Consider the following 288,358-nt stretch of genomic DNA (forward strand, 5'->3'; position numbering starts at 1 on the left):
GAAGCCCAAGGGCACTCCTGTGATTACGCTGTTACCACAGGCCCCAAGCAAACCGTTTCAGGTAACTGGCCACGTCCAACTCACAAGCCTGCCCCTGAGTTCATATCCCTAAAGCCCTGGATCTGTTTAACAGCCACCTTGGCTTGGGTGAAGGCATCTTCCTCCCCCGGGGTCCTCTCCCACTGAGCTCCCTTCTTTACAGGCTTGAACAAGGGTCAAAAGGCTTGGGCCAGATGCGGGATGAGAGGCCTCCAACAGCCCAACAGCCCTAGCCAGGTCTGTAATTGTTTCGGGGTGATGGGCCACAGGTGTGCTTGCATTTTGCCAGTAACTGCTGACAGTGCCACTTTGGGCTTACCTGACCAGATAACACCCAAGTATTTGACAGGTCATCCAGGTCTCTGCCTTCTGTCTGCATTCTCCAGCCAGCCCTCTGCTGTCAAATGAGCTCCAAGCGTGGGGGCTGCTCCTTTGAAACGGGAAACAGACCCTGAGGTTAACAGAATATCACCATTATGATGGGAGAGAGAGGCATCCCTCCTGATGGTCTGCTGCCTCCGCTCTGGGGGAGAAAAGGCTCTTCATCTGCACCTGGGGGACAGGGAGCTCGATGACCTCGTCCCAATCTTCTTGCTCTTCATCAGTGCTCTCTGTAGGGTCCCACGCCTTGGGGTTCCCATCTGGACGGGCCCCAACCATCTGGACTCCCTGTCGGGGAAGCTACCTTCCCTTCAGCCACGCGGCGTGGTGGGCCAAGTGTCTGCTGCCCGTCTTGTTCCCTCAATCTGGCCATCAACGTTCCCGCAGTTTTGGTTTGGGCCAGCCTGGCACCCCACCTGTAGGCCCCTGACCCGAGCCTTGGGCACTTAGTGTCCGTGGCCTTTCTCAGCCTCCAAAGCAGCAGCCAGCCCGCAGCCATGGCCGCCCCTTCCACCGTCTGGCTTCTTTCTTCCCACAGTAACGGCAGCGACATCTCTGCAGCACCCTCAGGGTGCTCTGTGGATTCGCCAGTCTCTTGGCGGCCCTCATTCATCAAGGACAGACGCCACAGGGCCCCGCACACGAGTGGATGGCCACCCCCCGGATTCCTCACAACGTTCCACTCCCCGTCCTTCTTCCCCGACATCTCGGTGCGCCCGGGAGTCTCCCCGGCTTCTCGGCTGGCTCGCCAATTGTTGGGCTGCACTCCCGCAGGCCTGCAAGCCTTGGAGTGGCCCAGCCTTGAGACCAAAGGAACAGCCCTGAGACAGTGACAGAGACATCAGTGATTTGTTGGACAGGGGATCTTACACATTTGAAGCAACATCCTGGAGCAACAGCCCACCGTGAGCGGCAGACGGGACTCGGCAGCCATCTTTGCTGCTCTGCGGGAGAAGGAGGTTACCAGTTATAGGGGGAATTGACTTCAGCTGGGCTCCTCAGTTACCAGGGACTAATGAAGCCCTACAATTAAGAGGATTGGATAGTCATGGAAGCGAAGCAGGGCCTGGTCGAGCTGGGGATGTACAGAGAGCAAGAGAACAGCCATCTTGAACGGCCTGACCATACACGTGACATTTCCTTGAGTTTAGGTCAGTGTGCGCTAGAGTTTGGGGCTGTGTCCCCGAAGGCACACCAACTGAGACACCCTGGCCAACTCCTTTTTAGGTGTTTCTAGGTGTCTCTAAGGGGTGTTTCTCATGACTGAAAACACCTGCACGGGGTGGTGGCTACCTGAGTTCACTATACAAAAATTCTCAAGGTGTCTGCTTTACCTTGTCATGTGTAGGCTACACTTCAACTCGGGCCGCAAAACAGAAACCCCCTCCAATGCCACTTGGGGGCTGAGATTTTGTTCACCTGAAGGGCCCCATCACCAGAATTTCTGATTCAGCAGGTGAAAGGGGGGAAGAATCTGCATTTTCCCCTGCCATCTAGATGCTGCCAGTCAGGACCATACTTTGAAAACCACTGGCCTAGAGTTTTCTAGGTGGAGGGAAGCCAGGGTGCAATTAAGAAGTATTTCTAGGGCAACATTTTCAGTAAACTGCCCAAAGAGGTCTTGGTCAAGAGGGACATGACTCTCCAAGGCTCCAATAACTTGCTGTGATTTCTTTTCCATTCTAAACACTCGTTTTCATACCTAATTTCTTATTCACTTCTTTTTTTAACTGTTTTCTTATCAAACACCCCCAAAATTGTATAAGCTTCAGACCCCACATAACCAGGCCTATGCCTGCTCAGACGATATCCATTAAGTCCTTCTACAGAGAACAGGCCTGGAGCAGGCTTTGGCGTTAACAGTGGCCTTGAGGTAGGGAAGGGGTCAAACGAGGTTGCTGGGCAGGTGGGGGCCCTTGTGTGCTGAAAGGCCGCAGCTGGCTTATGGATTAAGAACGTACAGACTTGTGACCTGCTGAGTCAGGGGGCACAAGCCACCCACGCAGGGGCGGCAGGCAGCTCCCTCGGCATCCAGCTCCCACTCTGGGGAAATGAAACCCATGGGGTCCTTTTGACTGAAGGCAGTTTCAATAGATCCACACGAAGGAAGTAGAGCCACAAGATTTATTGTTTCAGATCCCAGACGCCAGGGGGCGCAATGAGCCAGGGGGCGCAATGAGCCAGGGGGCGCAATGAGCCAGGGGAAGGACCATCCTCCATCCCAGATCCTGAGGGAGAAGAGAGCAGGGTACCAAGTACCTATCTAAAGCGGGAGGGGTGGAGGTCACCAGCTTTTTATGGGTTTAAACGCTGAGTGGTTATTTTAAAAGGTGCCTGGGAAAGGCAAAGTGGGAATCCTAAACTCCAGTCTTTATGTCCACACTCTGGGTGTGAGGAGGGTTACCGTGCCTCAGCAGCAAGCCCGAGAAACAAAGCTGCTTTCCTCAAAGGCGTTTCTCTCATCACAACATGGCCGACAATGAGGCGTCTCCTGTTCAGCGCGGCCCTCCCCTGTGTTTTCTAGTAACAGGAGCCCACAAAGCCCCCGGTGGCTGTGTGGTGAGGCTGAGACCCTCAGAGATCAAGAGCTGAGGCCCCAAGGGATTAAACAACTTGCCCAAGGCTAAGTGCCAACCTCCCCCAAACCAGGCCCGCCACCTTCCCCCGAAGGGCACCCTCTCTGCTTCAGCCCCTGGAACGGGCTGGCAGCACAGCTGGGAGGCTCAGTGGGACATCTCTGAGGGGCAGGTCTGGAGATGCCCTATGCTGGTCCCCACCCCTGTGAACCCCCCCCCCCCCAGACTCCTCTGAAGAGAGCTGGGACCTAGAGGAGGCCCTTCTTGCTCCTGAGGTGACCCCCAACCGCAGGATCCTACTAAGTGGCACGGAGGGCCAGCGGGCAGTGGCAACACCTGCTCTCAGCCACACGGGGCTGAGTGGGCCCTTGGGGTCAGCCCAGGGCTCCTGCCTGGGCCCCAGACCAGCCACTCCCTCCCCTGCTCCAGGAACCGCCCTCCTCCTGCCTCCCAAATTCACTCCCAAAGTAAGAAGCAGCAGCAGCCAGCCAGGCTGGGCTCCACACCGCCTTTAGTCACACTTCTCGCTCCTGATGCTGCCAGCAGACGGGGACTGACGGGGGCTGGGGGACCACTGCATGCAGGGTGAAAGGAGGCTCTGAGGCACAGGGCTCCCTGAGAGCACAGCAGAGGAGGCGGGGCCGGGGGAGGCGAGGCAGGCCCCCAAGACCCCTGCGCACACGCGGGCCGGCACTGCTGGGAAATGAGGCCGAGGGCCCGCAGCCGAGGGAGGAGACCGGGCCCCAGTGCCTCGGGGGAGGCGGGGGGGGCGTCCCATGGGGAACGAGGGCCCCTTTCCTGGGAACAGGCCTGCTGGTGGCAGGCAGAGACTGAGGCTGAGACAAGGCTGACTGAAGAGCCTCACGACGTCCCCACCCCTAGTGAGCGGCTCAGGGAACAGGACAAGTGCGTGAGAACTCTGCCTTCGGCGGCCGCTCAGAAACCTGCAGTCAGCTTCACACGAAGGGGTGCCACGATCCTGGAGTGGGGAGGGAGAGCTTCTGGCAGAGGGAGACCAGAGACCAGGCTGGTGGGTGGCGGGGAGGGCTGGCCTCTGGCTGCCCACGGTCAGGTGGCTCGACACCCCGTGCAGCCTGAGGTTGGGCGAGGATCTGGGGTGCACATACCCCTCCGGACTCAGTGTCGGCTGCTGACGTGGAGGGTGTAGAAGGCCCAGGGCTCAGGGACGTAGATGACGCCCGGGTACTTCTTCCTGAGTACCGGGTCATTCCATAGCCAGGCGACCCAGAGCGCCACGAGCAGGAGGGTGAGGGCAAAGGAGGAGAAGAGGAAGAGGCCGTTGCTGTCCAGGAAGAGGCGCTTGCGCTTCTGGTGCAGGACAAGGGCCAGCATGGCGAAGAAGGTGAAGATGAAGAGGATGAAGATCTGGCCCTCGGTGACCAGGTACCTAAGGAGGCCCGTGCGTGAGCGGAGGTGGGTGCCGTGACAGCCCATCCTGCCCGGCGTCCCTCCCTCTACCCAAGTACCAGGCTGCCCACCCAGTGGGTCAGATTAGCACGTCAAGTGAGGGGCTGAGGCAACCACTTCACTCTGAGCCGTGGCCCATACGCAGCATATTGACTTGGCTTGTAGAGTTACTGTTTTTTAAAACATAGAGTTTGTTGCCAGTATGTAAATAGCAGATTACCTGCCAATGTGGAGTTCTGGTTTCCCTGCTCACCTTAGGCTTGTATTCCCACGTAACAATAACGGATGAGGAGAAAGCAGCTGCTGCCTTTAGACAGAGCATTGTTCTGCAGCTTTGCCACAGTCCCCACCACTCCCTACTGCCTCACTTGATGCCTGCTTCATGCATTTCTGTTACCAGCTTGGTTCCTAAAGGCATCTGAGTTTGGGAATGCAGTTTCAGCTGACGGGAGTTGTCATTACTGTCTCGTTGAAGGCTGGGACAGTCTCATCTCCCAGGGTTCTCTCCATCTCTTAAGGCAGTACCTAGCATGTGGCCAGGAACTCAGTAACACTGGCTAGAGGGCTTCTGAGAGGTTATCTCGTCCACTCCCCTGCCTATAGATGTTGACCCATCCCACTCAAGGAACTACATAGCTCTGCAACTTGGTGGCTGTGTCACCTTGGGGACTTTCCATGACATCTTGGAGCCTCTGTTTTCTTGCTAATAAAGGGGGCATAAATGGCCCTATCTCTCAAGAACTACATACTTGGAAAAGCATATTGTTCAATAAATGGCCTCCTGTAGCTATCACTCTGGTAGTGCTATGGGTAAGAACGGGCTGAAGCTCCTTCCCACGTCTCACCTCTTTCCCTCCACCCATTCCTGTTAATCCTGCCCTCAGCGGGCATGCGGATTTGCCCTGGTGGACCCCCACTGCTGGCCACGGGCAGCCCCTGGAGGTGGGCCGGAGCTGGCCCCAGGAGCGGAGGCCCTTTTCATTTGGCTGGAGGCTTCCCACCAGAGAAGGGCTAGTTGTTTCCAGGACACTCACAATCCCCAGGGGAGCCTTTCTCCAGAGCGGAAGTGACAGAAGAGGGGTAGGAGTCTGGCTGAGGCCTGGAGCCCCTGGAATGGGAAGAGAGAGCTGGAGGGAAAAGGAAACCAGGCAGGGAGCCCCTGAGGCCATGGAATTCCCCACATATCTGTCCTTGTCATCTCCATGATGCTCCATAGTTTACAAAGCCCCTTTCTCTCCCCCTGGATTCTCACCATGTCCTAAAAGGGAGACAGGTGGGTATTATTCCCATTTCACAGAGGAGTAAATTGAGGTCCCAAGGCCTTTACAGGGCCCGGTGTCGGAGATGGATTCTATTGGCCCTGAGGTTGCACTCTGAATGTGAAGAGGTCACACTCAGGCCTGGCTTCCTGGTCACAGAGCGGCCACCATAAGGCAGTCACAATCCCCACTGAAAGAGGAGGAAGCAGGGACCTCAACAGGGAGAGTCTCACCTGGGGTCACACAGCAGCCCTGTGGTCAAGAGCACATTTTCACTCCCTGGCTCACTAAGGACTCCCAGCCTCCCCGCACCCCAGGTCCAGCGTCCACTCACCAGTAGTACAGGCCGCTGGGCACCACCAGGGGCAGGGCTGGCCCTGGCATTGAGCTCTCAGCTTTGGTGGGAGTGAAGCAGCCACTGAAGTACATGAAGAGGATGAGGAAGAAAGGGATGTACCTGCAGCAAGGAAACCAGTGCTGAGCCGCCCGCTGCCCCGTCCAGCTGCCCCCACCCAGGGCCTCTTCCCCGCTCGTCCTTGTACTGGTTCCCTGCACCATCCTACGCAGTCTCACTTCATGGTTTACAAAAATGCCTGGTTCGGGTGGCACTCTTCCCTGGCAGCCTTTCCCGAGCAGGGGGTCCAGGAGGGAAGCAGGAAGATGAGGTCTGCTCCCTGAGCACATGCCGGTCAGAGCCCCGCAGGCTGGGGGGTGCAGGGAGGGGCAGCTCCCTCCCACGCGGCGCTGACCACCCCACTCACTCCGTGTGTGTGTGTGTGTGTGTGTGTGTGTGTGTGTATCTGCCTCGTGTACGCACCCAAATACCAGCAATCCCAGCCCCTCACTGCCCTGGAAAGGGGTGTACCCAGCAGGGTTGAGGAGGAAGAGGCCCGAGGTCCCAGTTTAAAATAAGGTGGGGGGGACAGCACTTGCCAGAGGACTCCAAGGAGCTCTGTGAAGCCCCTTCACCCACACTCAGCCCACAGCCTCACCCCCTTTCCACACACACACCGTCTCACCCCAAAGGTACCGCCCTCTCTCCTCTCCACACACAGGCTGCTCTCCCCACGCACCTGTGCCATCACACCCCCCTTCTCTTCCCGCGCACCACCTTGTCTCCTTCCCCACCTTCCCTCCTGCCCCTCATGTGCCCAGTCCTCTCCTGCTCCTTCGTTTCTCCAGCCTCCCTTCCTCTGTCCTCCTCCCGTCCCCAGCCTCCCACCGGAAGGGTCTTCTGGCACAGGCCAGGGAGAACTGGCAAGAGGCCTGCCTGTCCAGGAAGCCCCTGACCTTCCAGGTCCCCAAACAGAACCTAGAAGCACAGCGTAGGGCAAGTGCGACAAGAGTAAGCCCACCTCGCTCGGGAGTGGAGCCACCCAGGCCCAGGGCTGGCTCCGTCACTAGCTGTCAACCCAGGGCCAAACCCCCTCCCACCGGCCCCAGCTTATCCTGTGTAAGGTGTGGGCCTGGAACAGATGACTGCCCCCAGCTTGGGCCCTGCATCTCCTGTGGCTGAGCCCGCATTCGTGAGGTTTCCTCCACTGTGGGTGAAGGGGTGGGAGGGAGGCGCTCCCCTGGGAGTTAGGAGGAGCGGGGGCACAGACAGCACCCTGCCCCCGCCCCAGTCCAGCCAGACCTGCTCATCTTCCTCCCCGCCTCCATGCCCAAGACCGCAGCCCGACCCGGCGGGGTCCCCATCCCCATCCCCAGGGTGGGGGAGAATGTTTATCAGCGCTGCAGCCTCGGCCCAGGGAGGACAGCCACTCGCTGCCCTCTAGTGGCCGCCGCGGGCACCGCGGGCTGGCGGGAGCGGAAGGCGGCGCGGCGGGAGCCAGAGCTGAGTGACAGCGCTCCCGCCGGGAAGAGCACGCCATTCCGGCCGCTGCGCTCGACACCCGGAGACCCCAGGCCCTTGTTCAGTGTCACCAAGGCCGGCGGCAGAGCTGGCTGGGGCCACGGGCCCCATTACTCACCACATGGAGTGGCCCAGGTACTCGTCGTAGTAGTAGAGCAGCTCAAAGGAGTCGATCTGGGGGCGGCGGAGGCGAGTCAGGGGCAGAGTGGGAGGGGCTTCAGGGAGGGCGCGGGACCCACGCAACCCGGCGGCCCCCCTCCCTCCAATGGCCAGGCCTCCCCCAGCTGCCCTCAGTCCCTCCCTACCCGGAGGAGGGGGCCCTGGTGGGAGCCTACGTGCCACTTCCTAGCAACACAGGAGCGTCCTAGCTTGGCGGGGGCGGGGGGGGGGGGGCTGCCCTCATCTAGGGCACCGTGATAGGCCGGGCAGCCTCTTTGGGCCCCAGGACGGATCGCACTGCCGGGGTGGAGGCTCACCAGCGTCTCCGGCTTGAGATTCTTGATGATGGGGTTCTCGCGGACTGACAGGTGGTTCTGGTAGCCGCTGAAGATCAGGCGGTGGTTTACAGAGTCACCCACCAGGTGGATGCTGGCGCCCATGATGAAGGTGATGATGCTGACATAGATCATGGAGCGCGGCAGGGTGCGTGGGGACCGCTCGATGAGCTGAGGTCAGAGGGAGGCCCGACAGCATGACCCCCGCCTCCACCACGATAGGAGCCGCCCTCTGCTTCCCTCCCTCACACCCAGAGTGGGATGGATGCCACCAGCTGGAACCTCACTCTCAAATTGGTGGGTCCCTTTAGTGGGGCGAGTCCAGCCTCCAGAGTCTCACAGGATCCCTGTGAACCCAGCAGGGGCCAGGGATCAGCACCCTCTTGTGCTGGAGAGGAAACACACTCAGCAGGGCCAGCTCTGCCCAAGGTCACACACACCCACGGGCTGTGCTGGAGGTGACACAGGCATCCAGGCTCCAGGTCCTGCCCTCCCACCACCCCCAGTTCTGCTCCTGGGTCACGGGGCTGGCCTGCTGAGGAGACCCTCCTGTTTCTGAGCGACTGAGCAACCCAAGCAAACAAAAATGAAAACGACAGGGATGCGGCAGGTGCTTCTGAAACTAAATTCTTTTGCTAAAGACCCTCTGAATTCTGAGATTACACCTTCCCTATTTTTTGGAGATCTGAAATGTCTAAAAACAAAATGATGGGGACAGTAAACAGCAATAGTTTTAAGAGCCCTTATGTGGCACAATGCAAAGCCAGCATTGCCGAGAGCTACCTTGGAGATAGCCATCACCCAGATATCTATCTCCCGCAGCTATCTAGGAGATAGCTCTGTGTTCCCAGTGGTAGCTCAAAGTCAGGGATCTCCAGGCCAGAGGAGAGACTTCACCCTCCTTTGCTGCCCTTCCTGCCACCTGGCCCTCAGCTGCCTTCCCGACTGGTCCCTGACCTCGTCCTGGGCGATCCAGCCACTCCTTCCACCTCAGCCTCCCCAGATGTATTATGGCTCCTCTAGCACGGCCTTGTCTTCAGGTGCTCCTGCCTGAAGGTCTCTCCCAGTTCAACCCCAAGCACACCAGGCAGAGGCCCAAATCAAACGCCCCTCCTTGGGGAGGCCTTCTCCATCCCTCCTGGCCAGAGGCAGTCCTGCCTCTCCTGGGGCCTGACATGTCCCTCTCTCACAGCCTTCGTCCCCCAGAGTTAGGCGGGGGACAGTCTGATTCAGGGCACTCCCGGGGCTTGGCACCAGCTCCCTGCCGGGTGGAGGAAGACATGAGGGTGGGAAGGGAGGGCAGGGAGCCTTGGACTGTACCTTGAGCAGGAGAAAGGGCGTGATGATGTTGTAGGCCATGTGGAAGTAGTCCCCCACGCTGGGCTTGTTAAGCGGAAACCACTCGAGAGGAAACACCAGCTGGGGAGCAAGGGGAGGAATGATTTTTACTAGGCACAGCCCCATGAGACCCTCAGAACCTCTTCTGCACACACTTCATTCTTTCTGTGATCTCTTGGGATCCTCTCAGCAGCACTGAAGTCAAGGTGTTTTCAGACAGACAAACTGAGTCCCAGAGAAGGTAAGCACACAGTAGACACAAATCCAGGGCCTGACCCCGTGTCCCTCTCCCTGTGGGTACTAAATAAAGGTCCCTGGGTACCGGCCTGAGAGTTGGAGGCTCCTTTGGGACTCAGTTGTGCACCAACGTTCTGGGTGACCCTGGGCAAGTTCTTCCCCTCTTCAGGCCTCAGTTCCCCCATCTGTAACACGAAATGTGGCCCAGGTGATCTACATGGACCCTTAAGGATCTGGCACTCCAGGTCCTAGGATGATGACAAGATCTGGCCACCCAGGTATGGAAAAACACTCTGTCCACTGAGCAGATGGACCACTTCCAAATCAGGTTGAAACTATACCTTATGAAACAAAGGAGAAAATAAGTGAGTTCTACAAAGATTCAATTCTTCCTTTTCTACCTTCCCTGAGAAAGGCAGGCAGGCCAGGGCTGTTCCTCTGTCTAGAATGCCCTTGTTCCTCCTACTGCTCTATGCTGTGAGTCCCAGCCTTGTCGGTGTCAGTGGGAAAACCTCTATTCGAGGTCAAAACACTTCACAACCTCCGCCCTGCCACACCGTACGCCCACTATCTGTTGATTGAGAACACGTGTAATGACCATAAATTTCTATCAAAAATTCACCCTGCAGAAATAAAACTCTCAGGATATAAGAATCTCAATCTCTTTCTCTTTCTTACTTGCTGGGTGCATGTATCTCTGTATCTTTACCTATAGCAAGATATATATGTTGGCTGAAATACTCTTTGATAGCAAAATACCAGAAATAGGCGGACTACTTGAATACACTACAGTACATCTTTTCTATAGGTTAAGCAGCCATTAACAGAAATGACACCTCATATGTACTGACAGGGAGATATCCATGATATATTCTAAAGTAAAACAAGCAAGTTGTAAAATAAAGTATAAAGTAAAATCTCATTTTGGTTAGAGAAAAAAAAAAAGGATGTATACATATGTTTGCATGAGTAGAGAAAGGAGTGGAAGGATGAGCCTCAAACTGTCAGGGGTGGAACTGGAAACGGAAAGTCTCACACTTCTTTATATCCCTGGGTATGAACTGACTTGATAACTATGACATATTACTTTTATAACTTGTAAAAGGTTTTATTTTGTAGTTATTACACATTTGGGACTATCATGGGTACATTTGAAAAGCTCCAGTGTATACACGAGTTTTTCAAATGTATATTCCTGATAAGCCCACTTAGGGTTATAGTGGCCACAGCAACTCTGAGCAGGATGGGGGAAGTGATTTGCCCTGCAGGAGACCCCTATTAGACCTGATGAGGAGGCTGAGTCCTAATGAATGAGAAGAGCCATGAGCCTGCCCCTGGCCTCATCTCCCCTCTCCCTGTAACACCAGTTTGATGGGCAGCTCCTTTGTCCCCCAGTATGTGGAACCTTCACGCTGCACGGGGGCTCAGAGCAGCTAGTCCAACCAGTCTTCTTACAGATGAGAGAACCAAAGCCCAGATGACACTGACTTGCCCAAAGTCACTTATGAACCTGACTGGGTGCCCTGAGTCCTGGCTCAGTCCCTTTACTTTCACCTACGTTTAAAAAACATGTAAACCTTATGGCAAGCCTGCAGAAAGAAGAATCAGCAGCCACCATACCTCCTCCCCGACACCATTGCCAGGAAGCTTTTCTTCATCCCCTTCAAGTCCTTGATCCCATGTATACAAGACTGTTAGGGCCGTTACTAATTGGCAGGCAGTCAATATGCATGACACTTAGGCATGTTTTTTCTCCTTAAACGTTCCAGGTTGCTCTAGAGTATTCGTAATTCCTGTCTAATGCCCAGGTAGCATCCTCTAGCCTGCATACAGCAAAGCTGATTTACCCAGTCCCTACTGCCGGACACTCAAGTCCCTTCCAAGTTTTGGCTATTATAACAACACTGCAATGAACACCTTCAGTACAGAGGCTGTCTTCTTGCTGATTACATCTTCAGGGCAGATACTCGGCAGGGGTCGTACTGAGTCGGGAGGGATGAACATATTAGGGTTCTGGATAAAATCATGATGGAAGGGGGTGGGCTCTGGGGCCAGAGTGCCTGGGGGCAGGTGCTGGCTCCTCCACTTGCTGGCTGGGTGACCTTGAGCCGGTTATTTGCCCTCTCTATCCTCGACTCTTCTCATCTATAAAATTGAGATTCATGATAGCATTGGTGGGAGAACTAAATAAGTGTAAACACATGAAGAGCTTAGAACAGAGCAAGCGCTCCATGTATGTTAACCGCTATTTCTAGCTGTTATTATTCATTCAGTACAAGTATACTGAGCACGTATCTTGCTAGGCACTATTCTAGGTACTAGTTATCGCCTTGACAAACTGCTTTCCCAAAGGGCTTTGCTAATTTGCATTAGCACTAGCATGTATGAGGTGTCAGTTTCAGTGCTGGATATTGTTATTTTTACCACCCACATGCAAAAATTAACACCTTAGTTCTTGGTGGGAACTCACTCAATTTTTTTCACCTTCTGTTACCTGTCTGTCTGTCTGTCTATCTTATTCGTGACCAGCGAGGGGATTTGGTGCTCTTCCAGTATTAATCTCCGTAGAGGCTCCCACTGGACACTGATGCATGAAGTAGCCTTGGAGGGAAGGGGACAGTTTCACCAGATGACACTAAAAATTACCCAAGGCTCAAGTCATACATGATAGGCAAATTCGGCCTATACTCTTCACCTCCAGAAAAACAATACTATCCCAAGGCTGTGGGGAAAGCAGGTGGGATCCTTTCTCATACCCCACTGTCTGAATTGGTGCTTTGGTTAAACCTGGGTGTGAGATATGGGGGGGGGGGGGGCGCAGTATGACTAGTCAGGCCCCCCCGGATCCCCCACTCGCTGGCAGCTGCCGCACTGGTCACAGTCGTAGAACTAAAGGACATGAAAGCATCCAGACCTATTCTCACAGTGTACTGGTAGAGGCAATGACTTGTCTGAGGTCACTCTGACAACTGAAGTCACCCTGTCTCCTCACTGCTGGTCAGGGCTCTGTCCACAGCTTCACACTCACCATGGCAATGGGGCGGCCAAAGTCGAGAATCCAGTTCTGCAGGGTGAAGTAGAACCAGAGATCAAGGTGGAAGGGAGCCGTGCTGGCAGCCTCATCAGCCTTGACGGAGCTGTGCCTGGGAAAGGGGCAGACAAAAGGGGTCAGCTCTTCTCTCCTCCCATGGGAAGCTTCCCCATGAAGATGAGCCACAGAGATTTGAGAGCAGGAGGAAACACACATGATTAAGTTCTAGGAAAAGGTTTTGCTGGAAATACTGTGGTCCATGGGGAGGTATCCTGGGAGGAGACTCCATCTGCCCTGACCTTTGCTCCTCTATGATTCAGGCAGGAAAATGCCCAAAGGGTATAACAACTGTTGGGTTTTCTTACCTATAGGATGAGGGGGATATCAGATGGGGCAAAGGATGCAAATGTGGCTGAAAAGCATGAAACATGGTGTTGGATGATGACAGCTAACCTTTATTGAACACTTTCTATATTCCAGGCACTACTATAGCTGTTTGCACGTACCATCTCATTTAACTCTCTTAATTCTCACAGAAACCATCTGAGGTTAGAATATTACCCCCATTACACAAGTGAAAAAACTGAAGCCCAAGATGTTAAGCAACTTGCCCAAAGTTACATAGCTAAATATTTGAACCTAAATGATTAGATTCCAGAGCTTATATTTTTAACCTCTAACCCATCATTGTATCCACAGTGATTGGTCCACGGAATGGGCATGTGACCTGAGCTGGATCAATCAGAGCCCTCTGGTGAGATGTGCCTTACAGACTATACACTGAGATGAACAGGGGATCTCCCTTTCCCTTGGTTTCTGAACCATGAGGAGGTAGGAAAGGGGCTGCAGGTGTCCTTCTCACCAACCCACAGTGAAACCTAAGAAGGAAGGCAGCAGGGACGAGGTGATGTGAGAGACGTGGCAAGAAGAGGAGAACCATCTGATGACACAACTTTGGATGCCTGTCTCTCCTGCAAAGCAGTCAGCCATCTGCTCTTCACAAATGAGCTGAAGCTAAAGGGCCAGTGCACGTGCCACCTCCTCCAAGAAGGCTTCCCTGATGAAGCTTTTCCCAAAGCCCACTACAGGGAGTGCATCATCCCTAACTCCCACTCAGGCCATGACATCACAGGGCTGGAGTTTTGCTCGTATCTAGACCCTCAAGAAGAAGGGTGATTTTAAGGTTCTCTCAACTCACCAACCTCCCCATCAGAGTACAAATCCTCTTTACAGTGTCCCTGCCACTACTTGCATACTTCCAGTGACAAGCAGCTCACTCCTCCTAACACGACTGAGGTGTAAGTTGTACTGCCCCATTAGTGCCAAGACCAGGCGCTGTGTGATGTGAGTCCATATTCTCCAGAGTTTTCAGCTCAGTACCTGATTTATGCTCAGTGATTACTGGCTGATATAAAACAATCTCCGTTACCAGTTACTCATTCGTTTTAGTGGCAACAATAGCTTAGAGGCACCATGAAGATTTTACTCTGTCAACACTGCTGTTGCTTCCATAACTTTCTGGGATCTTTTTTAGCCAATTCCAAGTATGGTCCACACTGGGCTGCTAGAGCAACCCAGACACAGAGAGGCAAGCTCTTGGAGGATCTCATCATCCTCTAGCGGCAGGCAAGGCGGGTGGAGTGGGCCTTTCCTAGGTCAACTAAGTCTTCCTGTCCCCTCTGCTCAGTGCCCACCACTTACTGAGTGCCGACCGTGTGCTGTGCTAGGAGCTTCACCAGCACCATCTCTTCTAATCCCCACAGCCAGAACAGGAGGCTGTTACCCTCCCATTTTACAGATAGGGATACTGAGGCTTAACCAAGGTTACCCCCGCTAATAAGAAGCTGCATCATAAGGAAAAGAATAAAAAAGAGTGGACATATGTAAAAAAAAAAAAAAAAAAAAAAAGGAGCCGCATCAACTATTCCTTTTCTCAGCCTTCCTACTCCCTCCTTCTTCTGGTGAGAGATGATGTATCCTGAGCCACAGGGAGGGCCAGTGACCCAGGTCGGAGCAGTGGGACTTTTCTAACTAGAGCTGAAAAGAGCATCTTCCTTTCTGGTGCTGGGACGCTAAAGATGAGAGCGCGGGGCTGCCTGTGGCCAAGGTTCCAGCCTCAAGGGACAGCCAGGTGAGAATGAAGCAGCCCTGCAGAGAGGAGCAGGGAAAGAGGAGAAGAAGGCCTGAGAGGGTTCACATTCCCAGTCCCAGGCGTTCCCAAGGCAATGGTTTGGCCACAAGAGCCAATACATTCCCTTTTGCTAAGGGTGCTGTAGTTCACACTGGCTTTCTGTCACTCGTAATCCAGGAGTCCTGAAAGGCAGAGAATTCAAACCTGGGTCTCTAAGGATTCAAGACCTGTGCTCTAAGTAGCTTGCTATTTTGTTGCTGATTATTATAAGCTTTGTGGCATATCAGGAGATCAAGATAGAGAGGGATCGGTGTAGCCTGAAGCAGTATGCAACACCTGCAGGAAGAAAGGGAGCCTGGAAGCATGGATGGGTGGATTCCAGTAAGCAGAAAAGCAGCAGGAGAGCAGGATCAAAGGCCTGGAGGTGGAAGTGAGAAAGGTGCTGAAGGGAGCTCAGATGCCTGGCTTATTGGTGGAAGGAAGAGGAGGGGCTGCTGGGCCTTTGGACGGGGGCAGACGTTCAGTCATTGTCTGAGACAAGTGACTGGTATAGAGGCCCCACCGTGCCCCTTCCCTTTGTGACCATCAGGGAAAGGCCTCAAAAAGCAGATGGTGGCAACCTCCGGACCTGAAGAACTTGGATGGGGAAGGAGAGTGACAGTCCTCAGTGTTTTATTCTGGAAACCTTCAAACTGGGCAAAGAGCAGGATGTTTGGTACAGGAAATAAAGGCGTTTTGAAAGCCTGGGAAGCACTTAAGTGTGGGTCTCTGGAAGCTGTGGATACGAAGCACACACTAGGGGCTCAGGGACTATTTCCTCTTCCACCTCAGGAGGCACTCAGTCAAGGGGGACCCCCATCAGGAGTCCAGCCTGGCTGAGCAGAGCAGGAAGAAAAAGGGCAGGTGCAGGGCAGACACCTAACTTGGGAATCAAGATTCGTGAGCATCTGACTGGTTTTCTCCTGTTGGGACTCTGAGCACAGGGGGCAGATCATGAAGGGTGAAGGCATCCTCTCCCCCAGCCCCTCTCTTGGGGATGAGCATTCTCAAACCTAACCCAACTTTCTGACTTCACAGACTTCACACACCTAGCCTCCAGCCATGCCAGCTCTAGGCCTCAATCATCAGAAACTCCTGCTGAGAACAACAGTGAAAGCACAATGGCAGGTAACCCAAGACAAGGATGGCCTTTAATCTCCTCCACGGCTTTACAAGTCTACCATCTGGGAAAACTGATACCACGACAGTTGGGGAGCGCATACCATACAGCAGCGGTCCCCAAGCTTTCTGGCACCAGGGACCAGTTTTGTGGAAGACAATTTTTCCATGGACGGGGGTGGGGGGGGCGGCGGTGGGGGGGAAGGAGATGGGGGATGGTCCAGGCAGTAATGCGAGCAATAGGGGGGGATGGTGCAGGTGGTGATGGGGAGTGATGGGGAGTGGCAGATGAACGAATGCTCACTTGCTCACCTCCTGCTGTGCAGCCCAGTTCCTAACAGGCTGTGGACTGGTACCGGGTATTGGGGACCCCTGCCATAAAGCACATAACATATAGATGAAATATTCAAAGCGGTCAGCAGCCTCAGGCATGGTGGAGTCAAGCAGGGACCTATGAATGGGGACTATAGAGGGACTGATTTTGGTTCTATATACACGATGGTGAAATACCTGACATGACGACAAGTTTGAACAAAAAATGAGAAAATGAAGGCAAAAAATAAGAGAAAAAAGGGAAAGGCAATTAGAAACTCCAGGAAAAACAAAAGCAATATAAGAAAGCAAATGTAACTGTTAAACTTACTGGACTCTGTAGGGAACAATATTTACATGGCTTAACTAATAAAAACATTGTATACTGATTTCCAAAGTTCAGAATCAATCCACAAACAAAATATGGAAGGCAATTATGGTTAAAAAACAGCAGGTAAAAACAAAACAAAACAAAACAAAACAAAAAACAGCAGGTAAATACTACTGTGAACCTTGACAACTTGAAAGTAAAACTATAGATGACAGGAGTTGGGGAAACGGTAAAGAATGCTAGAGATTAGGGTAGGAGACTAATATTCTTTTAAAAAGGAATCAAGAGATACTGCCCTTATTGTAAATCAACTATACTTCAATAAATAAATAAATAGGTAAACTTTGGAAAAAAAAAAGATATTGCTTTACAGTTGACCGTAAAAGAAATAATGGTATATACATATTCCTTAAGGCTACAAAGGTAACAAAGAGCAAAACTAAAAATGGTGATACAAAACCATCTTGTGAAGATAGGAGCGGCATAAGTGAACCAAATCATAACAGGAAATTAGTGGGTAAACATTAGCTTAGAGGCAACTGATAAACCAAGAAATAGCAGTTGAGCATAGCTTTTTTTTTTTTTTTTAAATAAATTTATTTATTTAGTTTTGGCTGTGTTGGGTCTTTGTTGCTGCTTGTGGGCTTTCTCTAGTTGCAGTGAGCGGGGGCTACTCTTCATTGTGGTGTGCGGGCTTCTCATTGCAGTGGCTTCTCTTGTTGCAGATCACGAGCTCTAGGCATGCGGACTTCAGTAGTTGTGGCTCACGAGCTCTAGAGTGCAGGCTCAGTAGTTGTGGCGCACAGGCTTAGTTGCTCCGCGGCATGTGGGATCTTCCCAGACCAGGGATTGAACCCGTGTCCCCTGCATTGGCAGGCAGATTCTTAACCACTGCGCCACCGGGGAAGCCCTGAGCATAGCTTTTGAGTGTGGACTTTGGAGATTGCCTGGGTTCATATCCCAGCTCTACCACTAACCAAATCTTGAGCAAGTTACCTCCTGGGCCTCAATGTTCTCATCTGTAAAATGGGGGATAATACTAGATCTTACGTCAAGAGTTGTGGCTGAGTTAAATTATGGAAAAACTTTTTCTTTTTTTTAAATGCAAAAACTTAAGAGCAGGGCCTGGCCCACAGAAAGTGGTATGTACGTAGTATTTGTTATTATTATTTAGAAATATGAATTTAATTCTGGTAGAAACAGTTAAAAGAAGCTAACATGGTTGTCTCTGGTACTAGGGAGAGGTGGAAAAAGGGCCACTGCTTTTTACTCTAAGCCTGTCTGTGCAGTTGTATTTAATCATGGGCATGTATTACTTTGATTACAATACAAAAAACTGTCAACAGAGCAGGTGGAAGCTGGAATAGAGTCCCTTGAAAGGTAGTGAGCACCTTGTCATTAGAGGTATGTAAGCAAAGCATGAATGCAGCAGAGGAAATCCAAGCATCCTAGGAGTCAGACAGGATGATTCTGCCTACTGTCTTGTGCAGCAATGATATTGAGAACCGGCCTACAGGCACCCAATGAGGGGGGGGCAGAGACACCCTGGAAGACAGCCAGCCTCTCATGCCATCCCCACGAGCAACCTGGATGGTGGGGAGCTCATGCAGGAGTAAAGAGGAATAGCCAGAGTGGAGTAGTAAGAACAGAAAACAGAAGCCCTGGGTTTAGGCCCTGGTTCTTGCCGGCAAATGATGTAAACCTCCTTAGACCTCAGTTTCTACATATACAAAATACAAAAAGACTGAGTAAGATGCTGTATGTGGAAACCCTGCATATGGTGACCATATCCACTACTCACACGCTGTTCTAATTGGACTACCACAGTTCAAGGCAGTCAAAGACTCCCAACTTACAGGTGATCCGGAACAGAGATGTCCTTAGTAGCATGAAAAAGAGCTACTCTCACCCAAGTCTCTCAGACTTCTTCTCAGACTTCATCCCAAATCATACCACAAACTTCCTAAAAGTGAGCACACTAGTGCTCAAAAGCCTTCCATGGCTCCCCCGTGCCCCACAGAACAAAAGCTGCATCCTTAACCTGACATTTAGGGCAGGAACTAGGGTGAGGCAAGTGAGGCACACAGGGCCCAACATTTAAGTAGGCATAGGGGAGCCATGGAAGGTTTTTGAACACTAGTGCCCCAAGAGCATCTCCTTAATTTTTGCACTCAAGGCTCTCACTCTGGTCCCAGCTCTGCTGCCATTCAAGGCCCTTCACAATCCGTCTGCATCCTCCTGCCACAGTACACAAAGAAAGCTCCAGCACCACTGCACTCCTTGCCTTTCCCAAGCTTTCCCCTGGCTGAAACAGCCTTTCTTCCCCTGTCACCTACTGAGTTCTTTGAGATGCAGCTCAAGCTCCACTTCCTCCAGGCAGCCCTCCAAGACGACCTCTCAGCCCCTGGACTGTTCCTCCCAGGCCCGCCCTACCGGACTGTGGGACCCTCCTAGCTTCACCTTACCCACCGTTTTAGTGCCTGGCACAGCGCTGGACACAACAGAGATGCTTAATGAATGCCTACTATGTGCAATGAATGTCTATAATTTGTAAAATGGTATGAAAGTAGAGTGGAGGGAAAGATTAAAAGGTGGCTTCTGTACCTTTTCCTCTGCCCCAAGCACCTGGTCTCAGCTACATAAACCAATAACTTCCCCTTACTGAGAGAAGGGAACAGCAAGCATGTGGAAAAAGCCCTTCCTAATTCTTTCTCTGGAGGGGAGCTTCCACATTTCGCTGTCTGTTCTATTTACATTCCCACATTCTTTGGTTTCTCGGGGCAAGGAGTGAGTCTCCTGTTAATATCAGAACCCAAGTCAAGTTTAGAGGCACCCCGAGAACTCGGGTTGGCGCCCGGGGCTTGCAGGCGCGTTGGGGTCCCTAGTGAGCAGAGATGTCCTCTGGGCCCGCCGCCGACGTCCCCACCCCGAGTTTCCTGGACCCCAGCTGAGTGACTGTCCTAGAGCGGGCCGGGCCGCTGGGCAGTTGAACCCCGCCGCTGAGCCTCCCTGGGCACGGGGTTCCCCCAGGAAGAGAAAGGAGCGCGGAGGCGGGGCTCAGGGGAGTGAACGAGAAGCAGCTGCAGAGATAGCGCGTGGACTACCCACCCGGGCTCCGTGGCCCCGGTCCCCCGCCCTCCCCGTCACGTGGCGGGGCTGTGGTTCAGCTCCGCCCGGCGACGCGCGCCCACCTGGCCTGCAGGAAGGAGGCGCCCGGCTGCGCGCCCGGGCCACCCGCCGCTCCCGGGTGCTGCCGCCTCCGTGCCGCCGCCTCCATGGCTGCCCCGCCGGCCGGGCCCTCCGCCCCGCTGCCCCGAGCTGGAAACGGGCTTGGCTGGCCTGACTGCCGCGAAAGCAAACACCCAGCGCCGGTCCGGACCGGCGGGAGAGCGCTCGGCCCCAGAGGCCCGGGCCAGAGGAGGGGCGGCGGGGGGCGGGACAAGAGACGCGCCGCGGGAGCGCGGGAGGCGGGGCCGGCTCCGCACGGGGAAGGAGGGGCCCGATGACTGTGGCGTCCCAGGCAGTGGGTGGGGACCGATGCAGGAGGGCACAACGTGTAGCCTAATGGAGCTGGGATCTGCTGGGGTCCCCTGCGTGGCCGGTGGCGGGAAGCTTTGCCTAGGCTGCCCGAGACCCGCATATTAGATATTAGTCTAGGGTGGGCTAGGGACGTGGGGAAAGACTAATTCGACCCAAATGCTCCCCTGGGGAGGAGACGAGACTGGATTTCCCTTGTCCTTGGGGACGGGAAGGCTTGGGGGGACGGGTTCAATGCCCTTCCCCACTGTGTTATGCACTTTCCTTCCTCAGATGGAAGATAGCACTCCTTAAAATGTCAACCCTATGGCCTTTGACGCTGGGAATCAAAAATCGGTGGGATAGGAGGGTAGGACGCAAAGAAGAGCGAATGCTTTCCAGGTTGGGGAGGAGGGTGATGCAGAATCCATTTCCGGCTTTGTCACTTTCTTGGACTCTGTGGTTTTGTAAAAGTTACTTCCCTTCTCTTCCATGTATTAACTCCTGAGCAGCGCCCCATCCCATATGAGAATGGATGAGCCCTACCCTAGTAGGCTTACATGGGGTGTTCGGGGTGCGGATTGGTAAGTGGTGTGCTGGGGAAGGTACTGAGTATTGTGACGGTGGAAACTTGGAGGGGGTGGGGTCAGACAAGGCTTCTGGAGGGGGCCTTAGGAAACTGAACTCCGTTTGCAAACGTGGAGCAAAGCCAATTTACTGACAATGAGTTGTGGTTGTCCGCTGAAAAAAAATGCACAACCTAAAAGTTGAGAATTATGTTTTATTCGGGGACATTACTGAGAACTGTAGGCCAGATAGCTCAGATAGCTTTGAGGAACTGTTCCAAAGAGGTAAGGGAGGAGCCAGGATACACAGGAGTTTTTGCTGAGAAAAAAAAAAAAATGTAGTCGAACGTCAAAAGATTACCGCTAATCACAAAAAACAGACATCTCAAGTTAATGATTTTAGTGTATGGGAAGATGCAAGAGTCTGGGCTTACTGACCTTTGATCTGCATCTTAACTATCTAGGGCCAGAATCCTGTTTTTCTCCATCCTGAATTCCCCTCAGGGTGCACAGTGGGGGCAGCTGCAGTGGCTGATGGCTTGATGGTGGACAACTTTTTTTTTTTGTCCACTTGGTGAAGGAAAGTACAGTGTTTATTGCAGGGTGCCAAGCAAGGGAGTGGGAGACAAGCCTCAGATCCACTCCAATTTAGTCTTTGAGTTAGGGGTTTTTTTTTAAGGGGAAGAACAAAGAGGTTGGGATTAATCATCGTCTTGTGACATTTGTTAATTGTTGTTTCAGGAGTCCGGATATCTCTGGTTATGATTCTCCAGCCAGGTGGTCCATGGCTGGGGGGGGTCTGTTAGCTCATCTTGCCCTGGAGAAACAACCTGGGTTTGTATGTTAATGATGATATCTATAGTAGCAATTTTAGTACATTAATGATGTTAACAACAACAGTTTTAGTCACCTGACTCTGGCTGATTAGTGTTCAGTTAGCACAGGATTGAGGTCAGAGGGGACAAGAAAGGGAATAAAGTTTTGGAGAGATTAATCATGAATTCAGTTTAGGGGGACTGGGCTTCAGATGGACATCCTAGCTGTGACTTTGGACTTCTGAGCTGACAATGAAGTCTGAGCAGAAGTCCACCAAACACATGAGGAGTGGGGAAGAGTGTTCCAGTCAGAGGGGACAGCCAGCCAGGGGGCTTGGCATCCAGAGAGACCCTGATGTTTGGAGGAACAGAAAGAAGTTCACTGAGAGCAGCAGAGGGCAGGGAGGGAGAGCAACAGGAGTTGACCTGGGGAAGGAACCAGCGCAAAGGAGGAGAGCCTTTATCCAGAGAACAAATGGGAAGTAGTTCAAGGCTGTTGGGCAGGGGAGTGGCACCAACATATTTGCATTTTAGACCCTTCCCTCCACAGCATGGGGGTTCGGGGAGGTGGATAAAAGGAGGCAGGACTAGAGACTGGGGCCCAGTTCTTCTAGTGAGGGTCCTGGACTGGTTACAGTGACAGTGGAAAGGAGAGAATTGATGACATCAAGAGTTGTGTGGGAGGTACCAAGGCTGTGCCTTGGATGTCAGGGGTGAGAGAAGAGTTCAGGCAGTGGCCAGTTTCTGCAGCTGGGTGGATGGTGGAGGTACCCCTTGGGAAGCGGGTTGGAGCTAAATGAGAATTCATCCTTGGACACATTAAGCTTGAGGTGGGTCAGGAAGGCTGATGGACCCATGGATCTGAAACTTAGGCCAGACTTGGGAGTTGGGCAGACGGACTTGTGAGTCACAGGAATACAGATGACAATTAGAACCTTAGAGGCTACCTGGGGAGACAGCTTCCCTGTGAGAGAAGAGAAGAATGGGCAAAGCCTGAGAGCAAACAACAGAGTCCTACTGTATAGCACAGGGAACTATATTAACCATAATGGAAAAGAATATAAAATATAAAAGAATAAGCAACCTGTAATAAACCATAATGGAAAGGAATATATATATATATATATATATATATATATATATATATATCTGAATCACTCTGCTGTACACCAGAAACTAACACAACATTGTAAATCATCTATACTTCAATTAAAAAAAAAAAAAAGAAGAAGCCGGAGAACAATCTGCAAGGCAGACTGCCTGGATTTCAACCCTGATACTAACTAGCTGTGACACTTGGGTAAATTGCTCAACCCCTCTCAGCCTCACTTTACTCATCTGTAACAGGGAGAAGCTTGTTGCATCTACTGCATTGGGGTTGTGATGATTCGGTGAAATAATGCATGTGAAGTGCTTAGCACAGAGCCTGGCACTGGTGGGTTTGTTATTCACAACAGTCTGTCCTTGGACCTGAGGTTTCCCTCCATGATGTGAGGGGTTTGAGCTATGCCTACTTCCATTCTATTTTCTTTCCTGTCTTTTCACTTGAGAGACTTTTATTGGGTTTATTCCTTCTCCTTTTGATCAGAGCCCGTAATGTCCCATCTTGACTGTGGCTGGCGCCTGCATCAGGACCATTTTCCATCAGGATCATCCTGGGCTCCAGCAGCCCACAGGTCACACCCCCAATGCCAACCCCAGCCCCACTAAAGGGCACGTTTGCTTTCAGCAAGCAGGGGATGTTCCTGTTTTGCATCAGGGAAAGCCAATGTCCTGAGCTGAAGTAGTGTACCCAAGGTCAGCCAATGACAATGCTCAGACTGGATCCCAGATTTAATTTTGGTGAGTCTGATCTTCCATCTACAGATTGATCTATGTATACACCAGAGAAGAAGGATTGAGGCTGCCCACTCTGACCCTAATCTCTCATTCTCTGCTGGCTTTGCAAGCCTGCTGGGCTCCAAAGGTAGGGGTATGCCATACCTGTGATGTAATCATCGATTTAATAATACCCAGGAGTGGGCTTCCAGCCATTAGAGGATGAGGCTGTGCAGTGGGGCCTCTCTGGCTCACTTAATCCTCCAATCCCTTAAATACCATCAAATCTGCCTCCTGTCTGGAGCCGACAGCTGCTCCTGAGTGGAGGGGAGTCCAGGCTGGCAGGGAGGCTGGGACTTTCGGAATGAACAAGATGAAAACTCCCCCAGCCTGGTGGGATTATCAGCCCCCCCTTTTTCCTGTCCCATCAGAACTCTTTAAAAGTACGATCTGTGTTAGCTCTCAAATTGCATGGAAATTGAGGGGAGCAGGGCCAGGGGTGGGGGATAGAGCAAAGTTGGCACCAACTCTTGGGCACTGAGGGATACACATTTCCAGGAATCTGGCTTCCAACTCTCTGGGGACATGGTTCCTGCCCACCAGAAAGGCAAATGGTCTCAGCTGCAATTTCAGTGAGCAGCATCCAGGGACTTTGCAGCTGGGAAGGTCCTTTGGGATTACACAGACCAGTGGTTTCAACTTTTATTTTATTTTATTTATTTATTTTTATTTATTCATTTTTTTTCCGGTACGCGGGCCTCTCACTGTTGTGGCCTCTCCCGCTGCAGAGCACAGGCTCCGGACGCGCAGGCTCAGCGGCCATGGCTCACGGGCCCAGCCGCTCCACAGCATGTGGGATCTTCCCGGACCGGGGCACGAACCCGTGTCCCCTGCATCGGCAGGTGGACTCTCAACCACTGCACCACCAGGGAAGCCCTCAACTTTTATTTTAGCAGAAGTTCTCACTCTTTTCCAACTAGAGCTGTATGAGCTGCTTTTTAATGTCCACCTAAGATCCTCTCAGCTACACCTGTCTTCCAGGTCTTGCCACTTATTTCACCAGCACAAGCCAATGGCACCCCCCGATCCCCCAAATATCTGGCCTGAGAGTGCAGGAGTGTCAGACACTCCATGGGGTGAACCTTTGACCAGTAAGAGACAGGGATTGGCAGATAAATTCCTTTCTCTTCCTCTTTCTGGGTGGACTGTCCTAAGCTTCATACAGCCTCATTAAAGAAGGTCCCACAAGATTTAGCATCAGGGGAGGTGTATAGCAGCCAGCTCAGCAAAGTCCTCTGTGCCCTCTCCCTCCTTCTCTCTCTCTCACCTCAGCTTCCCTAGCATCGTACTCCATCATAAAGTGTTATCACATAAACTTCTGCCTCAAGATCTGCTTCTTCGGAAACCTGGGATAAGGTAACATCTGAGAAGGAGGCTCCGTGTATAAAACAGATACAAGTGGGGCCGCTCTGAGTGAAGAGAAACAGGGGCCCAGGTACCATCTCTCTTTCCCCCCTACCGTTTCCAAGGCGATGACCAAGGCCTCCTTATAAGGCTCCCAAAAGCCTTTGATCTCATTCAACTCTGCCATTCTGCTGCTGAGGAAACTGAAGCCTGAAGTCACAGTGAGTTAGAAGAAAAGCCAGGGCTAGACTCCAATCTCCTCACTCCTAATCTGGTGAGACGAACCCTCATCTTTCTATCAAGTTTACATAAGAACTTTTGAAAACTTTTCTTTTCCCAAAACATCTTCCCACGCTGGTCTGCCCCAGGAAGGCTTTCCCCCCGCCCGCAGTTTTGTTGAGAAATAACTGACCTACATCACTGCACGAGTTTAAGGCATACGGCGTCATGGTTTGATTTACGTATATTATGAAATGATTACAATAGGTTCAGCTAATATCCATCATCTCTCTGGAAGGCTTTGAAGTCCCCTGTTAGGCTGTAGCCACCACCTGGGAGGCATGACACACAGCCCTCTGAACTCAGAAGCTGGGACTAAGGAGGGCAGACAAAGAAGAAACGGGACAGGGAAGGGGCAGTTATGCTGGGAGAAAGGCAGTCAGGAAAGGCCTGATTTAGGGACCTCTGCTTGTGGGAAACAGTGGTTACACATGGTCAGACCTCAGAGAAGAGAGGATAGGCCTAGGGGAAGAGGGAGGGACCATAGAAGGAGATGGAGACTGGCTTCCCCTATCAGCTGGTGTTGCCTGTAGGACACCCTCCTCCAGGCTGAGGTCATCCTTAAGGAAGCTTGGAGGGTGACCACACTTGGGGGAAAGAAACAGAAAGAGGTGTTTGCCTCAAATTGCCTTCATTAAGAGTCTTGTGGGGGCTCCCCTGGTGGCGCAGTGGTTAAGAATCAGCCTGCCAATGCAGGGGACATGGGTTCGAGCCCTGGTTCAGGAAGATCCCACATGCTGCGGAGCAACTAAGCCCATGCGCCACAACTACTGAGCCTGCACTCTAGAGCCCACGAGCCACAACTACTGAGCCTGCATGCCACAACTACTGAGCCCTGCTCTAGAGCCCGTGCTCCGCAACAAGAGAAGCCACCGCAATGAGAAGCCCGCGCACCACACGAAGAGTAGCCCCCGCTCATGGCCACTAGAGAAAGCCTGTGTGCAGCAACGAAAACGCAATGCAGCCAAAAATAAATAAATAAATTTATTTAAAAAAAAAAAGAGTCTTGTGGTTGTGACTGCTAGAAACAGCTGGGGCCAGGTTAATGGCAAAAAGCGATTTTAAAGGAATCTAAGTACGAGGATGCAGCTGGCCCTTGGGGAACAGTCGAGAACCAGGGCCTGGACTTAGAGAAACCCGAAAGCCACCTCCCTCCAACTCTGCTTCTGTTCCATCCTTCTCTCTGTCTCTGAAACTGGCTTGCCCTGTGTCCTAGGGAGCATTGGCAGCAAATGGCCTCAGCTGACAGCTTCCAAGTTTACCTCGCCTTCATCCAGGAGTTAAGCAGAATGAGCCTGGACTCTTCTGGGCCCAATTCTAAGTTCTCGTGGAGGGATTACGACTGGCTCAGCTTGAGGCAGGTGCCCACCCTGGGCCAGTCAGTGAGGCCAGGTGCTATACAGTCACAGCTGCTCCCTCTCTGGCCAGATAGGCCAGGGAAGAAGGGGATGGTTCACTACCTTAGGCTTCAACAAAAGCCCTAAGACAGGAGATTCTGTGCTCTTTCCCCATGCCTTAATGGAAGAGATCACTCTTTTCTACGTGTGTTATAAACCTTGTCTGGAAGCCTGCCTCCCCCACTGAATTGTTCTCAGCTAGCCCTCTCTCCTTCCCACCTGCTGCTAACAGGGTCCCAGGGCCTGCCACTGCCCTGATGCCACATCCTTAGCTCTTACGTGAACACTAGTGAGGTTTACTTAAGTTTAATCTTAGACTCATTTTTAAAAAAAGGTCAGTGGGCCTCAAAATTACTGCTTCAAATGAATTTCTAAGCACCTGCTCCTGAGCCTGTGGTGGAAAAGGCTGATGTGAGCTTCTAAAACCAGAACTTACGTGGTATTTTCTGCTTTGGGAGTCCATGGGTTCAAAGCCCAGAAAGGAATTCAGGGTCCTTTTCTTTCACTTTTATTAAAAAATTAATTTATTTATTTGGCTGCATCGGGTCTTAGTTGCAGCACACGGGCTCTCTAGTTGTGGCACGCGGGCTCCAGAGTGTGTGGGTTCAGTAGTTGCAGCATGTGGGCTCTCTAGCTGTGGTGCGTGGGCTCTAGAGCACGTGGGCTCTAGAGCACGCAGGCTCAGTAGTTGTGGCTCACGGGCTTAGTTGCCCCACGGCATGTGGCATCTTAGTTCCCCGACCAGGGATCGAACCTGCGTCCCCTGCATTGGAAGGTGGATTCTTAACCACTGGATCACCAGGGAAGTCCCCCCTTTTCTTTCACTCTTAACAGCTAACATTTATTGTACAACTGCTATGTGCTAGGCCCTGGTCTCAGTGCTTTATGTGTCTGCCCTCATTTAATTCTCACAATAGCCCTTAGGGGTAGGAATAAATTTTGCCTTGCTTACAGATGAGGAAACTCAGGCACAGAGAGGCTGAGTCACCCGCCCAAGATATCACAGCCTCTCCTGTCAGTGCTGTGGCCATCAATGAACTGGGCAGCCTGCCTCTGGCGCCCGTACTCTTCAGAAACCACCACACAAGCTGCCTGACCAGACAGGCCATGCAGACTTGAGGGAGGTTTCTCCATGGCCATGGCGAGCAAGGAGTAATATCTGCTTTTAAAAACTATTTAAGAATTGTTAAGCCTGAACTCTGTGTGACTGGACTTCGAAATTAATCATCTATTCAAGAGACCCAGAGCTGTTAGTGTTAGAAAATCTAGGCTTTTCCCAGAGGCATCTTCATAGGTCTGATCTTTAAAAAGTAGAAAAGTCATTCATGTGAGTGGACAGCCATGCTGCAGAAAGAGAGGGCTTTGAAAAGATAAGCCTTAGATAGGCTCTGGCCCCACTGAGGTTGACTCAGGGCTGTGTGCTCTGGGAAAAGCCACCCAAGCTCTCTGTTCTTGGTTTCTTTACCTGTAAAATGGGATTGAGGTAGGAGATAGATGGGCTCCAGGTTAGACATTTACAACTAGCCTCCTGTTTACACTTTGAAAATAAAGATAATAACAGGAACATGATAAGCAGCTGGACTTTGTCTCCTGTGGACACTTCAAGATGATGGGAATGAGAAAAACAAATACGGGCTAAGCCCTGCTTAGATAAAAGATAGGGAGGTCACATATTTCTCATTCTTGAGGTCAAGGAGACCCCCTCAAGCTACCCATGGACAGAAAAGATCCTCAGGGGAGGGGGCACTGGACTATAATATGTTCTGCTAACCTCCTAGAGACCCTCCTGCTGGAATCCATCTTGAGTAAAAGATACGCTCGCACAGAGGGGAGGGCCCTGAGCCAGACCAAACATGGACTCAAAGACAGACTGGCCAGAGGAAACCTGGAAGAACTGCCCCCATATAAGTGATTTAAACCACCCCAAAAGCGTGGCGCTCTCTCTCTATCTCAGCCCACCCATGCTTTCTCTGAACTTATCTTCTCTCCTAATAAACCCTTTACTTGCCTCGCTACTTTTCATCTCTTTGATGAAGTCTTTCTTCAAAGCAGACAAGAGCCAGGGTCCTGCTCCACTAACCCCTGGTGGTCTAATGGTTAGGATTCAGTGCTTTCACCGCTATGGCCTGGGTTCAATCCCTGGCCAGGGAACTGAGATCTCGCTTCAAGCTGCCGCACACTGCAGCCACCACACAGCCACCCAAGATCAGGATGCTCACAACAGCCCCCTTCCAAGGTTATTGGGAAGCTCTAAGAAGGTGGTAGAAGCCTGAAAACTCATGGTCATTGTCCGGGTGGCAAGAATGTGTTTTCCTGGGTAGGAAGCTCGGGGAAGGCAATGCTCAATCCAGAGGAAGCATCAGAAGTTTAGCACCAACGTGGGGGCCATCTGAAGGAGAACTTTCTGGATCCCCTCGGATCCCACCAGGTAGTCTGTATCCTGCTCCACGTTGTAAGGGTGCCCCTGAATTCCTTTCTGGGCTTTGAGCCCATGGTCTCCCAAAGCAGAAAACATCACATAACTTCTGGCTTTAGAAGCCTGTATCAGCCTTTCCCACCACCAGCTCAGAAGTGAGTCCTTAGGAATTTTTCTGAGGCCCATTGACCTGCCTGGAAAATGAGTCTAAGATCAAACTTAAGTAAACTTTGCTAGTCTCAGGTTTAATTGAGAGATAAACATGACAGCTTTAAGTCACCGTTTTAAAAAAATTAGCTATATTGCGGTATAACTTACATACAATAAAATTCTTTAATTTTAAGTATAAGTCAATGAATTTTGACAAATGTATAGTCTCCTGTAACCACCACCACAGTCATGATACAGAATAATTCCATCACTTCCAAAAATTCCCTCCTGTCCCTTTGCAGTCCCTCCCTTCTACCATCGTCAACCCTTGACAACCACTGATTTTCTTTATGTCATTATAGTTTTGTCTTTTCTTAAATTTCATATAAATGGAATCATCTAGCTTTTTCCATCTGGATTTTTCCACTTAATAGGATGCCTTTGAGATTCATTCGCATTTTTGTACATTTCAAGAGTTCAGTTCTTTTTATTACCGAGTAGAATTCTATTGTCTGGATGTACCACAGTTTGTCAATCCATTTGAAGGATACCTGAGTTGTTTCCAGTTTGATAAAGTTGCTAGGAACATTCATGTACAAGTCTTTGTGTGGACAGGGGTCTTATTTCTCTTAGGTAAACACCTAGGAATGGGATTGTTGGCTTCTATGGTAACTATACATTTAACTTTATAAGAAACTGAGAACTATTTTCCAAAGTAGCAATACCATTTCAAGTGATCTTTAATCTTAAAAACTTTAGATGCCCTGCCTTGCAAAAAAGATTACCTTCTGAATGACAGCAGAGGTAACCATGGCAGTATCACCCTGCTGACACATCAAGTTGTACATTTCACTCCCATGGCCTGGAGATTCCTCACCCCTGCGATGTGAGCGGGGAGTTCTAGACTGGGTCATTCACCACCATCCTCTGTCTCGTCCTCCCCTGCCTTTCCTGTGCGGGGCTCTGGCCTGAGTGCCAAGCGCAGAGGCAGGTATAGGAAGTCTATACATAATGTATGTATTATCTGGGAATTAAGTTTCCACCCAAAGCCAAAAGCCCTCGCTGTCTGACTTTAAATTAACTATTCATTTGTTTGGCTACAGGATCCCCCATCGAACAACGGGCGAGTCATAACTCTGAATAGACCCAGCAGGCAAAGTGGGATCCCTTTTCCTAGTTGGACAACTAGCCAGAGCCAGTTCCCAGTTACCTAGTCAGTCAATAAGCATTTGTTGAGCTGCACCAGGAGAGCACACATGGAACCAATGTTTCTTGTAACCTTACTGTCCTTGCCCACCCACTCCGTGGTATTGTCATTGCTCCTTGACAGATGATTAAACGGACACTTGGAGATGTGAGGCCAAGGTTACCCAGCAGAAGCCAGGATGGACTCCCAGGTCTTCCTGCTCTGCGGTCCCTTCCCTGGGGAAACATGTAAGGTAGCTGGGTTTGGGGTGGGGTGGAGGACAGTGCTAAAATACCTGAAACGAGACAATCTAGTTTTTTCCCCAGGGCATTCTTGAATTGACCATTGCATAAAACTCTGTCTTCCCCATAAGAACATTGTTTGAGTTGGGAGTTTGTTCCTTATTTGACATAAATTAAATGATGAAAATGTCTTACAAGTAAAGTTATTACAAACAAACCCTTATAATAACTTGTTAGTAAAGCCATGCTCAGTCCTTATGAAACAGGCATGGAGTCATTGTAGACATTAATTACACAAGGGGCACTCTTCCACTGCAAAATTTTTTATGAAACATGAAAAACTTTACTATGTCTTTAATATGATTTAAAACTAATATGCTAGAAACAGTAAACAGTGAACATTTAATTAGAAATGCTTTTATTAATGTTTAGAAAAGCATTGTCAGAAAAATACCAACTGCTTTGGGCTCTTTATAAAAGCTGGACTGGGCTTCCCTGGTGGCGCAGTGGTTGAGAGTCCACCTGCCAATGCAGGGGACACGGGTTCGTGCCCCGGTCTGGGAAGATCCCACATGCCGCGGAGCGGCTGAACCCGTGAGCCATGGCCTCTGAGCCTGCGCATCCGGAGCCTGTGCTCCGCAACGGGAGAGGCTATAACAGTGAGAGGCCCACGTACAGCACAAACAAAAACAAAAAAAATAAATCACTGTGTGGTTTGTTTCCTGATTGGACACAGGTGGATACACTTGGAACACATAGAGTGTATGGCTTCTGTTTTCCCCAAGGAGACTGTGACTGATAGAGGCTAACATAGCCGTAGGTCTATAGGCATCTTGGCACTAAGCAGAAGCAAATGCACATCGTCTCTGGGGTTTCCTTTCCTGCTTAGGTCCTTAGGACTCATTTGTTCATTCAACAACAATTTGTTGAGCACCTGTTACATATCAGTCACTGTTCTAGATGATGGGGATATAGCAATGAACACAAGAAAAACCCTACCTTATATTTTCACAGAAATATATCATCAAATACAAAAGGAAATGAGCTACCATGAAGAGAAGACAAAATGTTAACACATTTAGATCCCTATGGTTTTCAGTTATTGCAATTATCAGATAGAAGAAGATGTAAAATAACTAGATACAAAATGTTTAAAGAAAGAAAAGATGGGATCACAGGAATAAGCAAGGGATCAAAAAGACAAACAATAACAAGTGTTGGGGAAGATGTGGAGAAATTGGAACCCTTATACATTGCTAGTGGGATTGTAAAATGGTGCATCCCCTTTGGAAAACCTTCTGGCAATTCCTCAAACTGTTAAATACTGAGTTATCACGTAACCTAGATATACAGGTATATGACCAAGAGAAAAGAAAATATACATCCACACACAAAAAGTACATGACTATTTACAGTAGCCAGGTCATGGAAGCAACCAAACTGTCCATCTACAGATGAATGGATAAAGAAGATGTGGTACATATATACAATGGAATATTACTCAGCCATAAAAAGGAACGAACTTGGGTCATTTGTAGAGACGTGGATGGACCTAGAGACTGGCATACAGAGTGAAGTAAGTCAGAAAGAGAAAAACAAATATCGTATATTAATGCATATATGTGGAATCTAGAAAAATGGTACAGATGAACTGGTTTGCAGGCAGAAATAGAGACATTGTGTAGAGGACAAACATATGGGCACCAAGGGGGGAAAGTGGCGGTGGGGTGGGGTGGTGGTGTGATGAATTGGGAGATTGGGATTGACATGTATACACTAATATGTACAAAATAGATAATGAATAAGAACCTGCTGTATAAAAAATTAAATAATTAAATTAAATTAAAAAAAAACAAAACAGGGCTTCCCTGGTGGTGCAGTGGTTGAGTCTGCCTGCCGATGCAGGGGACACGGGTTCGTGCCCCGGTCCAGGAGGATCCCACATGCCGTGGAGTGGCTGGGCCCGTGAGCCATGGCTGTTGAGCCTGCGCGTCCGGAGCCTGTGCTCCGCAACGGGAGAGGCCACAACAATGAGAGGCCCGCGTACCGCAAAAACAAAAACAAAAACAAAAACAAAACAACTAGTACATGAATGTTCGTGGCAGCATTATTCACAATAGCCCCAAAGTAAGAACAACCCGAATGTCCATCAACTGGTAAATAAATAAAATATGGTAGACCCATACAATGGAATTTTAGTCAGCCATAAGAAGGAACAAAGTACTGCTATTTCCTACAATATGGATGAATCTTGGAAATATTTTGCTAGATGAAAGAAGCCAGTTACAGAAGGCCATATATTGTATGACTCCATTCATATGAATTGTCCAGAACAGGTAAATCCATGGAGACAGAAAATAGATTAGTGGCTTTTGGGAGACAGAGGTAGAAGGAATTTGTAGTAATTGCTAACGAGTATAGAGTTTCTTTTGAGGGTGACAGAATTGTTCTAGAATTCATGATAATTGTTTCACAACTTCTGTAAATATGCTAAAAACCAATGAACTGTACACTTTCAAGGGTGAATCTTATTATTTGCAAATTATATCTCAATAGAGCTGTTATTTTTAAAAAATAAGCAAGGCAAAGAGACAACTGCAAATGACTAGACACATCTGAAAAGGAAGCAAATAGAACTTAACAATTTAACTTTTGAGATTAAAAACTCAATGGGGACTTCCCTGGTGGTGAAGTGGTTAAGAATCCGCCTGCCAATGCAGGGGACACGGGTTCGAGCCCTGGTCTGGGAAGATCCCACACGCTGCAGAGCAACTAAGCCTGTGCACCACAACTACTGAGCCTGCACTCTAGAGCCCGTGTGCCACAACTACTGAGCCCACATGCCACAACTACTGAAGCCCGCATGCCTAGAGCCCATGATCTGAAACAAAGAGAAGCCTCTGCAATGAGAAGCCCACGCACCACAACGAAGAGTAGCCCCGGTTTGACGCAACTAGAAAAAGGCCGCACGCAGCAACAAAGACTCAACACAGCCAAAAAAAGAAAAAAAAAAGAGTAGCCCCCACTTGCTTCAACTAGAGAAAGCCCGTGGGCAGCAATGAAGACCCAACACAGAAAAATAAATAAATAAAATAAATAAATTTATTTAAAAAAAACCTCAATGGACAGGCTAAACAACAGATTAATTAACCACAGCTGGATAGGGAATTAGTGAACAGGAGATAGATCTGAGAAAACTACCCAGAATGAGGCACAGGGAGTCAAGGAGATGAGAAATATGACTGAGAGGTTAAGAGAAGGGAAGATGGAATGAGGTCTAAAAAATATCCAGTCGGAATCCCAGAAGCAGAGAATAGAGAGACTAAAGGAGAAGCAATATTTGAAAAGCTAACAGCTAAAAATTTCCAGATCTGATAAAAGACACCAACCTATGGATAGGAGAAACAGAACATGCATCAAGCAGGTTAAAAAAGACATACACCTGGACATATTGTAGGGAAACCGCAGAGCACTAAAGGCAAAAATGTTAAAAGCAGCTAGAGAGAAAAGAAAGATTGTCTACAGAGAAACAATTGGACAGTGACAGCAACAGTGAATCTATACATTCTTTTTTTATGTATTCTTTTCCATTATGGTTTATCACAGGATATTGAATATAGTCCCCACAACAGTGAATCTAAAAGGTAGAAAAATATCTTCAAAGTACTGAGAGAAAATAACTGTTAACCCAGAATTGTGTACCCAGCAAAACTATCTTTCAAGAATAAGTGTAAGATAGAAACATGAAGGTAAAATAGGGACATTTTTAGAAAAAAAAAAACAGAGATTTTACCACTAACAGACCTTCACTAAAACAACTTCTAGAAGATGCACTTCAGGAAGAAGGAAAATGAGCCCAGAAGGAAGGTCTGGAATGCAAGAAGAAATGGTGAGCAAAGAAATCAGTAAATATGTAGATAATTCCAAACACACTGTCTGCAAAAAACAAGTAATGAAAGATGGTGATGGCATGTAATTTGTGGGGTTGAAAAATGACAGGCACAAATACTGGACAATAATAGTTTATAGGTGGGGGAAGGAGGGTGAGGCTGGTGAGAGGAGGTAGAGTGTTCTGAGTTCTTCTTGAGAAGGTTCAAGTACTGTTGACTTTAGACTTTGTTAAATGTGCCTGGTAAAATTTCAAGGGTAATTACTAAAAACACAGAAAGTATAACTTCCACACCAGTAGAGCAGAAAATAGAGTAAGAAAACAAAAACAAAAAGTCGGTTTAGGGCTTCCCTGGTGGCGCAGTGGTTGAGAGTCTGCCTGCCGATGCAGGGGACACGGGTTCGTGCCCCGGTCCGGGAAGATCCCACATGCCGCAGAGCGGCTGGGCCCGTGAGCCATGGCCACTGAGCCTGCGCATCCGGAGCCTGTGCTCCGCAACGGGAGAGGCCACAACAGTGAGAGGCCTGCGTACCGCAAAAAAAAAAAAAAAAAAAGTCAGTTTAGAAAAAAAAAAGTTGAAAGAAGTTTAGAAAAGAGAACAAATAGAAAATAAAAATTAAGATGTAGAAATATTATCAGTAATCACAATAAGTATAAATGGGATAAACAAAAGACAGATTCTCAGACCTAGATTTAAAAAAAGCCCCTAAAAACTAGACAAACCTAAAATAAAAGGACACAGAAAAGATGAAAGTAAAATGATGAACAAATGTAAAATGCTAATTAAAAGAAAGCTGGTGCAATATATTGGTATTAGACAAAATAGACTATAAGGCAAAATGTATTATTAGGGCCTTTCATCATTTTCATGATAAAAGGTTTGATCCACCAGATATAATAGTCCAAAAGTTGTGGGCACCTACTAAAATAGGATCCAAATACATAAAATGAAATGTATAGAACTATGGATAGAAATTGACTTATCTGGGACTTCCCTTGTGGTCCAGTGGTTAAGAATCTGCCTTCCAATGCATGGGATGCATGTTCGATCCCTGGTTGGGGAACTAAGATCCCACATGTCACGGGGTAACTAAGCCTGTGTGCCGCAGCTACAGAGCCCACACACTCTGGAGCCCGTGCGTCATAACTACAGAGCCCACGTGTTCTGGAGCACGTGCACCGCAACTACTGAGCCCATGCATCACAACTAGAGAGCCCACGCACCACAACTACTGAGCCCAGACGCCCTGGAGCCCACACCCACAACTAGAGAGAAGCCCACACACCGCAATGAAGAGCCCACATGCTGCAATGAAAAGAAAAGATCCCGCATGCTGTGACTAAGACCCAATGCAAGGACTCCCCTGGTGGTGCAGTGGTTAAGTGCGGTTAAGACTCCGCACTCCCAATGCAGGGGGCCTGGGTTTGATCCCTGCTCAGGGAACTAGATCCCACATGCATGCCGCAACTAAGAGTTTGCATGCCACAACTAAGGAGCCCACGTGCTGCAACTAAGGAGCCTGCCTCCCACAACTAAGGAGCCCACTGGCCACAACTAAGACCTGGTGCAACCAAAAAAAAGAAAAGAAAAAGACCCAACACAGCCAAAACTAAATACATAAATAAATATTAAAAAAAAAAGAAATTGATAACCCACTAACATAGTGGGAGATTTCAATACAATGATCTCAATTATTAATGGGTCAAAAAAGATTTGAATAACACAATTAACCAGCTTGATTTAGTGGATATTTATAAGTCACTCTCTATCCAACAATCAAGGAATAGACATTCCTTCCAAGTGCACATGGAGCACTTCCAAAAGTTGACCATATAAAAGGCCTTATAGCCAGTTTCAACAAATTTCAAAGAATCTGATTCACATAAATCACATTTTATGACCTACGATCATAGTTATAACTTATGCAATTAAATTAAGTCTTTAACAGAAAGATAAATGACACCCCCTCCTGAGTTTTGAAAATTAGAAAGTACATTTCTTTTTTAAAAATTAATTAATTAATTAACTTTTGGCTGCACTGGGTTTTTGTTGCTATGTGCGGGCTTTCTCTAGTTGCGGCGAATGGGGGCTACTCTTCATTGCGGTGTGCAGGCTTCTCATTGCAGTGGCTTCTCTTGTTGCGGAGTATGGGCTCTAGGTGCACGGGCTTCAGTAGTTGTGGCACGCGGGCCCTAGAGCCCGCGGGCTTCAGGAGTTGTGGCACCCAGGCTTAGTTGCTCCGCGGCATGTGGGATCTTCCCGGACCAGGGATCGAACGTGTGTGCCCTGCGTCGGCAGGCGGATTCTTAACCACTGCGCCACCAGGGAAGTCCCAGAAAGTACATTTCTATATAATATAGGAGTCAAGTAAGATATTATAATAGAAATTGAAAGTTGTATAGAAACAACTATATGATATGTGATGAAAATTGTACATATCAAAACTGGTGGATGCAGCAAAAATGGTAATTACAGGGAAATTTATAGCTTTAGATGCTTACATTAAAAAAGAAAAAAGGCTGAAAATTAATGAGCTAGCTTTCGCTCTAAGAGGAAAAATAACCCCAGTAGAATAAACACAAAGAAAGTTTAAGAAAAGATATAAAGATAAGAGCAAAAATTAATGAAATGAAATGAATATACAATAGAGATGATCAACAAGCCCAGGCCAGATAAAACAGACAAACTTTTGGTAAGATTCATTAAATAAGAGGGTAGTAGGTAGCATGCATAAACAAGCAATAATAGGAATGGAGAACAGAAGAAAGCTGAAAATACAGAAGAGATTAAAAAGATGAGATGAGCATGCCATAAAGAATAAAACATGAATTAATCAATGAATTAAAAAACTTATTAGAAAGGGACACATTTCTAGAAACATATAACTTATCGAAGCTGTAACAAGAAAGCTTGAGTTCCCAACAGTATTAAAGAAATTGAATCAGTGGCTTAAAAAAAAATCAAGCCTTGCTGGTTTTCAGGCAATTCCTAGCAGATTTTCATGGAACAAATGATTCTAATTTCACACGAACAAAGACTATCCAAAGAAGCAATGCTCCTCAACTCATATGAGGTTAGTATAACTTTGAAATAAAAAGAGTCAAGTATGAGAAAGTATGAGAAAGAAAATAACAGACCAGAATCCCTCATGAACATATTAGATGGAAATACTATAAACAAAATACTAGCAAATCAAATCCAACAGCATATATTAAAGGCTATTCATCATGACTAAGCTGGAGTTATCCCTAGAATATTTGGATCATTTAACATAAAAGCCCATGACTTTAATTCATTGCATTAATGGGTTAAAGGAGAAGTTGTATGATTATCTAAATAGATCTAGTAAAGGCAGTCAGTAAAAGTCAACATTCATTCTTGGTAAAAACTCTTAGTAAAGCAGGAATAAAAAAAAATCCTAACATTAAGACGTCATCTTTTTTAAAAAAAGCCTACAGTAGTCATCATTCTTAATGATGAATCATTGAAAGTATTGTTCCTTTAAGAGCAGAACGAGGCAAAGGAGTCTGCCATCATCTCTTCTGCTCCACAAGGCAAGGATAAGACAGATATAAGGAGAGAGAAGGAAACAATACTGTCATTATTTGTAGCTAATATAATTGTTTATGTAGAAAACCCTAAAAGAATCTACAGACAAATTATTAGAATTAATGAGAGAGCTTACCAAGGTTGCTAAATACAATTCACCCAGGTTGCTAAATACAGAAACTGATATATATCTCCCTAGATTAAGATCTTAATCTTAAAATTACAAAGAGATAAACCAGTTAAAAATGGGCAAAAGACATGAAACAAAAAAGGAAACATGAAACAAAAAAGGAAACAAATCTCCAATAAAAATTAAAATACACTCGACCTCACTGATGGCCAGGGAAACATTATACAAGTCAATGCCACAATAAGATCCGGTTTTCCAACTCCATTGGCAACAACTAAGAAATTTAGTAACACCGAGTGCTGATGGAGATGAACATCACTGGGACCTTTTATATGCTACAAATGGAGTGTAAATTGGTACAACTTTGAAAGACACTTTGGCTATATGTATTTTGTAAAATTGAACTAGATATGTTATAAAGAAGTTCTTGCACATGCATAAGAATATTCATTGCCATACTGTTAAAAAATGGCAAAAAATTGGAGGCTACCAAATGTCCATTGATAGGAGAATGGATAAATAAATAGCTATCTATTCCCACAGGGAATCAACTCCAGCTACACACATAACATGGTCAAATATAATGTATGAAAAAGGCAAGTTGCAGAAAACTGCATAAAATCACAGCACTTTTCTAAAGCTAAAATGAGTAAATTAAACAATATTTCGTTTAGGGATGCATATACAAATGATAAAACAACCTATTTTTTAAAATCAAGAAAATGGTCAACATAAAATTCAAGCCAGTATTATCTCTAATGAGGAGGCAGGATAAAATAGGAAAAAGGCATACAGGTGGATGCATTAATAGGTAATGTTCTAGTTCTTAAGATGGATGGTGCACTTCCAGGTGTTTATTTTATATTGCATTTATTATTTTGATGTTGCAAATACTATGCATAAAATGTTTAAAAAGTGGCCTGTAGTTTCCTATTTTCACCACTACATGGCAGGCTAGTCTGCCAGTAAAGTGACTCCTGAATGGGAAAGGCTGGTGAAGATGAAACTGTACCTAATGACAGTATTCTAGTAAGCACTCAATTTCCCCCGTAGGAACACATGCAAAATGTAAAACAGGGCTTTTTGTTCTGAGTGTTTACATGCACAACCAGGGCAGCTCAGGTGCACATTACTCTGACCTGGATCTTGCAGCTCTGTTGTCAGGTTTTGTTTTTCCTTTCTTTTTGCCTTATGTAACCATTTTTGAAAACTTAAAAGGGTACCTGCTTAAAAAAAAAAAGTGTATCTGCTTAAATGTTGATTTTTATTTTTCAGAACTTTCCAGTATTTCCCAAGGTTTCATTTCTAAATTAACAACATGGAGCATACCGTTGGTTACTTGGTTTCCCTCTTGGCAATTGACACATCTAACTTCCCCTTCTAATGTTTATTGATTAGGGGCGGTTTTGTAGCATTAGCATTAGAACCACTGCCTTAAAGAATGTCTGGATGACACTGTTACATACAGGAATATTTAAAAATCAGTAACAGTGTTAAAATAGCAGCACAATATTCACAATAGTCATCAAAATTACTCACAGGAATTCTGGTGCCAAATTGCACCAGTCACAGGAAGTGACTGACAAACGTTGGTAGGTATTTCTGTTTTAGCAGCCAATGTTATGCCACCAAGTGGCAACAGCACAAACGGTCCTCCAGCCACCCACTTCCTTTTTCATGCTCTAGACCTGCCCTGTCCACTTGATCAGCCACTAGCCCCATGTGGCAATTGAGGTCTTGGAACGAGATGTGACCTAAGTGTAAAATACACACTGGATTTTGAGGACTTAGTATGAAAAAAAAAAAAGTAAAATGTCTCAGTAATTTTAATATTGATTACATGTTGAGATGATAATATTTTTGGATATCTTAGGGTAAATAAAATATATTAAAATTAATCTCACCTTTTTAATTAGACACTAGAACATTTCAAATTACATACGTGACTCGCCTGTGGGGCTCACATTTTATTTCTATTGGACAGCACAGCTCTAGATGTTATCACCAAGACTTGCGATCCCTACCTACCAGGGCCGGCTGCATGGGTGTGTGGCCGGTGCAGTCGTACAGGGGGTCCCATGTTCTGAAGTGCTGTTACTGCCCCGAAATCCTTAATTGTATCTTTGAATTTGCGTTTCAGAAGGAAGTCGCCTAGAACAATGGAGCATGCGCCAGGGGCTGGAAGCCTTGGCTCGTGCACCATCCCGTCCCCCCCCCCCCGCCCCCCCGCCTCCCGGTGTCCCTGGCCCTGCCCGGCGACTGCTGCCCCCTTCCGTCCCCGGCAGGGTTCTGGGCGCGGCTATGGGAAGGGTCAGGGGTGTGATGGTGCCCATCCCTTCCCCGGGCTGGCTGCGCAGGGTCTCTCGCCCACCCCAATCCCGGGGCGAGAGTTTCACCGGCGCAGAGGTCTCAGTACCGTTGGGAGTCGCCTGTCTGCCCCGGTTTCGGCAGGGGGCCCTGGGGCAGGAGAGACACCTGGCCTGACCTCTCCAGACTCCGCCAGGCTAGGGCGGTCATCTGCTGGCAGGAGCCGGACCCAGCAGCACGCAGGCCTGCGCTCGCTGCAACCCTGCAGGAGGGATGCACCCTGGGGGACCGCTCTAGCTAGAGAGTGTCCGCGTGTTTCGGAAGCGCGCCCTACTCTGGCTCCGAGCTTGGAGGAGGATTGGGAGGGCTCTTTTCCTCCTAACGACCTTCCTCCGTCTTTCTTGTGTTTGTCTCTTATGGACAGCTCAAGGCACCCCTGGGGACAAACCGTAACTCACAAATTATGTAATTTCTGTATTGTGTGATTTCGTGTGTGAGTGAAATACTATGATAGTTGCATTTAAAATTGGCGTTGCACAATAGAAAGATCAATGGTAAAATTCATGTTAGTAATTACAGTTTTAATTTTCTTTATATAAAAGTTACCATCTTAATTAATCATTTTAATTGTACAGCTCAGTACCATCAAGTATTTACATTGCTGTGCAACCAACACCTCCACGTTGCAGTCATGTCAGAATTTCTTTCCTTGTTAAGACTGAATAATATTCCATGGTATGTATATACCACATTTTATCCATTCATCCAGCCATGGGCATTTGGGTTGCTTCCACTTTTTGGCTATTGTGCATAATGCTGCTATAAATGTGTGTGTATAAATATCTCTTTCCATTGTTTTTGCTAAAATAAACAAGACTGCAATTAATACCTTTGTACATACATCACTTTGCATGCTTGTAAGTCCATTTCTAGGATAAATTCCTAAAAGTAAAATTGTTGGGTCAAAGGAAATGTGCATTTTATAATTTGTTAAATATTGCCAAATTGCTGTCCACAGATGTTGAACCATTTTACACAGCCACCCCAGTGCTGTATGTTTTCAAACTTTTTGATCTTTGACAATATGCTAGATTAAAAATGGTATTTCCGTCAATAAGAATGAACAGAAACATGTGAAATACGTTTAAGTCCATGAGTTTGTAGTAATATAGTAAACTTCCCCAGCAATCTGTAATGTTCATTTTTGGAGGATGCTAGAGAAACAATTCATTATTTTGAAACAAACAAATAAAAACAAAAAGAAAGAATCAAGTATGACCTGCCTTTTCTATGTAAACTGTATGTCAGGATAGCTAAATATTTAACAAGAGGAAGTTTCTCTTTATAAAAGTATTCTCATTATTAAATAAAGAAGAAATAATGCAACCACTAAGGAAATGATGGATGTAGGCAATGACCATCAATGGTTGCAAAGAGAGACCGAGATAAAGCGAGAAAGATGAGTAGACATCCATCCTATGCTTCGTAATAGGAGACCACTGTGCTACCTCTCAACCATTCTTGCCTAAACACTCAAACCTGAATCTGACTGAGTCACCAGGTCTAACTGCCAACAAGTTACAGAAAATATAGGGATGAGAAGAACATGCTAAACAACAAATCAAGGGGATGCAATCAGCAAAATTCAGACTGTAGGAAACTCTACAGGACAAGTGACCTAGTTTCTTCAATAAATAAATTAAAAAAGAAGAAGGAAAAAAAAGGGGGGGGGAGGGATAGGGAATCTCTAAATTAAATTTAAGGTACATAGCCTCCAAATGTAATATATGGGTCTTATTTAGATCCTGATTCAAATGAAAAAACATGTGCTCTCATTTATAAGACATTTAGGAATGTGAACCCTGATTGGATATTTAATGAGATTAAGGAATTAATTGTTGATTTTAAGATATTATGGTATTATGCTATTTTATAATATTATATTTTAGATAATATGGTACTATTTTTCAGATTTATGATATTATGGTTAGGTTAAAAAATCTTATCTTTTAAAGATATATACTAAAATAATTATTGATGAAATGATAAAATGTCTGAGATTTGCTTTGAAATAATACAATGGGAACGTGTGTGGGATGGGGTAGGGATGAACCATGACTGACTATGAGCTTACGATTATTGAATCCAGGTGATTCGTACTCCACAATTCTCTCTACTTTTGTTTATGTTTGTGATTTTCCAAATAAAGGAGCTCATTAAAAAAAAAAAAGACAATGAAAGGGTAATCAGAAACAATGAGTACAGATGGCTCTTTTTGGGAATTTTGATGCAAAAAGGAAAAAAAAAGCAACAGCTATTGGGTCAACAGAAGGGTATCACAAAAAAAAACCCAACACCTTAATTATTCAAGTATTACATATGTATGGAAAAGTGTACTGCACAAGGAATCCTCACCAAATAAATACCCCCATATATTAAAAAAGGTATTTTACTGGGTCTTTTGGGTAAACATATATAGAAAACAAATGAACCCCACATCTAGGAGTATAACATTTAGCCCCCACACACGGTGAACTCACAGCATGGAAAGGACAGAGCAAAAACAGGTAAAAATAGGCAGGCTTCCACTTTTGTGAGAAAGGGGATTTCAAGCTAAGAAGTTGGTCTTGTTAAATAAGAACTGAGACCACCCATGTCAACATGACACAACTGCTCTAGGAAATTCTAGTCCAGGAGGATAAATAGATTAATTGTTTGTTTCAAGAAATTAATTTATCTGGGCAAATAGTTTGCTCATCTGGGACAGGACAGGTGTCTCTCAGGACCACAGACTGCTCACACAGACAAAGAGCTCACATGTATGACCAAGTTTATTTAACGAGACTTGCTTCAAGACCCCTGCTTTCCTGTGTCTACGGATCTTAAACTGTCTTAAATGTCACAAACTGTGCCCACTCCCCATCAATTTCTTGCTTTGAAAAACCACCTTAAACCACTGGAGCCCAGGCCTCCAAATCCTATAAACACCCTTGAAATCCTCCTTCTTGAAATCCTCCTTCTTAGAAACTACACCAAGTCTCTTTCAAGGTGTTATTCTCCCTTTCTGCAGTAAATACTGAATTAACTTAGACTTACTTTGCTTGATCAACAGGTTTTTCTGGTCTTCTTTTGAGGAGGTGGCAGTAGCCAAGAGTTCTCCTAAAATCTGTGAACTTGAATGAGAAAAAAACCTGCCATTTATTTTCAGAAACGTTTAACTGAAAGTGAGCATTTCCTTCAACTATGAATGTGCACAACAAACCACAGTGACTTTTGCACAAGTAAAAATTACTGGTATTTCAGTCTGCATTATAGCTGTTGCATACATCTCAAAATAACATTTACGCCTAACACTATTTTGAAATGAATGATAGGGTCAGAATTGTGAAGGCGCTGAGATTGTGCCCTCCCTGCAAGCTAACAAGTCAGCTTGCCACAGTTTCCTGGATAAGGACAGAAGACACAAAACTCCTGGATCCCAAATGTAAGACGTTATTACTCACAGCAAAAGGGGTAGCTAGAGTGTCAGCATATTTGCGCTGTTTCCCTGAGCTCTAATTCCCATCGGGCAATGTGGAGGGCCAGGTGACTCGGGCACATGTAGTAGATTATGTTACATAAGAAGAATTTAGAGCCGAGGGCCCAGCACTTGTTTGAGTAAGCAGCAAATAAGCTAGTCTGTTGCCTAAGTGACTACCTACCGAAACCACTCACTATCACACGGGTAAACTCAGCCAGGATGTCCAGGACCCCTGGTGGACTGCCTCTCCTACATGTAGCACTAGATCTTGTCATTAATGCATTTATAAAGGAGTAGATGTATTACTCTGTCATCATTTTGTTTTTATATTTTAATATAATTCATTTCCTTTATAATCCTATGTATTTTATTGTATGCATACAAATACATTACTCTGAGACGGGGTTGGTAAGCTTAACCAGGCTGCCAAAGGGGCCCATGGCACAAATAAGGCCAAGAAACTGAAGATTTTCAAAAATATTTTCACCAATAAGTGTGGATATAAAAATAAAATTTTATACAACTCCATTACTCAGGAAAACCTTTTCAGAGCTCTTCTTGTCTAGAAGGCAGAGTGGGAAGGGCCCTGGCACCAAATCCAGGGCACTAGAGTTTGACTTTTAGTTGTATGAACCCCAATTTTCCTTATCTGTAACATGAGATGCTTGTTACCTAACTCACTGGCTCAAAACGTAGAGAGGCACATTGTCACACGTTGCTGGTGGGAGTGTAAATTGAATACCTTTTCTGGAGAGTAATTCGGCTCTATGTACTCAAAAATATTCAAATCCTTCCAGCTAGTAGTTCCATTACTAGAAATTTACTATTAGGACATAATCAGATATATAGACAGAAATGTAAGTAAAAGGATGTTCACGGCAGTATTATTTATAGGTATATACTACACTTCTGTAAATATCTGGAATGTCCAACAGTTAGGGCATGGCTACAGAAATTGTGGCACTTCTATACTGATAAATGCAGTCATTATGGATTTTTATAGCTCAATGTTTGGCACCATTAGAAAATGCCTATGATTTTATGTTAAGTGGAAAAAAAATCTAAAACTCTTTATGTAGTATGCCTCCAATTTTGTTTAAGTGCCCTATATATGTATATAGGCTCAGAAAAAAAGCCTAGTTAGAAATTTATTGAAAACGTTACTGCTAGTGGTATAATATATACATATTTGACATTTTAAAATTTACACTTAAAAACATTTCCCAGTATCCCTCAATAAGCATGTGATGCTTTGCAATAAGAGAAGCCAATTATTTTCAAAAGCAGCTCAAAATTGAGCTTATTTATGTGCAATGCTATGGAAATCATACTGTGCTACGCAATTGTGAAATGTTATTAGTGTTTTTCTGGGGCTTCAGAAGCATGGTTGGATTCATGTTTAAATCAATAAATTTGACTGCAAGGAAGATACATTGGTCAGTGGGTGGCCCAGTTTTGTGCAGCTCCTCCAGTAGGCGGGCTCCCTCTGCTCGCTCCTGCTCCCTCCCCCTGCAGCCCAGCAGCTGAGAGACTCCCCTGCTCTAACCTCTGTTTGTTTTTCTTCTCCCCCTCCATCCACCACCAAGCCCTCCTTCCTCCGGTTCAGGTCTGTCTGGTCTTGTCTCCTGGGCTGAATCATGCCTCAGAAATGGAAAAAGCCTCAAGGCCAGGGCCTGTGCCATCAATGTGCATAATGAGAGTTTTACTGCAGATTCCAGGTTAGAGGCCTGTGTGTGTGCTGCCATGTTTCTGGGCTTCTGGGCCTGAGCCCTGATGGAATGCTAAAACCATATGGGCAGACAAAGGTGAGGAAAAAGCCACTTCTGTGGCATGATTTGAGGGCATCCTTACCCCAGAGGTCTCTGGTGCCAACTCACTCTCCTCCACTCTTGAGATCTCCACCATAGGAGAAGGCTCCTGTAATAAAATATACATGGATCACCTGGGGCAGCAACATATCCTAATACTAAGACAGGCGCTGGGGCTTCCCTGGTGGCACAGTGGTTAAGAATCCGCCTGCCAATGCGGGGGACACAGGTTCAAGCCCTTGTCTGGGAAGATCCCACATGCCGTGGAGCAACTAAGTCCATGCACCGCAACTACTGAGCCTGCGCTCTAGAGCCCGTGAGCCACAACTACTGAGCCTGCGTGCCACAACTACTGGAGCCCGGTCGCCTAGAGCCCGTGCTCTGCAACAAGAGAAGCCACCACAATGAGAAGCCCGTGCACTGCAACGAAGAGTAGCCCCTGCTCGCCGCAACTAGAGAAAGCCCGCATGCAGCAACAAAGACCCAACGCAGCTAAAACTAAATTAATTAATTAATTAAAAAAAAAAGACTGAGGCTCTGGAATCAGACAGACTCAGTTAGATTTGGATCCCGGCTCCACTACTGCTTGGGGATGTCACTTGATGTCTCTGAGCCTGGGTCTCCTCATTTGTAAACGATGACAAAAAGCACTTACATACACCAAGCATATGCCAAGCGCAAATCTATGTGCCTTTCTTATATTAACTCATCTGATCTGTGCAACAACCTTATTTAGGCACATGCTGTTCTCATCGTGTTCATCTTACAGATGAGGAAACTGAGGCCCAGGGTGGTTAATTAACTTACTCAAAGTCTCACAGGATCAGCACTAAGATGAACCCCAGCAGTACGGTTCTAGAGTCTATGTTTTTAAGGACCATGTTTGGGAGGCTCACTGTAAGATGGAACGATCGTAATTATGATTTATTAGGAGCTTACTTAGTACCAGGCACTGTGCTAAAGGCTATATAGGAATTTCTCGTTAGTTCCTCCCACCGCCCGGATGAGGGAGGGACTATTGTTACATGCTAACCCTGACCTGGCAGGACAGTCTGCTATATACAAGGCCCTCTATTAAGGGCTGGGCCTTCAGGGGTTGCTACAGCAAAGAAGAACTAAGATGTGTCCATAAATAACCGTGATTCATGGTAGAATCAGAGTTTGATGGAGCTGGCAGAGAGCTTAGAGATTATCTGGTTTAAACTTGTGTTTACTGATGACAAGAACTGACTTGCTTTGTTGTTTCCCACAGGGTTTGGGGATTCAATGATATAATGATAACAATAGCCAACACTTAATGAGTTGCTTGCTGTGTGTGTATGTGTGTTGTTGTGTGTGTGTTTTTCTGTGTCTCTGTGTGTGTTTATCTCATTTAACCCTCACAATGACCAGGTAGAAGCACTGTTATTATCCCATTTCATAGATAAGAAAACTGAGGGAAGAAGCTAAATAGGCAACTTGTCCAGCGTCACACAGTTAGCAAATGGTGGAGCTGGGATGCTGGCAGAGTAGATTCCAGACCTTGGGTGCTGAACCACCATGCTCTCTGCCACCCCAGTTACAGAAGGTGGTTAAGAAGCCTAGGAGGTGGGGGCTGGATTGGGTGGATGGGAAATTGTTGTAGACCACAAGGTGCTATACAGACATGAGTTATTATTAGAAAGAGGTAAGGGACTCCCCTGGTGGTCCAATGGCTAAGACTCTGTGCTCCCAATGCAGGGGGCCTGGGTTTGATTCCTGGTCAGGGAACTAGATCCCACATGCTACAACTAAGAGTTTGCATGCCGCAACTAAAGATCCAGCATGCCGCAACGAAGATTCCGCATACGGCAACAAAGATCCCGTGTGCTGTAACTAAGACCCAGTGCAGCCAAATAAATAAACAAATATTAAAAAAAAAAAGAAAGAGGTAAGGGTTCCAAGAGAGGTATAAAGTGGTACAGAGCTCAGGGCAAAACAAGGAAGATCTCTAGGATGAGACAGTGTTTGCTTTGGATTTGGACCTGTGTTCCTGGGTAGGAATGAGGAACGTCCAGTGTGTGTGTGGGATTGCCAGGTGGGGAAGAATTTCCTCTAGCCCTCTCCCATTAAGAAAGGATGGATGATCAGATTAGCTAACTAGCACCTAAGCCCAGGAGAAGCGATCAGGACCATAGAAAGCCTTGGGGACCTCCAGCCGAGATCCTAGCTGCAGAGAGCATGTTGGGTGGGGGCCACTCAGAGGGGGATAAAGAGGGAACAGAAAGCTGGTAGCAGGGTCAGGGCATGGGGGTCAGACACCCCGTATCCAAATCCTGACATTCTAACACACTCTAGTTATGAGGCCATGAGCAAGTTACACATTTCTTTCTTTTTCTTTTTCCTTTTTAAAAAAAATCTTTCCCTGCTCTCCAGTGCATTTTCTTTTTTTTGTTTTTGTATGTCCTTTGTGCTATTTTTTTTCTTATTAGTCATCAGTTTAATACACATCAGTGAATACATGTCCATCCCAATCTCCCAATTCATCACACCACCCCCCCCACCCGCCGCTGCTTTCCCCCCTTGGTGTCCATACGTTTGTTCTCTACATCTGGTTACACAACACTTCTATCTCAGTTTCTTCATCTGAAGAATGGGAATGATAATAATGGCACGTCCCTCAGAGGCTTGCGCAAATTTAACATGCTAATCTGTATACAGTGTTTACTATGATGCCTGGCACACGGTAAGCACTCAGTATGAGCTCGCTATTGTTAGTTCTGTTATTGTAATCCCAGGGTACCTGACTGGTACCATGATTCAGGGAGGAATGGGGTCAGAAGAAAGAAGGCACATGTCGACTTCAGTCTACTTTCCTGGTAAACCTAAACCTGGCAGGGGTGGACTGGCTTGGGAAATAACACAGACCAGCTGCCCCCTCTCCTCCACCTTAGGTTTTGTCTTTGACAATTATTACATCTGCTTTTCAGGGCAAGTCTAGGAGAGAGAGGAGGAGGAGACAAAGGCTAGTGGGCTGCCAGTCCCCTGAAACTGGGCTAATAGAGAGACTGGTCGTCAGTCTGATTTTTGACATCTTCCTTCAAGGTTCTGTTGGAATTTCCCAGCTCTTGTCAATTAACCTCCCCAGCCCCTTGCATACTATGGATTTACTTTCCATATGTGTCCAGAGGCAGACACATCCTGCAGGGAGAATGCAGATGGGGTGGGAAGTCCTTTCTTGAACAGGTTAACGGCACAATGGAAGTATGCCTGGGGTGGGAGCTAGGAAGAAGGGAAACTAATGTGTACTGATAGGCACTCCTTCGCAGGACGCAGGAGGAGGCTGGGTGAAGGAGCTTGCCTGTCACCATCACACCAGCCCTGCAAGGGAAGTATTTATTACCCCCATTGTACACATGAAGAAACTTGCCCAAGGCCACAGCTAACCCACAGAGAAGGGAGTCCAACCCAGATCTATTCAACACCAAAAGTCATCCTCTTCCATTAGAGTCTGTGGGAGGCTTACAGGACTAAAACAAGTATCTTTACTGGTGCTTGAAAAATGACATTTTGAATGACATTTTATACAAAATCTGAGAAACTCCATTGATTCAAGAGCTGTAGGCTGGGCTGACCTGGCTTGGAAAAAGGAATATTCTATGGAAGGTACAGCTAATTCTGCTCATAGGTCACCTCCAATCCCCAGAAAAGTGCTGGGTGTTGGTCCTGTCTTTTGTCCAGGTAGAAGGCTGCAATTTGCTGTCATCAGCCAATCAATCTCCATCTGGATACAACTATTTTCAGTTACATTTTACTACCGATCATTTGCTCAGTGGCTTTCTGTCAAAGGGGAAGGGAATAGGTCAGAAGCACAAGGAGCTATTTCTGGGCTCTGGCCTTTGGGAAAGCAGCCTTGTCCTGTTTATACATCCTATCTCTAATTTGCCCAGCCTGACCACAGAAACATCATCCTCCAAGCCCAGGTAAATACAGGCTACCAAATACTCCCCAGTCAATGGCTATTAAGCAACCCAAGGAGCCCAGAACCCTATACTAGGCAACTGTGATAAATAAAGAAGGTTCTTGACCTTGGGCTGCTGAAGCAGATGTATATTCCCATCTGGGGGAGGAGGCCCCGAAGTGCAAGTTCTGAGCCCCTCTCTGGCATGACTCTTGGTTTAGTCACCCTTTCTAGCACTCATCCAGTTACACAACTAAATTGGGGTGTCAGCACCAGGATGAACCCTAGTTCATCTCCAAAGGGCAAGAGAAGGCAGAAGAAAGTTTCTTTCTTTTTTTTTTTTTTGATGTGGACCGTTTCTAAAGTCTTTATTGAATTTGTTATAATACTGCTTCTGTTTTAAGCTTTGGTTTTTTGGCCCAGAGGCACGTGGGATCTAAGCTCCCCTACCAGGGATCAAACCCGCACCCTCTGCATTGGAAGGTGAAGTCTTAACCACTGGACCACCAGGAAAGTCCCAGAAGAAAATTTCTTACTCAGTAATGAATAGCTGGATGAATCAGGTCTCTTTCAGAAAATGAAACCAAAGGGAAGAAGGCGCCTGTGTCTGGATCACCTTCAAAAGCTGGGTGTGAAAGGGGCCTGTGTCTGGATCACCTTTGTAAAGTTGGGTGTGAAAAGAATGATGCAGAGCAAAGGGCCGCAAGGAGAGGGAGGAAAGGAGGGAGAGGGAGAGAGAGGGAGAGAGGGGGAGAGAATAGGATGAGCCTAGTTGCTCTGTAGAGCCTAGGAATGAAATCAGTTGGAAGGGAGCCCCCAGGTCCCACATCCGAATGTGTCACCGCCAAGTGCCCAGAGGCCAAAAAGCCTGGCTCAGTCTGTCTAGAACTGGAATTTTTTCCAACCCTGAAGCCCCAGAATGAGAACAACCAGCTTCTCCTTCTTTTCCACCAGTTATTTCAGAGACTCTACTGGTAGAACCCCACCTTCAGCTCTGATTTCCAGTGTTGTTTTTGTTTAACATGGGTGAAAAAGTATAGAGATCTGAAAATAGGTAAAGTTGTACTGTAGAGTGGAAGAGAAAAATCTGAGAAGTGGCCCAAACCCTCACCAATAGCTCTGCAGCTAAGATGACGCCTTCACCAACTAGGATTGGAAGGGTGGGGTTCAAATGAAATAATTTATGTGAACTCATTGAGCTCAGCCTGGTCCCTTGGGACCAAATAAATGTATTTGCTCTTTCTCTATGGTAGATACTGTCCTTTGTGTGTGTATGGAGAGAGTGACCTCCATATTGAACTTATACCTTCTGTGACTGCCCCATGAGATTCATCACCTCCACTCCTACCATCCTAGTCCCAACCTTTCCTCCTAAATGGCCTTCCTGCTTTGACTCCTGCCTACTACAGTTTATTCTTTACACAGTAGCAAGAGTGATCTTTTAAAAAATATAAATTGTATCTTGTCACTTTTCTGTTTAAAACTCTTCAAATGCCCCCACTACACTTGAGTAGAATTTAAACACTTTACCATGGGTAACTGGGCCCTAAGATGACCTGCACCCTGCTGATTTCCTCTCCTATCACTCTTCCTATGGCCCACTTTGCTGCAGCCACCCTGACCTTTGTTTCTGAACTCACCAAGACTGTTCCCTCCTCAGGGCTTTTGTACTAGCTATTCCCTCTGCCTAGAATACCACCTGTTCTCCTTACTTGTCATGGAGGTCTTGTCTGACCGCCCAAACTAAATTAGCTCCGCCTCCCACCCCCCATCACTCTATTTCATTTGCTTCATAGCAAATGGTAATGATACAAACTCAGCCAGTCTTGTCTATTATTTGTTTACTTGTTTATTGTCTGTTTTCCCCGCAACAACACAGTCCCTGAAGGGCACTGTGTCTATCTGGTCTATCACTGAATCCCTAGGGCCAAGCAGAGCCTGGCACATAGTAGATCTCTAATATTCGTTGGATGAATGATCTTTTCAAACCCTAACAATCTGGTGAGGTCTGTGAGAAAACCGAAGGTCCCGTCAGATTCAGGATTAGAGTCCTGGTCTGTCCGAACACAGACTTCGTCTTCCTTCCCAGGGTACCTCGCCCCTTTCCACAGTTCCCCATCTCTCCCGACCTTTCTCACACACTTAATCCTCCTCTCCAGGGAGGGCAGGTCGGACTTCCAGTTCCTTCTCAGAGCCTCGTGCAGACCCTCAAAGTCCTCCCACATTTCGGGGGCTCAGAGACGCCGCCCTGTTCTCAAAACGGACCCCGCCGGGTGCACGCACCCCCCTCCCCGGGCCCCCAAACAGGGGCTGAGAAGAGCCCCGCAATGTTTACGGTAAAACGGGGCGGGCCCCAAAACCCACCGGCAGTAACGGTTCAGCGCCTTCACTCTGTCCCACTCCCTGGCTAGGGACCCCCCAGGGCCTAGTGGGGGCGAGTTGGAAGCTCCAGGCATCAAGGGCAATGAGGACATCCCGGGCCGAAGTGGGGATGGGCCGCCTTCGCGCAGCAGAACCTTTCTTCATCGGGCCTCGTTCGCCGGCCGGTCTGCTTTGGAAGAGACACCCCACTTAACCGTCCCCCGCTCGCACCCTCCCCGTCTCAGCCCTGTCTGCAGAGGCCCGCCTTCCTCCCCGTCCAGAGCCCAGGGGTTGCTGTGGCCGCAGCGTTCCGCCTCTCTCTGGGGGCCTCCCCAGGCGTGGACCTCTGAAGCTACCGACAGACAGCGTCTGGCTCTTCTGAGCTCCAGTGGGCGAGGGCCTGCAGGTTTCTTCCAGCTGGGGAGGACGCAGAGCGGAGGCGGAGGCAGAAGCACTTTCAGGCCCTAGGCCCGGCGGGCTGGGTCGGGTGAAGCGCGTCCATCATTCGCCATCCAGGGCGCGCGCGGCCCTCTTGGGACCTCGCCGGCGACCCGTAGCTCGGGCGCGCGCCTGTCGCAGCCCGCAGGAAGGAGGGGGTCCAGCCTGAGGCCCGGCCACCATGGAGATCCCCTCGGCCCAGGGCTGGCGTCTGGGGCCTTGGGGGCGGCCCTGACCGCCCTCCTCCCTGCCCGGCCTGGATCGCTGACCTGCCCCCCGCGGCATTCGGCCACCTCTGCGTCTCCGCCCTCCCCTGGCCGCGCTGCTGCCTGGGCGCGGCGGCGGCGGCGGCGGCGGCGGCGGCGCCCTGTTGAATGGGCTGTGAGGGCCCAGGTTTGAAGCGCTGGCGACCGCGGCCTCCAGGGGCGCAAGGCAGCAGCAGCGGTGGCGACCAAACGGGTGTTGGAGTTGGCAGCGGCCATGGAGGGCCTGGCTGGCTATGTATACAAGGCGGCCAGCGAGGGCAAGGTGCTGACTCTGGCCGCCTTGCTTCTCAACCGGTCTGAAAGCGACATCCGCTATCTGCTTGGCTATGTCAGCCAGCAGGGAGGGCAGCGCTCCACGCCCCTCATCATCGCAGCCCGCAATGGGCACGCCAAGGTGGTGCGCTTGCTGTTAGAACATTACCGGGTACAGACTCAGCAGACTGGCACTGTCCGCTTCGACGGGTAGGTACATCCCAACTCCAGCCTCCTCTCTAACGCGCGCGGACCCACCACTTTATGGGTCTTCCCCTCCCTCTCTCTCGCTTCATGGAGGTATCACTTCTCCCATTTTGTACCTCCTGACCTGCCTCATTAATGCCCACTTCATCTTCTAGGGCGAATACTCCATCCCATGTTTTGCTGCTCATCCTCATTGGCCCCTACCCCTTATTCCCTCTATAGGTAAATAGCCACACCCTCTGTCTTGATACCTAATAGGTATTCTGTATTCTTTACTAGATAGTTTGTGAAGAAGCAGTATGGAGGAGGTAGCAGCCTTTTCAGGTTTTCACTGTATCAGTACTGGGGTTGTAACCGAGATCAGAAATTAACGAGGTCAGCAATTAACGTTGAAGACCTTTGTTTGATGAGTTATTTGGCCACCCAATGTTTACCCCTTCACGTGAGTGTCCGATAAAGCCCCTTAGTGGGTTGTGGGACCTTAATGTCAAAATAAGCCCCTAGAACCAGCAGCAGTTGCAGCCTCTTGAGCGGTGGTCACGCAGCCAGGCTTCCCAAGACATGATTCTGACTCTTACACATTGCTGGGGGTAGATGTGTTGGCTGTGAAAATGGCACCGGACCTGGTGTAGGATGAGGTGATGCCATTGTTAAATTACATGTTATTCTGTGATGTTGTGGGGCAGCTTGATGATATACTGTTATTCCAGGTGGGGAGTTCAAAAATTCATATTGTCAGAGTTAAAACTTGCCCTTTAGGTTTAATTGTACATATTTTTGGGTATGATAGAGTTGAATGCAGAATTGTCAGGTTTGACGTTATCTTTTCTGTGCTGGATGGTTATAACCTGTTTTACAGATTACAACTGCATGAAGATGCATTAATTGTTTTTGTTGACTTGTGCCAGTACATAAGCTATTCTAGCATTTTCTTCTTTTGAGATAGATGTGGTCCTAGCATAAAGATACGTATCTTTAGTTTTGGTGATTGAAAACTGCTTGGTTAAAACCTGATGGAAAAAACAATTCCTCTTGAAGATGACTAGGGCATTGTTGAATTTTGGTTGATTCTTTTTGTAGGTTGAAATAATAAGAGCTTTTTCTTCTGTTTTAGATGACAGGAAAATATTTCAGGGTATTATATTTTACTGAAATGATAGCCCACGGGTGGTGGTTAACCTCTGGTACCACCTCTCTAGACGTTAAGGAGATGGTCTTTTTCATATTAATCAAAGATGGCAACCTGATTCTTGTTCGTTTTCTTTTACTAGCTTCTGTGTGCTTTCTGTAACTCCCTGCATTCCCACAGCCTTTTCTCTATGCAGAGGAGTGAAGTAGGATGACCCCTGAACTTCTAGCACCATTCCAGTTGTATAGGCACAAGCATCCATTGAGATAGGAATCTCTGCAGTAACAGCTGCTGGTTACACTGCTGCTAAGGAGCTTGCTGAGGCCTGTTTTGATTAGGAGAGAATAGTGGCGAGAAAATATAGTTTTCTAAAGCATTTGGAAAGGCTTTGCTTATCTTTCTTAACCATCAAAGAGAAAGGTGTTTTGCGGTGGCAATTAAGAGAACCTGAAATGGCTAGGAATGTAGCATTGAGCCTGTGTAGTGGCTTACCTTGCCCAGTATTTTGCACTGGCCAGTGAAATTAAAGGGTTCAATAAGCAAACATATTTTGAACACCTACTGTGTGCCAGGCTCTGTAGTAGGGATTGGGTGTGCAGAGATGAATGACATACTGTTCCCACTGCAGAGGAAGACAGTCTGTTGCCCTGGGCGGGGGCTGGAGGTGGGGCGTGGTGTGTGGCAGAGGTAAGAAATTGATGAAAATGAGTAAGTGTAGATGCCATGCCATTCAGGGTTATAGAAATCTTTTGGACTACTGAGGGAACACAGGGAGAGGAAGTGCTCAGCTTTGCCTGGGAGAATCAGGGAAGACTTCACAGCCGAGGTGATATTTGAGCTCAGTCTTAAAGGATAGTAGAGAGTGAAGAAGAGGGACGGCGGCATGGTGCTCTTGCAATGACAAATGTTTCAGTAAGGGGTTCAAGCCTGGGAAATTAAGAGAGATTGTGGGAGACTAGAGTGAGGTGGAGGCCAGATTTTGATGATCCTTGTGTAAAATGTCAAGAGTCAGATTGGTGAGACTGGAATTGCAAAGATTTCTATCATTTGAGATTTTGTGTGAGGCTTCTTCAATCTGTCTTTTTTTGTTTATGGATTATTACAGTTATGGATTTATTAGCTGCTCTGTCAAAGTAGTTTTGTTTTTTAACTTATTAAATGCCTATGATGGGCCTAGCCCTGTGCCACACAGATAATGTGGAAGATGTAGAAGAAAATGTAAAGTTTCTACTTTCGAGGAGCTTACAGATTAACAAAAGAGAAGAATTGAAATTCATGGCCACCTTTCTGCCCACTCACACCACTCTGTGAGATTATTTTGCAGTTTGTTCCAGTCATTTAGGCATTTCAGAAATAGATGAAGAGGGTGTTACTTGCAAATGTCATGATTTCACTTTACATTCATTCCAGACAGTGTGAAAATGTTAGTCTGAGTGAGGTGTTAATAATATGAAGCTCACTCACCCCTCAGGGACTGGCTTTTGAGAGGTACTTAGCCAACCCCCCTTCTTTAGATTCCACTGGTACTTGAGACCCATGGCCAGATAGGGACAAACAGGTTCTTTGTGGGCTGAAGTAGATTAGTGTTTCCTAATTTTCAGTAATTTATGTACCATCTTCACAATTTTTTGCCAAATCGTTCACCACCTATCCTGTTATTTGCCTAATATTAAAAAAAAGTCTCACTTCTTAGCTTCATCCTAAGCAACAGTATCTGTGGAATTATGGGGTTTGATATGGTACTCTGCGTGTGTGTGTGTGTGTGAGAGAGAGAGAGAGAGAGAGAGAGAGAGAGAGAGAGAAAGAGAGAGAGGGATAGAGAGACACATAGACATTAAAATAACTTATTTAAATAAGCCTATACTCTGCCTAAAAACATCTAGAATACCTTAGAAAACTAAAGTATATTCATAATAGAGCCTCAAAAGAGGGACGGTGCCACCCACCTAGATTAAGCCCGATGCTGATATTTGAGTCCTTGTACATATTTTTAGGAGTAACATTTGAGATTATTTTATTTATGGCTTACTGTGTAACGACCAAAATTGACATAGACGAGTGGATAAGAAGAAAAACTGGGACTTCCCTGGTGGCGCAGTGGTTAAGAACCCGCCTGCCAATGCAGGGGGACACAGGTTTGATCCCTGGTCTGGGAAGAACTCACATGCCGCGCAGCAATTAAGACCGTGCGCCACAGCTACTGAGCCTGCGCTCTAGAGCCCTTGAGCCACAACTACTGAAGCCCGCGCACCTAGAGCTCCGCAACGAGAAGCCACCGCAATGAGAAGCCCACACACCGCAACAAGAATAGCCCCTGCTCACCACAACTAGAGAAAGCCTGTGCGCAGTAGTGAAGACCCAACGCAGCCAAAAATAATAATAAATAAATAAATTTTAAAAAAAAGAACGGGAATTTTTATTTCATTTAAAAAAAAATGAACGGGAATGAAAGAAGAACCTTTAGTTGGAGTATGGGAAGCTGTTAAGAATGTTATAGAAATGGAACATAACAAAGGGGAGGTGTCATGTGACCTTGGAGTTCTGTGCTGGTTTGAGTTCTGAGGGCCTGACTGCTGTGTGCCAGAGTTTGTGGGGAACTCTAGTCCTAGAAGAAGTTTGCTGACATGGATGGGAAGGAGAACAGGACCTCTGGGAATTCTGAGGCTTTTTGTTGAGTACTCTTTTAAAGTCAGTTCTAGTACTAATACTTCTAATAAATGTCCAGGTAGAGGAAAGGTGTAAGGGGCACATCGTCATTTGGCTTCATTTAGAAAGTCATTTCCAGTGTATATTTCAAGGAACTACATAAGATCTGATAAATGATTTTAAGGACTTTGTTTAAAATAAAGTGCTGTCAGTTACATTTAATGAATTTTTATTTCTATTTCAAATGCTTGAACTAGACATTTTTATTTCAGATCGAACCAGGAAATACATGAGTTTAGTTTTGTGATCAGAAATGTTATCTTTTATTGTGAAATGTTTCCATCATCTGATGCATACATTTTGTTTAAAAGGTGAATATCAGATTAAAGTTTGATTTTTTTTTTTTTTTTTGGCTGCGTTGAGTCTTTGTTGCTGTGCATGGGCTTTCTCTAGTTGCGGTGAGCCCGGGCCACTCTTCGTTGCAGCGCGTGTGCTTCTCATTGCGGTGGCTTCTTGTTGCAGAGCGTGGGCTCTAGGTGCACAGGCTTCAGTAGTTGCAGTACATGGGCTCCGTAGTTGTAGCTTGCAGGCTCTAGAGCGCAGGCTCAGTATTTGTGGTGCACGGGCTTAGTTGCTCTGCAGCATGTGGGATCTTCCCTGGACCAGGGATCGAACCGGTGCCCCCTGCATTGGCGGGTGGATTCTTATCCACTGAACCACCAGGGAAGTCCCAAGTTTCTTCATTTTTAAGATGAAATACATAATAGCTAGTTTGCATTGCAATTTTAGACTCAATCTAGAAAGATCGTTTTATAGTGCTTCTCCCATAGGCATTAAGTAAATATTGCATTAATTTGATTATATTTTTATTTATTTTCTGTTCATTTTGTTATAAATGTGTTTGGCATTTTGTTTTGAGGCAGTATATGGCTATAATTTTAGCTGTATTTTATGGACAAAAAATGTCATAGATGTTAGGATTATAATTCCCTTTAATCTGTTTAATGTTTTTATTTAGATGTAGAAATGTAAAAATCACTAAGGCTAATGTTTCTGAAGGATTAGTCATTCTGTAACATTCTACAGTGAATATTTTGTCATAAACTATTTAAAAAATTTTACTTGTCTCAATAAAAATAGATAATTGAAACTTTTTTTAGGCTCCTGTCACATCACCATAGGGAAAATGGAAATTATTAGATTACACCAGGAAAAGTATTAAACGATTATAAAAACCAAGTGAAGTATATACTTGTAATTTAATTTTTACTCATGTCATTAGTTCTGGGAAATTTGAGGCCAGCAAAAAATTTTTTTAATTACTTTTGTCTCTTTTTTTCCCATCTTTAAAATGGGGGTCCTATTTATCTTATATGGTTATTGCAAGAGTTAAAGATAATGTATGTGAATGCCTATTTTAATGTAACATTTCTTGAGTTTTTACTTAGTTTATGTTCATGTTCTTGGCAAATAATATTCTTAAGGCGTGCAAGGAAACTTTGTAACTATGTAAATATAACTATATGTTAACTATGTATTGATTTTTTGGATAGATTATATTAAGAAGTTTTTTTAAAAAAAGCTTTTAAAATTGAAACATGTTTGAACAAGGACATGTATTGTTTCCTTACATTTGATGCATTATATAGTTTCCAAAGTACTTTTGTATTTTTAATCTCATGTAAGCCTTTTAGTTATATGTCTTTAAAATGGGTGTAATAATAGTATTTACCTTATAGGATTATTGGGAGAAGGTTATTATGAGAATTAAATAAGATATACTATATATTAAGCACTTAATACAGTGCTTGGCACATGGAAATTATTTATTAGCTATTTGTGTTTATTTAAACTTTTTCTTTAAATTGATTTAGAAGTTAAATTATAGTAGTAATGTAGTGCCTCTTTTTTTTTTCTTTTTTTTGTGGTATGCGGGCCTCTCAGTGTTGTGGCCTCTCCCGTTGCGGAGCACAGGCTCTGGACACGCAGGCTCAGCGGCCATGGCTCACGGGCCCAGCCGCTCCGCGGCATGTGGGATCTTCCCGGACTGGGGCTCGAACCCGTGTCCCCTGCATCGGCAGGCAGACTCTCAACCACTGCGCTACCAGGGAAGCCATGCATTTTTTTTTAAATTAATTAATTTATTTTTGGCTGTGTTGCGTCTTTGTTGCTGCGTGTGGGCTTTCTTTAGTTGCGGTGAGCAGGGGCTACTCTTGGTTGCGGCACGCGGGCTTCTTATTGCGGTGGCTTCTCTTATTGCGGAGCACAGGCTCTAGGCACACAGGCTTCAGTAGTTGTGGCGTGTGGGCTCAGCAGTTGTGGCTTGCAGGCTCTAGAGCGCAGGCTCAGTAGTTGTGGTGCACGGGCTTAGGTGCTCCGCGGCATGTGGGATCTTCCCGGACCAGGGCTCGAACCCGTGTCCCCTGCACTGGTGGGAGGGTTCTTAACTGCTGTGCCACCAGGGAAGTCCCCCTTTGCATTTCTATATAAATTTTAGAATTGGCTTGTCAATATCTACACATATGTGGATGCATGCACACATTTGTGCATGTGCACACACACACATCCCTGCTGGGATTTTGTTTCGGATTGCATTGAATCTGTAGATTATTTTGGGGGAGAACTGACATCTTAACATTATTGAATCTCCTAAACAATAAACATGGAATATTTCTCCATTTCTTTAGGTCTTTATCTCAGGAATGTTTTGTAATTTTCAATGTAGAAGTCTTGTACATTTTTCATTAGATTTAGTATCAGATATTGGTATTTTCTGATGCTGTTGAAAATTTTATTTTTTTGACAGTGAAAGAAAACTTTTTTGAACTTTGTGTTTATAATCATGACAATAAAAAATGTAATAAGTGAATTTTCATTAAACTGAATTGTTTGCAAAAGGTACAGTTGGCAACCACTAAAACATTTCAACTGATGTAATGTCTTATTTTCTTGATTCATTCTTTAGTTTAAAAAATCAATTAACGATTAAATGACATTAAAAAGATGAAATTTTAAAAAGAAACTTCAGAAGTCTCAAATTTATTTTGAGGTATGTCTTTCATACAGTAAAATGTACAAATCTTTCATGTACAGTTTGATGAGTTTTTTCCCCTAAATGTCCACCCATGTAGCCACTACCCAGATCAAAATATAGTACATTTCTAGTAGCTTTAAGCCTCATCCGAGTGAATCCTACACCCTCCCCCATAGGTCACCCCATAGGTCACTGTTACCGGGAATGCTTTTGCTTATAAACATTTTGCGTCATTATTTGAAACGGAAGAAGTAATTGCTTGCATGTTTATAAAGTGCGTCTTTTATTTTCAGCAGAAGTGATAGATGGTATTGATAATTGTGGTTAAACTATGGTATTTATATTAATCCAGGTGGATTGTACTCTTTTTCACTTCAAGGGAGATAGAATTTGACCTGTGTTATAAGGTTGTACCATGCATGTTGGGGCAGTAATTGTTTCTTTCTCACTGCTGTAGTAGAGTATAATACTTACTAGCTTAGATAATCTTAGGGAAAAATTATCTGCTTAAATACTTTTCTTCCTAAAGCAGTTTCTAACACAATGTTAATGCAGAGATTGGGGTGGCTTTCTCACTGATGTACTCAATGAAACTGTGGTACCTAGGGGGTGCTGGGAGGAACATGCTGTGCTCCTAAGAGCCAGTGAATCAGCTTGGTGGTCAAGAAGTTACAAAACTCCATACATTTCCTCTTTGTTTTCTGAAATTTATTTACTTTTGCTAGTAGCAAGTCAGTGATTCGTGTTTTCTTCTTTTTTTAGTTTTTATACTTTGGTAATAACAACAGTCGCTAACATTTATTGAGCTCATACTAGGTACAAGTACTATGCAAAGTGCTTTACTTAAATTACCTGATTTTATTTTCAGCCAAACTAATGTTTTCCTAACGCTCTGTAGATTGAGGTTTTGGGTCAGTGTAAATGAATACATCCTTTAAATTTACGTTAGGGCAGGTAACCTCCATTTTCTAACTGTTCATTCTTTTCATGAATAGGTATGTCATTGATGGTGCCACCGCTCTTTGGTGTGCAGCAGGGGCAGGACATTTTGAAGTTGTTAAGCTTCTAGTCAGTCATGGAGCCAACGTGAACCATACCACAGTAACTAACTCAACCCCGCTACGGGCAGCATGCTTTGATGGCAGATTGGACATTGTGAAATACTTGGTTGAAAATAATGCCAACATCAGCATTGCCAACAAGTATGACAACACCTGCCTAATGATTGCAGCCTATAAAGGACACACTGATGTGGTCAGATACCTTTTAGAACAACGTGCTGATCCAAATGCTAAAGCACATTGTGGAGCCACAGCACTGCACTTTGCAGCTGAAGCTGGGCACATAGATATTGTGAAGGAGCTGATAAAATGGCGTGCTGCTATAGTAGTGAACGGCCATGGGATGACGCCATTAAAAGTAGCTGCTGAAAGCTGTAAAGCTGCTGTTGTCGAACTGTTGCTCTCTCATGCTGATTGTGACCGAAGAAGTCGGATTGAAGCTTTGGAGCTCTTGGGTGCCTCCTTTGCAAATGACCGTGAGAACTATGACATCATGAAGACATACCACTATTTATATTTAGCTATGTTGGAGAGGTTTCAAGATGGTGATAACATTCTTGAGAAAGAGGTTCTCCCACCAATCCATGCCTATGGGAATAGAACTGAGTGTAGAAATCCTCAGGAACTGGAATCCATTCGGCAAGACAGAGATGCTCTTCATATGGAAGGCCTTATAGTTCGGGAACGGATTTTAGGTGCCGACAACATTGATGTTTCCCATCCCATCATTTACAGGGGAGCCGTTTATGCAGATAACATGGAGTTCGAACAGTGTATCAAGTTGTGGCTTCATGCCCTGCACCTCAGACAGAAAGGTAACAGGAACACCCATAAGGATCTTCTTCGATTTGCCCAAGTTTTTTCACAGATGATACATTTGAATGAAACTGTGAAGGCCCCAGACATAGAATGTGTTTTGAGATGCAGTGTTGTGGAAATAGAACAAAGTATGAACAGAGTAAAAAATATTCCAGATGCTGACGTCCACAGTGCTATGGACAATTATGAATGTAATCTCTATACTTTTCTGTATTTAGTGTGCATTTCCACCAAAACGCAGTGCAGTGAAGAAGATCAGTGCAAAATTAACAAGCAGATCTACAACCTGATTCACCTTGATCCCAGAACTCGTGAAGGTTTCACCTTGCTGCATCTAGCTGTCAACTCGAATACCCCAGTTGATGATTTCCACACCAATGATGTCTGCAGCTTTCCAAACGCGCTTGTCACAAAGCTCCTGCTGGACTGTGGTGCTGAGGTGAATGCTGTGGACAATGAAGGGAACAGTGCCCTTCACATTATCGTTCAGTACAACAGGCCCATCAGTGATTTTTTGACCTTGCACTCTATCATCATTAGCCTAGTTGAAGCTGGCGCTCACACCGACATGACAAATAAACAGAATAAGACTCCGCTAGACAAAAGTACAACTGGGGTGTCAGAAATACTACTTAAAACTCAAATGAAGATGAGTCTCAAGTGCCTGGCCGCCCGGGCAGTTCGGGCTAATGACATTAACTACCAAGACCAGATCCCCAGAACTCTTGAAGAGTTTGTTGGATTTCATTAAGTGACTGGATATGTAAAATCATTTAATGTGGTGCTAAAAAGTAAAGGACTTTAATCACAGACAATAGAATTATGTGTTCATAAAATGTGCTTTTCTTTCCACTACCCTTCCTCCCTACTCATCCTTCCTTAGTTTTGTATTTGGTCTTCTTGCCTCATATGGTTACTGATTTCAAATACACTTTAAACAAAACCACATTGTTTAGGTGTAACTATAATCTAAGGTGTTTGGATATTGGTCACTTAACTATTTTTCTTTTTTTTAAGGAATGAATATAAAATATTTTGTTTATGTAACAAGGGCCCTTATGATTTGAAGTTGATAATGTTTAAAAAAAAACTGCCTAGAAAAGTATTTCTGTTAAGCCTGTGTCAGCATGTTATTCTCTGCAGCAGTTTTGAGGATCATGAAGAAAAACAACGAAAAGGAACGTTAAAAGTAATGGAATATCTAGATGTTCTGCACATGCCAAACTGCTCTAGGTAGTTTTCACTCTTCCATTATTTATGTGAAGAGATCAACGCATTATAACGTCAGGAGGATTTTGAAAAATATAACTGCAGATTAATCTGAAAAATGTGCTAACTTAATAATAGTTACAAATTTATAAAGTTAAATCCATTGAAATTGTTGAATTATGCTGGGTGGTACATATACAGCAGTAAATCTTAAAGCAACTTTTCAGAGAATATTGATGGACTATTTGCCTTTGGGCTTGGACTCTAAAATGTGTGGAAGTCTCTGTTTTAATGTAATTAATCTAAATTGCAGCAGTCTGCATTTGACTCAGCTCACAGACATGTAAAAATTATGAATGCTGTGTTCTCTCTTAGGAAACAAATTGTCACAATATAGTTATATGTTCTTCTTTTGTCCCCTTCTCCCTTTCCTCTTGTGCGGTATCTTTTAAAATTGGAAACTACTTTTCCAGAGGGCATTATTTGTGCCTCCCTAAGAAGGTTTTTATGACAGATGAAAAGGAACTGGGATATTTTTAATTTTTTCACTTTATTCAGTCTGTGACAAGTAGAAAAATCGCTAGTGTGGTATAGGAAATTAAATGTTTTTGATAATAAAAATAATTCTCAATGCCATTTGGAAAGATATTTCTGCCTGAGGGCAGCAAATTTTGGAACCACAAAATGTCGCTTATTCCGACAGGCTGTACAGAGGTCTTTATGGGTTTTGTTTGTTTGTTTGTTTTGTTTTAATGGCAACATTGTAAACTGTCAAAAGAATATTCTGTGATTATCTTTTAAGCATCACAGAAATTCAAGTAAAGGGTACACACCTATTTCTTTCAATGTTAAAAATGATAAAGAAAATAAAATTAGCTATATCTGTATTTTTCTCTCTAGTGCCAAGTGAATGCCTTAGCTACTCATAGTGCATGGTACTGTAAGTGAAGACCTGCAGCTTTTTTTCTTTAATGAAAAGCATTATAATGATGCAGCAACATCAGATATAAACTAAAAAACAACAACAACAAAAACCACTGGTAAGGTTTCAGTTAACATTTTATGTATGGATATTGCTTTGTGAAGTGTAAGAAAAAGGTTGCAGCCAGATCAGTATAAAACATAATGACTAAGCCAAAATCAGCACCTAGGACCTTAAATAAAATAGGTACCCCACGAAATGAAACACTCTGAAGGATAGGAGGGAATGGATGGGGGTACTTTAAAAACTTCTTCCCCCAAGAACGCAAGATAATTTTACTGTGCTGTAGTTATACTTCACGTGTCTTCTTGCTTGGGTTAGGAATGTTTTGATGGTAAATTCTGTCATAGTAATATATTTCTGTTTTCCTAACCTGAGATTTTTACAAGGAAGGTTTTTTAGGATGGTCTAAAGGGAGGTATTTGAATGAGCCCTAATTTGAAAATTACTGGCCTTGATCTTCCTGGTGTGAATCAGGGAACTACTATACCTTGCTCTTGGCAACTCTCATGAAAGAGAAAATGCTCATCCTCCAGGTGAGTGAATCACGCCTTTTTCACAGCTCAGATCAGACCCTGTATTTTTCAGACTTCAAGGCCTGTTTATTTGACAGTCTGAGGAATAGCTATGATACTTGGTATTTACTTGGTTCCATTTTTTTTTTTTTTTTTGCGGTACGCGGGCCTCTCACTGTTGTGGCCTCTCCCGTTGCGGAGCACAGGCTCCGGACGCGTAGGCTCAGCGGCCATGGCTCATGGGCCCAGCCGCTCCGCGGCATGTGGGATCTTCCCGGACCGGAGCACGAACCTATGTCCCCTGCATCGGCAGGCGGACTCTCAACCACTGTGCCACCAGGGAAGCCCTTGGTTCCATTATTAATGCATATGATTTTTAAACATCAAAACTTAAAATATCAGATAATGTTGCATGTTTTAAAAACCATTTCATCCCTTTGGCTACCCAGGACGAGAACTATTTTAGATATTACTTACTTATAAAACGAGGATAATGATTATCTGTACATATTCGGACATCAAAATTTAATGACACTCAGTGTTTTTGAGAAGGGAGGACTAAATGCTGGAGAGAGTAAAACTGCTGATTGAAATGCTGACAAAGCTGGAGAAAAAATCTGAAGACAGTGGAATGGACTATGAACTTTGCTAATGGTAACCGAGATTTTTTTTTTTAAACTATGGTATAGCGGTACATTGTGCACTATATTGCTAAGGATCTAATTCTGTCTTGTGAAACGAATCCAAATATGTATTGTGAAACACCTGTATAAAACCATTCTTGAAACAAGTGATTACATGCCTGTTTCTTTTTTTTTGGTAGAATTATTTTAAAATCTGTTTAGCCAAACCCTTCCCAAACTTAAGTTTTGTTTTGTTTTGTTTTTTTTTAAGAAAATAAATAAGAAAGGTGATAGTTCTGTATCTCAGCTCTCTGAGAACTCTGGGCTGTTGCCATTTTTTAGCCACTTTTGTCATTTTGTGTTTATTATTGGTAGAATTATGCTTTAGATTGTATGTCTTCCTTGATAACATTACAAATTCAATCAAAACTTCTTGGTCTTGCTCAGTAATTGTCATATAAATTTAGTTAACTAGAGGCCCAAGTGGATGAATGCCTGGGCAAACCATGTGAACCCTTGGGTGGGTTTTGCACTTAAGAGTTGGTAAAATTGAACTCTTGAGTTTAGGTAACTATTTAAGTCAAGGAATGGGCAGCAAATCCATCCTTCAACTGATCAGAGAGGACATTTTGACATAAGAACTCTGACACAACGTTGTTTTCAGTCTACCCCGGATTGCTCTCTATTAGGCCACAGTCCAGCTACCTTCAGGTTCAAACAAACAAACCAAAAAGCAAACTTTGGTCTTGCTTGTTTCTGGGAAGGGTTTTACTGCGTTACCCTGATCATTGATTAATAACTGTAATCATGAGAAACTTAGGCACGATAGCACTGTTTGAAGTAAAATGTGATGTGGGGGCAGCAGCTCCGTGAGTGTCAGCTCTGCATTTGGCAAGTGGTTTTGAAAATCAGAATCCCAAGGAACAGTACCCTGTCACTAGCCTCCATCTCAGTTGAGGCAGCCACTTGAGGAATAAGGCCACTTTAGGTTATTCAAGCAGAAGCATTTCGTTCTGGGGGAATGGGGCAGGGTGAGGAATGAGTTGCTGGACCTTGGATTAGTTTGCTGGTTTTAGAAGCAGCCAGTGATGGAACTAGAGAGTAGATGGATAAAAGTATAAAGCACTTGCTTTTGTGGTAGGTTTTCTGTGCTTTTATGGTAAAATGTTTTAAATGCTCCTTTTCAGGCTAGCCAGATGTATCAGTGTACAGATGACTATTCCGTTTCCCTCACTGACTATACTATAACATTAAAACGGGTTAAAGAAAACAAACCTCTGCCTTTTGCTCTATGAAAAGTTATTAGTCCATAAGATTCTAAGCTGTGTGTTGACTCCGACTCTGAAAATGCACAGCCCTGCTCTGGATACCTTCTCTGGAAAGTAGAGAGCTCCTAATGTGTATGGTACATTGCCGAGCTCTCTCATACATTCCTGGCAGACTTGCCCAAATCTTCAGATGGGCTGGGTTGTACAGTACCTTCTCCAAATACGGGATCTGAAACAAATACTACATGGATAGTGGTGATATATTAATTTTCAAAACTGTAAAGTAAATGTGGTCTCTAGTCCTAGGTTTGTGGTGTGTTCGTTTGTGTTAACATATAGGAAAGGGACACCGACTTGATGGCTATGGGGAGTGTACCTTGATGTGTGTGCAGGGGTGAGAAGTGCTAAATTGTTAACGGTTTTTCATTTAGGGGTGAGTCATGTGGTGAGTGGCCTAATCAGAAAAATGAAGGAGCAAAGATGTAAGCTTCATCCAAGCAATGCACAAGGTTTTGTAACTTTTTTTTTATCAGGTGTTGTAAAATTTGTGCATGGCCTTTTTTTGTTGTTGCTTAGTAACTGGTAGATGAGAAAAGATGAGGGAAAATAACCTCAGCTTTGCTAACCAATCAAGTGTATAGCTGGGGAGTAAACTCTGACTGGCTTAACGTGTTGAAAGATCCTATCCTTTATGATATTCACCCCATCCTGCAATCTTCCACGTAGAGGAATTACATTGTTGTATTCTAGTAATTCACTGTGATTTATAACAAACCAGTGATGTCATTCTATTGTGCACTTTTGTCAAACCATTTACATGACTTTAATAAACATAGTGAACTTGCTGACTGCACCAGAGGCCTGTTAGTGATTTATATATTGCATGACATTTTCTATTTGAGTTTGACATGTAGAATCATTTTTAATTTCGTGGTAACTGACAGTCCTAATAGCCCAGCTAATTTGAAACTAACAATATTGCTGTGTAATAGGAAAAAATGGTGTTTGTGTTCAGTAAATGTTTGAAAAAAAAAACTGCCTTGAAGTGTGTGTCTTTATTGTTCAGTGTTGAGATGATCTTTTGTTGAATTCATTTTTAAAAAGTTGTGAAAGTTACATACATGTGCATGGGGAAAAAAATTCAGAGAGTTAAGAAAAATTCAAATAGTAAAAAAAAAAGTTACTTTTTCATCTCTCTCTGCCTGCCATTTGGACTCTTCAGAGGGTACTCACTAGTTTTTTGAGTAGCTTCCCAGAATTTTATGTGTATATATGTGTATTTTCTCCTTTTTGTTTTTTTTCTTTAATGCAAATGGACTTTTAACTTTCCTATGCTATTCTGCATCTTGTTTTCATTTAATATATCTTGGACTTTTTATTTTGGTATGTATAGATTTTTTAAAAAACAATTTTATAGCATTTAATTCTATGGATGGACTTAAAATTTATTTAACCAGGCCTTAGTGTTGGATTTTTAGGTTTTCAGTTTACTGATATTCCAAATACTGCTTCAGTGAACAAGCTTATATACTGTATTCAGAGAACAAATTCATTTCTAGCTCTGGAACTTCTGGTTTAGTGACTGAGTGTTTAAAATCTTGACAGAGGTGATCCAGTTGCCTTCCGTCTCCCTACATCCTTATTGACATCAAATATTATCTAATCATTTAGTTTTTGCCAAGATGATGGAAATGGAAAATATTTCATGGTTCTGATTTGTGTTCCTTTATTATGAATGAGGTTGACATATATTTACTGACCTTTTTTCTTTCGTTTGCTTTTGGGTTGTGGTCTTTTTCTTGCTACGTGTTAGAAATTCTTTGCAAATTTAAGGAAATTTTCTGTCGTGTCACAGTTTGTAGTTTGTTTTTTGACTTTTAGTAGTTTTTATATCTACTGAATTTTGTATCTTGTCAAGTTGTCTCCATTCCAAGTTCACATATCTTTTTTACCCATGTTCTCTTCTAGTGCTTTTATGGCTTTTCCCTCCCACTTCTCTCTCCCCTCCCCCCCTTTGCTTTTCCTCTTTCTTCTCCACATTCTTTCCTTCTCGTCTTCTTTGGTTTAAATCTTTTATCTACCTGGAATTTATTTTGATTAAGGATCCAGCTAGCCAAGAACTCTCTTATTTTCCACTGATATGAATCATAAAGTAAATTCCCATAAAGTAATTGGATCTGTTTCTGGGTTCTCTCTTCTATTCTGTAGACCTGGCAGTGTGGTGGAACCCTGAGGAATACTGTCTGGGTTCTTTCCATCACTTACTAGCTCTGTGACCTCGATCCAAGTCGCAGTTTCTGTACATTGGGACAATAATATTACCTAGGTTGTGATGAGCAAGTGAGAGAATTAAAACGCTTAATGTAGTGCTTAAAACAGTGAAGTGCCTGCTAAACGTTAAGTATTAATAAAAGTGGGCCTGATGTTTCATTTGTCTTTTTTCTCTAACCAGAAAGTTTATTTTTAATAAAGCTCTTGCAAATATCTTCCTTTTTTTTTTTTTATCATTAGTTTGTTTGTTTATATTGTAGAGAGGAGCCTTTCTTCCACTGTATATACTTCTAAATGTTCATGTTTTGATATAGGCATTTTAATGGATTTCCCTTTTTTTTTTTTTTTCGGTGCGCGGGCCTCTCACTGCTGTGGCCTCTCCCGTTGCGGAGCACAGGCTCCGGACGCGCAGGCTCAGCGGCCATGGCTCACGGGCCCAGCCGCTCCGCGGCATGTGGGATCCTCCCAGACCGGGGCACGAACCCGCGTCCCCTGCATCGGCAGGCGGACTCTCAACCACTGCGCCACCAGGCAAGCCCTCCCTTTTAAAAAAATTTTTTTTTCATTTGCTTCATTTGGATGCCCCAGATACACTAATCATCGTTCACAGGTAATGATGCTTTTGCCTTCTCATTTCCAGTATTCATACCTCATATTTCTTTCTTTTACCTAATTACAATAGTTAAGATTACCAGAAGGGTATTAAAGGGTGGTACTGGAGCACATCCTCCGCACATGTTTGCATTCAAATTTAGATTTAGTGAGTCCCTTTGTAGAGATCTGAAAAAATCATTTAGGGCAACTCTGTCACTTCATAGTTGAGGATACAGGCTCACAAAGAAGCGACTCGGCCATCCAAGGTTGCACAAGGACCAAGTGTCAGAGCCTGAGGTAGGCTCTGAGTTTACTGACCCGCTGAACAGTGCTCTTTCACTGTAAGACTCTCACACCAGTACCAGAGAAGCTCATCTTAGCATTTCTGCCAGATCTGTGCCTGGCAAAAATATCTGACTGGACTGCAGAAATCATCCAAATTCTAAATCATCTTTTTTTTTTTTTTCCTGTATTTCAAGTAATGTCTGCTGTATTAAAGTAACAGATGTCCAGACAAAAGAAAATGCTGGCAGTAATATATTTCATCAGATACCTGATCTAGAAAATTTCAGTATGAGATGCAAATTTCAGGTAGCTCACAAAAGCTTAGCTTTTTGGCAAGCTTAGACAAAATTATATATTCTAATTTGCCTGTGATTTGTAAATTTGGTTTGCTCAGTTCATCCGGAGAACAGAACTGGGGTTTGCTCTGGCCTCAACCAGTAGGAAGAAACAGTTGGAAATTCCTGTTTATCGAGCACCTACTGTGTGTCGGGCACTATATCAGGGATGTGAATACAAAAAATAAGAATCATGGTCCCTGTCCTTGATAAGCTTGTTGTCCAGCTAGATGTCTCTATTTGAAATCTGATTTTCTATTTTATCCTCAAATTTTAATTTTGAAAGTTTAAGATGTTACTTTTGAACACTGGCTTGGGCCATTTTCTGAAAACATTTCAGAAAACTTTACCATCATCATTTTTAATATAGTACCAGGGAGACAGGAACAAAGAACATGCACAACTGATTAGAAAGGATGAGTCCTTAAGGAATGGTGCCCCCATCTGCTTAAAAAAAATATTTTTCTGCTCATACCCTACTTTGAGTCTTGTGAGTCTGCTAGGTACATTTTAGCCTATATCTTATTGAAGTTTCAGAGGCCAGGTGCCAGGCTTGTAATCCTCCCTTCAAGCTACACCAGCAAAGCTCCTACGTTCCGGTTTCAGTTTTTGTTTGGAACATGCTGTCCTACTTTAGTGTGATGTCAAAGCTAACGGAACAGACAGTGACACAGAAGCACTCTGCAGATTTAATGTGGGCGATTAAGCTTGACTGTCCTCTGATAGGGATCTAGTTGACATTAATAGTAATATAAGGATAATTTGGGGGGATTTTTTTTTAAAGGTAAGAAGTAGTGCAGAATAAAGGGCAACGTGACATTAGCTAAAGGTAAAAACAAAGGTCAGTGTGGTGAAGACAGGACCATTCACTACTAATGGCTGTATTAAGTCAATCACCCAAGGCATATCTGGTGGAGAAACTTGGCCACTTCATGTTTGGGGTGAGGTGTGGTTGCAGTGAGTCATATGCCAGAAAAGAAGCATGATTAAGCCAGCTTCTTCGATTACAGGCTGCCTGGCATCTTAGGGCTTAAAGCCAAGGGTCTCGTGTCTTATTTTGGGAGAGTATGGATGCTAAAAGCTCTTGAATACTGATGGAGACAGCAACTTGTCTTTTATAGACCTCCAGGAAAGGTCTCAGAGAAGCTCTCCCACATTTCCTGGGAAAGAATTATTCTCCTCTCTCTCTGTGTTGTGTTTGTATTAGCCCCCTTCACCTGATACCCATCTCGTTAAGAAGTACCACCTTTCTTAACAAAAGGAAGGCCCAGAAACTCCACTGTTGGCACTGGAAGGACACCCCTTGGGGGGTTTTTACCGATGACTGCTGCCACCAAGATAGGCTAAAGGGCAGCTGAGAAAGGCCATGCTGTAAGAAAACTGATGTTGAAGTCTAGAGAATAACAAAATCTTACGGCTCTAGATTTCTGGTTCTATAATTTTAATGTGCTTAAAATTACCTCACAGGAGCTGGATCTGTGAGGTCTGGGGTAGAACGTCATCTGAGGTTCTGAATTAGGTGGCCCCAGGACCCCACTTTGAGACGCTCAGCTCTGGATAGATACTCCGCTTTAAGAGGCACACCCTGCCCTCCGAGCTTACACGCCCACACCATCTGACACCAGAAAGAAGCCGCACTCTTACCTGAATTTCTCCTTTTCAACTCTTAGCTGGCCGGAACTGAGGGACAGCATAATTGATGTCCACTTCCCTGCAGAACACCGGATGATGGCGCAAGGGCCTGAGGCCTCTCTCAAAGATACCCAAGGTCTGCCCCTCAGCTCTTGTATCTTCTCTGAGGGCCGGCGCCCCTTGTGCATGGGGTCTAACCATATCACCATGTCAGAATCAACATGGGACCCCCCGGAACATCTTGCACATCTCAGTTCACAACTCCCTGTTGGAGGTCCTTTCCCTCTACTAGACAGTGAGCCTAGAATTTAAAAAATCCTGACAGTCCACGGAGCAGATTCTAAAACCGCCTTCTGCTGGTAGTTTGGTTTGCAGTCAGGCCCCGCCCCAGGCACGTTTTCCTCCTGCGCGCTCACCTGCCGTGGAATTGCTTTAGTATCACGAGGCCATCTGGAAATCAGCGCAGCTGTTTTGAAGTAGTGTCTAGGATGGGCCGATAAGGCTTCTAAAAGGCTTTTTAAGTTGGTTACGCTTCATGTTAACACTCTTGAGCTCACTCCTTAGCTCCACCATAAATAATTACACTTAACTACCAGACAGAGAGCATTGCTAAGAACTCCCATCTATGAACCATAATATGAATTTTCATGTTGATTTGAGGTTGCGTTTTGGACAGCTTGCCACCAAATGCTAAAAATGCTAAAAATGCTTCAGAGGCTGCTGTTCATCACCCCCTCCGCCCGGACATTAGCAAATGTGCCCCCAACTCAAGAACTGAGTGATCTCCTGTAGCAAATTCCACTCTGGAGACTTGCTGCAACGAGAAAGTCTTCTAAACTGCAGGCGGGAGCCAAGTAAACCTGAACAGCATTACGATGACAACACAGTTCCCATTACTCAGCACAGAAGGTCACTTGTGCACGTAAACCCCTTTTTTGTTGTTCGCTTTCTAGCCTACATATTCACCTGCCTGTTGACCTCAACGCTCAGCACACTGGAGTCGCCAGGGGAACTCTGAAACACAAGTGATGCCCTGGCCCCTCTCCCAACCAATCAAGTCTGACTCCCGGGGGTGGGGCCTTGTATAGGTAGCGTTTAAAGCTTCCAGGTGATTCTAATGTGCAGCCAGGCCTGAGAAACGCTGCTCTAGCATGAGGCTTTGCTCCATGTAAAATGTATCTTCTCTGCTTGCCCTACCAGCACATTTAAGGCCAGCCATGGACATTTATACCCCAGAGCAAATAATGTCAGAAAGGGAGAATTGATAAGAGAGAGAGGAGAGCGACACAGTGCAAGGGCTGAAGGTCTTGAAGATACAAACAAGCCTCCCATTTTTTCCACCTTTTGACCATTTAGTTGTTCTTGGCCTAGGGTAGGGGAGGACATGGAGGGACTATGACCTCCTGGGGATAAAGGCTGCCTCTGAGTCCAGGGGTTGCAATTCGGTGACCTCTGGGCTGCATCTGACCTGCAGATGCATTTTGTTTGGCCTGCACCGTGGCTGCACATGGCAGATTTTAAAAATGTGAATGCCAACCTCTGAAAGTCTGGTTTCACGTGAAAGCGTTCTCAGAGTTGACGGCGTTTGACAGAAAGACTTGGTGCCAGACCAAACAAGCACTTTTGGGTGCGGGGTCATCGATTCTCCTTTAGCCAGACTACTCCATTCATGAGGGTGGTGACGCAAATGAAATACGATTTTAAAATGTTACCTTCTGATTTTGGTTTCACCATTTGAGAGAAAATATTCCCATAAAGAGTGACGAGTGACTTCATGTCAATTCCTTCTAATCCTTCACGAAGCCCTTCTAAGGCTGGGCTAGCACGACAGTCTGGCTTGAGAGACAGCAGTCCTGGGATTAGTCTGGATTTTGCTGTGGAACCTGGGGCTCTCTTAACTTCTCTGGTTCTGAGCGTCCTCATCTATGGGGGAACAGGACCAAATAATTTCTAAGATTCTACTGGCTTCTTGAGATTCCAAAGGCATGAGAATAGAACGGAGACAACTAAGTTTAAGAGGAGTCTGTGGGTAAAGGTGAAGAAACTAGAAGTCAGGGTCTGAAAGTTAGCACTGAGATGCCAGCCTAGAGAAATCTGGGAGGCCTTAGAGGAAAGAGCAGGAACGAAGGGGTAGAAGCTACAGTGACATGTGGGTTTCAACCATCTAAACTGGCCAAAGATGGAACAGGTGGGCTTGGGAGGGAGGGAAAGGGGGAGGGAGTGCTCCATCACTGGAGATGTCCATCCCAGACCAGGCAGCCACTGGGAGGGGATGTTGTGGGGAGCAAAGGGTGGACGAGTCCCTTCCAAACATCTAGAGACAATGGGAAAGAAGCAGGGAGCCCCTCATCCACCTCCTGTCCTCAAAGAGTGTGGCTCACTAGGACATGCTCTGCCCACAAAAGGGATGGCAGCCTCTTAGTTGTTTTTAAACACTGTATTTTTAAAAATTTCTTTAAAATATTTACGACAGTAAAGGTCGTACTATGTGACAGGGGACAGATGCCTTTGATGTATCCCCCCTTCATTCCTACCTCACAACAAAGTTAAGGCATAAATTACTCGGCTGGGCACCAGGCATGCCTCTTGTCCTCGGGGTGCTGTCATTGGTAGTCACTTGTCCCATGGGCTGGCAGATCAGACACTTGCCACCAAGGCTGCACAGGCTCCGGGGGTTCCTGCACCAGCTTTATCCAGTGCATTCCAGGGAGGACCCCTCAGCACTGGTCCAGCCCTTCTCCCCCATGGGTGATGGGTGATGGGTGGTCGGAAGGGAGGGATGGGAGGCTGTGAGAGGCTGTGTGTGTGTGTGTGTGTGTGTGTGTGTGTCGGGAGGGGGTGATGCAGGGAGGGGAGGCCCCCCACCTCTACCCCTGCCCACGGCCTGCAGCCTTGCCATCGCATCGGGACAGGCTGCGGTGGAAGACGAAGTGGGACCGTGGAGCCTGGGGATTGCGTCATCCACACTTCCGCCAGGCTCCCAGGAACAAAAGCAGCAAGAGGGGTGGCAGCTGCAGGCCTGCAGCTGCTGAGAGCATGTTGGGAGGGGATGTGGGCGGTGGTCAGTGTGAACGCACGGTGGGGATGCGGGAGAGCCCGCCCACCTCCGCATCTTGGTGGGTGCCCAGTCTCCTAGGTCCCAGCTGCCCGTCCATCACAGTCTCCGCGTCCCAGAGTCTGTCTTCATCCAGGCCAATAGCTGTCACCGCTGGGCCCCTCAGGCAGGGGGCACTCCGGGGACCTATCTCCGGCCTGGGGAAGGGGTGAGGAGACTCGGGAGCCATGGACAGCGTTGGGGTGGGAGGACAGCGCAGAGTGCAGATCTGCTGTCCCCTTAGGTCCCACTGGAACTAGAGGCCTGGAGAGGGCAGAGTGGGTTTGCATTTGTAGTCTTCCCCTCTGGGTTTCTTCTGAGCATGGGGTGACGACGAATTTCTAGCACCTTAGTGATGGGGGCAGCAAATGCCCCCACAGAGCCTGGGGGCGGCTTTGGGGTGTACCTTGGGGGGGGTCCCTTTAAATTCCTAGGGATCTGTGTTGGAGGTACCATGGCTCCCAGTAGGACAGTCCCTCTTAAAACTGACTTGAGTTCTTTTCAGAGGGAGCAGACTTGGTCTCTCAGGAGATGAGGTCAAGTGCAAAGCGAGCCGGCGTCCTCTCCACCCCAGCTCGGTGGGCCACGGGCCTGCACACTGCCTGGGCCCGTGTCCTGGCCCCCATCAACTCTCAGCCTCCCCCGGAGCCTCACTCCAGCACTTTGGGGGTGGGGTCCAGGCCGGGCTCCCTCCTGCGCTTGGCACTTTTAAAGAAGCCGAGCTGTGGGAAGGCAAAGGGAGAAATCTCAGGGGTGGGCAGGGTGGACAGGGCCTGTCTCCCCTTCCTGCTCTCCCTTCACTCACTCTCTTAAGGCTTCTTTCCTCAGAAGCCTTCCCCGAACGCCCCAGCTCATGCTGCATATCTCCCCTACCACCGCCAGGCTGCACAACGGGCCACTTAATTGGTGACAGGGAGGCTGGAGCCAAGTGGACGGAGCCTGTGTCAAGAGGCAAGCAGTCATGCTCTTTGACGCTGCCCTAGTCAACACCCCTCTCTGGGCCTCCTTCACCTCATCTATAACAGGAAGAGGCTGAGACCAGGGGTTCTTAGCCTGAGGCTCAGAGACGGAGCAGGGCTTTTGGGGGGCTTCTTAACAGTTTGACATGGTTGGAGACATTTTGTGGCTGCGTGTGCTTGCTTTTTTTCTGATCAGAGGAAGGCTAGCTTTCATTAGGTTCTCAGAGGGACCCACAAAAGGGTTGGAGCTGTAGGCTGAGTACCCTTTGGTGGCCCTAGCCCATCTGCCTGCTGTGGTGAGGAGTCGGCAAGTTCTGGGGAGGAGGCTGGGTGGGCCCCAGCTCCCACGCGGAGGAGAACATGGGGACTGGCCACAGAGCTCAGAGGCGGAGGCCCCAGGCCCGGACGGCCAGGATGCTGCCCCCCACCTGCACCCTGCGGGGGCCCTCACCTTCCACAGTGCCAGGACCAGCAGCGCCAGCAGCAGGAGGCCCCCCAGGGAGCTGCCCATGATGATCCAGATGGGGATCTGTGAGTCCTCTTGCTTGGAGATCTCAAATGTGATCTGCAAGGTGAGGGGTGAGGCCAGGTCAACAGCGCTACTGTTCTGGGGCCCAGGTGGTAGCCTGGGGAGGGGCAGGAGGGTAGGAGACAGCAGGCACCTGGTGGGAGAGCTGCATCCCCTTCCTCAGGGAGATGCTGAAGGGATGGGTTGCACCAGCCTGCTGAGAGGCATCGGAGCTCCCAGCCCTGGTGCAGCAGACATCTGACTTAAGTGACCAAGTGATCCCACCTCCTCTTTGAGACGCTTTCTGCCTTGGGCCTGGGGCCACTCCACTCTCCCTGCTTTCTCCTTCTACCACATGGGACACTCTTTCTTGCTCTCTTTGCTGCTTCCTAAGTGTTGGTGTGTCCCATGGCTCTGGTGAGCTCGGGGCTGACTTATGGAGTAGGCACCGTGGGCACGGCGCCCAGGGTCCATGGTGCTTTTAGGGGTCCACAGAAGTGTTCTAATTTCTTTTAAAGTTAGAATAAAAAAATATAATCTTGTCTGGATTATATTTGTCTTTATACAGACCAAGTCAGAAAATAATGCTTTTTAAAAAAATCTTGGTTATGGAGTAAGGCCCTGAAAGCAAAAGTGCCCAGGGCCGTGAGAGCCCTAACGCAGCCCCGGGGAAGCTCACTCAGTCCTAGGGCCGTAACCATCTTTACGCCTGCTGATGCTTTCACATTGCTACCTTCTTCCTGGACTCTCCACTGCATTCCAGACTCATATCCAACTGTCTACTCGGCCTGCCTGGCATCTTTAACACGTCCCCAAGTAAACTCCTGATCTCACTCCTCACCCTCAAACCTGTTCCTTCAACATCTTTCCCCTCAAAGCAAATGGCAGCCTTGTCCTTCCTTGCTCTTGCTTCTTGTATTGGTCACTGACTCTCACTTTCACACCCACGTGGACTCCGGCAAAGTCTATCTGCTCTACCTTTGAAACACCCAGAATGTGGCCACTCCTGCCACCACCAAGGCTACCTCTTTGGACTGAGCACCCTCATCTCCCACCTGGAGACCGCAGCAGCCACCTAGCTGCCCCTTCTGCTTGTGTATCGCCCCCTACAGTCTGTTCTTGGAATAGTAGCCAGAGGCAGGGGATTTACTCTCTGCTCTGCTCTGTCCTCCAGGTTTCCCCATCTTCCTCAGAGTGAAAAACAGAGTCCTTGTCCCGGCCTGCAAGGCCCTGCACCCTCCGGCCCTGCTTATCTCGCCGGCCTCATCTCCTCCTCTGCCCCTTGCTCTCTCTACTCCAGCCCTCAGCCACCCGGCTGCCAACACGCCCAGCACACGCCTGCTGCTGGGGCTTTGCATGGGGCTCCCCCAACCCGCTTCGCTGCATGACACCACTGTATTTCTTCTAGTCTCTGTCTGCTGTCCCCTTATAGGCTTTCCCCAGTCTCCCTGTATAAAATAACACCCCTTGTCTCCACCCTTACGCACCTGCATTTTTCTGGGCAGACCTTATCACCACTGACATTGTATGTATTTATGTTCGTTGACTCTTCCCCCCACCCCCATCTAGAGTGTCAGCTCCAGGGAGAGCAGGGGCTTTATCTATTTTGCTCACTGCTCTATCCTCAGTGCCTGGAACAGTGCCTGGGACAGAGGAGGAGCTCAGTCAACGCGCTGAAAGCCTGAACGAACGCACCCACGACAGCATGGCGGAGCCCGGCTTGGCCAGTGACACTCTATTCACCTTGAGGCAAGCCTGCTCCCCTTCCGCCTTACCTCACACAGCCTCCGTTTCCATATCTGAAAAATAGACGTGGGGACGCCCCTCACAGTGCTGTGAGGAGTAAGCAGGGTAACACGGCAAGTGTCTGTTGCGGTGCCCGGCACATAGGTAGGGCTCCACCAACAGCAGGTCCCTTCTATGCTCTTTCCATCCCTGAAGGCTGGGAGCTGGCTCTGCCTTCCCACACCAGCACCTCGCACAGAGCCAAGGCAACAGGGCCTTAAATTTTGGGTTGCTGGCTTTCTAAGAGAAGTGAGGCATCCAGAGTGTATAAGAGGGGTTTTTGGGGGTGGGAAGTGGGAGTGGAAGGAGAAATCACTTAAACTAGTAAATGACAAATGGACTAGTGCGGAGAAAGGGGTGGTCTGTGTGTGCGTGGGGTGTCTGTACCATGCCTCTTCTCGCGTGATTGCCTGGAAAATTCCCACATGTCTCTCAAGATTCAGGTCAAGTGGACCGTCTCCTCCAGAAAGCCTTCCCTGGACATGGCTTGCTCTGACCAACCCCCATGCCAGCACCTGTGCTCTCCCCCAGACTGCACCCACACTTCGTTGTCCTTGCCCCCTTGTCTGCCTAATTCATCTGGGGGGTGAGCCTGAGTCACAGGATGAACACCTGACAAATGCTGAAGAAGGAACAAATAAAACAGCTCCTCGGGTGGATCTGCTGAATGCTGCCTCGGGCGTCTGTGCCGGCTCCCCCTCCGCCTGGCACACCCACACGCTGTTTGGGATCGACGTGTGTGTTTTGTGGAGGTCTGGCTTCCTGACCAGGCCCATTTTGCTCTCCAGTGTCTCCTGGGGTGGGGCTGGTGGGTGACTGCGCATCTGGTACCGGACGCTCACCCGGAGCCCAGGCCAGGGCTGGGGATGTGGCCAGTGGAGGGCAGCAGCGTCCCACGCCCGAGACGCCCGGCTCCTTCCAGAGGACCCGCCTTTTTTTCAAGACCCAATTTCTCATTTTCCCAGAGGGCACCACAGGGAGCCTCACCCCTTTCCTAGACCCTGATTCAAGCCAGTCTGAGCGGAGACAGTCCAGTTTTACTCAATTCAAAAAGAGTTCCCGTTCAGAGGTAGCTCGAGTCCCTCGGTCTTCACAACTTCAGTTCGCAGCAGACTTCATTCATTAGATTTGAGGCGCGGATGCATGGGGAGGGGAGGGTTGGCTGGCCGTTCTAGGCTGCCAGCCTGCCGAGACCCAGCCTCGCCGCCCTGAAGCAGGTGGGCAGGCAGGCAGGCCTGGGTTGTACTTCCGCTTCCTCTAGTGCAAAACACGCAGGTGTCCCTCCTTCTTCGCCTCCGGGGGCTGTTGAGGTGCAGCGCTCGGTGCCCCCGAGCGACAGCGCCAATGCCTATTTCTGGCCCTGTTCTCCCCAGTTTTGCCCCTAACAGCCTGTCTGTCTTGATTTTCCCTCACCTCTGATGCCGCACTAACTGCTGGCAGGCCTGTCCATCTCTCTCCTGCAGGGGGCGTAGGAAAACTCTCGGGGAAGGGGCTACCCTTCCCCAAGCTGGCCTGGCCCAGGCCCAGGTCTGCAGGGTTCCCAGTGCTCACCTGGCGGCTGGGATCCTCCTCGCGGAAGATGAAAGGGCTGTGGAACTGCCTCTGCAAGGCTGCATGGACTGTGATTCTCATCAACTTGTACTTGAGCTGTGTAATCAGAGGCCTTGTCAGGTTCTGGCCCCTCTCCGGGGGGAGACTCCCCAGCACCTGCCTCCTCCAGCCTGGCCCCCGGGGCTCTACTTACTGCTTTTAGGGACCTCAACCACAGGTTCCCCAGCAGATGGAAACTGATTTCCTGGTTGGGGGCCAGCCTCACATTGCAGTTGATGGAAACTACATCAGCGTTGCTGTGATTCTGAAAGAGAAGGTGGGTCTTAGGGTGAGCAGGGGCTTGGCCACCAGAGAGATGGCTCAGCTGCCCAGCTTGACCAAGTGGGGTTTTGTTCCTGAGGTAGGAGGGGCAGAGGACAAGGAAGAAGGAAGGGGATGGGGGTGGAGGACAAGGTAAGGACGGTATATCCGATGCTCCACTTGAAGTTGTGCATAACTGGGTGTATTTCAGGAACAGAACTTTGGGTCAACGTTAGGGCACCTATAAATGTCACCACCATACAAACGCATTAAAGGGAAAATGATAGTATTACTGCAACAGATGCAGGAAAAAGCCTTTTATGAAATCCAACTTCTGTTTATGATAAAAACTCCCAGGGAATGTCCTGAATCTGAATAAGGGTGCTTATTTTAAAATGTCTGTGGCAAGTATCGCATTTAATAATGAAAAATTAAAAATAATCCCTTTAAAAGCAGGATCAAGACAAGACGGTCATCATTTCTGTTTACCATTGCCCTTATAGCCAGAGCAATAAGACAAGAAAAACAATTTAAAAGGATTGAGTGGTAAAACTAAAACTATCATTACTTGCAGATACCACCGTCCTAATAGAAAACCCAAACAAATCATCAAATAATTAAGATTTATCAGGTTAAACTTACTTGTGTTGCTCCCTCGCAGCCACCTCACCCCACCCAAGTTCAAGTCTTCAGTAAAGCGCACTACACGCCAAAGATGCTTTGTGTGAGGCATTTGAAAATGAACAAAATGAAAATAGCTAAGGTTTTTATTTGGGTAAGGAATAGTGAAGGCACGCTCAGAAATTGGTATGTGGGGACAGAGGCAGCCCTGGGAACAGAAACCTGGACACTAGCAGATGTCTTGGGGAGGGCCTCAGGAGTGGGAGCTGGGCTGCCTTCCATCTCTGGGGGCAGGGAGGCCCCAGGTGATGTGGTCAGTGTCTCCAATACAAGCCCCGTGTGGTCTTACTCCTTCCTCCTCCCTCTGCTTGTCCATATCCTACCGGCCCTTTTAGGCACAGGGGCAAGTCCACGACCCCTGCTTCTCTACTCGAGGTTGTCTGCTCCACCGCCCCTCACTTGACACGTATCCCAGCCTCGCTACTTGGCTTCTTTACACTCAATCCCATGTCTCCTATGAGATGGTGAGCTCACTAAGGGAAGAAGTATCTTTTTCTTATTCTGTGTCCTTTCAGTTTGAGGTTGGGACATAGAGGTGCTTGACAAGCTCTTCTGGACAAACTATTGGACAAGGAGCTCAGGCAGCCCCCTCTCCTTGTCCCCCGGGGCTCTTGGTGCAGGGGACACTCACCAGCTGTGGGGCACGACTCAGGTCCTCCTCCGTCGGGGCGTGCCGGTACTCAGTGCTGTTCCCCCAGATGTTACAGGACGTGTTTGCCTGCACGAGGACACACGCAACCAGCCTCACCACCAGCACTGGCAGACTCGGCGTCCCGGACACGGTCCTCTCTCCTCCTCTGCCCAGAGAAGGCCCGGCTGGCCCTGGGCTCGGGAGAAGGAGCGGAGGTCTGGGGACTTGGGGGCACACCTAGGGATATGTTTGTCCCCTCCCCTGTGCTGGCCCCCCGGGGCATGGGTACCTGGTCAGCGAGGAAGCCCTTCAGCAGCAGCAGCCGGTTGCCACCCCTGGTTGCGATGGGAACAGTGAACTTCATCATCACCCCGTGGATGGGGAACAAGCCCAAGTTTTGGATCTGTGGCCAGAGTGGGGGGAGGTGTCAGTACACCCAGCAGCAGTTGGGGGGTGGAGGACGAGGCTCACGGGGCGATCCCCCCAGCCAGGCCCCTTCAAGCCCCCTGGCTTTTTCACTGTAGATGCTCCAAAGCTCTTCCAGATCTCAGCGGGGGGCTACAGGATGAAACTGCATGAAAGCTGAAAGGGATGGGCTCCTGGAGGCTGAGGATGGGTCACTCGGGGGCCACGAGGCTGACAGCAAGGGTTACTTCCCTTTTCACCCTCTCTTGGCTGTGGTGCTGGTGGCCTCCCTGGACAGAGGTCGGGGTGGAGGTGGTGACAACAATTCCTTTATTGTGAGAAATAATCAGTAACTGATGCAGGATGTAAATAGTGAGTGTGCGTTGGTTCACGTTCTAGCCGTGACACATTTGGTGTCAGAGCCACAGTGATCACAAATAGGGCTTTGGAATCAGAAAGCCTGAGCACATAACCGGGGGCTGCCGCCACAGATGAGCTGTGTGGCCTTGGGCAGGTTACTAAATCTCTCTTGGATGAGCCACTGAGGCATCTGCATGTTTCCAGCTGTCTGCCTGCTCCCAATTCTCACTCAGCAGTTTAGGGCTGGGGAGATCTTGGGGCACACTGTGGCAGAGACTCTAAACTGCTTCCTAATTCTCCTTCTCCCTCCTTCCTAGTGACAGAAAGCAAGACAAAAAGGCATATTTCCTAGCCTCCCGTACAGCTGAATCACACCATTTTGGACAATGAGAAGTAATTGGAAGTGCAAGGAACTGCCAAGGAGGTTTCTTAGTAGGCAGGGGTCTGGTCTGCTCTTCTCCCTTTCCTTCTTCCTGGAATGAGAACGTGATGGCTGGAGCTGCAGCCACTTTGGACTATGAGGTGAACTTGATAGGCTGATGATTGCATGTTGAGGATGGTGGAACAGACACAAGGAGACCCAATCCCGGATGACTCTGTAAAGCTGCCAACTCTGGACTTCTTTTATGGGAGAGAATAAACCCCAGGGCATTTAGACCACTGTTTTTTTTTCATACTTTAAAAATTATAAGCAGCTACACCTAATCTTCACTGACACGTCCTCCCAGTTCAGCCCCATAATTTTCCAGATGAGGACTGAGAGCCCCAGAGAGGGGAAGGGACTTGCCTAAAGTCACACAGTGAATGGGTGGCAGGGTTGAGGCTGAACCCCAGGCGCTAGCAATGATTCCAGATTCCTCCCCTCCCAGATGGGGGATCCTCAGCTCCTGTCTTTCGCTGTCTGCTTGACTCCCTTCCAGACTAACCTTGAAAACACAGTTGAAGGGAGGCCCAATGCCATGGTATCTCTCCAGCGAGCTGTTGGGCTTGACCTCGTAGTGGCTCAGGCTGCTGCTCCTGCAGGGACAGAGGACAGGGTCGCCATGAGCTCAGTCAGTGTAGGCTAGATGGATAAACGAATGGAAGAGGGTGTGGGCATGCACCCGCCTCCCCCTAGACCACAGCAAATACGTTTCCTCTTGTGTCCATTGGGAGTGCTGTGTTGGGAAGGATTCTGAGGCTCAGCAGGAATAAACTCTGAGATGAACTCGTGTGTGGGATGGCCATGAACCAGAAGAGCAAGTTATTTGCCACCCCTGCCCTTGCCTCCTGCCCAGGGGCATGGCCTCTTTTGATCATGAACTTGCCCACTGCAGTGTTCCAGCCTCTAGTGGTGGCTGTGGGAGGACCTGAACTTTCTGTCTGTTTGTGGTTACCTTCTGACTTCTCTGCCCTCCTGGGAGCTCTCAGGGGGCACACTGGGGACCACTGGCAGACTGAGGTGGGTGGGCGGTGGGAGCAGTCTGCCCTGCAGGGAGAAGCATTTTCTCACTGATGCTATTTAGAATTGCTAGTGCAAAGTGGTAATGAAATGCAGATGGACTTTTTAGCAGGTTTGACTATTTTAAAATTCTCTGCAGACCATTCCTCCGCTTATAGCCTGCACCTGGGGTGGATACTGCCTGCTGCTCCAGCCCTTCCCCTCCCCCACTGCGGGGAGCTCCCTGGGGACCAGGTCTGTATCTCTTCTTCCTCCATGTTGATGCCACCTCCCCTCCATGGACAAGGCGGGTGCACTCTCAAGGGGCATACCCGGCTGCTTCCCATAGTCCCTCAGCACGAGGGCCCTGGGGCCGCGGCCCACCTGGTGAAGAGCACGTCAGCCTCATACTTGAGGTGCAGGCGTAGGAGGGCCGTGTTGTCTTCCTTGGTGCTCTCTTCTTCGTCACTGTCACTGCAAGGAGAGCCGGCAGCGCCTGTGGTCAGGAAGGGACAGCCCTCCCTCCACCCAGCTCAGGGCAGCAGGGGGGGTCCAAGTCGGGCTGAGAAGCAGCATCCCCGTGCGTCTAGGTCTGCTGCACCAGAGCAGCCAGCCAGCAGGGTCATCAGAGGGGTCTCCCGGGAGGGGAAGGGCCGGGGAGGCAGGGGACCTGGAGACCTCAGCTTTCCCTGCCCTCTTTCTGGGTGCAGCACATCTGGGCTGGAGGCTGGGAGGACGGCGCCAGCTTGGTCACAGCGGCCTGTGTGCCCTCCTCATCTGTCAGATGGGCAAATCCTATGCTACCTACCCCCCGCCCCGGGAGATGATGCCTCCAGGGCAAGGGTCTGCCCAAGAGAGGGGAATGAGCATGAGGAATTCACAGCAGAGCGTTTACTGACCCTTGAGCCGACCCCCCGTGAGCTGACTAGGGGTGCGCCAGCTCCCATGGGGGCTATGCTGCCTTGAAAAGGCTGGAGAGTGAAATTCAGAGGCATTAGAGGAAGTTTTGTTGAATATGCTTCCCTTCGCTTCTGAGCACCGTGAACTACCGGAGCAGATCATTTAGACATAAAAAAGGTGTGATTTCTGCTCATGACATACACTGTTTGATTTCCTTCGGAAACCTTACCCCAGATAGGTGCTTAGTTAGAAAAGGGAGATCTGACACACACAGATGCCCAGTGTCCCCTGCCTATATATGCCTAACTCACAAACACCCGCCAGCACCCACACTGCCAAGGACACTGCAGGCAAGGGCGTTCATGGCCCTGTGAGAACAAACTGCTTTCTAAGAGGGAGGCCTTAAGATATCAACACATCTTACAAACTTCTCCTCATGTCAAGTGAGGATTCCACCAGAGCGCACAGTTTGGCTAACTATCCTGGATACACGCACATGCTGCTGTGTTGACCCCCAGCACTCCTGTGACCGCTGACTGGTTTGCGCATGGGTGTGTGTGTTGGAATGTCGGTGCTCGGTTTGCCTGGAGTGTTTATTTCTCAGTGTGGACAAGTTCTCAGGAGGGTTTATAAGGCTCCAGAGCAGCCAGAATTCCTCCTCACCTCCGTGTGTTTATTACTGACATGGGCGATTCACGGGGTCAACCTACAGCAAGCTGCCTCAGGGAGGCCTGGGAGACAGACAGACCCACAAAGAGTAATGAAAGGTCTTTTAAAATTGGAAGTTTCCAAGGGGAGAGAAGCGACCAGGACATAAAGAGCACTGGATAAGGAGTAGGAAAACTAGTTAGCTCCCAACTGTACTATTTACATGCTGTGTGTTGTTGGGAAATTCACTCAACCTCTCTGAGCTTTCCTTTTCTTACCTGTAACTTGGGAGGTGGGGTAGGGTGGGGAATAAGCCCTGCTTTGCTTGTGTGAAGGCGCTGCTGTGAGGACTGACTGAGATATTACGTGCATAGTACTTTATAACTGTAGGGCTTTTAAATAATTGCTATATAAAATGCTGTAGAAAGCTGAGGGTATTATTATTTATATCCAAGCTGCCCAGGAACGAAGAATGGCAGCAGCACAGCAGGCAGCAGGTTGGCCCGCACTTGGGGACTGACCCAGGGCCCTCCCAGGCAGGGCAGCGATGGACAAGGCTTGGCGGGGGATTTGGTGTGGGGAGGGGCAGTTCCCAGCAGCAGAACAGGGCCCAGGAGTAGCGAGCAGGGAGGGAGAAGGAGCGGACAAGCCCTGACCTGCCCGCTGTGAGCTGGATCTCCATGTGGTGCAGGAAGACCGATTTGCTGAACTCGAAATCTAGACGGAAAGCCACCTACAAGGAAGAAGTCGCTGGAGCCGGACTGGCTGGGAACTGCCTGTCTGAGCACTGCCCACACCAGCCCTGGCCCGCCCCTCCCAACCCCTGCCCTTTTGGTGGGCCCTGCTGGCAGGGAGTGGGCTGGGGGAGGGAGGACCAGGTGCTGGAGTATTGTGAGCTGAGCTCAGGGGCCATGGCGGGGAAGCAGCCGAGGTCAACAGCTCCCCTGCTGGGGCTCCTTGGCTGTGAGGCCAGCCCTCCGCCCTCTCCCTTTTTGTTTTTAACTACAGGCAACTAGAAGACTGCAAATCCAACTTCAGACTCTTTCTGCAGGAAGTTCTGGGGGGCACTTGATGGTGGGAAGGGGAGATGGCCATCAACATGCATCGCAGGAAGTGGGGGCTAGAATCTAGTGATAAGACCCCCTCATGCACCCCCCCGTTCTTGCGTGTGAACAGGTGTGAGGCTGAGAAGGGTGAAGGCTGTCCCAGGCTACCCGAGGCTAGTCACACACCTGTCTCCTTGTCCAGCGGCCCTCCCACCGCTCTGACTGCCCAGGTCCTGGTGCTTCCCTTGGCCTTCACCCAGGAGTAGGGCCTGGGTCCCCTGATTGTGCCCTTTGACATCTGACCCTCCTTGCTACCTTCTGCCCCACCTGGTGGCGCTACTGGGGCTTTGCACAGACCTCTCGTGCTCTTCCCAGGTCTGACCCTCACAGGGTTTCCCAAGGAGACCTGGTGGCAGGGGTGGGGTGCGGGGATGGCTACTCCTTGAGCGCTGCAGGATCGGGGGTGGGGGGGGGGAAGCTTGGGCTGTGCGCTGCTCCCCCTGGGTCTTCACCCAAGAGCTCCTGGGTGCGTCAGCGCCTCACCTCAAAAACCACAATCCTGACTTTTGTCGCACTGGGGAGGTTCTTTTGCCAGGAGCCCTAATCTCTCTCCCCCTTCTCCTCCCTTTCCCCCAGCCTTGCAGACCTTGCTCTTGGGAACACACTGCTGCTCTCTAGGTGGCCCCTACCTCAAGCTCCCCTCTGTCTGGTTCCCACTCTACAAGCAGCTCGGCCTCAGTCAGGTCTCCTCTTGCTCTAGAACCTTCAGGGCCTGCCTACTGCCCGGGGGTGATGGGCAAACGTCCCCACGGTTTGGAGTCTACCTCTCCCATCCCTACACTCTTTTCACATGTACTTTTAAGCACATGGTAGGCGCTCAAGAAACGTTCATTTTTCTTCCCATCTCTCCCCAGGCACAGCACCATGACAGAGGCTGGACATTCTAAAAACGGGTTAGGATACAGGACAGTGGGGTAAATGGCCAAGAGGAGGTGGGAGAGTGGTGGGTGGGAGTGGTAGGATTCCCCCTGAGGTGAGGGTCCCGGTGCTCTCCTGGGGTGCGCTGTCAGCCCTGGGGATGGCTGGGTAATTAGGTCACTTGAAGGCCATTTCATGGGAGAAAAAACCAACCTACTTAAAAGGCGTCCTCAGGCCTCTCCGTTCCTCCCCAGTCCTCCACGCTGTTCCCTTCCACTTCTCTTGCCTCCCCTGTGCCTCCCCGACCCGCCCCGTTTCCTCCCCACACCACCCCAGCGCCAACCTTGGCCTTGGCCCGGAAGAAGGGGTAGCTGACATTGCAGACTTTCTTGTGGAGCCTCTTCTCCTCGTTCACACACTCGATGCTGCCGTCCGAGTCGTCCTGGGGCGATGGGGGCATCACGGGCACCAGTTAGGTGGGGCCCGAGACCCGGGTGGGGGGGCCACCCTTGCCCCTGGCCCCCCAACTGCCCAGGCTGAAGCTGCAGCACAGGCCACAGATCCTGGGATCACAGGGGCCCTGGAGGCTCGGGTGCAGCTTGGCTCTGGGTGCGGAAACCGCAAAGCATGGTGGGAGCCCGGTGCGGGGGCGGAGGGCTGGCTCAGCTGTGACGGGTCGTGGAGAGAGTGGGCAGGCGCTCACGTATATGATTTGTCATTCTCTCTGGATCAAGCCCAGAGGCGGGACTTATCATCCAGCTTACAGGTGGGGTCACTGAGCCCCAGAGACGGGAGGTAGCTAGCGCAGACCACCAGCAAGTGGCTTCCTCCACTCGAGGTCCCTGCTGAGCTCCAGCTGTGAGCATCTCCCGGGCTGGGGATGGACGCTGGGGAGGTGAAGGAGCCAGGCTGCAGGCTAGCCCTACACACACCACCTGCCAAGTGTGTGTGCTCACGCGCCTGTGTGTGTACAGACACAGCCTTTCACAGAACACGTTTCCAAAGCCCTTCTGCGTCACAGAAACAAAATTCCATGATTCCTTCCCCCTAGGGTTATGAACAGGCACGAGATTGGTCTTGGAAAGTTCAGGGCCAGGGAAGCAGGAAGAGATGGATGCAGGTTTGGGGCTCAGTTTCCCCTAAATACCCTAAAGCCAAACAGACACAAAGCCTCTGGGAGGAGAGGCCTTTGAAAGACCATCAGGTGGGCTGGTCGTCTTCACTCTGGGCCCTGGAACAGGACCTGGGCCTGACAGAGGGACTGACTTTGCACTGACAGCCCCTCCTTCAGGTCCTTTGCACTGAACTTGAAGTCTGTCTGAGGACACTGGGGGCCCACTGAGGGGAAAGGGAGGACACCGCAGGCAGCCCCCCTCTTTTCTCAGGGGCCTCACTCCACTCAGCTTCCCCTTCTGGCTATAAAACAGCTCACGCGTGTGTGTGTGTGTGTGTGTGTGTGCGTGTGTGTGTGTGTGTGTGTGTGTGTGGCTGAGGAGGGGCCCGTCCTGCCTCTCTCCGGTCCAGTGAGGAAGGGGTGGTGGAGGTGAGGACAGAAGGGCACTGCTGGCTCTCCTATGCTGCACCCCAGGCTCCAGATGGACACGGAGATCTGTGAGGACAGAGACTGTGTTTGAGGGGACCTGGGAACCCCAGTACACACACATGACAACGATGTCCTAGGATGGTTCAACAGACATGTCTTGAGGGACTTCTCTGTGCCCAGCCCTGGGGACAGATGTGGCTGAGACAGGGCACTCACCCTCTGGGAGTTCAGGGTTATAACGGGGCAGCGCTCGCGCTCGACACTGATGATTTCCACAGAGCACACGTAGGGCTGCGCCAGGGAGCTGTGAGGGCCGAGGGGCCCTGTGTGGCCTTTTGGGGCTTCAGGAAGCCACCCCAGAGAGCGTGGCATGGGGACCATGCTCTCTCGTGAAACGTGGGCTCCGGAGCCAGCTGCTGGGTGGGAATCCCGCTTTGCCACTTGCTGGCTGTGTGGTCCTGTTCAGGCCACTTAACCCCTCTCTGTGCCTCAGTTTCCTCCTCTGTAAAGGGGGATACGATGACCGCCACCACCTCCTGGAGTTGTTGTGAGGGTGAAATGTAAGCAGGCGTTGTAAGGGGTTACCACGAGGAAGCAGGAGCTTCTCAGGAAATGAGGGAGGGGGTCTCAGGCAGGGGTCTGTGGTCGGTAGGGCCTTAGTGTGAAAGGGCAGGTGCGCTGGGAAACAGTGGGGGCCAGTGGGACTACCGGTGTTGGGGTGAGGGCAGAAGTGGCAGGTGTGGCTGGGGAAGCAGGAAGGGCCTTGAGTGCAACCACAAGGAATTCGGGATCTGTTGTGAAAGCAACTGGGAATGATGGGAGGTTTTAAAGTGGGGAGAAATCGGTTCTGATTCTTGTTAGAAGGACTGTTGTGGAAAAGCCTGGAGGATGAACTGTAGGCAGAGGGTGTGTATGCACTAGTGTGCACATGTGCGGGTGTGTGTATGTGTGTGTGTGCCCCTAACAAGGGCCAAGGGCGCAGGCTGAAGGATATTCCTCTCCATGGTCTGAAAGGCTCAGACCACCCTCTCCCCATGTTTCTCAGCCCGGACTGCACAGTGACATCACCTGGGCAGCTTTAGAAGTGGACTGACCCAGGCCCCACCCAGACCACATCAATTAGAAAGTCCTGGAGAAGTCTGAACACAGGTATCTTTAAGCTCCCAGGTGATTCTAACGTGCAGCCAGGCCCCCTACCTGGACCCCTCCTTTCCCGCCTCAGCCCCTCCCCTGAGGCAGGCCAGGCAGGCCACCGAGGTCTTACCTTCTGGATCAAGCTGGCAAACTGCAGGTTTGCTGACTGTGAAATATTTAGGACTGTGCTGTAGGCGTTCTCGCCCTTGTTCTCCAGCAGGGCCTCCACTGCCACCCGCCGCCGTGTGCTCTCTATGATGAAAACCGTGGTGTCAAAGGACAGTGTGTACGCAGAGCAGTCCTGGGCAGGCTTCCTCAGCACCCTCTGGCAGTACTCCCTGTGGGAAAGAGACCAGCAGGAATCAGGCACATGGAATGGGGAATGCAGGGGTAGATCTCACTGGGCATGTATCACCTCTCCAATCAGCATGTTTTCCTTTTGGCTTTGGCTGCCAGGAAGCTCAGAGGTCAATATGGAGACAAGCCTGATTATTAGCCTAGATGGTTAGAATCTTTGCTTCTTCATCCTTCTACAAGGTTTGGATGTACTATTTCTATTTTTTATTTATTTTATTATTTATATTTTTATTGTAGTATAGTTGATTTACAATGTTGTGTTAGTTTCAGGTACAGCAAAGTGATTCAGACATATATATATATATATGTATACACACACACACACACACACACACATACACACACATACACACACACATATATTCTCTCAGATTCTTTTCCCTTATAGGTTATTATAAGATATTGAATATAGTTCCCTGTGCTGTACAGTAGATCCTTGTTTTTTATCTATTTTTATATATAGTAGTGTTGTATTATTTCCATTTATTGTATATGTATCTTCTATCTAATCATTTCATAGTTGAATAAAAGCTGAGCATAAATTATTTTAAAATATATTACATAAATTTGAAATAGGATCAGTATTTTTCCTTGTCTGCCAGTTTCTTTTTTTTTTATAAATTTATTTTATTTTAATTTATTTTTGGCCGCGTTGGGTCTTTGTTGCCGCACGTGGGCTTTCTCTAGTTGCAGTGAGCGGGAACTACTCTTCGTTGCAGTGCATGGGCTTCTCATTGTGGTGGCTTCTCTTGTTGCAGAGCATGGGCCCTAGGCACGCGGGCTTCAGTAGTTGTGGCACGTGGGCTCTACAGCGCAGGCTCAGTAGTTGTGGTACACGGGCTTAGTTGCTTCACGGCATGTGGGACCTCCCCGGACCAGGGCTCGAACCTGTGTCCCCTGCATTGGCAGGCGGATTCTTAACCACTGCGCCACCAGGGAAGCCCTGCCAGTTTATTTCCTCCAGGGGATTGTGAGCACCCTACTCATCCTCTGCTAATCTCCTTAGTACTGAGCCCAAGTGGTCAGTCCATGGACCTTAGAAGTCATCTAGTCTGGGGGTTAGACAATGAACACCAAGAACTGTAGGTCCTCAGTCTCTACCTTTTATCTGTTTTATAGTGCAGGCTCCAAAGAAAGGATTCCTTTTCTAAACAAAAGTTTGAGGAGGTTGGATTAGACTAACAGTATTCATTTTACAGAGGAGGTCACTGAGGCCCAGAGAGGGCAAGGTATTTGCCTGAGGTCACACAGGAGTTAGAGGCAGAGCCTGAGCTAGAACCATGCTCCAAGTTCAGTGTTTGGTCCTCGCTGCCTAGGAGAAGCATGTGCAGGACTGTCATCCAGGGCCCTGGGAGCCTAGATCCACCAGCAGGGAAGGGAAAGGAGTCAGTGTGGGGGTGGGGGGAAGCCTACTCACATGGCTGTGGGCAGGTCACTGCGGGCGTCCAGCAGGAGGTCAGGGACACAGTGCTCATCCTCATTGCAGCCATTCCAGAAGGGTACCTGGGCCAGAGAGAGGCAGGTATGGGTGGCTGGATAGGGCACCCTGAGCTTCCAGCCCCCATCTCTGCTGTGGGCCATCCCTTATCTCCACAGCACGCCAGCTCCTCTTTCTGCGGCACTAGACACTGGCTTTGTTTTTTCTGCCTTTTTCACAGCACCATGCTGCTATTTCTCATGCTTTGGCATAGACAGTCCCTTCTTTGGAACATGGCTCAAAACTCAACTCCTCCCAGGTCCCTTTCAGTCCCTAGCTGAGCTGTTAGCACAGAACACCCACTTACCCAGTGCCAGTCAACACTGATTGATCATTTATTGCGGGGAGCAAGCGCTCTGTTACTGGTTATATAGGATGAGGAAGACACAGCTTCTGTTCTCAGCTCATGGGGAAGATGAGTGTGTGAACAAATAATTATAGTGTGAAATGTGCAAAAAAAAATCTGTATGAGGAATAGAAGAGGCAGAGGGGAGGAAACAGTTATTTTGGCCCATAGATGAGAAGGCTTCAGAGAAATGACAGTAGGTCAGAGTTCCAAAGGATGACTGAGTTAGCTGGATGGACCAGAGGGAGAGGGAAGTCTGGGAGGAAGGACGAGTCTGTGCAAAGGGCCTGAGGCATGAAGCAGCATGGCAAGCTTGGGAATGACGGCTGTTTAGTGTTGCTGTAGTAAGGGGTACAGGAGATGCAGAGATGGGCGGGGTCATGTCTTAACAGGGTCTTGGGGTCGTGTCCTCCCAGACCCACATATCGAAGGCTCCCTCTGGCTGCTGTGGGTGGATGGACTGGAAGGGTCAAGAGTAGAGGCAGAGAGACCACTAAGGACGCTGCTGCAATGTTCATCCAAGGGATGACAACGGTGTCAGTGTGGTAGAGTGTGTGTGTGTGGGGGTGGGGTGGGGTGGGGGGAAACAGGTTAGTAACCCCAGAGGTGAGAGCAGCAGGACCTGGAGTTCATCAGGACTGAAAGGGAGGAAAGGGTCCTGGATGTTGGCCAAGCTTCCTTTTGAGTGTCTGGAAGGGTGGCCTCACCATTCATTTATAAATGGAGGGGTTCAGTGGAGGGGATCAGTTTGGGGCACACTGAGTTTGAAGTGCCTGTGGCCCATCCAGGGAGAAGGGCTCAGCAGGTAGGCGGGTGTTCAAGTCTGGAGCTGAGGAGTGGAACTGTCCGCACCAGGAGCACAGCCTGAATCAGGGGACGGGAGATGGGAAAGGCCAGGCGTACCTTATATTCACTAACTTCTCAGAGGGGAGCTCCCTGGCCCTCACTCAGATCCACGTGCTCTTATTTCAGACATGTTTCTATCAAGCCTGCCCCTTGGCTTCCCCATCACATGGTGGATTTGCAGCTCGAAGCAGCCAGCAAGGAAGACAGCAGAGCCATATAAAGGAGGGCAAAGCGAGGCATTCAATGCCAGGACATAGCTCTAGACACTTTGGAAGCCCTTGGGGGCTTCACTGTATTCTAGCACTTATGTTCATCTTGGTGATTTCAAGTCTCTGATGAAGTACACCCCAGCCCGCCCAGCATACTGTTCAAGTGTGAAAACTATACAATAACCTTCAGAAAAATTTCTATCCATTTGATTAAAAGGGATAATTTAACATGATAAGTAACTGTTACACTCAACTGTATGGAATGGCTCATTCTCCCAAGAGGCAAGATTTTATGGTACTAGAACAGTGCTGGGCATTGAGGAGAAGCTAAATAAGAATTTGTAGCAGAGAGATGGGAAGAATGTTTCTAATTTTCTGGGGGCTAGAAATCTATTTTAACAAGATTTTTAGACATTTAGCTGCTATCCAAAGCCCTTGGTAATATGCCCAGACTGACTTTTTCAGCTCTATTTCTCATCCTTTCTTTACACTTCCCTTCACCCTGCTTGTTCCCACGTCCACACCTTGACTATGCCGTCAGCTTTCCTGGAGTAAGCCCATCGTCCCCATCTCACGTCTATTCTAAAGGTCCAGGGGAAAGCTACCTCCTCCAGAAAGTCCCCCCTGACCTATCATCTGACCGCTTGATGACACCTCCTCTGAGCTTACTCCCCTCTTTGACTTGACCTATGACTCTTATCACCACCTTGCACCCGTATCATCAGCATCAGAGCAGAGAGTGTCCTGCACGTTCCTCTGCATCATGGGCTTCAACATGCTTAGAGAATGAGTGACATGTACTCATTCATTTGCTATAGTGGCCTTGTGATGACTGTGATGGGAAAAATATTAAGATTCAGGGCACCCAGCTTTCCCCCTCTCGTGGCTCACTAACGAGGATTCCAGCTTTGCCAGGTCAGTATCTCCCCCTCTCCTGAACTGCGTTTTCAGACAGTCTCTCTTACACATCTGTGATGCAGAATCAGGAGAAGAGGGAAGGTGTGAAGGTTGAGGGGTGGGTGGTAGGATGTGGGAGCTCTGGGAAGAGGGAGGAGCTGAGGGGGCTGATGGGGGAGAACGAGAGCAGAGGGGGGATTTTCATAAGCCTTGCTCTTGACTATACAGTTCTTTTGTGTAGGAGAAGTACAGGCAAGCATGGGAGTAATTCTGAAATTGTTGTTTGCTGGCTGGATTCTATATAGTGGGTTGGCCAAACAGTTTGTTTGGTTTTAAGTAAAAATAAAAGACACATTTTTCACTTTCACGAAGAACTTTATTGAACAATGTAGTCATTAACCGAATGAACTTTTTGGCCAACCCAATAATTCTCAGAGACACTGCTCAGAGGCTGGACCTCGTAGGTCACGGTCTTAAGAGCACTGTGGTGTATTTGAAAGTTGTTCCTAAATGCCCGGGGTTTATTCTGCCTGCTCTCCTAGCACAGCTCAGGCAGAATGGATAACTGTCTGACGTTTTCTTTGTGTGGGATTTATATGGAGTTGCAGATGCAGGGAGCGTCTGCATATTAGATTACCAGAAAAGTCTGATGCCCTTAGAGCCAGGGATTAGAAAAGGTGGGTTTGGGGGGTGCAGAGGCAATGATGAGGCTAAAACTACTTATTTTTGGAATACTTGGAGCAGGCTAGGAGGACTGTGTGTTAATTAGTCGATCACTCAACAAGGGCAGACTAGGCTCTAGTGGTTGAATCATTCTCTCTGGCCTCCAGTCTCCTCGTCTGTCAATGAGGGAAGTGGGCGATTGAGAACTAAGGTCCCTTCGGGTCCTGTGAATCTCAGGACCCACTCCAGGCTCACTCTCTGCTGGGGATACGGGAGCCTTGCACAGGAGAAGGCCAGGTCCTTACCTTCAAGAAATTGCTCAGCACGAGTCATGAGGAAGGAGGGGAGGAACCTGTTGGGAATTTGCGGGGCAGGAGGTGGGAAGGTGAGGCAGGGGAAGAACTCCTCTGTGCCTGTCACAAAGCCTGGGCTTCTGGGAGGAGGCGAGGGGAGGGGGTGGGGTGTGTGTCAAAGCTGCTGCCTGGACACCGGGACGTACCGAGACTCTGAGGGTCGTGGGCCAGCCGTCGTCCAGCATGGGGCCATAGTCGGGGTCCTCCAGGGAGTACTCGACGGAGAAGGTCACTGGCTTCACGTAGTCAGCAGTGTCCTGTGTGGGAGACGAGAACGGGGTGAGGACAGAGGGAACATCTGTGTCATAGCCAGGACCACTGAGAGAACTTCTACCTCCCGAAGCTGGGAGGGTAGCTGCCTCACCAGCCCTGAGCGTGAGTCCGTGGAGCTTAGCGTCCGTGAGTGCACGGAGGTTCCCAGATGGGTCCGTAGCAGGAGAGTGTTGCTCCTGGAAAGGGCCCTTGGCTCAGCATATGCCAACCCCTCTGCCTGCATGTTTCACCACCTCCTGCTCGTCCTTCAAGACTGGGAAACTGTGTCCCCAACACCCCGGCCTCTAGGAAGCCAGGCAGCACCTCATCCCCACACTCTGTTCAGACCTGTTACTGACACACTTACGTGGCATCCGAACTACCTGATTGTGTGTCAATCCTCCTCTCTCTGAAGCCTCTTAGCACAGTCCTAGCGCTGTGACAAGGCTTAATAAATCAATGAATGAACAAAGTTGAACAAAATAGCGGCAATCCAGGGGATGCTTAGAGCTGCCTAAAAAATCCCCCAATCCCCCCCGCCCCCGCCATGGAACCCAAATCTTGACACCAGTGGCTTCCTTGTGTTAAGGCAATGACTTTCAAACTTGGGCTTGCATCAGAACCCCACCCTGGGAGAGGGCGGGGGTTAAAACACTGAGTCCCATCCCGAGAGTTTCTGATTCACTAGGTCTGGAATGGAGCTTGAGAACGTGCAATTCTAAAAAGTTCCTGGGTAATGAAGATGCTGCTGGTCTGGGGACCACACTTTGAGAACCAGCCCGTAAACACATCAGAGGGGCAACACTATTAACAGACGCCAGGACTTCTTGTTTCTCTGACCTTTGCCCAGTGACTATTGGGGTCAGGTGGGCTCTGAGCGTCCCCTGCCTGTGTCTCCGAGGCTGGAGCTGTGGCTGGGTGTCTGCAGTTTCTGGGTGCATGCACCAGGCCCCCACTGGTTCCCCCGCTCTGCCAGTCTGGCATCTCTCTCTTCCTCCCCGCAAGCCTGTCTATGCCACTGGTCCACCTTACCTGGTCTTCATTATTAGCTGATGCCTACTTATCCCTTCCTTCTGAGCCATGGCCCCGGCTGGCTGACCGCCGTCCTTTCTGCTAGACATCATTGAGCCCACCTCCCTCCTTGAATTTCATCCCCTGCTTAAGAAATGGTGGGCATCTGAGAGCTGGCAAAGAAGAGATTTCAGAGGAGGGTACAGTGAGGTGGGAAGTAGTGTGTCCCAGTGGCCTTTGCTCTGGGGCATGAGTATGGGATGGCCAAGGTCCAGGACACTGCCCCCTTCCTGGCCTCCTGAGGTCTGCTGGGGGCTCAGAACCAGCCTGGCACCAGCTGAGCTCTCTGCCTCTCCCACGGCAGCACCTCGCCCAGCTCCGTCCCCTTCCTGGAGAAGCTTGGGCTCTGTGGGTGGGGCTGCTGGGCATCTGGCTCACCAGGACATGGAAATTGATCCGCTCACAGTGTTCCTGGCTGGAGGAGAGCAGGGCAGCTCTGTTGGTGTACCGATCCCCGCCCTCGTCCAGGTGGGCCCGCGGCGTGTACCGCCTCTCATCCATGGTGGCGTTATACCTGATGCCTAGAGGAAGGAGAGGGCAAGCCATGGAGGTGGAGCCATATTTCCAGTGAAGACTGTTTGCCTCTCTTTAAAAATAGCCTTTGGAAAGTCATCCTCCTCCAGGAAGCCCTCCAGGCTGGCCAGGGGAAGTGCTGCTCCTCTCCCCTCACAAGGCTCAGTGTAGGCAGGAAACTCCCACACAGAGAGCGAGCGATACAGTGAGAAAAGGTAAAGGGAGGAACTAAAGGAAGAGGGAGGCAGAAGGAGGAGAAAAGAAGATGGAGTTGACAGTAAGGCATAAAGAAAGAGGAAAAGATGGAGGGGAGAGTGAATGCAGTGGAAGAGGAGGGGGAGACAGGATGAGGGGTCAGGATGATGCTTCCATTTGAGCCACTCCTGGCATCAACACACCTCTCCACCTCTCCCATCACCTTCCCGGGCCTCGCCCTCGGCTCTAGGATCCCGTCAGGTCTGGGTCCAAGCCTCTGCAAGTGGCAGTTCCCATCACACTAGGGAGGGCTGGCCAGGTCCTGCCCACCAGCTCCTCAAACCTAAGGCTGTTCTGGGGTTTAAGGCCTGCAGCCTCCTCCCCTTCAACTAGGCTGATCTTTTGCTAAATGCTGGAAAGGCTCAGCCCCTTCTCCGGTACCCCAGCAGCACTCTGGGTGCACAGGTTCTTGGCATCATTCTCCTATCATAGAAAGAAGCTGAAAGAAGGACACAACCACCCAGGCCTGCCTTTGTTCTCATCTTCCTTCTGGGACACCCGTTTTTTAATCATCTGGTCGGTCCTGCTCCTTGGCTGAGACGCTCTCTGTGGTCCCAAATTCCTGCACAGGTCTAACCTGGTGCTGGAACCTGTAGCTGCCACTTGCTGGGGCTGCCTGGGCCCAGGGCTGTCATAAGCAGGTGTCTGATCCCAGCCTTGGATGGGAGTGATGGACCCTCAGAAGGAAACTGCCCTGCTGTGGACTCACACCTACTCTGAGCAATGACCACTGCTACTCGGGTCTTCATCTGCCTGACCCCCTGGTTACTAGCTCCCCCTCCTGCGTCTGACTCTTTCTCTGAATCTGACTTCACAGCTTCCACACCCCAGACTGTTCCACTGCTTCCAGTCCCCTGTTCTGATCCAAACACTCTCTCTGACTATTTCCTGCTTCCCCAACCTCTCCCACGTTGGTCACCACTGCTCACTGCCATTCTTACCGTGGCAATGAGATCCCCTCCCTGCCCCCTGGAATCAGAGCATTGAATGGGCATCTAGAAGTCATCAAATGTGGCTCTAGGTGTGACCTGGCACTTAAAACCCATTTCAGCAAAAGCCCAGGTTTAGAAACAGAGCGAATGCAAAGCCCATGGGGGAGAGATTGGAGCTGGGGAAGTGGGGAGGGGGTTGATTTACCGACTGTTGAAGTTTGGTAATGAGGTGCCAGGAAGACGGGTGTGAAGCAGAGGAAGGCGGCCAGGCAGGTGGCGTCTCTGCCGCTGCGTTTGCAATCCCTGTGAAAGATGTTGATCTTGGACGGCTCAAAGTGGAGGCTGGCATTGATCTGAACCACAGGGCGGGACCTTCAGGAGGAGGGAGAGAAGCAGGGGTTGGGTGGGGTACAAGACTGCTCTGCTGGGACCCAGGGAAAGGTGGAGAGCCAGATAGAATGGGATCTGTAAAACCCCCACTGGGAGTGAGGCAGTGGTGGGGCATGCAGGGAGGGGGTCCAGGTGTCACAGGATTGGGCAAAAAAAGTGTACAGGTGGATGAAGGGCAGGCTAAGCAACCTCACAGGCCCTTGAGGCAGCCCTTCATCATTTTCCTAGGGGCTGTGCTTGCTGCAGACCATACTGACATCCTTTTGCCTTCTCATCACTTCAACCCTGCACGTACATCAGAGTAATCTGGAGAGCTTTAAAAAATCCTGATGCCCGAACTAGAACAAAACATTTAAAAATTTGTATGGAAAAACAAAAGACCCCCAAAAGCCAAAGCAATCCTGAGAAAGAAAAACAGAGCTGGAGGAATCAGGCTCCCTGACTTCAGACTATACTACAAAGCTACAGTAATCAAAACAGTATGGGACTGGCACAAAAACAGAAATATAGATCAATGGAACAGGATAGAAAGCCCAGAAATAAACTCACACACCTATGGTCAATTAATCTATGACAAAGGAGGCAAGAATATACAATGGAGAAAAGACAGTCTCTTCAATAAGTGGTGCTGGGAAAACTGGACAGCTACATGCAAAAGAATGAAACCAGAACATTCTCTAACACCATACACAAAATAAATCCGAAATGGATTACAGACCTAAATGTAAGACCAGACACTATAAAACTCTTAGAGGAAAACATAGAACACTCTTTGACATAAATTGCAGCAATATCTTTCTGGATCCACCTCCTAGAGTAATGAAAATAAAAACAAAAATAAACAAATGGGACCTAATTAAACTTAAAAGCTTTTGCACAGCAAAGGAAACCATAAACAAAACAAAAAGACAACCCACAGAACGGGAGAAAATATTTGCAAAAGAAGCAACCGACAAGGGATTAATCTCCAAAATATACAAACAGCTCATGCAGCTCAATATCAAAAAAACAAACAACCCAATCAAAAAATGGGCAGAAGACCTAAATAGACATTTCTCCAAAGAAGACATATGGATGGCCAGAAAGATGTTCAACATTGCTAATTATCAGAGAAGTGCAAATCAAAACTACAATGAGGTGTCACCTCACAACAGTCAGAATGGCCATGATCAAAAAGTCTGCAAACAATAAATGATGGAAAGGGTATGGAGAAAAGGGAACCCTCCTACACTACTGGTGGGAATGTAAATTGGTACAGTCACTATGGAGAACAGTATGGAGGTTCCTTAAAAAACTAAAAATAGAACTATCATACGATCCAGCAATCCCACTCCTGGGCATATATCCAGAGAAAACAATGATTTGAAAAGATACATGCACCCCAATATTCACTGCAGCACTATTTACAATAGCCAAGCTATGGAAGCAACCTAAACGTCCATTGACTGATGAATGGATAAAGAAGAAGTGGTACATATATACAATGGAATATTACTCATCCATAAAAAAGAATGAAATAATGTCATTTGCAGCAACATGGATGGACCTGGAGATGGTCATACTAAGTGAAGTCAGTCAGAGAAAGATAAATATCATATGATATCACTTATATGTGGAATCTTAAAAAGTGATACAAAGGAACTTATTTACAAAACAGAAACAGACTCACAGACTTTGAAAAAAAATTTATGGTTACCAAAGGGGAAAGGTGGTGGGAGGGATAAATTAGAGGAGTTTGGGATTAACATATACACACTACTACATATAAAATAGATAATCAACAAGGACCTACTGTGTAGCACAGGGAACTCTACTCAATATTCTGTAATAACCTACATGGGAAAAGAATCTGAAAAAGAATAGACATATGTATATATATAATGGAATCAATTGCTGTACACCTGTATAACATTGTTAATCAACTATACTCCAATATAAAATAAAAATTAAATTAAAAACATCCTGATGCCCAAGTTGCTCTCCAGGTCAGATCCAACAAGAATAGGCATCATCATGTCTTAAAGCAGTGCTTCTCAGATTTTAATACATTTGTGCATTTCCTGGGGCTCTGGTTAAAATGCAGATCCAGCATTTCTAGCAAGCTCTCAGGTGATGCTAGTGCTGTTGGTCTCTGGACCACACTTTGGAGAGCGTGGGTGTTAAAGCACCCCAGGTGATTCCAATGTGCAGCCAAAGTAGAGAATAACTCATTGTTCCAGAGACCTGCCCCCAGCCATCCATCCCAACACTGCCCCATCCAGACAGCCAAGGAAATGCCTATTTACACTTCTATTGTCTAAGTCGATCAGAGTTAGGGAAGGGAAATATTGCCTCTCCAAACTATGCATTTATGTAAAAAGAAATAAGTGTAGTGTGTTTTAGATGCTTCAGACTTTTAGCCTGATTATCTGTGCTAATACTCTGCTCTTCGTAGTGGAAGAGGGATGGCGCCTCCTCTGTACTGTGGAGTGAGAAGGACAGGTTTGAGTCTTGGCTGCACTGGGCAGGTCCCACGATCTCTCTGATGCGGAATTGTGAGAACCAAAGCAGGTAAGTGAGAATGCCTTCTGTTTGGAAACACACACCTGAGAGTCTTTAAAAATTACTGCTGCCTGGGCCCCTGCCCTAGAAATTCTGCTTTCAGTGGTCTGGGTAATACCCGGGCAATGAGAGTTTTAAAAGCTCCCAGGTGATCCTAAGGGTAGTCATGTTTGAGATCCATGGAGTTTGACTATGAAGTCTTCCCAGAGGGCTCCAGCCCACAGTTTCGGCACTACTCAGGTAGCATTTAGGTTTAGACCTCACAAGCTAGGGCTTGACTGAGTCCTTTCTGTGAGACTGATTCTTTTGATGTATGTGTGCATATACCTTGCTTCCTGTAAAGGACTTAGTTTATGTGTCACCCTACAGACCCCAGAGGCCATGTCTACCCTCTACCCTGGGTCTTGTTCACCTGAATTGCAATGCAGTGAATACATTTAGCCCAAGCTGCTGTTGCTACCAAAGACCTGCAGAGCAGACCTTCAGGGAGAGGCCGTGGAGCCGGTGCTGGACGCGCAGAGACCCTGCTTGCCTAGAGGGCCAGGGGACACCACCTGGAGGCATGGGGCAGCTGATGCTTTGGCCATGACACAGGGGGACATGAGGAGCCCGCAGATACGCTGCTCCCCATTGCTCCCCTAAGGGACTGTTGCAGGAAGCAGAGGCTGTATTCCTTCCTCCTCTCTGGAGATGCTGGGGCTGCAGCTCATTCAGTAACTGCAGCTCATTCAGTAACTAACGACCTCTCATATCTCTCTCCTCCTTTCCTGTTTCAGTTTCCCTTGACCCTCACTTCCGTCCCTGGGGCTGAAGCCCCTTCCAGGGCGCAGGCGCAGAAGCTTTAGCCTCAGGCTCTGTTTTCTTGGGAACTTGGACTAAGACATTTCCCGACTGGATCGTGATATTCTTGAGGACCAAGAACATGAAGATTCTCCCTGTGAAGTCACAGGATATCTCTGTTTAACGTCTTTCTTAAGTTGTATGAAAAATGTGATTGCGTTTATATAAAATTATATGCAGGTGGAAATAGGCTGGTAGGGAAATATACCAAAATGTTAATAGTGGTAATGTTAAGGTGATGAAACTCTGAGTGATTTATTTTACAAATTTTCTTTAAGTTATTGTATTTATAATGAAAAGTATCAACATATAAAAAACTAGCTCAAATTAAAATTTTTTTTGGTTCAAAAAGTGTCTGACACATCGCATGGTAAAATATTTAGATGGACTTTTAGAAAGCGCCCCGCCCCCCCTTTTTTTAAAGCTGTAGATCATTGCTAAGTAGAGACCCTAAGTGCAAATGTATGACAAATATCTGATGGAATGGTGCAGAAATGAGGCCCTGAAAAAGGAAACCAGGGGTCAGATGGGGTTTGGAGGAAAGAAATCCTCTCTCACACTGGGGTAGAAGGGAGAGCCTCCCAGCTGATGAGAATATTCTCAGCCTGTCCTTTAAAGTAGCTTTAGAAGCTGAGTGGAAGAAATGACCAAGTAGCCAGAACTTTTAGGAAAAATTCTAAGAGGGGCTTTTTGCCACTGAATTGCTCTAAAATCTTAGCAGTCCACTGAGAAGAGGGATTTGGACTTCAAAATAACTTACAGTGATTCCATGAAAAGGAAATTTGTAGTCGCAACGGGATAAGAACAGGGTGCGTTTGGCTCACAGCGATTAAAGATAAGAGACAGAGATCCTAAAGCGTATCTTTTAAACCCTGTATCCATCATGACCCTCAGGAGAGCCCAAGAGTCAAGAAAAATGGGGAACCAACCACAGAATCACGGCGTTGCCAAGGGCGCCCACAGCCAGGTCCACAAGCCCGTCCTCGTCGAGGTCCAATTGCCCATGGATGCTGCAGCCAAAATACTGGAGGCCTGGAGCCAGCTCTGAGGCAGCGATTCTCTGCAGGGAGTGGAAGGAAAGAGCTGGGCATGGGCACCCTAAGGGGTAGATGCAATTGGGAGCCCTGGAGACAGCCTGTTTGAAATCATCAGGAAGCTTCCCCGGCCCAAAGCTATCTCCTCTCCTGGTCCATTATGGCACCTGAAATTCCTGCCATTAAGTCATTCTTTTGGATTAAAATAGTGTGTCGTAAAAGTGTTCCCCACTGAAGAGGGAAGGGGGAGGGGCAAGATAGGGGTAGGGGATAAAGAGGTACAAACTATTATGTATACAATAAATAAGCTATGAGGATATATCGTACAACACAGGGAATACAGCCAATATTTTATAATAACTATACATGGAGTATAACCTTTAAAAATTGTGAACCACTGTGTTGTAACTTATATCGTACATCAACTACACTTCAATTTAAAAAAAAAAGAATTCCCCACTGGGTGTAAATACACATCACCTGGCAGGTAACCCACCATTATCTCTAACTGTGGTATATCTTACTAATAAAATAGGTAGGCAAAAGTGATGACCTGAGGGGACTTGGGATGGGTCACTTTTGGGAAGAGAGTACTGTTTCCAGCCTGAGGCACTTCCAGAGAAGAGGAGCCCAAACAGGCGTTCTCCACGTGTAGTCAATTGCATGAATACATATGAGGGCCAGTGAGGTTTGGGTCCTTGGGATTGTGTTGCTGTTGCTGGGGAGATAAAGTTAAGCAGGGAGAGGGTATCCAAAGGGGTGATGGGAAGGGCTTGAAGACAAATGCACCCATTTCAAAATTTTGATTTGAGGCAAGTTCCCTTTTCCTGTGTGAGGACGGGGCGTGAGCTACCAGGACTCCAAGTCCTAGCTCCATCCGTCTACCGGGGAGGGGGGGCATTACCTGCTTCGGTGTCTTGAGGATGTTGCCCTGGAAGCCGTGGAAGATATAGATGACTCCTCTGTGGTTGTCCTCCAGAGGGGCTCCCACCACCACGTCGTTGTAGGAATCTTGATTGAGGTCCTGAACCGAGGCGATGGAGGAGCCGAATCGGGCATTCTGGTAACTGTGGGAATCCTTCAGTGTTCCATCGTAAACAAACCGGTTCTGCGAAACCAGTGTCAGGAAGAGGCTCAGGGGGACTTGGCAAGGGCTCTCTGGGTCGTGACCCCCTCTGGCCTGCAGCATCCCCTCTGCGTTTCCCCATTTCTCTCTTGCTATATAAGCCCAATGACAGAAGAGGTTCCCATCCTCCCCTGCTCCACAGGTGTGGACACCTGATCAAGGCAGGGATCAGGTGCCCCTGGAAAGCTGGCCAGCCTCCATGCTCCGTACCTGTCTCAGGTTGTAGATGTACACCCTGCCCCGCTCTCCGCCCTCGCTGAAGTACATGGGTGCGCCCACCAGCAGGACATCAGTCACACCGTCTCCATCGACGTCCACTGAGGTGATCTCGCTCCCGTAGTAAGAGCCTATCTGCGGCACAGAGATGGGGAGAGGGGCGTGGGGCTGGGCTACTGGGAGGCCTCTGCTCGCCAGTGGATGGAAACTGAGGACAGCCTTTGACTCGGAATTTTTGCCGCACAGATGAGAAGGTCCCTCCCTCTTTTCTCCTTGTTATCCATCCCGCCCCCACTCGGCTTTCCATTATTTAATTTTATTGATTGCCATTTATTCTGTAAGTGATACATTATGATGGCAAAAAGTGAGCAAAATAAAAGCAACATATGAAGAAGAAAATAAAAGTCACCCACGGTCGCAACAACCAACTATACCATGGATGTTTCAGTATATTTTTCCTCTGGACTGTTTTCTCTAGGGTGTGTGTGTGTATGTGTATGGTTTTATTTTTACAATCTGGGATCGGACTGGATGTATAGTTTATATATTCTGATTTTTTAAATAAAACAATGGATCATGAGTATTTTCTCCAACGTGTTATATTTTTTTCCTACAACATGATCATTGGTGATTCTCTAATATTCCGAATTACACGTGCGCCAAATGTATTTAATCAATCCTCTGTTGCTGGACATTTAGCTCACTTTCAATTTTTTATATTCCAAATACTCTGGGCTTAGCACCTTGGGTGATAACTTATGATTTCTTTTCAGTATTTGAGCACTTACTGTGTTCCTCTCCCACCATGGGTGCCGTGTTCCCCCCTTCAGTGAGGGCACCATCTGACCACTCGGTTAGAAACCTAAGGGTCCTCCCTGGCTCCACCCTCCACCTCTCCCGCCTGCAGTCTCCCCGCAAGTCCACCTGGTGGATGCCAAACATGTCCCGAATCCATCTACTTCCCGCCTCCTCCGATGCTTCTCCCCCATGTGAGGCAACTTCCAAAGCCCCACCCCCTCCAGGATGGCCCCTCCAGCCCACCACTGCGGGGAGCTAGAGTGGCCTCCAGCAGCTGACCATGCCACTTCCTTGCTTTGGGGGAAAATGTCCAAACTCTTCAGTGTGACCTTCCTAGACCAGCCTCTGTCCCCTACCCTCTGGCTCCCACATCCCCTCCCGACATACCAAGTGATTTCTCCTCTCCAAAAGCCCCCCGGCTCCAGCTGGCTTCCCAGCTTCCCCCTGCACATACTTTTCTCTGGCCTGTACCCTCTCCCCTCCCCTCTCTGCCGGTAATGTCTATCGTCCTTCAGGTCAGTGCCTGTTAGAAGCACCCCTGCCCTTCCCTACTCCATTCCCCGCAATGGTCCCTCCTCCATGCTCCCCCAGCCCCGGCTCCCTCCACCAGCGCCTCTGGACAGTGGGAGCTGTGCCTGTCCTGTTCCCTCCAGGCATGGGTGCCGTGCCTGGCACGCAGGAGGTACTCAGTAAATGTTTATAGGAGCAAGGGGTCGCTCAGGAAAGAAGAGGAGCCCTTCCCAAGGACAGGCCCTGTGTGAGACGCTTTACAGCCTCAGGTTAGCTTGTGTGAGCCTCACGTTGCCTTGGGAGAGATTATCGTCCTTATTTTACAGGGAAGGAACTGAAGCTCAGAGAGTTCAGGTCACTTGCCCAAGGTCAGAAGGCTGGTCACAGCCAGAGGCTTGGAACTCTGATCCATCTGACCCTCAAGCCAATGATTCTCCCTCCCTGGCTTAGGGTGTTTTCAGAAGAAATTTATCCTCAAGCATTAACAGCTTTTAACCGAAGAGAACGATAAAAATACAGAAGAGGGAAAAAGGAAATCATAAACACGGGGTGGGGGGGAAGAGATGCGCCCACATGAAATAATTAATTAAGAGGCAGACAGAGAGCAAAGAGGGAGGCGGAGGGAGACCCTGTCTAAACATGTGGCCTCAGCTATGTGGGTCATGGTGATTTGGAATCCACTTAACTTAGCTGCCTTCAGCGCTGCGGTTTCTCATTCGGATGTTGGAGATGGAACCAGGCAGTATAAATGTCATAAATTCATCAGCGGATTCCCTTCAGCTCTCAAGGTCTAGCCTAGGGTTCCCGACAGAGCCAGCCCTGGGTAGAGTGTGGGAGGGCAGGGTGGAAGCTGGGGCCAGAGCAGTGCCCGGGTCCACCAGTGCCCTGGGATGGGAAGAGGAATGGTGGAAGGATGGCTCCCTGTAGCTAGAGGGATTTAGGTTTGACCCGGTAAAGAGCATGTCCTCATGGTGACAGGCCAAGGGCAGTAGAAAACGCAGGAGACAGGGCTGTTCCCAGGCTCTGGAGGGCCGGGGGTGAGCCAAGAATAACAATAAGGGCCTGGACAGGGCTCAGCTCAGGCCCAGGGTACTACAGATGCCGGATGCTGCCAGGCAGGAGGGGCCGTGGCCTGGTCTAGGGATGGTTGGGCGTCAGGAGGTAGCATAATGTAGACAGCCCCACCAAGAGTCCTGGATTCCGAACTTGACCCAGCCATGAATCTACCCTATAACCTTGGAAAAGCTATGTTGCTTCTCAGGACCACAGTTTTCCTGGGCTATTGAAATGACTTGGATCAGACCCTGTTTTCTGATCTTTTCACCATCATTGCCTCTTATCATAGCTTTCCAGCTTGCATTCATGACCATCCAACACAAGACTCTTAGCAGCACAGCCTGGTTGCCCACCATATCCGGGGCGGTGACACTGGCAGCCGTATAGTTCTGCATTGTGCCCATTCCGGGACAGGAAAGAAGTTGGCATCTTGGTGAACCCGTGGGGCCGTGCTATGGGTGGAGGCATGACTCCTCTCACTTCTGGTAGCGCCAAGGTGGCTTGAGGAACACGAGTGCCCCTTCAGGATGTCTACGGGCCCTGGCAGCCCAAGCTGGGAGGCTATAGCCTGGATGCTGCCTCTGGCCCTGAACTCTAGACATGACCAGAAAGAGGCTGGTAGTTGGGGGCAGAGGTCGGGCCAAGGCACCGGAGACAAGGGCTCCGTGAAGTGCGGGCTAGCAAATTCTCCTGGGTTCTCTTGCTGCGGCAGGGACCAGGCCTGGTTTCCTGGGGAAGGAGCATCAGCTCTAAGGAGGGTGTGAAGGAGGCATATGCCCCCAACCAGGAAGGACGTTTGTGGGTCTGGGAACAGTCCTGAGAGGGAAGAGCTGAGCTGCAGTCCCACCCGTCTGCCCTGCCCCCAGCCTCCCCTGCGTTACCTGCTCGCCCTGCAGGGCCTGGTGGATGGTGAGACTCCGGTTGTTGTGCATAGTGAACAGGATGACTTTGCCTGTGTGGTTGAACCGGGGGGCTCCGGCCACATACACCCGCCCCTGCCTGGAGGACACGACCGATGTGACTGTGTATCCTGCCATGGGAGAAAACAGGCTGGTCTCTGGCCCTGTGGCCTGGCAGACCTCACCAGGGCCCTGTGTGTGGCTCAGCTGTGCCACAGGACTGGCCGCTGAACAGAGAGCATTCAGACCAGGCCGAGCAGATGTGATACCACAGGGCGGTAGTTCCCAGGCGCAGCCGAGGAGGCCTGGAAGAGGCAGGGCTGGTGAAGGGTGGGGAGAACTCACTGCGCCCACCCCCGGCTTGAAGGCATCAAGGAAGCCAGGTGGGGCCACTAATAGGCATTGCTGACCTGGAACATGCACATCACATGCTTCACCTGCCTCACAGGTGAGTACATGATGGAACAGGGAGGAAAGAGAAAGGCAAACCCTAGCACATTTCTTTTTATATTGGGCAGGCTTTGTGTTTGATCCCCACCAATAGCCTCTCTGGGGATCAATCTGTGTCCTCTTCATTACTGGAACCCCCTGCTAAGTGGTCCACCGAAAACTGAAGAGCTGGCTGTGCAGAGGCGAGGAACTGCTCCGCTCGGGGCATTTAGGTGGAGTCTCAGGGACTCCTGCAGCCCCAAAGCTTTGCAAACTCAAAAGAGGGAGTGACTAGGCTTCTTTCAGTGCACTCAAAAGAGAAAGAGATGGAAACCCAGAGGCTCTTTGGGAAAGGCCACCAATCCGTGTTCTTAGGATGTGTGCCTGATCTCTGTGACTTTCCAGTCAAGCGCCCAGCTCTGGGGAGTGACTGTGCAGCACCTTCAGGCAACGCTCCTGAAAGTGGGGCCCCAGAAGGTGTGCAAAGCTGCGGGTCCCACTTTCTGCCAGGCAACTGGATCATGGATCCCAGTTTTTAGATGGGTGTCAGGCCTTGTTGGCAGTTCCTGTGCAGTTTCTGGGGGATGCATGTCTCCTTCTGCCATGTGTGCATGCCTGCGTGTGTGTGTGTGTGTGTGTGTGTGTCTGTGTGTGCGCGCTCGCGCCCATGCACGTGCGTGCGCCTGTGTGTTTGTGGGTAACACTGTCTCTCGGGTCACTGGTTGCTTCCAGTCTGGCTGCGGGATGCATAGAGGAGCCCATGCAGTGGCCGGGAGGGTGGGTGCAGTAGGGTGGGCTACTCTGGTTCCAGACACACCGTGTTTGACTCTTGGAAATGCATTCTGGGAAGTGGAGCTTGAAAGGTAGGTGAGACCAAGATATCCCATGGCAGGTGGCTAACGTGGCCGTGTATTGAGGGTAGGGCGGGGTTAGGCTTGTGGTGCGCAGCAAAGGTTTCTTCTGAGTTGAGCGCTCAGTGGCACTACTGGCAATGTTCTCAGTTGGCCCTGGGCATTTGGGCTTCCTCAGAAGGAGGGACAGTGGTGGTGGGAAGGTCTTGGGGGCTGAGTGTCCTAGGGGCAGGCGTGGGCTGACTCTCAAAGCTCCAAGCTGTGCTGAGAGAGAGCTTCCTGCTTCCCAGCCGTCTGCTGGCAGTGGTTTCAGTTCCCATGTGGCTCCCTGACCAGCAGGCGGGGCCTCCCTGAAAGCTGGACAGCCTCCCTGAAGGGCTGACAGGAGGACCCGTGGCCTGAAGTCCATAAGCTTCCCCAGTGTGGAGGCGGAGAGCCTGGCCGGCCTGTCTCCTTCCCCAAACTCCCCCTCTCCCCTGGGGCACATCGGGAGGAATCTTCCAGAGACCCCGACACTGCCCTCACTGGACGAACCCCCAGAGGGAAGAGGAAGAAGAGAAAGGCACTCCCTCAGGACTCACACCCAAGGTGGTGACTATAGTTAAAGCGAGACAGTTGGGCCTCATGAAGGCCCTTCATCCTGGCTCTGCGCCCCCCAGGATCTTCTGGGAGGAGTGACCTTCCCACCGCAGAGAGACCCACTGCCACCTCTGGATGGCCCAAGTTCACGGAGAAGTGGGCTGCATTAGTGATGAGTAACTTCACAGCTGGTGGGTTCCGCTCAGAAACCCAGAAGGACTCACAGACAACGGGAGCCCTGGGCATTCGCCCCCTGCTCCCTTCGTTCTGGTTCAGCCCTTTCAGAAAGGCCATGGCAAAAGGGCCTCAGCATGGATGGTGGAGGCCCTGCTCCTGCAGAGCTAGAGGTGACTGGGATCTGTCAGGTAAAGGTCTCACAGCTGGGACCTATCACCATCAGGTCAACGATTCATGCTTTTCATTTTATGACCACTCTAAGGTACTTAATGGGAACTGACTTCTGCCTTGATTGTAAACCTTAACACATTCTCGACTTGCATTTTGCCTTGGGGAGACAGGCTTCCTGCACTCCAACCTGAAAACACAACAACAGCTGCCCTAGAGTCTAGAAGCATCAACCGAAACACATTTCAGGTTGGGGTGCATTGCTTGTCATTTATTCTGCCTGCTTATGGAGAGCTTGTGACGTGCCAGGCATGGCGCTGGACGTGGTGGATGCCAGGCTGGAGAGGCAATGGCCCCTGACTGTGCCTGAGTCAGCACAGAATATGCACAGACAGGCCCCTGGCCTCAGGTGTGGGCAGGTTCTGGATCCCTCAGGTCCCCTCCTCGCCCACCGCCCGCCAGCCACCCTTCAGCTCTGGCTCTTACCCAGGTACGCGCCGTGGTTCTTGAGCTCCTCGGGGAACTCCTTCAGGTAGGACTCTCGGAGAGGAATGACCTTCCCGCCGCTGGTTTCCTTTAGCACAGCTCCATTCCAGTCATAGGCACCAACGGCTCCCAGCAGAATCCCGTCCTGACATTGGGAAGGGGATGCACATCAGCTCGTGTCCCCCAGGTGCCCCTCGCCGGGAAGCTGCACCACATCCGCAACCACGAAGCATCCATCTGCCCGTCCCCTCTGGCACCTTCTCCCGGGTTTGTTATTTAATAGCTCAACTTCCAGCCAGGATTCTTGGCTTTTGAAGGTGCCTAGGAACTTTGAAGGAATGTTCTAGAAACAAACTCCAACTCCAGGACCAACGCTCCATTCCATTTTGGGCTTCAGAACCCCTCTAGGAAATCTCTTGTCGCCATCCCTTCCTTCTGACACTCCTTTAAGTGGTGTCCCTATGCTTTTCCTCCTTCCCATTTCTTCGTAGTGTCTGAGTTGCTTTCCTGAGTGTGTAAATCCTACTTCTTCATTTCTTCAGTAAAAAGCCCCTGTGTGTCTATCTTGTGTCAGACACTTGCTTGGTGCTGGGGATACGGTTCCTGCCCTCACAGAGCTCCCAGATACTAAATAAATATACAAATAAACATAATACTTGCAAACTGTGGTAAATGCCACACGATGAGGGATATGATAAATGTCATAGTGAGGTTGAATTTAGATTGGGAGGGGGCTCAGGAAAAGCGTTCTGAGCAAGTGATGCTTACCCAGACACCCGGAGGGATGGGATTTATTTATTTCTTTTTAGCGATATTTAAGTTTAATTTAATACAAACATCACATACTTCTACCTTCTCGGAAATGGTTGCTTCATCTTAACTAAGGAAATGGAAAACTATTATGACCTAAGTCTTCATTCTGTGATTTGTGTGTTTGGACAAGTTTAGGCAGACAGCAAAAGCTCCAGGGGTCCTGCCACCAAACCTACAGCATTGTGCAAATGTCCTGAGGCTGGAGAGAGTTCAGAGCCTTTGGCTTGAGGAACTGAAAGCTGTTTGATGGGGCTGGAGCCTTGAGTAAGAGGGCATGGTGGCTCAATATGAGGCTAGACAGATAAGCCAGGTCCACAGTTGTGACAGCCAGCACCCCAAGGACAGGAGCTGGTCTTTAGTGGCAGGGTAAGAGGATGCTACGATGCCTGGGCAGGAAGATAGAGAGCTCTGGCTCCTTGAGGGGAAGCCTCCAGGGTCATTTCCGAGGACTGGGCCCACTCACTCCCTGGGTTTCCCCTGCATCCTATCCCCACCCCCACCCGCCCAAACCATCCACATAACTAGTGGGTATAGGAAGACAAACAGCAAGCACTCAGAAGAGGAAGAGAAGTGACTAGGGACAACGAAGGGCTGAGGAGGGGGCGTGGAAGCAGGGAGGGGCTGCCTTCCTGGGTCACCTTGGTGATCATGTGCCAGGGGCATCCAGCTTTGCCTCCCAGCTTTGGGCTGTTAAAGCACAAGCTGGTGAGGTCACCTCTCTCCCACTGAGCCCTCCTTCAACCCAGCTGGTCGGTGGGATTTGCGGTTTCCCCACCACTTGTGGTCCAAGGCACTCAATTTCTCCTTGCCCCCAAAGCAATGGTGCCAATAGAAAAATGTGACTCTGGCCTTGGGACAATCAGAGTCATAACTAAACACACAGGCAGAATCCCCAGGCACCAATTTCATTACTGGCAGTGGAGAGGGCAAGATTGTGAACCATAATAAGCTAAGCTTCCTTTTCTCATTTCCAAGGTGTCACTTTAAAGAGTAAAGTTGATCATATATAAGGATTTAAAAAGTCCTAATATTCTAGAGGTAGAACTGACTGTTCAGACAGAATGTTTTTACAGCTATAAATAAGCTGCTCTTGGGTGAGTCCGATGTGCTGGGTTGTGCTTAAAGTCTCACTTTCTCATTAGCTTTCTCCCTCCCACTCTGTGTGCCTCAGCCTGGGAGAGTCTGACAATCTGCGGGGTCCAGGATCCGGGCCAGGGCCTCAGGGACTCGCGCCAACATTCCTTGCACTTGGGGTGTGCTCCATTCTTTGAGGGACCCTTTCTCATCCAGTCACTCATTTGTGAGAGACAAGTGGGACAGATATTCATTATCTGCACTAATGAGCACCCGAGGTTCAGAGAGGGAAAGGGAGTTGCCCAAGGTCACACAGCAAGTCAGAAGCAGGGCTGGGATGGGGTTGGTCAGAGGAGAAAATGACTATCTGCTTCGCCAGAAGCCCCTAGATTCTGCAACAGCAGACCAGTCTCTGCTTCACGGGGAGGCCTTTGAAGATGAATGTCTGGCTTTGTAGATGACCGGAAGCCTTTGCAATGTACTGAGAAGGGCTGGCTCAACCTGGGTGCCTGGGATTCAGCTGGGGAGACCTCATGCTGACTCACCACATGTGGGGCTGGGGAATTCCATCGGGATTTCTGCATTTGGCAGCACTGGGCAAGGGTGAGGGTCCCAGGCTCTCACCTTGTGCCATTCTACCCGGCAGTGGCTCTAGGCCTGCGCTCTAGTGGGAGGCCATTTCCTGAGGAGGGTCTCCTGGGGGCCCTGCTGTGCGTGGAGAGGGCGCACTGAGGAGTGGGCGGGCTGAGAGGGCAAGCCACGGCCACCGAGGCAAACCTCAGGTTGTCACAATCTTTTTCCAGTTGGGGGAGCCCAGACATTTTGAGTTGGGAAAAAATCTGGAAGGGTGGAGCTGAAAAAAAGGACAAAAGCTTTGACAGAAGAAGCCAGGCATACAAGCCAAGCTGGAAAACAAACAGCAGGGCATCTGGGGAAGAGCCGTGTCCTGTGCCCCAGGCCTGGCCCCGGCTCCCTGACTTACGGCCTCCTTTCCTACGAGCCTCTGGGGCCCCCACCAGATATTACCAGGGTGTAGCTGGGTGGCCTTGCACAGATGGACTCTCGGCACCAGCTGGCTTTCCTGGTGCTCTGTGAAGAAATGAGGACACAAGCTTGGTGGCCCTCAGGAGGTCGAAGGCCAAGTCCGTGCCCTCCCTGAGGACGACCTGTACCTGTGTTTGCCTGAGCCTGGCACTCACCATCAGATCCTGCCAGCTCAGCTCTCAGCTGCCCTCTGACCAGCCCTGCAGCAGTGTTACCTTCCCAGCTGAGCTGAGTGCTCCCTGGTGTGTGGCCATATCTCCCCAAACTCCATGTTCCAGCGAGTCCCTGTCCCCAGCCAGGGTCGGGTCACATCCCCAGCACAGAGCGGTGCTTCCCAGCTGGGGGTGGTTTAGCCCCCCAGGCAGTATTTAGTAGTGCCTGCAAACAGCTCTGGTTGTCCCAGCTGGGGGTGGTGTTGAGGTTACTATGGCCTCTGGTGGGTAGAGGCCAGGGGTGCTGCTGAGCACCTACGACACACAGGACAGCCCCGCAGCAAAGAAGTAACCAGCCCAGGGGGTCAAGAGGTTGAGAATCCCTGGCCTGGGGGTTAGAGCATGATCTCTGGTGTCAGACGTTCCTGAGTTCCACTTCTAGCTCCAAAACTTCTAGCTGTGTGACCTTGGGAAAGTTCCTCACTCTCGCCTAGCCTAAGGGTCCTCAGCTGTAAATAGTCTTGTGGTGAGAGCTAGCATTTTGAATCCTTGGCAGGGCACCTAGCAGCCAATAAGGACTGGGTACATAGTAGTTCTTCTCATTCATTAATTCACCCATAAAGCGCTTCCAGGGAGGCAGGAGTCAAAGAATCAGATCTCACAGTCACGTTGGACCCACATACGAGTCAGTACAGCCGCCTGTGAGGAATGATCTGATAGAGGCAAGGACCACTTATTCTGAGGACCCACTGGAGCGGGTGACCAGCCGAGGGGGTGGGTGGGTGCGTGCATGGTGGAATTAGGAAAGGATTTTAAGAAAACCTTACTTGACTTATTAGGAAGTCTCGAAATGCACACTTCCAATTCCAAGCCTCAAGATTCAATTCCACACATACTTTTCAGACATCTGCTCAAAGACTGAGGTTCACAGAGGTTAAATGATCTGTCTGAGGCCACACGGCCAGGCAGTGCTTTCCTCCGGCCTGGTAGTAATGGAATGAGAACACCAGATGCTAGTAGTTCTTGGCATTGGAGAGGCAGGACTGTGGAGGCAGGTGGAGGTGGCCCCCGGTGGTTCTGTTCACAGGGAGACCACCTAGAGGGCACCGAGGGCTGGCCTCCTCCCCCAGCCTCCCTTGCCTGCATGTCCATCACCAGAGTGGCCATGGGGCGGGCAGGACTCTATTCCCAAGAGCCCCTTCTAAGGCAAATGCATCATTAAGAGGGTGGGTTATGCTTTAACTAGCTGCTCAGATTCTCTCAGTAGAAGATGTTTTCAACAAGCCTCAAGTGGAGCCTGAGGAAGGGATGAGTGCCGGAGGCTTAGATGGGGTTGGGCAGGAAAGACTCAGAAACAGGCCTGCAACGTTTCTGTGGAGAGGGGTCCCGCACCATTCGTGGTGCTGGAAGACAGTGGTCAGGGCACGAGGAGGGGGCGTCGAGAAGCGGGTGTGGGGAGCAAAGGGCACGCTGTTACTTGACTACTCATTCCAGATCAGAGGGTGGGTTATTTCTACTCAGAGGTCCTGGAACAAGGCCCAGGAGTGAGGCGCTGGGCACCAGGGCACAGCCTGAGGACATGGGGCTGGGCTTCGGAGGACCTCAATGAACCAGAAATGATTCCTGCCACCAGGAGTCAACTTGTAAACAATCCAGACCAGCATGGTGGCAGACTTCGGCTACCATGTCCTGGCCTCATATGGGGGCAGCCCTGACTGCCTGCCCCAGAGCTGGCAGGGGCAAGAGTCCACCGCCTAGGGCTAAGAGGACTCAGAAGGGCTTTACAGCCTTTAGGTGTCAACCCCTCATTTCACCATTATGGATGAGTTTCTTTTATTTTTGATTGAATCAGATCTGCAAAGCGAATTCAAATGCAAAACTCTTAGGAGAGATGGCAACTTTAAGGCTTCAACAGCTGAGAACCTTACATAATAGCCAGTCCATAGCCCCAGGAGGGCTGCTGAAAAGGGCACAGGCTGAAGAGGCAGCGGGTGGCTGGGGCTGTTGGTCTGGGAATAAGACTCACCCCCAACCCGTCCCCTTGGCTTGTTTCAAATGTAACTGGGGCCGGGCCTGCCGGACCATCAGTGTGTAGTTTAAAGGAAAAACCATCTGTTCCCGTCTTGGGTGAGTGGTCAAGTCTTTTGTGTAGACAAGACCCATCCTAATAAAACTGCTTCCTTCTGTAAAATTTTGGTATTGGGGAGATTTATGGAGTGCAGTGTAGGAGAGTCCATCACGGAAGGGGGCTCCCCTGCAGCTCCATCCATCACCACAGGCATCAATTATATATGGTCCTCTTCCTTCCTTCACACCTTGTGGCCCATGGGGATCATGGAGGTATGGATCCCTTCTGCAAGCTTTCTGGCAGATTCATGCAGCTTTTTCTTGGTTACCCAGCTTGACAGGGAGTTCATCACCTCAGCAAGCAGCCGGCACTTAGCGGCCTTTGCATTCATTTCCAAATGCTAATGGAACCATTGGCTTACAAATCCATTCTGAAATGTGGCCAGGGATCCATAGCTAATTTTCCTGATGGTAATTTCTGGAATATTCTCTTTCCCTTTTTTGCTAATCAGGACGACAGTTTCCTGGGGCTCCAGGTCCCTGGGTTTTCCCAGCAGCTCTGAACTTTGGCCATCAGCCTGGAATGCAATGCCTGTGGCCTGGAGCTTTAGTGCATCCAGAGGCCAGGGAATGTCTTGGGGCCTCCTCTCCTAACCTGGGCTCTGGTCCTTCCTTCCTCTTGCTGCTTTCACCCTTCCTAACTTGAAGGCTTCTTTCATTGCTAGGTAAGATGGCAGCAGACCAGGTTATCAGACCCTGGGCCTTTCCTCTGCCATTTGTGAACATTCTACTGGGTCCTTCCCCTGGGACTAGGGATCTTTCCTTCTGACAGCTCAACCAGCCCAGGGCAGTTGAAGACCCTTTCAGCACATTTGTAGGAAACAGCTGCCTGAGGCTGTCTGTGGAGCATTTCCAGGGGAGATGGAGCCCAAGGGTTCACACAGGAGATGGACTCACTCGGGCTCAGGACCAGTTCTGGGCAAAGCTGAAAGGCCAGACCTTCCTGTCTCCATTTCCCAGAGAGGTCCGACTGACTCTGAGAGCTGCGGGGTTGGACTCCGAGGGACAGGACAGCTGTGGCCAATTATTTTATTTTAAAAATAAATTTATTTATTTATTAATTTTTGGCTGCGTTGGGTCTTTGTTGCTGTGCACAGGCTTTCTCTAGTTGTGGCGAGAGGGGGCTACTTTTCATTGTGGTACACGGGCTTCTCATTGCGGTGGCTTCTCGTTGTGGAACACGGGCTCTAGGCGTGCGGGCTTCAGTAGTTGTGGCTCACGGGCTCTAGAGCACAGGCTCAGTAGTTGTGGCACACGGGCTTAGTTGCTCCGCAGCATGTGGGATCTTCCCGGACTGGGGCTCGAACCCGTGTCCCCTGCATTGGCAGGCGGATTCTTAACCACTGCGCCACCAGGGAAGTCCCTGTGGCCAATTATGATGGCATCAGCAGCCTGGAACTGAAAAACCTCTGTGCTCTAAAATAGCAACCCAATGGTCAGTCAGAGCTCCAGACAGCCCACCATCATTGCACAATTCCTTTGGATTTGGAAGGATTTTATTCATTTAGAAAATTTAAAAAAAAAGTATAAAAGAGTCTCAGATTCAAATGTAATCACTGTCTCTTTCAAAGTCCTACCAGATAAAAACTTCCAGATGTCTGTCACTTGAAAACAAGACATGGGGTGATAGAAGAACTGGGGTCTGTATCTACAGGGTGGGGAGAGGCACCCTGGTTTCTCTGATTAGGAGAAGAGAACAAGAGTTGAGCATGTGGAAGAAGCTGCACAGGGCAGCACATGACCTTGACCTCAATAACAAGCTGGGGCTCTGAGCTCCTGGTCTCTCCCCTGCAGCCGGGGAACTCATTGATCCTGCAAGGACTCAACTTGTTGACACAATCTGCTGCTTGGGCCACTGTCAGGGTTCAGCTGAACTCCCCTGAATCCCTGAAGCTTGTCTTAACCTCCCTTCTCTTTAGGTTCCCTGATTCCTGGGCACACACAGATCACAGTATTAGAAGCAGGAGACTGAACTTACCATTTAAGAGTCTTTCTCCCTAACTAGACTGTGAGCTGCTGTCAGCTGAAATGTTACCTTCGTCTCTCTATATATTGGGTTGGCCAAAAAGTTTGTTCGGGTTTTTCCCTACGATGTTACGGAAAAACCCGAACGACCTTTTTGGCCAACCCAATACATCCCCAGTGCCTCGCACAGAGCTGGGCGGGCACACGGGGAGATGCTCAAAAAATGACCTCGGAATGGAAGATGGAGACGTGGGACATTCACCCTCTCTGGCTGTCCCCAACATCAGGGCTGCTCCGAGACCCGCTCCCCAAGCCCGTCTGTGCTCAGACTTCCCCCAGGCCTGTGCACACAGCTTCCTCTCTTCTGCTTGCTGCCACCCATGGCTGCTGAAATCCTTGTCCTCAGGGGCCTGCCCGAGTGCCAGCCTCCCCCGATCCTTCCCTGACACCCCTCTCCCCTAGCCTGGACCTTTCCTTCTGTAAGATCCTGATCACATGTTGCTTTAATTAGTGTTAGATGAGTCCAGGTGGTTCCCCATTGAGCAGGGGGCCTCCACAGGGGCTCCGTGGATAGGGGGGGCCTCCTGAAGTTGAATGCCTGTACCCAGGAGAAGTCTGTAGTTTCTGTTATCTTACTCACCAAGCTCAGGACTGCGGTTCTGCATTGTTTGCAAACTGACTCCTGTTTGGCAAGAATAATTTCCGCTTCCTTTTGATACCTTAGTTGCATTTGACAAATGCTTGTTGGATTTAATGAAATTGATTTTCCTTGCTGCATTTTCCAATCAGCCCTGACCCCAGAGTCAGGAGACCAGGGCTAGTCCAGCTGGAGCACAGGACTGGCCGCCTGACCTGTACGAATGGATGCCCTCATCCCTCCTGGTACTCGGCCCCTGACCCTCAGACTGGGAGCTCCTTGAGGGCAGGGCTCTCACCTCTGAACCTCCTGGCATCCAGCACAGGGCCCAGCACAGAAAAGGCAGTGAAAAGATTTGCTGACATAACCACTTAAAATGGGACAACTATTACCATCTGCCTACTTTGCAGGGCTGTTTCTGAGCATGAATGAGGCACAGAAATTTTCTGGAAAAATTAAAGTGCTCGGCACATATTACATGACTGTTATCAATATAGGGCAGTTATATTTATATTTTGCTGTATTCAAGCAGGCACAAGACAGTCCAGATGCAGCTCAGGAAACGCTGAGTGTGAGTCGCGTTTCCATCCATCTGCCTGCTGTATGCTGTGCATCTGTCCCCCTCCCTCCGTCTTGAGATCTATGACTGAGGCCCCCTTAGATTCCAAATGCTCTCACGGAGCAGCTGCTCGTTGTTGGGGAGAGAGCATGAGACTAATATTTCTCTCACTTCTGTCACTTCAGCAGGTCACTCAACCTTCCTGGGACTTGGCTTCTTTATCTGGAAATTGGGAACAAGGAATCCTGCCCTGTCCACCTCACGGAGTTGGGAGAATTCGGTGGGTTACTGAAAGTGATATATAAGCGGGATGGACTGATAGGCATTTTCTGGCAAATTCGGAGGCGCAAGTCCACTCCCATGGGGGCCAGCCTGGGCAGAGCTTATGCACGCAAGCCCAGGACACCTGTCTGTCCAAAGCATGCCACGGGGGCATGTGCTGATACTGACAACACAGGCTTTCCCTGCATGGTACTCCCAGGTGGGGCTATAACCCCAAACAGCTTATAAAGCATGCAGCTATGGACTCCTCTGCCCCTCTGGCAATCCTATGAGGTTTCAGCCTCATCTTGAGAATCAGAACCAGGTGAAGCACATGCCCCAGACAGAACATGACCCTTGTGACACCGTATGTCTGCTTGGGACCTCTGCAACACGATGCTGAGTCCGCAAAGAGAGAAGCCCACGTGGGCTGCCTTCCAGAGCACACCTGGCACATCTGGACACCCTCCCAACATCGTTGCAGGGCCGTGCCCCTGCACGCACAGGCCACCTGGGGCATGCAGGGCACTATTAGAGCCCAGGCAAGTGGTTTCGCCATGTTGACCTAGTTTTTGCATGAAGTTCTATGGACTGATTGGGACCCTTGGTCCTGGTGGGACACGTCCCCATGCATGGGGGGGCTTGAGACAGCTTATTATAAGTTGATGACCTTGACATCCCTCTTCTACCCACAGAAGACGAGAGGCAGAGAGACCCCAAGAAAGGGGGATGAGAGACAGCCCAAGAACGGCGAGATGATGACCCAGAGAGCTGGGGAAGAGTGAGAGGGCAGGAGGGCAGCTCTAAACCCGTCCTTACCTCCACTATGTGAGAGGAAAAGCCCGTCTGTGACATCTCCAGCCCGAAGGAGGTTTCATTCTTGTTGGTGCCTGAAACAGAGGGACAGAAAGATGTTAGCTCCGCACCTGATTTCTTAGCACCAGACATGCCTGCAGCTCAGTCCCCAGAAGCACTTGCAGGGAGGTGAGAGGGGGCCCCAGGCCTGAACCAGCTCATCTGCCCCAGCAGCAGGCACCTTCCAGGTGACCGTGTAGGTTTATTATTAGCAGCTCACTCCCTGCTGAAAAGAACCTGAAACGACTTGTATTACAGGGCACGCATACTATAGGGATATCAACGAAGGGGAAAGATCCAGAAAAGTGCACGGAAAGAAGTAATCTGCATTGTTGGCAAGAAATGGAATTTCCCACTTTGTTCATTCCTACTGTTCACCAGATTTGGTTCCAGATGCTTCTGGATGGTTCCCAAATATCAAATTGACCCTTAGGAGGAAGGCCTGTCACCACCACAGATTTGCAAAGGAATCCCATGCGTGCTGAAAGGTCCTCCCTGCACAGGGCCTCCTGATGTGTCATTGGAGCCAATGTTCTCGTCACGCAAGGCAACCATTTCGAGAATAAACTCACTGATTTGGACGTTTAATTCTAAGGTGAGGGTCAAACAGGTTCATACGTTCTATTCCTTTATCATGGGTTATGAGGGCTTTTCTTCTCTTTCCCTGTGTCTGTGGCTTGCCATTTCCAGTGCAGAGCAGACTGCTTGGGCTCTGGGATGCTGCCCTCTATCTCTTTTGAAAATCCTCCCATATGGTAGAGCCCAATATGGCAAGGGCCCCTCTACAGCAATATATGGTGCAAACGAGACCCACGCAAATCAAAACTGCAGTTTGAATTATTAAGGAGGGAGGCAATCTGAGGAAACCCCGCAAAAAAGTGGAGTGGGAGCAGTGGGACTTGGGGGGCGAGCGTTTCAGGAGGTGGAGCCTGGCTCAGCTGGGCTCAACTCGAGTTGCCAGATAAAATACGAGACGCTCAGTTAAATTCGAATTTCAGACAAACAACTAATGGTTTTTTAGTACAAGTCGGCCACAAATGTTGTATTTTATATTTGCTAAGTCTGGCAATGCTCGTTCAAACCCCAATTCCTTCCTGAGCTGTCGGAGCTCCGGCAAGTCATTTGGTCCCTTCGAGCTGCAGTTTCCTCCACAGTAAAAGGAGGGGCTGTTTGGAAAGTGCACAGCCTCACATCCAGCACAGGAGCACTCCAGTGTTGGCGGTCATCACAAAGGGAGGACTCCCGCTAAACCCTCCCATCCCGGGGTGGGGGTGGGGCTGGATTTCGCTCTGTGGGCTTCACCTGCTGTGAGCCCAGGAGCCTGGACCGCTCACCTTCCAAGCTGAAGATCCTGTCCCCCAGGGCGTCGACAATGTCCTTCAGGGCCGCCTCATCAGTGACGTTGAAGAAGTGCTTGTCATCGGGGTCACTGGCGATGTATTTGATTTCGTTTAGAAAAGCTTCTGGATTGATCCCCCTGCGGTTGTAGTAGCCCAGGACCTGCCAGGGAACAAGGGGCAGGGGCGACAAACCGGGACATGGCACAGACCTCCCCACACACCCATGGCCCCAGACTCGGACCCTGTTCTAAGACAGGGTTCTGGGGCTTGGGAGTGTTTTCTAGTTTTCGGAGGTTTCAGAACCTCCCTGGCAATGGAGAAAAAACACCCCACAGCTGTTGCAGATAAACCTGGGCAGGACAGAAAGGAGATTCTCAACTGCTCTTTAGGAGAAGGTGTAACAAGGAGAGGCCCATCTGAGGGCCTGGATGGCTGGTTCACTGCCCAGAACCGCCCCCCACCCCAGAGTCCCCAAGGGGTTGATGGCGAAGCCTCTAGAGGGTGGGCAGGGGCAGGACAGGCAGGACAGGACTCACGGCCACAGCGTATCTGGTCACGTTGTCCCTCTCGCTTTGCTGGATCACCTCCTCCAGGTCTGGGCTGTCGTGGGACTCCCCATCCGTGATGACAATCATCACCTTCTTGGCCCCTTTCCTTCCACCCTTCTGGAAAGCCTCTGAGCTGGAACCCAAGTACAGGGGGAGGGTCACAGAGGAAGGTGGGGACGGGGCAGGCCTGGCGCTCCTACTGCCTCGAAGCCAGGGCTAAGCCCCTGAGCAACCCTACGCGGTGTTGGGACCTCGAACCAAAGAAGCTGGATTGAGATGCCCAGACTACTCGTTCGCCAGCTGCTCAGATGCATCTTAAATCTGCTTGTCTTTAAAGAGTGACTTTGAAAAGCCCCTCTCAAGTCCTGATCTTGCTGTTTTGGGGAAGCAGGGGGACGGGGTGGGTCTGGGAGGGGAGTTCAGGGTCAGGTGGAGACCTTTAGAGGCCCTAATTCCACGGTTCAAAAACCCAGCCACACATTAGAATCATCTGGGGAGTTAAAAAAAAAAAAAAGGAATGTCCAGGCCCCACCTGAACTCATGAAATCAGAATTTCTGGAGTGTGGCCTGGGCACCAGCATTTTTCAAAAGTTCTAATGAACATCGGAGTTGAGAACCACTTCCCTCAGTTCTGAAAAGGTGACGTACCAGAGCAACTCAACAGCTAAACCATGCCGTTCCGTAAAACGTGTGTGACGAAGCCTGACAAAGTTCCGACGTTTCCAGGAGAACCACTTTGATGCTACTTTGGGGACTATTAAATATAAAATTCTATGACAAATATTCCTCTTTCTTGCTTTTTCTTTTGTTTTCAGTGGCCAGAGCAGGTGCTTGGCCTGCTTGCCGGGCAGTCCAACCAGGAGCCGGGGGGCTGGCGCTCTACGGACTCTTGGAGCTGGTGACCCATCTACGAAGCAGGAAAAATTGGCTCCTGAACCATCACTGGCTCTTGGTGCCTGTGTGAGGCCAACTCGCCTTCAGACCATGAGGTTCTGAAGTTTTCAATAAGGACCTAAAAATAAATGTTACCTTTAGACGCTGCAGTGAGTCCTCAAAGGTCTGACCCACAGGATCAAGCACCATGATGTCAGGTTAAATCCCATCACCCGAAGGCTTTGGTTACCAGGGGTATCTTTTGTTACACAGCAAGCTGATGAGCTGGTGTGCGTGATTTAGATGTTAAGGAATTCACAAAACTTGGAATAAACTAGTTCAGAGCATCTTCAAGCTACCAGTTAAGAGAAACAGACCATCTGCCATTCTCTTAGCAATTCTATGATATTCTGGATATGCTGGCTTTAAAAACTCCTCTAATTTTAGTGTGAGGCGTGGACTGAAGGGGGGCAGAGGCACACTTGACATGACAAAATACAGAGAATATTTTGGGCTTAAGCCTGACTCAGTGGAGGGAGAATGCTGCTAGTCCTTCAAAGGACGCTCGAGATGCTTCCGTGACTTCATTGGAGGGCCAGGTCCAGGAACAAAACTCCAGAAGAAAAAATATGGCAGGGGAAAAGCAGGCTTTATTACATATGGAGCCAAGGAAATTTCAGGATCATATTTCCATAGAGTGGAATGGTGTGAATATCTGCAAGAATCTGTAATAGCATAAATATTGGCATGAATCATCAGATTTAAAATCGTGAATTTGTATTGTGTAAAAGACTTGGATTTGTTGCTTTGTAAATCAGACTATAACTTCCTGGAATGCAGTGAAAGCTTTATACTCACGACAGTTTCCATGAACCTGGAAGCCAATGTGACCCCGTGGAGAAAGGTCATATCACGTCTCCTTTCTGCTCAAAACCTGTCCTGGCTCCCATTTCTCCCAGGTCCTGATAATGGCCCGCGAAACCCCTGGTAATCCCTCTGAGCTCCTCCTCCTGCTGGAATCTTCACTGATCCTGGAACCACCAGGCATGCTCCTGTTTTAGGGCCTTTATCTGAGCTGCTCCCTTTTCTGGAACCTCCCCTGCCAGGCACCTGCTTGGCCAACTTCCTCACCTCCTTTAAGTCTCCACTCAAATGTCAGCTCTTGGTGAAGCCTTCCCCGACTACTTGGTTAATGCTGATTAAATACCTGCCCTCCCCAACCTGCCTGACTGCCTTTACCAGACTCTATTTTTCCCCCATAGCTTGTATCTCCCTCTAGCATACTAGCTATTTATTTGTTTTTTGTTTTTTTGTGTTTTTGCTTATTGTCTGCCTCACCCTCTAGAATATCAGCTTCACAAGGGCAGGATATTTATCTGCTTTGTTCACTGATCTATCCCAAGTGTCTAAAACAGCGTGAGGCACATAGTAGATGCTCAATAAAAAGTGTTGCGTGAATGAAGGTGGCATTGCAGCGCTGTCCTGCCCCTTCCCCTCAAAGCCACACATGGCTGCCAGACTCACCTTCATGCTCACATTTGATGATGACATTCAAGAACCTTCAGTGGCCAATCACACTTGTTTTAGCTACAACGTTATAACTCTCACAATCTGACTCCGAACCATCTTTGCAGCTGCAGGGTTTACTACTCCCCAACACGAACCATGCTCAGAGCAAGGCTCTGAATGTAAACGTTCCTCAGCTTTCCCTCTCCTCTGCCGTTATTGGGGCAGAATGTCTTCTGTGGAATGTCTTCTCTCCATCTCTCCCTGCTGTAATCGTGGGGTCTGTCAGATATCCCCCATCTTGGCGGTCCTCTCTGATCCCTCCCTTGGAGCCCTCCTCTCTCATCCTCACTGAGTTAGGGTGACGCTTACCAGGGGTCACGGGTTACCCTCTTTATAACCCCTCAAGTCCATGGCCTGGATCTTTGTACTTTAGTAGGTACACAGAAAAAAAATGCATTATGAATAGCTGAGTGAGGAGAGAAAACCTTTTACCTTAAAAGGCACCAGCTGTAATTTGGGACCCAGACTTGGCCGGGAAGATTAGATTTCAAAGTTCACTTGAGGTGTAGATCGCACACCCCAGCAGTGCTCGTGAGTCATGATGGTTCAAACTACTAGGTGAGTCACACACACTTGAGCTGGGGGAGAGGGGCTGCGAAATGAGATGGAAGCAGTGTGCTCCATCCCGGTGGGACTCAGTTAGCTTCTCACTGATAGCTCAGTGGGCGTGGGCTTCCTCCGTTCCCCTGGCCACTTCACAAGAGCTTGCTTGGGGTCTCAGGGACTCAACCCCATGAGGGCCCATTTCTCATGAGGGTGAGTAAGAGCCATCTTTACACAGAGGGATGCTCATTTAGGAAAAATGCTTGAGCAGGTTTTATCAGTTAACAGAAATACACTGGTGGAGCAGTAACTTAATCATAAAGAGTAGCGAAGTTGGGTGACTCTCCTGGTAGTGCAGTGGTTAAGACTCTGCGCTTCCAATGCGGGGGGCCCGGGTTCGATCCCTGGTCAGGAAACTAGATCCCACGTGCGTGCCGCAACTAAGAGTTCTCATGCCAGAACTAAGAAGCCCATGAGCCACAACTAAGGAGCCTGCCTGCCACAACTAAGACCTGGTGCAACCAAATAAATAAATATTAAAAAAAAAGAGTTAATCTTTTGACCACATGAAATCATGTTACTACTAAATAGCTTTCACATTGTAGCATTCTGCTAAATGCTACATTCGACTAACCCTACGTGAGGTGGGATTATAAGGTAATGGGACGGTGGTCTCAATGAACATAGCAGAGCTCATATTCGTAGGTGTAAAATTTATACATTTAAAATCTAAATGTCTTGGACATAGTTATCGTAGGAGTTTAGGCCACAGCTGGAAAGATCTGGGGGAACTGACTTTAAAAATCATTCACTGATTCCAGTGGGGGTGAGTACAGTGTTCTGAGCCATGGCAGAGTTACTGGAATAAGCATGTAGCTACCTGTCTGGATGACTAGAGATAGCATTCATTATTATTGTGAGCTCTGGTGTGACGTTTAAGGGAACAGCCTCATTGCTCTACAATCTCAGATGTTAGATTTAACTATGTTCTTCGCATTCTACTGATGACCAACACCCCACAAGAAGATTCTGCCCTCATACAACCCACGCACTTTTCATAGGGTCTCTGTCGCAGAACATATTTCCTGAAGTTGACTGGAAATCCCAGCCCCAAAATGCTCTTCTGTAATGTGATCTTGCCATTCCTCCATCAAGAGGGGAAATTAAATTCTCTTCCCCTTGAACCTGGGCTGGCTTCAGTGACTTGGTCAATCAGAAGACTAGAGCAGAAGTTATATCCTGGGGCTTCTGCAGCTAGGTCATAGGCAGTCTCAGAGTCAGAGTTCCTGTGTGGATCTCCTGGAAAACTCACTCTTGGGATGCTTCCTCTCAAAGCCTGGCTGCCACACGGTGAGAGAGCCAAGCCACATGACTACGTGTGGGTGCTCAGATCACCAGCCTCAGCTGAGCTCCCAGCCAACAGCCAACATCCGCTGTCAGCCACATGAGTGTGCCATGCTGGATGTCCAGCCCAGTCGAAACTTCAGATGACAACAGACCCAGCTGACATCAGCCTTCAACCACATGAGAGAACCCAAGGGAGAACTGATCAGTTGAGCCCAGCCAATGCCCAGAACTTTGAGGGATTAATTATTGTCTCTCCAGATACTAGATTTTGTGGGGCAGCAAAAGATAACTGTAACAGTATCTGAGATTTAGAAAATTAATTTTTTTTTTTTTTTTTTTTACCGAGCAAATTCAATGCCAAATGCCGTCCGGGTCTCTGTTCCTCCTCTCTGTTCAATGTGACTGGCAGCTTCCACCACATCTTTTACAGACCTGTAGTCATTGAGGTGAAATTCATGTACCACGTCTTCTCCGTACTGAACGACTCCAACCTGCAAGTTAGAGGAGAGGGAAACAGGACATCTTGACCCCTGAAGGCTGGCCCTTTGGTGATGAGGTTTCCTGGAGTCATCTCTCTGGGACGGTTCAGGAGTGAGGAGGGCTGGGGACCTTCCCAAGGGAGAGGAACTAAGCAGAAGGGAAGCAGGTTCTGCACAGTTCCAGGAATGAATGGCTGGCTTGGTGAGGCAGGTGGGAGGTGCATATTGAGAGAGGAGACTGTGATTTAAAGAAAGGCCCAGCAGATTGAGTTTCTTACTTAAAAAGACAAAAGTGGAGCATAGAATTGAAGTCTAAAATCTTAGGAGCAGTGTGGGTGGAGGGCCATGGCATTGTTCACCAAACTCTGGAACTAAGGTTCTTTCAAATTTGGAAAAGAAGTTTGAAATATTAATAAGACTCAAATATTAATAGCCTCGAAATAAAAACCTTAAAGAATAAGCAAAAACCTACCTATAGTAGGACTAGAATGAAAAAATGTCACTGTCGGATGGGCCCACAGAGTTTATTTGGTACAAGTGCATTTCCAATGCTGGACTTTCATCCACCGTACCCTAAAAGATGATCTCCCAGTGGTGGGGAACTCATTACTTCATGAGAAAGCCCACTCCCCTTTCAATGGCTCTAATTGTTACAAAATAATTTCTTAGATTGACCTGAAATCTGCCACCTTGTCAGTTCTAGTCATCGGTCCTCCTTTGGCCTGCCAAAACAATACGGAACAAATCTACCCCCTCGTTAGCCAGGCAGCATTTCAAATATGTGCCGGCAGCGCTGACCTCTTCCCCTGTCTCTTCTCCAAGATCGAAGTGTCTAATTCTCCCCTGTGCCTCACCCAGCAGGGTGCTAGTGTCTTCTCACTCTCTGGCTGATCAAAGTTTTTGTTAATATGTGGTGTCTCTCCCAGAGGACAGTGTTGGACCCACTCAGTGATGCCTCCCCTACACCGTCCCCTGATGTGCCCAGCAGAGATGGGTGTCCTGGGCTGCAGGGCCCTGAGGCTGGCCCTTTCACCTACACCTTTCTAGCACATGTACAGATGCTCCCCCCCACCCCAAGGCAGCATCTGCCATGGGTTTTGGGGGGGCCTTATTTGGAGGAGGAAAGAGTCCCAACCACACTCACCTGGATCTGCCCAGGGCCGATGTAAAACTTCTTCAGGATGTTGATGAGGAAGTGCTGAACCTCCACCCAGGGGTAGATGCTGTTTGAACCATCCAGGACAATGATGATGTCCATGTAGGTCTGGCACCCTGGGAAGTGGGAACATGGTCACAGCTACCCAAGGAGCCAGTGTCTGCAAATCTCTGATCCCCTGGATGACTGTCCAGGGAAGCCTGGCCTGGGAGCTGTCCTTGGGCTGAACATTTATTTGGGCAATGTGAGTGAGGAGCCCAGGAATTCCTGGCTCTGCCCCACCGTTCTGCACTGGCTGTCTGAACAAAGCATGAATGGAGCCCTACTGCCTCTGCTCCTCAACAGGGACTGACCGCCGTTAGCTGGCCAGTGTTTGGTAGGCAGCCAACAGTGCCCAAATCAGTACCTCATTATTGTATATTTTACTGTAATGGGTAGGCTGGCATTACCACTTTCAGCCCAAATGAATGGGTTTCACTTCTTAGGAGGGAGGCACGGTGTAATAGCTAGGAATGTGGAATCTGGCGTCAGACTGTTTGACCCCCGGCTTTGACCCTGGGCAAGTTACTTAACATCCTGGCATCGGTTTTCTCTTCTGTAAAAGAGGCATAACGATAGTAGAGGATTGCCACGAGGAATTAACAAGGTGATGCTTCTAGGGCTGAGCACAAGTAAATGCTCAAGAATCTTAGCTTATCCTCTTTTTATTATTTTTTTTAACCAAACCACTTTGTTAATGTAACAATGACATTATCAGGTCATTATCTTGCTGCTTTGAGCCTGAAGGTTTCTCTATATTCTTGTAATATTAATACCAAATTAAAATGAATAATAGAAAGCAACAAAGAAAACATGAAACATTGGTAACCTAACAAATTAAAAAACTTCTTTACATCTAAGTAATTTATTTCTGTTTGTGAAACAGCAGGACTTACCTTGAATAAGAGATGATACAATCTGATACGATATACACTATACTGTGCCACATTGAAATATTGGGCATATTTTTACTTATTTTTGCTTTCTGCTTATTTTTCTGCTTATTTTTACTGGAGAATTTCACACTGTTTTCAAATCTACTTTACAGCAATACAGCAGGGGCCTTTGTGAGTTAACCATTCCAGTAACTCCTGCATCGGGAAGGTGTAGAGTGTTGATGTCAGAGCTCACCAGGAGGGGAAGGTGGTGGCTTTGAGCCTAGGCGCCTGGCCCAGGTTCTGTGTCTGGGAGAGCACTTTAGAAGCATTTGGATGCTCAGAACCACCTCCGCTTTAGGAGAAGCTGTGTGTACACTCTGGTCTCGTCTGCACACGCCGCACGCAGCATGTGATGGCCCTATACCTCCAGGCTAATGGTGCCTGATAGCTTTGTCCTCCTCCAGTGTGCTTTCGCCCCACACCTGTGGACCGAGCACCCGCCATGTGCTGCAGCGCCATGTGCTGGAGCGCCGTGTGGTGCCGGCAGCCACAAGGACACGCGATAGTAACTCCTTGACTAGGAGGGGTTTCTAATCTACTGGTAGGGGCCAGGTTTCTTTTATTTTAAAGCCTATTTTATTAGAACGCATTTATTATTACTGATTTCTTTCTTACGATTTCAAATTTTTCATTTTAAGACACATTGGGAAGAACCTCTGTGGTTGCTAAACATGGCAGAACACGCCTTTGAAACACACGCACGTGCGCACGTACACACGCCCTGCGGCTGATCCTAGACCTACTGAATTAGATCCTCCGTGGTGTTGGCAGGGGTGGCGGGGGGGTGCCCTGGGATCTGGATCTGCTGAGTTCCCAGGGCACGGCTGCTGGTCAGCGGGGTGAGGAGGTCTCCGCCACAGGAGATTCTGGGAGGCTGAGATGGTCACACCTTGGCCCCGAGGAAAGAACCTCTCTAGGGGGTGACACACCTCCCGTGACTGGCTGCGAGCCTCCTCCCAGCCCCAGCACTGCCTCTGCCTCTCCCGCTGACGTTTTGTAAGAATAGAATCGACGCCTCCTCGTGGCCCCTGAGGGGACCATTTTCCAGCCCCTGCTGGACTGACCTTCCCCCTCCCTCCCCCTGAGCACCACCTTCCCGTCTCCGACTGGGCCCTGGTGCTTGGAGGGAGGCTGCCTCTAGCCAGAAGTGCTAATCCCCTCACCCTCAATGAAATGGGCAGCAGCTGCTTGGGTGCTGGTGGTGAGCCCACAGGAAATAGTGAGGCTCGCAGCCAAGCAGTCTGGGCTTGCAGGAAGCAAGGTCTGAGCGTTATTTCCCCAGACTTTCCTGGCAGGTGGGGAGAGACTGGGAGGTTTTGTGTTCCATGAGGCTCTGGGAAAGCTGGGCAGCGCTTCCTCATGTCCAGGAACACTGATTAGATGGGACTATCACCAGGGGTAGTTCTGTCCTCCTTGGCCCTCCACCTACAGGGCAGCTGCATCCCATAACATCAGAGGGCACCACGCACACTATAGTCTAAGGGAACGATGTCCCCAGACTTCGGCAGTACGCAGCTTGCCTGATGGACGTGGTGGGCCAGGAATCTCTTCCTCGCTCAGGGTGGGTTTGCAGTGAGCCTCTCTGGCTGCCAGGATGGTCTTCATAACCTTAGCTCATTTGCCCCGGGAGGGTGGGCCAAGATTATGACCCCACAGGTTACCCAGAGAGCCGGAGCAGGGCGGGGCTAGGGTCCAAGTTCTGCTTTGTAGCCATGGGATAGTGGTGACCGGAGCTCGGAGCCTCCCATGGACTGTCGGTCGCTCAGCCCAGGTCTGCAGATTTGAAGCCACTTACTTTGGAGAGCTGGGGCCACGGTCTTGGAGAACCTGAAGTTGGAGTTGACCCGTGAACACATCCCTGTGGTGTAGTAGGAACTCCCACACTCATGAGACCAGAGGGGGCTGCAAGCCTGTGAAGCACAGCATGGACCCCCCAATCAGCGGGGGGACTCAGGGAGGGTCCGGGCCCAATAGCCTTCGGCCCAGTCCCAACCTCCAAGACCCAAGACAGAATCCTCCATCTGAGTGCTGTTATCCTTAGGATTTAGAGGGTCTTCTTTGAGTCTAACTGAAATCTCTCTTGCTGTAATATGTACTAGTTCCCTTGGTTTCAGGGGAAATGGAGAAAAACTAACCTTAGAGTCCTCCTTTGTTGTCTTTTCAAGGGTCCCATTCTCCACCCCATCATCAGGTTGTGACTCTCCTTCCCCCTGCCCACCACACAGGATGCGGGAAAGCATTGTCATCCATGGGAGTGGACCCTTCAAGGGTCTTTCTGAAGAGGTCGCCTGAAGGTCATTTCTGGGCAGACTTCCAGGACAGGGTACCCAAAACATGCCCATGGCTCTTACTAAGGAAAGGAAAAGGAACGTCTCTGCTCTTTCTCTGAAATTTGCTACCAAAAACATTGATGTCAGCCCCTCATTTACAGACTGAGTGATGAGTCCCTCTCAGAGTAAGGGTCATTAAAAATGAAAGCCCAGGGCTTCCCTGGTGGCACAATGGTTGAGAGTCTGCCTGCCGACGCAGGGGACATGGGTTCACGCCCCGGTCCAGGAAGATCCCACATGCCGTGGAGCGGCTGGGCCCGTGAGCCATGGCTGCTGAGCCTGCGCGTCCGGAGCCTGTGCTCCGCAACGGGAGAGGCCACAACAGTGAGAGGCCCATGTACCGAAAAAAAAAAAAAAAAAAAAAGAAAGCCCAGCTTCTGCCTCCATTTTTGTCCTTCTGCTGGAAAACTCAGGACTAAATTTTGTGCTCTAATTTCCCCTGGTTTGGAAGAATAATTATTCCACTTCCAATCCCTTTCTTTAATTAGCTTTCTTTTTTTAAACTCAGATTTTAAAGGTTTTGTATTATCTGTGTCCTTTGTTGAAGCTCTGGTAAATTATTTTTGGAAGTGGGGGAGAATGAATCATGGGAGAGTAGGTAATGGATAATGGCTGGAGGGCTGGAAGGATGATGGATGGATGGATGGATGGATGGATGGATGATGGATAGATGAATGGATGATGGATGGATGTGGGAGGGGATGGATGCAAGGATGGATGATTAGATGGGAGGATGAGGGGGTGGACGGACATGTAGACAGATGGGTGGATGAATGAATGGAGAGATGAATAGAGGGAAGGACATTTGGTTGGGGGATGGGCTGATGAGTGAATGGATGAGTGAGTGAGTTAACAAAAGTTGCTATTTATAAACTAGGGTCTTAACCTACCCACAGAGGCCCCAGGGGTTGTATCACACCATCCCTCTTGGACCTTCATCCCACCTTATGAAGTAGGTGAAATCAAGTTAGTAGGCATATGACAAGGAGCCTCAGAGGGAGCAGGTTCAGACCAAAGCCCCTGGCAAGTACGCGTGGACAGGGGCAGGGGTCCTGTTGCCCTCGGTGGGGGATGATGGGGGCTGTGGGCCAACCATACATCGAGGCACCTCAGGACCTTCCCTGGCAGAGCCACTATGCTCTTGTCAAGTCTCTGAGCATCCCAGTCGTCTCACTGCCCTGATGTCTGATGCTTCACACCCAAGATGTCTCCTGTGTCAACAGAAATGAACTGATGGGTGAGAATGGAGAATGACACAAGCCCTCCCATCTTAAAATGAGCAGTGCATTTTACTGGGCTTTCTGGGTAATTTTTCTCGGAAATCTTCTCGCAGCTACTCTAGGAACTATCAGTCCCAGCCTCACCCACGTTCGTGGTGGTTCACCCAAACGTGATGGCAAGGGGCAGGCGGTGCCAATCCGTCACGCCACCCGTACTCTCCCACTGTGTGCAAAGCTTGCATATGCTCGCCTGGGCGGGGTGCAGAGATCTCCCAGCACAGCCCGCTGCTGCCTTTCTGTCCCAACATCATGTTCACATTACTCATTTGCTTATCGTCTCTCCCCCAGCCAGAATGTAAGCTCCAGGAGGGCAGGAGCTCTGCTGACTGCTGAATCCCCAGGGCTTGGCATCAGGCTCCGTTCATTGTAAGTGCTCAAAAACTAGTTTAAATCAATGGATGTCTCTACCACCTCAGCCCAAGTACCCCCTCCTCCTTCTTCCTTGCTAAGACTAGCCTCTTCTTTAAAAACAAAACAGAAACCTCCTCTGGGAAGCTTTCCCATCTGATCCTATGCAGTCCGGGTGGCCCATCCCTCTGTATCCTTCCCTCCGCTGTAGTAAATCTGAGTTCACTCATTTACGGCTTCCCCTCAAAGTCTTCTCAGGGTGTGTGGTGTGTCCTGTTTCTTTCATCAATTCTGGAGCAGAGATTCAGCCTCTGCATTGCAAATTGGGCTCCCCAAAGGAAAGGACAGACGCCCCTACCACTGGATTGTTGAATATCTTTATTTATTCTTATTCCTTTGCAGGCTATCTGCTTTGCACTCCCCCCAGCCCCAAAGGGAAGGTACACGAAAGGGCTCAATCCTTTTTCCTGCCTGAACCGTACCCCCCTGAAGTTTAGGGCGCAGCAGGCAGAATGGCACAGGCAGGAAGCCAGAGGAGGCGCTGCTCCCCGAGCGCACGCGGACAGGCAGCCCGGTGGGTGGCCATGCTCAGCCACCACACGCCCCTCGCGGCCCCAAGCAGAGGGCCTGTGGGTCAGGAAGGGCTCGGAGGGAGGGTGGGTGGGTGGGTGGCTCTTACCAGGAAGCTGTTGTCCTTGGGGTTGGTGGCCAGGCTCAGGCCGAGACGCATGTTGTCTTTCCTCTCGGACACGTTGGATAGGGTGACCCTTCCTGGGGTGGGAGGGAGAAACTCAGCCTGCAGCCCCTTCTGCCTGTCCTCTGCCCGGACTCTGCTGCTGCCACTGGCCACCAGAGGGGCCCGAGGTCGAGTCGGTACCAGGCAGGGTCCTCCCCCATTCTCCCTGCCCCTCTGGATGCCTCACTCGCCTGCAGGTCAGGGCAGCCTTTCCCAGTTTACTAAGGCCTTGCCCAGATATGGTCTAATTACCTCCTCTCAACTCTCTGTGAGATGAGGACTGCGAGTCTCAGAGAGGTCACGCAAACTGCCCAAAGTCACACAGGAGGCAGATGGCAGAGCCTTCCATCTCCTCGTCCAGAGCTTTCCCTCCCCCAGCCATCCCCCTGTGCCCTACCCCACACAAACCAGGGCTCCCCCGAGGCTGGTTCCTCTATACCGTGCCTCCTCCACGTTTTTCTTTAAGGCAACCTGCCATCAAACGTAGCAGTCCCCTGCCCAACTCTCAGGGTCCGGTTCTCCGCTCAGCTGATAAACTGACACACAATAGCTGATTCTTTCTCACAGGGAGCAAATCGCCAGCTTGACAAGAGCCTTCTAGAGGCACAAGGTCTTGCCCAAGAATGCCATTGTGTGGCCGGTCCCCAGAGGAGTGTTCAGGGGCAGCCAGCTGGGTGGAGGGAGGGGGTTGTGGAGATTAAATTTACTAAGCAGATTATATTGGGGAAGGTTTTACTAGATCATTCTGTCAGGCCCCTGAAAGGAAAGAAATGAGCTTGGATTCCCCAGAAGAGTGTGTGTGTGTGTGTGTGTGTGTGTGTGTGTGTGGGTGGTGTATGCGTGCGCACACATGTGCAGACACTTGCCGGGGAGAGTTGAGAGGGAAGTGAGTTGGGTATTTTGTTAAGCTGGAGCGAGCAGTCCTGATCCGCTGTGCGCAGGATCTAGATGTGTTCTCTGCTTCAGGGGAGGGGAGAGATCTCTAAGGGCTCAGGAGCATTTAGCTTTGCTGGCGATTGGAAGTGTGAAGAGTTGGCCGACCCTCTGGGGCCCAGGCCAGCAAGACCTGGGGCCGGGCATGGGCAGAGGCCAGAAATCCAGACCCCCGACTGTACTGTGGGCTAGGGTGGGGCGGCTGTGTTTGTTGTTTGCTGTCCCTTGGTTTCCTTCAGTTTGTAGTAAGGTTCCTTTTGACATCCAGCCTCTCTTGGCTGTTCTCCGAGTGCCTGGGATTGTTTTCTGTTTTGTCTGTCCAAACCAACTGGAGAGAAAATAATAGTAATAACCCTGGTTCTTTTACGGTGCCTTATCATTTACAAAGTGCTGCGCCCACCTGCCCTCTCAGGACCCCCTCTCGGTCCTGGGAGACCCAGGGGTCACCATTTTCATTTTACAGAGGAGAGAGTCAAGGCGCACAGAGGGTTAGTGACTTCTATAAGGTCGATCACTGATAAATGATAGCGTGGGGACTTGAACCCAGCAGAGCCAACGTTACATCCCGACTTTCCCCATCTGACAGCAGGGCTGTGGCTGCAGAGGGATGTGGTGAGAAGTCTGGAGAGGAATCTCCAAGCCCCACCTGGGCAACTTCCTCCCCTCAGCGGCTTGGAGAATTCTGCCCCCCATTTATTTAAAGGGTGCGTCCCCCACCTCACCCCACCCCCTCTCTTCCGGCCTTGTCTCAATGACTGAGGTCCTCAATGAAACTGTGGGCCAGGAAGCAGATGGCACGGTGGGCAAGACCCTTGCACTGGAGTAAGAAAGATTCAGGTTCAAGTCCAGCTGCTCGCGGATTTGGAGCAGTCACTAACCTCCCCTCTGTGACCAGGAGAGACTTACACCTTTCTCAGTGGGTCTGTGTGAGGGCTGGGGCATAAGCCCCTCCTCACACAGGGCTTGCCTTCCAGAATCACATCCCCTCCCCCTGAGCCCCTGCCGCTCAATGAAAACCCTGACTTCAAACAGGTACTGGGAAAAAAAGCACCAGAGGTAGGTAGACCCTTCAATACTGAGGTGTGAATAACTGACACCCACTTCCCTGGAGAGAAAGGAAAGAACATTCCTGGCTGAGTGGGGCTCAGAGCCTGGAGAGGCCATAGGAAAAACTAGGACTCAGGTTTCCTTGCCTTGCGTTTTCCACTGTGGGGATAAACTGACAGATGGTCCTCCTGCCTCCTCGTTGGGAGGGAAAGAAACTCTCCTCAAATGAGGTGCTTCCTGACCAGTACTCTTCCTCGGCCTCCATGCACTTTGCTGCCCACCGCCTCCCAGCTTAAGCCCCAGTTTCAGAGTCTGATGGCCTCATGTCTCCCATTGTCAGCAGGGGCTCCTCCTCCTTTGGAGGGAAATTAGGTCCACATTGGAAACCAGAGCGATAGAGGAACCTAAATGATGGGTTCATGGTCTTGGTCCCCACCTGGACCAGGGGCTTTTCTCAGTGGCCCAGGCCCCAAGCTCAGTGCGCATGTCTACCACCACCCCCTTGCTCCCTCTGCCCCAGCCTTCTTTCCGTCCTCCAATGGAGCAAGTTCATTCCTACCTCAGGACCTTTGCACTTGCTTCTCCTCTGCCTGGAATGCTGTGGTCCCACTTGATTCCATCTCACCATCGGACCTTTGCTCAAAAGTTACCTGCTCAGGGAAACCTTCCCTGATCACCTTGCTAAGATAGTACCCGCCCCCTACCTCCTCCCCACCCAGGCTCTCTTATCATAACACCTGGTTTATCGCACAGCATCTCTCCCCACCTGAGATGATCCTGCTTTCTACTGTAGTGTGTCTCCTCGCTTACTGTGCCCTCCCAGCAGAGCCCTTGGCTCCTTGTTCCCTGCTGTATCCCCAGTAACTAGCATTGTGCTTGGCACATACTAGGTGCTCATGAAAGGCTGGGGGACATATTAGACCCGGGATGGATCCTAGGGTCACACATAAGTGAACCTAGGCTCAGAGAGAGGATGTGAGCTCCCCCTGGACACACAGTGAGGAAACTGTACAGCTGGAAGGAGAATCCAGCTTGGCGTGTTTGGGAGCCCGTGCTCTCAGGGCAGTGACGGCTGGGATCCATAAGCCGCCAGCCGGACTCCCGCCCGCCCTGGACCGTTTCCTCACTGAAGCCTGGGCCCCCGGCTGTGCTGGGGTTTGAACTTCCTATCCACGGCTCTGACACAGATGTGGCCAGCGGGAGCATCCAGCACTATGTGCTGGGACAGCTGGCTGCCCTGGGGATCTGGTTTCACATGCCTTCTCTTTGATGTGGCCTTTTCATCCATCTGCTTATCTCTTAAAGCTCTGCCATCTCCCCCCCACCCCCCACCGCCCCAGGACCTCTTTCCCCAAAGCCTCCCCAGGGGACCCCACTCCATTGCTCTAGGATGGAGGCTCCCCTCCTGGAAGAGTGGGAGGCTGAGGGTCCTGCCCTGGGGAAGGCCAGTCCTGAAATCGCAGCTTCTCAGCCCAAATGGGACATTTGCTCCCTTTTGAAAGCAAAGTGATGGCCTGGCCACTGTCTGACCTTTAGGACAAAGCAGAAGTGCTTTAGAGGAGTGGTGCGTGTGCTTTAGTGGACGCAGGCTGTGCGCACACGTGCGCACGGGTACACGTAGATTTACAAGGACTTGGAAGGCCTTGAGGCTGCTCAAAGCGTCTGCCCTGTGCCCCAGAGTGCTTCAGCGAGGAACAGAGTCATCATTTCAGAAAGGCAGTGCTGCGCAGTGGTTAAAGGGTGGCTGCAGATGGCCTGGGTTGGAATCCTGGCCTTGCTGCTTATTAGCTGGGTGACCCCGGGCAGGTCCCCTCACCTCCACAGGCTGTCGTTAATGATTAAATCTCATACGGCTGTTGTGGGGATTAAATGAGTCAAAAAATACCTAAAAGTGCTTAAACCAGTGCCTGGCACGTAGTGAACAGTATATAAGACATATGAATGTTGGCTATTGTTATTATTTCCAAGTCAGAAAAAAAAGATAGGAAATGCTCCTGGCTCCCCTGTGCTGAGGGGCCGTGGATGAGGCAGAAAGAGCCATGGCCTGGGACACTGGAGACCTGGGTGTGAATCCTGGCCAGCCCCTGACAAGCTGTGTGACTGTGGGAAAGTCACTTCCTCTCTCTGGCCTCAGCTTCCTCATCTGTAAAATGGGGACAGCAACACCATCTAGGTAACCTCACAGTGTGACTGTGGGCAGGGACGTGAGTCAGCACCTGCCCCACCCTGGACGATGGCTGGCCTCCTTGTGGAGAGACCAGCGGCCCCAGTTACCCAGGTTGAGCTTGGTGCAGTTCCCTTGGGTCACTGGACACTTGTACACGTCTCCTGTCTTCTGGTGGCCGTTGGTTTCCAGTGGAGCGCCGATGACCAACCTGGGAAGGAAAAGAAGACAAGTCAAGACGCTGGGGGAGGTTCTCCTTCCTGGCAAAGGATGGAACCTGCGGGGCAGTGCTGAGGGGAGAGTAGGGTAGGGAGGGCGGGAGGGAATCCTGGAGGGGCAGCCCACACATACCCTCACACTCAGACCTTCGTCTCCCTGGAAGAGGGATGCTGTGGCCTATCCAGGCCCTTGCCAGGATCTGGAGACACAGAGATGAAGACCACATGGGTCTGGCAACAAATGGGATGGAGGCCATCCCTGTGAGAAGAGGGCAGGGCAGACATCATGGAGGAGGTGTTCTTGAGCTGGGTCTTAACAGATGAATATGAGTTTGCTAGATGGTGGGACTGTGGTAATAGGGGTCATTCAGGCAGAGGAAGGATGATTTTGGAGTGTTGGCCATCTGCCACTGCCTGTGGGTGGCCTCATTCCTCACCTTACATGAGTCTTTCAGCTGGTGACCCGGGGGCTGGGGCATGTCGCACAGTGTTCACGGCTGTCCCCTGAGGCACTAAGTCTTTGCTCAGGGTGGGCAAGGCAGCCAGCCGGGCTAAAGAATGGCAAGGGGCAACCACCCAGCTGGGCCTTCTGCCTTGAGCCTATGCCTTTGTGACCTTATTTGGAAAAAGGGTTTTTGCAATTGTAGTTAAGGATCTCAAGATGAGGTCATCCTGGATTACCTAGGTGGGCCCTAAATTCAATGATGTGTCCTTAAGGAGACACACAAAGGAGAGACCCAGAGAGAAGAGGAAGCCATGTGAAGATGGAAGCAGAGCTAGGAGTGAAGTTGCCACAAGCCAAAGAATGTCTGGGACCACTGGAAGCTGGAAGAAGCAAGGAAGATTTCTCCTAGATCCTTTAGAGGAAGCACAGCCCTGCTGACGACCTGATTTTGGAGGTCTGGCCTCCAGACCTGTGAGAGAATAAACTTCTGTTTTGGGAAGCCATCTATCAACACTTTGTGCTAATTTGTTATGCACCCACTGGAAATTAACGCATGTTGCTTACATACACATATTTCTAGAGAAAGAGTGGCCGCTCCCTCCTGACCTGGCCAAGCCCCAGCAGTGCCACCTCCCTTGGGGCCAGGGAGAATCCCACCACAACCTGGACAGCCCCCAGGCCCTCTCCTTAGAGTGCCCCAAAGCCCCCTCTATGTCTTATCCCTGGCCCACCAGCGGGCAGCATCAATGGAGGTGACCCAGAGTGGCCCAGCCAGGCGGCTGGAATCCCAGTGCTGACGTGAAGCAAAATCCTGAAATTGGGCACCGTGTCCCTTCAGTGTCACCTGCCTCTGGCATACCTGGACCCCTCTAGGCTTTGGGTGTCAGTTCTGCTCTCAGCCACCATCCGCCTGCTTGGCTCAGGCCCTGGTGCTAACAGCGAGTCAGGAACCACTCTCCCAGGCACAGCTGCACTGTCATGGCAGGAGATGCCATGGCTCACACAGCCCTGGAGGTCTCCCAGACCCCGAGGGGCACAGGGACATGTGACACATCGGGAGCGTGCAGATCTTTCCATAGCCCTGCTCTCACGACAACTTGCCACCCCCTGGAAACATGACCCAAAGAAGAAGCAATTGCTTGTTTTCTGGTTTAAGATGGTTGAGAGGGACGGACCCGGAGGTTCAGGCAACACAGGACTTAAGTAGCTTCTTGTGGTCAAATATCTCCCTGCCCCGCTCCCACCCACCTCTCTGTGCCGTCAGGAAAGAACTAAGGTCCCGCGTGGGAGTTAATAGAGCTCTGTTTGAAATTAGAGTCTATGTAATAAGAGCTGAGGTTTCTCCCCTGGGGACCAGATAATGACAGATTCTAAATATATCCACTTATTAAGCATGTCTATTTCTGACTGGCAGGAATTAACTGGACTCATAAAATCTATTTGTCTAGACAATGTGAGTTTTGGCTACTTAATTCTGCGAGTGATTGTGTGGTCAAGGCTGCTCCATTTTTTCCAGCCCAAAAAAAAAAAAAAGAGAGAGAGAAGGAGATGGGAGAGAGGTCAGTAAGGAAAGTTTGGGCTTCAAGGTTGCTTTTCTGGCTGCTCCCATTTTCAAGGTCAACCTGGTGTGTGACCAAGTGTCCCAGAACGATGTTCCTTCTAGGACACCATTGCCTGATGGTGAGTGCTTTCTGGAAAGCATGCCTTCGAGGAACACCTCGCAGGGTGCCTCCGGAACAATCAGGCACAGCAAGTTCTAGATTAGAAAAAACAAAACTTGGCCATCTTCTAGAAAAGCGATCCCCGTGTGTCTTCTAGAAAACACTCCTGCTGCCTGACAAGGCAGACTCCTCACAACTCTCCCCATTTTACAGAGTGGAACTCTTGAGGCCCCACAGACAACTTGGTAGAGTCCCAATTACAGGGCAAGATCTTTGGGCTGAGATTCCAGAGCTGGGTGTTTCTTCATCCTCATTCTGTCACCAGCTTGCCGTGTGGTCTGGAGAAGGTCATTGACCTTGCTTTTCTTGGTCATGAAATAGGGTTAACAATTCCACTATGGCCTACCTCCTAGGGTCACCTAGGAGGTCACCTAGGGTCGTCTGGGGAGCCACAGATACCACAAGGCACTGACAAACAGAAAGGGGTATATCTAGGTAAGCTCCTAGATATAGGAGAGTCCACAAAGACTGGAGCCTTCCTAGAAGTCATCTGTCCTTGAAGTGGCCGACATGTGACAATCTGGCAGTAAATACACCAAGTCGTCGTGACCCCAAATTTGCCTCAAGACCAGGCTGTGTCCTTTTCAAAGAACAAGGGCCACCCCCTACGTCCTACCCCCATCCTCCCAAACCTGATTCCTCTGGGGATCCTTGGCACTTTATGAGGTAGCAGGACAGGGCTTACTGTTCCCATAGTACAGATGCTGAAACTGAGGCCTGGAGAGGTGAGCTGACCCGGGCCCCACAGTTTGTGGCAGAGCTGGCACTAGTTCTCCTGGGGCAGCTTTCTTTGTGTTGTCCCAAATATTTTTTTGCCATGAAGGGAGGGCCTGGGTTAGCCCTCTTTGCTGTTCTTGATTCTTGGCATTACGTCTGCCCATGGGGCTTGAGGTTTTGAGGATATGATTCAGTCTTGCTGTTGGGGGATAGTGGTGAAGCACAGGGAAAATGTTTGTGTCACCACTGAGACCAGCCAAATTGCTCCTGGGGTCTGGCACCCCTGTCACTCCCGCGGCCTCAGCCTTATATAGCCATCTGCAGCCTCAGGGCCTGCTGTGCTTCTCAGGGGCTGGACACCCTATACCCTCTGGCACGGGAACCAGATGGCAAACCCCAAAGGTCGTGGTGAGCATTGGGCCCTCTCCGTGGGCTGCGTGCCGTGACTCACTGGCTGTGGGCTCCTGGCCTTCCTCCTATAGAGGCGGGGAGCAGGGCTGCTGCGGATGGGAGAATTGGTGGCAGGCTTCAGCCATAGCCCTGGAGGACCCTTCTCTAGTGGTTGCTTTCTAAGCAGGGCCTTGCCAAGGGAGGAGGCTCACTGTGGGGATGGCCACCTGAGGATGGCAGGATGTGGCCCCTCTGCATGCTGGGCTCCTGGGATCCCAGCATGACATAGCGTAAGAGAAGGGGCCCCTGCATCCCTACCTCACACCCTCTCCAACAAGGCCCAGTGGGGACCTTAGCCCTGGTTCCATCCTTCAAGGCAATTTAATCTCCAAACCTTTTAAACTGCACACTCCTATAAGGAAAAAAGGTAATGTGTACTCCCAATATATGTACATTTGTATATAAGTTATACCAGTGTACAGCTGGCAATCTGTGCACTGAATATCAGTAATCCTATTTTTTTCAGATAAAAGATAAACCTAAATAGAACTTGAGTCGCTTTATTTCTGTGCTCCAGTATACTGTCCTGTGCACCCGCTATGGTGTGCAGATCCCACCCTGTAAGACCCAGCACACCAAGTCCCACCTGCTCCAGGAAACCCTCACTGATTAGCCCAGGCTTTCCCACATAAACCAGTCTGTGATCCCCGCTGACTGCTGTGGCCAGTGCTTTAGTGTCATAATTCCTTGAGGGCCAAGATGCCCTCATCTGCCCTGATTAGCCCAGGCTTTCCCACATAAACCAGTCTGTGATCCCCGCTGACTGCTGTGGCCAGTGCTTTAGTGTCATAATTCCTTGAGGGCCAAGATGCCCTCATCTGCCCTGCCTCACTAACGTAGGGTGGTCTTGAAGCCCAGGGTAAAAGGTCCGCAGGGACTGTTCTGACCTTCTGTCTGACAGTCTACAGCAGCAGCAGCTTCCAGAGCTTTTAGCTTTGCCTCAGGCCTAGGAGGAGCCTCCAGATTCAGCGCCTGGCAAAAAGGTTGCTGAGACATTGAATAGTTTCTGTGCGCAGAGGTTCAATGCAGTGACCCAGCTCCTGTTTAAAGTCACTGTTGCTTGATTTTCCATTTCCCTCTTCCCAACAGTCCTCACTTCTGTTTGGGCATCTAGGAAATCTGGCTTCATGCCCAGTTGTAGGGACTGAGCATACACTGCAGGCCAGGCCAGTGTTATCCTTGGACTGAAGGGACTGAGTAGGCCAATGACGTAAGTCACCCCAATCTCAGGACCTCCTCTTGGGCTTTAGGGACCAAAGTGGTCCCTTTTCTCTGGATGCCATAGTGTACAGATGTAGGGCGTGGAACTGCTAGCAGCCACCTTGTAATGATGAGGGGTATGAGAGAAGGAGGACTGCGAGAAGCATCAGGAGAAAAGGCTGAAGTCCCACCGATACTGTGAACCCCTGGATCAAACTATACCTGAAGTGTGACTGCTGCTGGACTTTTCAGATATATAAGCAATAACTCCTTTTTACTGTATAAATCTGAGTTAAGTTTTCAGGTATTTATAACTGAAAACATCCTAACTAGAATGAGCAAGGCAAAAAAAAAAAAAAAAGAAGCACATAGTTAAAATTACCCCTAGAAATTCCATATATTACCATGCTATAAGAGGAACACAGTATCCACGACCAATGAGAGAGGAGCAGATTCATAACCCCCTGCTCACGTTCCATCTGGGGTATATACTTACTGTGTGAGTGGTGGGCAGACTTGCCGACACCACGTATATTATTTTTCTCTGGTTGTTTAACTGAATGCATAAAACTGTCCCCTGGTCCAGCCTTGTGGGAACAGAAATCCTTTTGTTCTGTGTGCATCCCACTTAAAACAGCCCCTTGGACAGGGCGCCCTGCACTCCAGATGTTTCTAGTTACCTGGTAACTGGCCTTGCAGACCATCAGAGCTGGGAGGAAACGTGGAGGCTACTCTGTCTAGGCTTGTCACATATCAACGAGGCATAGGAAGTATTGTGCGTGAGGACTCAGACGAGATGGTGGCAGAGCAGGACTCGTGCAGGGTGTCCTGACTCCCAGGGCAGTGCCCTCACCCAAGCCGTGGAGGCTGGAAAGCCTGGAGGCAGAGGCTGGCTCTGCTCGGCCTTTTATTGGCTGTGTCTGGGAAGGCAGGTGTGAACAGTTTAGCTCCCCAGCAGATGGGGCGGGCAGAAGCCATGGGAACAAAAAGGGCATCAGCTGTTGGGGAAGGAAAGAGGATATTTGCAACTGATGGGCCTGCCCCTGGAGAAGGCTCTGAGCCCAGGGACCAGCAAGGACTGCCTAGGAAAGGCAAGATGTGGGTTGCCTCCCCTCCCTGGTCAGCCTCGTTGCTCCTCTCCTCAAGACCTGGACCTTGCATCCCAGGAAATCCAATTACTACCAACAATTCTTTTCATTTTAGTGAATCCCTTTTGATGTGATTGACCTGCATTTGATTTCGATCACCAGGACAGCTTTGGAGCTGGAAGGGCAGATGGTATCTGAGGCTCAGAAGGTGGATGTAGCAAGCCTGTGGGGAGACACTGGTCAGTTTCTGAGCTGGGACTGCAAGTCCAGTGCTTTGTCCCCCATTGTAAAGGACTGGGAAGTTGAGAAAGCCCAGCTCCGGGGGCTGGGCAGCACCCAGCACGGAGAGAGGGCCACCCTCCCTGGAGCCTGCCGGGCCTGCTCCCCAGGAGCCTCTTCCCTTTCTCACCTGTTCCCCTCTCCCAGCACCCCTCCTCCACTCAAACCCACTCCAGGCCCTTTGTTCCATTTCTCTCCTGGCTTCATTTCCTTCCCTGAAATCAGATCGGGGCATCAGGGAGGGGCTCCCACTTGAGGAGCAGAGAGCTCAAGGGAACAAAGAGAGACTATTCCTCTAGCGAGGCTGTTTCTCTCCTCTCTCCACGGAAAATGTAACCTCTTTCAGCCAGCTGAGTATGGTGCCTAATGTGTTCAAGATGGGGCTGGAGAAGTGCTGAGTGCAGCAAACCCTGGTCCTGGCTGGGGGCGGGGTGCGGAGGGAGAGCCCCTGACCCGGGACCTGTCGAGGGGGGTTGGCACCTCCAGGTCTCCCTGGGCTGGTTGGAGGGGCTTGTGGTTCACTGTGGCTCAGATGCCTGGCAGGGCTGGACTCCTGAGGAGGACGAGTCCAGGAAAATGAGAACCCCTCTGTTTGCCAGCACATTCCTTACTCTCCCTGCCTCCATAAATCCCTCACCAGAGATGAGACTCCACTGGGTGTATTTAAACAACTATGTGTACCGTGACGGTTCACTGCATGTGTCAACCGGACTGGGCCAAGGGCTGCCCAGATATTCGGTCAAATACTCTGCTAGGTGTGTCTGTGAGGGTGCTTTTGGATGAGATTACCATTCAAATCTGTAGACTGAGTAAAGTAGACTGTCCTCCCCAATGATGGTGAGCTTTGTCCAATCAGTTGAAGGCCTGAATAGAACAAAAAGCCTGACCCTCCCCTGAATAAGAGAGAATCCTTTCTAACTGACTGCCTCCGAGCTGAGGCACTGGCTTTTTCTTACCTTGGCTCAAACTCAAGTGCTGGCTCTTCCTAGGTCTCCAGCCTGTTTGCTTTCAGACTGGAACTACACTATCAGCTCCCTTGGGTCTTCAATTTGCTGACTCAAACTGCAGATCTGGGGACTTGCCAGCCTCCATAATCCTATGAGCCAACTCCTTACAACCTCTTTCTTTTTCTATCTATTATCTATCTATCTATCTGTCTGTCTATCATCTATCAGTTCTGTTTCTCTGAGGAACCCTAACACAGTTACATAGTGCTTGTATGTTCTAAGGCCTTTACAGATATTATTTCTTGTCGCTGAAACCCACACCCTCATTCATTCACTGAATCTTAAGCATCTACTGAGCTCCTACGAATGCACCAAGCACAGGGGGCACAGTGGTGACCATGATGTGGTCTCTGCCTTCGGGAGACCTCCAGCCTAACAGAGGAGACAGGCAGGTCGACAGGCCGTTACAACACAGCAGTGGTTCTCAGAGTGTTTCCCAGCCCAGCAGCACCCACCTCCCCTGGGAGCTTATTAGAAATGTAGCGTCTTCGGCCCTACCTGAGACCCACAAGGAAGGGAATCAGAAACTGGAGGTGGGGCCCAGCATCTGCGTGTTAACAAGCCCTCCAGGGGATGCAGATACTCACTCATGTTTGAGAAGCACCGTGGAGGGGAAGCAGAGGCATGGCGACCACAACCCTCGCTGGGCTCAAAGCCCCAAATCCATTTCAGTATAATCCATCCCCTTCATCATGTCTTCTGAGGCTCTCTATTATTTCACTGCTGCTCACCTGTCTGTCCCCGCTTTTACAAAGGCTGCTATGAATGCTGGGCACAGGCAGGTCATCATTTAGGGCTCAGCTCCAATGTCACCTCCCCAAAGAGGCCTTTCCGGACCACCTGTCACTCCCCACCTCCCCACCCTGCCTTATCTTCCTCATAGCACTTTGCATTCTCGGATGCTGGCTTCTTCATATGCCTTTTAATCATCTTCGCTCTCAGAATTTGATATGCAAGGGAGCTAGGACCTTGTTGGTCGGGTTTGCAGCTCTAAACAGTGCCTGGCACAGAGCAGGTCCTCCAAATACAGTTGTTGAACAAATTAGCTAATCACCTGGCATAGTGGGACCGCTGCAATCTGATAGCCTGCAAATTGGGACCGCTGACACCAGGCCCCCTTTTGTCTTCCAGTAGTTGTTAACTCAGCTGGGAGAGAAGAAGAACCAGCTCTAGCAGAAGAACCAACAGACTGCCCATCCTGCCCTGAGACAAGGCTGTTAACTGCCCTGGGCCTCAGTGTTCTCATCTACCAAATGGGACTGAACCGTTGCCTGGGCTACTTGCCGCCCAGGGTTTTGAGGGTCATCAGAATCACCTGGGGAGTTACAAATGCAGATTTCTGGGCACAACCTCCAGAAGATTCTAATTCAGCCAGTTGGGGGATGGGACCTGGGAATCTATTTGTAGGCAGGATTGGGAGCCCTTGTATGAAAGATCTGCTGAAAAAGCGGATAGGACGCCCTTTGGACATGTGGAGAAACGTATGTGTCTGGGGAATTTTTACTACATCTGGGGGTCATGACCACAGCAACCTCCTTGACTGCCTAGGAATGATCCAGGATTGGATTTTCAAAAAATTTTGTTTTGTTTCTTTTGGTCACAAGAAAACACATAAGAAATACGTTAACTGGTACAAAAAAGTAGTAACATTTAAAAAGTATTCTTTAAGACTTTTTTTAGATTATAAAAATAATACATGCTTGTATAATGTTCATAGCACAGAACTGTGCAAAGTATAATATGCAAGGCTTTTTACTTCCCTTCTTAACCCAGCCCTCTATAGATCACTACCATTAGCAGCAGGGATGCAGAAAACCTTCTAAGTGTTTATGTAGGAAATTTTAAAAAATGAAACCATTCTACACACATGGTTCTTTCTGCAGTGTGCTTTTTTCCCTTAATTGTTTTATACTTTCCATGTCAGTATATATCAATTCCACACTTAGACCTGGCCACTGGGGCCCCTGCCCTGGGTCCTGCACTGACCCTTCTCTGGCTATTCCTCTTTCTATGGGGTGAGGAGTCCTAGGGGTCAAGGGGACAGGCACCTAGAGCCCACATCCCCCCACTCTGGGTCACTGGGATGCCAGCGTCTCCTGCTCAGGACAGGCTTCTTCCCTGGATCTGTCTTTTTGATGGCGAATCATACCACTGACGGGACTAGCCAAGGAGCGGCTGCTTGCTGGGGGTGTGGACAGAGCTTGGATATATAGGGTGGGGTGTCCAAACGTGTGAGGCCCCTTGATCACCAAGAGGGAACTATAGGTGGGAAGAAAAGATGGTGGGCTGTGGGCTGGAGCCCCCGTTTGTTTTCTTGACTCAGGCCCCTTGGATGTGAGAGGCGGCCCTGGTATAGATGGACAGTATAGCTCTGCCTCATCCTCTATACCGTTTGCACAGTGTTATTTTTTTCTTTTTAATCATTCTCCTATTGATGGATATTTAAATAGTTTCATCCCTTTTCCTACTGATAACTGTTTAGGTGCTTAAAAAATTTTTTTCCCATTGCACAAGGCCTTTATCAATACGAATGAATAAAAAACCCCTGTGCACCAGTGGCGATGCATAGCAGTTCCAGGAGTGGGTACAAAGTGCGTGCCTGTCACCGTGCAGGCTGGCCCCGGAGCCGCCCTGTCATCTTGGGCACAGAGCCCGCTGACAAGCATCATCTCAGCTGTTGATTTCACAAGCTTGGCTCTCTGCCTTGTTCCTGGAAAATTCTGGGTCCACCTCAGCTTACATCCAGACAGCATTTTTCCCCTGATGTGCAGAAGTACTTAGAACAGAAGAGCAAAGAGGGAGGGAAGGTGACTGCAAAGCACATTTTCAACCCATTTGATGGGAAAATGAGATCCTGACCCACGGACCGTCAAAAGGAGAGTGGCCAGTTTGTGCCCTCTAGCTCAATGCTCTCCCCTCCTCACAGCCTGATGCCAAGTCTCACAGGGCCGCTGTCCTTTTTTCACCACACCTGGCATTCTCATTCCTGCCTCTGTGCGTGCGGTCCCCTCATCCCGAACCGCTGAACTGGCTCCATTCCAGTCCAGTTCCACTGAACTGGCTTCAGTGCCTCTTCCTCCAGGAAGCACCCCTTGATCTCTCAGCTGAAAGCTCTCCCTCAGTTCCCATGATGCTTTGTACTTCTCTTGTCTGTTTTTTTCTCTCCTTTCGATAATCTGTCTCTAGAGAGCAGAGAGAGACCGTGATCCATCTTTAAATTTCCCCCTCAGTGCTGGTCAAAGTACCTTGAACACAGTCAAGGCTCAATAACTGTTTGTTGAGTGAAAATGAGGAGGCTGCTCATTTTTCAAAGACAAGCTGAATCTTCACTCTGCTTGGGGTGTAGCTGGGAGCAGAGCTGGGCTGAGCTCTTCTGGGTGCCATCTGCAGATGGACCACCAACCTTGGGGTGCCCTTGGCCCAGCTCTCCCCAGGAAAGTGGCTGTGGTCTGATGTCCCTCCAGAGAGGCTGTGTCCACAGTGTAAAAATCCCTTGTTTTCAAAATGTCTGATAAACTCTTGCTTGTTTTTCCAAGTCACGCTGAGTCTCCCCTCCCCCCGTCCCCCCCAGTTTTATCACAACTCTTTCCTCTGGAAATGAAACATAAACATAGCAATAGTGTGGGCAGACGTTTCTCAGTGGAATGTATAGCTTTAATTTCTCGGTATGTGCCTCTTCTGCATCCTGGGCGGGCCTGTTTCCTTTGGCTCATAATTAGGATAGTAATAGTTTGTATGTGACCAGTGTACAGGCCGAACAGCTTGTTTCATCCTACCCACAGCCAGGGGAGGGAGCCAGACAAGGAGAGGTAGTCCCATCAGACTGCAGAAGAAAGCAAGGCCCAGAGAATTTCCAGATTCTCTGGGTAGAGGCTGAGGCACGACTGGGACACCCGTTATTCTGATTGTGTCCACGGCTCTTTCCACCAGCCACGTGGACTCAGATGCGGTCAAACAAGAGGAGAGGGCCTGGAGGCGAAAGGACAAACACTCTTTTTCGGTCCTGGACCTCTTGATCTGTCTGTGGTGATCTCTGATCTATTCCCGGATGGGCTAAGTGACCTGGGGTGATCTACCTGCCCTCTCCGGGCATCAGTTTCCTCATCTGTAAGAAGAGATGCTTGGACAATTTCAATCCAAAGAAGTAGTCATTGAGCCCTTGCTGTGTGCCAGGCACTATGGACTGAAGGTGAATGAAGCACAGTTTACACCCTTAGTGGTGTGGTGGGGCTGAGGGTGTGGAGAACATTGCTGCGAGACGGGGCGGGGGCGGGGCACAGAGGAGGAGCCCTCGCTCAGACATCTGGGAAGGCTTCCTGGAGCAGGCAACTCCTGGATGAAGGCTCCCGGGTGGATAGATGTCATTCAGGTGAAGAAGGGGCTGAGCCCTGCAGAGAGGACTGACAGCTGGGTCCTGATGGTGCCAGCGCTTAGGTGCGTTATCTAACGTGTCTTCCGTGGTGAAGGCTAGGCCTGGGAGGGACAGACAAGTCCCCGTCTTCACAGAGCTTGCGGTGGAGTCATTGTCAACCCAGGCTCGCATCACTCATTCCTTGTCTTCCTCGCCATCCACACCTCCCTGACATACCAAATCTGCTCCATTCTCCCCTCATTCGCCCAGAGGACTCTACATAAGTGGCCTGAAGTCTAGACAGATGGTTAGATGCCTACCTGGTTGAGAAGCATCACATTGTCCCCCCTCATCAGGTCATCCCTGCCTGCTTTCTGGTCTCTATATTCCTGCCATTGGTCACTCCTTTGGATTCAGGCAGTGAGGGTCACTCCCCACATAAGCCTGGAAAGGAGCTAACCTCTGAATGCACGGGAACTCACAGATGTTTTGTTTTTTTTTTTAAAGAAGATGTTGGGGATAGGAGTTTATTAATTAATTAATTAATTTTTGCTGTGTTGGGTCTTCGTTTCTGTGCGAGGGCTTTCTCTAGTTGCGGCAAGCGGGGGCCACTCTTCATCGTGGTGCGCGGGCCTCTCACTGTCGCAGCCTCTCTGTTGCAGAGCACAGGCTCCAGATGCGCAGTCTCAGTAGTTGTGGCTCATGGGCCTAGTTGCTCCGCGGCATGTGGGATCTCCCCAGACCAGGGCTCGAACCCGTGTCCCCTGCATTGGCAGGCAGATTCTCAACCACTGCGCCACCAGGGAAGCCCTCACAGACTCTTAAAAAAGGATTTACTGGTTCCAGAACCTGGCTGGGCATTAGACTTGCCTGGGGGTTTTTAAAAGTATAGATTCCTACCTCTAGAGAGTCTGATTTTGTTGTCTTGGATTGGGCTGAGGAATCTGTATTCTTTTTTTAACTTTCACAGGCAATTCTATTCTGCCAGCTTTGGGAGTCCCTAGATTATATTATCAGGTGATCATCGGGCTTTGAAATAATGGAACTGGGGACAGGGTGCCCCAATAAGAAGAGTTGACAAAAGTGGGTCATGTGTTCATCTACTTTCAAAGCACTTTATATAAAGAAGTAAATAAATGAAAGCATGCAAGAACGAATGTCTGGGGGGCTGTGGTTAGTAGTATGTGTCAGGGATCATGCTAGGCACTTCCCCTGACATTAACTTACTTAATCCTCACAAGAGTCCTGTGAGAAAGAGACAGCAGTCTTGTGTTGAAGCTGAGGAAACTGTAGCCCAGAGAAGCTAGGTAACTCACCCAGGTCACACAGCTGGCTAAGGGGCAGCTCCCTGGCCTCTCTCTCCCTCCTGGTCCTCTCCCCATCTCTGGGGAGTGGGTGGGGTGCAGGAGAGCAGAGTACACAGAAACCAGCCCTGTGTTCCATCAGGGAGCCCTGAGCTGCCTCGGGGAATCATTGACTCTGCCAAATCCTTCAAAGTACTTTCTTCAGTCGGGTTAAAGCTCAGATTGCTTTCCCTCCTCCCCCTTCCGAACCGTGAGTAATGTCTACTCTGACAGCATTACTCTCATTCTGAGAAGCCATGAAGAAGCAAAGACTGAGGACTCACTTGAACCACTGGAGAGCGAAGCCTGTCATGACATTTTTGGAAATGTCCTCCTCCTTGGGTTACAAACTCCTTGGCTTACGTGTGGCTGACAGGGTCTTGGTGCTCTGGCCAGGTGTCAGGCCTGTACTTCTGAGGTGGGAGAGCTGACATTGGTCCACCAGAGACCTCCCAGCTCTACATAATATCAAACGGCAAAAGCTCTCCCAGAGATCTCCATCTCAACGCTAAGACCTGGCTCCACTCAATGACCAGCAAGCTACAGTGCTGGACACCTAGCAAGACAGGAACACAACCCCACCCATTAGCAGAGAGGCTGCCTAAAATCATAATAAGGTCACAGACACCCCAAAATATACTACCGGACGTGGTCCAGCCCACCAGAAAGACAAGATCCAGCCTCATCCATCATAACACAGGCACCAGTGACCTCCACCAGGAAGCCTACACAACCCACTGAACCAACTTTAGCCACTGGGGGAAGACACCAAAAACAAAGGAACTGCGAACCTGCTACCTGCAAAAAGGAGACCCCAAACACAGTAAGTTAAGCAAAATGAGAAGACAGAGAAACACAGCAGATGAAGGAGCAAGGTAAAAACCCATCAGACCAAACAAATGAAGAGTAAACAGGCAGTCTACCTGAAAAAGGATTCAGGGTAATGAGAGTAAAGATGATCCAAAATCTTGGAAATAGAATGGAGAAAATACAGGAAACGTTTAACAAGAAGAACTAAAGAGCAAACAAACAATGATGAACAACACAATAACTAAAATTAAAAATTCTCTAGAAGGAATCAATAGCAGAATAACTGAGGCAGAAGAACAGATAAGTGATCTGGAAGATAAAATAGTGGAAATAACTACCTCAGAGCAGAATAAAGAAAAAAGAATGAAAAGAATTGAGCATACTCAGAGAGACCTCTGGGACAACATTAAACACACCAACATTAGAATTATAGGGGTTCCAGACAAAGAAGAGAAAAAGAAAGGGACTGAGAAAATATTTGAAGAGATTAGTTTAAAACTTCTCTAATATGGGAAAGGAAATTGTCAATCAAGTCCAGGAAGCACAGAGGGTCCCAAACAGAATAAATCCAAGGAGAAACATGCCAAGACACATATTAATCAAACTATCAAAAATTAAATACCAAGAAAAAATATTAAAGCAGCAAGGGAAAAACAACAAATAGCATACAAAGGAATCCCCATAAGGTTAACAGCTGATCTTTCAGCAGAAACTCTGCAAGCCAGAAGGGAGAGTTGAGGACGTATATGGCAGGACATATTTAAAGTGATGAAAGGGAAAAACCTATAACCGAGATTACTCTACCCAACAAGGATCTCATACAGATTTGTGGAGAAATTAAAACCTTTATAGACAAGGAAAAGCTAAGAGAATTCAGCACCACCAAACCAGCTTTACAACAAATGCTAAAGGAATTTCTCTAGGCAGGATACACAAGAGAAGGAAAAGGCCTACAATAGCAAACTCAAAACAGTTAAGAAAATGATAATAGGAACATACATATCGATACCTACCTTAAATGTAAATGGATTAAATGTTCCAACCAAAAGACATAGACTGGCTGAAAGGATACAAAAACAAGACCCATATATATGCTGTCTGCAAGAGACCCACTTCAGACCTAAGGACACATACAGACTGAAAGTGAGGGGATGGAAAAAGATATTCCATGCAAATGGAAATCAAAAGAAAGCTGGAGTAGCAATTCTCATATCAGACAAAATAGACTTTAAAGTAAAGACTATTACAAGAGACAAAGAAGGACACTACACAATGATCAAGGGATCAATCCAAGAAGAAGATATAACAATTGTAAATATTTATGCACCCAACATAGGAATGCCTCAATACATAAGGCAAATGCTAACAGCCATAAAAGGGGAAATTGACAGATTTCATAGTAGGGGACTTTAATACCCCACTTTCACCAATGGACAGATCATACAAAATGAAAATAAATAAGGAAACACAAGCTTTATATGATACATTAAACAAAATGGACTTAATTGATATTTATAAGACATTCCATCCAAAAAACAACAAAATACACTTTCTTCTCAAGTGTTCATGGAACATTCTCCAGGGTAGATCATATCTTGGGTCACAAGTCAAGGCTTGGTAAATTTAAAAACATTGAAATCATATCAAGTATCTTTTCTGACCACAATGCTATGAGACTAAATATCAATTACAGGAAAAAAAATCTGTAAAAAATACAAATACGTGGAGGCTAAACAATACACTACTAAATAACCAAGAGATCACTGAAGAAATCAAGGAGGAAATCAAAAAATACCTAGAAACAGATGACAATGAAAACACAATGACCCAAAACCTATGGGATACAGCAAAAGCAGTTCTAAGAGGGAAGTTTATAGCAATACAATCCTACCTCAGGAAACAAGAAACATCTCAAATAAACAACCTAACCTTACACCTAGAGCAATTAGAGAAAGAAGAACAACCCCCCCCCACAAAGTTAGCAGAAGGAAAGAAATCATAAAGACTAGATCAGAAAAAAATGAAAAATAAATAAAGGAAACAATAGCATATTTCAATAAAACTAAAAGCTGGTTCTTTGAGAAGATAAACAAAATTGATAAACCATTAGCCAGACTCATCAAGATAAAAAAAGAGAAGACTCAAATCAACAGAATTAGAAATGAAAAAGGGGAGGTAACAACTGACCCTGCAGAAATACAAAGGATCATGAGAGATTACTACAAGCAACTCCATGCCAATAAAATGGACAACCTGGAAGAAATGGACAAATTCTTAGAAAAGCATAACCTTCTGAGACTGAACCAGGAAGAAACAGAAAATATAAACAGACCAATCACAAGCACTGAAATTGAGACTGTGATTAAAAATCTTCCAACAAACAAAAGCCCAGGACCAGATGGCTTCCCAGGCGAATTCTATCAAACATTTAGAGAAGAGCTAATATCTATCCTTCTCAAACTCTTCCAAAATATAGCAGAGGGAGGAACACTCCCAAACTCATTCTACGAGGCCACCATCACCCTGATACCAAAACCAGACAAAGATGTCACAAAGAAAGAAAACTACAGGCCAATATCACTGATGAACATAGATGAAAAAATCCCCAACAAAATACTAGCAAACAGACTCCAACAGCACATTAAAAGTATCATATACCATGATCAAGTGGGATTTAGCATACAAATTCAAGGATTCTTCAATATATGCAAATCAATCAATGTGAGAAACCATATTAACAAATTGAAGGAGAAAAACCATATGATCATCTCAATAGACGCAGAAAAAGCTTTTGACAAAATTCAACACCCATTTATGATAAAAACTCTCCAGAAAGTAGGCATAGAGGGAATTTCCCTCAACATAATAAAGGCCATATATGACAAACCCACAGCCAACATCGTTCTCAATGGTGAAAAACTGAAACAATTTCCGCTAAGATCAGGAACAAGACAAGGTTGCCCACTCTCACCACTACTACTCAACATAGTTTTGGAAGTTTTAGCCACAGCAATCAGAGAAGAAAAAGAAATAAGAGGAATCCAAATTGGAAAAGAAATAAAGCTGTCACTGTTTGCAGATGACATAATACTATACATAGAGAATCCTAAAGATGCTACCAGAAAACTATTAGAGCTAATCAATGAATTTGGTAAAGTAGCAGGATACAAAATTAATGCACAGAAATCTCTTGCATTCCGATACACTAATGATGAAAAATCTGAAAGAGAAATTAAGGAAACACTCCCATTTACCACTGCAACAAAAAGAATCAAATACCTAGGAATAAACCTACCTAAGGAGACAAAAGACCTGTATGCAGAAAACTATAAGACACTGATGAAAGAAATTAAAGATGATACAAGCAGCTGGAGAGATATACCATATTCTTGGATTGGAAGAATCAACGTTGTGAAAATGACTCTACTACCCAAAGCAATCTACAGATTCAATGCAACCCCTATCAAACTACCAACGGCATTTTTCAAAGAACTAAAACAAAAAATTTCACAATTTGTATGGAAACACAAAAGACCCTGAACAGCCAACACAATATTGGGAAAGAAAAATGGAGCTGGAGGAATCAGGCTCCCGGACTTCAGACTATACTACAAAGCTACAGTAATCAAGACACTATGGTACTGGCACAAAAACAGAAATATAGATCCATGGAACAGGACAGAAAACCCAGAGATAAACCCACACACCTACGGTCACCTTATTTTTGATAAAGAAGGCAAGAATATACAGTGGAGAAAAGACAGCCTCTTCAATAATTGTTGCTGGGAAAACTGGACAGTTACATGTAGAAGAATGAAATTAGAACACTCCCTAACACCATACACAAAAATAAACTCCAAATGGATTAAACATCTAAATGTAAGGCCAGACACTATGCATCTCTTAGAGGAAAACATAGGCAGAACACTCTATGACATAAATCACAGCAAGATCCTTTTTGACCTACCTCCTAGAGTAATGGAAATAAAAACAAAAATGAACAGATGGGACCTAATGAAACTTAAAAGATTTGGCACAGCAAAGGAAAACATAAGCAAGAGGAAAAGACAACCCTCAGAATGGGAGAAAATATTTGCAAATGAAACAACTGACAAAGGATTAATCTCCAAAATTTACAAGCAGCTCATGCAGCTCACTATCAAAAAAACAAACAACCCAATCCAAAAATGCGCAGAAGACCTAAATAGACATTTCTCCAAAGAAGATATATAGATTGCCAACACACACATGAAAGGATGCTCAACATCACTAATCATTAGAGAAATGCAAATCAAAACTACAATGAGGTATCACCTCACACCAGTCAGAATGGTCATCATCAAAAAATCTACAAACAATAAATGCTGGAGAGGGTGTGGAGAAAAGGGAACCCTCCTGCACTGTTGGTGGGAAAGTAAACTGATACAGCCACTATGGAGAACAGTATGGAGGTTCCTTATAAAACTACAAATAGAACTACCATACGTCCCATCAATCCCACTACTGGGCATATATCCTGAGAAAGCCATAATTCAGAAAGAGTCATGTACCACAATGTTCGTTGCAGCTCTATTTACAATAGCCAGGACATGGAAGCAACCTAAGTGTCCATTGACAGATGAATGGATAAAGATGTGGCACATATATACAATGGAATATTAGTCAGCCATAAAAAGAAACGAAATTGAGCTATTTGTAATGAGGTGGATGGACCTAGAGTCTGTCATACAGAGTGAAGTAAGTCAGAAAGAGAAAGACAAATACCGTATGCTAACACATATATGGAATTTAAGAAAAAAAATGTCATGAAGAACCTAGGGGTAAGACAGGAATAAAGACACAGACCTACTAGAGAATGGACTTGAGGATATGGGGAGGGGGAAGGGTAAGCTGGGACAAAGTGAGAGAGTGAATGGACATATATACACTACCAAATGTAAAATAGATAGCTAGTGGGAAGCAGCCGCATAGCACAGGGAGATCGGCTGGGTGCTTTGTGACCACCTAGAGGGGTGGGATAGGGAGGGAGACCCAAGAGGGAGGAGATATGGGGATGTATGTATATGTATACCTGATTCACTTTGTTATAAAGCAGAAACTAACACACCATTGTAAAGCAATTATACTCCAGTAAAGATGTTAAAAAAAAAAACCTTGGCTCAGAGGTTGGGGAGAGGCAGAGGGGAGAGCACAGAGGGGAGCTGCTCTCACAGGTAGAGCCATCCCAGGTGGGCCAAGCCACTGTCCACCACCCTCCTGCCCTCTGCCCGACTTCATTTCAGCTGGGCCCTTCTAAGGTTTGCAGGGGAAAGAAAAAGACAGGAAATCTCCACCTCTCCCACATGCGGCCATCGTCCCCAGACTCTTTATAACAACAATGTCCAGCTTTGGGCTTCCCTGAGATTTAGATTGCAGACTCCTAGAACCATTCTCTCCTCCTCCTGTGGGCCTGCACCTAGCACCAAAGATGTAGAGACGAGTGAAAGCAAGCCCTATCCTTGGGGCCCACAGCCCCCTTTCTCTCCTTACTTCCTGAGCTTTTTACTCCCCATCCCGTCTTCTCTCCTCTTCCCTCTTCCCCATTTCATTTTCCATTTCTCTTAACTGGCTTTTTCTACTACTCTCTCTCTCTCTCTCTCTCTCTCTCTGTCTCTCTGCATTATTGGCTCAGGGTGACTCATCACAGCTCAATCAGGAAGAAGTGATTCAAGAGAGAAAGTGGGGAGGATTTAGGAACTCAACAGAAAATGACAGAAACCTTGTCAAGATGGTCTCAAATCAATAAGAAGCCTTTGCCATTGGCTGTGTATCTGAGTCTTGCTACTTTGTGGAAGAGAAGTTGCTGAAAGAGAAGAAAAAAACACCTGCAAGAGTTTGAAATCCTGAGGGGCTCTTGGTTCTTCACAAAACAGTCAGGGAAAGTTAGAAGAAGGCATTCTATCCAAGCCTGGAGAAAACAAGGGTTAGGTTAGGGATGGATCACAGTTAACATTAGTGAGGAAAAAGCACGTATAGCACGCTAATTTGATTTTCTAATTGTATATAACTTTAAAACATGTTTATTTCTCTTTGTGGTTTTCAATAAGGAATTTAGTTTTTCACATTTTGTAGCCTAACCGAATGGAAGCAGGTGTGGTTCTTAGTGGCATCCATGGGAAGCTTAGATGACTGGAGAGAAGAGCTGTTACCAGGCAGCCTTGCTCCCCCTAGTGTCAGCTATGATGACTGCAGATAAAGTGCCAAGGAGCGATTAAAAACTGAATACCAGTCGTAAAAATTCAAGCCTGTGAAATTATAAAGCCATTCTCAAGATGGAGTGAATTTCAGCATTAGTTTATTTTCCACCTCATGTGAGGAGCTCGCCTTCCCTCTCCTGTTCTGGTCTTAGGAAGGACATTGGGGTCACAGAAGGAACAGTGTTGGTGGCAGAGGAGGGAGGGAGGTGGAAGAGCCACAGGCTGCTGAAGCGGGGGGGGGGGGGGGGGGGGGGGGGGGGGGGGATGGCGGGGATGGCACGTGGAGGAGAGGCTGAGCTGGCAAATCCCTCTGGCTTCCCCGAACTGCCCAAATTAGATTTATTTTCTTTCTTAGAGGTTAGAAACCAGGAGGCTTTGCTTTCAATGTTTCCACTACCGAGATTGTGCCTCTTACCCCCAAAGCACATAGAAGCACATAGAAGCTGGCTCTCTGCCCCGCCTGGATCAGCACAGCACTATGGTCATTCTAGGGCCCTGAGGACTGGCCTTGGCTCTGACTCTGGTTGACCAGGTTGGGAGTGTGTCAGAGGTTACCTGGGCCCTCGCTGACATACTCCTCAAGTCTAGGACTTTCCCGTGTTGGTTTGGTATTTAAAAAAAAAAAAAAAAAAAAAAAAAGGAGAGAGCATGAGAGAGAGCTAGCAGAGGAGAGAAAACAAATCTCCTGGAGATGGGGGGTCATTTGCAGGCTGCATCTTAAATACTAACACTGCCCCGAGAATTCTGGCTCGTTCTGGGGCCAACACGCTTTCCTTGGCTGCTCTCAATGCTGCTTTGTGTTGTTTAGGGCTTGAAGGAGCCCCCAGCTCCTGCCTGTGAGGGTGACTGTCTGCATAACTGTCCAGCCCTCTGTGGCGCACTCTCTTCTTGTCCATGTGCTGCCTGCCTGCCAGGGTCTGCTGGGTGGCTTGACCCCGGGCCCTGGGCCAACATGTCCCCAACGACTACAGTTTGTCTGTCTTTCTTCCTCTCTCTCGTGTGTTGGGTGGTTTCATCCTATCCTGGGCTTTGCTTCTGTAGTGATTTATCTGTTAACCAGCATGAGTCATGGTTCCGGATTTTATTTGTTCCAAGAGAAAATAGCAGAGGGCATTTATGCACTGTGGTGTTGGGAGCCCGCTCTGGGGGCCCAAGCCAGGAAAAGAGCTTAGGATGTTCCTTAGTGAGATTTCCACAGCAACCAAGTCTGAGGCTGCCCCAGCCCTGACAACTGTCACCGAGGAGGGGGGACGACTTGGATAAGATCTGTCATTCTGCCCAGAAAACTGGCCCCAGGGGCCCTTTTCCTGGAAACCCTCCTGGACACCATATCCTTTCTTGAGGAACAGGCCCGCAAAGGGAACTAACCTACCCAGCATCTGCCCATGGTAGACACTTCACACACCATCTCCTATTTCTTCCTCAAAGTACTCTTGGGGGGTTGCATCATTGTGCCCATTTTACAGATAAGGAGACTATGGTCCAGTACGTGGATGTGATGTGCTCACGTTACCATGGCTTGGAAAGTGGCTGAGCCCAGGTTTGTGTGGTTCTGAAGCCTAGGCTTTTCCTGCAGTAAGGGCCACCCTAGTGTGCCTTCACTTATCTGCTGAAGATCTGTGCCCATTTTGTGACATTGCTATAACCCTGCAGAAAAGGGCCACAGATGAGAGGCTGGGAAACCTTGGGGTTGGTAAGGAGGAAATGACAGGGCCCAAGGGCATCACCCCCTGGGCCTAGGCTTGCCTGCCAATTTTTGTGGATTTATTCCTCATGGATTTCCTTTCCGGTCAACCCTAAATTCCACCATCAGTGGGTTTTAGACATGAAAGATCCCAGTGAAAATGCAAACTTGTTATCTGGGAAGGTCAGTAGATGAAGGTATGGTAGAAGAATTAATGCCTTACCCAAATTCTACTAGTATTTAGTTTAAGTAGATATCACCTAGTGATCTTGAGACAAGGGACCCAGGATGGTGGGTGGACTAATGCTTTGGCAGTTTTCGCACATGTAGCAGGTGGAAGTACTACAGGAAGTAGAAGCAATGCTGGACTGGGCTTTAGGAGACCTGGGTCTCAAGGGTGACCTTGGTGTAGGCTCTTTCTAGCTCTGGGCCTTTGCCTTCTTTGCTTGTAAAATAAGGAATTGGGGCTAAATAATTTCTAAGACCCCTCTCAGCAGGGGGAGCAGTCCTGAAGGCCAAGGCCACCCATGTTCACTGTGTGTCCACCTGTACCTCGTGGGCCTGCTCCCAGCCACCCTGTCCCTTCTCAACCCATCTCTGCCTCTGAGAATCAGGGTCCCCTGAAGACCCCAGCAATGGTGACCCTGTTTTCAGGCTAAGGAGATAGCCCTGTGTGTGAAGATACCATGTCTTCAGCGAGGTCTCCGGGGAGAGATGGGGCGTGAACCTGTGTCAGGCAGATGCATTCCAAGCTTATCCACCTTAGGGGCTGAGGGTGCCCATCCTGTGTGGCGCCAGGCCTCTGGGAGGAGGTAGGGGTGGAGGTGGAGGTGGGGCAGGGTGCTGGCAGGAGCTGCCCTAGGGGGAGGGTTTGCTTCCGAGCCCAAGCCCGGCAGGTCTCTGGATCTCCCTCCCTACCGCCTCAAGGTCCGTCCGCAGGGCACCCAATCACACAGGCCCTTCAGCATCTGACTTCACCAACTCTGAGTGCAATTATTGCAGAAGAATCCAAAAGGATCCTTCAAAGCGGCAGGAAGCTGTCTAGGACCCCTCGCGACTTTGGATGAGCCAAGCCTCCAAGTCTGTCCTTCCATTGCAGAGGGTGAGGACAGTTATGTTTAAGAGGCTCCCTTTTGCCCAAGAGAAGCCTCTGTTTCCCATCATGACACCCCAGAATCGGGGAGACCAAGGCTGTGGTGTCATTCCCCAAGAGCCAGCGCACCTAACTTCCTTCTCAGTCTCCCCTCCACCAGATCGCCTTTCTCCGTTTTCTCTTGGCTTCCAGGACCCACCCTCTCACTGCCCTGTCCCTCTCTGTGTGCAAACTCTCTCGGCCCCAGCCAGGGTTGCCGCCAGGTAGTGCCCTGCGGATGGTGCCTCAGGTCAGGTGGACAGGTGCCAGGAAGCCTGGGCTGGGCTCCTTCCCCTTCCCTCAAGGGTGCAGTCAGGCCCGTGAAAGTAATAAAATTGGTGGCTACGTGCAGAAGCAGGGCGGGCAGCGGGGTACAGGGACAGGGTGGCCTCCCTTGGCTTTGGTTACCCTCTAAACCCCTATCTTGTCCATTTCCATCAGAGATTCTGGTGCAGGAGCCAAGAGGGGAGTGGAAGAAGTGAGGAGGGAGGAGGGGAGAAGGGATGGGGAAGGGAAGGGGGCTGAAGGGGCAGAGGGGAAGAAAAGTTGAGCAAGTAAGGAGTGGCGAAAGAAATGCAGAAATCAGGACAAGGAAATGGGCCAAGAGAAGAAAAAAGAAAATTGAAAAGCAGGAGAAAGCAGAGGCAGGGCTAAGAGAGACGGGAGCGGCTTCAGGTGGATGACAAGAATGAGGTGTGAGCAGCTCTTTGCAAAAACAGCTTCCTCTCTGTCCTCCCAACCCCAGCTCCAGCCCCTTCCCAGGTGTCTCTGGGTCACCAACTTAAGAAACCGGGGATAGAAATCTCTAGGGCTGTGGTTCTCAGAGTGTGGGCCCCAGCAGCACCAGTGCCACCTGGGAATTTGTTAGAAGCAAATTCGCAGGTCCCACCCTAGACCTATGGAATCAGAACTCTGGAGGCGGGGCCCAGTGATCCGATTTAACAAGCCCCCGAGGGGATTCTGATGCACACCGAGGCTTGAGGACCAGCGCTCTACAGTGGTACTGCAGATGTTTTGTGTACGTTGCAATGAGTCTTGGCAGGAGCTCTAGACTTATTCTGTGCGCGTGAGTGTACGTCATGAGTCTTCCGTACATCTCAAGGGCTGGTCCTATAAGCATCTGCCCAGAGTTGCAAGCTCCCAAGCTAGGCCCCTTCGGCGGCTTCTGGGAGAGGCACACACAGATAAGCCCTCACAGCACTGCACCCCAACCTCCCTGTCTGGGAACAGGCAACCTGAAGGCCCCTGTCCCCTGCTGCCAGCTGTCCAGCTGCACTCTTTTGACCCTTGGATACTTCAAACCAACGGGACCAAAGATTGGCTCACCCGTTCCCCCAAAGTCTGTCTCCTGTTGCTGGATTTTGCTTTATCACTATCTTCTCAGTCAGCAAAACAAGTCCTCAGCCATCCTTCATCCTGGTTCATCTCTGACCCCGCCCCCCTCCATTCTTGCCCGGCTCACTCTGCTCCAGCCACACACACTGTTCCTGGAACATCCCAAGCATCTTCCCACCTCAGGACCTTTGCCCTTGCCATTCCCTCTACCTGGAATACCCTTTTCTCAGATATCCATGATTGTCTCAGATTCTCTGTTTTCTTTAGGTCTCTGACTGCTGTCACCCTAGCACTGAGGCCCTGCCTGATGGCCTGTATAAGGGAGCAGCCCTCCCCCCACCCGCTGCTCCCAAGCCCCCTTGTCCTGCCTAATGCTTCTCCACTGCACACATCACCATCTGACAGATGATGGGCAACTTCATAATGTGCCCTGCCCCACCAGAAGAAAAGTCCCATCAGGACAGGGACTTAGAAGTTTTGTTCACCGTTGAATTCCCAGGACCTAGCACAGGTTCTCAAGAATGAATGAATGAACTATTGACACTCATACAGCAGGCCCCTTCCTCCAAGCCCCACCCCTTAGGTCCTCCACCCACCTAGACTTCTATAGCCTTCCCACCAGACTCCTCACCTCCAGGATCTCCTCCCATATGGTAGCGTAAGTGATCACCCTAAAACTTAGAACTCTAGTGAACCACCCTCTTGCTCTAAAACCTCCAATGGCTCCCCACTGCCTCCCAGATATAATCCCCGCACTCTGGTATTTCAGAAGCTCTGTGGTACTCCCCTCCCTCTCCCAGCCTCTGGTCTGGTCTACTGCTCTGCTTTCCATACTTTCTCTTCCAGACACATGGGACAGTGTCCTTTCTCTAAACGTGACCTCTTCTTTTCCAGCCCTGTACTCTTACCCATGCTGTTCCTTCCATCTGTTATACTCTTCTCATCCCTGTCTATTCTACACATAGAAATCCTACCCAGGTGGAAGCCCCCTCCTCCACAACCCTCTCCCGATTCCCTCCCCCACCTAGTCCTGCTGAATTAGAAATTCCCTCCCTCACGTGAACTCCTGCGATCCTTTCTGTGTGTCCTCTCTTGGTATTTATCATCCGGGCTTGGGGTTCTGTGAATATACACCCTCTCTTTCTGGCTGGACTCAGCATTTTTATGTGAATCTGCTAGTGCTGGGTCTTGGTCATCGCAGCCTCGACTCTTATGGGGCCAGCAGTGTAGCTGGGCAGGAGGGGCACCACTGCGGTCTGACTGTAGTTTCCCAGTCAGTCTCTGGGCTGGGGCTGCTTCTGCCCTGTGCTGTCTTGGGCCTAACAAGACCTGGGTTCCAGATGTAGCTCAGACACATACTATGTTATCTCTCTTGGAGTCTCAGTTGCCTCATCTGTAAAGTGGGGACAAGCCTATTTCTCTTACAAGTTGCTCACATCCCCGAACCTGTGGCCCAGGGAATTCACATGCCCTTTTGTTCTTAAAGCCCACTGAGTTCCAAAGGGTTCCCCTTGTGGAACCCACTGGGGCTACCAGGTTCCTGCTTCCCAGCACCCTTGAGGGGAGAGGGTGAAATGCGCCACCTCCCTGAGAGCTGAGGCTTCTTTCTCTGGGGTGAAAGCTTCAGTGACATACTGGAAATTTGTGGGGCCCAGCTCTGTTTTTTCTCAGCACCAGGAGGCTTCCTGCTCCAGTGGACCAAAGCCTTGGTGAGGCCCTCTGCAAACCCTACACTGGAGTTTCTGGGACATCAAACGGTCTTGAAAACCAACTGACTTAATGATTTCAATGTACATACATTAGAGTCATGTGGATTAAATTTCTCTGAAAATACACAAGGGCTTAAAAAGCAGGGGCAGAGAATACTCAGCCCAAGAAGAATTTGTCTTCTCTTTTCATTTTTGTGTGTCTGTGAGTGTTGTTACTGTTGCTGAAAGCAAGGCATGTGGAGAACCGTTCAAGATGTCTGAAGCACAGTTAGTTTTGCCGAGTTTGAATTCTGAGTTGGGAATGTGGTGGGCAGGAGATGAAGGGTTAAGAGAATAAAGTGGCAGCCCCACTAGGTCTGTCCCCTTGTCCTCCAACCAATTTACCTCAGGGTCTGGTGCCCTTGATGTTCAAGGAGGCTCACGGCCTGATAAATGAGGGCCCGACCTCATTGGTGCCTGTGGTTGGAGACACCTGGTGGGTCCTTCTCTGCAGCAATGTTGGGACCTGGAATTTTGGGCAGGGGCTGGGGGTGATGCTGTTTCCCACTGGCATCTCCCAATCCTCAGTGAAAATGGTGATCCAGGAGGCCCCAGTCTCCCTGCTAGAGTCCTGGGGAATTCTTTAAAACACAGATTCCCTGGCCCCACTGCAGGCCCAGGAGATGCAGACCAAGGTGTGCCAGCTCTACCTTAAGGGCTGGAAGCTGGGTCCACACCCAGGAGACAGAAGACCCTGGGTCAAAGTGAGCCTCTTGACCAAGTCGCCAGGGGTCTGATTTCAGACTTGGCTGCTTGCTGGGTGAAAGCAACCCAATCCCCCATTTCCTGCTTTACTGATTATAACATTCAAGTTTTAGGTATTTGTTGATCTTTCCTAGCACCCTGAGATAGGTAATTTCATATCCATTTTGTGCATGAGCAAAGAGAGGTGTGGAAAGGATGAGAGAGCTTCTTCCAAGGTCTTCCTTCAAGTGGCGGTCTTTGGACTTTAAACCCTTGCTCTTGTCCTTCCTTTGAGGTACCTCCTGGCATGGACTTCAAACAACATGTACCACTGGAGTCACCCCTGTGCATAACTGCCAGGTGGTGTCCCCCAAATGACATTGACATTGACCTGTCTTTTCCCCTGATCCACATCTACGGGTCTTAGGTCTGGATAAAACTCTTGGAACGCTGCCTATGGGATGAGAAAAAATGGGGGCCTGGGGAGAAAGCAGAGAGGGGAAGCAATAAGTAGGGTATGCAGTGGGGTCTATGCAAGTGAGGACAGGGATTCCTGAAAGGTCCTGTGTGCTCCTATGTATTCTGCAGGAGGTGCAGCTCCCTGGGTCTCCAAGGCTTCTCTGTTTCTCTCAGCCAGAAAACACGCTCTGGTCCAGCGGCTCCCATGATGTTTCTGGCTGCGCTCAGATCAGCAAGAGTGGCCATGAGTCAATTCTATTGTACCATTCTGCTCATCTAAGCCCAGCCTCCAAGACCCCATTCAAATGCGCCTCTTCTATGAAGCTCACGCAGAGACCTCAGCCACAGAAATTTCTCCTTTCAAACTCTGGCTGAGCTTCTGCTGTGAGTGAGACAACTTGCTGGCTGCTCTCGTGCACAGGGATACGAGGCTAGTGTCCGATAAGGGAGGTGAGCCATGGCATAAGTGACTCCAACACAAGGTAGGAAATGATATGGGCCATCAGAGGGAGGACTTAGGAAGGGTAAGGCCATTTTAGGCTAGGAAAAGGATCCAGAAAGCCTTCATGGAGAAAGTGGTCTTACAAAGACAAACATAATTAACACCAGGTTGTATTTTGTCTTGCATTATTTTTAAATTATTTCAAGGATATTAGTGTCAACTCCTCAACTGGTCGGTGAGTTATTTGAGAGTGAAACCATACCAAAATTTTGCAGAGTCTAGTAAAATTTATTAACAGAAGCTTAATAAACATTGGTCACAACAAATTCAGTCTTGGGAACGTCAGTCCCATTTAATCTTTGACTATTCATACCATGTATAGAATACAGATGCTGTGCATCCGATGTCTGGTCTGGTTGAGAGAGACTCATACCATTAATTCAGTCTCTCAAAGTATGTTCTTTTGAGCATCTACTAATTTCCCGGGAGCATACGCCTGATTTCAGGAAGAAAGACAATGAAATAGGCAATTACTATCCATTTTGATAAATGTTATGAAAAGGAAAATCCAGAATTCTATGGGTACAGCTAATCTAGTGATGGAAAAGGATGGTCAGAGGAGGTTTCTCAGAGGAAGTGATACTTAAGTTGATTAAAGAACATGAAAGAGGGCTTTGGGACTTCCCTCGTGGTCCAGTGGCTAAGACTCTGTGCTCCTAATGCAGAGGGCCCAGGTTCAACCCCTAGTCAGGGACCTAGATCCCGTGTGCCACAACTGAAGATCCCACATGCCATAATGAAGGTCCTGCATGCCACAACTAAGACCCGGCGCAGCAAAATAAATAAACAAATAAATAAATAATTTTTTTTTTAAAAAAGAAAGAGGACTTTTAATTCCAGCCATAAACAACTATGAAAGCTAGATAAAATACATGAAACAACTATTTTCAGGCATTAAATAGCACTAGAGAGCTCAATACTTGAGCAAAGGTAAGTACAGGCACTAAACCCACATTTACCCAGTTTTCTCTCTGAGGGCGTTTTCCTATTGCAGCAGGGAAATAGAGTCCAGTCAGATAGCAGCAGTCTTGCTGGGTAGAGGAAACAGTGATTGGGGCTGAGGCTGCAAAAATAACTAGGATTTGGTGGAAGCAGGCAGAGAGGAGAGCACCTCAGAGAAAGGACCTCCAAAACTCTGCTAACATTTCCCCTTAGGGTCTTGGCTGACCCCTAAGCTGTGCATGCGTAGTGTGAGCTTCTGGAAAATCTATCAGAGAAGAGCCACAGGGAGCAGAGGTTTTAGAGGCTGCCCAGTGCTTAGGAGATGTTGGGGTTCATGCTCAGTCAGAATAGAGACATTTTAATGACTGCTGTGGGCTTTCAGTTGAGACCTCAGGAAATCTATGCCCTAGGAGTAAAGGCTGCACCATAGAAGTAAGGGCAAAACCAGATACCTGCCCTAACCAAGGCCCAAACCAAGCTGTGGTAAGTTCTAAGTGGTTTCACCAGTATTTTAATTGCTCATCAGAACAAAATGTATTTAAAGGAAGGTAACACAATCTATAGCCTCTACTGTGTACAATTCACAATGTTCAGCATAGAATAAAAATATATATATATTAAACAGGCAAAGAATCAGGAAAAAGTGACTGATAACCATAAGGTAAAACAGTCACTAGAAGCAGACCCAGAGATGATCCAGATATTGGAGTTAGCCTTAGCCAAGAAGGACTTCAAAATAACTGTGATTAATATGTTTAAAAAAACGGAGTCAAAGATGGGCAAATGGGCGAAAGATAGATTACTTTAATAGAATTAGAGTCTATAAAAAGAATCAAGTGGAAATTCAGGAATTGCAAAACAAAATATTTGTAATTAAGAATATATTGGATGCATTTAGCTGCACAATATACCTCATGTACATAGAAATAAAGTTCCTGAGAATATATTAATAATCAACTTATATATATATACATATATATACACACATATATACGTGTATATATATATATATATATATATATATATATATATATATATGAATATGTGGTGATCAAGCTTATCCCAGGAATACAAATTGGGCTTAATATTCAAAAAAATCAATGAATATAATTAATATTAACAGAATAAAGGAGAACCATATAATATCTCAATCTTCGCAGAAAAAGCATCTGATAAAATTCAACACCTATTACATACACACACACAGAGACAAACACACACAAATAAACCTCAGAAAAGTAGGAACAGAAGAAAACTTTCTTAATATGAAGGTATCTACAACAAACAAATCAATAAACTACAGTTAACATCTTATTTAATTATGAAATATTGAAAGTTTTCCCTCTAATAAGGGAAGTAAGAAAATCATGTTTGGGATCACAACTTCTATTCAATCATGTACTGAAGGTCCTGGCTGTTGCAATTAGGCAAGAGAAACAGAAATAAAAGCTATGAAGGTTGGAAAAGAAGAAATAAAGTAATTACTTCAGATGATCTGCTTGTATACATAGAGAATTCAAAAGGATCTACAAGCAAACTATTAGAAATAATAAATGAATTTAGTAAAGTTGCTGGCTATAATGTAAATATAAAAAAGTCAATTGTATTTTTCTATACTAGCAAAAGATTGGAAAATGAAATAAGAATATTCTATTTTAGGGACTTCCCTGGTGGTGCAGTGGTTAAGACTCCATGCTCCCAATACAGGGGGTCCGGGTTCGATCCCTGGTCAGGGAACTAGATCCCACATGCATGCTGCAACCAAGAGTTTGCATGCCACAACTAAGGAGCCCATGTGCCGCAACTAAGGAGCTGGCAAGCCGCAACTAAAGGAGCCCGTGAGCCACAACTAAGGAGCCCACGTGCCGCAACTAAGGAGCCGGCGACCTGCAACTAACGAGCCGCAACTAAGGAACCTGCCTGTTTCAACTAAGACCTGGCGCAACCAAATAAATAAATAAAAAATAAAAAGAATATTCTATTTTTAATTAGCATAAAATATTGAGTACCTAGGAATTAATATAATAAAAGGTATGCAAGAGTTTTACACTGAAAATTTCAAAGCACTGTTGAGAGAAAAATTTTTTAAAACTAAATAAATGGAGGGATATACATGTTCATGGTTTGGAAGACTCAGTATTATCAAGATTTCATTTCTCCCCAAGTTGATCTATAAATTTAATGCAATCCCAATCAAAATCTCAGCAAGTTTGATTAGGGGAAATTGACAAGCCTATTCTAAAATTCATAAGGAAATAGAGAGGACCTAGTATAGCTAAAACAATCTTGTCAAAGAAGAACAAAGATGGAGAACTCACACTAACTTCAAGACTTGCTTTGAAGCTACAGTAACCAAGGCAGCTTTCTATACTATGGAGTAGAATAGAGGCTAGAAATAGACCCATACATATAGGGTCACCTGATTTTCAACAAAGATGACACTACAATTTAGTGGGGAAATAGTCTTTCAACAAATGGTGCCAGATCAATTGGATATCCATATTAAAAAAAACACCTTAGATCTTTATCTCACATCTCATACAAAACTTAATTTGAGATGAATCACTGACTTAAATGAGAAAGCAAAATCATCAAACTTCTGGAAGAAAACAGAGGAAAATATCTTCATGATCTTGGGAGAAGCAAAAATTTCTTAAATGGGACACACAAGAAACACTAACCATAAAAAAGACAGATAAATCAGACTTCACTAAAATTAAGAACTCTATTCATAAGAAGATACCATTAAAAGGATGAAAAGGCAAGATATAGACTGGGAGAAGTTCTTTGCAATGCTTTTCTCTGACAAAGGATTTGTATTTAGAATATATTTTTTAAAGTCCTATAAATCAATAAGAAAAAGACATACAACACAATTTAAAAAATGGGCAAAAGACTCAACTGGACATTTCACAAAATAGGATACCAAAATGGCCAATATATTTACCAAAGGTTACTCAACATCATTAGTCATTAGAAAAATGCCAATTAACCCCACAATTAGATACCACTACACACCATCAGAATGGCTAAAATTAACGATTGATAATACCAAGTGTTAGCGAGGATGGGAAGCAACTAGAACTCTCATGTTACTAGAAGAATTTAAATTGGTGAACCATTTGGGGAAAAAATGCTTGGCAGGTCCCACAAACATATACCTTCCCTTTAACTCAGTGATTCTATTCCTGAGTATATACCAGATAAAAAATGAGTGCATATGTTCATCAGAAGACATGTATAAGAATGTTAATAGGGCTTCCCTGGTGGCGCAGTGGTTGAGAGTCCGCCTGCCGATGCAGGGAACACGGGTTCGTGCCCCGGTCCGGGAAGATCCCACATGCCGCGGAGCGGCTGGGCCTGTGAGCCATGGCTGCTGAGCCTGCGCGTCTGGAGCCTGTGCTCCGCAATGGCGGAGGCCACAACAGTGAGAGGCCCGTGTACCGCAAAAAAAAAAAAAAAAAAAAAGAGAATGTTAATAGTATCTCTACTTGAAATAGCCAAAAATGGAAACAATCCAAAGATCCATCAATAGTAGAATAAATAAATAAAACGTGGTGCATTGCTACCGTAGAATATTACACATCAGTGAAGAAACATCAAGTATGAAACATTCAACAGTAATAGACATAATGTTGAGTAAAACAGGTCAGGTACAAATGCGTACTTAATGTGTGATATCATCTATATGAAGTTCAAACACAGGCAAAATCAATCTATGGTGATAGGAGTCAGAACAGTGGTTACCTGGAGCGGTGGGAGGCACAAGGAGCTTTCCAGGGAGCTGGACATGTTCTCTATCATGTTCTGGGAGGTGATCACAATGGCCATATACATGTGTAAAAGTTCACCGGTTTGGACACTTAAGATGCCTGTGCTTTACTGTATCTAAGTTATACCTCAGTCGAAAGATAATAAGATACTCCTTCACAAAAAAATGTATGAGAGAATTTGTCAGATCTGAGTGGTAGGGTAGGGTGAGTCGGGAAGGTAGGAGAGGACATCACGGGAGGAAGGAACAGCATGTGCAAAGAAGCTCTGGAGAACTGGAAAAATGGAAATAATGCAATGTGGTGGAGTGTGGAGCGCAGGAAAGGAGGTGGCGGAAGCAGAAGGAGAAGAGGGTGGGAGGGTAGGCAGAGGCCAGATTGGGAAGAGGGCAGGTAGGACATTTATCGTCAGTGTTCACATGGTCCCTTGACTCGGCAAGGGCTTCTAAGAGGGCAGATCAAAGGGCTAGTCCTCTCCATCTCGGGAAGGAAGGAAAGCCTTGCCTTCTGACAGCTGAAAACCAATCAGCAGAAGGAGAATGGCAATGAACAGTACACGTGCATGAGGGATCTTACTGGGGCGATGAAATTGTTCTACAACTGATGAACTGTACAACTCGGTAAATTTACTTTAAAAAAAATCACCGAATCGACACTTGAAGTGAGTAAATTATATAATATGTAAAATGTAATCCAACAAAGTTATATTAAAAATCAGACGCGGACCCTTCCCGCCTCTTGATGCCCCCGTCCCAGAGGGGTCCTTGGGATCTCTCTGGCTCTCTCCCCGCCACTCAGCCTTGCTCTCACTTCCCTTTGCCCCACTGTTCCTGTATTTTAGCTTTGAGCACACTCACATCTGTCCCCTCAGAGACATCCCGCTCTCCAACAGCTCTCCCAGCCGCCAGGACCAGAGGCACTGCCCCCACTGATGAGACCCTGAGAGGGGATGGGAGGGGCTCATTATTGGTTCTAGGTGCCTGCTACTTGTGCTGTCCCATAACCCGGAGAAGGAGGGGTGCTCATTCCCATTTCTCAAATGAGAAGATCAAAGCCTGTGAAATGGGATGCTCATGATTTCATGGACAGGGGCAGATCCTAGGCAGCCCCTGACCTGCCACAACAAGAAGTCAAGTCCCCGGCAAGGGGGGCGTCTACACATGAGGGCCAGTGCTGCCAGCCGATGGAGGGGCTGGGTGAGGGGCAGTGCAGGGCTACGGTGGAGGCGGCAGCTCTCACTCACCACTTCTTGCCGCTGATGTCATGCTGCTGCACCGTGTAGCCAAAGAAGGCGGCTCTGGAGCCGGGGATGACTCGGGGCTTCTTGATGTCCATGTTGAAGGTGTCCGTGAACCCTGGGTGGGGAGGAAAGGAGTCAGGCAGGTGGAGGTCCAGGGTCTTGGCTGTGGATGGAGTATGTTCCCCTATCCCTGGGGAGCCCCAGTTCCTGTCTGGGGAGCCAACAGTCTGATGGGAAAGGCCCAGCCACTGCCCTGGGGGAGCCAATCTGATAGGGGAGGCATAGGCATAAAACCTACTCTTAGAGAGACCAGGTGGGTCTGAAAGGGAAGACCCAGTCCCTTCCCGAGAGAATTCCTGCTCCCATAAGGAAGACACAGTCCCCGTCCCCCTCCATCACTCCTTCCTCCAACCCTGCTTCTTCTAGCTTCTGCTGGTCTCCTCTTCTGGTTTTTTTTTTTCTCTTTTCCCTCCTTTCTCCTCCTTCGCTCCCCACTCCTCCCTCTCTTTCTCCCTTCTCTCACCTCTGCCTGCTAAAGAGTCACGGAGCTGATTTCCCACCTCTCTCGCCTCCCCCCACCGTCCCACCAAGCCTGGGGTCCTAGTGGCCATGGCTCCAGCGCTGCTGGCTGACCACCTCCTTCTGAATCCATATGCAAAGCTCCGCCTGGCAAACTGCTCGGCTGGAGCAGCTGAGGCAAAGCAGAGAGAAATTCCCGTAACCCTTTCACCTTGGCCCCTAATCGGTCAATTAACCAATTCCACCTAGTGGAAAGCCTTGGGGCAAAGAGCTTTACCCCTTTGGCATTCTTGTGCTGAATCACAAGAAATAGCAATTCACAGTTGTATGCTGCTTAGGGCTCTGGGTCTCCTCACATTTGCCACCATTTACCCTCACAGGACTTGGGGGGAATGGGCAAGCATCATCCACAGTTGGCAGAGGGGGGTTCAGACCCAGAGAGGTTAAGAGGCTGTCTAGGGGTACACAGTGGGTCAGCAGCAGCAGCATCAGAGCCAGGACCTCAGGTACCTGCTCTGCGACTCCTTCCCTCCACGAGGCATTTTCAGGCACGTCTGCCCTCGTTACGTCTCAGTACCTACCGGACCACCAAACTTGGGACCCATGGGATTTAAGGGGTGGGATCCTACCATGAGCCAAAACTCTCAGATAAGTGAAAACCAATCAGCAGAACAAAACAGTCGACAGAATATCATTGTCGTTCCTTTCATGTGTAGGGCACTTTATAAATTTCACAGAACACTCACATACCTGCTATCATCTGATCTCCACTACAACCCTGTGATGTGGGCAGCAACAGGAAAGCCGAGGGTCAGAGAGGTGAACTGACCTGCCCAAGGTCCCAAAGCCTGCTGGATAGGGACTCTGAATCTGAGGCTAGTACCCTTGAGCGTCCCTCTGTCCTTCCCTTGGCACGGACCCCCTGAGTCTGAGTGTTCAAGAGTGATGCCCTGGAACATGAACTTGAATAAGGCCTACTGTACAGGCAGGAACAAGAGGTTTCTGCTATGCTTTCTTTGCTGCTCAGCAAATGGATACAGTGGCCAAAAATTCCATCATTAGAGTCCCAGAATTAGAGTCCCCTGAGGTAACGCTAGAATACCTTAGATTAGGGATGTTAGACATGTGTTCTCACTCATCCATGTCAATTGATTATTACTGTTGCCTGGAGCACTGAGTTAAGAAGGATTCTGAGGTCAAGTCTGGGCTCAGTGGGCAAGACTACTGTGATCAGTGAGCAGTACCTGCTGGGGATACAGGAGCAGACAGTGAGAGCGAGTGGCTACGTAGCTGCCAACCCTGTCTTCATGACTGCTAATCTGCCATGTGAACTTAGTGTCATAGCCCTAAGTGGGAGTGGGGGAAGAAGCGTATGTTATTTACATACTCTTATTTACAAAGCCCAGCCCACGAATGGACTTATCAGCCTGGTTAGAAGCAGGCAGGCTTGGGGAAGAGGGGCCTGGTCGGGTGAGCACAGATGGATGAAGGGGCACAGCCCTTGGCCAATGAGGGCATGTCACAGAGCAGAGAGAGATACTAGTGTCACCTGTGTACAGCTGGGAGGTGGACAGAGAGAGGTCAAAGAAGAAGTGGAGTTGCAGACGAGGAACTCTCCAACTCTGTCCTAGGAATGGACACACACACATGCACACGCACATATGTACACACAGAGAGGCACACATGTGCATGCACACATGCCCACACACAGACACACATCCATGCACACACATGCACAGGCCACGCACATTCCCTGACTGGGGGGCAACACTTTATCTGGCTCCCTGGTGCCCCCTGGAGATGTCCCCTGGTGGTCCTTGGTCCTCCCTTTCCTGCATCTGAGCCCAGCAAAGGGAGGTGACCTTGACAAGAGGAAGGCATGTTGGGCAGTCAAGAAATCCAGACCCACCCGCCACTCCCAGGCCAACAAGGGGGTGAGGGCCAGTGAAGCTAAGGCCATAAATTGTGTCTTCAGGGCCTTCTCTACCATCAGTGCTTCTTGGGCAAACATGGCCAGAAGGATCCTTCCAAGACCTGTCAGATCCAATCACTCCTCAGCTCCATATGCTTCATCATTTTCCCACCAACTCACAGTCAAAGCCAAAATCCTTACCTGCAAGGCCCTGCATGATCCCACCCGGTTCCCTCTGCCCCTCATTTCCTGTCCTCCCCCTCCATCCCTCTGCTGCAGCCACTCTGTCCCCTTTGCCGTTCTTAGAATGTGTCAGACCCGTCCCCACTTAGCATCTTTGCCCTGGCTGTTCCCTCTGCCTGGAAAGCTCCTCCCTGGGTCATCCGCGGGGCTCACTCTCTCAAGTCATTCGGGTCTCTGTTTCAATGCCATATTGTCCCTTACCAGGACACCCTGTCACTCTTATCCCCCTTATTCTCCTTCATTTGCCCTCATAGCACTTATCACTAACATGTTACATATTTATCTGTTTATTGTCACGTGGCTGATATTCTATAACATTCTTATGTCTTCTAAGTGCCGAGAGACGCTGCTCACTGCTGTATCCTTACCGCCTTGAATAAAGATCTAGCTCAGAGTCAGCAGTCAATAGATACTGAATGGTTAGAGACCAGGACCCACATTTGGCTGGGACACTCTCTCCCCTCAACGAGTAACAGGGGAAAAAATATTCACTGAGCACTGATATGTTCCAGGCACTATCCTAGGTATCTCAGCAGTAATTTTATATTACTTAGTTAAATCGCACACCAACCCTGTGAAGTAGATATTATCATACCTCTGGGAGGTTAAGTAATTTGCCCCAAATCACTCAGCTGGGAGGAGGTTAGAGCAAGCCCATGATCAGGTAGCTTAGGGCACTGGGGTGACGTGCTACCCCTGGGAGAGCAGCTTTTCAGAGAAGGACCCACTGGAGGCAGGGAAAATTCTTTTCAGAGAAACGGGTCTTTCCTCTTGCCCTCAGGTCCCACACCTCCTCTGTCTTTGGGTTTGGTTGGGGGCAGTAGATGGGAGAGGAGGCCGGCAGCCCTGTGCTCCTTCCCTCCCCCAGGGGGCTTTGTCTAGGACTAGTCCTGTCTCCCCCAGTGTCTCCACCCCCCAACCCCCTGGACAGGATTAGTGAAATCTGGCCACAGGGAAGAGGACAAAAGCTCTCAGGGACTGGGCATTAAGTTACAAAGTGCTGGTTTCTTCCCTGAGTCGGCATTTGCTTCTGACCAAACCGAACCAACCAGAGAATGGATTTCCTAAAGGTGATGTCAAGTCTGACACCCTGACCTTGGCTCCCGACAAGATCTCTGGCCCATTCCCCTGATGGCAGGTGGCTCTCATGCTTGGGGAATGTACTCTCCTCAGAGATTTATGAACCCCAAATACCAATAAAAGAAAACAAAGTTGTTTTTGATGGGAGTCAACAGGCCGACTGCAGAGACAGTGGGAGCCTGGTTGGGCAGCTTGCCACTTTACTGCCCTTGATATTGATGACAGAGGGGGAAAAAACCCACAGTTCCTGGCCTGTTCTCCTGTGGACTATGGCCAAAGTTACATCAGCTGCTGCTCCCTTTCTCAGAATCTTATCTTTTAAAAAAGCATCAGCCAGTCCCAAGAAAGCACTGAAACCACAGCATGATGTTTGAGCATCGCTTGATCTCAAACCCACCACTCCAGGCTAAGGTGGAGGCTACTGTGCTATCACCAGGCAGGGTGGTGACAGTCCCAAATGCTGAGGCACACTGGCCAACACGTGTCTGGAGCTCCTGTGGACTCAACAGCTCCACAGGGAGTGCTCGCTAGAGCTCAAGGACACTCAGCTGAGCATCCATGACGGGCTGCTCCACCCTCTACCAGTCACACCCCACACTGCGGCCACTAGCTTCCCAAGGATCTGGGGAGAAAGTCCGAAGTCTCCATGTGGCCCCTTTTTGGCACCAGGGACTGGTTTCAGGGAAGACAATTTTTCCACGGACGGCGGGGAGGGGGTGGATGGCTCAGGAGGTAATGCAAGCGATGGGGAGTGGCTGATGAAGCTTTGCTCACTCGCCCACCGCTCACCTCCTGCTGTGTGGTCTGCTTCCTAACAGGCTAAGGACCAGTACCGGTCCTTGGCCCGGGGGTTGGGGACCCCTGTCTTAAATGATGGACAATCAGGGAAGGGGAGGAATAATTACACAATGGGGACTCATGGTTTCTGGGGTGGTAACCCAGTCATTCCCTTCTCAAGAGCTCATGGGGAGGCCTGGACCTAGCGTGTCAGGGAGCAGAGTGGCCTAGCAGGCAGGTCATGACCTCTCCTGCCTGAGCCATGCACCAAGAGCCTTAGAGCTGGGCTGTCCTGCCTCATCGGGACATAGGAATGGCAGACACAGGAAAAACAGACATACAGACAGACCCCTAGCATCAATGCTGGGCTCAAGGGCCCTCCCGTACCTCATTTTCTCTCTGCCCCATGGCCAGGGGACGTGAACCCTGGACAATTTAACACAGGGTCAAAAATGGTGTGCAGCAAATATGTTATCAGGGAAGGGTAACTTATTAGGATTTTATTTTCAAGAGCAAACAGGGATCTTATAGATCCAATAACCTAGTGGTCTCAACACTTTGTTTTTCTGCAGTGAATCCCACCTTTTGGAAACAAAATCTATGCAATGAAAAGCAGACACAGGAAGCTGAGGTTGGGGTTAGGATGGGGGGCAAGGAAACTCCCTACCTGCAGTGACAAGCCTAAGACATTTCTTTGGAACCCTAGGGTGTCCTGGAACATAGTTTGAGAACCACTTGATTGGGTTTAAGACCCTTGTTAATGAGAGAACTCAGGCTGAGAGAGGGGTGGGGATTTGTCCAAGGTCACCATGCCCATCTTTATTTACCACCACTGCCTCTGTATACTCCTGCTCTACAGTCCTTCACTTCCACGAATGTCTGTTTGGGGCTACGACGCTCCAGGTTCCATGCTGGGTAGTAGGGTCATGACTTGTGGTCTTCAGAGTCTGCCGCCACATGCGTGAGCCAACAGACATGTTTGCATGTCACCAGAACCCAAAGTGAAGCCCAGAAAGGGCTGGCCCAGGGCAGGGTGACCTGCGTTCTAATCTCAGCTTTGTCACTAAATTGGCCGAGTGTCCATGGAGAGTCACTATGGCTTTCTGGGCCTCAGTGTCCCCATCTGTCAAATGAGAGATTTGAGCGCTCTGCTACTAAGGCCCAGCCCTGGCACAGGTCAGAGAGGTTCTCTAGAGCAAACACACAGCCAGCTTCCAGTTGTTGGCACACGAGCATCTGTCTTGAGTCTCCACAAACAATTTAGAATTGGAGGCCAGGCGGTATGGAGGAATGCAAGCTCATCTTAATGTCAGTTGAAGCCAAACACACTTAGGAAGGGGAATTCTCCAGGCAAAAATGATAATATTTTGTATTCCCAATCCAAAAAGAAAACTGTCATCTAATGCTCTGTATTATCCAGGCCCCAGCTGCCTCTCCCCTTGCCTGAACTGTGGAGACCTGGCCTCAGGGCCCTACTTCCCTCGCTGTGGCTTCTGGGCACACCCAGATGTCAAAGGGACGAAGGCCTTGGTGGGGGTCCAGGCAATCTGATCACCTTTCCAAGAAAGCCCAGCCTCGTCCTGGAGCTGGACTGTGCTGCTAAAACCTCAGTGAGGAAATTCAGAGCTAGTGGGCAGGGGGCACCACAGTTCCCTTCCAGACTCGTCTTATTTCAAAAATTGAGGATGCCAGTGGTATGCACTGAATCCTTGAGTACATGGCTATATGCCCTTGGAGCGACCAAAGTTTCTCTCTCTCTGGGATCTTCTAGGCTTGGAAGCCATGATCCCTTAGGAGGGAGACATGGCTGGAGGACCACTGCCAAGGTCAAAGGCCAGAGGATGGACTCCTGACTTTAGGACAGATGATTCTAGGACTCAGAAAAGGGGACATGGGAATACAATGTCCACCTCCTGAGAGCTAGGGCTGCTGTGATGAGTAGAACTAGGTTGGGCGCCAGGAGACCTGGGTCCTCCCCTGGGTTCTGTCACTGGCTGGCTGAACCTTGAACAAGTTACTTCTCCCCAGGCCTTAGTCTCCAATATAGAAAAGGAGGAAGCTAGACCAGGTGGTCTAAAAACCTTTACAGTCAGGATGTTCTGAGTCTGTGTCACCCTTCTCCTCTGGATTCATTTCCAAATTCATCTCCCTTCGGAGGGGAGGAGTAGGCAGTTGAACACTGGGACACCCCAAGGGGGCAAGCAGATGGCCATTGCCCCTGCAGGTCTCTATCAGGCTGGCTGCCAGGACCAGGGCCATTCTCTCCCTCCTCTCTAGCACTTGGGTCCAACACAAGTGCCCCTCATCTTCAAGCCACTTACGAAAGTGAGCTGTAACACCCTCCCGGCTGCCCCCCAGTGGCTTAGCCCTGAGCTGCCACTGCCCTGCTGCTAGAACTGGGGGCCATGATCGGGCGGGGGCTGGTCTGGTGATATCAAGCCAGTTCTTACCACCAAGCCCTGCTGCCCCCTGGTGCTTTAGAGCAAACGTGCCCACACTTGGGTCTCCCCAGGAGACAGACAAATGCGTCCTCCCCACTATTGGCAAAGACCACCCTGTTTCCCAGCTTCTCTAGCAGTTTAATCAGCATCTGACTCTTTTACACAATGACTGCCTTCTGGGTGTGGCTTCATGTCTCTCTGCTAACTGGTCATTATCACACTGCCTTTTTCCTCAGAAGGAAACGCTATGGAGTCTACCCTGCTTCATACTCCTCCAACCGCTAATATCACCAGCACCACCGTTCTTCCTTCTCCTTCCCTCTGTTGAAGAAGCAGGAGAGAACCTGATCTCTGGATGGGGTGTCCTATCCTTGGCTCCCCTAGCTTCATGCAGGTCAGAACACGGCTCGCTGGCAGCAACTGGTGTGTGCTGTGTGTGCATGCACGTGCACATGTGGCCAAGGGATTAGCCAGAGAGGACAGGGTGGGGAGAGGTAATGACAGGTGGCAATGATTTCTCCCCACTGGAGTCCAGAGAGAGGGGCGGGTTTAGGGGAGGGAGGTGCCTTCAGTCTGAAGGGCCAGCTCGTTGCCCAGACTGGACAGAGAGAGAAGGCAGAGGGAACTGGAGAGTGACTTCCGTGGAAAGCCGTTGTCCCTCCCCACGGAATGAGCACAGCACTTGTTTCTTAGGGGAATCTCAGGGAAGTGATCTCATCTGGGAGCCAGAGCATCCCTGGTCCACACCCACTGCTGCTTCTGGCCACGAGCAGCTCTGAGCTTGCCAGCGGCTGTGCCGTGGGTTTCTGTGGCCACATGTCCACCTTCCAGGGAAGGTGGTACTTTGGTGTCCCCTGAATGTTAAATGTGTGAAAAAGAACACGTAAGAATCAGAAAGCTTCCTCGTGTGTGAGATGAGGCGGGGGACCACCGTGGCTGGAGAGTTCTGGGTCCCACTAGAGCCGAGTCTGGAGGAAGCCCTCACGTGTGCACAGAGGTGTCAGCTGGGAGAGAGCTCGCATATTCACCAGTTCATCAGGTCCCTGCAGGCGGCCTCTTAACAAGCAGTCCACACAGCAGAGGGAGTGCTGGCTGCCCCTCTCCCCTCCAAGGTTTTGCTCTCAGTTCCCTACCCCCGAATGCCTTCTCATATTGTCAGCCCCATCCTGCACCTGCCTGTCAGGGGGCCCAGGGCATGTCCCACTCACCCTTTCCATCTACGCACCCTGTGCCCTTCCCTGACTGTCCTGCCTCCTGAGCCAACCCTCCCCACCTGGGGCGGAGAGTCCAGGGGACAGAACCACGCCATGGACTGCACCTGCATCCCCTTGGGGCCTAGAGTTACAAACACTAGGGGAAGCAATGGACAAATATGAAGTCAACACACACAAAGCGTGGGCTTGGGGCCTCTTTCCCCAATGGGAAATGGAGGCTAAGGAAGGTTACCTGCCGGGACCCAGTCTTCTAGCCGGTGGGGCACATGTAGAGTGGGGATCCAGCCCTCCCCAGTCCCTGGGCAGGGTTCTTCTTCCACTCCTTCCCCGAATCTCCCAGCGGGATTCAGCTGCCACTCTCAGAGCACCTACCAAGTGCCAGGATGGGCCAGGTGCCTTAGAAGAGTATTTCATTTAATTCTAACAAGTGATTTGGGATTTCTTCCCCATTGAACAGGTGAGGAAACTAAAGGTCCAAGACTGACTTGCCTGGGGCCCAGGTGCTGGTGCCAAGGTCTCATCCTGTCTGCTTCCCAGGCTACACATCTTTTAGTGCTTTTGAGCATCCTCATCAAAGCTGGCTGTGTCTGTGAGAGGGCAGGCAGGGCAGCTGAGAGCTCTCCTTGGTGGGGTCGGATAAGACCCCCTACTCACACCTGAAAATGACACCCTTCCAGCTGGACCAGTGATAGCCCTCTCTGAGAAGCTTTCATTTGACTTGAAGCATGGAAGACCCTACGCTAACCTTACATTTGGTGCCAATTGGTGCCTGCAGCTTAACCAAGCTGAGGGGGTTCTGTCCCTCCTCACCTCTGCTCCCTGCACAGTGTCTGGAATACAACAGGCTCTCAACAAAGTGGACAGAACAAATTCATGAATGAACAAGTGAATGAATGACCATGGACAAGCTTATCAAATTAACTCAATATTCATCTGAGTAGAACATGAGCAGATGGGACACAGGGCAGCCCTCCCTTTACCCTCGGCCCTCTGTCAATTCACCCTCTGCACCCCAGCCAGGCTCCACGGTGCCCTCATGATACATGCTGGGTGCTGACAGTTCCACCCTCTTCCCTGGCCTGCCAACCTCTCTCCCCTACTTCAGTATCCTTGTCTCATCAAAAACCGGTTCTGGTGTCCTATTTTGTGCTAGATAAACACATGCTTGCTGATGTGCGACTTATCACGACATGCTTCAACTCTCCAAAGCATGTGCAGCCCTACAGAAGGAAGAATTCTCTAAATCAGAAACCATCAGACACAGGCTGGGCAGCCTCCTGCAGTGGAGAGGGCCCCATCTCTAAGATCTGTGGTGGAGACCAAACGCTTGCAGGGGCAGATGGATGTGGACTGAAATAGAGACACTGCGTAAGCATCCAGAGGGGGGAGATGGAAAGACAGCAAGTGCTGGTGAGAGCAAAAATCTGCCCTTTTTATTATTTTTTAAAGAAGTCAGGAGTTTGCCAATATGCTGTTTAAGCAGATGTCAGGTTCATGGAAAACAGGCCTAAAAATTGAAAAGGGAAACACCAGGCTGAAATTTACTGTAATTAACATTATTTTCACTCCCAGCCTTGGACAGCCATCCCAGGGATCACCTCCCTCAGGAATAACGCGTGGATCACCTCCGTCAGGAACAAGACGGATGTCTTGGTGATGAAAGCCAGTGTATTTTCTGCCTTACATCATTTTTCTTTCTCTCTAGGTAGAGACATTGATCAAAATGGAGCTCTTTCTTTAAGCTTTCAGGAGCTACCATGATGGATTTTAAAACACACCAACAGTGATATTATGAATCTGTGTTGTAAGTTCATTTAAAGTGCAATGAAGTCTTGATTAACACACACACACACTCTCTCTCACACACTCACACACACACACACACACACACACACACACACACACACACACACAAGCTGCGTGGAAAAACTGGAGTCAAGAGATGTGACCCCAGCATCCACTTTAGGATCCGGCTGAGTATTTGGGGCCTTGGGCTGCTGCCTTCCTCCACTCACTTCAAAGTGGCCCAGGCTCCCAAGAACCTCCAGTCATACCCCAGCCCAGTCTTGCCTTCTGAGTCCCACAATCAATGTCCAGCTGCCCATAGAACATTTTCACTTGGATGTCTTCTAGTATCCCTCACTTCACATGACCAAAGAGGTGCCCTAGATTTTCCCTTCCACACTGGTTATTCCCCAAAGTCTCCCCATCGATGCACTTGGCAGTACCACCCTGATTGCTCAAGTCAGAAGCTTGGAGGTCCTTCCTCAGGATTTTCTGTCACATCCCATCAGCAAACCGTGCAGGTTCTACCCTCTCCATCCCTCTCAAGTGCGTCCACTCTTCTCTCTTTCCTCTGACATCACCCAGCCCAAGGCATTCTCATCCTTTTCTGCCTGGACTTTGGCAAGAGCCTTCTAACTGGTCCCTCAATTCTAATTTTGCTCAGCTGCAAGCTATGCTCTTCACAGCAGCCACAGTGATCTTTTAAAAATGCCAATCAGATCCTGGAACTTTCCTGCTTCAAACCCTCCAGGTTCCTCGCATTGTATGTAGGGTAGATTCCAGACCCTTCCTCAGGGCCCACCAGGCCCTGCAGGATCAGTCCGCTCCTGTGCCATGAACTTCACCACTTCCTGCTTCCAGCCACACTGCCTTCCTCTTTGCTCCTCAAACCAAGCTCCTTCCACCTCAAGGTCTTTCCCTTTGTATGGAACAGTCTCCCCCCAGTCTTTGCTCAGGCAGCTCCTTCTCTATCTCCAGTTTTAATGTCACAGCCTGGGAGAAATCTTCCCTGACCATGCTATGGAGAATCCATTCCTCTCCCTCAAAGCAGTTTCTTTGTTTCTTTTATTATGTAAACATAGTAACAGATGGCTACAAGAGCTATTTGCTTATTCTCCCCCTAGAGTTTAAGTTCTACAAGGGAAGGAACGAGTGGTGTGCTGGTCCCTGCTCACAAGAGACAATTGTGTGCAATCTTCCTGTTCAGTGATGCCTGTTGGTCACTTAAAGCTGACCATGGTGGGAGGATTTACACCACAGTAACTGGCAAATGGCTACAAAGAAGGACTCTCTCCAAGAGCCAGAATCGGTTGTTAACCATTTACCAGCACTCCACTGGAAGGGACTGTATCTTTATCCTCGGGATCTAGAACAATGCCTAGCACACGAAAGAGGCTCAATATGCACCTACTGACATATAAGACAATATGAGACCAAAAAGAGAGAGAAAGAACAGAAATATTCAGGCCTCCAAGAACCTCACTAACCTCACACACTAACCTGCTAACAAGGAGTAGACAAGGAATGTGATACTCAGAGCCTCAGGGAGGGAGGGAACTCAGAGCACTGAATTTGGCTTCAGAAGCCCTAGTTTTAATCCCAGCACAGCTTCTAACTTGTTTTACGACTTTGGGCCAATTTCTTCTTCTTTCTGGCCCTCAGTTTCTTTATCTGTAAAAAGCACACACTGGACTAGATGCTGTATCTCTAAGTCCCTGTGTTGGATTTAATGAAGCCCATTTATGTACTCGGTTACCAATTTCTGTACCACCCACTCCCAGGTCACTGCACTTCACTACACAACTGTAGAGGGGGCTGTTTACATTGTAGTTGACTGGGTTATGAAGTGCACAGCCTGCACAGCTGTACGTGGCGGCCCTGCCCACTCTGTTCCTGGCCATTGGCCATTTCTAGGGGAGACGAATTAGACAGTGAGTCCTTCCCTTTCCTGACATACTAACCAGCTCAAAGAGCTCAGACAGTTTGGTTTTGGTTTTCCACCTCCTAAGATTGTTTCCTGCTTGTCATGAATGTGTGGATCAAGAGCCTTGGGCATCTGGGGTTAGCCCCAGCCCAGGGGGTGTTTGGACAAAGTAAGAAAAGGACAAAGCTCAGGATATGCAATTTGTGGCAAGGCTTTCCCTTGAAGAAGAGGAAGTAGGGCAGTGAGGACCCAGAGAACTGCTGGGCCTGTCTGTCCCTGGTCTTTGAATGCAAACTAAAAAAAGGAATTGTGAGGGCCCATCCCTTCCAAGCCTGCAGGGCCCGCCCTACAGTGGATACACCCTACCCATTTGAAAAGTTCTCCCTCTGCACAGAGCTCAACATAGATCCACCAGAACACAAGCTAAGCTGGATGCTATTGGCTAGGCTTGGTGGGGATGGAGGATGCTGGGGAGTGGAAGTGCTTTGGTTCTCTGAGGGTTATGCAGAACCCTTTGGTTTTTGGTATATGTCAGTTACTCATGCTTTCAAAACTATCCCAAATGTTCACTCCTACTTTTAGGTCCTTAGGAGAGTTAAGGGCTCATGATTCCCTCTGCCTTTGCTAGAAAACAAAGTCCGGCCTTGTGAGGTGGTGAGCCAACTGTCACTGGAGGGATGCAAGCCAAGGAGAGCTATTTATCTGGGATGTTCAGGTTCCACGTTCCCCCCCAGGCAGACACGACGCTGAGGCCTCTCAAGAGGCCTCTGAAGCCCAGGAATCCTCATGAACCTGTGGATGATGAAGGGCCAACCATGCACTGGGGCCACCCATGCTCTAGCTGAAGTTGTTTTAAAATAGAATTCCTGTGTAAACTGGTGCAGTCACTATGGAAAACAGTGTGGAGGTTCCTCAAAAAACTAAAATTAGAGTTGCCATGTGACCCAGCAATCCCACTCCCGGGCATATATCCAGACAAAACTATAATTCAAAAAGATACACGCACCCCTATGTTCACAGGAGCACTATTTACAATACCCAAGACATGAAAGCAGCCTAAGTGTCCATCGACAGATGAACGGATAAAGAAGATGTGGTACATATATACAATGGAATACTACTCAGCCATAAAAGAGAATGAAATAATGCCATTTGCAGCAACATGGATGGACCTAGAGATTATCATACTAAGTGAAATAAGTCAGAAAGAGAAAGACAAATATCTGATATCACTTATATATGGAATCTAAAATATGACACAAATGAACTTATCTACGAAACAGAAACAGACTCACAGACATAGAGAACAGACTTATGGTCGTCAAGGGGGAGAGGGGGTTGGGGGAGTGATGGATCCGGAGTTTAGAATTAGCAGATGCAAACTATTATATATAGAATGGATAAACAACAAGGTCCTACTGTATAGCACAGGGAATTATATTCAATATCCTGTGACAAACCATAATAGAAAAGAATATGAAAAAGAATGTATACATATGTGTAACTGAATCACTTTGCTGTACAGCAGAAATTAACACAACACTGCAAATCAACTATGCTTCAATAAAATAAATTTAAAATAAAATAAAATAGAACTCCTGTTGTCAACTTCTTTCTTGTGTTACACGTGGCTTTATACCCAGAGTCAAGGTTCTGGCTCAGGAAACGTTCACAGAAGCATGGAAGCACAGCCGCTGAAGACCTTTTAGAAACATGAAGGCCAAATATTTATTTTAGAAGGGACTGAATGGACATCTCAAGAGGGCACATGGCTCACTTAAGTTTAGAATTGGAGCCTGAACTTGACCCAGAGGTCCTCATCCACAGTCTAGGGCTTTTTCATTACCCTAGGCTTGGAGGGTCCAGTTAGTGAGAGAGGTAATCCAGTCCCAGGCTTTGGTTTCCACTTCTGCTCCATTCAGGGTTGGCCCAGATTGGTCCATCTGGGCTAAGCCATGGCTGATTTCAAACAGCCTTTCCTATAACATCAGGAAGAGGCAGGGTAGGTCTAATATTCAGTTAGCCATGAACTCCTCCGTGTGAATTAGTCTGCAGCTGCTTTACTGCCCAGCAGGCTGAGCGGAGTCAAGGTTTAAAGAAGAGGGGCGCGGGCTGGCATGAACTGCCTGAGGCAGTGTCAAGACCCTAAGAGTTGGAGGTAGGGCAGGATGGTGGGACGCTATACAGGGGAGGAGAAGGTAAGAGGGAAGGTAGTGAACAGTGCCCACTGCCCGAGGGACAGGCAGCCTTGTGGAGAGGGAAGGTGGAGCTGATAAGATGATAGCTGATGAAATGCAGCTGATATGATAGAGAAGCTCACAGAAATATGATCATCACTTTGACAGTGATCCAGGAGGGCTTCTTGGAAGAGGAGGCCTTTCTGGAGCTGCTAGGGCCCAGAGAAAGCAGCAACCTCCTCTCCACTTTAACCTACATCCTCTAAGGACACTTGTTACTGAGAGGATTGGGGGTTTCCTCTTCTTCCATGGAGACAACAGACTTATTTGGACTGCCCTCCCCAGTGGTTCCTTGCTCTCCCCCTAACACATCCCTCCCTGCCCCCTTCCTAACTCCAGGCCAGTGCAATGCTCACCAAAGCTTTGATCTGGGGCTTTTGGCCTCTGCTTCCACATAAAAGCTCCCTCCGCCCTCATGAGTGGGGCACCCTGGGCAGACCCCTCTTCCCTGGCCCGTCTCCATCAGCAGTGGGCACCAGTCCAGTGGGGCCACTGCCAAGCCAAACAGCACTGCAGAAACACTAAGGGACCTGGCCACCAGGTGGTATGAAAGTGCCCTCCTGGGCCTCACCCTGGGGTGGGCTGAGCACGACAGAAAATGGCCACACCTGCCAACTTCTCTGGACTCTTCCCGGTGTGTGCCAAGGGGATACTAGCCCTGGAGGGGGCCTTGACTAAACCTCCAAGAAGACAGAGCCAGGGCAGCTGAGAAATCATGCCACAGATGAATGGAGTCTAGGTGTGTCTCGTCAAAACGTCCCCCAGGCAAACCTGAGCCCCGTCGCACTTCAGTTCTGGATGAGTAGGGACTAGGGGTCACCTGTCCTTGCTGAGAGCCGCACAGGGTGACCTAGTGTCTCCTAGGGCATAATGGGTGAGAAGAGTTTACATGGGACAAGGGTGAACATTAAAACTGGACAACTCACGTTTAATGGATATTAAAAAATTACAAGCAAATCAAAACTTAGGTTTCACAGCAATTATTGCTTACGATGAAGGTAAGTGAAAAGACTGAGTTGATTTAAAGTCAGTTGAATGAAAATTATTAAGTGAAAGTAATCCAGATGTTACACAGATATGGCCAGAGCTGTGTGAGCAGTACAGGGAAAGCAGGAAAGAAGATGGGCTTTGGAGATGATCAAACCTGAATTTGGAGTCTGGATCTCATTTTTATCGGCAGCTGCAAGACCTCAGTCAAGTCACGTGACCTCTGGGAATTGCAGTTTCTGGAGTCAGACCTCCTGGGTTCCAATCCCAGGCTGTGACTTTATGACCCTGGTGACCTTGGCTAAGTTACTTAACGACATGCATCCGTTTCCTCATCTCTAAAATGGGGGAGATAACAGCACCCCTCTTTTAGGATTATTGAGAAGACGAGTGCTCAGAACAAAGTCTGGGGCTTCCCTGGTGGTGCAGTGGTTAAGAAACCGCCTGCCAATGCAGGGGTACACGGGTTCCAGCCCTGGTCCGGGAAGATCCCACATGCCGCGGAGCAACTAAGTCTGTATGCCACAACTACTGAGCCTGTGCTCTAGAGCCCGTGAGCCACAATTACTGAGCCCACGTGCCACAACTACTGAAGCCCGCACGCCTAGAGCCTGTGCTCCGCAACAAAGAGAAGCCACCGCAACGAGAAGCCCGCTCACTGCAACTAGAGAAAGCCCGCACACAGCAACGAAGACCCAATGCAGCCAAAAATAAATAGATAAATAAATTTATTAAAAAAAAAAAAAGAACAAAGCCTGATTCATGGAAGCCCCCAATGACTGTTAGCAAGTAGTACACATTTATTGAGCACGTCATCCCTGCCAGACATGTTGTTTGGTAATCAGTATTATTTCTATTTATTCATACTAATCCTACAAGGTAGGCGTTATAATTCCCATTATACATTCTAAAGAGAGGATGTGAGCTGCCCAAGGTCACACACTTAGTGAGTGCCAGGGCCGGTATTCAAACCTCAAGTCAGTGGTTACATGCCCCAAATATGAACCTCACTGGGCTCAGACTCAGTCTCCCCACATGTACAATGGGTTTATTGTCATCTCCCCAGTCACCAGGGCAGAATCTGGTCTGGTGGTTCCCAGGGATTGGACCATAACCTGGTTCACTATTGGGGTCTACTGTTCAGCCCCTGCCATCTTCTCTGGGCACTCCCAGCTCCTTCTGGGGTACCGGAGGACACATCCACATTCTGCAGTCCATGGAGGATGTCTGAATCACTACCCTTCCGTGGGAAACGAGGCATTTTAAACTTCTGCTCCACCCCGCTGTTCCCTGGGAAGTCCATTACATACCTAGGTTTTTTCTGTGTCAAAACAAGGTCTGTCCCACATCTCCTTGTGTCCTCTCTGAGTCACAGTAAATAACACTTAACAGCATGGGGCCAGCTGGGCTGGCCTGGGCTGCCTGCTCTGAACCCTTTGCCCCTTTCAAGGCCCTTCTCCCTTCAAGATCCCCTCCTCCGCCTCAGCAGCCCGCCAGCAACTACCACCACACTCTTGTCTGGAAAGAAAGGCTTTACTAACCAATGGCCTGCGAAGTGTCAGGACTGAACGCCTAGGGGACTGGTATCCTAAGAAAGGTGACTGGGGAGAGGGTGCTACTTATCTCAAAGGGGATTAACTAATGGGATTTCAGGCTGCTGCAGGCTGCGGGGAGGTCTTCATTGATTCATTCATTCCACGACTACTTATTACTTGCCTCCTCTGGCTGGGCACTGCTCTGGACCCTGGGATACACACGTAAAACAACATATAGAAATTCTTGCTCTCATGATGACACTCCGTTGGAGGAGACAGACAATAAACAAGGTGAATAAAGAAAATTGGTAATAATGCTCGCTAGTGAGAAATACCCCAGCGGGACTAAAGCAGGCACGGGGGTTTATATAAGGGGGTGCATGCAGGGGAGGCTGACATTTTAGTTAGGGGTGTAGGAAAGGCCTCCATGAGAGGCGGGTGTTGGAGTTCAGACCCGAAGGAAGCGAGAGAGGCTCTTTGGTGAAGAGCATCCAGGCAGAAGGAATAGCAAGTGCGAAGCCCAAGGCGCCAGGTATGTTTGAAGAACATTCCGGAAACTGTGTGGGTGGAGCCGAAGCAGCAAGTGGGGGAGGAGTAGAGGATGAGGTGGAAAAGGCAGGGGAGTCAGATCACACAAGCCTCTCACCCAGAGAAGAAGGGGAGCCCCGGAGAGTTCGTGGCAGAGGGATAGGACATGATCCCATCCACATTCAAGCAGCATCCCTCTGGCTACTGGGTGCAGGAGCTCAAGGGACAGGGCGGATGCAGGGAGACCAGTTGGTTGCCACAAGCCACGGGAGCCTTTCTGGGCACCCCCAGAGCAGCCCCCAGACCCCTGCCTGTCTCCTGGTCCTAGTCCTCCGGGCTGAGCAGAGGTGGGAAGACGGATGGCAGACCAGAGCTTTCACAGCTAGGATCATGGGGACCAGTGCAACTTACAGACTGGGGGTGGGGGGAGGGTCTAGTTTTAAGATGTGCTCAAATGCAGAGATGCACACGGAAGAGAGAGGGAAGAGCAGGGACCATCTCGGTGACCATTTTGACATATTCCGGACAACCGGAGGGGCCTCTTGGCAAGCCGGCCAGCATGTCTGCCCCTGGCTGGCCTCGCCGTCATTAGCAAGCACATTCCACAGTTGATGTTTGGCTTGTGGTCTGGCCTGGCCTTCTCGTTGGTTTCCTCTGCTCTGAAAGGCTTTTAAAATCAGAATCTGGGTTCTCTTTAAGTTTGGGGCATGAATCACTGCTTCTGGGCCTGGAAAGGGGATAGAGGGACAGGAGGGCCCATGCCACGGGTTCTCCCTCTCTCTCAGGCCTGCGTGCCACTAAGCATGTATACGTGACAGGCTCCCAGTCAAAACATTCCAAGTCAGACTCACTTCCAAGCTCCCAGCCAACATTTCCACCTGTCCAAGAGCCCCGCAAAGTCGACATGTCCAGGATCCACTCAACTTCCTGGTCCTTAACACCCCGCCTCCTCCATATTCTCTCCTTTTCCTTCCCTAACCAAGGATGTTCCATTCTGCCCCTCACAGGTTCCCTCTTCCTCTCTCCTCTCACCACCTTTACATCAGGCTCTGGCATCCTCCTGCCTGGGTTGCTGCAGTAGCCATCTGAGCAATCCACTTGCTTCTAGTTGTTGTCCTGTCACATTCAACCTACACCCATATCCCCCCGCCCCGCCCCGCCAAGGAGCTTCTCAAAACATACATTAGAACATGCTCTACCCTCCCTCAAAAACCTTCAGTGGCTCCCATCTGCTATATCCAAATGCCTTAGTTGGCATTAGGTCCTCTCTCGGTGGCCTCAGCCCATGTTCCATTCTTGCAGTTCTGCACATACTCCAGCATCCTGCCAACCAAACATCAGGCTGTTCCCCAGATATATTCTCTGCTCTTCTTGCAGTTACAAATCATCTCTTTTTCACCTCTCAAATTCCAGAGTCTTTTATCCGTAGCTCTCTTACAGCTTTTATTACTTCCTCCCTTGTATTACTTATTTTATTTTATTTTATTTTTTTTGGCTGCATTGGGTCTTCGTTTCTGCGCGTGGGCTTTCTCTAGCTGTGGCGAGCGGGGGCTATTCTTCGTTGCGGTGTGCGGGCTTCTCATTGCGGTGGCTTCTCTTGTTGCGGAGCATAGGCTCTAGGTGCACGGGCTTCAGTAGGTGTGGCACGTGGGCTCAGTAGTTGTGGCTCACGGGCTCTAGAGCGCAGGCTCAGTAGTTGTGGCTCACGGGCTCTAGAGCGCAGGCTCAGTAGTTGTGGCACGCGGGCTTAGCTGCTCCACGGCATGTGGGATCTTCCTGGCCCAGGGCTCGAACCCGTGTCCCCTGCATTGGCAGGCGGATTCTCAACCACTGCGCCACCAGGGAAGCCCTGTATTAGTTATTTATCCAAAGATCTCTTTCCTACTAGACCATAAACTCTTTGAAGGACAGGACTTATCTCTTAACTTTTATCCCTCAGAGCCCCTAGCACAGCACCTAATACAGGCCACTGTGTTGGGACCTCTTGGCGGTGCATCTGCAAAGAAACATAAGACATCTATCTTGCCCTTAAATATCTTTCTGTTGACTTAGACAGTTCTTACATTCATTCAACACACATTTTTTGAGCAGTACTACGTCTGGCACTGTGGGAGAGCTGGCAATACAGAGACCGATAGGAGATGTGGTCCCTGCTCCAGTTCAGTGGGCAAAGCTGTCCAGGCTATTATAATACCGTGTTGTGTATGGGGTATAACACTGTAAGAAGTATAGACATCTTGAGATCACAAAAGTAACTGATCCAAGGTCTGACTGAGTCAGGTGAGGCTTTCAGGAGGAAGACCTGAAGAATAAGTGAGAGACAGCCAGGAGAAAGGAGGGGGTCGAATGGGATATAGGGAACAATGTGAGTGAAGGACAGACAGCTGGTGCGTTTGAGACACTAAGAAGCTCAGTTTAGTGGAGCTGCCATAGGGGTGTAGACGTGCCCATGCACATGGTGCTGCTAGAGGGGAGTCCTGAGTGCAGGCTATTCAGGGTCTGGTGAGCTCTATTAAAGAGGCTGGACTCAACCTAAGGCAATAGGGAGCCACTGAGGGTTTTAAGCAGGGGAAGTGACTACACACTCAGTTTGTGTTTTAGCCTCACTTTGTCTGCTACAGAGGAAGGTCTGGGTGGATGGGGGCAGGAGGGAGTTTGGGCCTCAGGCTGGTCCCAGGGGCTTCCTGCTCTGCCTCCCCCAGGCAAGCCTGTCCTCTTTTTCCTGATGGAGCATCCCTTCCCCACCCCACCTGGGCTTCTCTTCGACAGTCCCCATCCTGAGTCAGGTGCTTCCTTCACCTGAACACTCACAACAGCTTCAGTGGGGCCCAGAATCGCAGGGTTGGAATGACCCTGATGGGCTCTGTTTAACCCCTGCTGGACACCTCCTACCGTGCCAGTCCATCTGTCTGTGAGCAGTTCTGACCAGGATCCTCAGCTAAACTGGTGTCCCCATAGCCCCTCTCTGGCTTTCTTCTGTCCCACTTGGGGCCACACAGCGATCAACAGCTTATGGCCTTGTGGGGGACACAGACAAGGTCACTAAATTAATAACCCTCCCAATACCAACTCCCATCTCACATTCCCCCTTGTGCCTCAGCCTCTCAAACTCTGATTCCACACTGTGTCTCCAGCCCAGCCTGGCTATGAATCCTGTGAAACTGCAGGCTGGAGAGGTGGGCTGGAAACCTGGGAAGCAGGACAAGTGGTTACATCTTGGTTTCACCACTGACTGTTTGTCACCCTGAGAAAGTCATTTCCCTTCCCTGGACAGTGTTTTCTCTTCTGCTTGACTGGGGATTGGGTTTAGATGACACCGGTGAGTCTCAGCCTTGGCTGCCCATTAGAATTACTGGGGAGCTTTAAAAAATGCCAAGGCTGGGCTTCCCTGGTGGCGCAGTGGTTGAGAGTCCGCCTGCCGATGCAGGGGACGCGGGTTCGTGCCCCGGTCCGGGAAGATCCCACATGCCGCGGAGCGGCTGGGCCCATGAGCCATGGCCGCTGAGCCTGCGCGTCCGGAGCCTGTGCTCCGCAACGGGAGAGGCCACAGCAGTGAGAGGTCTGCGTACCACAAAAAAAAAAAAAAAAAAGCCAAGGCCAGGCTCCATCATGGAGAGTGATGGTGTGCTCTGGTGGGGTCAGCGAGAAGTTTTGTTTTACACCATAATTCTCTTGTTCACCCATGAATGAGGACCACTGGACTTGCTGATTGTCTGCAGACCAGGAGGGGAGGCTGAAGCGGGCAGGTAAAGAACCCGAGGAGTGACCTCCTGTTTAGAAGGATTAGCCCAGCAGGACCACGGCAGCACCAATACCCGTGGCTGTGGAAAGGCCAGCATTTCAAGTTCTGGCTTCTTGCTTTCGCCAAGAGGGCTATTCCAGAGCCCAGCATCAAATGCTTGAAGGTCGCCCCCAAAGGTTCTCAAAGGGGTCTTGAGGCAGTAACTGGAGACAGAAGCATCTTCTGAATTCCATGGCTTAAACATCATTCCCTAGCCCTGGCTGTGTGCCTTCAGAACTGCTCTATGGGCACCCCTGCATCTATGGACACAAGCACTTTGCATGGGCCCTGCAGCCCATGTGTGATCTGTGCCTTCCTGCCCTCACAGAGGCTGAGCCTTATCTGATTTGGAATTCCCAGAACCTGGAGATGCCTGAGATTTAGTGGGTGCTCAGTACATACTGGCCAAATGGACGAGCCACACAGTTTCTTCATGTGTCAAGAGGGATCCTGGCGCCTTCCTTGCCAACTCACAAGCCTGCAGGGAGAACTCTGTGAGCAGTTGCTCAGCCCACACTCAGAAGGGCCCCCGCTTGGTTTAATGCTCTGCCATGGCCACCTTGAAATTCTTAATAGTCTTTAAACAAGGAGCCCTGTATTTTCGTTTCACACTGGGCCCCACAGATTATGTAGCTGATCCTGCATATGTGGTGAGTGGTGGGAATAAACTCAGAGAAGAGCTCTGTCTACATACTATTTATGGGACCTTATGGTTGCCACCAGTCACCAAATATGAGAGGCTATGAGCTCCAGGAAAAGAGCAATTCCAGTAGAAGGAGAGGAGATGGACCTCACTTTGTGGTCTTCTTCCTGGCAGTAGGAGAAAGCAGTAGTCTGAGGGCCTGGGGATGGGCAAGACAGAAAGGACAGGCGGTGGAGACTGCAGACACCCCCAGTGGTCTACAGAGAATGATTTCAATGATCTTGTCCTACCTGCCTGCCACAGATGTAGAAAACCTACCATTAGAACTTCATTCCTTTGGCCGAAGCACTGCTTGCTCCTTAAGTTCCTCTGACGAGTGTAGCAAACTAGGTTTCTAATCTCATCTTTGGCCAGAAGATCTGTCCCTGAATTCCTATGTGATCTTGGGGAAATCACAGGAAATCATTTAACTTTGAAAAGCCTCAGTTTCCCCCTCTATCTAATGGACCTACCAGCCTCGACAGGACCTCTGACCTCACCTGGCCTATTCTGACTGACAGAACAAATACCCGGGAGCACTCTTTGCAGACTGTTGGGAGCTGCATCCACTTACTCGTTTCATGTTTTTCCATGGCCTTCTTGAGGCCCAGTTTGCAAAGAAACAGGTCCTGGAAATCTGCAGGGTCAGGATTCCTGTAGCCTGGCCCAGCTGGGTGATGCCGCTGGGGGAAGAAAGCTGTCAGCCCCAGCTACGGAGGCAGGAGCCCCTTCTCTGTGTCATCCTGTTTGGAATCCTGGAGCACACTGCTATAGCAACTTGCCTAACTCACCCCACATGCCACATGGAAAAACCTCTGCCCGCTTTAGGGCAGCATCACCCAAGCCACAGACTGGCTTCTTCTATGTTACAGGATGCCGCCCATCATCACAAGGGCCCAGGTGGAACCCATCTGATCGGCGATGGAGTAGTGGGGTAAGGGGCCGAACCAGGCCAGGCAGGTCCCTTGCCTCAACTTTTTGGTCTCACCTATTTCAGGTCCTGGTACCTGAAATTCCATCATTAGCCCCTTGATCCTTTGGCTCAAGGCACAGCCCAGTTAAAATGCAAATCACTCTGAAGGACACATGAAGCTGTCATCACTCATTAGTGCTGTGCAGCATGAATTAACTCGTTAGGCCTGGAGCTCAGAGCGGGTTTTGATTAGGGGAAGCAGAGGCAGGGAAGGGAGGAGAGCAATGCCCAGCCTAGACCCTGAGGAGGGTTGGAGAGGCAGTCAGAGTGGCCCAGAATATTGGGACTTGGGGGCAGATGGTACAGCCCCACTCAGCCCCGAGCAGGGAGGCAAGTGAGGGAGAGAGGCTCCCGTATTAAAAGGCAGGGCGTGAGGACCACTTCTCACCAAGCCAGCATCTTGAGTGGGAAATCGCTGTCTAGCTGAGTCTGAAGGAGAGAGCTGCTTCTCCTGGACCCGTGCCCACGTTGAGGATGGCCATTTGCGTACAGATCTCATTTTCCCTGCAGACAGTATCTTCCAGCAAGGGCATCTTATTCATCTTTCTGTGCCCTCCTGAAGAGACATTATGCGTGGATTAAGGGCAAACACCAAACATCGCCTCTTAATCAGTCAGCATGACCCTGGATGAACCATTTAACTTCTCACATGTAACCTGGTGATTGCTGTAGTGACTTCCATAGCGAGGCCTAGCTGAGATGTGAGAAAATGCTTGACGCAGTGCCTGGTATCAGGCACTGAGGGCTTCCTGGGTGCCAGATGCTGTTCCAAACACTTGATATGCGTGAACCACATAGAGCTCATCTAAAGCACACATCAGCCTGTGAAGTCGTTATTCTACCCATTTTACAGATGAGGAAATGAGGCCCAGAGGGACTTACCCAGGGTCACCCAAGCAGAAAGGATTTGAATCCAGTTGGGCTCCCAGGCCACACACGTAATGATCATCACTCCAGCTCAGTAAGCTCGAAGGTGGAGGAAGTTTGGGATAGAGGCGGTGGGGGTGGAGATGGGGGCATGTTTGACCACACTGACGTCTTCCTCCAGGAGGAATTTTATTCATCTCGTGAAGGTCATAAGTACAGAGTATGAAAACCCTTCATGGAATTTTGGGGGAGCTTATTTATTTTTGGCTTACGAGATGGCTGACTCCAGTCTCCTCCCCTTCTCCCCTGGCTGGTAACCTTCCGGGCTTTCAACTAAGAATTGGTACACTCAGGATTTACATGTTGGGGGATGGGGACCCTCCTTCCTGGACCACAGCTCTCTAGAGCAAGCACTCCACACTAAGGGCGTGTGGGTGACTTCGGAGCTCATAATCGTTTTGGGAAAATAGTTTCAAATGGCTATCAATTCCTGAGGGTAGCCCACGGTTCGGTGGTGTTGGGATAGGGGCGTTAAGCTATGAGGGCCAGACAAGACACCATTTTTGGAATGTGTTAGTGCATGTTTAAAGCTTGTTTTGTAGCTGACCCTCCCTGAGCCAGCCAGAGGCTGTCACTACCTGGGGAGGATGGTGATGGATCCTCTCTCTTTGCAACTGCAATAGAACAATGTAAGTAAGATCTGGAAGCCTGTAGTGAGACAAGAATCTCCAAAGTCAGGCATTAAGGAGAGAAAAGAGGGCTTTTTAATTCTCCAAAAACTCCCTTCTATACAGCAAGAGCCAAGCTAGGCCAGCTAAGACCATAGTTCCTTCCTAAGCAATGAGGGGAGAGGATGGAAGGGAAGTCCCTGCTGCTGGAGGAAGCTGTCACTGCAGGAGGGGAGACAAAGAGGTTCACAGAGGGCAAAATGAAGGTGAGCTGCTGTCTGAGTTTCTCAAGGACCCACAGCCCTGTGGGTGGGCTGGGAACAATGAGGATGTCTAGCTGAGGGGATAGACATCCCATCTCTGGGGGATCCACTGCAGGGTAGAGATAGGGGCATGGTGAATAAGAAGAAAGAGGGTCATATTCCACTTTCATCTCGTTAGGGCCCCCAGGGTCTGCCTGTGCAAGGGTCCAGAAGCTCCACGGCTGATGGTGGCTGAGAGGCTTGGCTGACAAGCTCCCAGCGGGGCGGGCACTGGGGAGGCAAAGTGACAAACTTTATCTCCTTCCCTGCTCTTCCCAAGCTGGAGAGCAGGACTTGGATCTTTTTAGTCTTTGCACACCTGTGGTGCCCAGTACTGTGCCTTTTCCATACAAGGTTTTTCTGCTGAATAAGACCCCCACCCACAAGGACACATAAGGGAGCGGTATGGTTCTTCTCCTCTCCAACGACACAAAACACTCATGCCAGGATCATACTGACTTCAAGACAGCCTCAATGGCAAAAACAAAAACAAAAACAAAAAACCCTGAGTTCCCATTATGACCAAGATTTTGGGCCAGGCCTTTGGGAGAAGGGATTAGGAAAGTTTAGGTTTATTTATGAGTATGAAATATGAAGGTTACATCTCTGCATCCTTACTTAGATCCCTTACTCAATGGCCAGTAATGAGCAATGATGATGATGATGATGGAGAAGAAAGACAAACTCCTAAATGCTCAATATGTGCCTGCAATTTTCCAAGTACTTTATATACATCATAAATCTTTGGATACTCTTTAAGTTCTATTGTTATCATCCCCATTTTGCAGATAAGAAAACTGAGGCACAGAGCTGGTTGGTAACTTGCCAAGGAAACAGAGTCCCAATTAGCAGAGGCCAGACCCATCCCAGGCAGTGAAACCCCAGGGCCTTCACCCCCACGCTCTGTCTGATCTCCCTATGTGTCTTTATGTCACCTGTCAGGTAACAAGTGCTCAGTAAAGACTGAGTTTTTTTTTTCTGCTTCCAAACTGGGAGGATTTCAGTTTTATTTTATTTTTAAAAATTTTATTGAAGTATAGTTGATTTACAATGCTGTGTTTAATTTCTGCTGTACAGCAAAGTGACTCAGTTATACATATATATATTCTTTTTCCTAATCATATGCATTACAATAGGCAAGTTCTGATCAATGGGTCTGTTCTCTCTGAACGTCAGCTATAGAAGTCTTTGGACCTGTCCACTTTTTTTCTGGCTTTCTTGATAGTTCTGCCCATCTCATCACCCTTCACAGCCTGCAGCAGAAGCTCTGGAAAGATCAAGGCTCTGAACTCATAATGGCCTTAATGAGGACTCCCCCACCAACGTGGCCTGTGACAAGTCCCTGCCCAGCCAAACTGTGCCATCACCAGTAGGCAAGCTTCCTGATAATCCTCACGTTGAATCCATGTGATGCACAGATGAGACATCAACATCAGTCCTGCTCTGGAGCTGGGGGGAATGGACCCAATGACCTCTGTGACCCTTCTAATCTCCAGAGTCACTACTGACCACAGTCATCTTTGTGGTTTTCAAATATTCATCTTTTTGTTCTTTAACTACTGTAGTTCCAGGAAATAACACTCTAATGTACAAACAGTCCCACTGTAAGGTCTATCCACACTCTACACACTCCTTTAAGGCCTAGTCCAAATGCTATCTCCTCCTGCGGGAAGGCTTATTCAAGCGGAACTGACTTCTCCTGTTCGAATTGCAGCCCTTAGCTTCTCTGTGCCATTCACTCCCCAGTGCTTCTATTTAGCTTTCCCTGGTCTCACCTTGTTCTCAGCTACAGGCAGGGCCCTGACTGCATACATGCTTGGGCCCCACCCCCAGTTCCTTGCAGGCAGATGTTGTTCCAACACTGATTGATATGTTTAATGAATCCCATATTTCAAGAGCTCAGACTGACCAGACATAACTCAGAAGTGGTTTTCTCCATATGAAGGGAGCTCTGAGTCACAAATCCTGTCCCTGTCCTTCACTGCACGCCCTTACCCCCTCCATCCCTGCTTTATCATTATCAACCACCGATTCAGCCCTACTGTGTACCAAGCCCTGTGTTAAGAACTTTTCTTACAGGGCCAGCCTGACTTAATCATGCCAACAGCTTTATGGTCTCAGAATATCTATTTCCATTCACAGAGGAGGATACCTGTTGTAGAGATTGCATAACACGCCTAAGGCTGTACGGCTAGTAGGCAGCAAAGCCAGAACGGGAAGGCAGGTCTGATTTCAAAGCTTTTGCCCCTTGAGGTCTGGACTGTCTCTAGCCCCTAAAGCAGCCGCTTCAACTCAAGTTCTGGTGGGGCCACATATCTGGGGTCACACAGGAGTGAATTCCCTTTTTCTATGGCTGGGTCTCCTAGTGATTTGAAGGCAGTTCCTAGAGTTCCCCCTCTTGCCTAAATGACCTAGAGAGGGCTTCACCACCTCCTCCGGCAGCCGGTTTCTAGATATATGCTGGCCTGGTCGCAGCTCTTCCCCCACTGTCCCCAACGCTCTCTCCTCCCCAACTTAAAGCATCAATGTTTGTTTTCAGTTGTGACTCTACGATCTGAACTGAACCCCACCGGCACAGCCCCTTTCAACTACAGGCTCTCCCAGAACCTCCACTACAGACCGACACTGGGTGCACTTGTTTCCCGTAGTACCCCGGGACTGGGTGAGCTTGCTTGGGCTGGGGGATCTCCACCTGTGTTCTTTGAGGGCGCCTCTCCCCCTGCCACCGCATCTGACTCCTACTACTGGCCCCAGCCCAGACCTGGAGCCCACGCAGAAGGGGAGGCTAGGCCCTTCGGCCAGTTTCCGAGGTGCTGGTCCCCGCCAGAGCACTCGGCCACACCAAGGAGGGGTCCCGCAAGCTTTCCCGATCCGTAGAACAGCGCCTCTGGCCGCCGCCACCAAAGGGCGGGTCGCGCCGGAACTCGGAGTGTGGGGACTCCCGGGCCGGGTGCCCTAGTGAGGATAGCTCCGGGCTGGCCTCTCGCTCCGGGCCGCCCGCCCCGCCGGCCCGGGGTCCCCGCCGCGCCGCGACACCTGGAGTGCATTAGGCGGCGGCGCACGTCTCAGCGATGGCGGAATCCCCTGCATTATTGAATGAGCGCACAGTTCTGAGCGCGGGCTGGGGGGGGCGATGCCCCGTCCCTATCTCGAGGGTCAGGTAATGTTTTCGGGAGCCCTGGACTGCCGAGCTGCTCTCCGCAGCCTTCCGCTAGGCCCGCGACGGCTCACCAGAGCCTGGGCGCCGACCGCCTCAAGGCTGCGCTCCGTTCCGGCCCGAGGGACCCTGGGCGGCTCTTGGCTCCCGGCTCTCCCCCAGCACCCCCCCTTCCCTGGGACCGCCGCAGCAGGCTCTCCACTCTTAGGGATGCTTTCTCCAGGCGCCCTGACTGACCCCTTCCCTCGCTCAGGACGCGCGCCCTCGGCGCTCCCGGGACCGCGAGTGACCCCCGCGGCGGCGCGGAAAGCTCGGCGGGGCGCTTGGAGGTAAGCAGGGAGCCCGGCGGGGCCACCAGCCCTCGGCGCTTTTCAACTCGAGTCTCTTCAACTCCACCAAAGTCCCGGCCTCTGGCCGCCTCCGCGCGCCTCCCTCTAGCGCGGAACTTGGCGGAGTCGCTCGACTGCAGCCAGTTCCCGAGGGACCCACGTCCCCGAGAGCCGCCGAGGTCGGACCCTGGGAGCGCACCGCGACCGGCTCCTGGCAGCTGTATCCCAGGCCTCGGCGGGTCAGGGAGGGGCTCCCGGAGGCGGAGGGGTGGGGGGGTATAAGGGGGCACGTACCAGGCCACAGGCTGAGGGCCCACGCCACCAGGAGGCCCCTGGTCAGGTCCATGGTCCGCGGCGCGGCGGCGGGGCGCGGTGCGGAGCAGCGGCGGGGGGCGGCGAGCCAGAGCGACAGCCTCCTCTGCGAGGCGCCCCGAGCCTGCACTGCGCGCGGCGCCCGGCTCCCTGACAGCCGCGGCTCCTTCAGAGGAAGTGGGAGGGCTCGAGCGGCGGGGAGGGGCGCCCGGACACCGCTGGGCTCTGGCTGCGGGCCAGTCGCGGCCCCTCTGCCACCTGGGCAGGCGGCGGGCTGCGGCCTCGACGCCGCTCCGGATCTCTCCTTCTGCCTCCACCCCACCTCTGCCTTAGGAGAAAATTCCAGAGAACCGCTCCTGGGAACCACCTCACCAGTGGAGCGACTGCCTCCACACCACCACTACCACCAAATTCAGAGTCTGTTCAGGAAGAGTGGCTTCTATTCTCATGTCCCAGAGGAAGGAGCTTCCGAGAGCTCAGAGGGGTACCTAAGGTGACTCAGGGACACGGGCCATGACTCGGGTCTCTCATGGCCAAGGGGAGTGGATGTCCATCCAGCTTGCATTCTGAGACAACCCCCTACTCTCCTGCACCCTGGGGCTCGGAATGTAAAGGCCACAGTGCTTCTCCTGGCCCTGGAATAAATGCAGATCCCCCTTCCACCTCTACGCTGTCCACCCCCCACCCCTGAGGCATTCCAAAGCATGCAGAAGGACCCTGTGCCCACTGTTACCATAACAGTGAAGCTCTTCTTTGGAACCTAGCCACCTTCCTTCCCAGCGCTTCTAACCACTGACAATTAAATTCAATGCACATTTGTTGCATAAGCTTTAAATCAGGCCCTGGACCAAAACCCATGGGTGTGGAGGCTGGCCTTTCTAGCAAGGGAGACAGCTGAGGCAGAGGGTAGGATGGCCTGTGTGGTGAAAACTAGAGCAGAAGTCCCAGATCACTTTCTCGGGAAAACCTTCCCTGAAGCCCCCCTCCCCAGCCCCGCATCCTTAGCAGGTCAGGTGCCCAGACACAAGCTCATTCTCTCCCCCACAACTCTCATTTTTTTTCCTTGTACTTACTCAAGAAACTAGACATTAACTAGCGTAATCATTTGATTAACTTTCCTCTCCTTGCCCAGATTGAAAACACCACTGGGGTAGAAATCTCTGGCTCACACTGAGCACTTAGCCCCCAACACCCCAGGAACATAATAAGTGGGTGGATGGATAGGTGGATGAGGGCAGGTGGTGTGTGGGTGCACAGAATGGGGGAGGGATTGGAAGGTTTCCCAGAGGAGGGGACTGGGTTTTGAGAAGGCCCAGGTTCACGCAGGAATAGTAGTGGGCATTGTGCCTGGCTCCCCGATATCGCTGTCCTCTTGCTAGCTACCCTGGTTTTTATTCTGGTATCCTCACCTCTCCCATTCAGCCACAGTCTTTGGAGGAAGCTGATTCTATCTCTGGGGTGTGTGTGTGTGTGTGTGTGTGTGTGTGTGTGTGTGTGTGTGTGTGTGTGTGTGTGTGTGTGTGTGTGTGTGTTTGCACGTGTGTTGGGGGAGGCATGTGGTTTAGGCTGAAATGAATCACTGTATTGCCATCCCCGGGCCATAGTTTAAGAAAGGGCAACACGACCAAGGAAGAAGTTTTTCTGGGAATAAGCATTCTTCCTCTTCTAAAAGAACCACTAGAATTAACTAACGAACTAAGTGTCTCCTCTCTTACCCCCACGTGCCTTCCCTGGCTGGGACAAAGAATCACGTATGTCTGGAAGTTGATAGGGGTCTGGGTGGGGAAGGGAGATCTGGCCTTGGGATGAGGCAGATGCTGGATGACAGAATGGAGAAACCAAGTCCAAGAGGGTCTTGCTGGTCCCCTGAATCAAGCCACCCCCTCAGTCCACTCCCCCAAGGACTTTCCAGTTATGTGACCAATGAGTCCGCTTTATTGTTTAAGCCAGTTTGAGTCAGGATGCTTTGAACTTCGAGCATTCTGGTAACAGCTATCCAGCAGGCTGCAAACCACTTCGCTGCCTCACACAAATTCACACTTTCCCTAGTGTTCTCAAAGTCCAAATGCATGGGAATTGCCTGGAACACTTGCAAAGAATTGTCTCCAAGATCAGGGAGTCCTGATGGGCACTGTGGTCACTCTGCTGTGGAGGTGGGCTGAGGACCTCACTCTGAGACTGCATGCTGCTTGTTGAAGGGGCTCTCTGCAGTGGGCGTGCTGGTCTTCAGGTAGCAATTCTGCCATTCATTAACTCACATTGTACTAATCAGGGGCATGGGGCTCCTCAGTACATGATGGGTGCCTTTGGATAATCCGGGAAGGTGGGGAGGGGGAGAAGTGTGCCCTCACTTATTCTTTCAACCCACACTTAAGTGCCTACCGTGCCCCTGTGCTCTGCAAGTCACACAAGAGAAGCTGAGAAGACAAAACCTCGTCCCAACAAGGACCTGCTGTATAGCACAGGAAACTCTGCTCAATATTCTGTAATAACCTAAATGGGGAAAGAGCTTGAAAAAGAATAGATACATGTATATGTATAACAATCACTTTGATGTACACCTGAAACTAACACATTGTTAATCAACTATACTTCAATATAAAATTTTTTAAAAAGAAATTAATTTTCTACAATAATGAATCAAAAAAGATATAACCTCATATTTATTGACATAATCATTGTTATTTAGTCATTCATTTAAATCATTTATTATTTAATGATTATTGAACGTTATTTAAATAACACAAGGCAGCAGTGTGTGAGGAACACATGCAAAATCCAGATTCAGTCTGGAGAAGTTCAGAGAATTGGACGAAGGGCTTTATGGAAGCTGGGCTTTGAGTTGAATAATAATAATAAAAATCATCCTTTATATGTACATAGCCTATGTATTTTTTTGTTGAGATGTAATTTACGTACCATAACTCACCATGCAATTAAGCATTTTTTAGGATATTCCCAAGGTTGTGCCCCTCTTACTACTAATTTCAGAACATTTTCATCACCCTAAAAAGAAACTAATCATTAGTAGCCACTCTCCACTCCTTCACTCAAGCCCCTGGCAACCACTAATCTACTTTCTGTCCGGATGGATTTGTCTATTCTGGACAGTTCATGTAAATGGAATCATACAATATGTGGCCTTTTGTGTCCGGCTTCTACCACTTAGCATAATGTTTCCAAGGTTCATCCGTATTGTTGCATATCGGTATTTCATTCCTTTTTATTGCCAAATAACATTCCATTGTATGGCTCTATCACATTTTGTTTATCCACTCATCAGGTGATGGATATTTGGTTGTTTCCACTTTTTGGCTATCACGAATGATGCTGCTATGAACATTTGTGTATAACTTTTTGTGTGACATATGTTTTCTTTTTTTAAAATTGAAGTATGGTTGGTTTACAATGTTGTGTTAGTTTCAGGTGTACAGCAAAGTGATTCAGCTATATCTACATCTATATATCTACAGATACAGATATAGATATATCTATTCTTTTTCAGATTATTTTCCCTTACAGATTATTACAAGATGTCAAGTATAGTTCCCTAGGAGTAGGATTTCTGGGTCATATGGTAACTCTATGTTTAATCATTTGAGGAACTGCCAAACTATTTCCACAGTGGCTGCACCATTTTACATTTCCACCGGCAATGCATGAGGGCTGTATATGATATTTTACTAATTTTGAAATCTCTTTCACACCTGTGATCTCATTTAATAATAACAAAATAGTAACAACAATAATAATAATAAAGAGGGTCAGATGTGTCCTGCAAGGAATTATATTCATTTTTATAGATAAAGAGATTATATTGGTGAAGATTCTTTCAGTTGCAAGTAACAGAAACTCTACACAAACTGACTGAAGCAGAAAAGGGAATGTATAAGTTCATGTAAATAGGAAGTACAAAGGTGACTGCTGCAGGTATGGCTGGATCAAGAGTCCCAAATGAGACACTTGTCTTTTTCTCTCTGTCTTCTCTTAGTTTTGCTTCACTCTGCTCTCCTTTCCTGCAGCATACAGGATTTCTCTGTCTACTAGAAAAATGTAGCCAGCAGACCCAAGCTTATACTTTGTAGATTCTAAACGGAGAGAGACAGCCTTCCCCACTAGATCCAGCAGAAAAGTTCAGGGTTTTGGTTCATGCCCACCACTGAACCAATCAGTGTCTAGAAACTATGGTATTATAATTGGCCCCATCTGGGGCACACACCCAACCATGAGGAGTTGGGAAGAGAAGGACATTATGACTGACAGCCCCACCAAGACCACATATTATAGGAGAGGAGTTCCCTAAAGGAAAAAGAAAAAAGGAGATAACAAAGTATACTGGACAGACAAAATTTGTAGTTACTAAGTCCGCTTTAGAAATCTAAGCTCAAAGCAGCAAGGGAGTCACCCAAGATCCCACAGCACACACATGACAGAACTGGGATTAGAATCCAGGTGTTCTGGTAGCATATTCAGAATTCATCATAGCATCACAGCTGGATGGGGGAAGCAGGTATTTCAGGCCAGGAGTGCACGTGCAATGTTAGCCCAGAGAGCCCTGTGGGCAGGTCCTCTGACTCTCATGCTCTCAGTCTGAGCACCCTCCTCTGGGGATGTCCTGGCTTCTCTAGGAAGGAAAGGTAGGGGAGATGCCATTCCCTTCCAAGGAACCCAGCAGCTCCTGGGCACTGATGAGAGGCCGGGTTCAGTTCGGACTCACACACTCTTCTTCCAGGCAAGTACTTGGGGCAGCCCAATCTGCTTTCATTTTGGAGGGCACCACTCTCTTTTTGCCCGTTCTCTGTGTTTTCACCTCGAGGGTAATCAACTGTCCTGGTTTGCCTAGGACTGAGGGGTTTCTGGGGTTGCTGGACTTTCAGAGTCAAAACTAGGACAATCCCTGGCCACCTGGGACAGATTGGTCCCCCTATTTCTGTCTGTCTTGGACCTCTGCCTCATTTTCCTCCATTTTTTTCTCCAACACTTCCCTTTCCACCCCCTCCCCCTTAGGTATCTGTCTCTCCCATTCTCTGGTTATTTCTTTCTGCCTTCTCTGCTCCCACGTGCCTCCAATGCAGCCACTATCCATGTGAACATGTGTGGGGTCCACCTTGAGGCACACCCTGGCTCCCCGGCTCCTCCCTGGTCCCGCAAACCTCCCGCACAGAAACGGCCTCTTCTCCATGCCTTGTCTGTCGGTTTGCGCTTAGAAAATGCACACTCTTTTTTTTTTTTTTAAGATAAACTTAAGTAAACTTAAAGTTACTGGGAAGGCACATCTTCTGCCAAAAAAATGATATAATAAATTCCAAAGCCAAAAAGAAAGGACAAAAAGATGTAGAAAAGAAAGCTACAGGATTGCTTTCGTTATCTGCTGTTTGAATGACACGTGTCAATGTTCTGGGCCAATAACGTGGATGATGGGGAGGTGACTGCATTTGTCACGTACATAGAGGCTTACAGGGCATCCCTTGGTTTCTGTTTGTCATGCCAGGTCTCATCTCTGCCAACAGAGTAGAGGATGTTAGCTTTGAACAAATGTGTTTACAACAGTAGCTTACGTTTGCCTCAGGCGCTTTCCACTTGAAGTGCAAAGTCCGATCCAAGACATTGGAGTGGGTAGATGCCGCCTTCTTCCAAACGCTGCGCCTGAGCCCCAGTCTCAGTCCCGTTGAGAGAGTCAGTGACTGGGATTTCTACTAGATCAAGCCCTGTATCTGACCTATACCAAATCCAGGAAGTTATTTTCTGATCTCCATTTCTCAAGCCACAAGTATGTACAGCATTTGCAGTAAAGATATCAAAGGGAAGGAGTACGGCCACAGCACAAACAGACACGCAGAATGGATAAGGAAACATCCTTCTGAAGAAAAAGTATGTGAAAGTGTATGGGAGAATACAAATCTTCTTCAAAGTCTAGAGGTAGCAGACAATATGCTAGCTGAGAGGCCATTTCTGATGAAGCTAGATGAGCAAACCCTTGACATTGGACCAGACTGTAGAGCCACATCAGAAACAACCATCCCAGCGACAACAGTATGAAGAATAACTGCCTTCCACTGAGCACTTAATATGGGCTAAATGCCACTTCTCCATCATTGCCTTTAGTTACCAGCATGGTCCAGGTGGTTGTCCAGAACTTTCATCCTGGCCCTGGCTGGACTGAGATGGCAGAGAGAAGCTATGAGAGTTAGGGGCTGGACGGAATGCATAAGGGTTAAGATGGGCTTACGGACGGGTCCTGGGAAGCAGAGTCATGACATTAAACCAAGACAGGCAGCGGAGAAAGGAATTCCCACAGCACATGGACCAGGGGCAAGAGATCAGACGCTGAGCCCTTGAAGAAGTATTTTACTGAGCACCACGCTGGGGATGGAATGACAAACCAGATGTGGTTCTTGCCTCTCCATGAAGCTCCTAATCTAGGAGCAGAGGCAAACATGTACAGTAATAATCAGCGACCACTTATTGCACTGGACACATCATTTCCTTTAATCTTCCTGACAATCCTACGAAGTGGTATAATTACAATCTGCCTTTTACAGAGAAAGAACTTGAGGCTCAGAGAGGGGAAGTCCCAGAATTTGTAAAAGGCAGACCTATCTGAACCTGGTCTTGACTGATCCTAGATTCTGAGCTCCTAATCCCTTGGTTTCATTGGTTTTCGGCACTGGATGGTAGATGGCACTGTGATAAGTGTTATAGTAGAAGTGTGACCAAATGCCAGAGGAGGGTCAGGGAAGGAGGCAACGTCTGAGCTGGCCTTGGAAGTAGGAGTTTTTCAGAAGGGAAGTGAGGAATGGCATTCTGAGTAGGGGAAGCAGCAAACATACCTGGTCTGTGCAAGAGAGTGGGAATTCAAGCTGTGCCCAGGGACTGGTGAGCAGCTGAAAGTGTAAGAACAGAGGAAACCCCAGTTTTGAGTTTCTATCCCTTCAAGGGTCAGCTCTCTCTGGTGTATTTGGGGAGAGGGAGTTTGCCTCACGTCTGCTCCTGAGTTAGCCTGGGGGAACCACTTCTTTGGTCTGAGTCTGGTTAACTTCAAATGTGTCCTTCAGCCGGGTCGGCGATGTGAAGATATGCACCCTCTCTGTGGGCTTCCAGTGGGTGTGACTGGGCCATGCACACAGACACCAACAATGAATAACACTCTTCCCGTTACTTAGCACAATCCAAATCCACATTAAGGAAGAGAACCGTCTCTCTCTAAGTAAATCTCAGAGGTACAGATTGCCCAGTGGATTCTGGAGACAACACTTTCCATTATTTCTCAGAGCAGTGTTGGTTCTCATGGTTCTTTCTCCCACTTTCAAATGAAGCTTAAGTGTTATAAGTCATTGCATCCATGTCTTAAATGCCAGGTACAGAGCCCCTGAAGGACACTCTTTGGTTAGAAAAAGACCCAGATAAAGTTTCTACATTTTCATCCTTTCTTTCCTTTGGTCAAATTCCAAAGGGGTAAATCCTAGTTTTTTTCGGGGGGAAGGGGTAGTTAAGAGACAAGGGTGGAAAAATAGGCTGGGGGCACATTGTAGGGGATTTTTTTTTGTGGTACGCGGGCCTCTCACTGTTGTGGCCTCTCCCGTTGCGGAGGACAGGCTCCGGACGCGCAGGCTCAGCGTCCATGGCTCACGGGCCCAGCAGCTCCGCGGCATGTGGGATCTTCCCGGACCGGGGCACGAACCCGTGTCCCCTGCATCGGCAGGCGGACTCTCAACCATCGCGCCACCAGGGAAGCCCATGTGGGAGACTTTTAATTGGTCTTCATTTGATAGGTCATGAGAAGCCTTCAGAGGTTTTTGAGTAAGATAGGGGAGGGGAAGGGAAGTCTGTATCCAAACTAGTCAGGAGGACAGATGCCTGTGGCCCTTTGACCAGTTCAGGAAGGTTCTGTGAAGGAGGTGCCACTGCCTCACAGATCATCTTTCAGACACCTCCTCACGGCCCCCCAAGATGTTATGTGCTTCTATGTGCATTCCTTGAGCTTCCATAAAGATACTTTTTCCCACCTTGGCCTTGGCAGGCGTTCTGCTCACCAAGGAGCCCCACACCCCCTGGCCCTGTTGCCCACTGTGTCAAACCCATGCCCTGCCTGCCCTTCAAAGCCTTACTCCTGCTTTCCTTACTTTGTCTCCTACCTCTCTCCCAAACAAACCAGTTTCTCCCATCTGGTGGCTAGTACTCAGCATGCCCAGCACGCGAACAGGACCAAAAGCCATCACTGGCCATCACTAACCGTGGACTAGGCACTGTGCTGAGTGCTGACACGATCTCAGCCAATCCCTCAGCATTCGGGGGTCCCTCTATTCCCACTGAATGGATGCTGTTACAGTCACTGTCGATACGCTAATGTGTGGGCTTAGCATGTACCATTCCTGTGACTGCTTCCACCTGCAAGCCCAAAGGTGTCCTCTGGCCCCTGGAGCTCTTACAGCAGGCTGGGCGTGCTTCAGAATTAGTGGGAGCAGTCCTCAACCAATGACTGATAGGAGCTGGTGGATGAATACCAGAGCTCCCAAACCCCCTGCTGTGGGCTGAAATTTGTGTCCCCCACACCAAATTCATGTTGAATCCTAACCCCCAAGCTGATAGTATTAGATGGAGCCTTTTGGAAGTGATTAGGTCAAGAGGACAGAGCCCTCATGAATGGGAATGGTGTCCTTATGGAAGCGAGCCCAGAGAGCTCCCTTACCTTTTCTCACCATGTAAGGTTACAGCTAGAAGCCACCATCTATGGACCAGAAAGCAGGCCCTCACCAGACCCTGAATCTGCCAGCACCTTGTTCTTGGACTTCCCAGCCTCCAGAACTGTGAGAAATACATTTCTGTTGTTTAAAAGCCACCCAGTCCAGGGAACTATATGCAATATCCTGTGATAAACCATGATGGAAAAGAAGATGAAAAAGAATGTGTATATATGTATAACTGAATCACTTTGCTGTACAGTGGAGATTAACACAACATTGTAAATCAACTATACTTCGATAAAATGAATTTTAAATTTTGTTTTGAAAAAAAAAAAAAAAAGCCACCCAATCTGTGGCATTTTTGTTAGAGCAACCCAAATGGAATAAGGCATCCATCCTGAGGGGCAACTCTGAGATGTTCTACAGCCTCCCAGGGGAGCCCAGTGGAATTGAGCCCTTGTCACCCACAGTAGCCACGTGCACACTACTGCACCCGGTATAGACATCCTTCCCATCCCTGTCTTACTTCCTCATTCCCTTGACAGTGCTTCCTGGGATCACCTACCTTTTCCACCCCCCGAACATTTGCACTTAAATCCTTGCATCACGGTCTACTTCCGCAGATCCCAACATAAAGCAGATGGTTTAGACAGGTGAAGCAACTTGCCCCAAGTTTCATAGCTAGAAAGTGGCAGCATTAGGATTTGAACCTGGGGACATGGGTGGAACACAGATAGCGCCTCCAAACCACTCTAATTATACTGCCTCCAGACTGTCTCACACCTGTCCAAGCATCTGGAATGCGTGGGAATGCCGAAAATGCTGCCACTTGAATTTCTGGCTCCAGGTATACTCATTGAAAAAGAAAGTTCCCCTTGGGAAGTAAATAAACCTATTAGCTAATTCAGCCATTCACCCACAGTATGAACTTACCATATCATTTTCCTCCCCAAGGTCGCTGAACAGGATAGGAGCTTCAATAGGAAAGAGAAAGGAGTATGATTCTGTAGGGAATGTAGGTAAGGAGTGCTAGCTTTCATACTGCTGGAGGGCCCAGGAGGAGAAGGCAGACCCTCAGAAAGGCAGCTGAGAGGGTGATAAAAATGAGTGCATCCTGTTTCCCCATTTAGCGGAGAGCCAGTTCTAGCCCTCTGGGCTGATGTCCTCAGCCTTGAACCTAACAAGTTGCATAACTGCTCTTGAAAGTTAAAAGAGGAGAGACAGGGGAGCACAGCCCAAGACAAACCACAAAACACATTCCTGACAACGTGACCACTGACAAAACCCACTATCTAATCTCTATCTCCAGCCAGTCTCGCTCAACCCAGTGACTAGAATGTTAAAAGGATGCTCCCTCCCTCTCCCTCCTCTTCTGCCACAGGCTTGAGTGGTTGCCCTTGTCCCCATGATCCAATGCCAGCCAGGCTGGGCCATCCACCAGTGGGTGCTTGCCTGGAGACTCTGCTTGTCTATGCTTATTTCTACAAAGAGGATCGACCTCCCGCTTTGCCAGGGGAACTTTTCCCCAGACTACTCCAGCTGCTGCTCATCGTCAGGCATGTACCAGAAATAAACATTTCCCAGGCAATCTGCAGCCACAGGCGCAGGCCAGGTGGTGGTGTTTGGGGATGGGGAGATAGGTATGGCGAGTGTGGACTTTTTCGTTGATGTTTGGGTAGCAAATGCCTCCGTGAGCACTTTTTTTTTTTTTCACCGCTGAGCATTAGTGAGAAAAATATGGATGCAAGTGCTGGGCTTAAGCCCTCTTAAGAACTTCCCCCTCAGTGAAGGCCAACGATTAAGCATTATGCAGAGGATTGTTGCAAGGAAAATGGAGAAAGCAGCATCCTTGGTCTTTGCAGAGCTTCAAAACAGGCTTTGCAAATGGCTGGTGACCCCTGCAGTTGCTCATGGGACTGTGGGGGTAGGAAATGTAGTGGTTAGACACGTGGGTTCTGGGCTTAGAGAAACCTGGGTTAGAATCCCTATCTGGCCCTTCATCAGCTGGGTTGCTTGCTTCTTACAACCATTTCACCGCCTATAAAATGTAAATGAAATGGATAAAGAAGATGTGGCACATATATACAATGGAATATTACTCAGCCATAAAAAGAAACAAAATTGAGTTATTTGTAGTGAGCTGGATGGACCTAGAGTCTGTCATTCAGAGTGAAGTAAGTCAGAAAGAGAAAAACAAATACCGTATGCTAACACATATATATGGAATCTAGAAAAAAAAAAAAAAGATGGTTCTGAAGAACCTAGGGGCAGGACAGGAATAAAGATGCAGACATAGAGAATGGACTTGAGGACACCGGGAGGGGGAAGGGTAAGCTGGGACGAAGTGAGGGAGTGGCATGGACATATATACACTACCAAATGTAAAATAGATAGCTAGTGGGAAGCAGCCACACAGCACAGGGAGATCAGCTCCGTGCTTTGTGACCTAGAGGGGTGGGATAGGGAGGGTGGGAGGGAGACACAAGAGGGAAGAGATATGGGGATATATGTATCGCTGATTCACTTTGTTATAAAGCAGAAACTAACACACCATTGTAAAGCAATTATACTCCAATAAAGCTGTTTAAAAAATAAATTTAAAAAATAAATTAATTTTAAAAAATGCAAATGATAAAAAAAGCTCCTGGAGACCACTTACCAAGTGCCAGACACACTTCTAAGCACTTGACATTTATTAACTCACTGAATCATCACGACAGCTCTATGAAGTTGTTGCTCTCATTATTCCTCATTTTACAGATGAGGAAACTGAGGCACAAAGGAGGGTCATAAACTTGCTCAAGGACACTCAGCTGATAAGTGGTGGAGCCTGGAGATGGCCTCAGGCAGTCTGGCTGCAGTGCCCTGGACCACTCTGCCTCTTGGGTTGCTGTGAGGAGTGGATGGAATGCAGCCTATAAACAGCTTGGCGCAGTGCCTGCCACATGGCAAGCTCTCAATAAATGTTAGCTTTTATTATTAACAACATATGAAATGGCATTAAAACAGACTAGTTGAGCTATCCGCACCATTTGAGATTCTTCACAATGCCTGACATTTGTTTAGCCCTGTGTATAATTCAAAGAGCTTTCCCAATTATGTCCCCTCTAACCCTTCCTGATGCCCTGTGAGGGCAGGGGGCCATTTAGAGTGGCAACGATTATTGGATGAACGAGGACACGGAGGCCCAAAGGTCAGTGACTTGCATGAGGCCCCACACTAGCTCTCTTGTCATACCATCCTTCAGCAAGCCTGAAGTGATATACCAGAGCCTGAATCACATATGTGTGGGCTGCAAAAAAAAAATGCCCAAAATGCCAAAGAACCATCAGCAAATGGCCTTTTATTAAGTTTAATTCAGATTCTATATAGTCAAACATTTTTATACCCAACTGTATAAACAGTGATACAACAATAATTTGTTTATACTCTACCTTTTTATAATAGGGATCTGAAGAGATTACAATAAAAAGTAGATATGAAAAACCCATAAAATTGCCAAAAAATAAAAAAATAGACATAGAAGACCAAGAGTCAAACAATAGAACTAATATTTGTACAGCGTTTTCCAGTTTATAAACATGTGCGATCTCATTTCAACCTCCCAACAAGCCACTACCAGATAGCAACAGCTTCATAATTGTGCCATAAAACTTGGGCTGAGAAGAGCTACAGTAATGGAGAATCATGTGACTCTACTCAAATCTTCTACTCTTGTTGAGTTTTGCCTGCATGTTCTGTCAGTTACTGAAAGAGCAGTGTTAATGCCTCCCACTACGTTTCAGTAAGACTCCAGAGCTGGAATGCTTGGTTTCAAATCTCAGCCCTGACATTTAGTAATTCAGTGACATGTAAAGTGTTTGGAAAAGTCCCTGGTATATAGTAAGTGCTATTTGCTTTTATAAAAATAAAAACAAAAATAATCTCCCACAATGATTGTACAATCATGTACCCCTCCTTGTAATTGTCAGTTTTTGATGTATAGATTTTGAGGCTAAATCATCAGGTCCATACAAGTTTAGAACTGTCACATTTTCTTAATGACTTGAACCTTTCATGTGTCTTTATCTTTAGGAGTGCTTTTTCCCTTAATATCTACTTTGTCTGATATTAACATAGCTACACAGGTTTTCTTTTGGTTAGTGTTTGCATGGAATATCATTTTCCATTCTTTCGCTTTCAACCTTTCTGTATCTTGATGTTTTAGACCTATCTCATGTCAGCAGCATTAAGTTGTTTTTAAGTTTAATCCGTTAAACTGTTTTTTAATTAGAGCACTTGGTCCATTTACATTTAATTGTCACTATACTTGAGTTTAAATCTGCTATCTTAGTATTTTCCTTCTATTTGTCCTGTCTGATTTACATTCCTTTTTCTTTTTTATTGCTTGATTTCTTTTGGATAGGTTATTTGTAATGATTCTATTCCCCCCTGTTAGGTGGGAAGTAACGTCATTTGCTATTTGTTAATAATTCCCTAGAGATTCCAGCATGCATCTTTGATTTATGAAAGTCTAACATTAAGAAGTGCTTTTATCCCCTCTCAGACAACGCAAGGGCCTCAGAACATTTGCACTGCAGCTGCTCTGCTCCTGATTTATATACAGTTGATTTTATTTTAATTCTTTTTATATTTTAAACACCATGAGACTTTATTTTCTTACAGCCAGTCATTATTTAGATTTATCCACATATTTACTATCTTTGTTGCTTTTTCTTTCCACATGGAATCGTTTTCCTTCTGCCAGAAGAATACCATTTAGTATTTCCTTTAGGAGTGGATTTTCTGGTGTCAAATTCTGTCCATTCTTGTTTGTATGAAAGTAACATTATTTCATTTTTATTCCTAAAGGATGTTTTCTCTGGGCATTATTATTTTCTTCCATCACATTGAAATTATGATGCCATCGTCTTCTGATTCTTGCTGTTTCTGATGAGAAGTCAGTTTCAGTTTAATCATTTCTTCTTTGAAGGCTAAAATGTCTACTTTTCCTACAGCTGCCTTTAAGACGTTTCCTTTTCATTTTGGCTTTAAGAAGTTTTGCTACAGTGTAGATTTATTTTTATTTATCCTCCTGAGATTAATTTGGTTTCTTTTACCTATGAATTTAAGCCATTCATCAGTGTGAGGAAACATAAGCCATTACTTCTTCAAACATTGTGTCCATCCCATTTTATCTCTCCTTTACCACGGGGACGCCAATAAACATGTATTAGAATTTATCACTGTATCTCTTATAGACTGAATGTTGTGCCCTCTCAAAATTCATTTGTTGAGATCCTAACCCACAATGTGATGGTATTAGGAGGTGATTAGGTCAACTGTGGAGCCCTCAAGAATGGGATTAGTGCCTTTATAAAAGAGACCTCAGAGAGTTCTCTTGCTCCTTCTGCCATGTGAGTACAGAGTAAGAAGGTACCATCTATGAAACAGGAAGCAGGTCCTCACCAGACACCAAATCTCCTGGTGCCTTGATCTCAGACTTCCCAGCTTCCAGAACTGTGAGAAATAAATGTTTGTTGTTTAAGCTACTCGGTCTATGGTATTTTTGTTACAGCAGCCTGAGGGACTAAGATAGTTTTCTTCATATCTCTTATCTTCTCTTTGCATTTTTCAATCATTTTTTCTCCTTTTGGTTCATTCTGGATTTTTTTCTGCCTTATATTCCAGTTTATAAGTCTTTCCCTAGCTGACTCAAGACCTATCCTTTAAGTTCTTACTTTCAGTTATTTATTTTGAGAATTTCTATTTGGTTCTTTAGAGTTCTCTGTTAAAATTTTCAATCTTGTCTTTTATCTCCTCAAACACCAGAAGAATCATTATTTTAAAGCCTGGGTTTGCTCAACCAGAGTCATTATAGTCTGTTTCTACTGTGCATTGTTTCTCCTGATCCTCACACATAACGTCTTGTCTGCTCATGGGACTGGTTATCTTTGATTGTACATAGGTCATCGTACTGGAAAACTGTTTGTAAAAATAGATTGAGAACTTAAATTTTATCTTCCAAAAAGCATGATTTGCTTCTGCTAGGCTCCCAAGGCCATTCAGTCACATGAACACTGTTAATACTATAAGCAATGTTTTGGGATCAAGACTTTCTTGGGTACCCCGATGTCTAGGAGCTGGGTTGTAGTCTATGGGAAGGCTGGTTTACTGATAATCCCCCTTACTCTTAGGGTACAGCCCTTTAGGGTTTAAATGTGTTAGAGGTTCACCATGATCTCTACTTCTGCAGACCCTGAACTACAACTTTTTCCCCCACCCATAAACATTGTCAAAAATGTTTCCCAGTTTCTCAGCTGCATCATGTGCAAATGCCCCAAATGCCAAGCTCTCTTTTCTGGAACTCCTTCCTCTTTCACACCTCAGTCCGGTCATTTTTTACTACTTTAATAGCCTTCCCATATTTTCAAGCTGATTTTTGGAAAATATTTTGTCCAGTTTTTTGAATTCTCCTCAGAGGGAAAATTTTTCTACATTACTCAACCTGCCAAAATTGGAAGTATAATCCAAAATATGACAATGTCATTTCCTCAAGATGACCTTTAATAACATCTCATAAAACTTAACAAGAATTTTCTGGTGAACCTCCTAGAATTTCCTATTCAAAAGCAAGTTCCCCTGGAATGGTGATTTTATCCAGTCTTATCTAATAACAACGAGAAGACTAAGAGATTAGTTCATTCATTTATTCAACAAATATCTATTGAGCGTTTGCTCTGTCCAGGACACTGATCTAGGCCCTGGAGATATAATGGCAAGTAGAGCAGACACCTTCCCTTCTCTCCCAAAGTTTAAGGTGTAGAAAAAGAGAGTGGGAGAAACAGAGAGAGAGAGAGAGAGGAGAGAGAGAGAAAAAGGGAAATTAAAAAATAGCTGCACTAAAAGGTGATGCAAGATTGAGAAGAAAATTGAGAACAATTGATTGAAATAGGAAGAGCAGGAGGGTGCCAAGTATAAGAAGAATCACATCAATGGTGACACCTCGCCTGCAAGCACCAGGAAACCGGACCCAAATGGACTTAAATAATGACGGAATGAACTATCCATCACAAAATACTAAGCCTAGAGGTGGAGGAACATCAGACAGAGGTCTTGAGGACTCAGCTGCTCCCCTGCCTCTTCCCTCGTTGTCCTCAGGCTGGTACAAGGTGGCAGCTGAAGCTCCACTTGTCTCATCCAGCCATGGAAACATCCAGAGTAAAAACAGGAACCCCCTGAGCACCTCTCCTCATTTTTCACTGGGCAGAACTGGGTCAGATGCCCTCTCCTATACCAATCACTGGCAAAGGAAATAAAATTACCACAATGGACAATACTAGTCACAATCTGTTCCTGGCTGGGAATGGGGCCATCTTCCCTTGGGTCATGCAGGGGAGAGGTAAATTCCTCGACAAAAGTGGGGTCTGTCAGGAAGGAAGAAAGAAAGAAGGAACAGAATGGATGCTGGACAGACGGCCAGCAGTGCTCACCACAGGGAGTTGGTAGTAGAGGGAGGAGGTCACCAAAGACAAACCATCCATTCCACAGCTCCTCTGGAGTCTTTTCCATATGCATTCTAATCCATAAACTAACAGCAATGACTAATATTATTCAGTGTTCATGAATGTGAATTCATTTCGACCTTATGGAAGCCCCACGAAGTAGATCCTATTTTATAATGGCAGAACTGAGTCACAGAGTGTTGAGGACCTTACCCAAGGTTATGTGGTTGGTGGAACCTGGATTTAAACCCAGGACGTCTGGTTCCCAAACTAATGATTTTATTCTCTTTGATAAAAACTGCCTTTAGCAAGGTAAATGGAGATGATCATTCTGATATTTCAGGTGAGGAAGTGGAAGTTCAGAAATGTTAGGTTCGTTTATCCACCTACTTAACAAAACTTTATTGAGTCCCTTAATACTCCTGGCACTATGCTAGACTCTAAGGATGCTGTTCTGAACAAGACACTGCCCTTGACCCTATGACGCTTACAGACTAGTGGGATCGTAATGATCAAATGCTCACGGTGAGCAGTGTGGCACGAAAGTAAAGGCTGTAGGCTCTGGCACCAGATGCTAGGGTTCAAGTCCCAGCATTGTGGCTCACTAGCTGTGTGACCATGGGCAAGTTTCCGTTTTAATCGCCTCCTCTTCACCCCATCGGTGAGGGAGAGATTACCATCCTAGGGTTATGGGGATGGAAGGAACACATAATACCCAACACAAGGTGCATGAGATCAACAGTCATTTTCAAGTCACCTTTACTGACAGCCTGGGGAGGACACCCTACACCATCCGGGCCACATGGGGCTTCCACTCGGGAGCAGGGTGAACAACTGGGGGCTGTGGGAGGCAGGCTTTGCAGTGTCAGCAGGGTGTGGTTCTCCAGGTTCCTACGGGACAATGTGACGGGCTTGTGTGAATAATTCTGCGAGCTGGCAGGGAACTGGAACCTGCTATCTGGGGATAAGCCAGAATTGCACATCTGATACACCTTCCCATAGACTAGAGAACCTTATCCCCAAGAGCAGAGTGCAGAGGGAAGCTTGCTGTTTGGACACCTGGGGCCCTCTTAATTTCACCAGACACTGAGACAGTACATAATATTGAACCTTAATTTCAGGGAGTACTTCACTGTTTCTTAACCTTGTTGCACCTTTGTTTTTTTATCTGTAGAATAGGGACAATAACGCTTAATTTATTAGTTATTTGTGAGTTTCGAATGAGGCAATGTGGGTGAGGCATTTAATAAAGGGACTGGCACATGAGTGCAGCCATCGCCACGTGCCAGGCATGGGCTGAGAGACCTGCACGGTCCTATGGCTGGTAACAGTGAGCTCAGATTTAAACATCCACCTTTTGTTTCCAGATGCTGGGAACTTTCTACAATTGACCTGAGATTTTGTTCACTGGGAAAGTACTGGTTTGCTTATCCATTCATCCATCTTAACACACATGCATCTATCCACTTATTTGTTCATTCATTCAACAAACATTTACTGAGTGTTACCACATCGCTTGGTGCTGGCACCATGAAGATGGCCTTTAGAAGCTCGCAGTCTGATGGGGGAGACAGACATGACAGGAGTGCAGTACAGTGTGATGGATGCTGTACCGCAAGAGGTCAGAGCCCACGACAAACCAAGGGAAGAACCCCTAGAGGGGGGATGTGGGCCGTTAAGACCCTGGGAATATGCCCAAATCAGCCCACTGAGATATCTCCAGTTCCCTCCCTGTCGACAGTTGGGGCTGATGACCCCTGTGTTCACACTGGAGAGGAATTTCCCACTGGGGTTCCTGGCTGACAATTGTCAGACTTTGAATAAACCAAGACTTTCCCTGAGCAGGAGACTCTTTCTGGCTCCTACACTGTAGCTGCCACTCACTGGTGATGTGATCTCAGGCAGGTCCCTCTCCTCGCTGGTCTCTACAAGTTTCTTTACTTGTAGAATAAGGACACTGGGCTAGGTGGTCTGGTAGGGTCCCTCCAGCTCGCCCTGAAGTTATGTTTTTAAACACCTTGTCTCATGAGATCCCGCCTCTATGGAACCACTGCTGTTCCCTGAACTGGCCCCTATTTGCCCTCCCCCACCCCATATAAACACTACCCACATCCTTCTAGTCTATACTACACACTCCTCTGGGCAGGGACCAACTTCTTCAAACAATTGCATCCAGGAGGAAAGTAATAATGAAACAACAGCAACACAAACAACAAAACCCAGCAGAAAGAAAAGGCCGTTGCTTGCCCCTTTGTCTGTCTTTGAAGGTTGGCATGCTTCACTCATTTTGGACAGCTTGACTTTTCCCCAAATGGAGCTCTCATCTTTCAATCAGACTGTGCCATGGCCTGGCAGCTCAGCTCTATTTTTTACTCCATGCTTGGTACTCCACAGGATTTCTGAAAGGAGAGCCAAATTTTGCAATTTTCTCCAAATTCGCTTGTTGCCCAAAGATCTGGGAGGGGGCCTTCCAATGCTGGACAGGAAGATGGAAATCCAGCAGCATCTGATACTTCCCAGGCTGGCCTGACCACAGCCCTGTGGGTAGGCGGCAGGCAGGCAGCTGGGGGAGGATCCAGAGAAGGAGGCAGGGAATTTGCTTCCTCTTCCCACTGGGTGTGTAGGAGACGTGAAGGAGAGGGCCTGGGTCTGGGCTCTCTTGATCCTGTGTGTCTAGAATCTGGCTGGCGTCAGGGCTTCATAGGGGCAATGTTGTGGGACTCTCCCCCAGCCAGTGTTCTCCTTCTCTCTGGAGGAGAAACGGGTTCTTTTCATCAGTGAAAGCACTCAGGTTCCTAGAAGGCGGGTGGTTGAAAAGATTTCAAACTGTCCAGACAAAAGAATGTGGTTCATCAAGAGCCAGACCCTTGGAATATACAGGGAGGGCTTCCACACCTGCCTATTGCTCCTGGGGCATCAAGGGGAAAATCATGCAAGCTTGGCACTGCCACCGATAAGCCGTGTGACCCTGGGCCAACTGCTTTACCTCTCTGAGTCTCAGTTTCCTTCTTTGCAAAAGGAGAGTATTAAATTAGATTATTCAAATGGTCACTTCAGGTTATAAAGTACTATAAAGGGGTTACGATCATGGCCTCTAGAATCAGACGGATCCAGTGTGAATCCCAGCACCACTTACCAATAGAGGACCTTGGGTGAGTTAACCTCGCTTAACTCCGGAGTTGGCTTGAGAATCAGATGAATTACTGCATGTTAAGAGTGTGGCACAGGGCCTACTGTAAAGTCAGCATTCAGTAAATAAGTTATGAGCTCTCGAGACGATGAAGGCAGTGAGTCTGAGGGCTCAGCTCAACTTCATCTATTGCTCTTCCTTGGGCAGAGACCTGAAAGCAAGTACAGTGTAGTGATCAGGAGCCAAAGGTGGCTCTTCACTTCCCCAGGCTGGGATTTCCTCCCCAGGCACCCAGGCCAATATCAGGCTGGCCACCGGAGGGCCAGAGGCTAGACCTTAGGTGGCTGCTGCCAAGTGGGAGGCCAGGAACCAGGAGAGGCCAGCTGAAACTCAGCAAGTGCCGATGGATGTGAGGAGAAGGGGCAAAGGCCATTTTCTGGAGTGGAGCATAATTGTAAAGAAGCTCATGGTTCTGCCTCCAGTTAGACTGGCCTTGTCCTCCTGCTGAGTCCCAAGCCATCCTCTTGAGAACTGGAAGGTGATGGTACGCACAGTGGGACATAAGTTTGGTAGGGAAAGAGCAGACTTGGAAGGATAGAAGGGTGTTGGGGATACTTCACCCTCCTTGACCATAAATCAGAGACTTCTCCTGGCCACCCTGCCAACGGTGGCCATGGTAAACAACCTGCTAGGTGAGGCCTGGCCCTGGGGATGCTTCTATGAGCAGTGCTCTCGGTGGACTCATTTAACTGCTGTGACAGTGTCAGCATCTGTGTGCCTGGGAGCTGGCTTCTTCTCCCTCATCCTTAGAATCCTCTTTTGCGAAATGATAAGACTTCTTTTTCCTGCATGATGGCAGATGAGAGAACGTGAATGACTCTACCAAGTGAAATAATGGACAATGCTGTATAAAGAAAAAAAATTTTTTTGAATTTTATTTATTTTATACAGCAGGTTCTTATTAGTCATCCATTTTATACACATCAGTGTATACATGTCAATCCTAATCTCCTAATTCATCACACCACCACCCCTGGCCCCCACCGCTTTCCCCCCTTGGTGTCCACATTTTTGTTCTCTACATCTGTGTCTCAATTTCTGCCCTGCAAACCATATTATCTGTACCATTTTTCTAGTTCCACATATATGTGTTAATATACGATATCTGTTCTTCTCTTTCTGACTTACTTCACTCTCTGTGACAGTCTCTAGATCCACCCATGTCTCTACAAATGACTCAATTTTGTTCCTTTTTATGGCTGAGTAATATTCCATTGTATATATGTGCCACATCTTCTTTATCCATTCATCTGCAGATGGACACTTAGGTTGCTTCCATGACCTGGCTATTGTAAACAGTGCTGCAATGAACACTGGGGTGCATGTGTCTCTCTGAATTATGGTTTTCTCTGGGTATATGCCCAGTAGTGGGATTGCTGGGTCATATGGTAGCTCTATTTTTAGTTTTTTAAGGAACCTCCATACTGTTCTCCATAGTGGCTGTTTCAATTTACATTCCCACCAACACTGCAAGAGGGTTCCCTTTTCTCCACACCCTCTCCAGCATTTGTTGTTTTCTGATGATGCCCATTCTAACTGGTGTGAGGTGATACCTCACTGTAGTTTTGATTTGCATTTCTCTAATAATTAGTGATGTTGAGCAGCTTATCATGTGCCTCTTGGCCATCTGTATGTCTTCTTTGGAGAAATGTCTATTTAGGTCTTCTGTCCATTTTTGGTTTGGGTTGTTTTTTTTTTTAATATTGAGCTGCATGAGCTGTTTATATATTTTGGAGATTAATCCTTTGTCTGTTGATTTGTTTGCAAATATTTTCTCCCATTTTGAGGATTGTCTTTTTGTCTTGTTTATGGTTTCCTTTGCTGTGCAAAAGCTTTGAAGTTTCATTAGGTCCCATTTGTTTATTTTTGTTTTTATTTCCATTACTCTAGGAGGTGGATCAAAAAAGACCTTGCTGTGATTTATGTCAAAGAGCGTTCTTCCTATGTTTTCCTCTAGAGTTTTATAGTGTCCGGTCTTACATTTAGGTCTCTAATCCATTTTGAGTTTACTTTTGTGTATGGTGTTAGGGAGTGTTCTAATTTCATTCTTTTACATGTAGCTGTCCAGTTTTCCCAGCACCACTTATTGAAGAGGCTGTCTTTGCTCCATTGTATATTCTTGCCTCCTTTGTCATAGGTTGGTTGACCATAGGTGCATGGGTTTATCTCTGGGTTTTCTGTCTTGTTCCATTGATTTATATTTCTGTTTTTGTGCCAGTACCATATTGTCTTGATGACTGTAGCTTTGTAGTATAGTCTGAAGTCAGGGAGTCTGATTCCTCCAGCTCCGTTTTTTTTCCCTCAAGACTGCTTTGGCTATTCATGGTCTTTTGTGTCTCCATACAAATTTTAAGACTTTTTGTTCTAGTTCTGTAAAAAATGCCACTGGTAATTTGCTAGGGATTGCATTAAATCTGTAGATTGCTTTGGAGAGTATAGTCATTTTCACAATATTGATTCTTCTAATCCAAGAACATGGTATATCTCTCCATCTGTTGGTATCATCTTTAATTTCTTCCATCAGTGTCTTATAGTTTTCCGCATACAGGTATTTCATCTCCCTCGGTAGGTTTATTCCTAGGTATTTTATTCTTTTTGTTGCAATGGTAAGTGGGAGTGTTTCCTTAATTTCTCTTTCAGATTTTTCATCATTAGTGTATAGGAATGCAAGAGATTTTTGTGCATTAATTTTGTATCCTGCAACTTTACCAAAATCACTGATTAGCTCTAGTAGTTTTCTGGTGGCATCTTTAGGATTCTCTATGTATAGTATCATGTCATCTGCAAACAGTGACAGTTTTACTTCTTCTTTTCCAACTTGTAGTCCTTTTATTTCTTTTTCTTCTCTGATTGCCGTGGCTAGGACTTCCAAAACTATGTTGAATAATAGTGGTGAGAGTGGACATCCTTGTCTTCTTCCTGATCTTAGAGGAAGTGCTTTCAGTTTTTCACCACTGAGAATGACATCTGCTGTGGGTTTGTCGTATATGGCCTTTATTATGTTGAGGTAGGTTCCCTCTATGCCCACTTTCTGGAGAGTTTTTATCATAAATGGGTATTGAATTTTGTCAAAAGCTTTTTCTGCATCTATTGAGATGATCATATGGTTTTTATCTTTTTCTTTTTTTTTTGGCGGTACGCAGGCCTCTCACTGTTGTGGCCCCTCCCGTTGCGGAGCACAGGCTCCGGACGCACAGGCTCAGTGGCCATGGTTCACGGGCCCAGCCACTCCACGGCCTGTGGGATCCTCCCGGACTGGAGCACAAACCCACGCCCCCTGCATCGGCAGGCGGATTCCCAGCCACTGCGCAACCAGGGAAGCCCCGATCATATGGTTTTTATTCTTCAGTTTGTTAATATGGTGTATCACATTGATTTGCGTATATTGAAGAATCCTTGCATCCCTGGGATAAATCCCACTTGATCATGGTGTATAATCCTTTTAATGTGTTGTTGGATTCCGTTTGCTAGTATTTTGTTGAGGATTTTTGCATCTATATTCATCAGTGATATTGGTCTGTAATTTTCTTTTTTTGTAGTATCTTTGTCTGGTTTTGGTATCAGGGTGATGGTGGCCTCATAGAATGAGTTTAGGAGTGTTCCTTCCTCTGCAGTTTTTGGAAGAGTTTGAGAAGGATAGGTGTTAGCTCTTCTCTACATGTTTGATAGAATTCATCTGTGAAGCCATCTGGTACTGGACTTTTGTTTGTTGGAAGATTTTTAATCACAGTTTCAATTTCATTACTTGTGATTGGTCTGTTCATATTTTGTGTTTCTTCCTGGTTCAGCCTTGGAAGGTTATACCTTTCTAAGAATTTGTCCATTTCTTCCAGGTCGTCCATTTTATTGGCAAAGAGTTGCTTGTAGTAGTATCTGAGGAAGCTTTGTATTTCTGCGGTGTCTGTTGTAACTTCTCCTTTTTCGTTTCTAATTTTATTGGTTTGAGTTCTCTCCCTCTTTTTCTTGATAAGTCTGGCTAATGGTTTATCAATTTTGTTTATCGTCTCAAAGAACCAGCTTTTAGCTTTATTGATCCTTGCTGTTGTTTTCTTTGTTTCTATTTCATTTATTTCTGCTCTGATCTTTATTTCTTCCATTCCGCTAATTTTGGGTTTTGTTTGTTCTTCTTTCTCTAGTTCCTTTAGGTGTAAGGTTAGATTGTTTATTTGAGATTTTTCTTGTTTCTTGAGGTAGGCTTGTATAGCTATAAACTTTCCTCTTAGAACTGTTTTTGCCGCATCCCATAGGTTTTGGATCATCGTGTTTTCATTGTCATTTGTCTCTAGGTATTTTTTCATTTCCTCTTTCATTTCTTCAGTGATCTCTTGGTTACTTAGTAATGTATTGTTTAGCCTCCATTTTTTTTTTTTTTTTTTACGTTTTTTTCCCCCTGTAATTGATTTCTAGTCTCATAGCGTTATGGTCAGAAAAGATGCTTGATATGAGTTCAATTTTCTTAAATTTACTGAGGCTCGATTTGTGACCCAGGATGTGATCTATCCTGGAGAATGTTCCGTGTGCACTTGAAAAGAAAGTGTAATCTTCTGTTTTTGGACATAAATATCAATTAAATCTATCTGGTCTACTGTGTCATATAAAGCTTGTGTTTCCTTATTAATTTGCTGTTTGGATGATCTGTCCATTGGTGTAAGTGAGTTGTTAAAGTCCCCCACTGGGCTTCCCTGGTGGCGCAGTGGTTGAGAATCTGCCTGCCAATGCAGAGGACACGGGTTCGAGCCCTGGTCTGGGAAGATCCCACATGCTGTGGAGCTACTAGGCCCATGAGCCACAACTACTGAGCCTGTGCATCTGGAGCCTGTGCTCTGCAACAAGAGAGGCCGCGATAGTGAGAAGCCCGCGCATCGCAATGAAGAGTGGCCCCTGCTTGCCACAACTAGAGAAAGCCCTCACACAGAAATAAACACCCAACACAGCCAAAAATAAATAATAAATTAAAAAACAAAGCAAAAACAATAACAACAAAAACCAACTAGAAAAACAAAAAAGTCCCCCACTATTATTGTGTTACTGTTGATTTCCTCTTTTATAGCTGTTAGCAGTTGCCTTATGTATTGAGGCGCTCCTATGTTGGGTGCATATATGTTTATAATTGTTATATCTTCTTCTTAGATTGATCCCTTGATCATTATGTAGTGTCCTTCCTTGTCTCTTGTAACATTCTTTATTTTAAAGTCTATTTTATCTGATATGAGTAGTGCTACTCCAGCTTTCTTTTGGTTTCCATTTGCATGGAATAGCCTTTTCTATCCCCTCACTTTTAGTCTGTATGTGTCCCTAGGTCTGAAGTGGGTCTCTTGTAGACAGCATATATATGGGTCTTGTTTTTGTATCCATTCAGCAAGCCTGTGTCTTTTGGTTGGAGCTTTTAATCCATTCACGTTTAAGGTAATTATCAATATGTATGTTCCTATTGCCATCTTCTTAATTTTTGGGGGCTTGTTTTTGTAGGTCCTTTTCTTCTCTTGTGTTTCCCACTTAGAGAAGTTCCTTTAGCATTTGTTGTAGAGCTGGTTTGGTGGTGCTGAATTCTAGTAGCTTTTGCTTGTCTGTAAAGCTTTTGATTTCTCCATCGAATCTGAATGAGATCCTTGCCATGTAGAGTAATCTTGGTTGTAGGTTCTTCCCTTTCAGCACTTTAAGTGTATCATGTCACTCCCTTCTGGCTTGTAGAGTTTCTGCTGAGAAATCAGCTGTTAACCTTATGGGAGTTCCCTTGTATGTTATTTGTCATTTTTCCCTTGCTGCTTTCAATAATTTTTCTTTGTCTTTATTTTGTGCCAATTTGATTGCTATGTATCTCGACATGTTTCTCCTTGGGTTTATCCTGTATGGGACTCTCTGCACTTCCTGGACTTGGGTGACTACTTCCTTTCCCACATTAGGCGAATTTTCGACTATAATCTCTTCAAATATTTTCTCAGGTCCTTTCTCTCTCTCTTCTCCTTCTGGGACCCCTATACTGCGAATGTTGTTGTGTTTAATGTTGTCCCAGAGGTCTCTTAGGCTGTCTTCATTTCTTTTCATTCTTTTTTCTTTATTCTGTTCCACAGCAGTGAATTCCACCATTCTGTCTTCCAGGTCACTTATTCGTTTTTCTGCCTCAGTTATTCTGCTATTGATTCCTTCTAGTGTATTTTTCATTTCAGTTATTGTATTGTTCATCTCTGTTTGTTTGTTCTTTAATTCTTCTAGATCTTTGTTAAACATTTCTTGCATCTTCTCGATCTTTGCCTCCGTTCTTTTTCCGAGGTCCTGGATCATCTTCACTATCATTATTCTGAATTATTTTTCTGGAGGATTGCCTATCTCCATTTCATTTAGTTTTTTTTCTGGAGTTTTATCTTGTTCCTTCATCTGGTACATAGCCCTCTGCCTTTTCATCTTGTCTATCTTTCTGTGAATGTGGTTTTTGTTCCACAGGCTGCAGGATTGTAGTTCTTCTTGCTTCTCCTGTCTGCCCTCTGGTTAGAAAAAATATTTTTAATTGCACCACTAAGCTGGCATAAAAGTAAGGAATCACAAATGAGATGAAACCAGAACTCATTGGATGTAAATTGGTGCCAAAGCTCTCTTTTGAATTGTGGACGTCTGTCAAAATTTGGGGATCTTCAGCTTCTGTTTCATGGTTTTACAGAAGAAGGGAATAGAACAGAAAGCCTAGGGGTCACCCGATATAATGGGAGATCTCTTTGCATAAAGCTAGGACATCCCTAAAAAACTTTACCTGCAGTGTAGATGAATAAGAAGTGAACTCTGCAAAGAGGCTTGAGCATGGAAAGTAGCCTTTAAAGAAAAACCTTGATTGTGGATAAAGAGGAAAAAATTCTAAAAATTCAAAATTATAAAGTGAACTTTAAATGACTTTGCCACCCAAATTCATACTCAGCATGGTTCAAAAACCTCAAATGGAGAATTTAATTTTAAGTGGTCTTACACTGGAAGGAGCAAATATAAACACTCTCTGGAGGAACTCTTTAAACTCAGCCCTCAAAGAATTCCCACAAATAAACTTCCAAGGAAAATAAGCAACTCTCTTCCAAGGAAAATGAGCAACTTTTGCCTCAGTAAAGACAAGATAAAACAAAACACACAAGGAAATAAGGTACCAAAATGTAGGGTCAGCAGAAAAATCACACAGCAGGGACAGATCTATAAAGACTTCATATTCTGGAATTAGCAGACAGAAAAACTAGGTTTAATACATTTGAAGAAATTTTAAAGTATTATAAATATGAGCAAGAAACAAACAGGTCTGAAACAGAATCAAGCAGATTGAGAACTGAAAAATGTAAAAACTGAAACTACAAACCCAAGTGAATTGGTTAATGAGCAGATTAGACGCTGAAGAGAGAATTTGTAAATTGGAAAATAGTTTCAAAGAATAGCCAAGTGTAGTCTACTAACACAAAGAGCTAAAAAATATGAAAGAGAGGGAGGTGTCAAGAGACGTGGAAGACAGAGTGAGAATTTTTTTTTAATTTTATTTTTATATAGCAGGTTCTTATTAGTTATCTGTTTTATACATATTAGTGTATATATGTCAATCCCATCTCCCAATTCATCACACCACCACCACCACCCTGGCTTTCTCCCCTTGGTGTCCACACGTTTGTTCTCTGTATCTGTGTCTCTATTTCTGCCTTGCAAACCAGTTCATCTGTACCATTTTTCTAGATTCCACATATATGTGTTAATATACTATATTTGTTTTTCTCTTTCTGACTTAACTTCAGAGTGACACATTTTAATATATTTTGAATTTATTTACAGAAAGAGGTAATAGAGAAAATGGGGAAGAGATAAAGTTTGAAGAGATAAATACTAATAATTTTACAGAATTGTTGAAAGCTTCTATTCTTTATATCCAGAAAACCTAATGAATTCCAAAAAATAAACACACACACACACGCACACTCCACCGAGACAGACAGTAACTATTGCAAAAGCAGCCAGAGAGGAAAAGACAGTTTGGCAGCTGATGTTTAACAGAAAAAAAAAAAAAGGTTGAGAGAAAATAACTACCAATGTAGAATTCTATACATAGTGAAACTACCCTTCAAGAATTAGGGTAAAGTTAGACATTTCTTTACAAACAAAAACTAAGTTTATTATCAAAAATCTTCACTAAAGGAAATTATAAGGTTATGTACTCCAGATGGAAAAAAATAGTTCTAGATGGAAGGTTTAAGATTCAAGAAGGAATGATGGGTAAAGATATTTGTAAATATGTAGGCAAATAGAAAATAACTGTCTGTTTAAAATATGAATAATATGGACTGCATAAAATGTCAATAATATGGAGAAGAAACAAGATAAAAATAGAATATTGAACAAAAATAGCAAATGAATTGGAAAGAGGTAACTGGAGTTAAAGAATTCTAAGATATTTATATTATCTGGTAGGAAGGCAGGAAACATCTTTAGCAAGTGCTAAGTTCAATATGCATATACAGATAACTTCCACAATCACTCAACAAACAGACAAAGAACATACAGCTTCTAATAAAGTAAAGGGGAAAAGGAAAAAACTCTCAATGTGAAAGAAAGCAAGAAAGCAGTGGGGAAAAGAGACAAAAAAGCAGGAAAAAGAAATAGTACACAATAAGATATTAGGAGTAAATCTAAATATTTCAGTAAACACAATAAATGTAAATAGACAAAACTCAAAAAAAAAAACCTGTCAGACTAGATTAAAAAGGAATATGGCAATCATATGCTGTTTACCACAGGTGTATTTATAACAAAGAATAAAGAAAGATCAAAAGTCTCAGAATGGGAAAAGATATGCTAGACAAATACTAACAAACTAAACCTGAAATGTTTGTGTTAATAAAAGACAAAAAAGAACTTTAAGATCAAAAGTAATTGTAGAGTTAAAGAGGTACAGTATATAATGATAGAAGAAAACTACCAAGTAAATATGAAATTCTACATCTGTATGCATATAACATATCCTCAAAACATATAAAGCAGAAATTCATAGAGCTACAGTGAAAAATAGACAAATACACCCTGTAGTGAAAGATTTTAAAAACACTTCTAGTCAACACTTCCTCTAATAAATTTTTTTAAAAATCAGTAAGCACAGTATACAAATTTTGATCTAATGGGCATATATACAACATTGTAACCAATGATTAAAGAACACAGAAACTTTCAAGCATATATGGGAAGCATTTATGAAAACTGACCATATATTAGGTTACAAAACTCATCTCCAAAAGTTTCAAAGAACTGGTATCATACAGGTCATATTCTCTAAACACAATGCAATGGAGTTAGAAAAAAACCCAAAAGATTATTAGAAGAAAACCCATGTATTAAAAAAATTAAATATACCATGTTACTAAACAATTCATGGGTCAACAAAGAAATCAGAATGGAAATAAAATACTTATAACTGAACAATAGTGAAACTATTATGTATAAAAACTTGTAGGGACTTTTTTCTAAAAAGTTGATTTATAATTTCTAGCTCTAAATTAGTTCCTTAGAAAAGAGAAAAGACTAAAATTTAATATACTCTTCTAACACAATTATTAAAGAGATCAGCAGAAAAATGCCAAAGAGAGCAGATAGAAAGAATAAAGGTAAAGGCAGAAATTAATGTAATAGAAAATAAACCCCCCCCCCCAAAAAAAACCCAAAACTTGTTCTTTGAAAAGATTAGTAAACTGATAACTCCCTAGCAAGACTGATCAAGAAAGAAAGAGAGAAAGCATAAATTCCAACATCAGAAATGAAAATCTAGACACCACTATAGATCTTAAAATATAAGAAGATATTATGGACAACTTTATTCAAATCAATTAGAACGTTCAGCAACATGGATGGACCTAGAGATTATCATACTAAGTGAAGTAACTCAGAAAGAGAAAGACAAATACCATATGATATCATTTATATGTGGAATCTAAAATATGACACAAATGAACATAGCTATGAAAGAGAAACAGACTCACAGACATAGAGAACAGACTTGTGGTTGCCAAGGGGGAGGGGGGAGGGGAGGGAAAGATTGGGAGTTTGGGATTAGCAGATGCAATCAGTATATATAGGATGCATAAACAGCAAGGTCCTACTGTGTAGCACAGGGAACTATATTCAATATTCTGTGATAAACCATAATGAAAAAGAATATATATATGTAAAATTGAGTCACTTTGCTGTGCAGCAGAAATTAACACAACATTGTAAATTAACTATATTTCAATAAAATTTTAAAAAACAGAAAAAAGGGGGCTTCCCTGGTGGTGCAGTGGTTGAGAGTCTGCCTGCTGATGCAGGGGACATGGGTTCATGCCCCAGTCCGGGAAGATCCCACATGCCGCGGAGTGGCTGGGCCCGTGAGCCATGGCCACTGAGCCTGCGTGTCCGGAGCACAACAGTGAGAAGCCCGCATACCGCAAAAAAAAAAAAAAAGAAAAGAAAAAAGGAAATTTAGAGGACAAAGTTCTTTGAAAAATATAATTTATCAAAACTGATGTAAACAGAAAATCTGAATAGTCTGTTATCTATTAAAGAAATTTAATTGGTTATTAAATACTTCCCTAGAAAGAAAACTCTAGGAATAAATGGATTTACAGGTGAATTCTTCTGAACATTTAGGGAAGAAATAATACCAATCTTTCACAAATTTTCCAGAGAAAATCAGAATAGGAACACTTCCTAACTCTTCTTATAAGGCCAGTATCACCTTGATATTACAACCTGAAAAGTATTGCAAGAAATGAAAGGTAAAAATCAACATCTCCCATGAACATAGTTGCAAAAATCATTATCAATAGATTTTATCAATTTTATCAATAAAATATGGCAACATATAAAAAAGGACCATACATTATGATATTTGGGATTAATTTTAGGAATGCAAATTTGGGTTAATGTTAGAAAATCAATTGATATAATTCACAATATTAACAAAAGAGGAAGAGTTTGAGAAGGATAGGTGTTAGCTCTTCTCTAAATGTTTCATAGAATTCGCCTGGGAAGCCATCTGGTCCTGGGCTTTTGTTTGTTGGAAGATTTTTAATCACAGTCTCAATTTCAGTGCTTGTGATTGGTCTGTTCATATTTTCTATTTTTTCCTGATTCAGTCTTGGCAGGTTGAGCATTACTAAGAATTTGTCCATTTCTTCCAGGTTGTCCTTTTTATTGGCATAGAGTTGCTTGTAGTAATCTCTCATGATCTTTTGTATTTCTGCAGTGTCAGTTGTTACTTCTCCTTTTTCATTTCTAATTCTATTGATTTGAGTCTTCTCCCTTTTTTTCTTGATGAGTCTGACTAATGGTTTATCAATTTTGTTTATCTTCTCAAAGAACCAGCTTTTAGTTTTATTGATCTTTGCTATCATTTTCTTCATTTCTTTTTCATTTATTTCTGATCTGATCTTTATGATTTCTTTCCTTCTGCTAACTTTGGGGTTTTTTTGTTCTTCTTTCTCTAATTGCTTTAGGTGCAAGGTTAGGTTGTTTATTCGAGATGTTTCCTGTTTCTTAAGGTAGGCTTGTATTGCTATAAACTTCCCTTTTAGAACTGCTTTTGCTGCATCCCATAGATTTCGGGTCATTGTGCCTCCACTGTCATTTGTTTCTAGGTATTTTTTAATTTCCTCTTTGATTTCTTCAGTGATCACTTTGTTATTAAGTAGTGTATTGTTTAGCCTCCATGTGTTTGTATTTCTTACAGATCATTTCCTGTAATTGATATCTAGTCTCACAGGTCAGAAAAGATACTTGATGTGATTTCAATTTTCTTAAATTTACCAAGGCTCGGTTTGTGACCCAAGATATGATCTATCCTGGAGAATGTTCCATGAGCACTTGAGAAAAATGTGTATTCTGTTGTTTTTGGATGGAATGTCCGATAAATATCAAATAAGTCCATCTTGTTTAATGTATCATTTAAAGCTTGTGTTTCCTTATTTTCATTTTGGATGGTTTGTCCATTGGTGAAAGTAGGGTGTGAAAGTCCCCTACTATGAATGTGTTACTGTCGATTTCTCCTTTTATGGCTGTTAGTATTTGCTGTATGTATTGAGGTGCTCCTATGTTGGGTGCATAAATATTTACAATTGTTATATCTTCTTCTTAGATCGATCCCTTGATCATTATGTAGTGTCCTTCTTTGTCTCTTCTAATATTTTTTATTTTAAAGTCTATTTTGTCTGATACGAGAATTACTACTACAGCTTTCTTTTCGTTTCCACTTGCATGAAATATCTTTTTCCATCCCCTTACTTTCAGTCTGTATGTGTCTCTAGGTCTGAAGTGGGTCTCTTGCAGACAGCAAATATATGGGTGTTGTTTTTGTATTCTACGAGGCCACCATCACCTTGATACCAAAACCAGACAAGGATGTCACAAAGAAAGAAAACTACAGGTCAATATCACTGATGAACATGGATGCAAAAATCCTCAACAAAATACTAGCAAACAGAATCCAACAGCACATTAAAAGGATCATAAACCATGATCAAGTGGGGTTTATTCCAGGAATGCAAGGATTCTTTAATATATGCAAATCAATCAATGTGATAAACCATATTAACAAATAGAAGGAGAAACACCATATGATCATCTCAATAGATGCAGAGAAAGCTTTTGACAAAATTCAACACCAATTTATGATAAAAACCCTGCAGAAAGTAGGCAGAGAGGGAACTTTCCTCAACATAATAAAGGCCATATATGACAAACCCACAGCCAACATTGTCCTCAATGGTGAAAAACTGAAAGCATTTCCACTAAGATCAGGAACAAGACAAGGCTGCCCACTCTCACCACTCTTATTCAACATAGTTTTGGAAGTTTTAGCCACAGCAATCAGAGAAGAAAAGGAAATAAAAGGAATCCAAATCGGAAAAGAAGAAGTAAAGCTGTCACTGTTTGCAGATGACATGATACTATACATAGAGAATCCTAAAGATGCTACCAGAAAACTACTAGAGCTAATCAATGAATTTGGTAACATATCAGGATACAAAATTAATGCACAGAAATCTCTGGCATTCCTATACACCAATGATGAAAAATCTGAAAGAGAAATCAAGAAAACACTCCCATTTACCATTGCAACAAAAAGAATAAAATATCTAGGAATAAACCTACCTAAGCAGACAAAAGACCTGTATGCAGAAAATTATAAGACACTGATGAAAGAAATTAAAGATGATACAAATAGATGGAGAGATATACCATGTTCTTGGATTGGAAGAATCAACATTGTGAACATGACCCTACTACCCAAAGCAATCTACAGATTCAATGCAATCCCTATCAAACTACCACTGGTATTTTTCACAGAGCTAGAACAAAAAATTTCACAATTTGTATGGAAACACAAAAGACCCCGAATAGCCAAAGCAATCTTGAGAATGAAAAACGGAGCAGAGGAATCAGGCTCCCTGACTTCAGACTACTACAAAGCTGCAGTAATCAAGACAGTATGGTACTGGCACAAAAACAGAAAGATAGATCAATGGAACAGGAAAGAAACCCCAGAGATAAACCCACGCACGTAAGGTCACCTTATCTTTGATAAAGGAGGCAGGAATGTACAGTGGAGAAAGGACAGCCTCTTCAATAAGTGGTGCTGGGAAAACTGGACAGCTACATGTAAAAGTATGAGATTAGATCACTCCCTAACACCATACACAAAAATAAGCTCAAAATGGATTAAAGACCAAAATGTAAGGCCAGAAACTATCAAACTCTTAGAGGAAAACATAGGCAGAACACTCTATGACATAAATCACAGCAAGATCCTTTTTGACCCACCTCCTAGAGAAATGGAAATAAAAACAAAAATAAACAAATGGGACCTAATGAAACTTCAAAGCTTTTGCACAGCAAAAGAAACCATAAACAGGACCAAAAGACAACCCTGAGAACTGGAGAAAATATTAGCAAATGAAGCAACAGACAAAGGATTAATCTCCAAAATTTATAAGCAGCTCATGCAGCTCAATAACAAAAAAGCAAACAACCCAATCCAAAAATGCGCAGAAGACCTAAATAGACATTTCTCCAAAGAAGATATACAGACTGCCAACAAACACATGAAAGAACGCTCAACATCATTAATCATTAGAGAAATGCAAATCAAAACTACAATGAGATATCATCTCACACCAGTCATAATGGCCATCATCAGAAAATCTAGAAACAATAAATGCTGGAGAGGGTGTGGGGAAAAAGGAACCCTCTTGCACTTTTGGTGGGAATGTAAATTGATACAGCCACTGTGGAGAACAGTATGGAGGTTCCTTAAAAAACTATAAATAGAACTACCATATGACCCAGCAATCCCACTACTGGGCATATACCCTGAGAATACCATAATTCAAAAAGAGTTATGTGCCAAAATATTCATTGCAGCTCTATTTACAATAGCCCGGAGATGGAAACAACCTAAGTGTCCATCATCGGATGAATGGATAAAGAAGATGTGGCACATATATACAATGGAATATTACTCAGCCATAAAAAGAAACGAAATTGAGCTATTTGTAATGAGGTGGATAGACCTAGAGTCTGTCATACAGAGTGAAGTAAGTCAGAAAGAGAAAGACAAATACCGTATGCTAACACATATATATGGAATTTAAGAAAAAAATGTCATGAAGAACCTAGGGGTAAGACAGGAATAAAGACACAGACCTACTAGAGAATGGACTTGAGGATATGGGGAGGGAGAAGGGTAAGCTGTGACAAAGCGAGAGAGAGGCATGGACATATATTTATACACTACCAAACGTAAAGTAGATAGCTAGTGGGAAGCAGCCGCATAGCACAGGGAGATCAGCTCAGTGCTTTGTGACCGCCTGGAGGGGTGGGATAGGGAGGGTGGGAGGGAGGGAGATGCAGAGGGAAGAGATATGGGAACATATGTGTATGTATAACTGATTCACTTTGTTATAAAGGAGAAACTAACACACCATTGTAAAGCAATTATACTCCAATAAAGATGTAAAATAAAATAAAAAAGAGGGAAAAATCATATGATCATCTTGACAGATTCAGAAAATGCATTTGACAAAATTCAACATTCATTTATGATAAAAATCTCATATGAAACTATAAACAGAAGGGAACATAATTAAACTGTTAAGGAATATCTACAAAAAAAAAATCTCCAGCAAACATCATGCTTAAATGTTGCTATTATAGAATTGTTTACTAAGCTGTTATTACTGATATTATATTATCAATATAACATTTTGAAAACTTTCTGCCTGAGATTACGAACAAGACAAGGATGTCTGCTATCACGTCTCTTCAACATTGTACTGGAGGTTCTACCAAGTGCAATGAGGCAAGAAAAAGAAATGAAAGGCATAAGAACTGGAATGGAAGAAATGAAACTTTCTTTATTCACAAATGAGATGAATGTGTGCCTAGATAATCCAAAAATAACCTATAGACAACCTGCTAGAATTAATAAGTGAATTTAGCTATGTCATTGTATACAAAGTTAATAGTAAACATCTATTTTATTTTTATGTACCAGAAAAAAGTAGGAAATGGAATTCTTTTTTTTTAGAAAATGGAATTTTAAAAGACAATTTACAATAGGAAACTGTAAGAAATATCAGTACCTACGAATAAATCTCACAATATATGTGCAAGGTTTCTATGGTGAAAAGTATAAAATAATACTGAGAAAAATGTTAAAGTCCAAAAAAGAGGGAGGACTATACCATGTTCATGGATTGAAAGATTTAATATTACAAAAATGTCAATTTCCCCAAATTAATCTATAAATTCATCATAATGTGTCAAAATCTGTATGCGTGTATATGTGTGTGCATTTGTATATTTGGTGAACATAGAGAAGTTGATTCTAAAATTCATACAGAAATGCAAAAAATCTAAAATATTTAAAATAATATCAAGAAAAACTAAGCCGGAAGACTTTCACTACCAGGTAACAAGACCAATCAAAAAGCCATAGTGGTTAAAACAGCATGGTAGATACACAAGCAGATTAATGGGACAGATTAGAGAGTCTATTTACTGATCCCCAAATATTCTGTCACCTGATTTATGATAAAGGCAACACTATAACATAGTATACGAACAGCCCTTTTTTTCAATAAATGTTGTTAGGTTGATTGGTTATCCCCGGGTAAAAAATTGTATTTGCTCCACTAGCTCACACACACAAATCAAATCCAGAAGGATTACAAATCTAAATGTGAAAAGCAAAAAAGTAAAGAAGAAGAAGAAGAAAACATTCAAGAACACTTTCATGACCTTGGAGTAGGCAATGGTCTCTTAAATAGTACACAAACAGCACTAACTATAAAGGAAAAATGATAAATCAAACCATGTTAACATTAGAAATTTTGTTCATCCAAAGGTACCATCAGGAAAGTGAAAATGAAATCCACAAAGTGAGTTAGCCCACAAAGTACTCATACTCAGAATATAGACAAAACTCCTATAAATCGTTAAGATAAAGACAAAAATCTTAATAAATGGACAAAATACTTGGTGAACAGAAACTTCAGAAAGAGGAATCCAAATCACCAATAAATACATGAAAAGCTGCTCAACTTCATTAGTCATCAGAGAAATGCAAATTAAAACCATAATGAGAATAAATTTGGACTGCTACTTCACCCATACACAAAAATAAACTCAAACTAAATCACAGATCTAAGTGTAAGTTAAAACTATAAAACTCTTAGAAGAAAACATGGGCATAAATCTTCATGACCTGAGTCAAAAAATGATTTCTTAGAGGTGATAAAAGAGAAGACTAAATTGTGCTTTACCAAGATTAAAAACTTTGTGTTTCAAAGGACACCATCAAGAAGGTAAAAGATAATTCTCAGAATGGGAGTAAATTTTTGCAAATCATAAATCTAATAAAGGACTTATATCCAGAATATATAAAGAACTCACAACTCATTAATAATAATAAAGACAAATAGCCCAATTAAAAGTGAGCAAAGGATTTAAACAGACATTTCTCCAAAGAAGATATATAAATGGCCAATAAGCACAGGAAAAGATGTTCAACATCATTAGTCATTTGGGAAATGCAAGTTGAAATCACAATGAGATACAACTTCACACACACCAGAATAATAATTTTAAAAATTAAAAAAATAAAAATAGACAATAAAAAGTACTGGGACTCTCCAACACTGCTGGTGGGAATATAAAATGAAAATGAAACAGCAATCATGCAAAAAAATGTCTGGCAGTTCCCAAGTAGTTACCATATGATTCAGCAATTTTACTCCTAGATATCTATCCAAGAGAAATGAAAACATATATCCACACAAAACTTGTACATGGATGTTCATAGCAGCATTATTAATAACAGCCAAAAAGTGGGGGAAAAATCCCACATGTTCATCAACTGATAAATGGATAAATTAAACTTAGTATGTCCATACAATGGACTATTACTTGGCAATAAAAAGGAGTAGAGTACTGACATACACTACAGCATGGATGAACACTGCAAACATTATGCTAAGTGAAAGAAGCTAGTCATAATTGACTACATATTTTCGGATTCCACTTATATGGAATGTCCAGAATAAGCAAATTTTTAGGGAAAAAAGTAGATCAGTACAGCCTAGGACTGAGGTAGGAGGGACAGGAAGTGGAGGGAGATTAGAGAGTAACTGGTAAAGGGCACAAAATTTCTTTTGGGGATGATGAAAATGTTCTGAAATTAGATTATATGGTGATAGGTGCAAAACTCTAAAAAACAGACTAAAAACCATTGAATTGTACACTTGAAATAGATGACTTTATTTATTTTTTTAAGTGAAAGCAAGTTTATTTAGAGAGACACACATTCCATAGGCAGAATGCAAAATGCCGTCTGTCTCAGAGGCGACAGGCTGCTAGATGACCTTTATTGTATGTAAATTGTATCTCAATGAAGTCATTCAAAACTAACATACAATGAGATACAACTTCACTCCTACCAGAATTTTAAAATGAGAAAAGACAAAATATCAATTAGTAGCAAGGGCGGGGACCACCCGGAACCCTCTTACATTGCTAGTGGGAATGTAGGTTGGTAAAATCACTTTGGAAAATTGTTAGGCAGAATCTCCTAAAGTTGAACATACAGCTGCTCTATGATTTGGCAATTCTACTCCAGAATACATTTCCAAACGACATGTATCAGAATGTTTTTAACCACACCATTCATAGTAGGCCCAAACTAGAAACTACGGGATGCTCATGAACAGGAGAATGGATAAACGAATTGTGGTATATTCACACAATGCTGCAATGAGAATGAGTGAGCTACAATTACACGTAACAATGTGAATACATCTCACAAGTATAATGCTGAGTGAAGAAGCCAGACCTCAAAGAGTAAACCCTATGAGATTTCATTTAAATGAATTTCAGAAACAGGTGACATAGACTGGTATCTAGATGGGTTAGAAAGAGTTGGGTCAGTGCTTAACCCTAGAGGGTAGTGACTGACAGGGGGCACAAGGGGATTTTGCGGATGCTATTAATGTTCTACTTCTTGATCTTGATTAGATGGGTGTGTCCAGTATGTGACAATCCAGTGAATTATTAACTTAAGATATATGTACTTTTCTAATGTATATTATACAGCAATAAAAAAGTTATAAAAAATACCAAATACAAAAACAGCAAAAAATTTAAAGAGTTTAGGAATAAATTTAACAGAGATGGGTTAGCCTTTTATGGATAGATCATAAAACTTAACTGAAAGACATTAACAAAGACCTAAACAAATGGAAAGATAGACCACGTTCTTGGATAGGAAGACCAGTATCATCGTGATGTCAGTTCTCCCAAAGTAGGTATGTAAATTCAATATAATTCCAATGAAAATCCCAACAGTACTTTTAAAAAGACTTTAAAAAAAATTTTAACAAGCTGATTCTCAAATTTATATGAAAGAGCAAAAAAGTCAAGAATAGCTAAGACACTCTGATTTTAAAAACCTCAACAAACCAGATGGTGGACTCATCATGCCAGATATCAGGGTTTATCATAGCAATATGATAAACACAGTGTGATAATAGCATAGCGATGAAATAGAATAGAGAGCTCAGAAATCAAGTCTCACATATGTACATGCTTGATTTATGACAGACCAGACACTGCAGAGCTGCAGTACTAGGACAATTGGTTATCCATATGGAAAAAAATGAAATTAGTTTCCTACCTTACACAGTACAAAAAGAAATCAATTCCAGATGGAATAAAGGCTTAAATATAAAAGCAAAAACTATAAAACAATTAGAAGATAATATAGGAGAATATCTTTATGACCTCAGGGTAGGGAAAGATTTCCTGAATAAGATAAAATAAGTGCAAACCATAAAGGCAAAGACTGATAAATTTAACTGCATTAAAATTAAGAAGTTTTAGTTCCTTTGCCTATTTAAAATTAGGTTATTTGTTTTTTTTTATTATTGAATCGTGATAGTTCTTTATATATACTAGATACAAGGTCTTTGTCAAATACATGATTTGCGCAAATTTTCTCCCACGTTCGCTTTCTTGATGGTGTTCTATGAAGCACAGAAAGTTTGAATTTTGATTATGTTCAGTTTACCTATTTTTTCTTTTGTCATCTGTACTTTTGGTGTCATAACTAAGAAATCATTTTTAATCCAAGGTTATGAAGACATATGCACATCTTCTGAGAGTTTTATAGTTTTAGATCTTATGTTTAGGTCTTTGATCCATTTTGAGTTAATTTTTGCATATGGTGTAATACAGGAGACAAACTTCATTCTTTTGCATGTGAAAATTTATTATTTAAAAATACATATTGCCCAATTTAAAAAATAAGCACAGAATTTGAATAGGCATTTCTCCAAAGAAAATACACGAATGGCCAATAAGTACTTGAAAAGATGCTCAACATCATTAGTCATTAGGGAAATGCAAATCAAAACCACAGTGAGATACCACTTCACACCCACTAGGATGGCTATGATCAAAAAGACAGACTATAACAAGTGGTAGAGAGGATGCAGAGAAATCAGAATGTATATTGATACATTGTTGGTGATAAAATGGTGCAGACACTTTGAAAAACAGTTTGGCAGTTCCTCAAATGAATAAACATAAGAGTTACCCTATGACCCCCAAATTCCACTCCTAGGTACATACCCAACAGAACTGAAAATATGTTCACACAAAAATTTGCACATGATAAACTGTAGGGTAACGGATGGAAACTAAATTTTTGTGAGCATGCTGTAGTGTATGCAGAAGTAGAAATATAATTTTGGCCACATGAAACTTATACAATGTTACGAACCAATGTTACCTCAAAAAAATAAATAAAAAAATTTGTCCATGAACGTTCAGAGCAGCATTATTATAACAGCTATAGAGTGAAAACAACACAGATATCTGTCACTTCCTGATGGACAGAAAAACAAAATGTGGTACATCTACACAACGGAATATTATTGGGCCTTGAAAAGGAATGAAGAACTGATACGTGCTACAACGTGGCTGAGCCTTGAACACATTATGCTTAGTGAAAGAAGCCAGTCACAAAATATTACATATTGTATGGTCCATTTATGTAAAATGTCCAGAAGAGGCAAATCTACAGAGATGGAAAGTAGATTAACGGTTCTAGGGATTATGGGGAGAGAAGAATGGGAGTGACTGCTAAGGGGTACGGAATTTCTTTTGGAGGTGATAAAAATGTTCTTCAGTTAGATCGTGGTTGCACAACTGTGTAAGTACACTAAAAACTACTGAATTGTTAACTCTGAAAGGGCAAAATTTATGGTATGTGAATTATATCTCAATAATAATAAATATATATTAGGTGGGTAAACTGTTTTCAAAATTAAAGATTTATTAACCCCAAATCAAGACATGATTACCTCTAGTGTGTGTATTAGGGGGAGGGGGTTATTACTACATGGAATGGGGGTGGGCAGTTCTAATGTACTGGTAATGTTTCATTTCTTAATGTGGATGATGTGTACATGATGTTCCTTTTTATGATTCTATAAACTATACACACATCTCTTGTGCACTTCTGTATATGTGATATATGTCACAATAAATAAAAATAATAAAGTGAGGGAGTTGGATTAGATGATCTCTGAGGGTCCTCTTTGCCCAGATGGCCTCCAGCTCTGGGGAAGTGATAGAGGAGTAGAGGCAGTTCTTAAACATAGATGTGATAGTGCTCCAGAACTGGGGAGCGGTCATGAGCCTGTCCTGGTGTGGACACTTAAGTGGAGAGGTTTCCCAGGCTGACCCTGAGCGTGGTCTCTGGGGATCTCAGGTTAGCCATCTCCCAGAAGGCCTCAAGGGGACACTCATTACACTGACCCACAGCCAGGAAACACCAGACATCTGCAGCTGTCAGCCCCATCCTCCATCCAAGGGGGTGGGGGAGGGGCAAGTCCTCTTGAACAAAGCACATGAATCTCGTGGATAAACCTAAATACTACATTGTTAATTTGAGAGTAGAACTCAGTACTCCTGTCAGTGTGCCCACATTTTCTTCCTGAAGGGGGGCTAAGTGGGGGCCCTTATCTCTAGTAGGAAGTGGCTCAGGGCACTCACAATGAGGACAGGGGGACCATCACACTGGATGGCCTTGCCAGTGAGGCTGGAATCGTCACAGTCTATTGATACAATTTCCTGCAACTCTCATCTCAACAGGGGTGACCTGTCCTATACTCAGTCAATGAATATTCATCAAGTGCTACTCTGACCCAGATCCCATGGTAGGTACTGGGGATACAGCACTGAGCAGAAGAGAGCTTACAGCCTAACAAGGAGGCAGGACATATGTACTAATAACCACACAGCTAAAAATAAAATTACAAATTGAGATAAATGCAATGGAAACTCACCAATTCTGCTCACCAGTGAATGCCTGACACTAGAGGAGCGTATGGCACAGGTGTGTTTGATGAATAAATGGATGACTAGAGATTGAACGAAATGAATTTATGTGAATAAAAATGCTTCCAGTCCATGGCCCAGGGCTTCCTCTGCCTGTATTTCCAGGCACTACCCAGTGGTGGCCTGAGCACACCACCAGTCTCTCTCTTCTGTGATTGGCCAACCCCTCCCCATGTGACCTACACATTCTCTCTTTAGACCTTTCCATCAGGATGCAGCTCAGTCTTGCTGACATGGGACCAGTCTGTCTCTGAAGGTAACTTTGCTTACTACTGCCCTGATCTAAGTTATTGGCAAGCAGGTCCCTGAGGTTGCCAGCACTGACAGCACTTACATGGCTATCACGGAGCAGCCAGGGGTGGTCATTAGAGTAGCATGAGGGTGAGATGCTGATTACCTCCCATCCGGGGGAAATGCCCAGGGAACTGGGAGATGCCACTTCCTCTACATAGCAGGCATGAGCTTGTTCCTGGTGCTGTCTAGACTTGCCAGGCAGAGCAATGATTGGGGCCTTGGGGGCAGTGAGGAGCTGTCAGTCTACAGACAAGACAGACGGAGCAAGGTCCTTGGAAGTGCTCAATGGTGATGAGAGAGTAGAAGGGCGCTGCTGAGAGTCAAGGAAGGAGGAGAAAAAAGTAGGGAATTCTACAGGCAGCTGACCCGAGAGATTTACAGCATGGAATGGGAGGAGACCACTTGCTCTGCTACTGCAAAAAAGAGACCCTGGTCTTCTGGGAATGTGGAAACTGACTAGCGGATGGGCCAAGCTGACTTAAGTCTGCCTGTTTCCCAGAAGCAGAGTCCTTCTCTGGAAGGCAAGGTAAGGATGGTCTTTTTTTGAGAGCCAATTCTGCCTAATTCTCTAGGAACCAGGGAGACTGAAAAGAGCACATACTTGCCTATTCTTCCCTTGAGAGGTCACAGTCTAGAGGGTCATTCAGGGAAATGGACACCAATGGGATAGGGTGTAAGAAGCTGCCAGGATGGGTGGTAGAGACTGAAGGAGCTGCAGGCTCTGTCCCCAGAGGCAGTGAAGCAAGATGGTTCGAGCAAAGCCCCTGACTCACACAGCCAGCCCTGGGCTTGCGTCCCAGCTCTGTCACTGACAAACTGTGTGACCCTGGGCAACTTACTTAAACTCTCCAGATCCCCTGTATCCTCCTCCCCTTCAAAATGGGGATAAAAATAGTACCCAGTGGGGAGTGATAGCACCTAGGATTTATGTGAGGTGATCTCTTAGCGTAGCACTTGGCATGTTTGAAACCTCAATAAGTGTTAGTTACTGTAATAATAATTATTATTATATATTATCATTATTATTGTTACTATAATAATAATAATTACCATTGTTATTACTATCCTGGTTCAGAGAAGAGAGAGAGGGCTAGAGAACCTGAGATAAGCTTCACAGAGAAGGCAGAATGTCTCCCTTAAAGGAAGAGTAAAAATTGGATACATAGAAAGGATGGCATCAGTGGGGGAAACTGAGGCAGGCAATAGGGAGGAGTGGGTGGAGGTGGTAGCTGGCGGACAGGATAGAGCACAAAGATGGAGCTGGGGAGTCTTGAGGGTTGAAGAAAGATAGTTGATGGGACCTGGTGGGGCTAAGCATGGGCCTTGAACTTCCATCTACAGAGCCCTTAGCACCTTAGCAGAGGCAAGGACCCCTGCGACCTGCTGAAGGACTCCTTGAAAATGTCACCCCTCCCTTCCTGAGATCACCCAGTCACATGCGGTGAATTCGTGGGGCAGCTGTTATTTTGGAAAGATCATCACCATCACCGGAGAATAGGGAAGACTCCCAGCTCTGCCTCTAGCTGGCCAAGGATGACGCTGTGCTGGTCCTCCCTTCTTGGGACCTCAGTTTCCTTATGTTTAAATGGGGGTGGGGGAAATACCTGATCTCTAAAGTTCCTGCTACTTGGTGATCTCTATCAAAAAAAAAAAAAAATTCCAACTCTAACCATGCTACTCTTGTTTCACAGATCTGGAGGGACAAACCTCCAGATATTTTATTTAGTTGGAGTTCATGGAGAGGTTGCTATGAGCTGACCCTAATAGTCTCGCTTACTTTCAAATCTGAAAATTAACAAGGCAACTGTTGCCTCTGGTTCTGAATTTCAGGACTAATTTTTTTTTTTTTTTTTTTTCAGTATGCGGGCCTCTCACTGTTGTGGCCTCTCCTGCTGCGGAGCATAGGCTCAGCGGCCATGGCTCACGGGCCCAGCCGCTCCACGGCATGTGGGATCCTCCCGGACGGGGGCACAAACCCGCGTCCCCTGCATCGGCAGGCGGACTCTCAACCCCTGCGCCACCAGGGAAGCCCAGGACTAATATTTTTTTTAAAACCTCTTTAAATGCAAATTGGCTCCAGACTAACCCACAGACACCTGTGGGGGTGGGGGGATGGAGGCAACCTTTGTCTTGGGGTCGGTGGATGTGGTTGGAACGCTGGCTCAGCCGCTCACCATCCACTTTATCTTAGATACTTAACCTCAACGAGTCTCTGCTTTCTCTAAAATAGGGTTAAGGGTCTTTTTCTCATGAGGTGAAGGGCAGTTGGGATGCTATCACGGTCATTATATTCTTATCTTGCTTTTCTTCCATGTGTTGAGCTTTGGCCATCACAACAGTCTTGTGAACCAAAACAGATGCTATTGTCTCTGTTGTCTGGTTGGGAAACTGAGGCTCAGAAAGGGGGAGTGAATGTTCCAAAGCCACACAGCAAGGGCAGAGCTAGGATTGGAGAGCCACTTCCCATCTCCTTTGTACCATGGTGGCACCTACACAGACCTGCATTTTTCATGACTACCGTGAAGGAGACTTAGAATTCACCACCCTTGTCTGGTGGACCCAGGTGAGGCCAGGATAATCTTGCAGTGGGTTGCAGATGCAGTGTTCTCTGACATCTGTGCTGCTGGGGCAACCCTGTCAGGGCCTTCATGGGAGCAGCTCTCCAGCCTGGACCGGGAGTGCGACCCCCCTCCTCCAATCGATAACCATGGCTCAGTAAGGCGAGGCAGGGCCATGTGGCTGTCAACCACAACTACCAGCAGGCCCCTGATTCCAGTAGCTGTCCCGGAAGCTGCAACCCAGGCCTGTAATTTCCAGACTGGGCCTGGACCAAGAACAACCCCATTGCTGAATCAGTCACTCGATCAGTCCTATCTTATTATTTCTTGGCTCCCTGGCCAAGCAGCTTCGCCTCCAGGAAGAGGCACACAGGAGCCTGCCTTCTGCTTGGCATGCCTGGGGCACTGGCCAGCTTCATTCTGGCTTCCTCACTGTCTCTGCCCTGTTCTCCAGAGCTCTCTTGCCTGGAGGAATCCATGCCCCTCACTCCTTGCCCCTCACCCCCAGAATCCCTCCAGCCTCCTCCATCAATTGCAAACCTTCCTGGCTCCATCTCACCGGCTGAATCATGCATTTCTTCTCCCCAGAGGGCCCCAGCTGGTGTTCCTGCCAGACAATCTGACAATCTGTGCAGATAACTGTAGGGCACTTTCCCACAAAAAAATGGGAAAATGGCCCAGAAATTAGAGAACTTGCCTCCCTTTTTCACCCTCCACCACTCCCCTACCACTTAGCAAAATGCCTGAGCTCGGCCAAAGAGGAAATGGTTCTTAGGAGGACAAAGCAGGGACTTCTTGCTACCTCCAAGTGTCTATTTTGTTCTCAGGTGGGCCAAAAGGCTGAGCATCCCGTCCTGGACCCCAGTGCCCTGCAGAAGTGGCTGAGGACTTGGGCCAGTGAAGTCCTGGTATTTACTCCTTAAAGAACTTGGCATCTGTCACCTTCATCTCTGGTGGTGATGGCTCTGGACTGTACAGTCACCTCCCAGCAGGGCTAATTGCATCCCTGCTAGGTCCTCTCCATCTCTTTCCCACAAGGAAGCCAGGGCCCCTTTCTGAAATGTAAATATGTTACACTCCTCTGTGCCCCTTCTTTAAAGCCCATCAATGGCTCCTTACTGTTTTTAGGGAATTGTCACTGTCACATCTCCAAAGCCCTGCCTGGTCAGCCCTCTCTCAGGCCTTGTTCCACCTCCATCACTGCCCAGCTTATATCAGCCTGCCTGCAGTTCCCCAAGGCCACACTCCCTCTCACCACAGGACCCTTGCACATGCTGTTCCTTCTGCCTAGAGTGCTCTTCTCTATCCATTACCTGACAACACCTGTTTATCCTCAGACCTCAGTCCATGTGTCCTCAAGCCCAGCTCCTTCAGGGGACCCCCTCCACAGCACCACGGACCTCCCCATGACAGCAGAATCATGATGCAATTGTATGTTTGTCTTTGTGGTTATTTGGTTAATGTCTGTCTCTTCCACGAGAGCAGGGAGCTTATCTGCTTTTTTTCAGTCCTGTGTCCCCAGTGCCCAGTACCCTGCTGGGCACAGGGCAAGCGTCCAGTCGTTATTTGTAGAGTGGGGGAAGCAAATGCTGTATCTTCCTGGTGCCAAACTCCCATGGCTCAGGAGCTTCTGATGGAGGCCACACAGGGCTCAGAGAAAAAGACATGGCAAAGTTGAGGGCTGTGGATGATTCAGTCCCTTTGTAAGCGTGGAAAGACATATATGTGCATCCTTAGAGTGTGTACCTGTGTGTGTTCACATCCAGTGTAGTTATGTGTAGTCATAATCTCATGGCCCAAACTCCTATCAGTGCAGAAGTCCCTTTACCACATACCTGACAGAGGGTCACCAGTCTCAGACTGAACATTCCAGTGACAGGTGGGAGCAGTATTTAAAAATACAGACCTTCAGGTCAGACAGGCCTGGGTTGGAATCCCAGGTTCCATCACTGAATAAGCCATTTGACATTTTGGACCCTCGGTTTCCTTCCTTGAAAAACAGATGATAATTTCTACCTAATAGGATTATGGTGAAAATTAAATGTAATATTGCATTTGACGTAGTTAACACATGCTGGGCATACAGGAGGAGCTTACACTAAAACCCATATTTGACTCTTCTTCTCTGAGTAAACTTTGATTTTGTCCCAGATCAGTCTTAATCAGGAATCAAGAGTTTACCATGTCCCTCAAAAGCAAATTCACTGTCCAAAGCATAAGTGAAAACCATGAAGCTCAGTGAAGGTTTTGAGGAGGGCTCTATTATATGTTATACTCTACATGAGAACAATAAAAGCTTCCAGACATCCTTCTCATCAGATTTGCCTCCACCCACCATGCTACAGTGTTATTTTTCCTCTACCCTTTCTCCATACAGCTCCTAATTACTCTGCCCAGCAGTTCAGCTCCAGCCCAAACTTGCATTCACCATGCAGGGAGGTAAAAGCTCACAGTTTCCCAGACCTCCATTCCCCAGCAGTGATTTAACACCAGTGATCACATTCGGTTATGGAGGTGGTCCCCTTGAGGTTTATCCAACTCTTAAGTCCAGCTGCTGGTCATTACTCCTCTTTCTAGCCTTGTGGAATGCTTTCTCTAAGAGGAAATTGTGGTAAATAAAATATCTCTAATTTTTAAGCAAATCATGAAGCCCACTCCACTGCAGGGTGAGTCTGTGATAAAGTTCTTTCGTATGTTGAGCTGAAATCTGTCTCCTTGTAACTACCTACCCCCTGGAGCAGCTCCCCTGAAGTTCATACTCTCCTTCACAGGGCAAGTCTTCAAATACATCAATTTCCTTTAGGAAACACCTCTTAGTCTACTCTGGCCTTCAGCTTTGTCAAGAATTCTACATCACGCTTTTGCACTTGTCCTTGGCTGTGTGTCTCTCTGTCCTTTCAGTTTTCATATACGTCCCTTTCCAGTTGTGGTTCATAGAGTGTCTGATGCCACCATATTGGCATCAACTAGCTCCCCTTAACCTCCTCTGTGTCAGGTCACATCTGACAACACTGGTTGAATTTTCATAACTCTAAGATACAGTCTCTCAACGTGAGATGTGAGAGCCACTTGCCTCTAAGTCATCTAGAGAGGTTATTAAAAACACAGATTCTGGGCTTTATTCCAGACCTACTAAAACCAAGCCTCTGGGGATAGGGCCCAGGAATAGTGTTTTAAACAAATTCCCCAGGACTTATGATGCACAGTTAAAATAGCAAACCACAGTTCTAAGGCAACCAGAGATGCACCTAGTAAAATTGGGACCCCTTGCACATTCTGTTGTGCTTACTCCCCAAGTAGATTTGTCTAAAAAAGGATGGAATTCTTGATGGGGTTGGTGGTAGGGAGGAGAGAAGTGGGTTTTTTTCTTTTCTTTTTTTTCTTTTATGAGCGGAGGCTGTTTATCATGTAATAGAATGTTCCTTTCCTGGGGCTTTAGTAACATCATTTCTGGAGCTACTAGGGTTTCTAAAAATGCCCCAGAAGCTGATGAATTGATCTAGTTCCAAACCTACTGGCCAGTTGCTCAACGATGCTATGCATTTTTGTGTTCAGTAATATTTATTGACTGCCTACCTTGTGCCTGGCACTGGGGATACTTTGGTGAACAAAGCAGACACATCCTGCCCTCAAAGAGCTTAATTTCTAGTGGAAAATGAATAATACCAAAGGACAAAGAAGAAAGGAGACAACAGTAGCAGGTAACTGATGTTAGCTTTCCTTTGCGGGGAGAAAATGCAATAGGAGGTGGGGTTGATACATAATAGATAGAGGCGACCTATGAGGAGGTCATAAAGGAGATTTCCAAGGGTACAGGAGGGATGGCAGAAGTGGGAGAGTCTGAAGGTGATTAGGACTGTGCCAAGGAGAATCTAGGTCTTATATCACACTACAGGGGGCCAAGACCTATGCAGTAGGCTGGTAGCCTATAGACAGGTAGTAACTGTAGCTGGGGGGTATAGGAAGACAGAGAAAGAAGTGAATGTCAGGGTGAGGAGGTATAAGCATATTTAGGAACATGAGCTATAAACCTGGGTATACAGGAAGATGAGGTTTCAATGTGGATCTAGGCTGGGGAACCAGCGAGCAGATAATTTGTAGGTTTGGCTCATCCTTATGTGGTTTCATGTCTATTGAACATGGTGCATTGGTCCCTCTCCTGACAAATGGCACATGACAGAGCAGAGGGCCGGGCTCCAGGGCTCAGCAGAGGCACAAGTGAAACATGCATTCTGAACATGTGATGGGAAAAGAGATGTCACACACACAAGCACACACAGTCACCCTCCTTCCTTTGTTACACTGAGATTGTTAGGTATGGAGTAGGGATTAGGACTACAGAGCTGCTGGTGGGGTTGACTGGGACACCTGAAGTATGGAGGTTACAGGAGGAAAGAGCGTCTGCTGCTTTATGACATCTGCACTGAAGATCTCTAACAATCTCATTCTGGGCAGCTTTCTGCTTCTCCTAGTCTGCAGTCGAACTTTTCACAGTGAGTTAGTAATAAAAGCATCAACAACAACAACAACAACAACAACAAAAGCATCAACAAAGGAGAGAGCTCTTCAAATAGCACCAAACTGGCATTTGTACTCCTGAAAAGTGGAAAACACATTTTTGAGGTCAGATTTTTTATAGTTGGGAAGTCATTTTAACCAAAGCAACTAGCCTGATGATGTGTTATTTTGACAATACAGTTTCATGTTCATTATATTTTGCAGTACTGTAATAACCTGTCCCTCCATCCTTTGATAAATATTTATCTTGCCCCATTATGTTCCAGGTACTGTCCTAGATGCCCAGTGGGGAGAAGGACTAGCCCCAACCTTTCTGGAGCTTTTGCTCTTGTGTTAAGATCAGGCCTGTGGAGCAGAGAGGCTTGGTGGGGACCAGAGGGCTGGGAGTTCATACCAAGGTCACTCTGGCCTTTCTGGATGTGTAGCCTTCCCTCCACCCTCCCAGGAGACATGGCTGGGCTGGCACCCATCACTGTTCACAGAGAAGAAGGTCATAAGTGTGCAGGGTACAAGGAGGCCCTGGGGCTGCTGAGTAGTGAGGGGAGAAGCCTCAGTCCAGTGCTATCTACTCCCAAAGACCAGACGCCGCCGCTTGCTTCACCCCTCTCCCCTCCTCAGGAAAGTTCTGCTTCCCTGCTTTGATTCTCCATCATCCCGGGGATGGAGTGGAGTAGAATCCACTTTGGTTGTGGCTAGGTTCCTGTGGAGCGTCAGAAGCCAAAGTCACACCGGCCTGGGAATGCGTCTAAGGTCAGTGCTAAAGCCCAGTTCTACTGCCTTCCCTGGGGCTCCTTCAAAACATGGCCTCCAGTCCACCTGCCCTGGGCTTTTCTGGCTGCCCCGCGCCATTCAACGTTGACTCCCGCTGCATGCTGAGCAAGTGTGCTGGGCACTGGGGACACAGAAACATGAAGCACGTGCCCAGTGTGCCTGGGATGGACATGTGATGGTTTGACGGAGTAAGAGCGGGTGCCTGAGGAGGCCTAACGTCAGGAACACTTAACTCTGAGAGGGAGATGTGCCCAGACTTAAACTGATACCACCTTCTCTTTAAGGATGCTCCCACAGGGCAGGTCCATTGTGGTACCCCAGTGCCTAGCACAAGAGCCTGACACATAGTAGATGCTTGTTGTATCTTTGTTGAGTAAATGACTAAATACAGCCAGGCAGTAAATGTGGGTAAGCCATTGGGCTTGCAGCTCTCTCATGCCCTGGGTTGTGTGACCAAGAAAGTTTCCCCTCCAGAGGGAGTTCCAAAGAGGTGCAGCAACCACCACTGGCTCGGCATGGAGGATCTCACTATTAGTGACCTCTGAGGAGTCTTGGTTCCAGATGTGATGGGCAGTGGAGCTAATGAAGCTGAGGCTTCAGGACTCCTCTCTTGACTGGGCCCTTGCAAGGCTGGGCATTCTCTGCTGGGGGTGCAGGATGCCTGATTACCTGTGCCCTGGTGGTGTCAGCATGACTCCATGTATTGTACATAGAGCTCCCCAACACCTATCCCTGGGGGACATCACCAAACATGTGAACCCTGATTTTAAAGCCCATGGAGAAGACTCTGAAGGAGACACCACTAAGATCCAGCCTTTACTGTCACCCTGCTCCTTGGGTACCTGTCTGGCAGGTGGGAGTGCTGGTGATGACTGGACTGAGCTGGGCCAGATGCCCGGGGAATAACCTTTGGGCCTAAAGCATCAGCTGAGCAGGAAACTTCACGGGAAGATATATGTGCGATATTACTAGTAACAAGCTGTGAAGCCAATTTTTTCAAATTACCAACAACACAAAACGTATTTTGATAACACGTGCCAGAGTGAAAATGGAATTATCTTTCCTCTCTTTAGAAAATCCATACTATATAAATAGAAGGTCAAACAGGGTGCAGTCAGAAATGTTAAAATATAGGGGATACCAACAGACATGGACCTGCCCACCAGAGAGACAAGATCCAGCCTCATCCACCAGAACACAGGCACTAGTCCCCTCCACCAGGAAACCTACACAACCCACTGAACCAACCTTAGCCACTGGGGACAGACATCAAAAACAACGGGAAACACAAACCTGCAGCCCGCAAAAAGGAGACCCCAAACACAGTAAGATAAGCAAAATGAGAAGACAGAAAAACACACAGCAAATGAAGGAGTAAGATAAACACCCACCAGATCTAACAAATGAAGAGGAAATAGGCAGTCTACCTGAAAAAGAATTCAGAATAATGATAGTAAAGATGATCCAAAATCTTGGAAATAGAATAGACAAAATGCAAGAAACATTTAAAAAGGACCTACAAGAACTAAAGATGAAACAAACAATGATGAACAACACAATAAATAAAATGAAAAATACTCTAGATGGGATCAATAGCAGAATAACTGAGGCAGAAGAACAGATAAGTGACCTGGAAGATAAAATAGTGGAAAAAACTACTGCAGAGCAGAATAAAGAAAAAAGAATGAAAAGAACTGAGGACAGTCTCAGAGACCTCTGGGAAAACATTAAAAGCACCAACATTCGAATTATAGGGGTTCCAGAAGAAGAAGAGAAAAAGAAAGGGACTGAGAAAATATTTGAAGAGATTATAGTTGAAAACTTCCCTAATATGGGAAAGGAAATAGTTAATCAAGTCCAGGAAGCACAGAGAGTCCCATTAAGGATAAATCCAAGGAGAAATATGCCAAGACACATATTAATCAAACTGTCAAAAATTAAATACAAAGAAAACATATTAAAAGCAGCAAGGGAAAAACAACAAATAACACACAAGGGAATCCCCATAAGGTTAACAGCTGATCTTTCAGCAGAAACTCTGCAAGCCAGAAGGGAGTGGCAGGACATATTTAAAGTGATGAAGGAGAAAAATCTGCAGCCAAGATTACTCTACCCAGCAAGGATCTCCTTCAGATTTGATGGAGAAATTAAAACCTTTACAGACAAGCAAAAGCTGAGAGAGTTCAGCACCACCAAACCAGCTTTACAACAAATGCTAAAGGAACTTCTCTAGGCAAGAAACACAAGAGAAGGAAAAGACCTACAATAACGAACCCAAAACAATTTAGAAAATGGGAATAGGAACATACATATCAATAATTACCTTAAATGTAAATGGCCTAAATGCTCCCACCAAAAGACACAGATTGGCTGAATGGATACAAAAACAAGACCCATATATATGCTGTCATCTACAAGAGACCCACTTAGACCTAGAGACACATACAGACTGAAAGTAAGGGGACGGAAAAAGCTATTGCATGCAAATGGAAACCAAAAGAAAGTTGGAGTAGCAATTCTCATATCAGACAAAATAGACTTCAAAATAAAGACTATTAGGGCTTCCCTGGTGGCGCAGTGTTTGAGAGTCCGCCTGCCGATGCAGGGGACACGGGTTCGTGCCCTGGTCCGGGAAGATCCCGCATGCCGCGGTGCGGCTGGGCCCGTGAGCCATGGCCGCTGAGTCTGCGCGTCCAGAGCCTGTGCTCCGCAACAGGAGAGGCCACAAAAGTGAGAGGCCCGCATACCGCAAAAAATAAAAATAAAAAATAAAGACTATTAGAAGAGACAAAGAAGGACACTACATAATAATCAAGGGATAGATCCAAAAAGAAGATATAACAATTGTAAATATTTATGCACCCAACATAGGAGCACCTCAATACATAAGGCAAATACTAACAGCCATAAAAGGGGAAATGGACAGTAACACATTCATAGTAGGGGACTTTAACACCCCACTTTCACCAATGGACAGATCATCCAAAATGAAAATAAATAAGGAAACACAAGCTTTAAATGATACATTAAACAAGATGGACTTAATTGATATTTATAGGACACTCCATCCACAAACAACAGAATACACATTTTTCTCAACTGTTCATGGAACATTCTCCAGGATAGATCATATCTTGGGTCACAAATCAAGCCTTGGTAAATTTAAGAAAATTGAAATTGTATCAAGTATCTTTTCTGACCACAATGCCATGAGACTAGATATCAATTACAGGAAAAGATCTGTAAAAAATACTAACACATGGAGGCTAAACAATACACTACTTAATAATGAAGTGATCACTGAAGAAATCAAAGAGCAAATAAAAAAATACCTAGAAACAAATGACAATGGAGACACGACGACCCAAAACCTATGGGATGCAGCAAAAGCAGTTCTAAGAGGGAAGTTTATAGCAATACAAGCCCACCTTAAGAAACAGGAAACACCTCGAATAAAAAACCTAACCTTGCACCTAAAGCAATTAGAGAAAGAAGAACAAAAAAACCCCAAAGTTAGCAGAAGGAAAGAAATCATAAAAATCACATCAGAAATAAATGAAAAAGAATAGAAGGAAACAATAGCAAAGATCAATAAAACTAAAAGCTGGTTCTTTGAGAAGATAAACAAAATTGATAAACCATTAGCCAGACTCATCAAGAAAAAAAGGGAGAAGATACAAATCAATAGAATTAGAAATGAAAAAGGAGAAGTAACAACTGACACTGCAGAAATACAAAAGATCATGAGAGATTACTACAAGCAACTCTATGCCAATAAAATGGACAACCTGGAAGAAACGGACAAATTTTTAGAAATGCACAACCTGCCAAGACTGAATCAGGAAGAAATAGAAAATATGAATAGACCAATCACAAGCACTGAAATTGAAACTGTGATTAAAAATCTTCCAACAAACAAAAGCCCAGGACCAGATGGCTTCACAGGCGAATTCTATCAAACATTTAAAGAAGAGCTAACACCTATCCTTCTCAAACTCTTCCAAAATATAGCAGAGGGAGGAACATTCCCAAATTCATTCTACGAGGCCACCATCACCTTGATACCAAAACCAGACAAGGATGTCACAAAGAAAGAAAACTACAGGCCAATATCACTGATGAACATAGATGCAAAAATCCTCAACAAAATACTAGCAAACAGAATCCAACAGCACATTAAAAGGATCATACACCATGATCAAGTGGGGTTTATTCCAGGAATGCAAGGATTCTTCAATATATGCAAATCAATCAATGTGAGAAACCATATTAACAAATTGAAGGAGAAACACCATATGATCATCTAAATAGATGCAGAGAAAGCTTTTCACAAAATTCAACACCCATTTATGATAAAAACCCTCCAGAAAGTAGGCATAGAGGGAACTTTCCTCAACATAATAAAGGCCATATATGACAAACCCACAGCCAACATCATCCTCAATGGTGAAAAACTGAAAGCATTTCCACTAAGATCAGGAACAAGACAAGGTTGCCCACTCTCACCACTCTTATTCAATATAGTTTTGGAAGTTTTAGGCACAGCAATCAGAGAAGAAAAGGAAATAAAAGGAATCCAAATCGGAAAAGAAGAAGTAAAGCTGTCACTGTTTGCAGATGACATGATACTATACATAGAGAATCCTAAAGATGCCACCAGAAAACTACTAGAGTTAATCAATGAATCTGGTAAAGTAGCAGGATACAAAATTAATGCACAGAAATCTCTTGCATTCCTATACACTAATGATGAAAAATCTGAAAGTGAAATCAAGAAAACACTCCCATTTACCATTGCAACAAAAAGAATAAAATATCTAGGAATAAACCTACCTAAAGAGACAAAAGACCTGTATGCAGAAAATTCTAAGACACTGATGAAAGATATTAAAGATGATACAAATAGATGGAGAGATATACCATGTTCTTGGATTGGAAGAATCAATATTGTGAAAATGATTCTACTACCCAAAGCCGTCTACAGATTCAATGCAATCCCTAACAAACTACAACTGGCATTTTTCACAGAACTAGAACAAAAAATTTCACAATTTGTATGGAAACACAAAAGACCCCGAATAGCCAAAGCAATTTTGAGAGTGAAAAACGGAGCTGGAGGAATCAGGCTCCCTGACTTCAGACTATACTACAAAGCTGCAGTAATCAAGACAGTATGGTACTGGCACAAAAACAGAAAGATAGATCAATGGAACAGGATAGAAACCCCGGAGATAAACTCACACACATATGGTCACCTTATCTTTGATAAAGGAGGCAGGAATATACAGTGGAGAAAGGACAGCCTCTTCAATAAGTGGTGCTGGGAAAAGTGGACAGCTACATGTAAAAGTATGAGATTAGATCACTCCCTAACACCATACACTAAAATGAGCTCAAAATGGATTAAAGATCTAAATGTAAGGCCAGAAACTATCAAATTCTTAGAGGAAAACATAGGCAGAACACTCTATGACATAAATCACAGCAAGATCCTTTCTAACCCACCTCCTAGAGAAATGGAAATAAAAACAAACAAATGGGACCTAATGAAACTTCAAAGCTTTTGCACAGCAAAGGAAACTATAAACAAGACCAAAAGACAACCCTCAGAATGGCAGAAAATATTTGCAAATGAAGCAACTGACAAAGGATTAATCTCCAAAATTTACAAGCAGCTCATTCAGCTCAATAAGAAAAAAACAAACAACCCAATCCAAAAATGCGCAGAAGACCTAAATAGACATTTCTCCAAAGAAGATATACAGACTTCCAACAAACACATGAAAGAATGCTCAACATCATTAATTATTAGAGAAATGCAAATCAAAACTACAATGAGATATCATCTCACACCAGTCAGAATGGCCATCATCAAAAAATCTAGAAACAATAAATGCTGGAGAGGGTGTGAAGAAAAGGGAACGCTCCTGCACTGCTGGTGGGAATGTGAATTGGTACAGCCACTATGGAGAACAGTATGGAAGTTCCTTAAAAAACTACAAATAGAACTATCATATGACCCAGCAATCCCACTACTGGGCATATACCCTGAGAATACCATAATTCAAAAAGAGTCATGTACCAAAATGTTCATTGCAGCTCTATTTACGATAGCCCAGAGATGGAGACAACCTAAGTGCCTATCATCGGATGAATGGATAAAGAAGATGTGGCACATATATACAATGGAATATTACTCAGCCATAAAAAGAAACGAAATTGAGCTATTTGTAATGAGGTGGATAGACCTAGAGTCTGTCATACAGAGTGAAGTAAGTCAGAAAGAGAAAGACAAATACCGTATGCTAACACATATATATGGAATTTAAGAAAAAAATGTCATGAAGAACCTAGGGGTAAGACAGGAATAAAGACACAGACCTACTAGAGAATGGACTTGAGGATATGGGGAGGGAGAAGGGTAAGCTGTGACAAAGCGAGAGAGAGGCATGGACATATATTTATACACTACCAAAGGTAAGGTAGATAGCTAGTGGGAAGCAGCCGCATAGCACAGGGAGATCAGCTCGGTGCTTTGTGACCGCCTGGAGGGGTGGGATAGGGAGGGTGGGAGGGAGGGAGATGCAAGAGGGAAGAGATATGGGAATATGTATATGTATAACTGATTCACTTTGTTATAAAGCAGAAACTAACACACCATTGTAACGCAATTATACTCCAATAAAGATGTTAAAAAAATACATATAGGGGAAAGAAAGTATCAGTATCCTTGAGATGTGTTAGGGTGCAATTATTAGTAATGAAAATATTATAGTATTGTTTTGGATTTTGTAATGTTTGCATTGTCACATTTTTAAAATTTACAATTTGTGATTTCTAGTTCTAAATACTTTTATACCTGATTTTATATTTTGTATATTTTTTTCTTGCACTGTCTCTCCTTCCCCAAATTAGATAAGCTTCAGGATCTGCACAACATGGATATGTCAGTATGGTTCATCACTGCTGTAGTCGTTGCTTATTTTTTTATGTAGGTGTTTTAATAAACATCCTTGAACCTACCATCTAATACCAAGAAATGAAACACCGGTAACATATGTATTTCTCCCATCCCATCTTCCTGCCTCCCCCTCCCAAGTCAACCACTGTCCCGAATCTTGTATTCATCATTTTCTTACTTTAAAAATGTGTTCACCAAATATGTGTGTTTAGTTTTAGTGTGTTATTGTTTTAAATATTTATAAAAGTGGTATTGTGAGTCAGAATCACTAACTCAAATCGGATCTGAGAGAACATGTAGGCATCATCTCCACTGTGTTTCTTCTGTGTTTACCTACTAAATCACATATCACATAGTACTGGATGTTTTAGTTAACATGAATGTCTTCTCTGTTTATCTTAGAAGCAGAGACTAGGTATACCCAATTCTAAATGCATGTGAAATATATGTAGACATATGTACATTGCTGTTATTGTTGAGCGAACACCTTATTACTTACTTGATCCATACGTGTTATAGCTGCTGAGATGCTAATAAATAAAAATGGAAAGAGACAAAAAAAAAGTGGTATTGTGCTGTTTGTGTATTTATGTTTGTGTTCGTGGACTGAAGACTCAAAATAGTAAAGATGTCCATACTCCCCAAATTAATATATAGGTTTAATGCAGTTTCTACAAGATACTGTGTCAATATAAATAAGCTTATTCTAAAATTTATATGGAAAGACAAAAGAACCAGAATAGCGAGAATAATTTTGAGAAAGAAAAATAAATTGGGAGAAATCAGTCTACTCAATTTCGAGACTTACTGAATAGCTATAGCAATCAAGATTGTGTGGTATTGGTGGCAGGACAGACACACAGATCAACAGAACAGAATAGAGAGCTCTGAAATCGACCCACACAAATATACCCAACTGATTTTTGACAAAGCTGCAAAAGCAATTCAACAGAGAAAGGATAGCCTTTTCCACAAATGGTGCTGGAGTGATTGAACATCCAAAAGCAGAAAAACAAACCTTGATCCAAACTTCACACCTTCTACAAAAATTAATCCAAAATGAATTGCAGACTTTAATATAAAGCATAAAACTATAAAACATTTGGGAAAAATAAAATAGGGGGAAAATCTTTGTGATCTAGGGCTAAACAAAGAGTCCTTAGACTTGACACCAAAATCATGATCCATAAAAGGAAAAAATCGTAAGTTGGACCTCATCAAAATTAAAACTTTTATTCTAAAAAATATTTTATTTCACCCTGTGGGTGAAAAACATGCTACAGCCTGAGGAAAAATACTTGCAAACCATATAACTGACAAGAACTAGTATTTAGAATATCTAAAGAATATCTAAAGCATTCTCAAAACTCAACAGTAAAAAAACTCAAACAATCCAGTTAGGAAAAGGGCAAAGATAGGCACAGACATTTCACCAGAGAGGATATTCAGATGGCAAATAAGCACACAAAGAGATGTTCATCATCATTAGTCACTAAGGTCATGCAGATTAATACTACAGTGAGATAGCACTACTCTCAGGATGGCTAAAATAAAAACAGTGACAGTGTGGAGACTGGATCACTCACACATTGCTGGTGAGAATGTAAGATGGCACAGCTACTCTGCAAAACAATTTGGCAGTTTCTTCAAAAGCTAAACATGTAACTACCATATGACCCAGCAACTGCACCCCTAAGCACTTATTCCAAAGAAGCGAACACTTGTGTTCACATAAAAACATGTACGTGGGGCTTCCCTGGTGGCGCAGTGGTTAAGAATCCTCCTGCCAATGTAGGGGACATGGGTTCGATCTCTGGTCTGGGAAGATTCCCACATGCCGCGGAGCAACTAAGCCCACGTACCACAACTACTGAGCCTGCTCTCTAGAGCCCATGAGCCACAACTACTGAAGCCCGCGTGCCTAGAGCCCATGCTCCGCAACAAGAGAAGCTACGACAATGAGAGGCCCGCGCACCGAAACGAGAAGTAGCCCCCACTCGCTGGAACTAGAGAAAGCCTGCGCACAGCAACAAAGACACAACACAGCCAAAAATTAAAAAAAACCAAATAAATAAATTTATATAAAAAAAAAATCTTAAAAAAACCCCAACAACATGTACGTGAATGTTAATAACGGTTTTATTTGTAACAGTCCAAAACTGGAACCAACTCAGATGTCCCTTAACAGGTGAATGGTTAAAAACAAGCTGGTGGTATATCCACATCATGGAATGCTGTTCAGCAATAAAAAGGGATAAGCTATTGATATATGCAACAGCTGTGCTGAATCTACAGAAAACTATGCTGTGTGAAAAAAGCCAACCCCAAAAGGTTAAACACTGTATGATTCCGTTTACACAACATTCTTTAAATGACAAAATTATATAAATAGAGAACATGTGGCTCTCCAGTGGTTGCCAGGGATTAAGGAGGAGATGGGGACAGGAAAGAAGTGTATAAGGCTATAAAAGGGCATCATGTAGGATCCTGTGGTTGGAAATGATCTGTGTCTTCTCAACTGTATCAATGTCAACATCCTTACTGTGATACTGTGCTATAATTTCACCAGATGTTACCATGGGAGAAACTGGGTGAAAGATACATGGATCTCTCTATATTGGTTCCCACAACTGCATGTGAATTTACAATTAGTCCACATGTCTCAGTTTTCTGAGGATGAAGAAAAAGAGAGTGTTGGTCAAAGTAATTTGAAAAGTTAAAGGTGCCCTTTATGTTAAAAACTTAACAGCTGCCATGGCTGCTAATGTTGACTGTGATGGTGCCTCTGGTACTGGCTAGGTACTGTGGATCACAGCCGTGGAGTAAAGGAACCAACTCTCTACATCAAGACAAAAGACCTGGGTTCAAATCTTAACTTTACCACTTACTAAGCCCTTGACCTTTGGCAAGTCATTTGTGGTTCAGTCCCTTGGTTTGCCCTGATTCTCTCTCCCATTCCCCTGTGATTCAGATGGGGCTGACCTATCCTTCCTGGCCAGGTATGGGCACAAGGCTGAGGTCTGGGCATTCAAGGACTCATCAACCTAGCCAAAATGATTTGTTCTGGTATCAGGCCATGATCATGGCAGGGCCAATTAGAGTCTTCCTTAAGCCGCCTTCTTTTCTTCCCCAAGAGCTATCAGAAAGGGGACTCTCTTTTCCTCTGGGACTAGGACTCTAAGAATGACATGGGAACTGCTTGGAATCTTCTTTCCCAGACACATGGAAGAAGCAATAACTTGATATTGTTAGAGTTCCTAGATCCAGCCAGGCCTGAAGCCAGATACTGCAATAAATATTCTTTTCTATTTATGTTAATTTGAGCGAGATTTCTGTCACTGGCCCTTAAAAAAGTACAACGATTATTATTTCATCTAACTGCTCTGAGCCTGTTTTATTATATACTTATATATAAGTATATTTGTTTATCTATTATACGAATAGATGTAATAATAATAATCTCATTGGATTGTCATACTTAATAGATCATACACACACATCTTTGTTCCTTTCCTCCACTCCTAACCAGCTGATTAACTTGAATAGAGACACAGAGAAATTAAAACAGAATAGACTAAAAGGTCATAGGTGGAGGGGTCTTAAAGGTCATCTAGACCACCCATTCTACCCTTGCATCTTTTCTACCCCTCCTATTTAATATTCTTGAGTCTTGCTTGTTCACAGTGAGGATAATAATCACTTCTTAAATTTTTTTACCACATGGTGCGGTTGGGAGGATCAAATGGCTTGATGCATATCAGAGCATTTTGCACAAAACATTAAGAAAATAGTTATTATCTTACAAGGAGTTTGTGGTCTGGCAAAAGAGATAAGGAATACTCCAAGAATCCTCTATACAGAGGTTCTTAAAATATAGCGCGCATAAGAATAACGTGAGGAACGGGGCAGGGTGATCAAAATGCAGATCTCCTCCTTCTTACAAACACCCAGGTCATCCTGGAGTCAAAGGAACACAGCACTTAAATGCTTGCTGCCAACAATCAGAGGAGAGTTCATTAGGAAGGTGCACAAAAGGCAGCTGGTCTGGAGTCAGGATGGGCTCCCAGAGGAAGGCTTCATAAGTGGGGTTGTCCCTGAAGCGGACTCAGAGCTGAGGTGTCAGGAGCGAAGGACTGGTTAAAGCTGTGCTCCCAGGGAAAACTGGTAAGGGAGGGGTGGAGCAGGTTGCGTCAGGGGAAGAAGCCAGGCAGGGTGGAGTTGCAGGTGGAGTTCCACGCTCAGCCCGATCCCAGGGGAGCTCTGAGGTGTGAATGACACCTCAGTACTCCCTCTCCGGTCAGTCATTGGCTATGCGGTGGATGGATAGGGATCAACTCCTACCACGTGCAGCTTCCCCTGGACGCTTGTGTTCCAGTGTCCAAGAGCAACGTGCTGAAGGTCACAGGTGCTAGCCATTAGCAGCAAAGCTCCAAGAAGCTAGAGGATGGGAGCTTTGAGAATCTGGGCAGGGCACTGATGGTGTCCATGACTGAGGCCTGGGGTAGCACCTGGAGGCTGGGTGCATGAGCTAGCAAGGAGGAGGAGGAGGAGGAGGAATCAGAATCCTGGACTGAAAGCACCATGGGATAGATTCCACGTGGCCAGAGCTACCACTCTCCTGTTATTTCTTGTATTCCCGGCTGGGCGCAGATAAAAATCCAGAGCATTTGGCAATATGACCCACCTTCCCACAGCCCCTCCTTCTCTGCCCCACACCACACACACGAAAATGAAATATTTTTAGCCGTGCTCATTTGCTGTCTGTCTCTCCAGACAGGGTTGCATAAGAAAGGCTGTTTTCCTCTCTGCGGGACTGCAGAGGGATGGTTAAGCTGCACACGATGGTAAAGCCATTTACACACAGAGAAGTAGCCAGTGTGGCTCGGGGTGGTGCGGGTTGGCAGGTCCCAACACTCTCCGCACACAAAGGGAAAACCTGACAAACGCTGGGGAGGTGAAGTGACTTCATACAGGGGCTGATTTACCACAGAGAACAATACACAAGCCCTCCAACTGCCCCTATCTTTTTGGATTTTTTTAAAATCAGAAACTGTTACAGCTGTGAGAAGGACTTTTACAAGCAGATCACCTGGCCTGAACTGGCCATTTATAAAGATGAGAAAACTGAGACCTCAAACTGAGGAAGGGAAAGGGACCAATACTTGTGAAACGGCCACTACTGGTACCAGGCACTGTGGGGGACGCTTTTCCAAACTGTTTCATGTTAGCTCCACAATAGCACTGTGAGGAAGGGTTACAAGCACCACTTTTATAAATTATGGTGCAAGCTCAGAGAGGTGAATAGCTTTCCCTAAGTCTTACAGCTAAGCAGGGAGCTGAGATTAAAACCCAGGTCCAGTCCTTGTTTGTTCTGCCCAATCTTCAGGGTAAGCGGGGGAATGAATTTATAGCCAGCCATGCGAGAGCCTGTGCCTGCTGCTTTTCTCTCAAGTGTCAGTGCCATGATGGAAGGACACCATCTCTTTATTTCTGTATCCCAGAGCCAGGAGGAGCTCAATAAGCAAGCCTTTATTTATTTTTTAAAGCTTTAAAGCTTTTTTTTTTTTTTTTTTTTTTTGGCTGCGTTGGGTCTTCGTTGCTGCACGCGGGCTTTCTCTAGTTGCAGCGAGCAGGGGCTACTCTTCATTGCGGTGTGCGGACTTCTCATTGTGGTGGCTTCTCTTGTTGTGGAGCATGGACTCTAGGGTCGCGGGCTTCAGTATCTGTGGCTCATGGGCTCAGTAGTTGTGGCGCATGGGCTTAGTTGCTCTGTGGCATGTGGGATCTTCCCAGACCAGGGTTCGAACCCATGTCCCCTGAATTGGCAGGTGGATTCTTAACCACTGCGCCACAAGGGAAGTCCCAAGCAAGTCTTTACTGCACATCCCCTTTATGCAGCTACCTGTCCTACGAAAGATGAAATAGTGCTGTCCCTTGGGGTGCTCAAGCTAGAATTAATAGGACAAGATGCACACATGGAAAATGCTCGAAAAGGGTCCTAGGTGACACAGATGCATGTATGAGCTGGTGTGGTCCAGATGGGTCTGGGTCCAGGGCAGCTTTGGGTGTGTGTGTGTTTCACCACTGCTCTACCCACCTCCACACCACCACGTTCTAGCTGAAAGGAACTGTTCCTCGTGCCTTTCCAACCAGAGCCTTGGCCCCAAATGGGCTCCTTCTGATTCCCCAGGTTCCACCAGCCTTCAATGATTAGCTTTAGTGTCATCTCCTACAGGGAGCCCTTCCTGAACCTTTCAGCTGGAGGAGATTTCTCCCACCTCTGAGTTCCCATAACACTTGACCAGTACCCATTCTGTGGCACGTGCCTTGTCTCCTTTACTGGCCCCCAAGATTCAGGTATTTGGTTCACCACTGTAGCTCCAAACACCTGACAAAGAACCTGCACACTTTGGTGCTCCCCAAGCATGTGATGAGTGAGCCAATGGAGGAATGGGTGGAGAGATGGGTACCAGACAGACAGCGGCGCCTGGTGCTTTCTGGAGTATGTGGGTGGCTCCATGACATGGTTCGAGGAGCACAGGATCCACTCGCCCTGAACTGAACAACCCACCCCAGCGTGGTGCCACCCCTCACATCTACTATTAGCCACTGACTCCTTTGAGTTAAGGTAGAGGTAGGAAACTCCCATCTCCCTGGCTAAAGGAAGCCCTTGGCTTAATTTCAACTCCTGTGGAGCAAGTAGCAACAAGTGATGTCCCTATTTGGCACTTATAGTTGCAAACAGGCAACATGGCTATAAACACCTTTGCTATAGTATCTTGGAGAAGTGGTTTTCAAACTATGCTCTGCGCCACCCCCAGGGTTCTATAAACAACTTGCTTCTATTTCTCTTATTGATTTTATGTTTCTCCCATTCAATTTGTTTGAACAAATTTCAAATTAAGAAGTTTATGGATCCAGGACTTCCCTGGTGGCGCAGTGGTTAAGAATCTGCCTGCCAATGCAGGGGACATGGGTTTGAGCCCTGATCCAGGAAGATCCCAAATGCCGCAGAGCAACTAAGCCCGTGCACCACAACTACTGAGCCTCCGTGCCACAACTACTGAAGCCCGCATGCCTAGAGCCCGTGCTCTGCAACAAGAGAAACCACTGCAATGAGGAGCCCGCGCACCGCAACAAAGAGTAGCCCCCCCTTTGCCACAAGTAGAGAAAGCCCCTATGCAGCAATGAAGACCCAACGTAGCCAAAAATAAATAAATTTTTTTTTTTAAAAAGTTTATGGATCCATAAGATGGAAACATCACACCCTGCATCCCACCTGCCTGTCTTTCTCTGTGTATCTGGGTTCCCCCCACACCCAGCCATCATGGGTGCCTGGATCCATGTAGAGTTCAGAAAGCTGCCTCGAAGCCCAGTTTCCTTCTCACCAGATTGCAAGCCCTGGAGGACAGGAGCTATGCCTTGCTCATTGCATAGTCCCCCGGCACCTAGCACATTGCCTTGCACTCAGTGGGTGTTGAGTGTTTCTTCTTTAGTTTCTTTACATAAGAAGGGGGAAAACAGAATAGATGGATTAGGTGGTTTGAGGGAATTGGAGCGTTTGGTAAAATTCCTGATGAACATGTGACAGGTATTTTTGGAACACTAAGGGGAATAATGGGAATGTAGAAAACCAAGGAAATGGAGGTGGGTGGGAGACAGGAAGAAAGCCATTACTAAGTCTAGTCCTGCCCCCTGGCTCAGGCTCTCCCCCACAGCCTGCCACACGTGGGGCCCTGTGCACGTGTGTGTGGACACACAGCCTTCATATCTGCGTTCCATCCACACCCCACCAGAAAGCATCTGCCTCTTGGCCACCCCCAGGGCTGAGGGGGGTGCACCCACCAGTGTGGACCGTTCTTGGGAGAGACGGTTCTGGAGAAGATTCCCCGGAAGTGGGCTTGGGGCCATTTGACTAGGGAATCTGGGGTCCCAGAAACCCAAAGCATGGTCTAGAGGGGAGGGGTGTGGGCCCCAGGAAGGGACATCACTTTGGCCCTGTGAATGCCTCGGTCCTTCCACAGAGATGTAGCCACAGGAGGGCCAGCATGGGGCCCAGGACAGGAACCCCAGAGGCCCAGGTCTGAGGGATGAACTCCAGGTGGAAACAGAGTTATAGGCCAAAGCCAGTAAACACTGTCACTACTTGACCCGTCATGAACAATTTCTACACAGGTCTACTAATGGGAACAGTGCTTACTACTTCCACTAGAATTTGTGCTTTTGAAAATATGGGAGTAAAGCAAGTGGGAGAGTCATGGGTAAAAGTGTTAAATCCCAAACTACCATGACAGGAAGCCAAGAGATTTTGCTAAAAACAAACTGTTCAAGAAATAGCAGTGTACACACACACACACACACACACACACACACACACACACACACACACACACACACACATTTCTTTTCAAAAATCTAAAGTCCCAACCAGAGAAAGAGCTGAAAGAATTGAAAGCTGGTGCCGCTAGAGAGAGGGTAGGGGGCAGAGGACTACAGTCTTTCATCGATTTTTTAGCACAATTTTAAAAAACGTGTATGTGGTACTTTGGTTAAATAAAAATTAAAACATAAAAGATGACTCTGGTAGCTCTGTGGAGGATGGACACAGGTGGAAGACTGGAGGCAGGGAGGCTGGGGGAGGGTCACAGGACAGGGCCTGTGGAGGAAGCTTTCTGGGAAAGGCAAGGCCTGAGGGAGGAGCTGCAGGTCTGGGACCCTGGAAGAATCAAGTGTTGGGGGACCGAGGGGTCAGCTGAGGGCAGGAATGCCATGGGGCAGGCAAGGCAAGCATCCTGGGCTGGCCTCAGAGTGAGGCTGGGGTGTGTGAGCTCAGTCCTGCCTTGGCTGCAGCTGCTGCGGTGGCCGTGAGCCCCTCCATCAGCTCCCTGACCGACACGCAGGCACCTTCATGACAGCTAGGGAGGGGGCCCAGGGTTCCCATGGCAATGGGACAAGGAGAAAGAAAATGATGAAATTGCATCTGGCCCCGAAATAAAAATAGCGAATAGTTGAGATTGTTAAGAAAGAGGAAAAACAAAAACACTGTTTGGTACATGAGTCACACCAATTCCTCCCAATTAGCAGCTTTTAGGCTCCAAAGCAAGCATCTGCTGGAGGAGCCTTGGAATGTCATGGCGGGGAGGCTGCAGGGCTCTGACTCCTCCTGCCAACCTCACAGTAGCCTCTGTCCAGTAGGAGTCGTCACCTGCCCGCAGCCAATGGCCCTGCTGGCAGCTGGGTGCCAGGGGAAGACCAGTGCACTGGGAGCCAGGAGAACTGGTGTGTCACGTCCCTCTCTGGGTCTCAGCTTCTCCCTTCGCAAAGTGAGGAGCTGGACTGAAAGACTTCAAGGCCCCACTGGCTGTTTTCTACATGGTCTGCTGTGCTTTGGTGTGGGGGAGCAACAGAGGTGGCTATGGCCATGACCCTGGCACTTAGATTATTTAGTTATGTTTCAGGGGTGTATTCCTCTGTCAACAGACTATAGAGAGAATGCTGAACCCTGGCAGTGGCTCCCATTCAGAAGACTGGGTGGAACTTCTGGCAAAAATCTATCCATCTATGAGTCTGGAGGAGGGAGAGAAGGCTGTCTGTGGGCTTGGCTGGGCACACAAGGGAGGCTTCTTGAGGTGGTTTCTAGCTTGGAGAATCAGATGGATGCCCAGCTGCTCAGGCTGGTTCAGGAAAGGGTACCTAGATGCACGGGGATGGGCCAGATGGGGATGGAGTTCTACAGAACTCCCTGACCTATCCAAGCTTAGTAGTAACTTTCCCTCGCTTCTGGGTCTGCACCACCTTGCTACATCTGCACACTCCCTTTCTCCATAGAGCAAGGGCTTCGTAACTACCAAGGATTAGAGTATGCATGCTTGGACGATTGACGGTGGGAGAGAATTTAAGTATGCAGGGAGACTGTGGCTGTCATTTCACTCAAGATGAATGGCAGGAATGTTCTGGACCCTTGGTCAGTCTCAAGGCTGCAAACCTCACCTGGTGAGACACTGACCATACCAAGCCCTGCGAGATTCCATTCTATAGACCCTGGTGTGCAGCAGGGCCATGGGCCATTGGCCTTTTTGATGAGAGGCTCCTGGTAGCCTGCAGCTGGGTTGCCAGGGTTTGAACCTGGTGCTGCCTCTTACGAGATGAGTGATCTTGAGCAGGGTCCCACAGGAAACAGACAGCCCCTCACAGAGTTTGCAGAAGGGGTTATTTACAGCGGTGTGCACAGGGGAAAGGGAACTCATAAAGGATGGGGCAACTCCTACAGAGGAGGTTGTTCTGCCTCTAGGACTGAAAGGGCTGGTGGGGAGGGAGCTGGGCAAATACTCTGATCTCCCTGTCTTCCCGCCAGAGGACAAGGGAGCAGGTAAAGTTGACTGTAAATCAGCCCCTCAGGGCACAGACCATCCGGGAGAAAGGTGAAGGGTGGATCTGGAGGGACAAAGGCCAGCACACATGACCTTTCTGTGCCTCTGTTTCCTAATTTGTAACATTGTGATGATAACACCTACTCCTTAGGGTTACTGTCACAATTAAATGAGTAAATCCACATCCATATCTATATCTATTGCTTAGAACAGTGCCTGGCACATAATGCATGATGTATAAGTATTTGCTATTACCCATCTTATTATCATGCTCCCACACAAATTTGTTCCCATCCTCTAGGTACTTAAGTTTCCTTCCTTCCTTTTATCCAAATCTGTTCCCTGCCAGCTGGCTCTTGGGAAGGGCCTATTTATCAATTCATAGAGGGTGTACATAACTGATAACAGCTTCACAAGTTACCTTGTGAATGCCTGGGGGCATTTGCATTTTAATAGGAAACACTGCTTCATCCAAAGGTGTGAAGCTCTAATGGTGGAACTGTAGGTCTTTTGTTGCTGCTGCAACTGCAGGTGAGTGGTCTTCTCTTCCTACACCGAATACTAATGACCTGTGGGGGATACTGGGGAGCAAGGAGGCTTCCTGTGGCCCCTGACCACAGACGGAGCTGTGAACATCTGACGGAAGGGGGTGGTCACGCTCCCCCGGTCAGTCACTTGCCAGTACCCCAGAAGCCAGCCCTGACCCTGAGCTGGCGGAGACCTCTGTGTGAGGCCCTTCAAAGCTGGGAGAGTACCTTCAGTGCCCAGTACACAAGGTGCCCAGAGAGTGGTGACCTAGCCTTGGGTCACCTAGGTGGCTGACAGTGAGGCCAGGATTTGAACCAAGAGTCCTGACCCCAGGCTGAGGTCCTTCCTGCACCCCTGACTGTCCACTTTGAAGTGTACACCCTTGAGTGGCCAGAGACATCCCTGGGCAGCTGTCTGAACTCACCAATTGGCCTTGGAGCAGCTCGCCCTTTCAGCCAGAGGGGAATGTATCACCCAGGAGAGGCTCCACGTGTGACTCAAGCTGAGAGTCACATTTGGAATGTGAAGCCCCTCCTGTTCTCAGCTCCATCCGGTACTTGTGACCCGTGATCCTGCGCATGTGGCCTTGGCAATGACTCTCTCTTCTGTTCCCACCTATGGAGATGCCCCTCAAGTGAGGTTTCTGTTGACCTCAAAATGCCCCTCCCTCCACCTCATAGCCTGAGCCACCTCCAGGCCATTGGTCACATGCTCTGGGAAGCACATGCATGTGAGCTGATTGTTTATGCAGTGTTTGCTCACAATAGCAACAAGCACCACTTCTTCTGCAGCCCTTTGATAGCAACATGTCGTCACACTAGGAGGGGCTATAATGTAGCTGGCAGCAGAAGGCATTCAAAAAAGAAGCTTAGGCTAATGAAAGCATCTGTAAAACAAGCTCAGACTCAAGAAAGCATCCAAAAAGACCAAGTTTGGACTCAAGCTCTCTCCCCAGCTCCTGACTCATTTGTACAACTCAAGCCTTGCTCCGTGGTGACAGGGTCAGTCCCCCTCTGCCATATCTTAACCTCTCAAGCCTTCATGACCCCTGACCCAGCATCACTCACACCCAGGTGCCCCAGATTCCGAGGCTGAGAGGAAGAAGCCATGTGGCATTAAGGATCTTAGAAACAGATGAAATCTTATGATATTGAAGTTGAAAGCTTCTAAATTTTGCATGAATATGCAGTTTCCTTGTGGTCCAAGCTTTCATCAGATTCCCAAAGAGGTCCTGTATTAGTCAGCAGAGACTAGGTAATGTTGTGGTAACAACGGATCCCCAGATCTCAGTGGTTGATGACAACAGTGAATTTTAAGAGAGCCCCTGGTTGGAGTCTATTCCCTGTCCCTGTTCTCCTTCCCTAACATCCAGCTGCCCATCTTTGTAAGAACAAACTAAAAAACAAAAGGCAAACATAATCAAGTTGTTTTACTAGATGATCCTTTATGTGTCAGGCACACGAAGAACCAGGTGTTTTATGAAGTGCTGTCTTATTGGATCTTGTGAGGTAGAGGAAGAAACAGGTTCACAGAGGAGAAGTGACTTGTTCTAAGCCACCCAGCTAGTTGTCTAGCCAGAAGCGGGGCTGAGATTTGAACCCAAGACCTCCCCAGTAGTTTCAGTGACTGAACCCTACCACGTGCAACCCTCCCAACCACAATGCTGCTAGTCCTGGTGCTTTCAAGTTTCTGTAGCATTTCCATTTGTTTGGTAAATATTCATTGAGCCCCTCCCATGTGCTGGGCACTGTTCTAGGTGCCAGGGTTCCAGGGGCAAATAAAATCGACACAGGGTACAGGCAAGGGGAGAGAATGGATTGGAAGTAGCAAAGAGAGAACTAGACCAGTGACTGATGAGGAAAAAAAGCTTTAACTGGAAGGAATGGTGCCTGTGGGGATTCAGTCTCCATCCAGATTGGCCAGAGCTATTCACAAGTCTTCACAGTGAACCAAGTACTCTGCCTCCAGCATGGGGGATACAGTGTCCTGGAAGGAATTCTGGGGATGTCCCTGCACCACTGAGCCTGGACTGTTTGTTTTTTTTTAAAAACTGTGGAATCACATTCATTTTCTCTCCAACAGCATGGGATCTGGTTTGTAGAAGATGTTCCCCAAATGTTTATTGAATGAGTGAATTAACAAGTGAACAAATGAAGGATGACTGACAGTGGGCAAGCCCCTTCCATTCTCTGGGCCTCAGTTTCCCCATCTGTCCACTGAGATGTTGTCTAAGGGCCTCGTCACGGCCCACATCTGATGACTAACGTGATGGCAGCATGCCTGTGTGGTTGGAAACCCTGCTTGCTGGATCTGCCCAAATGGGGCCTGTGTGTCAGTCCCTAAAGCTGACTTCTGGACTGGCTGGGTGATTTTGCCCCAGAGACAATGGCAGTATGGGAATCAAATCCAGCAGCGTGTTGTGGAGTGGTTGACGAATTCCCCAGGGCCAGGGGAGCTGGATTCAAGGACTCTGTGGCCAGGGATCATAGTCAGACGGGTGTGACCCTAGAAGCACAGACAGGAAATATCTTTTCCCAAATACCTCTCCTGCTGGTGCCTGAATTTCCATCATTTGTGATTTAGTCCGTTGAGTTCAGCATCGTTTTTTATATGTTTTGTGTGTGTACGTGTGGGTCCTCTTTATAAATGCTAAACCTCTCGGCAGAACGATGGAGCTTTTAAATAAAATTCAATTCTTGTTTGCCTTTTAGGTTCCAGCCTCTGTACAGGGGTGAAAGGTATATGGAACTCCTCTACTACCCTTGCAACTTTCCTGTAAATCTAAAACTATTCTCAAATTTCAAATATTTATTTAAATAAATTAAAAATTCCCTCTGCAGGCATCATGGAGGATGGAGTTGAGTGGGGAGGACCACAGCATCCTTGTGGCAGTGAAGACCTGTGCTCTGCTAGTGGCAGTGTGGCTGAAGGGAAGGGGACATAAATGAGGGACACATAGGTAGGAGGCGAGACAAGACTTGACAACTGGTTGGATGTGAGGGCTGAGCTGGAGGCAAGAGTCAAGGTGATGATCCAGTCTGAAGACCAGTGCCAGGCATGGAGGACACCTCAGGAAAGGAAGGGGGAGGCTGCCACAGACCAACCTGGACAGCTGGGGCCAGGGGAAGTACACCAAACCCAGTGCTGCTGGAGCATTCCCCAGTTCATGTACTGGGAGGCCATACTCTTTACAACAGTGCTTACCAAACTATCGGTGGTGAAGGACCAGATTTTTGTTTTTAGTTTTTAGAATGTATTTCCAGTCCAATGAAGGTCAATATTTTGGTCCACACCCTGTTCAGTGAGTCAAGTCCCCTGATCACATGCTTGGATGTCAGGCAATTTCAAACTCTACAAACATTTCTGAACACTTACTGCCCCGTTGCTGTTTTTACCTTGCTGCAGGCCAGTAAAAGCACAGTTGATGGACCAGCACTGGCCACTTCCAACCTCACAACTACCCAAGAGTTAGGGTCTATGATTCCCAGTGTACAGATGAGAAAACTGAGACTCAGAGAGGTCTGTAACCTACCCAAGGTCACACAAAACTAGTAAATTGCAGAGAGCAGAGATTTACTCTGTCTCTAAAAGCAACAACGTCCCTGCTTCCATCATACAACCCCATCAGTTACTCAGGCAGACCTCTTTTCCTCAGGCCCTTCCGGCTGTTTTCAATGCTCCTCTTTACTCCTTTTCCCTGGAGGTTGAATCACGGGTTGCTTTGACTCAAGAAAAGGAGGATGTGGAGGGGAATGCCTTTGCCAGAAGTGACCTCACAGCCCTTCTCCCCAGGACCTGGAGGGGTGGCTGGAGCGTGCAGAGTACTCAGAGTGGAGACGTCGCCAGTGTGGCCGGGAGCACTGACCTTGACCCAGCATCGTTTCCGGGGCTCTGCTGCCCACAGGCTGGGAGGGGAGGGAGGGTCCCACAGCATCCCGCCCAAGGACAGCCCCTTGGGTGACGTGACTCCAGGTAGCACTTAGCGCTGATTACTCATAACAACAGCATGGTCCGAGGGCCCGTCACATGTTAGGCACAGGGCAAAGTGCGAAGATACTCATTTGTGTTTATTTGTGCTCCATGGAAGAATCGGGAAGATGCTATCTCCTTGGGTTTCTATTTTTCACATAGAGTTCTTTCCCAATCTGAGACTGAAGCTGGGCTTTGGGGATCCCCTTCTTCAGAGCTATTTGCAGGGACGAAAGAGGAGTGGATTTGAAACAATCTCCTTTTCAGGGTCTGAGAAAGCCTAAGCTTTCAGAGGAGATGGTGCCAGAAAAGAAGACAAGCAGTTTCTGTGGGATGGGTGAGGGGGCAACAGATGGTGGAGATTCCCAGCTCTCGGGAAAGGAGCTGGAAGTCGATGGGTCTGTGGGTAGTGGGGACCTGAGGTCCACTCCTGGGCCAATGGCTGAACTATGGGCCTAGAGAGATTCATGCATTTATTTATCAAATATTCACCAGCACCCACTGTGCACACACACATCTAGGTTCTAAGGATACCGTGGTAAATAAGACAGACTTTAAGAAAATAACAACACATTTCTTGCACGTATCTCTCCTCCAGCTCCTGGCTGTGGTTATTGTCTTGTCCCTGAATTCTCCCCTCTGGCCTCTGCTTACTCGTCCTGTCCCACAGCAGAGGGACACTCTCTTACTCAAAACCTTGATATTCAGTGCCTCCATTTTAGCAAAGGATAAAGTGCATGTTCCTTGTCAAGCTACAGGCCATTAGAATGAAATAAACAAGACCATGTGTGACTACTGCTGGCATACCCTCCTTGGCACCCATGTGTGCACAGGTGCCCTCACCCTCTGCATCTAGGCCAGCTCTCACCCCTCCAGCCTCATTCCCAGTGCATCCGTTTCATGCTCTGGCAACACACAACCACTCCTTACAATTCACTTTCAGGTCTCTGCTCTCCCTTCCTTATACTCTTTCCTCTGCTGCAAACGATTTTGGGATTTCCCATTCCTCAGCATAATGAAATGTTATTAACTGCCCAAGGTCCAGCTCACTGGCCACCTCCACTGGGAAGCCTTCTCTGATTACCATGGTCAGAATGAATGCTTGCTGCTCTCTGTTCCCAACGGCCTGACACACATACTCATTATAACCTCCCCACTCTCAGCCAACCCCTTCCGTTTCTTCTGCAGAGCACGCTGCTTGGGCTACTCTCTGTTGGCCCTCACGCTCTGCCCCTACTATGCAGCGTGTGCTCACCAAGGAGTTGTTCTCAAACCTGTTGCGTTGGCTTGTTCTTGTTATTGCCCAGATGGCAGATCCACACAGGCTCAGCCATAACCAGATTGAAGCAAGAGGACAGGGGCCCAGACAGGGCTGGCCCCAGCAAAGGAGAACTGAGCTTACAGGGTGTATTGAATTTGATGGAGAAATGTCTATGGTTCTGACTGAAAGTTAGGGGCTGAATTAATCGTAGATTCATAGAAAGTAAACAATTGAAAAAAGAAAAGCAATTACTGACTCCTAAAAATAATCCCCAAAAGCTCTTCAAAAGAGAGAAAAATGTAAACATAGTAGACTGTGTGCTATATGTATTATTTACACACTTACAATCATGTCAATACTGAATAGAGATTAAGTAAAAATTGTGATACAACTATATTGAAGGGATGGGAGTTTGGGAAGCATGTGTATGCATGTGTGTGTGTGGTGTGTGTGTGTTAGGATTGGGACAGAGTGTTAGAGAGCTAAGTTGTCATTTGACAGTTAATGGCTAAATCTAAAGCTGAAAAATCAAGAATCAGAATTATAAGCTTATTATACAGAAGTATGCAGGTACATGCACTCCAAAAAGTACTGAAAGTGGTTGCCTCATTTTCAAAATCAGGACACTGCTGTTTTTGCTATAAATTTTATGGTACTATTTGATTTTTTAAAACTAAGAACGTATATAGCTTTGGTTAGAATTTTAAAATGTTCAAGATAGGTAAGAGACCAGCTGACTCCTGTTATTGCCACACAGCAAGCTCCTCCTGAGGAGACAGTGGTGGAGTGGGACTGGACAGAGCAGCCCTCGGCCCTCTGGGACCATTCGCTCCCTAGGGAAGGGTGTCGAGGAATCTGCTAGGGCACAGCTGCTGCATCTGGTCGTATTTCATTTTCATGGCTCAGGAGCACAGGGTGAAGTAGCTCCTCATTAAATGGTATGTCTCCTGTTAGGAGGGCGCACGGTGGAAGGCATTAGTTGGAAGGATGCTTGGAGAACAGGGGCAACCCAGGATTAGGGTATTTGTTTTTCCTCTGAGACCCAGACACTTCTGGTAACTATTGTTTCCAAATGTGGTTTTTTGAAAACTTATTCTTTTCAAATTCCATGGGCAGCCCAGACTGATTCGTCCGTCTAGGAATTTGAGGGGCTGAGAGCACAAATAACATTTTATAAGAGAAGAGGGATCAAAGCCAGCAGGCTTTTTGCAGAATCCACTCAGGTCTCGCACTTTTGAGATCACACCTCATTAACAACCCCATCCCTGAGCCTCACCAGGTTGTGTTTTTTTGTTTTGTTTTGTTTTTAACATCTTTATTGGAGTATAATTGCTTTACAATGGTGTGTTAGTTTCTGCTTTACAACAAAGTGAATCAGTTATACATATACTTATGTCCCCATATCTCTTCCCTCTTGGGTCTCCCTCCCTCCCACCCTCCCTATCCCACCCCTCTAGGTGGTCACAAAGCACCAAGCTGATCTCCCTGTGCTATGCGGCTGCTTCCCACTAGCTATCTATTTTACATTTGGTAGTGTATACATGTCCATGCCACTCTCTCACTTTGTCCCAGCTTACCCTTCCCCCCTCCCCATAACCTCAAGTTCATTCTCTAGTAGGTCTGTGTCTTTATTCCCGTCTTGCCCTTAGGTTCTTCATGACCTTTTTTTTTTTTTAGATTCCATATATATGTGTTAGCATACGGTATTTGTTTTTCTCTTTCTGACTTACTTCACTCTGTATGACAGACTCTAGGTCCATCCACCTCACTACAAATAACTCAATTTCGTTTCTTTTTATGGCTGAGTAATATTCCATTGTATATATGTGGTTTTTAACAAGCTGCCCTTCAACGTGCTCTGGTTTCTTGTCAATGTTTTCCAGGCAAATTGCTGTTTTCTCCTGTTGCTGGGACCAGTCCCCAGGGCCCAGACCCCAGCATACAAGGGGTCTTGTGCTTTGCTCACATACAGTGGCCCCTCAGTATCCAAGGGCATTGGGGGATTGATTCCAGGACCCCTGTGGGTACCAAAATCTGCAAGTCTCTTATATAAAATTTGGCATTGGCTGATGGGGCTGTGGAGGGCCGACTGTATATAGGACTTCTTTCTCAGTGTTCTTCCTCCCCGCCACTTAAAGCAATTGTTTTTTTGTTTGCGGTACACCGGCCTCTCACTGTTGCAGCCTCTCCCGTTGCGGAGCACAGGCTCCAGACGCGCAGGCTCAGCGGCCAAAGCTCCCGGGCCCAGCCGCTCCTGGGCATGTGGGCTCCTCCCGGACCAGGGCACGAACCCGTGTCCCCTGCATTGGCAGGTGGATTCTCAACCACTGCGCCACCAGGGAAGCCCAAGCAATCGTTTTGATGTCTCTAATGCTTTACAGTTCATAAAGCACCTCAGTTGATCTATGTAATATCAACATGAATGGGCAAGGATTACCGTTTCCATTTTACAGGTGGGTTAACAGTCTCAGAAAGGTTAAGGGACTCGCCTATGATCACACAGCTAGAAAGAGCAGAGTTGGAAACTGAACCCAAGTCTCCTGAGGCCTCAGTCAGAACTCTGCCCAGCATCAGTCACTTCTGAAGGTGCCAGCTCTCAGCCTCCATGCAGTAGCCCATGCACCCTCACCCTGACATAGCACCTAGGCTAGCTTACCACCTGCCTTCCTCACATGGAGCCAGGTCTCCAGGCCTGTCAAGCTCCTGTCCTCCTACTCCCTAACCCTGGCCTGTTTCCTAGAGCCTAGGTTTCAACTATGACCATCAGTTGGACAGTCTGAAGCTAACTCACTCTAAAGGGTGAATGAATGCTACTCAGCCCCACCCAGGTGAGAGTGGACAGAGCCCAGGATTTGATGTTAAGTACACATCCCAGCTCTATGACTTGCCAATGGCGGCCTTGGACAAAGCTTAAGACACTCTGGACCTTGGTATTCTCTTCTCTGAAATGAAGGCAGTAATTCCTATCTCAAAAGGGTTTTATAGATCAGACAATAATAATGACTTATCAACTCTACAAAGGAAAGGAATTATCAATATCAGCAATAATAACTGCCTGAGACCCTTTTCTCTGAAGGGTATTTCATTCTCCCCATTTCACAGTGGGAATACTAACACTCAGAGTCAGTATTTGACTTGTCCAAGTCACACAGTGAGTTGGTAGCAGGTTCAGGTCTAGATCTTAGCTCTGCTCATTCCAAGCTCAATGTTCTTCCACTTGCCAGAAGCCCAATAGTTACCTCCCCATGTAAATATCCATCTTGTGGCTGAGACAGTCACATCTCTCAGCTTTCTGAGAGTAGCTAGTGAATTCTTTCATTAAAAACTGTTGTATGTTTTAGGATGCTTTTGGCTGTAAGTAAAAGTTCATAACTAAAACATGAGGAAAATGTATGACATCACACAACCAGCAGTCTAGGGACCCCAGAACCGGTGGATTCGGGGCCCATTGCTGGGTAGATGTGGCAGTTCTGGGGGATTAACACAGGCAGAATGGAGCTCAGGGAAGGAGCAGGCATTTCCTGCCAGTATCTCTAGTGAGGAAGATATTCTAGAAGCTACCCCCTCTCCCCTAGCAGAATAACCCTTATGTCTCATTGGCCAGGGCTGCGTCGCAGGCCCAGACTAAACCCATCACTGAGCAGGGAATTACCAAGATTGGCTTAAGCTAATGAACACCCCCCTCCCACCCCGCTCCCGAGTGTGCCTGGGGCCCTGCATCACCTTCCAGAATAAGTGGGAAAGTGAGCACCTAAGCACAGTCAGGGCTCTGGCAAGAACCTAGAGCAGTGCAGTCTAGTAGAGCTTTCTGCAATGATGGAAGTATTCTATATCTGTTCTGTACAACACAGAGCAGCATGCCTACCATATTCGGCTTGGCAGGTCTAGAGGGCTATGTAAGTGTACATGTGTGCATGCATGTGCATGTGTGCATGTCTGTCTATCTACTGGATAGGTAACCAACTGCTTCCCACAGTTACTGAGCTCTACTTTTCTGGGAATACTTATATTTTCTTTCCCCCAAAATGGAAAGAGAAGCTTTTTTTTTTGGCAGGTAATGAATTGGTGGGTAGAGGGAGAGATAAAAAGCCCCCAGCCCAGAACCTTGGAAGAGGAGTCCCCACTGAGAGGCACTGGCTGCCCCCGAGGGCCTACCACCAGGACACCCAGGACAGAGGGCAGGCCAGGTCCTGAAGACCTGCCCGCCCCATGTTCCTTCTGCCTCCTCCTCTCCCTCCCCCCTTCCAGGTTCCCTTCTATCACTCTCACCCCTCTTTCCCTCCCCTCCCTCTCCCCCCTTTCTCCTTTCTGACCCCTGTCTCCTTGTTCTCATTCCTCTGTTTTTGCTTTCCTTCTCTCTCCTACTTCTCCATCCCTTCCTTCCTGCTCCCTTTTTACTTCCGTTCCTCTCTTCTTTACTTTTCATCATTCTGCCAGATTTTAAATTCTGGTCAAAAACTTTCTCCAAACCCCTCTTCTTTCCTGAGTTTGCCAAATCCTCCCAAGTCCTGTCTCCTCTGCCTGCTTCCCTGCCCCTAATTCACTCCCCCCCGCCTGGCTTGTGATGCCTACTTGGCAGGGGAGCCTTCTGGAGACACAGACCCTGGAGCCCAAGTGATGATTCTGACCAGGGAAATGCCTGACCATGGCAGGGGTTGAAGGCACAATTTGGGAAAGGAAAGAGGTTTCCTGGAGCCCCTCAATCACACAGTGCAGTAGGAAGTGGGGACAGCTTGGGGCATGCCCTGGCGAGGAGAGGGGTGCTAGAGGTCACCCATCTCTCTGCATGGCCTGGGATCCTTGGGTGGCCCATGGAATGTGAGATGAGCTAAGGCCTTCAGTCTGGGCCTCAGGGTCAAAGGGACAGCCATGGTTCCCAGTAAGGAGAGTGGGAGTGGCGTGAAGATCTTCTCAATGCCCCACCCCTACTCCCAGCTTGCTGGCCTGAAGGGGCTCAGAAGAGGGCACAGCATCAACACAAGGGGAGCCCGGCTAGTCCCTCAGCCCCATCTCCTTCTGCAGGTGGAGCACCTGGACAGGAGACCGGAGAGGGACGGGCCCCAGCACACTTAGGCAAGGGCCTGGGGGTCTTCTCCCCGCCTCCAGCAGGCTGGCCTGGTGCTAGGGCACCACGGGTCTCCCCTGTCCTGGAGGACGGCTCTTCCTGACCAAAACCGCCATTCTCTGTGGGCTTCCCACATTTCTGAAATCTGGGAGTCCCACCAAGCCCTAAGTAGCTCTCTGGAAGGAAGAATGACTTCATCAGAATTCTTTCGTTTCTGGTCTTCACTGTATTTTTAAGGGCAAAATGCCATCACCCAGCCCCTTCCCAAAAGCCCAAATGGCTTTCAAATGGGACAGAAAGGGGCTTCTCCTCTCCAGGAAAATCCTCTATCCCAAGTCATAAACAGCCCAGGTAACCCTACCCTACAGTGCCCGAGCTATAAATGCTGGCTTTGTTCAGGGACGGGGCCTGGAAGAGGAATCAAGTCTGAGCAGAGTGACTGCTTTCCCTCCTGGGGTCTGTGTGGGCGGGGGTTGCCACTGATCCTGGGCGAAGCAGCACAGCCCACCCAGGTGGCGGCAGATGGGGCTGTGACCCCCATAGGTGCTAAACACAGAGACGAGGTGGTAGGGAGCGTGGCCCAGGCTGCAGGACGTTATCATAAACACCCCTGTTCTGCTACCAGGCAGACCTCCTCCCCGAGCCACACCTCCAAGTTCCTGCGGGACCCTGCTGGGCACTCTGGGTTCCTCCCCCATTTCCAGCCCTCCCTCTATACTTCCCTCTTTCCTTGTCTTCCAGAACTGACCCTCCACTCCCATGCCAGGACTCCACACCCTCCTTACTTCCTTGCCTCTTTTAAAAATGTCTCCTCCTCATCTATCTACATGGTCTTGGGCTTCTATAAAGGTCCAAGTCAAAAGCTGCCTCTTCCTTGAAACTCTTCCAGATTTCCACCCAGAATTAAACAATTTCCTCTCTGTCTTTGAAAGGTATGTTAGAACAAATCACAGTCTGCTGTACTTTAGAGCTCACTTCACACATCTGTTATTCCATCCATGTATCTCTGGGTCTATCCCTCCTTCCTGCACTCCCACCCAGTGCCAAGCACCGTGTCCCATTTGAACTGGTCCTCAGCCCCCTTCGTGAACACTCACTCTCTTTCAAGATTTTGCATCAGCATAATAGTAATAGCTAGCATTTACTGAGCACTTCCTTTGTTCCTGGCCAAAGCTGAAGTATTTTATGGGCATTAATGCTTGTACCCTCTGAAGTAGGTATTAAAAGTCCCCCCCCCGCACTGCCCCATTTTACAGATGAGAAGCTAAGGCACAGAGACATGGAGTAGCCTGCTCAGAGCCATTCAGCCAGTAAGTGGCAAAGCCTGGATTTATCTCTGGACAATGAGGGTCCAGAGTCTGTGCCCTTTAACCTCCTGCTCCCCCTCTCAAAGTGGTTGTGAACATGGCTTCTGACTGGTGGGTCTGAATCAGGGCTCCACCTTCCCCACCTGTGTGACCTTGATGAGGTCGCTTATGAAACCTCACACATGAATCAGGGGCAACAATTGTACTTATATCGCAGTGTTGTTATGAGGGTTCAGTGAAAGAATGTGTGGAAAAAAGCTTTCCATAGCACTTGGCATATAGCGAATGTGCTCCAAAAAGTGCACTATACTTATTATTCCTTCTGTGACCACTTGCATTACAGAATGATCCTGGCCATCAGCTCACAGGCCCAGGCACTGAAAGCCAGCCCCACGGAAGTGGCTGGCGAAGGACTCTTGTGGATGAGCCCAAGTGTAAGGGCCACCCCTGCCCAGGACGCTGGCAACGGCTGTCTGTGTGGCTTGTGGAGGGGGAGGTCAGGCCAGCACTGTCACCTGGTGCCTGCCCGTCTTACCCGTTCCAGCACCCCAGAAACAAGCCACTGTTGATCTCACGGAGCCACAAGGGCAAAATTCCAACATGAGAAAACAAACCAACCAAAAAAAACACCCTGGAAACTATAAGCTTATGGTCAGAGGCCCACAGTGACAAGATTCCTTGATGTCTCGTATGAAAGGAAATTAGCCACACCATCCCCAGGCTAGCCATAGTCTCTAAAGATCTTCCAGGCAGACAGGAGAATTGTACTGTGGGCTATCACGGCCTAAAAGGTGTATGTGTGGGGACAAGGCCTGGAGGTAATAAGCAAGAGTAAAAAGAGTTGTGTTTGGTGTGGCATGGGGGGGGGTGTGTGTGTGTTTCCAGAACATTCTTTAATGGTGTTGTTATATCCCCTCATCCCCCATTAAAAAATATTGGAAGACAGTAATGTTGTTTCAGACACATTTGCCGTGCTTGTGCAGCACCTGCTCCCCTGTTTTCTGGGCAAATAAGACCCCTCTCCCCATTCTTAGGCCATGGGGTTCTGGGGTTCTGATTCCAGGCCTGGCTCTCAGGGCCTGTGACCCAGCCCTGGCCTTTTAGAGCATCAAATGCCTTGGGCCACAGAAAGTGGCTCAGAGGTGAGCATATGACCCCAGGGAGCTCACTGAGACTAATTTCTGGTGCTGTTGTTTAAACAGTTGGGTGTGGTGTAAGCCTTAGGCTGCTGACGGCCACATGGAGAGGAAAGAGACTAGATCAACACCAGGAACTGCCTGAGAACTGGTGAGGAGGCGGGTACTGGTGAAATCGTTTGAGCCTCTGGTGAACCTGAGGAGAGAGTTTTCCTCTCCATGGTGTTAACGACATGGGCTCTGGAGCCAGCCTGCCTAGGCCAAATCCTGGCTCTATCACTTCCCGGCAGCAGGACCTGGGTCAGTCTAACTCATATTCCTTATCTACAAAATGGGGATAAGAATATCCACCTTTAGGTTGTTGTGAGGATTCCCTGAGTTAATATACAGAAAGGAAATGCAAGCACTAAGTTAAGTATTGGTTGTTATCAATATCGAGCTAGGTTTCTGCCACTTGCAGCTGAAAGAGTCCTCACTGCTTCATCAAGCCAGGGTTGGGGATGTTTTCTAAGGCTGGCATGGAGGAAAGCTGACAAGTGGCCCTGCCACGACAGAACTGTCCACGGGGCCACATACTACAGCTCTCAATCCACCTCTGCTCAGCCACAGCCCCTCGGCCCCTTCACCCATAATGTGAACCAGTTCTGATCAAGCAGCATGTCCTCTAGAATCCTCACCCCCAGTGGGCAAGGGCTGGCACTAGCTGCCCTGGGTGTTCAGGGCCCTGATGAGCCTGGACACAGATGTGTCTACTGACTGGGTCACAGCTTCTTTCTTCACTGACCCATTGGTCTCACTGGGAAGATGGGCCACTGACTCACTGCCCTGGCTGGCCATGCAGTGCCCTGTGCAACCAACACCTGCCCTGCTCAGCCCATGGCAGCCCTGCCCCCAGCGATGAACTCTGTCCACGCGCACTAGGCTTGCTCCAAACAGTTGGACCTTCTGGAACTTGCAAAAACCTAACACCTTCCTACCAAAGGAAATCCCCAGTAGGGTCCAAACTAAGACCATGGCACAGTCAGTTACAGCAATAGCCACTATTTATTGAACGTGGGACTTCCTTGACCACAGAAAGGTGATGCAAAGTTGTGCTCTGGCCAGGGACATGCTCCACCCACTCAGCCAGCACCCTCCATCTGCAGAGGCTGCTGCCATCGCACAGAAACAAGCCCAGACCTGGGGCTCTTTTCTCCTGGCTGTGCCCCCAGTCCTGTGAGTAAATCTCCCCTCCCTGCTGCCCTGGCTGGCTGCTGGCAGGGGCTGAGCCTGAGGTCCCCCGCCTACCCAAGAGCCCTGGTTATTAGCTAGCTATTGCTGCATGACAAATTACCCCAAAGCTTAGCAACTTAAAACAACAAACACTGATTGTCTCCCACAGTTTCCGACAGGCAGGAATCTGGGAGCAGCTTAGCTGGGTGACTCTGCTCCGGGCCTCTTATGAAGTTGTAGTCAAGCTGTCAGCCTGGGCTGCAGACATTGGAAGTCTTGTCTGGGGCTGGAGGACCAGCTTCTTATCTCACTCATGTTGCTGTTGGCAAGAGGCCTCAGCTCCGCAGAGCTGCTCATAACATGGCAGTTGGCTATCCCCCGGGTAAGTGATGAGAGAGAGAGACACCCCAAGCTGCAGCGTCTTTTAGAACCGAATCTTGTACGTGGCCCACTCACTTCTGCCATATTACACTGTTCACACACCATTGTTCACACAACCTTGGCACCAAGTGGGAGGAGGCCACACAAGGTGTGAACAGCAGGAGGTGGGTCCTTAGGGCCATGCTGGAGGGGAGCCACCACAGCACCCCCTCCAAGAGGATTTGAACTCAGAAAAGGGGGGCAGGGGAGGAGTGCGATTCAGAGTTAAAGAGAAGTTAGAACGGTGCATGGTGACAACATTACTTAAATGATCTAGACAATCACCCAACAGACTTTGATTTTAATAACCTGACTGGGTCACAGAGCCCCTAGCACTGGGCTAACATTTTGGCAGGAACAGGATGAAGAGCGTGATTCTGCTTGGAGCCACTGGAGGGTGGCGGTGTTTGGGGACTCGCACAAACAACATCTGCAGCTTGGAGAACAAAGAGAGCTCGTACCTGAGACTCCTCGGCGGGGCGGGGTCGGCCATCACTGGGCGGCAGCACACGAAGCTGGAGGCTACTTGCTCAGGCGGCGACTCAGTGGCTCCAGGCAGTGTCTGAGGACAAGGCAAGTCCCTCGCCGAGGGGAAGCTTTTGAGCTCTGCCTTGAGGGAAGGGAAGGATTCTGTCAGAGACAGGACGTCAGCGCGGAAGGAACCGCGGAAAGAAAGGAACCGCGGAAAAAAGGAACCGCGGAAAGAAAGGAACCGCGGAAAGAAAGGATTGCAGAACCGGAAGCAGCGGGGTGGTTTCCGGAAGCCCTCCGCCGTCCTCGCGGCAGGACAGCCCGCCTTCTCGTCTTACCCCTTTAGTGCAATTTTCCCCATTTCACCCCCACCGAATTTTAGGTTTCTGTGGATTGCCAGCAGGGGATTTTATTTCCCTTTCCGGGTAGATGTTAATGTCTGCTCCGAGCCCCTGGAGCCGGTCCAGACGTCAGCGGTTCCGCCCGAGCCCGCACCTAGCTCACTCTCCTTGAACCTCGTCTCACCACCTGCTCCTGTTCATCTTCATTGACCCCACACCTGGCCTGCTTCTGCTGCAAATGCCATCCCCGAGGAAGCAGAGGGAGCCAGCCAGCAAATTCCTAAAGCGTTAACAGGTTGGTTTTCATCAACGACTAGAAAGTTCTGGACAGCCAGACACGTCTCATTGGGGTAATGATAATTGCAGGCCCTACGGCCAATGTTTTAGCTCCTGTGCACGGCAGTTCTCGGCCTCCCGACACCCGTTGCTTTGGGGTCTCAGAGTCCCCCAGCCAGACTCCCTGATGCCTTCTCCATCCTCCGAGAAACCACCACGGCCTGGGGTCTTACTGGATGGGACAAAATCCAGTTATTATAAACTATGCCTTTAGCCAGGAGGTACCAAGGGGTCCCAGGCTCAGGCCTGAGTCTCCGGAATGGTCAGCATCCTCCTCTGCCTTCTGTGCTTGGGGCTCCCTGGGTACAATTCCTGCCCTCCTACCTCATAAGACGGCTGAGCAAATGAGTCCATGAGACTTTGTAAGTGTAATGGTCAGACGCTGTCCCAACTGTTTGTAGGAGTTTGTGCTTCTTTGGTTCAAGGTTCCCATAATTTGCTTTTTTCCTTTGTACAGAATTCATTTCAGGCCACCCCCTCAGCACCTCACACCAAGTAATTAAAACGGTGGTGCTTTTAGATCTAGAGGAATAATCAGTTCCTGTCTGTGGTTACTGTTCCTGTATTGACATTTGCGTGCCCTGGAAGAGTTCCAAATCCCTTTACACAAACCCATGTAGCAAGTGAACATGGGGCCAGGTCAGCTTCTCCCTTGTTTTGAACTCCCACAGGTGACGTCAACAAGGGCAACTCATGGTTTCTAAATAACAGCCAGGGCAAAGCGTTTGCTTTTCACCACTTTTCCCTCCCACCTCGTCCCACCCACCCCACCTCTGACACTGGTGAGGAAGCTCTCAGATGAGGAGTCAGATAACTTTCAGGGTGCTGGGCGTGTGGCATTTCCCCTCCCCTCTGAACAGTGAGTCTGTGCAGCTGGGATAATTGGAACTGGGCCTGCAGCATTGACTGCAGCCTCCAAGTGAGTTTGCAGGTGGGCCAATTTGGGGATAAGCGTACAGCACTCACCTTCACATCTGCACCTGGATTATTGCCAGGCAGAACTGGTGTGAAGCCACAGGAGTGACTCTGACCACTGCTGTCCATTTCTTTCAAACTAAGGCTCCCCTGTGGTGCTAAATGGGAGTAATTGCCAGATACAATCACATCCAGGCAGGCCACTAAGGCAAGAGGGAGCAACAGGTACAGTCGGAGCAGGGATCTCCTTACTCATTCTGGGGGCATTCGCTCATTCAAAAAATATTTTGTGTACTGTGTGCCAGGCCCTGGGGATGGAGTGGTGAGTATGACTGCCATGGTCTTGTTCTCACAGCACTTGCGGTCTGGTAGGGGAGTAGGGAGGTGGACCAGCAATTATAATACAGTGGACAAGTGCTGCTTGTGCAATGGGAGCCTGTGACATGGCACTGCTATGGGTTGAATTGTGTCCCCCACCAAGATATGCTGAAGTCCTAACCCCCAGTACCTGTGAATGTGACCTTAGTTAGGAATAGAGTCGTTGTAGGTATAATCAAGTAAAGATGAAGTCATTAGGATGGGCCTTCATCCATTTTGACTGGTGTCCTTATAAGAAGAGAAGAGACACAGACACAGGGACACTCAGGGAGAAAGCCATGTGATGAGGAGGCAGAGAGTGGAGTGTGCTTCTACAAACCAAGAACTGACAGCATCATCAGAAGTTAAGAGAAAGACATGGAACAGATTCTTCTCTAGAGCTTTCAGAGAGAGCATGGCCCTGGTGACACCTTGATCTTGAACTTCAAGCGTGCAGAGCTGTGAAAGAATAAATTTCTGTTCTTTAAAGCCACGCAGCTTGTGGTACTTTGTTACCACAGCCATAAGAAAACATAGGCATCAAACCATCCCAAGCCTTCTAAGAGGGACATAGTACCAGTGACATACACTCTCTCAGCACTCCACACTTCTCCTTCAGAGTGCTTTTCTATAAAGCCTAAATTATAGAGACTTGAGAGTATTACTCTGATTCATGGAATTCCAACATCATCTGTCCATGCAAAGTCACTGTGGTAGGCAAATTAGTGGTCCCTCAAAGATGCCCGAGTACTAGTCTCGGGAACCTTTGAATATGTTATCTTACATGGCAAAACAGACTTTGCAGATGTGATTAAGAAAAGGATCTTGAGATGGAGGGACTGTCCTGGATTATCTGAGTGGGCTCCATGTTATCACAAGGGTCCACATAAAAGGGAAGTGGGAGGGTTAGTGTCGGAAAAAAACAATGTGATGATGGAAGCAGAGTGAGTGAAGGAGATGGAAAGATGCTACACTGCTGGCTCCAAAGATAGAGGAAGGGGCCGTGAGCCAAAGAGTGCAGGCAACCTCTAGAAGGAAAGGCAAAGGAAAGGACATGGTGCCAGCCTGGAGCCTCCAGAAGGAACCAGCCCTCCTGACACCTTGACTTTAGCCCAGTGAGACTGATCTTGGACTTCTGACCTCCAGCACTGTAAGATAATACATTTGTGTTGTGTTAAGCCACTGGGTTTGTAGAAATGTGTACCAGTAATAGAAACTAATAAAACCCCTGTCTTGTTTTATTTTACTTTTTGCTTTCTTCCCCCAACTGGTCTAGTTCCCTTCCTCACATTGGACCCCACTCCAAAGTATGTAATATATGTCTTTAGATATGTGTGTATCTTGGGGAAATATGTAGTGCTCTTTATGTGTATTTGCTTTTAATTTACATAAATGTTAATGTGATTTAGCTGTCTACTTCCTTGCATTTTTTCTGTCAGTGCTACGTTTTTTAAGACCTACCCCTAATTGCTGTATGTACATGCAGTGTTGCTCCACCTGTGGCACAGGTTCCACAGTGCGTATCAACAACAGTGGACGTAGAATGCTAGGATTTCTGCTGATACTCTGCTGCCGCCAGCATTTCTGGGGTGATTATCCTTCCCTGTCTTCTCCGTAGGCCTGTGGGAGAGTCCCTCTGGATTGAATACCTGTGGTGGGCTTGTACTGCAGAAAATTCATTCACTAAGTATGACCAGGTCACTCTTCAGAACAGATGCTCCCACCTGAGTAAGTTCTGCTGCCCCACTTCTCCAACCTTCTAATTTTTGTCAGGATTATGGGTGATATTATACAGCTTTCTAATTTTTGTTAGGATTATGGGATATTATACAGCTTTCTAATTTTTGTTAGGATTATGGGTATCGGGGGCATGTCGTAGTTGTCTGAATTTGCATTTCTCTAAGGGCCATGAGATTGTGTTTCCCTTCATATACTTCTTAGCCATTTGGCATTTTCCTTCTGCAAGTTGCTTTTGTGTGTGTGTGTGTGGTACACGGGCCTCTCACTATTATGGCCTCTCCCGTTGCGGAGCACAGGCTCCGGACGCGCAGGCTCAGCAGCTGTGGCTCACGGGCCCAGCCGCTCCGCGGCATGTGGGATCTTCCCAGACCGGGGCACAAACCCGTGTCCCCTGCATCGGCAGGCGGACTCTCAACCACTGCACCACCAGGGAAAGCCCTGCAAGTTGCTTTTTTATCGCCTTTGACAATTTATCGATTGGCATTGGGTTGTGTGTCTTAACTTGTTGATTTGCAAGAATTCCTTATGTATCTTTTACATCTGTACTCCATTTTAGTCATTGAAAATATTTTCTCCCAGGTTATCATTTGCTTAACTTTGTACATTGTGGTTATTTTTTTTTTCTTTTTGCGGTATGCGGGCCTCTCACTGCCGTGGCCTCTCCCGCTGCGGAGCAACAGGCTCCAGACGCGCAGGCTCAGTGGCCATGGCCCACGGGCCCAGCCGCTCCACGGCACGCGGGATCCTCCCGGACCGGGACACAAACCCGCGTCCCCTGCATCGGCAGACGGACCCCCAACCACTGCGCCACCAGGGAAGCCCCTGTACATTGTGTTTTTTATTGAACAAAAATTGTTAATGTAGACAAATCATCATTTTTCCCTTTTAAGGTTTGTACCATTGGGGCCACATAAGAAGCCCCAGACGAGGCTTTTCTTCTAGTATGTCTTCTATAAGTTGTTTAAATTCACCTTTTACATCCAGCTGGTGTTTACCTTTGTTATAAAGCTTTACAATTTGATTCACAAACGTCTTATTTATTCACTTGGTTAATCCTCACATGATTTATAGATTTGTTGCTATTGTGAATAGAAGTTTATTTTCTACTATATTTTCTAATTGTTGGTTGGTATTTTAGAGGAATGCTAATGAGTTTTGTAGGTTGATCTTATATCCAGCCATCTTGTGAAACTATATTTTAGTTCTATTAGTTTACCTGCTCGATGTTAGTTTTTGTTTGTAGATAATCATATTCTCTATCACAGATAGTTTCATCTCTTCCATTACAATAGTTGTATTATAATCCTCATTTCTTTTTCTTATTATATTGCCTTGACCAGGCCCTCCAGTACTGTATTGAATAATGGTAGTCATAACTGTCTTGTACCTTAACGAAAGAAGAATGTATCTAAACTTTTAAAAAATTTATCATAAAGTATATTTGCTGTAGGATTTTAGTAGAGAACCTTTTTAGGGTTAAAAAAATATCCTTCTATTTTTAGGCTCTAAGACTTTTTATCATAAAGAGACATGACCTTTTCAAACAATTTCTATGCGCCTGTTGAGACACATGTGATTTTTATCTCTTAGTTTATTAATGTGTGAGATACATGGTTAGCTTTCCTGATACTGGACCATCCTTACATTCCTGGGATAAACCTTTCTTAGTCAAGATGTGCTATTTTAAAAATAATATTACTAATGTTTTATGAAGAACTACAGCTATGGCAATGAGTGAAATAGTCTGTAATTTTCTTGTAATGTCCTTATAAAGTTTTGAAAGCAGGGTTACAGTGCCCTCATAAAAGAGTTAGGCAGGTTTCTCTCTTTCTGTTAGGATTTCTACTAGGGTGGACTCAAGTGCTGCCCAGCCTGGAGGAGGTAGCTGAGACCATCTCACCATGTGTTTTCCTCACATCAGGGTTCTTCCTCAGAGAGTACGGGTTACATACGTGTTTGTAGAGATGACCATGCCCCCGCTCCCCAGCCTAATGGGGCGTCTAAGTGTTGTACAGTGAAGATTCACTTGCCCTCTTATTTGTATGTCCAGTGACACATGCTCTAGATTAGGCTATTGAAGGGTCAGGCTGGCCCAGGGTTAGGGGTTAGTGATCAGGGGTCAGTCTGTGATCAGTGAGTGGTTAGTTCATGGCAGTTAAGGGCAGCCCTTGTGGGCTGGGGTCAAGTATGGGTCATTCTCAGAGGCAGTCTCTAGTCGGTCTCTAGGTGGGGTAACACCATGGCTGGGTTCAAGGTCAGCCTGTAACTGAGGTTTGGAGCCAGTCTGTGCCTGGTTTAAGGGTCTGTGTGTGGCCAGGGTTGAGGTCAGTCCTGGCTAGGGTTAGACATCAGTGTGTGGCTGGACCATGGACCAGAGCACAGCTCATGTGGGCCGTGAGGCTGGCCTTGACCCCATGAGCAGCTCTCACTACCCTGTACACTGCAGAGAGGCCCAGGCTGGATCCCTTTGGCCAAACATCCTCTGTTCTGGGCATCTGTACAGCATGTGCTCCAGCCAGATCCTCCTTAGCAACCTGGGCCACAGCAGATCTTGGCCCTGCCCCTTCACAGGGTCTCCACTCAGCCCTGGGGATGGTGTGTCACTCTGCTCCCAACATAGTCAGGTGGCACTGCTGCAGGAGATGGCACTGCCCTGCTCCCCCAGGCCAGGTCTCCCCAGCCCACTGACCACAGAGAAGCTGGAGGCTAACCTAGGTAGAGAGGAGTGGGCTGTGGAGGAAAATGTGGCTGCTTAAGGCAAGGCTGAAGGTGCCCCATCGTGCCACCCAGTGGCACTGCTATGTGGGGGAAAGGACCTGGGTTCAAGCCCTGCTCTCCCACCATGGAGTGAGCAATCGTGGGTAGGCCATCGCTCTCTTTCTTGTTTGTACAGTGGGAATCAGAATTTCTGTGAGGATGAAATGAGGTAGAATGTTAAAACTCATTGTGAAAACTGTGAAGTGCTATTACAAAGTAGGGGGTGCTGGTGGTGGTGATGATGGTGACAATGATGAGGAGTGATAGCTGTGATTCTCCTGGGGTCTCCTGATGGGGCACAGAGCGTTTACTCCTGCAAATACAGAGAGATGAGCACCAGCTCTGGAGTCGCACTGTCTTCAGTTCCAGGCTCAACCTCTCACTAGACGTGTGTCCACGGGCAAGTCACGTTACCTCTCTGAGCCTCATCATCTGTAAAAGGAAGCACTTGGAATAGCCAACATTGTTTGAGTATTTATTATGTGCTAAGTGCTTTACGTGGAATAACTCATTTAAACCCTCACAACATTGTGCAGATGTGGTTGCTGAGGCACAGAAAGGTCAAGTAAACTGTCCAAAGTCACACTGTAAGTCCAGAGTCACACCCTGGCCAGAGGGCCCCTGTGTCCTCACTCAGAACTACCAGGCTCCGCTGACCCTCTAGGTGCACCCCATACCCTCCCTCCCAGGGCCATCCCGGGTGTGAGTGCTAACGCAGAGAAAGCTCCTCAGCCAGTGTCTGGCACATAGTATAATCTCACTAGAGGGCAGCTTTTTGTGTATTAGTAGTATGTAAGCCTAAAGATCCCAGGGACCCAAGGGTTTCTAGTACCGTTTCTGTGCCCAAGCCCTCTGTCCTGAAACCGGCAGAGTAGCCATCCATGTTTGGCTGAGTCCTGCCCCACATGATTTCATTTGATCCTCATACCCCCTGCCCCCTGCCCCGACCCCGACCCCGGGAGGTGTGTTAACCAGGAGCTGGGATGTGCTGAGACACAAATAACCCCTAATCTCAGTGACTCTTCACAGCAAAGGCTTTCTTCTCCCTCACAGCAGAATCCAGTGCAGGTTGGGGGGCTTCGTTCTGTGTCATGACTCCTCCATCCTGGAGCTACACCATCTCCATCTCCTCTGAGGGAGAAACTCAGGCTGCAGGAACACGTGGATGCTTTTAAGACTCAGGGCTGGGATACCTTGCGTCATTTCCACCTATATTCCATTGGGAAGAACTCAGTTCTAGGCCCTCGATCTAACAGCAAGGGAGCTGGGAAATATAGGTCTACTGTGAACTCAGGAAGAAGACATGGTAGGGTGAACATAGAGCATTGTCTCAACCACAGAAGGTACTATTATCCCCATTATACAGATGAGGAGACTGAGACTTGAAGATGATGTAATGTATCCCAGGTCGCATGACTCAAGGATCTTTGACTCCTTGAGTTA

The 288,358-nt window shown here is 47.3% G+C and overlaps 3 protein-coding genes across 3 annotated transcripts; 1 reads left to right on the top strand and 2 right to left on the bottom strand.

Annotated features, from left to right (window-relative positions):
• Positions 1–3,905: 3,905 nt before the first annotated feature.
• Positions 3,906–19,847, bottom strand: CLN6 (CLN6 transmembrane ER protein; the record flags this gene model as incomplete). The annotated part of the gene is made up of 7 exons (XM_082840185.1): positions 3,906–4,404; positions 6,018–6,140; positions 7,657–7,712; positions 8,015–8,203; positions 9,353–9,451; positions 12,636–12,750; positions 19,762–19,847. The coding sequence occupies 7 exons, from the start codon at positions 19,845–19,847 to the stop codon at positions 4,134–4,136; spliced, it is 939 nt and encodes a 312-aa protein (XP_082696311.1). The 3' UTR covers positions 3,906–4,133.
• Positions 19,848–52,132: 32,285 nt separating this feature from the next.
• On the top strand, positions 52,133–67,394 carry FEM1B (fem-1 homolog B). The gene is made up of 2 exons (XM_082838982.1): positions 52,133–53,009; positions 60,811–67,394. The coding sequence occupies exons 1-2, from the start codon at positions 52,762–52,764 to the stop codon at positions 62,444–62,446; spliced, it is 1,884 nt and encodes a 627-aa protein (XP_082695108.1). The 5' UTR covers positions 52,133–52,761; the 3' UTR covers positions 62,447–67,394.
• A 7,759-nt stretch (positions 67,395–75,153) lies between these two features.
• Positions 75,154–198,383, bottom strand: ITGA11 (integrin subunit alpha 11; the record flags this gene model as incomplete). The annotated part of the gene is made up of 30 exons (XM_082846243.1): positions 198,317–198,383; positions 170,085–170,196; positions 136,831–136,931; positions 132,520–132,611; positions 129,678–129,792; positions 126,894–127,021; positions 125,613–125,761; positions 120,927–121,071; positions 120,385–120,550; positions 119,015–119,085; positions 109,564–109,708; positions 106,856–107,004; positions 103,605–103,745; positions 103,173–103,376; positions 102,164–102,294; positions 97,669–97,835; positions 96,142–96,284; positions 94,587–94,697; positions 91,067–91,152; positions 89,423–89,630; positions 86,959–87,057; positions 85,308–85,384; positions 83,488–83,577; positions 82,610–82,700; positions 81,208–81,321; positions 80,919–81,005; positions 79,500–79,610; positions 79,307–79,402; positions 75,914–76,027; positions 75,154–75,225 (listed from the first exon to the last, which is right to left on the bottom strand). Exons 1-30 carry the CDS (start codon positions 198,366–198,368, stop codon positions 75,154–75,156), a joined length of 3,567 nt encoding a protein of 1,188 aa, XP_082702369.1. The 5' UTR covers positions 198,369–198,383.
• Between the last annotated feature and the right edge of the window lie 89,975 nt (positions 198,384–288,358).

Source organism: Leucopleurus acutus (genome assembly GCF_964270905.1).
Source record: "Leucopleurus acutus genome assembly, chromosome: 1".
Lineage (NCBI taxonomy): Eukaryota > Metazoa > Chordata > Mammalia > Artiodactyla > Delphinidae > Leucopleurus > Leucopleurus acutus.

Bases quoted from the DNA above. Each gene is read 5' to 3' on its own strand.
- FEM1B (XM_082838982.1), top strand. From the start codon at position 52,762: ATGGAGGGCCTGGCTGGCTATGTATACAAGGCGGCCAGCGAGGGCAAG. The intron at 53,010-60,810 runs GTAGGTACATCC...TTTCATGAATAG, and splicing joins GGCACTGTCCGCTTCGACGG to GTATGTCATTGATGGTGCCA.